The sequence below is a fragment of the Bombyx mori genome, chromosome 11, assembly GCF_030269925.1.
Source record: "Bombyx mori chromosome 11, ASM3026992v2".
Taxonomy (NCBI): domain Eukaryota; kingdom Metazoa; phylum Arthropoda; class Insecta; order Lepidoptera; family Bombycidae; genus Bombyx; species Bombyx mori.
Genome location: NC_085117.1, coordinates 1,922,952 through 2,165,205, shown reverse-complemented (window position 1 = coordinate 2,165,205; position 242,254 = coordinate 1,922,952). Strand labels below are relative to the sequence as shown.

At 40.1% G+C, this 242,254-nt stretch overlaps 16 protein-coding genes and 1 non-coding gene across 38 annotated transcripts; 10 read left to right on the top strand and 7 right to left on the bottom strand.

Annotated features, from left to right (window-relative positions):
• Positions 1–202: 202 nt before the first annotated feature.
• On the bottom strand, positions 203–17,349 carry LOC101738066 (zinc finger protein 91). 2 transcript variants are annotated; one of them, XM_012693095.3, is made up of 13 exons: positions 16,907–17,349; positions 15,231–15,350; positions 14,264–14,638; positions 9,084–9,244; positions 8,929–9,006; positions 6,261–6,371; positions 5,762–5,887; positions 4,812–4,889; positions 3,743–3,907; positions 2,765–2,875; positions 2,036–2,147; positions 1,199–1,297; positions 203–706 (listed from the first exon to the last, which is right to left on the bottom strand). In XM_012693095.3, the coding sequence occupies exons 1-13, from the start codon at positions 17,033–17,035 to the stop codon at positions 554–556; spliced, it is 1,818 nt and encodes a 605-aa protein (XP_012548549.2). In that variant the 5' UTR covers positions 17,036–17,349; the 3' UTR covers positions 203–553. The 2 variants fall into 2 exon arrangements, with proteins under 2 accessions (XP_012548549.2, XP_004922225.2); XM_004922168.4 differs by lacking the exon at positions 6,261–6,371.
• Positions 17,350–17,454: 105 nt separating this feature from the next.
• LOC101741752 (zinc finger protein 62 homolog) lies at positions 17,455–72,368 on the top strand. Of its 5 annotated transcripts, XM_021349495.3 has the most exons (32): positions 17,455–17,700; positions 18,922–19,029; positions 19,943–20,116; positions 20,789–21,019; positions 21,463–21,681; positions 21,855–21,943; positions 22,053–22,184; positions 22,864–22,968; positions 23,800–24,006; positions 24,726–24,837; positions 25,687–25,791; positions 30,123–30,230; positions 30,574–30,795; positions 34,248–34,409; positions 45,124–45,327; positions 45,640–45,728; positions 52,822–52,965; positions 53,430–53,537; positions 55,228–55,428; positions 55,718–55,826; positions 57,279–57,386; positions 60,432–60,539; positions 60,888–61,061; positions 61,879–62,043; positions 62,674–62,898; positions 64,343–64,437; positions 66,089–66,229; positions 67,261–67,365; positions 68,099–68,308; positions 69,006–69,117; positions 70,444–70,548; positions 71,396–72,368. In XM_021349495.3, the coding sequence occupies exons 1-32, from the start codon at positions 17,530–17,532 to the stop codon at positions 71,546–71,548; spliced, it is 4,701 nt and encodes a 1,566-aa protein (XP_021205170.2). In that variant the 5' UTR covers positions 17,455–17,529; the 3' UTR covers positions 71,549–72,368. The 5 variants fall into 5 exon arrangements, with proteins under 5 accessions (XP_021205170.2, XP_021205185.2, XP_021205175.2 ...); XM_021349510.3 differs by lacking the exon at positions 23,800–24,006; XM_021349500.3 differs by lacking the exon at positions 57,279–57,386.
• A 792-nt stretch (positions 72,369–73,160) lies between these two features.
• On the bottom strand, positions 73,161–83,364 carry LOC101737670 (zinc finger protein 454). Its single transcript, XM_004922164.2, has 10 exons — positions 83,097–83,364; positions 81,987–82,124; positions 81,232–81,409; positions 80,572–80,738; positions 79,276–79,388; positions 78,460–78,570; positions 77,759–77,962; positions 76,790–76,901; positions 76,050–76,157; positions 73,161–74,868 (listed from the first exon to the last, which is right to left on the bottom strand). Exons 1-10 carry the CDS (start codon positions 83,238–83,240, stop codon positions 74,710–74,712), a joined length of 1,434 nt encoding a protein of 477 aa, XP_004922221.1. The 5' UTR covers positions 83,241–83,364; the 3' UTR covers positions 73,161–74,709.
• A 1,124-nt stretch (positions 83,365–84,488) lies between these two features.
• On the top strand, positions 84,489–96,102 carry LOC101737424 (zinc finger protein 436). Of its 3 annotated transcripts, none has more exons than XM_004922163.5 (11): positions 84,489–84,846; positions 85,367–85,474; positions 85,991–86,170; positions 87,068–87,340; positions 87,911–87,996; positions 88,689–88,817; positions 89,659–89,763; positions 91,671–91,877; positions 93,183–93,297; positions 94,335–94,439; positions 95,637–96,102. In XM_004922163.5, the coding sequence occupies exons 1-11, from the start codon at positions 84,679–84,681 to the stop codon at positions 95,784–95,786; spliced, it is 1,626 nt and encodes a 541-aa protein (XP_004922220.1). In that variant the 5' UTR covers positions 84,489–84,678; the 3' UTR covers positions 95,787–96,102. The 3 variants fall into 3 exon arrangements, 2 of the variants coding, with proteins under 2 accessions (XP_004922220.1, XP_004922219.1); XM_004922162.5 differs by having other exon boundaries at positions 84,493–84,846; positions 87,062–87,340; XR_001139817.4 differs by lacking the exon at positions 95,637–96,102 and having other exon boundaries at positions 84,498–84,846; positions 87,062–87,340; positions 91,671–91,912.
• An 847-nt stretch (positions 96,103–96,949) lies between these two features.
• Positions 96,950–108,654, top strand: LOC101737282 (zinc finger protein 62). Of its 7 annotated transcripts, XM_012692325.4 has the most exons (12): positions 97,025–97,089; positions 97,164–97,285; positions 97,892–97,999; positions 98,598–98,813; positions 99,086–99,307; positions 99,621–99,706; positions 102,925–103,053; positions 103,888–103,989; positions 105,411–105,617; positions 107,071–107,185; positions 107,812–107,916; positions 108,454–108,654. In XM_012692325.4, exons 3-12 carry the CDS (start codon positions 97,937–97,939, stop codon positions 108,595–108,597), a joined length of 1,389 nt encoding a protein of 462 aa, XP_012547779.1. In that variant the 5' UTR covers positions 97,025–97,089; positions 97,164–97,285; positions 97,892–97,936; the 3' UTR covers positions 108,598–108,654. The 7 variants fall into 7 exon arrangements, with proteins under 7 accessions (XP_037869798.1, XP_037869801.1, XP_037869803.1 ...); XM_038013870.2 differs by having other exon boundaries at positions 96,950–97,285; XM_062670967.1 differs by lacking the exon at positions 102,925–103,053 and adding an exon at positions 99,779–99,892 and having other exon boundaries at positions 97,006–97,285.
• Positions 108,655–109,183: 529 nt separating this feature from the next.
• LOC105842001 (uncharacterized) lies at positions 109,184–112,214 on the top strand. The gene has a single exon (XM_012692370.4). The coding sequence runs from the start codon at positions 110,015–110,017 to the stop codon at positions 110,789–110,791; it is 777 nt and encodes a 258-aa protein (XP_012547824.1). The 5' UTR covers positions 109,184–110,014; the 3' UTR covers positions 110,792–112,214.
• Positions 112,215–114,068: 1,854 nt separating this feature from the next.
• Positions 114,069–125,957, bottom strand: LOC101741474 (zinc finger protein 43). 2 transcript variants are annotated; one of them, XM_012692292.4, is made up of 9 exons: positions 125,672–125,957; positions 124,401–124,511; positions 123,080–123,601; positions 122,263–122,465; positions 121,280–121,387; positions 120,555–120,776; positions 119,305–119,416; positions 118,258–118,362; positions 114,069–117,455 (listed from the first exon to the last, which is right to left on the bottom strand). In XM_012692292.4, the coding sequence occupies exons 1-9, from the start codon at positions 125,801–125,803 to the stop codon at positions 117,288–117,290; spliced, it is 1,683 nt and encodes a 560-aa protein (XP_012547746.1). In that variant the 5' UTR covers positions 125,804–125,957; the 3' UTR covers positions 114,069–117,287. The 2 variants fall into 2 exon arrangements, with proteins under 2 accessions (XP_012547746.1, XP_012547759.1); XM_012692305.4 differs by lacking the exon at positions 114,069–117,455 and having other exon boundaries at positions 118,292–118,679.
• A 9,266-nt stretch (positions 125,958–135,223) lies between these two features.
• Positions 135,224–144,986, bottom strand: LOC119629093 (uncharacterized). Of its 3 annotated transcripts, XM_038013793.2 has the most exons (7): positions 144,436–144,985; positions 144,039–144,146; positions 142,831–143,031; positions 141,046–141,255; positions 139,828–140,049; positions 139,425–139,510; positions 135,224–138,935 (listed from the first exon to the last, which is right to left on the bottom strand). In XM_038013793.2, the coding sequence occupies exons 1-7, from the start codon at positions 144,589–144,591 to the stop codon at positions 135,626–135,628; spliced, it is 4,293 nt and encodes a 1,430-aa protein (XP_037869721.1). In that variant the 5' UTR covers positions 144,592–144,985; the 3' UTR covers positions 135,224–135,625. The 3 variants fall into 3 exon arrangements, with proteins under 3 accessions (XP_037869721.1, XP_037869722.1, XP_062526942.1); XM_038013794.2 differs by lacking the exon at positions 141,046–141,255 and having other exon boundaries at positions 144,436–144,986; XM_062670958.1 differs by lacking the exons at positions 144,039–144,146; positions 144,436–144,985 and having other exon boundaries at positions 141,046–141,200; positions 142,831–142,971.
• A 3,087-nt stretch (positions 144,987–148,073) lies between these two features.
• On the bottom strand, positions 148,074–155,111 carry LOC119629092 (uncharacterized). The gene is made up of 6 exons (XM_062670957.1): positions 154,838–155,111; positions 153,769–153,876; positions 152,729–152,929; positions 151,311–151,520; positions 150,301–150,392; positions 148,074–149,224 (listed from the first exon to the last, which is right to left on the bottom strand). Exons 1-6 carry the CDS (start codon positions 154,991–154,993, stop codon positions 148,852–148,854), a joined length of 1,140 nt encoding a protein of 379 aa, XP_062526941.1. The 5' UTR covers positions 154,994–155,111; the 3' UTR covers positions 148,074–148,851.
• A 4,068-nt stretch (positions 155,112–159,179) lies between these two features.
• LOC101741194 (zinc finger protein 28) lies at positions 159,180–167,733 on the top strand. 3 transcript variants are annotated; one of them, XM_062670954.1, is made up of 10 exons: positions 159,189–159,400; positions 159,479–159,623; positions 160,398–160,514; positions 160,798–161,190; positions 161,737–161,936; positions 162,671–162,778; positions 163,739–163,936; positions 164,954–165,065; positions 165,428–165,532; positions 166,674–167,733. In XM_062670954.1, exons 2-10 carry the CDS (start codon positions 159,492–159,494, stop codon positions 166,806–166,808), a joined length of 1,500 nt encoding a protein of 499 aa, XP_062526938.1. In that variant the 5' UTR covers positions 159,189–159,400; positions 159,479–159,491; the 3' UTR covers positions 166,809–167,733. The 3 variants fall into 3 exon arrangements, with proteins under 3 accessions (XP_062526940.1, XP_062526939.1, XP_062526938.1); XM_062670956.1 differs by having other exon boundaries at positions 159,180–159,623; positions 161,851–161,936; XM_062670955.1 differs by having other exon boundaries at positions 159,184–159,623; positions 162,671–162,754.
• A 1,656-nt stretch (positions 167,734–169,389) lies between these two features.
• Positions 169,390–180,216, bottom strand: LOC101740902 (zinc finger protein 718). Its single transcript, XM_012693538.4, has 9 exons — positions 180,040–180,216; positions 179,772–179,882; positions 178,960–179,694; positions 177,410–177,624; positions 175,706–175,810; positions 173,797–174,003; positions 172,434–172,545; positions 171,539–171,640; positions 169,390–169,643 (listed from the first exon to the last, which is right to left on the bottom strand). Exons 1-9 carry the CDS (start codon positions 180,142–180,144, stop codon positions 169,506–169,508), a joined length of 1,830 nt encoding a protein of 609 aa, XP_012548992.1. The 5' UTR covers positions 180,145–180,216; the 3' UTR covers positions 169,390–169,505.
• A 2,514-nt stretch (positions 180,217–182,730) lies between these two features.
• LOC105842011 (uncharacterized) lies at positions 182,731–188,926 on the top strand. The gene is made up of 6 exons (XM_012692440.4): positions 182,731–182,853; positions 183,013–183,120; positions 183,213–183,302; positions 183,386–183,430; positions 183,508–183,554; positions 183,880–188,926. Exons 3-6 carry the CDS (start codon positions 183,235–183,237, stop codon positions 184,194–184,196), a joined length of 477 nt encoding a protein of 158 aa, XP_012547894.1. The 5' UTR covers positions 182,731–182,853; positions 183,013–183,120; positions 183,213–183,234; the 3' UTR covers positions 184,197–188,926.
• Positions 187,749–187,839, top strand: TRNAY-GUA (transfer RNA tyrosine (anticodon GUA)). Its single transcript is given in 2 exon segments — positions 187,749–187,785; positions 187,804–187,839. It is a non-coding gene; the product is annotated as a tRNA-Tyr (tRNA).
• Positions 188,927–190,989: 2,063 nt separating the features above from the next.
• LOC100526764 (glucose transporter) lies at positions 190,990–208,818 on the top strand. The gene is made up of 12 exons (XM_038013855.2): positions 190,990–192,363; positions 195,760–195,858; positions 196,640–196,800; positions 197,277–197,387; positions 198,294–198,381; positions 199,253–199,466; positions 200,499–200,557; positions 201,141–201,342; positions 201,903–202,039; positions 202,554–202,656; positions 203,746–203,846; positions 204,368–208,818. Exons 1-12 carry the CDS (start codon positions 192,358–192,360, stop codon positions 204,503–204,505), a joined length of 1,419 nt encoding a protein of 472 aa, XP_037869783.1. The 5' UTR covers positions 190,990–192,357; the 3' UTR covers positions 204,506–208,818.
• A 1,375-nt stretch (positions 208,819–210,193) lies between these two features.
• Positions 210,194–215,508, bottom strand: LOC101736746 (exopolyphosphatase PRUNE1). The gene is made up of 10 exons (XM_012693271.3): positions 215,473–215,508; positions 214,773–214,787; positions 214,548–214,673; positions 214,112–214,260; positions 213,497–213,630; positions 212,900–213,061; positions 211,923–212,043; positions 211,706–211,835; positions 211,427–211,582; positions 210,194–210,352 (listed from the first exon to the last, which is right to left on the bottom strand). Exons 1-10 carry the CDS (start codon positions 215,506–215,508, stop codon positions 210,212–210,214), a joined length of 1,170 nt encoding a protein of 389 aa, XP_012548725.2. The 3' UTR covers positions 210,194–210,211.
• On the top strand, positions 214,721–221,753 carry LOC101740762 (uncharacterized). The gene is made up of 6 exons (XM_012693277.4): positions 214,721–215,924; positions 217,895–218,080; positions 218,558–218,644; positions 219,400–219,486; positions 220,467–220,613; positions 221,523–221,753. The coding sequence occupies exons 2-6, from the start codon at positions 218,038–218,040 to the stop codon at positions 221,684–221,686; spliced, it is 528 nt and encodes a 175-aa protein (XP_012548731.1). The 5' UTR covers positions 214,721–215,924; positions 217,895–218,037; the 3' UTR covers positions 221,687–221,753.
• Positions 221,754–222,882: 1,129 nt separating this feature from the next.
• LOC101736607 (bromodomain-containing protein 8) lies at positions 222,883–241,556 on the top strand. 4 transcript variants are annotated; one of them, XM_021349465.3, is made up of 18 exons: positions 222,883–223,419; positions 224,696–224,876; positions 225,683–225,884; positions 226,321–226,428; positions 228,546–228,695; positions 229,699–229,864; positions 230,557–230,653; positions 231,586–231,642; positions 232,004–232,168; positions 232,655–232,794; positions 234,372–234,610; positions 234,964–235,151; positions 235,911–236,015; positions 237,262–237,334; positions 238,324–238,438; positions 239,349–239,483; positions 240,043–240,151; positions 240,507–241,556. In XM_021349465.3, the coding sequence occupies exons 1-18, from the start codon at positions 223,235–223,237 to the stop codon at positions 240,639–240,641; spliced, it is 2,550 nt and encodes an 849-aa protein (XP_021205140.2). In that variant the 5' UTR covers positions 222,883–223,234; the 3' UTR covers positions 240,642–241,556. The 4 variants fall into 4 exon arrangements, with proteins under 4 accessions (XP_021205140.2, XP_021205142.2, XP_012548595.2 ...); XM_021349467.3 differs by having other exon boundaries at positions 223,032–223,419; positions 228,564–228,695; XM_012693141.4 differs by having other exon boundaries at positions 223,032–223,419; positions 232,028–232,168.
• Positions 241,557–242,254: the final 698 nt, after the last annotated feature.

Sequence of the window (242,254 nt, the reverse complement as noted above, 5' to 3'; positions counted from 1 at the left end):
TACTGTATTGATATAATTATGTGTTTCTAATTCATTTCCTTTGTATATTTAATTAATTGAATTAGTATATTGTTCATTTTCTATTTGTATTGTTGAACTGTTTGTGTGCTGACTATTGTATTATTATTATTTTATGGATTTTTTCTGAAATAAATGTTTTATTATTATTATTATTAAGGGATACAAATAAAACAAAGTGAAATATAAGTTTTATTGTTTTATGAGACGACTGATTTATCTTTTATTAGTACAAATTTATCTTTTACGAATTCACATAACATATTTATCCTAATTTTTGTGGCGTATTGCTCGCTACTGACACCGATGGTAGAGAGTAGAGAATCACTTTTTCATATTTTTATACACTTATATTTATTATCTTTTGTTAAACCGCGCTTACATTTTATTAAGTCACATTTATCTTTTATTAAGCCGCGCTTATCTTTTATTAAGTCACATTTATCTTTTATTAAGCCGCACTTATATTTTATTAATTCACATTTATCTTTTGCTAAGTCGCGCTTATCTTTTAATAATTCACATTTATCTTTTGTTAAGTCGCGCTTTTCTTTTCCTTCGAGTGTATGGTCCGAACGTGTCGGGTGAGACACGAGTGCCAGCTGAATCTCGCCGAGCACGTGGTGCATTTGTACGGAGTCTCCTTGTTGTGTAGAGCCGTTATGTGATAATGAAGCCTGGCCTGACTCTGCGGACGGGTAATAGACTTGAGAAGAAAAGCAGACTTAATAATTATTAGACACGGCATTGCAAATATGAATGGAATGTAAAGAGTCGAACTTATTGAGGTTGGGTAGTCAGTAACCGAAACAATGACAGATGATGATAATGACAGATGATGATAATGACAAAAAATAATAATTGGTTGTATGTAAAGCCGATTTACGGACGATAGTTTTACGTGATAACATCATAAAGAAACATTGATGAAAAATTGTGTACTTTTATGAATTTAATTGAATTATTATTATTTTGTGTAATACAAAGAAGGAATTATTTGAAAATTACAAAATTTTCGATAAATTAACGCTCAGGCCGATCGTGTGTCTCTATCGCTCGTGCCGCGCTCTCGCCCGCACGCTCGGGCTTGGGAGGAACGTGACACTTTTTCGTGCGCGCAGCCGGTGTTCATAGATTCACTATAAGAGGTTATCACGTCAAAAAAGAATGATATTTTTACCGGAAACCGTTTCCCGCAGTGATCGCACAGATGATTGTCAGACATCTCCTTGTGGACCATCTGCCGGTGCAAGTACAGGGACGTGCGGGTCTTGAACACCTAAAAGTAAGTACTACTAAAGGGCCTGGATTGCTTAACTTTGAGAGAGAGAGAGAGAGAGACTGGTGGTAGGACCTCTTGTGAGTCCGCGCGGGTAGGTACCACCACCCCGCCTATTTCTGCCGTGAAGAAGTAATGTGTTTCGGTTTGAAGAGCGAGGCAGCCGTTGTAACTATACTTGAGACCTTACAACTTACATCTCAAGGTGGGTGGCGCATTTACGTCGTAGATGTCTATGGGCTCAGTAACTACTTAACACCAGGTGGGCTGTGAGCTCGTCCACCCATCTAAGCAATAAAAAAAAAATATCTCAAGGTGGGTGGCGCATTTACGTTGTAGATGTCTATGGGATCCAGTTACCACTTAACACCAAGTGGGCTGTGAGCTAGTCCACCCATCTAAGCAATAAAAAAGAAAATGCTAGATATTCGGGCGCCCTAGAAATAGAGATCGTCATAATTTAATGCGCCGCGTAGGGCACCGGTGACCTGCTTGGCAGTCAAAGGGTTAACTGCCTCCACCCACTTTGGGACGCGAGGGCGAAATCCCGATTGCATCTCGGGTTATTCCTCAGACGTTTTTCGTTACGTGATGCTATTCCTCCCACCACGGATGCTCGTAAGCGCGCGTCTGACGTCTGACTTGACAGATTGACAAGTTGACTAATTGTCAAATTGACAGATTGATATGTTGACGGATTGACAAATTGACAGACCGTCTGAGTTTGAGCCGGCTTACCTTCTTGCAGTCTGAGCATCTGTGAATATAGTTCTTGAGGTGCTCCCAATTGATGTGGTCCTTGAGGCGGGTTTTGTTCACGAATTTGTTCCCGCAGTCGCTGCACATGTAGCTTGAACGAAATGTTTAATTGGTTTTGCGCGTGAGCCCATGGTCAGCGTCACGTGAACGCGTCTTTTAGGGTGTTTTAAAACAGTTGACGGGCATGGTTATTGGACTTTAGGTGTCTTCGTTAGATTATGACTTGTGAGGTTGTGAGCTTGACCGGGTATGCACTACCTTCCCGCCCATTTCTTGGATTGGAGGGTGGGGCAGCCATTGCATAATGGAACTTCGAACTTCGATCTTATGTCTCGATGTGGGAGATAGGAATTGGGCTGTCATAAATATGGGCTCCGGTACCTACTTACCACCAGATGCGCCTTGAGCTTGCCTACATACTTAAACTATATCGATTTCATATTCACGCGCTAGACAGTCTCCCTGTTACTTAGCTCGTTAACAGACTCTTATGGTTGCAGACTTACAAACAAACAGAAATTTCATTTAACTAAATTGTTTCAGTTGCATTATTTGTCCCTTCGAGCCGAACTAATTTTTTGTCGGGCGTAAATTGTTTAAATTGGTCTTCGTGCCGCAATAATTTTGTTGCTATAGACACGACGTGTCTACATTTCTACAATTACGGATTATTATTATTGTACTTTCGTCAAATGTTCTTATGCTCACTTAAAATCGTTTTCGGAGATGTGTTTCATGCTCATTTTCATGTGCTGTTTGAACGTGGCTATGGATGAGAACTTTCTATTACACGGGACGCACACCAGATTACCGTTCGCTCTGAAATTATTAAAAAAAAAATATGTTGAAAAGAGCGCCATCTTCTGGTGGTAGGACATCTTGAATCCGCACGGGTAGGTACCACCACCCTGCCTCTTTCTATCGTAAAGCAGTAATGCGTTTCGGTTTGAAGGGTAGGGCAGCCGTTGTACTGTTAAAACTGAGACTTAGAACTTATGTCTCGAGGTAGGTGGCGGCATTTACGTCGTAGATGTCTAGGGGCTCCGGTAACCATTTAACGCCATGCGAGCCGTGAGCTCGCCCACCTGTCTAAGAAATAAATAAAAAAACTATCCGATAATTTTCGTCATTGTAAAGTCATCGTGGCCCAAAGGATAAGACGTCCGGTGCATTCATGTGTAGCGATGCACCAGAGTTCGAATCCCGCAGGCGGGTACCAATTTTTCTAATGTAATACGGACTTAGCAAATGTTCATGATTGACTTCCACGGTGAAGGAATAACATCGTATAGTAAAAATCAAACCCGCAAAATTATAATTTGCGTAATTACTGGCGGTAGGACCTCTTCTGAGTCCGCGCGGGTAGGTACCACCGCCCTGCCTATTTCTGCCGTGAAGCAGTAATGCGTTTCGGTTTGAAGGGTGGGGCAGCCGTTGTAACTATACTGAGACCTTAGAACTTATATCTCAAAATGGGTGGCGCATTTACGTCGTAGATGTCTATGGGCTCCGATAACCACATAACACCAGGTGGACTGTGAGCTCGTCTACCCATCTAGGCAATAAAAAAATATTTTTTTTAACTATATCGTTTTAGCGTTTGATTAAAATTGAAGTTAGCGCCATCTCTTGGCCGAGGGTGCGAACTGTAATTACGCTAACACAGATCCGCCGACAGCACCGTACCTTGCCTGGTGACTCTTCAGGTGCCTCAGGAGGTTGCCGCGCCACAGGAACTTCTTGTCGCACTCCGGACAGTAGTGCTGCTGCTTCGACTCTGTCACAGAGCAACGAATCTCCTCGAGCCGGGCTTGGTTCTCGGGAGAGTCCTCTGCGTGCACGTCCAACTTCCTGACCACAGAGCGACAAAGTTTTAGAAGTGCCTTTATTTTCCATCAACTATCCCGTGTTGCACGTCGCGATTACGTTACGATTGGACAGTTCTCTAATACGCTTTTATTAGCTTCAGACGTATGTATGTTAGTATGTAGCGGAATCTTTGAACATGATTTTGACACCCTTCAAAACGTTGGATTAACTCGAAATTTGGTACCTATACTGATTAAGAGGACCGATGACAATTCAATATTAAAATAAAAAATAAATAATAGTTTAAAAAAACTAACAAAATACGCTTTTATAGGAAATCAAACTAAAAAATAGAAAAAAAAAAATTAATTTAAAATAGTGTAAGAAATAATGATTTTATTGTAAAAAAAAAAGCGTGGGGTGCATGGTATCAGTACTTATAAATATTTTATGAACAGATATGAGTAGAAGGGTTATTTTGATAATAATATCCTGAAAAGCACCCCACACTTTTTTACAATAAAATCATTTTTTCTTACACTATTTTAAATTCAAATTTATAATTTTTTTTTATTTTTTTTTATTGCTTTGATGGGTGGACGAGCTCACAGCCCACCTGGTGTTAAGTGGTTACTGGAGCCCATAGACATCTACAACGTAAATGCGTCACCCATCTTGAGATATAAGTTGTAAGGTCTCAGTATAGTTATATATTATTTTCTAATTAAAATATTTTCTATTTTTTAGTTGAATTTTCTAATAAAGCGTATTTTGATCGTTTTTTAAAACTGTTATTTATTTTCGATCACCTATCCCGTATTGCACGTTGCGATTACGTTACGATTGGACACTTTTTTTATAATTTCCATTCATTTAATAACATTGACGGTAGTCACGAGGACCGTTGACAACTGAACATCGACATTGTCAATGCATTTTTACGTACCTTAGTTTCAATATAATCTGATGCCTCGAGCTGGTCTTCACGTGTTTCCTGAGGTTCGCGGACGTCGTGAAGGATAATCTGAGAGGACACAACTAGAAATTTTTGTACAGCATTCAACTAGAACCGTTATTATCGTTATGTTATAGTTTTAATCTATATATTAATACGTGAAGCAAAGTTTGTACCTCTTTTTACGAAAATTGCGCGGAGGAGTATGAAATTTTCCACACTTATAGAGAATATAGAGAAGGAGCGCACATGCAAATATTTTTTTTAAATTATGCAATAATAATACATTAAATCAATAAGAAAAACATTACACACACTACCGTGTATTTGACACACACATATATATAAACTCTTTGTTTATTGTCAATCTATTGTTTTTGCTTAAAATCTGTGGTCAAATTGAGAATAGATTAATATTGTTTACCTTTAATATTATTTGTCTATGGTGTAGTCTTGGCGACATGTGTGATTATAGAAGTAAGTCTTTCAGAATAGAACCACGATAATGTTCAAACTTATGATTTCAAGTCGAATTTCGACTACTGCGGCACCGCTAGTGAAATTAAGTGCCTTTAACAGTTATAATTTAATGAATAATTTTGTTTTATTGCGAAACCTCGACCTCAATGTTTTGGAACCTAAGATGGGACTAGTCCGGGTGTGCCCCAGCAATCTCATGAGCTGTGACACACAGCCCGTCCCTTTTTTTTATTGCCCTTGTAGGTAGACGAGCGCACGGCCCACCTGATGGTGAGTGGCAACCGTTGCCCATGGACTTCAGCAATGCCAGGGGCAGGGCCAAGCCGCTGCCTACCGCTTAATACTCTCCACAAGCCTCGTTCGAAGAAGGGCATGTCATAGCGCTCGGGAAACACCGTGGAGGGGAGCTCATTCCATAGCCCGTTCCTATAACTCATCAGTGCTGACAACAGGATCTCGACCTGCAAGACTCGCAGTACGGCTTCCTCTTCTGCCCCCTCTCGATGCGGTGGGTCTCCATGTGCTTGCGGAGCGACGTGGTCCAGCGGAACTTCTTCTCGCAAATCTCGCACGAGTAAGGGCCCGCGCTGAAACAATCCCTCAAACGTCCTTAAACGTTACGGTAACACTCAGGACAGTATACACGTCGTCCTGTCAACGGGCTAATGCCCCTTAAAGCATATGAAGTCGTCGTGGCCTAAAAGAATAAGACGTCCGGTGCATTCGTCTTGAGCGATGCACCGGTGTTCGAATCCCGCAGGCGGGTACCAATTTTTCTAATGAAATACTTTCTTAACAAATTTTCACGATCGACTTCCACGGTGAAGCAATAACATCGTGTAATAAAAATCAAACCGCAAAATTTTAATTTGCGTAATTAATGGTGGTAGGACGTCTTGTGAATCCGCACGGGTTTATTATTATTATTATTGTACTTTCGTCAAATGTTCTTATGCTCACTTAAAATCGTTTTCGGGGACGTGTTTCATGCTCATTTTCATGTGCTGTTTGAACGTGGCTATGGATGAGAACGTTCTATTACACGGGACGCACACCGGCTTACCGTTCGCTCTGAAATTATTTAAAAAAAAATATGTTGAAAAGAGCGCCATCTTCTGGTGGTAGGACATCTTGAATCCGCACGGGTAGGTACCACTACCCTACCTCTTTCTATCGTAAAGCAGTAATGCGTTTCGGTTTGAAGGGTAGGGCAGCCGTTGTACTGTTAAAACTGAGACTTAGAACTTATGTCTCGAGGTAGGTGGCGGCATTTACGTCGTAGATGTCTAGGGGCTCCGGTAACCATTTAACACCATGCGAGCCGTGAGCTCGCCCATCCGCCTAAGAAATAAATAAAAAAACTATCCGATAATTTTCGTCATTCTGAAGTCATCGTGGCCCAAACGATAAGACGACCGGTGCATTCATGTGTAGCGATGCACCAGTGTTCGAATACCGCAGGCGGGTACCAATTTTTCTAATGATATACGTACTTAACAAATGTTCACGATTGACTTCCACGGTGAAGGAATAACATCGTATAGTAAAAATCAAACCCGCAAAATTATAATTTGCGTAATTACTGGCGGTAGGACCTCTTCTGAGTCCGCACGGGTAGGTACCACCGCCCTGCCTATTTCTGCCGTGAAGCAGTAATGCGTTTCGGTTTGAAGGGCGGGGCAACCGTTGTAACTATACTGAGACCTTAGAACTTATATCTCGAGGTAGGTGGCGCATTTACGTTGTAGATAGACATCTATATATAGACTATAGGCTCCAGTAACCACTTAACATCAGGTGAGCTGTGAGCTCGTTCACCCATCTAAGCAATAAATAGAAAAAAACACGTCGCCCTATCAACGGGCTAATGCCACTAGACGCAAACATCACGCTGCAATGGTATCGACAATCTTCAAAACGGACGGAGGCGAAATCACGATCGAGTATTAACTATCGCACACATAGTGACAACCAGAGCCATCTCTTGGTCGAGAGCGACATTAAAAATGACGTTAGCGAGCAACGCCATCTAGTTGAGAACGTAAGACACAGTACCGGCAAGTAATATGGACGAAGTGTCGGAAAGGTTAGAGTTATGGAGGTTAGAAGTAAGGGGGACCGGCTTAGTGTATTAAAAAAGTGTCAGCTGAATGGGAGTCAATTAGGATGGCGCCACAGTAGCAAGTGGAAAGATTTGAAAAAAAGCAGTGCTATAAGCTATTAGAGTTAGATACTAAATTAAGAATGAAATAAGCACTTCCTACGTAAATAGTAATAAAAATACATAGTTCAGTTTTAAATACTGCATGATATTTTTTAATTACACAAGTCACCATAAATATAATATTTTTCAACCCAACACACTTCCCTCTGCTATATTCACATCATTTCAACTTCCTTTTTTTTGGGAATCCATTTACGGATACCCGGTCGAGTTGTGTCAGACTCCGGCGCGACCTAAGAGGAAGAAGGGGAGAGGAAGAAGGGCAGAAGAAGAGAAGGACCGCAACTCCTCCAATTTCTCACAGGAGACTACGCCTTGAAAAAGGCGCGCGAGGCACTTGCTCCGCAGTACTGACTAACGACTAAAGCCCATCGAGCTCCACCTCACCGACTACACGAAACTTACGGTACCGCAGTGCGTGCCAAAAATCATTTCCACTTCCTACACTAGCGCTATTTCGGTGAGTCTTCCAGTAACAACTCGCTGTTTACAGGTGTACATTTTTTTCAACTTGTTTCCCATACAAGATGGCGCTCTTTACTTTATTTTTTATTTTTTTTTTATTGCTTAGATGTTTGGACGAGCTCACAGCCCACCTGGTGTTAAGTGGTTACTGGAGCCCATAGACATCTACAACGTAAATGCGCCACACACCTTGAGATATAAGTTCTAAGGTCTCAGTATAGTCACAACGGCTGCCCCACCCTTCAAACCGAAACGCATTACTGCTTCACGGCAGAAATAGGCGGGGCGGTGGTACCTACCCGTGCGGACTCACAAAAGGTCCTACCACCAGTTCACTGGTGGTAGGACCTTTTCAGACTTCTACCCTCCTTAATTACAATGAACAACGAATATACAGGGTGTTCAAAAAAGTTGTAGATATTCTATTACAGTTGAAGACATCAGTGGATAAAGGGGTTAAGTACTATATTTAAGATTTTTGAGATTTTACATTGAATGAAGGTGTTGTTTGCCTACAAACCATATTAGACCTTAAAACTCCGGGTTTAAAGGATATTTTTAAAAATTGCATATGATGAAGGAGTTATGTACGAAGAAAAAGGACAAATAACATAAGCTTGTTGCCCGTTTTCTCAAAATTAACAAATTGTATAATATACCCTTCATCCACTCGTGTCTTCAATTATCGATAGGACAAATAAATAAATATTCTCAAGTAAATAAAGTTTTTCAATAAAATGTACTCAGAACATACAAACTATTCTTCAGCCAGCCCTAGAATTGTGTTCTACTGGATACAACGTAATATGATTAGTAGTTAAAAATAAGGTTGTCAGCACACCAAAAGAAGCGAATGTTTTTTTTCAAAGCTTACGTTACCGGAGCCCGTGGACATCAACGAAACGCACTACAGCTAGCTAAAAAAAATCTTACAATCACCTTTTCGCTTCACTCACTAAGCCTGCCACTACGCTCGGGGTAGTTTCGCTATCAGCGCCGTGGTCATCCGGTTTCGAGCTGGAAACAAGGAGGGGGCGATCAGCTGTTTGCCTGGGGCGGGGGGGGAGGGGGGTAGCTGCTGGGAGGTCGCTCACCTGTGTTCCCGGGCGTGGTGTGATAGCACCTTCGATTTGGTCCCGAACCTCGTGCGGCACGACCTGCACTGATAACGGATCCTGTGCTTGTTCGCGTGGTACGAAAGAGCCGCTGCGGTTCCGAAATAGCACTCGCACACCAGACAGCTGAAACGTAACCTCTGAAAATTGAATGTCGTCTGGATTAAGGCTCCGGTGAAGGAGACGCGGCCTGGAGGTTAAGGCGGCCGTTGTGCTCGGGCGAAGCGGGGTGCCTAAGTTCGAATCTCGCTGGCGGATGTTTTTTTTTTTGTTTACTTGACATTGTAATGGGACTTTTTGGCGGGAACGCGAGGAGTGAAGTTGTGTGATTTGTTTTATTTTGTCTATTTAGTGTTTCTTCGGGTTTAAATGTGTAATAATGGTGGTTTATTAACTGTTTAATATCTGTGAAAGTGCACAAATGTGGGAAAATGAAACAAAGCTGCTGGACGTAGCTTCTCGGGTTCCTCCAGAAAGTCCACTGAAAAAATCTCAGTAAATGACCACCATTTTACTGCGATTATATTTCATCCCATATCATCTCATTTCATTAAATTTCATCCCAGTTGATTAATGTCTCAAATTAATCATCTTCATTTCATTTCACTCCATATTATCATTTTTCATAAAATTAAGAATATAAATTAAAATAAGACATGACTCAAAGGTCTTAGTTACCAGGTCATAAAATCTCTAAAAAAAAAAAAGAAAGGAGATATGGTCCTCAAAAGTATCAAAATTCTGATCCGATGATATAGTCTGCGGAGCACTACTCATGCTAGTGTTAGCTAACTCACTCAGATCAAGCCCGGAAGCTCAACTACCCGTCCGCTGAGAAGAAGAAGCTGGAATCGTCCCTTACTACCACTACCACCGAATAGGTAGGCCAAAAAGCAACAAGTTTTGAGACAGGCTGAAAGCTGTACAATTTACATTTAAAAAAAAATTAAATATGTTTAAACATGTTTTTTTACTTGATTTAAGTGAGATAATTCATTGTTATTAACTATTTAGAAGACAAAAAATTAAATTTTGTTGTAGGTTTTTTTAAATTAAATGTTACCTTATTTTTTATTAAAAGCTACTATACTAATCTTCTATATAGCGCATTTCTAGGCTAGCAACACTGAAGTTTTGATAAAGAGTAATCGAGATGCAGAGACATTCGTTGCCCGACTTAGGAAGAGTGAAGACTCAGAACTGTCATACAGTTTCGTGCGCATTGTTAGATTTAGATTTTTATAAATTTTGCTACATAATTTTTTTTTTCCTACCTAAGCCTTGAGAGGCTATATCAGCGTAGCCTTAACTAGTAGGTGAGCTCACGGGGCTCAAACCTGATGACGTTACTAACAGTCTGAAGTCGTCGTGGCCTAAAGGATAAGACGTCCGGTGCATTCGTATCGAGCGATGCACCGGTGTTCGAATCCCGCTGGCGGGTACCAATTTTTCTAATGAAATACGTACTCAACAAATGTTCACGATTGACTTCCACGGTGAAGGAATAACATCGTGCAATAAAAATCAAACCCGCAAAATTATAATTTGCGTAATTACTGGTGGTAGGACCTCTTGTGAGTCCGCACGGGTAGGTACCACCGCCCCGCCTATTTCTGCCGTGAAGCAGTAATGCGTTTCGGTTTGAAGGGTGGGGCAGCCGTTGTGACTATACTGAGAACTTAGAACTGTATCTCAAGGTGTGTGGCGCATTTACGTTGTAGATGTCTATGGGCTCCAGTAACCACTTGACACCAGGTGGACTGTGAGCTCGTCCAAACAACTAAGCAATAAAAAAAAAAATAAAAAAAAAAAACGAACCCTAGCAAGAGCCGTGCTTCGCAGAATCTACCACCGGATCGGAAACGCTACACACTGAGAAGATCCGGCGAGAAACTCAGTGGGCTATATCTGAGGGTTAATTTACTCGTCGAGCCCTTTGTCGCAAGCGACGGGTTCGACGAGGACGATGACCGGTGCTTGAGGTACCTAAAAGCACCGTTAGTGAATCGGGAAGATCCGAAATGACGTGCTTGGGGCGACGTCGACTGCTTTCCATTTTGTCTTCAGGATCGGGAATGGCTACATAATATTGTGTCTTTGTACCTATTAAAATTAACTTTTGCGATCGAGACAATCTCATTATATGACTTCCGAAATGTATTAAATTACCGACTTAGATCTTACGAAATCGATAAAACAATTACTGAAGAGTATGGTCTCTGATGGTGAGCGGTCACCATCGGTATCTGAAGTCAGCAATGCGAGGGACACAAATCGGATATTTGGGAAGGCTTAGACGACAAAGGGAAGATCTTCCACCGAGCGGGTGATATTTTGCTCGGTAGACCGACGATCCTAATGTTGTTGTTCGGAACTTGTATATATGCAAGCTTAACTTGAAAATGTCGTTAGCGAGATTCAGGCATGTCAAATATCTTGCGTTGTATGATGACTACCGCCACATCACTCCCCTCTGAGAATGGAGGTCGTGTCATTTGGTGAGCGTTGTCCGTGCTGAGATTAGCTTGCAAGGGCCAGTGCTGCTCGAAGTCTGCGGAGAATCGAGGCTGAGCTTGAATGCTGCGTGATTGTCGCCAGTGCTGCTCGAAGTCTGCGGTGAGTCGAGACTGAGCTTGAATGCTGCGTGACTGTCGCCAGTGCTGCTCGAAGTCTGCGGTGAGTCGAGGCTGACCTTGAATGCTGCGCGTGTATCCTGCGGAGTCCATGTGATGCAGAGCTGCCATGCCGGAAATGTGTGACCCCAAGCGTTGATGATCCGGTCATGGGCTGCGATAGACTGTAGTGGCGTGATGAGGCAGTGTAGGTGCGTGCCGTAGGACCAGGAAGCGCGGTGAGTCGGCTGCGATGGTCCTGTTGAGGCTGCGATGCTGGCTTGCTGTGAGACGACTGTCGATGACTTGCTTTTATCTGCGAGCATCCGGGAATTGTGGTAGCCGAAGTTCTTGATGCGCTGATGATGAGTCTGAAGGCATTGTTCCGTCGCAGGTCACCAGTGTGGCTTAACCAGGAGGCTTAAACGACGAAAGGAAAGATCTTCCACCGAGCGGGTGATATTTTGCTTGGTAGACCGACGGTCCTAATGTTGTTGTTGGGAACTTGTATATATGAAAAGTTTACTTGAAATTGTCGTAAGCGAGATTCAGGCATGTCAAATATCTTGCGTTGTATGATGACTACCGCCAGATCACTCCCCTCCGAGACTGGAGGTCGTGTCATTTGGTGAGCGTTGTCCGTGCTGAGATTAGCTTGCATGGGCCAGTGCTGCTCGAAGTCTGCGGTGAGTCGAGGCTGAGCTTGAATGCTGCGCGTGTATCGTGCGGAGTCCATGTGATGCAGAGCTGCCACGCCGGAGATGTGTGACCCCAAGCGTTGATGATCCGGTCATGGGCTGCGATGGCCTGTAGTGGCGTGATGAGGCAGTGTAGGTGCGTGCCGTAGGACCAGGAAGCGCGGTGAGTCGGCTGCGATGGTCCTGTTGAGGCTGCGATGCTGGCTTGCTGTGAGACGACTGTCGATGACTTGCTTTTATCTGCGAGCATCCGGGAATTGTGGTAGCCGAAGTTCTTGATGCGCTGATGATGAGTCTGAAGGCATTGTTCCGTCGCAGGTCACCAGTGTGGCTTAACCAGGAGGCTTAAACGACGAAAGGAAAGATCTTCCACCGAGCGGGTGATATTTTGCTTGGTAGACCGACGGTCCTAATGTTGTTGTTGGGAACTTGTATATATGAAAAGTTTACTTGAAATTGTCGTAAGCGAGATTCAGGCATGTCAAATATCTTGCGTTGTATGATGACTACCGCCAGATCACTCCCCTCCGAGACTGGAGGTCGTGTCATTTGGTGAGCGTTGTCCGTGCTGAGATTAGCTTGCATGGGCCAGTGCTGCTCGAAGTCTGCGGTGAGTCGAGGCTGAGCTTGAATGCTGCGCGTGTATCGTGCGGAGTCCATGTGATGCAGAGCTGCCACGCCGGAGATGTGTGACCCCAAGCGTTGATGATCCGGTCATGGGCTGCGATGGCCTGTAGTGGCGTGATGAGGCAGTGTAGGTGCGTGCCGTAGGACCAGGAAGCGCGGTGAGTCGGCTGCGATGGTCCTGTTGAGGCTGCGATGCTGGCTTGCTGTGAGACGACTGTCGATGACTTGCTTTTATCTGCGAGCATCCGGGAATTGTGGTAGCCGAAGTTCTTGATGCGCTGATGATGAGTCTGAAGGCATTGTTCCGTCGCAGGTCACCAGTGTGGCTTAACCAGGAGGCTTAAACGACGAAAGGAAAGATCTTCCACCGAGCGGGTGATATTTTGCTTGGTAGACCGACGGTCCTAATGTTGTTGTTGGGAACTTGTATATATGAAAAGTTTACTTGAAATTGTCGTAAGCGAGATTCAGGCATGTCAAATATCTTGCGTTGTATGATGACTACCGCCAGATCACTCCCCTCCGAGACTGGAGGTCGTGTCATTTGGTGAGCGTTGTCCGTGCTGAGATTAGCTTGCATGGGCCAGTGCTGCTCGAAGTCTGCGGTGAGTCGAGGCTGAGCTTGAATGCTGCGCGTGTATCGTGCGGAGTCCATGTGATGCAGAGCTGCCACGCCGGAGATGTGTGACCCCAAGCGTTGATGATCCGGTCATGGGCTGCGATGGCCTGTAGTGGCGTGATGAGGCAGTGTAGGTGCGTGCCGTAGGACCAGGAAGCGCGGTGAGTCGGCTGCGATGGTCCTGTTGAGGCTGCGATGCTGGCTTGCTGTGAGACAACTGTCGATGACTTGCTTTTATCTGCGAGCATGCGGGAATTGTGGTAGCCGAAGTTCTTGATGCGCTGATGATAAGTCTGAAGGCATTGTTCCGTCGCAGGTCACCAGTGTGGGAGGCTTAAACGACGAAAGGAAAGATCTTCCACCGAGCGGGTGATATTTTGCTTGGTAGACCGACGGTCCTAATGTTGTTGTTCGGAACTTGTATATATGAAAAGTTTACTTGAAATTGTCGTAAGCGAGATTCAGGCATCTGTCAAATATTTTGCGTTGTATGATGGCTACCGCCACAGATATAAAACAGATATAACAAAAGGCAAATCTCATATTTCTCATAATCAACAAGACTTTGGAACAATTCTGTAATGAAACTGCAAAAACACTTACCTTATTATGTTTCTTTAGATTATGGTCATTCAGATCCTCTTGGTTGGGAAACGCTTCGACGCATTTCTCGCATTTAAATAAGGCATTGACAAAACTATCGCTTGAGGCTTCTGTATCCCTCTCGGCCTCTATGTCACTCTCAGTCAACTCTATCTCTTTGTACAGATGCATCAGTCTCTTGCTCTTCGAAGCTTTCTTTATCTTCTTTTTTGGTTGCACTACTGTTTCTGTTTCTGAACATTGCTGATCGGAGGGTGTCTCCTTTTCTTCGCTAGCCGCGATATGCCAATCTAATTCTTCAGAGGTCTCCGGATCATAATTTATTATTAAAGTGTTTTGGGTATTCAATTTCGATTGGGATACCAATTTTAGGTCCTGCAAATGATCATTTGTTTTTACGTCTATGGCTTTTGTGGAGCTATTTTCATGATGCTATCTCGCCCCGGGCTTTAATCTGGTATGTAGACTTTAACCAATGTTAGCTCTAAGATTTATTTTTTATTGCTTAGTTGGGTGGACGAGCTCACAGCCCACCTGGTGTTAAGTGGTTACTGGAGCTCATAGACATTTACAACGTAAATGCCACCACCTAATTAGAGGCATGAGTTCGAGGGTCTCACGTTTAACAGTACAATGGCCGGTGCGTCTTTCAAACCTGAACACGTCACTGCTTCACAACAGAAATAGGCAGGGTAGTGGCACCTACCCGTGCGGACTCACAAGATGTCTTATATACATAAGTTCTAAGGTCTCAGTATAGATACAACGGCTGCCCCATCCTTCAAGCCGAAACGCATTTACTGCTTCACGGCAGAAATAGGCGGGGTGGTGGTACCTACCCGTACGGACTCACAAGATGTCTTACCGCCAATAGTTACAGTCCTATCATTCCACTGTATTGATGCAAAATATTCTTAATACCAACATACCAACTAATTTGCCATGCACAATCAATAAAAATAAACACCTTCTCTATATCCTGTAGACATTTGTGGGCATATCTCACTTGACTTTTGAACTTAATGAAATTGCTTAATCGGCTAGTACATTCCCAGCATAGGTACATAAGTTTGAAATCTGCTACTGTCTGAAATTGTTTTTTTTTTTATATGATTATGTATATTATTATTCTTATTATCTCACAGATCACATTGGCTAAACTTTCCTTTTGGGTCCGTCGATTTGGAAGTACACAATATTTTTGTAGATAGTACTCATAAAGAAAAAGCTTTTTGCAAAATTTCAAGTTGCGGAGACTCACGGTTTACGAGATATAATTTTTTAAAGTTTCCGTAAATATCAGAAAAATTGTCAAGGTAGATGTCACATTTGACGTTTCACGTTCCATTCACGGTAAGCGTGTATTTTGTTAAATTTTATGTCATGTTTTTACTGAAATATATTTTATTATTTTAATATATTCACATAGTTAAGTTGTTGTAATGAATGTGCATAATGAATGTTTCTGTAATAAGCAATTATATTGACTTTTTAACACAAAAAGTAACAAAATGTTGTTTATACTGTGGAAAGGAACGTGAAATGACCTATTTTTTTATAGTCTTTTTATCTGTCTCTGTGATAAACTAACTTTTTAAATAAGATTTAAATATAAAACAGTAAAATTGCTCATGTTTTGGAAATAAAATTGCAAAAATATTCGAAAAATATCAAAAACCGAATCAGAGCTCCCACTTTCCACCTGGTCTTGTCTGCCCTACCTCTAGAGTGTATATAAAAAACCGGAGGCCGGGGGGGGAGAGCAGTCCTCGCCCGCTGTGACGGAGCACGGAAATAGTGTGAGGCGGAGCGGCTGAGGCTGGTCGCCGCAGGCGAACATCAAGCCGAAGCTGCGGAACAGAGCACGAGTGACCGTGCTTCGGCACGCAAGGGCGGAAGGGCTGCTCTTCCCGCAGCGCCGGAGATAAGGCGGATTCAAACTTAAGCTCCCTTGGAGTTTAACTAAATAATGCAGTTTTACTCTAAAAAATTTACCATGGATATCTTCATAGCCATGGGGATCTGCGGCTTGGTGATGGTGCAGTGGTAAGCCCTTACACCCCTCCCTCCACAACTCAAAAATAATGGACCATAATTGAAATTTTAACCCTATGTTGACTAAATGGTGCTATTCTAACCTCAAAACATTAACCGCGGGTATCTTTATAACCATGGGGTTCCGCGGGGTGGGAATGGTGCCGGGGGTAAACTCTTATCCCCCTCCCTCCCCCCACCCACACCCCGACCCAAAAATCGACAGACCAAAAGGAAAGTTTAACCATCATATTAATTAAATTGTAAATAATAAAAATTCTTATGAATACATTTTTTTTTAAGGATTAATTAATACACATTCAGAGAAACACTATTAAAATAATTTACTGCCACTAATTGGCGTATCAAAAGATTATTTTGATTGTGTAATATATATTTTTAAATAGGCGCATTTTTGCCTTTTGTAGTGTCATATGCATTGCTGTACCTAAGTTTTGATAATGATTTTTTTAATCAACTATACTCTATTGGCGTCTTATTGAAAACAATCTGCTAACTGAATATCGAATTTATGAATATGTATGTAAACATTAAAGTTTGTAAGGAGAAATTTTGTATTTTTTTTTACGTTTAAAAACCGTTACTCACTTGTAAATCACCTAAAATTTGATGAAAACACTCTTTTCGCTCCAAGTCTATTTTAATCATTTTTCTTCCAATGCTTAGACAGCCGCAACATACTATGTTTTGTGGATTATCCATAATATTAAACTTCATATGTTTCGTTAAAATATTATAAATATCTCATTCACTATTATTGAAACATCAATTCATTTACGAAAATAAACAAGATGCCATTAAAAACCACCATATTAGCATCACAGATGTCAAAAAGTTTTATTCGTCATATTGCAGCGAAATTAAAAACTTTAAATTGGCTCCAATTCCAATTTTAAAAGAAATTCTATGTATATTTCAAACAGTGATTTCAAATTTTAATTATTTAAATAAATATGAAGTTATTATACTGAAATATTTTCAATGTATTGATTTTTCTTCATGTGAATAAACAAAACGGTTAGAAGCGTTCCGTTATACGCTGTATTATTACACTTCACTGTTAATGTCATGTGACAGAGAAGTGTGCAAGTGCGAGTTTGAGAGTCCGCTTCATATGTTTGGTAAAACGGAATGGAACTAATTTTTCATACATTTGACAGGACAACAGTTGCACTTCTTTGTATTGGCTTCTTAGGTATTACACTAAGCAAATGGCAAAATTTATTGAAATAGATCTTTCTGAATTTGTAATCAACGATAACATAGCAGATGATTTCCCTTTAGAATGTACATGCGTGTGTTGTCTGTCGCAAAATACCCGATTCATAAACTTAAAAACATGCAAACACAAAACCTTTTTGGAGGTTTTCTTCAAGGATATGGTAAGTTTAAAGCGTCAAATTATTTACTACATTCTATTGTTTGTGTTAAAACAATTTAAAAATCAGATTAAGAGAAATTATTACTTAACCAAGTACACTTGGGTCTATGGAGATTGGCATTAAGCAAGATGGCCGACAACATTTGTATTTTCATAGCGAAAACGCGAATCAAAACGGTCGCTGACAGATACCGGTTTGTCTAACGAAATACGTACTTAACAAATGTTCACTAATGACTTCGTCGGTGAAGGAATAACGTCGTTCAATAAGTCAAAGTCGCGAAAAATAATAATTTGCGTAATCACTTGTGGTAGGACATCTTAACAATAGTCCACACGGATAGGTACTATAGAACGGTTAACGTCAATTACGATTATTATTACATATTATTATGTTCTTAATCATATATACATAAATATACAGGTATATGTTGTATGTGCATATATATTTATTTTGTTTAAGCGACATTTCGCTTAACACGCGACATTTATCTTTGTAATTAAAGGTGCGTTTTATTTGGTATCAGCATCAACAGTTCGATGTTTTTGATTTAACATCAATTAAGTTTCCTCCATTCGAATTGTTGAAGTAGTTTTTTTCTGATGAAATTTATTTCAAATTTTAAACTTTAAATGGCTCTCCTGTAAAGTTGCAAAAATGTCGCTTCAACCAAATAGCCTTTAACCTCTCAATAATATATAATATGTTTTGTGTGTGTGTGTGTGTTTGAAATGGGTACAGACCCTCTAATTTGTTCCCTAGTGATTCCTATGCACCTGATGGTTGTCTGGAAGGAATCGCTCTGAGCGATAAAACCGCCAATTGTATTTTTTTGTATTTAATTATTTTTTATTGCCCATGCAACGACAGACGAGCATACGGCCCATCTGATGGTAAGTGGTTACCGTCGCCAATGGGTTTCAGCAATGCCATGGGCAGAACCAAACTGCTGCCTACCGAATACTATCTCTCCCTCTCTCTTTCTCTCTCTCTCTCTCTCTCTCTCTCTCACACATCGTATCTCAAGACCGGGTGCTGGTATTTAGGCATTTTTTTTATTGCCCTTGTAGACAGACGAGCATACGGCCCACCTGATGGTGAGTGGTTACCGTCGCCCATGGACTTTAGCAATGCCAGGGGCAGAGCCAAGCCGCTGCCTACAAATTACAATTGGTCCCATTACCGGGAGCAAGTTCATCCATCGACGGTTTATAATTTCAGTTTCCAGTCACAGATTTGTTAATCTGTACGATATGTCATCGCATGCTGAAATTAATACACGGTTTCATAACAAAAGTTGAAAAAAGCACTTTAGCGCTCAACAATAAGGTGAATATTAAATTGTATTTTTGTTTTCGCGTTGCTGAGTTGTTTATTTTCATTGTAGCTATAGTAGAGTTATTTTGTCGCTGCAGTTTGGGTCTTAAAAAGTCGGGGCGGTGAAGCGAATATTTCGCTCTCTCTTCCACTCACGAGCCTTATGGACGGGCATAGTGATGCGCATTATTGTTGTCGATAAGCGTTATCGATAGTGTATTTAGTTTTGTTCACGAGAACGGCAGAAATTAACACTTTGTAACTTTTCAGGATCTATTTTCATTTTAGTGAAAAAATTTAAAACATTGTTGATAACAACACGTGCTTGTGCTGGTATATTGATGCCAACAGGCAAAATATTATTTGAATAAATTGTGCCGTTTTGGTACAAAACAAAGGAGTAGCCATTATGTCCCTAAAGAAATTCAGAGAACGAATGCACAAAAACAAATTTCTCTTCGACATATATACTATGACTGCCTTCGATGACTCATTTGTTTCTATCGATAATGGCGTTGCGCCCGCGCAACATGCTCACCGCCCTAGCCCGGCTGTGTTTTATGACCCAAACTGCAGCAACAAAATAACTCTACTATAGTGACTCGATTGTGTTCTTGGCGTTTCTGAAGTCTATGAGCGAAGCACAGATAAGTTATGTTAAAGCGTATTTAAAAGTTTTCAGTTGGCAACATTTAGAAAACTGTGCCGAAGTCGTACAGTGCTAACAGATACGCATCAGGGGTAACTGACTCAAGTAACACATCTGGTGTTAATTCGTGAGCCGAAGCAATTGAAATCGAAGCCTTAATACCGTCACCTTAAGATTGAAACCTCATTTGAACCGCACTCACTCTCAAAACTCAAATATTCCTGATTAATTTTTTTACGATGGAAATTTAAATTAATCTATTCTAAATCTTTCTAGGTCTCTAGCGGAAATGAAGGTGTGACGTTTCGGGATTGCGATGTAAACTACAAACCCAAATTGAGCATCACTAAATGTCAAACGCTAGCTGACATTAAAGTGGAAGATGACATTGACAGATCTGTTGTTGACATCAAGAGGCGAGCGAAGGATTGTAACTACGAAGCCTCCACGGTAGACCATTGAGTTACAATGATATGTTTTTGCGGTAAAAGTATTCGGGTGTTAGTGCCTTTACTTCCGACCGCGTATCATCTGTATAGACGCGGTCAGTGGGTCTTACATGACAATCTTCTATCCGGCTAATCAGTGCTAATAATATCTACTAAATATGTGCTTAATACTTTTAGCAAACATTCATAGCACTCTTAGCACTTTTTGCGTTGTTGTTGATGCTTAGAAGAATAGCACTAAAGTTCTCAAAACAACTAAAAGACAACATACTATCTCCCTAATCAACATTAAAAAAAGGAGTATTTAATTTTGTTCTAGTGATTCACATTCATACAGATATAAAGGTTTTAAGACACCCGTTTTAAAATACGGAGTTGAAATTTTAATTTTATTGTATTATTAAACCGATTGCCGTATCCTTCAAAGTGTAGTAAGCTGGCAGCCAATCTACTTCTGCTTACGTTAAATGACTTCAATATATTCAAAACATGTACCCCTCAAAGGAGCCTTCACTTAATACTGTCGAAAAATATGCAATAGCGCCTAAGTATTCTCTTTTTAACATAAAATTATTACCTTTTCTATACCTTTTTGTTTGTGACTGAAATAATGGTCCTTCGAGCCGGAGGGCCATGACATTTTCTGATTAACAAAAACAACTGTTCGTTCCAGGTGTCAATATTCAATGTAGAACCAAACGCAACGTGCACCGAAGCTCGCATACCGGCGACCGCATCGATGACTCAACCCAATATCTTGAACCTGGACACGGCTATTAAATCATCTAGTTTCGACGACTACGATCTGATAACAGAAATTAAAATCGAACCGGACAGCGAGGTGGATCCGGGACCGTCTGATGTGAAGCCCAGAAGGAATACCAGTGGAGTTAAAAAGAAGAAGGTAACAGGTTTTATTACTTTTAATGTCATCTGATGTTCGTTTTGGAACAAAATAGGAATGCTAGCGCCCTTAGGTCAGCTGACTCTCATTGTTCAGAAGTTTCGTCTGGTTGCTTTGCTCTGTCTCCACAGGACCTATAGAAAATGGAGGATAGATATAAGAAAAATAATATACGTAGTTTAAAAAAAAAACTGTTGAAACAGCAAACTTTACTTTTTGCTTTCATTTGGCTATCTTGTCGCTGTCGGCCGTCGAATATTAGAGCCTAGTTATTATACTATTGTCATGTCATCGTCACTTGATGTACGCGCGAATTCTTAAGTCGATCGGACGTCTCAAGTCGGTGTAAACGACGACAAAGATTATGCTAGAAAGATTAAGATTATGCTAGAAAGAGCTAATGGAAACGCGTCAAAAACTGCACCACATTCTGTACGTTGCAGACCAAGAACCACAAAAAGAGCAAGGTCAAAACACCGATAGAGAAGCACGAGGGGAAGATCAGGACGGTGACCTTGAGCGAAGAGGACCTATCGACAGAGAGGGAACTCCTGAGGAGCGAGGAGAAATACCAGAAGTTGCCCTACAAGTGTGATTTGTGCGTTGTCGGTTTTGCCACCGAAACTATCTATCAAGGCCACATTCAGAAACACCATAACAAGGTATTTATTGATTAGGAACTAATTATTACACATTGTATCTGTATAGAACGATACAAGATTTGGAATGGTTTGGTCCATGGAACAAACCATTCTGTGGGGTCTGTTCTTGATGTCATGCATCCACTGTGTTTATTGGAAACGATAAAGTAAACGTAAATCGTTAATTGTTTTAGAACAAAAACGGCTTCTCCTGCGATATATGCGACTCGGTTTTAAATTCTATACCGATACTGAGAGAGCATAGACGGAGGCATCTGCGCAGGTAGGTATCGTCTCGTATTTTCTTCTTTATTTTAATACTAGTTTATTCTAGTGTATTATCAACTATAAAAAACAAAACAAAAAGCAATTTCTCCCGACTTATTCGGCAGGTTCGAATGCCAGATCTGTCTGAAACGCTACCACGACAGTTACAGCGCGGTCCAGCACTACAACGACTGCCATGGCGACGTGGACTCGATCGCGGTCGCTTACAATTGTAGGGAGTGCAACTTCAATACCAAGTACGTTTTTGGAATACCCTAGTATCAACTAGTATCGAAGCGTTAATAAAGGGTTTGTCTATACGAGCTCATTCGCGAAGCAGTTACTCTTGAGTTGTTAGGCGTCTTTTGGAAGCGCTCGGGTAGCTGTTAGCAAATCCCACCCCTCCTGGCTGAGCCCCTGCTCGCCAATCTGTCCTGCTGAAACTGTGAAGACCTCCGGGCCATCAGTGATCCCTCAATAATAAAAATCAACATGAGCGAGTGGAAATTAACGTTTTTGGAATATCCTAGTATCAACTAGTATGAGATGTGAAGTGTTAATAACGTATTACAGGTTTTGTTTCATTGATCCTTACTGAACAAATTTGACAATATACATATCTCGAGATAAATTTTTTGCCTACCTATTCGCTGATAGCCTAAGGGGCTATTGCAGCTACGCGGGGATGGGCAGGTCAGCTCACAGGCTCAACCTGAGAGAACTTGCTAAAACTGGCCCTAGCAAGAGCAGTGCAGAATCGACCATCGGATCGGAATCGCGATCCGCTGAGAAGAACCATTGGGCTGTGTCTGTGAGTCTCAAGATAAGGGGGCGCGACATTTGCCTTCTAATGTCTGCAGCCTCGGCTCCCACGCGAATCGTTCGCTCGTCTGGTTCATTCAAAACACAAGCCCTGATCCAGTTTCTCGTTTTCAGCTCGTATCGAAGTTACAGGTACCACAGGTCGAAGCACAACAAGCCGACCTGTGACCTGTGCGGCAATATCTTCGTCACTAACAGCAGCCTGAAGATCCACATGCTGTAAGTTTGTAGTTTACTAGAAGTGTTATTGAAGCAAAGGTATATAGTCGCGATATAAGCTGTACTGTGGTATGTTGATTATGATGATTGATAAGGTTTTAAGCCGACTTCAATGAATCAGGAGGTTTTGAGGTTACTCGATTTTGTTTAATGCGTGTGGTGGGTTTACTGGTGGTAGGACCTCCTGTGAGTCCGCATGGGTAGGTACCACCACCATTTTGAACGTGAGACAGTAATGCATTTCCGTTTGAAGGGTGAAGCACCTGATGTACTGTAATAAATGAGGTCTTAGAACTCATGTCTAAAGGTGGATGGCGGCATTTACGTTGTAGATGTTGTTGGGCTCCGATAACCACTTAACACCAGGTGGGCTGTGAGCTCGTCCACACATCTACGCAATAAAAATAATAATGTTAGAGTATTTTTATAGGAGGAACCGATTTTCATGTTTTTTTTTGTACATTTTTGATACGAAAGGTGATGCCCCTAGTGTGGTCTCGTTTTATCAAGATCTGACCAGTTCGTTTTTGAGTTACCCTCCAATAATGAATATATAAATGACTTCGACCATATCGACGTATGCCTGAAACATGTCTTGTCGTATTCCCCGGATCCACTCTGGGTGCTTTTAGGGTGTTCAAGTACCGGTCACCGTCCACGTCGAACCCGTCGACAACGACGAAGAGTTCGACGTGCGAACTAGTCGATAGACACAACCCACTGAGTGTCTGGCCGGATCTTCTAAGCGAACGGCGACTTTTAATATACTGAGATGGTAATCCTTACACTGATGGTGCTTCTACCTTCCATATCGCGATCGTATCGTTTCAGAACGAAACACAAGCCGACGCCCGTCACATACAATTGTGAGCTCTGCGCTAAAGTGTATAAGAGCAAATCCGGCTTGCACTCACACAATTCGAGCGCTCACGGCGGCGGAGCTCAATACCACACGTGCAGGACGCATTATCGTTCTCACAGAGCGCTGATGCACCATCTAAAGACGCATTCCGCGCACAGGGACACGTCCGAATATAAGTAAGCGTAGATGAGAACCAGATCAGTAGAATTGATTTTATCGTGACGTCATCGTGCTGATGGCGATGAAGTTTGGGATGATATGAACATGTGATGAGACGAAATGAAAACGAGGTTGGTAAGAGAGTGTTAACTGTGAATGTGGAAGGATATAGAGGAAGAGGTAGACCTAAGAAGAAACGATGGATTGCGTGAAAGACAATTTGTGTAAGAGGAGAAGTGAGCGAAGAAATGTTATATGATAGAGGAGTGTGGAAGGAGAAAACATGTTGCACCGACCTCAGGTAACTGGGAAAAGGGCAGGAGAATAATTATGTCATCGTGCTGACGTCACTACCGTCATCGTCAGGACTGAGGAAGAAAAACGAACTTGTTTGCCCGTATTTCTCTTTAGCAATATTCAAAAGATCTGACTGGGGCGGCCCCAAACTAGCCTACGTCCTATCTGCTAAAGCGGTTATCGGGGCCCATGGGCTTCACAGCCCGAATTCGGCTACCTTGAGACGTGAGGTCGACCAATCGAAGTCTCAATTGTCTTAATTCGTGTCCCACCTTTTGGACCGGAACGCTTCACCGCTGGACGGTTAGGCCTACCCCTAAATCAGGTGGGATAAGATTAAACCGTCACCATTTTCCCGCCATTGGGAGCTTAATCAATCGATGCTTGCTAAGCTCTGTTATCTGAAGTTCCACACACAAGCTAAGTGCTCACGTTTTAGATTTGAATGCGCTGATTGCGAAGGCAAATTCGCGAACAAACAATCGCTTCGCAGTCATATAGAATGGGAGCATTTGCTCATGAGACATCATCGGTGCGTGAAATGCGATAAGGTATGTCTTTCTATCTGTTTTTTTTTTTATTGCCCTTGTAGGCAGACGTTCATAGGGCCCACCTGATGGTGAGTGGTTACCGTCGCCCATGGACTTCAGTAATGCCAGGGGCAGAGCCAAGCCGCTGCCTACCGTTTAATACTCTCCACAAGCCTCGTTTGAAGAAGGACATGTCATAGCGCTCGGGAAACACCGTGGAGGGGAGCTCATTCCATAGCCGGATGGTACGTGTTAAATAATATCCATCAACCCTAAGATTTCTGAACAGATCTGACGTGAAGCAGCCGCGGAAGATAACCTATAGCGTAGGTGGCCAACTTAATTAGAACCAAGATCTACTGTCTACTGACAAAACACTATGCGATCTACCAATGACGTTTCTTGAAATTTAATGAAGCAATGTAGTTCAGTATACAAAAAAGTAGCATATTTTCTGGCGCCTTATTAACAGAATTCGACATATAATTACTTCAGTGCGCCGCGTAGGGCACCTGTGACTTACACGGCAGTCGAAGGATTCATAAGAGTGGATTTTTTACTGGTGGTAGGACCCCTTGAGAGTCCGCGCGGGTAGGTACCACCACCCTGCTTATTTCTGCCGTGAAGCAGTAATGCGTTTCGGTTTGAAGGGTGGGGCAGCTGTTGTAACTATGCTGAGACCTTAGAACTTATATCTCAAGGTGGGTGGCGCATTTGCGTTGTAGATGTCTATGGGCTCCAGTAACCACTTAACACCAGGTGGGCTGTGAGCTCGTCCACCCATCTAAGCAATAAAACAAAAAAAAGAGTTCGATGTGATAGAGAAAACAAAAAGCGTGCTGATAAAACGAAATAAGATTACATTGGCAGGTGTTCCGGTCGTCCGCGTCGCTAAAGAAACATGATTCGTATGTACACGAGAAGAAACGTCCCCCGCGCGATAAGATCTGTGATTATTGCGGAGAAGCCTTCACCGTGAGTAACAATGTTGAGCTAGTAGTTAGCACATTGAAGTCTTCGTGGCCTAAAAGATAAGGCGTCCGGTGCATTCGTATGTAGCGATGCACCGGTGTTCGAAACCCGCAGGCGGGTACCAATTTTTCTAATGAAATACGTACTAAACAAATGTTTACGATTGATTTCAACGGTGAAGGAATAACATCGTGTAGTAAAAATCAATCCCGCAATATTACAAATTGCGTAATTATTGGTGGTAAGACCTCTTGTGAGTCTGCGCGGGTACCACCACCCCGTCTATTTCTGCCTTGAAGCAGTAATGCGTTTCGGTTTGAAGGGTGGGGCAGTCGTTGTAACTATACTGAGACCTTAGAACGTATATCTTAACACCAGGTAGTAACCACTAAACACCAGGTGGGCTGTGAACTCATCCACCCATCCATGTAATAAAAAAAGTGTGTGTGTCCGCTCCGACGCACGACTGGAGTTTACTGGATATAAAAAATTAAACGAAACAATACGAGAAATAGTTCTATATTACGACAACACGATACACTACAGATTATTAACAAATTAACGAGACACAAAACAAACGACTAACAAATATATGAAAATACAATAATGAGAGAAACGCGCGATCAGTACGAGGCTTTGTGGCGGACTGCCGGCGCAGCAGCCCGGCGTCACCTGCGATAACGCGGCCGCGCGTTGGCTCCTGATTGGCGCGCGCACGCATCACGCAATCAGGAGCCAATCAGGCGCATAACGCATTTCGTGTGACATGCTAGTACGATTTTGGTCCCCATAATTTTCATACCCCGGGCCTATATATGTAAATCGATTCTAAAGGAGTAAACTCCAAAAAAAAAAACAAAAAATATAGCCCTGGCTTCGCGAGTCTGGCTGTAGTGTTGACCGCGCGAACCTTCTCACTCTGACCGGGTTCTGACTCTGGGCGGAGATCGGACGTCGGGTGTAAGAGTTCAGGGGAGTCGCTTAGTGCGATAGGACCCTAAAACTGCTTGGGCCCGCGGTCTGCTCCCAACATCTGCTGATCGTCAAATCCCACATACCCCGCGCGCCCTCTATGCGCGGGGACCGCTTAGGAGGTTCGCCCCTGGCCTGAAAAAAAATTAGTAGATATAACTCTAGTACAACACGGAATTTTAAAACACAGTTCCACTGTAATACGAAAAGAAAAAACCCCTTTTTTTTCTACCTATACTGATAGCCTTGAGAGGCTATGTCAGCTTACCCTAGCGTGTGTAGGTGAGCTCACGGGGCTCAAACCGGAGAGTTGCTAACACTGACCCTAGCAAGAGCAGTGCTTCGCAGCGTCTACCACCGGATCGGAAACGCGACTCACTGAGAAGATCCGGCGAGAAACTCAGTGGGCTGTGTCTGTGAGTTAATTCGCTCGTCGAGCCCTTCGTCGCAAGCGACGGGTTTGACGAGGACGGTGACCGGTGAAAAACCCCAAGGACCGTCTTATAACGCGGTACTTCTACAACGCGATAACGTGATTTTTGTTACTCTACTATGGCTATGTTTTAATTTTTGTTCATTTTTTTCAGACCAATTCAATTCTGATGTCACATTTACGCGCGCATACGGGTCAACGACCCCTGAAATGTTCGTTTTGCACAGCGGATTTCGCTCATTCTGCCGCTCTTTATAATCACACTAGACTCTTACACGGCGGTCAGAAGCGTAAATGACCATAATTAACGAGCGAAATGACCATAACAGGGCCCTGAAACTACGATACTTTAAGACAAATATATTTTTCTGTATGGAAGCTAGCGACATCTTGTAGCGGATGCCCCTAAACTTATACGTTGTTAAAGTCATAGATAAGCAACTCGAGCACTCAACAAAACTGTTTACGGGCCACTAGATGGCTTCGCTTCGATTAGTTGCTCATTGCTCCTGTAGATGGCAGTAACATATTACCTATTCTAAATTTTATTTTTAATGAAGGATTTTGAAAATTTTCAGAAACCACAAATTGATAAAATTTTATTCAATTTGTCTATACTATAACAAATAGACTTGTATGATTTATTAGTTTTTTTATTTTGTATTTAGTTATACAGTAATGTATAATGTAAATAGTAAATGCCTTAACTTAAACAACATATAAGTTTAGGGGCATGCGCTACAAGATGTCGCTAGTTTCCATATAAACAAAATATTTGTCTTAAAGCATCGCAGTTTCAGGACCCTGGTTAAAGTTAAGGCATTTAATTATAACCCACTATATTATGAAGGAAAGAAATACACTACATAAATAGTAATAAAAAATTATATTGCATTTTTTTAACTACACTAGTCACGAAAACTATAATATTTTTCAAGCCAGCACACTTCATTCTGCTTAAAACTGATATATTCATATAACTTCCACTTCCTACATTAGCGCTATTTTGGTGAGCCTTCCAACAATAAATCACTGGGTCTGGACAGGTTATATATAATCTTACTCTATGGTCTGGACACTGGTGGACACTTTTTCAACTTGTCCCTTAAACAAGATGGTATTCTTTATTTCTATCTAACATGCTCAAGAGATAATTCCAGTATTATACAGTGATGACCATACTAATTCTAAGCATGTTCTAAGCAGTGAATCATTGTATTATTAATAAATAAATTTAAATTCTTATGGCTTTTTTTATTTCACCCTAAGGGCTCTCTCATAAAAACGATTTCGACTCTTTTTTTTTGTTGCTTAGATGAGTGGGCGAACTCACAGTCCACATGGTGTTAAGTGGTTACTGGAGCCCATAGACATCTGCAACGTAAATGCGCCACCCACTTTGAGATATAAGTTCTAAGGTTTCAGTATGGTTACAACGGCTGCCCCACCCTTCAAACCGAAACGCATTACTGCTTCACGGCAGAAATAGGCAGGATGGTGGTACCTACCCATGCCCTTTTCTACACATATTGACAAATTGTTTATTTGATAGGAATTCTGAAAAATGAATGTTATTTATTTGGTACTAGCTACAACCGCGGCTACACTTGCAACACAGTATAAATTTAAATTAAAACATTAAAGCTTACTACGATTCAGAAAGCAAGTCTTGTACTTGCTTTCTGAATTGCTTTTTGAGTTAAAGAGAGATATATATCATAATGGAAACTAGTTCATTATCTTACATTCGCGAGCTATCCTAGAATGCTAGCCATTAATTTAGTCATTTTATCATTTTGCAACACTATACATTGTCTTTGGTTACTTGTCGCGGCGTCGGCCATTGTTGTTTACTACAATAATGTACTAAGATTGGACTAGGTATACAATTAAATACAAAAAATGGATTTAAAAATCACCCACGTAACATCATATGCTAATATAAGTACAACGGAACGGAGTAATGCATCAGAATTCGTTAAAAAATACGAAACTATATGTATTTGTTGTTTAAGACAAGATGTTCGTTTAGTAAGTCTATCGACATGTAAACACAAGAGTTTCTTTGAATGTTACAAGGTAAATGGGATTTACTTTAAACTTCGTATTAGCTTTAACGGAATTAAAGCTCAGCTCCGACCCTGTGGTCGTCGGAGACCACGAAAAATTCTTTATATCGTTTGCGACATTTCAATTCTTTCACGGTTTTTGTACATTAAAAACGCAAGAATAAGTCTAAGAGCTCTCCTTTAGGATCCTCCTCTCCTCCTTCAGTCGACCGCTCATTGCTGAGCATCGTGATGCGCCCGCCTGTGTTCTTTTTTAGTGGTAAATTGTAGTTTAGCGGTAGGCAGCGGCTTGGCTCTGCCCCTGGCATTGCTGAAGTCCATGGGCGACGGTAACAACTCACCATCAGATGGACCGTATGCTCGTCTGCCTACAAAAGCAATAAAAAAAAAACTTGTCGGTCAGTAGCACAGTGTAGTGCGTGGCTCAGTCTCATGTCCAGACACTGGGAGTGTTGTATTTAATACCATAGCCAGCCACTGTCGCAGCTTGTTCATTGCACGTCATAGTAATATGGCACGCATTCTCGCTACCTCTGAAGTCTACAGTCCCTGAATGGATCATAAGCACTCAATCTACTGCAGACTTCAATCGACACTGGCACTTCCAATTATCACCACTACTATACTTAGGAATTCAACTGTCGTTGTTGTAGCAGTAAAAGCATAGAAGAATTCTGTCTAAGATTTGAATCATGTTGCTTAAGTTTGATTTGAATGATCAGAAACAATGAACAAATGAAAATTTTTGTATGAATTTTAATGACAGTACACTCCATAATTACCTACTTTTATACCAATTGAATAATTGTTTTCAGCTTAAAATTTTTTTTTACTTTATTAAATCCCAAAGTAAATTTCAGATAAAGCTTCCTAATGCATCTGTCTGCTGTCTATGTCACAGTTTATTGAGAAAGTTTCAAAACTTTAAAAATCAAACACTACGAAGCTTTAAGATTCTAACGGAACAGGTTAGTACACAAACTGCTTTATCAAAACTTCAAACCATAACCAAATTGCATAGTAAGAGCTTCGTCTTCAATTGCAGTGTACGAATTGGTGCATGAAGCTAACAACACTACCAGTGTTAAGTCGCTACAAAAACCAGCCAAATATAATGCAAATATTGCCACCTAGATTTAAACATAGCCGAAGTCTCATTTGTATTGTATTGAGCAAATATCGAGTCACATACTCCAGAATGGAACCTATGAGTCTGCGGCAAAATACGGAATAGTACTTACCAGTGTGTTCTTACATAACATTACTACACACACATTACATAATGCTCTTTTACAACAACTTTTCTTGTAGGTACCAGTCAGGAATGGAACTCTTCGTCTTCAGAAAACCTCCATTCAAACGATCAATATAGAGAATACGGAAAGCAAAATATGTAAAGCTGAAAATGAAGATGAAATTATAACTGAGAATAACGTATCACAAGAATTCAGTACGAATCCATTGAAAGATGATCTCTTTGACGAGGACGGTGACTTTGATAGAAACTACATCGACGGTGAGAACTTTAAAGAGGTGCGATAAGCTTATCTTGGTTAGGTTTGGTATTTTTCCAGGTGATCCATACGCTGTTTCCGTTTCGACTAGAACTTATCATTGACTGCCTTCATATAATCTTTTCAACACTTTTGTCGACACGATATGTCCCCTAACATTTCCATTACTAATCGTTTCGATATCCATTTTCGTTATATGACAATAGATGGCGTTACGCTTCTCGAACGTTCTCGATAGTTCTGGTCGTTTCGATATCCGTTTCTGGTGTTTGACGGCAGATGGCGTCACTCGTACGGACATAACATTATTATGACATAATTCGACCCGTGAAAGGCTTAAGCGACATTTCGCTTTACACGTGACATTTATCTTTGTAATTAAAGTTCTGTTTTATTTGGTATCAGCAGCAACAGTTCGATGTTTGTAATTGAACTTCAATTAAGCTTACTCCATACGAATAGCCGAAGAAGTTTTTTTAAGCCATTGCATAGCTTTTATCGCGGGCTTTGAGCGCGGCGTCCGAATCAAGAAATTCCGTAACGAAAATAAAACCTAACACCCCCCACTCTGCCTACCATGTAGCCCGCCCTCAACACATTTACACGTTGCGCTTGTGTAGTGTGTGCCGCGTGGCGTGACGTCACACTGCATGCGCATAATGAAAAGTCTGCCCATCTCTCTCTCGCGAGGTCTAGTTTATGAGTGCGAAGGGGGCAGTTAATGTTTTGCTTTTGTTATTGTTTATAAATATAGCGTGGTCTTATTTTATTATTATTGTTTTAATATTAAATTATTATTGTCTAATTATAATTGCATAAGTTGATAAAAAATGCTATGATTGCATAGAAATAAAACCTAACACCCCCCACTCTGCCTACCATGTAGCCCGCCCTCAACACATTTACACGTTGCGCTTGTGTAGTGTGTGCCGCGTGGCGTGACGTCACACTGCATGCGCATAATGAAAAGTCTGCCCATCTCTCTCTCGCGAGGTCTAGTTTATGAGTGCGAAGGGGGCAGTTAATGTTTTGCTTTTGTTATTGTTTATAAATATAGCGTGGTCTTATTTTATTATTATTGTTTTAATATTAAATTATTATTGTCTAATTATAATTGCATAAGTTGATAAAAAATGCTATGATTGCAAGACCGATACAAGTGGAGCACTAATAATGAATGTTTCAAAATATGGGGGTTTAAATAGCTCCTTAACATTCTATAATTCAAATGTGTTTTCACTTTCTACGTAAATGAAGTGGAGAGGTAAAATTTAGCGTTATGCCAAAGTAATTATTCCACGCGGACGGAGTCGCGGGCAAAAACTAGTATCTAAATAAAACTGATTCCCTGAAATCTATTCACGATCCGGTGTTAGGTAGCGTAGAACATCTTTTTTTTTTCTTAGATGGTTGGACGAGCTCACAACTCACCTGGTGTTAAGTGGTTACCGGAGCCCATAGACATCTACAACGTAAACGGGTTATCCACCTTGAGATATAAGTTCCAAGGTCTCAGTATAGTTACAACGGCTGCCCCACCCTTCTAACCGAAACGCATTACTACTTCAGGGCAGAAATAGGCGGAGCGGTGGTACCTACCCGTGCGGACTCAGGTCCTACCACCAGTAAAATCTGGTCATCTGGTAATAAATTTCCCGAAACGCGATATACAGATATAACTTACAAATTTTAACATATCGAGAGGTGAAAGGCTGTTTGGTTTAAGCGACATTTGTGTACTTTTACAGGAGAGCCATTTAACTAAAAAAAAAATTGGAAAAATATAATAACAAAAAAACACGTGTGGCACTCGAGGACTGCCGCGGTAAAGCTCAATAGCTTCATTTACGTAGAAAGTGAAAACACATTTGAATTATAGAATGTTAAGGAGCTATTTAAACCCCCATATTTTGAAACATTCATTATTAGTGCTCCACTTGTATCGGTCTTACCGTGATGTTATATAGCCTATAGCCTTCCTCAATAAATGAGCTATCTGACACTGAAAGAATTTTTCAAATCGGACCAGCAGTTCCTGAGATTAGCGCGTTCAAACAAACAAACTCTTCAAGCTTTATAATACCTAGTCAGGTCATAAATTCTGTCACATGTTTAATGTAAAATAATTGAAACAAGTTTATTCATTATGTAACCATTCATATACCAAAATAAACTTAACAAAACATAGATTCTTATGACACTAAAGTTTATTCAAAATGACCTCCGTGATTTTGAATACAGGCCTTCAATCTGCGCGGCCAGTCGTCTATCGTAGCACGAACGAGGTCCATGTCAATATCGGCGGCTGCCTTAATCAAGGATGTCTTGAGTGACTCCAAATTGGGATGAGGCTTTGAGCACACCTTTTCCTCCAAGTGTTGCCATATCTTGTAATCTAACGGATTCAAATCTGGACTGGAGGAGGGCCAGTCTTCGTGCCGGATGAAGTCGATTTCACGCGCCGCCAGCCAGTCTTGTGTGCTCTTCGCTCTATGAGCTGGCGCCGAATCTTGTTGGAATACCCAGTGCCTGTTATTGAACATGGTATGAGAAACAGGTTCCACAAGGTTCGTCAGGACTGTATTTTGATACACAACTGCATTCGTTTTTACACCTTTCTCACAAAAATGTACCTCTCTTAAGCCCCAATAAGAAACTCCCAACCATACCATGAGCGAGGATGGAAAATGACCTCGTTGGACACGCGGAATACGGTTGCTCGCTTCTTCACTACTGTGTGCGTACACCTTATCATTTTGTTTGTTGTAGCTCTCTTCTACGGTAAAAATTTGTTCATCCGAAAAAAGAATTTCCCGATATTTTTTTCCCGCGTACCGCTTCAACAAAGCGCGGCATCTCTTCAGTCTCAGGTCCATTAGACGAGCATTCAAACGATGTCCTGTTTTTCTTCGATATGCCCGAAGCCCTAAGTCTTCATTTAACACCCTTTTCACCGTGGTTCTGCTTAACCCCATCTGAAGGGCCAACAGTTTCTGCTTACGTTTGGGATTTCTTTGAATTCGCCCCTTCACAGCTTTTATCACTGCTGGAGTCCTAACAGACCGAGGGCGACCACCTCTTGACCTGTCATCTACACTAGAGTCTTCATTGTATCGTTTGATGGTACGATAAACGAGTCTTTTGGTTATATTCAAATTTTTCAGTATGTTAAAAATTTGAATTGGCGCGTAACCGCAACGATGCAACGCAATAACTGCAACCCGGTCTTCTTTAAGCGTCCACTCCATATTTAAAAATGAGTAAAATTCTAAAAGTATACATTTTTATTTTCATGAACAATTCGAAATTCGAATTCAATAAACTTTTTTGTGGCCAGCATTCTAAAAGAAAAGTTTTTACTGTGTGATAATACTTATGACCTGACTAGGTATTAGTATAGATAAAGACTTTTGTGATTCCTTGGGCTCGCTTGATGCCAATATCAATGCAGTGTCGTCTTTATGTTTTCAGCGAGCTATCAAAATCGTTGAGATGAAAATCGAAGATGGCTGTGATGTGTATAGGGAAAATAATACTGAAAGTAAAAACAAGGCTAACTCGGATAGTGTCGTGTTGGATAACGAAGCCGTCGATGCGGTTGGAGTGAGAACGCCAAACGAGCTAGATAAAATGGTGAGCTATCTCAATCTTAAGATTATTAGTTTGGTCACACGTTGCCGTGAACTCAAAATAACAGTTGACACAATAAATGCAGACGTTTATTTTCACTGTAGCAAGCAAATTTCCAGAGAATCACTAATGATCGAACGGCTAAATTGAGATTGGTCGAGTAACGCGGGAAGTTCGTTACAGCGATGCAAGTGACCAATGATGGCGGTCCATTCTTTACCGTAATATAATAAAAAAAGTAAAAAGTATAAAGTATAAGTATAAAAAATAAAAAAGTATAATACCTTAAACGTCAACTGTCAAACAGACTCAAACATCAAGCCGTCGGAAATTAGTGTTGCCATTGCTGTAACGATCTTACCCAAGGCAACTACTTGACGTTTCCGACTAAGCTCGATCGATAACATTTACTAAGACTGCGACATATACATATCTTTCCTGCACTAAATCGAATTGAAGTTGGTCTCCGCACCAAAGATGCCCATTTCTTCCTTAGCCCAGTCCAAGGCGGATACGGACGTGGCGTACCAATACCTAGTTAACACATTGAGTGCTTACCACTCGTACCCGAGTGGGGAGGGGCCCTATTAGCGGTGCCGCCCACTCGGATACGAGTGAGCAGCAAGTGAATTTTGTAGTTGTCAGTAAGCCGCCGGCGATTGTGGCGAGTGTACGTTGGTTTGCGTGGCCACTCTGCCAATACATTCGACTTACGAAAACGCGTATTGGTTTTATATTTACAGTTTAATAGTGACTGGTACACACGATCATATCAAAGGTATTGTTCGATCAAAATGGATAGTAGGGCTGGGACATCTAGAAGTGAAAATAGATCGAAAACATCAACACCTAGTAGTAGAAAAAAACGTTGGTTGAGTGATGACTCGGAAGGTTCTGAAGGATTTAGTGATGAAGAAGTGTGTTCGCAACGAGCTCAGGAGGAGCAGTTGTCTTCAAGTTCAGAGGAATCTAGTTGCGGCAGTGATGATAGTATCTTTGATACAAGACTGAAACCGAAAACGCTCAGCCGTGGACCACCAGCTCAGTCTTCAAGGTTATCTGCCGCAAAGACGACAAACCGTATTCCACCACCTCCACCTTCAAGGTATGTCCAATGACTATGTATCTGTAGGTATTCTTCAACATCAAAGTATAGGGCCTTCTGTACTTGTACTATCTTACTAATCTTACTATCTTATCTTACTAATATTATAAATGTGAAAGTTTGTGAGGATGTATGGATGTATGTATGTGTGTATGTATGGATGTTTGTTACTCTTTCACGCAAAAACTACTGGATGGAATTGGATGAAATTTGCTATAGGGATAGATTATAGTCTAGAATAACACATAGGCTACTTATTATACGCGGGCAAAGCCGGGGGCGGAAGCTAGTATTATAAATGTGAAACTTGTGAGGATGTACGGATGTAGGTATGTGTGTATGTATGGATGTTTGTTAAGCCGGGGGCGGAAGCTTGTTATTTATATTTTACAGTAAATTGTAATTAATATTTTATTTTATTTTAAGATCACCTGCTTCAAAGTTGACCAGCCGTGTACCACCAGCTCAACCTTCAAGTTCATCTACATCAAAACGAGGGTTATGTGAGTCAGATGGAAGCCCTGTCATTCCATGTAAGAGATTTAGACCTAAGTTTGGCCACGTACCAAGTACGCGTGATAAATCTGCTCAACCTAGACTATCACCAGATCCACATACACATAGATCAATATCGATGCGAGCGCCTCGCCAACTAGAATTTGAGGGAACTAGTAATTTTGAGTTCAATTATGAAATTGACTGCCGTGCAATAATGCCGCCTATCGTTCAAGATTATGGAGATATGCCTGACATACCTGATAGCATTCTATTTAACCCTTCAACTCCTAGCGTGTCTCTTCTGAGATCTGATGTGGTAACTCCAAACTTTTCGTCGGAACGTGATGCCGCTTCTCCTTCTATTTTGTCATTTCGGCGATCTGAATGCAGTTCTCCCGACTTACCTGATGATAACAATGATGTCCCATTGCTTGATATTTCACCTTCTCGTCGAGGAGCCACGAGCACCTGGAGCATTGATCCGGGTTGCATGAAGAAAATTGATTTTACCAAAGAACAGGAACTCTTAGTGCCGCCTCCGACTGATCCTTACGAGGCGTTCCGTCTAATAATCGACAACGAGTTATTAGACCTTATTGTGCGAGAGACAAATTTAAACGCAGCCAGAGTTGCTTCTTCAGAAAATGTCAAGCAGACCTCTAGAATAAAATCTTGGAAAGATGTAACCAGGGACGAACTGCTCACCTTTATAGGACTTCTTCTCCATACAGGAACAATACGACTTAATCGTATAAGTGATTATTGGAAGCGGCACCATTTATTTAATGCTCCATGCTTCGGACAATTCATGTCTCGTAATCGTTTTCTTCTAATATTGCGGTGCCTACATTTTTCGTCTGAATCAAGCGAAGAAGACCGTCTTATTAAAATTCGCCCATTTATGGATCATTTTAATAATAAAATGAATACTATATACAGTCCGGGCAAAGAGTTGTCATTGGATGAGTCTATGGTATTGTGGCGCGGTCGATTGCTGTTCAGACAATACATAAAGAACAAGCGCCATAAATATGGCGTAAAACTTTATGTTTTAGCTGAACCAGATGGTATCGTTTTAAAATTTCAAGTTTACGCCGGTTCAAACGATGAGACATCAGGGCCAGGTCATTGTAGTAAGATCGTCTTCAAACTTCTAGAAGAGAGACTGGACTGCGGCCACCATGTATACATGGATAATTATTATAATTCTTATGGCTTGGCTGTGAAATTGCTAGATCGACAGACGTACTGCACAGGAACTTTACGAAGAAACCGTAGAGATAACCCTGTTGAAATTGGGTCTGTCTCATTGGAAAAAGGAGAAAACAAATCCTTATTCCTGAACGGTGTTCATGTAGGAAGATGGAGGGATAAACGTTACGTACTCTATATTTCTACAGAACACGATAATGAGATGATGGAAACTACTTCCAAAAGGGGATCTGTAGCATTGAAACCAAAGGCTATTGTCCATTATAATAATGTTATGTCAGGCGTCGATCTTCAAGATCAGATGTTGGCTTACTATCCAGTCCAAAGGAAGACGCTGCGTTGGTACAAGAAGCTGTTCGTACATGTGCTGCAAATGAGCCTCACTAATTCATTGCACTTGTACAATAAATTTTCGCCGAACGACAAATTAAATCTATATGATTTTCGTTTGAAGATACTAGAGAAGCTTTTACCTAATCCTAATGATGTCAATCGACGCAATGTTTTAAAAATGAAACATGAACTCACTAAAATAGAAAAGGTCCGGGTGAGAACGAAGAAAGTAGGAAATATAACTAAAGAAACTACAGAAGTGGCCCGAAAAGAATGCAAAGGTTGCAAAGCGCAGAAAAAGAGAGTGCAAACAATTTATGAATGCAAGCAATGCGAAAATTCTCCAGGTTTTTGCACAAAATGTTTCTGCCTTGCGCATTCCTGATATTAATTTTAAAACCATATTTAATTTATTACCATATTTAATTATAATATTACCATATTTAATTATAATTATAACCATATTTAATTATAATTATAACCATATTTAATTTAAAAAACCCCCGACGCAAAAAAGTTTTTAATACGTTTGACGTGTCAGTCTGTCTGTCTATGTGTGTGTGTATGTGGCTGTCATTTAGTTTTTTTTTTTGTAAAAGGTGATTATCAACGAATGTTTATTTTCAAATTTTGTTTTAACTTTTCTGTGAAGAAATCACCTTCAGTGTTTTAATTAAACTTATAATTATGATTTTTATACGTTTGATTGTATTGATAATTATGATTATATCATTGCTTCGCTTAGATTTAAGACATTTATGCCTTCTTAAATAAATAACCATTCAAGTGCGTGTTATATTTTAAACTTAAGCTTATAATTATGATTATATCGTTACCTACTTTGCTCAGATTTAAGATATTTATACCTTCTTAAATAAATAACCATTCAAGTGCGTGTTATATGTTAAACTTAAACTTATAATTATGATTTTTTTGATACTTTTGATTGTACTTGGATCCGAGAAAACACCTTTTTCGGATCCGAGTGTCCGGCATTTGGCGTGCTATGTGCCGACCACTCGGATCCGAACAAGGTGTTTTTTTATTAAAATAATAATATTATCAACATACTTTCATCCATATTTTTAAACACACATATATACTTAATCAATATACGCTATAAAAATAATTGGTTTCTGGCTAATAATTTTATATCATTTCGTCGGCAGCAAATGTGTTTAATATATGTAAAGGAAAACCACCCTAACCAATTAGTATTTTCCTTAAATTTGAATTTACCGCGTTATCACTTCACTTACCATCAATCAGGGTAACTTAAAGCTTTCCGTTTCACATTAGCCCACTTACTCACTTTTTACATATTTTTTTTTTTATATTTCCAAACGGGATACACTTTGAAATTTATAATTAAGATGTTTATAATTGAACGAAGAAAGCGCGCCATATTTTGACATTTGTCAGCAAAACTTTTCTTTCTTGAGGTTAATTGAGTCGACTATTATCAAAGCCGGCAATCTGACTTTTGGACAATGATTGGTAAATCAGAAAAACGAATTATTGACTTTGTATTCCATTGGCAGTCACAAAACTCTTCGGAACGACATCTTAGATAAATAACAGGTTAAGTATTAACCTTTATTTAATGCAGGTTTTGAACCGTATTCTTTGAAGGAGACGATTATATTCAAATCAATCTGTATTGACATATCAATAAATTTTTTTTGTCCAAATGCACAGATTGCCACCTTTGATAATAGACGACTCAATTGTGAAGTGGTAAGAAGGTGATAAATGAAACATCGCTGCCAAGTTGTTTATATTCAAACTCAAAAGTTTCATAGTAAGGTAAGTTTGTACTTTTTATAATAACTAAAGGTTACAGATGTATAGTTTCATAAAAAAAACAATATGATCTATATAGTTGTTTACATGTTTGTCTTGATTTTAATTCGTTTGGTGAAAATTTGTGATAATATGGGTAAGTTTAACCCGGGCCAAAGATACCCAAATTAAACTAATTTTTAATTAGGGTTGTCCTTATTTGTTTCAGTCGGTGATAATGGCCAAAAAAAGATCTTGTCCAGCGCGTGGTACCCGAAAATACGGTAAGAAGACTCGTTATACAGAAGAGACACTGAAAAAGGCCCTAGATGACATAAAGTCCTGTAAAATGTCACAAAGAGTCGCTTCTGAGACTTACAATATTCCGAGAAGCACATTAAAATATAAATTAAAAAATCAACACAGCAAACCTGTTGGCAAGCCCCCTGCACTGTTAGCAGAAGAGGAGGAAATATCCAATCACATAATTGCCTTATCCGACAATGGCGTACCAATAAGTATGCAAGATGTGAGGGTTATTTTTAAAAATTATCTCGATGACAACAACAAACATGTCAAAATTTTTAAAAACAATTTGCCTGGGTGGGATTGGGTAAACTTTTCTTAGAGCGCCATAAGTATATTAAGCAAAAGGCTGCTATTTCTATTGGCCAAAAGCGTGCCAAAGTTAGTAAAGAAATAGTTGAGCAATATTTTGATGATTTAAGTGCTGAGCTTGAAAGTGTTCCAGCCGGGAACATCTATATATTTGATGAAACAGGTATTCACGAATCCAAAGAAGAAGAAGCTTCGTCGTCAAACGAGAGTGCAGGAACCCAGAAATATTAGAATTCGGAATTCTACTAAATCCTGTTTTACTGTAATGTTTTGCGCAAATGCTGAAGGTGAATTTGTACCATTGTATATTATATACAAAGCAAACCAAAAACTGGATTAAAGATGCTCCATCCGGCACTCGAATGTCAGTCACGACGTCTGGCTGTATACGTTGTAGCCTCTAACAACTTTCTCCTGTATTATCCTGCGCCATTCCTGTCTATCCTTGGCTGTGTGGATAGACACGTGGACTGAAGTATTGAGAGTGGAGCGTATCTGGTCCGACCAGCGCATTGAACTTCTACCTCTGGGCCTTTTTTCGCATACCTTGCCTGTTACGACCGACGCCGATGTCACTTGGTCTAGATTCTGTATATTAAATGAGTCTTTTTTGGGGAAGTACCCATGGTGGGGTCCCACGCTCCTTCCACGGCAGTGCTTTTGGAAGAGATTTAATTCTTCGAGGCCGCTGAAGCCTTGTTTGGGTCAGGCTATTTAACCGCCGCCCCACATTCGGCGTTGACGGTTTTACGGTGAAAAAGTCGAACTCCAACCCAACCCTCCTCTTTTCTCATCCAGGCTTGGGACTGGCATCGGCAGTTTTTTTTGCCTACTGCTCGTTCTTTATCACCTATTCCTGGTCCTTCGAATATAAAATCGACATACACAGTCGACCCACCTACCAATCATGTTCCATCACCCACCGCTGAATTCTCATTTAATATTGAAGCTACCGTCTTTCGTACTTCTTAAACTTGCAGAGAGGATATTACAGTAGACTATGAAGAGCACGAAGGGACTTTGACGAAAATAGATGATATAAAAAACAAAAAAAGGAAAGGACAAAACTGTGGCCGGTATTGTGTATTGTTTCAAGTCGTCGTGGCCTAAAGGATAAGACGTCCGGTGCATTCGTGTTGAGCGATGCACCGGTTTTCGAATCCCAGGCGGGTACCAATTTTTCTAATGAAATAGGTACTCAACAAATGTTCTCGATTGACTTCCACGGTAAAGGAATAACATCGTGTTATAAAAATCAAACCCGCAAATTGTAATTTGCGTAATTACTGGTGGTAGGACCTCTTGTGAGTCCGTGCGGGTAGGTACCACCACCCCGCTTATTTCTGCCGCGAAGCAGTAATGCGTTTCGGTTTGAAGGGTGGGGCAGCCGTTGTAACTATACTGAGACCTTAGAACTTATATCTCAAGGTGGGTGGCGCATTTACGTCGTAGATGTCTATGGGCTCCAGTAACCACTTAACACCAGGTGGGCTGTGAGCTCGTCCAACCATCAAAGCAATAAATAGAAAAATAGTACGAAAAATGTCTTCCCAGGCCGAATCATTAAGGTAGATGATCAAATGTTCAAAATATCTGTGATGCAGAAGAACTATACAGGATGGAATTGGTCTGCCAAACCCGAAATCCTGACATCCTATCAAAGACGCATAGTTAGCTACGTAAACAATGATAAAATTACTAAAACAAGTGATTCTTACCAAATCGAAGACCTCTATATGGAATGGGGTGATTAACCACTGTAATTATTTGAATTCTACCGCAGGATTATAACTTTGTTGATTTTTTTATAAGATGTAATAATAAATAGAAGATAAATAAGTTTCTATAAATAAAGGTCCTTTTCAAACACACATATATTGAATTTTACTGACAACCCTGAATTTAAAGTTTATTTTTTTGGTAAACAGCTGTCATAAGATGGCGACCTAACCAATTCCCATATATAATTTGATTAATTACTTAGTCGCCATAAATACTGTTACAATTAAAAATAAACAAAATATTACATTTGAATTTGGAATATGTCATTTTTATATGATTGCTCACTGAGTTTTCTCATTTTGGCGCCGATATATTGTACAATATTTTGCGATATTAAAATGGAGTGGGGTGATAAAGAGAACCGAATCGCTGTGATTGCATTACACAAAGTAGGTATGGAGCCAAATGCAATTTTTAAAACTCTCCATATGCATGGTATTAGTAAAATGTTTGTGTACCGGGCTATTAATAGGTGCAATGAGACCTTCTCTGTTTGTGACAGAAAAAGATCTGGCCGTCCACGTTCGTACGAAAAAGGTGGTCAAAGCAGTTAGGGAAATAATTCGAAGAAATCCTGTCCGAAAGCAAAAGATTTTATCTCGGGAGATGAAGATAGCACCTAGAACCATGTCGCGTATTTTAAAAGATGACTTAGGACTTGCAGTCTATAAGAGACGTACTGGTCATTTCTTAACTGATAATTTAAAAGAGAATAGGGTGGTAAAATCGAAACAACTACTGAAGCGGTACGCAAAGGGAGGTCTTAGAAAAATTTTGTTTACGGATGAGTAAGGAAAGTTTAGGAAAGTTTTTACAATTGAGCAACATTTTAACAAACAAAATGACCGTATTTATGCTCAAAGCTCTAAGGAAGCTTCCCAATTAGTCAACAGAGTGCAACGTGGGCACTATCCGACTTCAGTGATGGTTTGGTGGGGTATTAGCTATGAAGGAGTGACTGAGCCATACTTTTGTGAAAAAGGTATCAAAACATCGGCACAAGTGTATCAAGATACCATTCTTGAGAAGGTAGTGAAGCCCCTTAACAACACCATGTTCAATAATCAAGAATGGTCCTTCCAGCAAGACTCGGCGCCAGGTCATAAAGCTCGGTCTACGCAGTCTTGGTTGGAAACGAACGTTTCGGACTTCATCAGAGCTGAAGACTGGCCGTCGTCTAGTCCCGATCTTAATCCGCTGGATTATGATTTATGGTCAGTTTTATGAGGCTTGCTCTAAACGCCATGATAATTTGGAGTCCCTAAAACAATCCGTACGATTGGCAGTGAAAAATTTTCCCATGGAAAGAGTGCGTGCTTCTATCGATAATTGGCCTCAACGTTTAAAGGACTGTATTGCAGCCAATGGAGACCACTTCGAATAAGCTTTTTATACTTTAAATTGTTTTATATTTATGTATTAAACTAACACACTGTAAAAGTAATAAATGTTATTTGCAATAGATTTTTTTAAATTTTTAATAGTAACAGTATTTATGGCCAGACTAAGTATTTACCTGACTATTTAGTTTTAACTGATTTTCTTTTAATATTAATAATTAATTGATATGAGTCAACTGTAAGAGAGAGATAGAGAGACAGAGAAGTCAATATATACTAATACATGTCTCACTCAGTCTCATGCGCGTGGATAATGCCCTGGGATGATTGGCCCTTTAAAGCGTCTGCAAAGCAATTCGGCCGACGGAAAGTGTCTGGGAGTATTGGCGACTTCTTTTTAAGGATATTGCCTAAAATATACGTAAAAATCAGCTTTCAGAAAATACGTGAAGTAGGTCATGATTTTATATACCTTGAGTACCTGATACCTGAAAATTGGCCGTCTAAGCATGGTAACAGGTAGGCATGCTACCTTAGTACATACTAACACTACGCAATCGGCCACATTTCGTTCGTCAGAAAATACGTGACGTCTGGGGGCCCTGGGATCTTGGACTATATGGAAACATGTATCCCGTTTGGAAATTAAAAATGAATATGTAAAAAGTGAGTAAATGGGCTAATGTTAAACGGAAAGCTTAAGTTACCCTAATGGACAGTATAGTATATATGTTACGGCATGGCATACAAAATGCGAAATAGCAAGTGCTAGTGATGTGGTGCGCATGCGCATACGCACCACTACAACCTAACTTAACCTAACCTACAATTTATTATATATAATATGCAAAGATAAGTATGTTTTGTTTGTCATTTACATTTTTTAATTAAAATAATTTTCGTCATTAAAGCCTATTGTATTATGTTTATTTAAATAAATATATTTTTTACTGCAAAAACATTATTAATTTATTTGTATTCCAACTTTTCTTAAAACATGAAGGTAAGAGTATACATTTACCAAAACGTAAAGGCAAGAGTACACATTTGCCGGGAAATGTACATAATATAAATGATATTCCTTTCACATATACCTAACTTTTTGGCAAATGTGCACATTTATCAGTAAAAGTGTACCTTTCCCAAGTGTGTACATTTACCGTAACATATAATATATGTTGGAGTATTTCCACTCTTTCGGGTAGCGACATGGTAAGCGGGCGGTCTTCGTAAGTCAATAAAACCTGAAATATTAACTCAGAGCGTATATTACGCAGGAGCGTTCTGTCTGATACGGCGACTCGCTCGCTTCTGAGTTCGAGAGTTTTTTTTTTTTTTTCCTACCTATGCTGATAGCCTTGAGAGGCTATTTCAGCTTCACCCTAACGTTTGTAGGTGAGCTCGCGGGGCTCAACCGGAGAATTGCTAACACTGACCCTAGCAAGAGCAGTGCTTCGCAGAATCTACCACCGGATCGGAAACGCGACCCACTGAGAAGATCCGGCGAGAAACTCAGTGGGCTGTGTCTATGGGTTAGTTCACTCTTCGAGCCCTTCGTCGCAAGCGACGGGTTCGACGAGAACGGTGACCGGTGCTTGTGGTGCCTAAAAGCACCGTTAATGGATCAGGAGGATCCGTAATGACGTGAGTTCGAGAGACAACAACGGAGCGTTTTTATAGCAAGGTATCGTGGTAGGACGATGTTGTTTACGACTCTTATCTTGCACGTGTTGTTTTCGTTGAATGCTTGCACGTGTTGTTTGTCGTCCCATCTTTATTAGTCATGAACTAATGGTTTATAAAAACACGCGCCGACTTATATACCTAAGTTATACTCTTTAATTTATTGTTAGTCTGTGGTCAATTTGAGAATAGATTAATATTATTTGTGTATAGGGCAGTCTTGGCGAAAACTGTGATTATAGAAGTTTAAAGAGTCTTTAACAATAGAACCATAATAATTTTCAAACTTATCGTTTCAACTAATTACAGTCGAATTTCGACTACCATGGGACCAAAGTATTTATAAATTGTTCTTCTCCTGCAGTTACCGAACGCAACGCGAGAGGTGGACAATCTGCTAACTGAGAAAATCAAAATCATGGTCCTGACCAAGGAAGCTGTGGATAGGGAGAGAGACGAGAAGAGATCCAGTGAAACGTACATGAATTTGTTATATAAGTGTGACGATTGCGTCATCGGTTGGAATAATGAAAACGTTTACAAGAAACACTTTGAGAGGCACAATAGGGTAAGTAAGTACTTTTCAAGTGAATAAGATTTTTTAAATCATTATAATATCTTTAATGTTCATTAATTTTTCTTCTATGCAATTAGATATAATTTTTTGTTTTTTATCGATCATATCAACAGGCAAAGGGAATTTAATCCATACAGCCGGTTACACCGGGTACATACAAGTTCATGAACTATAAGATTTTGACTGACTGAATGACTGACTGACAATAATAATAATAAATAAATAAATAAATAATAAACAAGAATTCCGCATGACCACGACTGTTCTGCCAAGCGTAACCGGCTATGATGATGATGATTTCAGTCGAACGGGCATTACCTGTGCCAGATCTGCACTCAAGTGTTCAAAGCCCACTCGGAGTACCTGTACCATCAGAAGAACCATCATACCAGGTGAGGACCAAGTAGCGCGTGTTAGAGTATCCTTACAAAAGTACAGTGGCCGGTTTTATAGTTAGAGAGCATTGGCTGGACGAGAACTAGGTCAGCAAATAAATAGACCGCGGCTTACTTGCACTTGAGTATTAAGCAGCAGGCACCGGCTTGGCTCTGCCCATGCCATTGCTGAAGTCCATGGGCGACGGTAACCACTCACCATCAGGTGGGCCGTACGCTCGTCTGCCTACAGAGGCAATAAAAAAAAAATACTTGCATAGGGTGTAGGCTTAGTGGTGGGAGGACCTCTTGTTAAAACATCGATGTTTTTCTTATATCGATTTTAGTCGTCTTGGGTTGTAATATAAAGTCTTTGCAAACACAAAAGTACACAAAGAAAGTTTTTATTTAAGACGAACACAAATATAAAGAAAGAAGGAGAAAGTAGCAAGAAATAGATAGTTCAAGCAACACAAGCAGTACACGAAACAAAAAGCAAAAATTATAAAAGGCGTAGAACAGAAAAGATAATACAGGATGCGCGCTCGCAAGTCAGATTTCGACTGGTGGCGGTGGATCGGTAAAAATGCGACCGATGTACTAGCGAAATATATCGCCGCCGCTATACTGCAGTTATCGCCTGGCTTTGCTTGTGAATTTTATTTTGTTTAGTGTAATTAATGTTTTGTATGATTGTGAGATAAATGAATGTGTTGATATAAAATAAAGTATGTATGTGTTGTTGTGTAGTGTAATTATAATAAAATATTATAAAATAAATAAATACATGTGAGTCACCCACATCGATCATCCCTAGTATACGCGTATAATGCCGGAACCACACTGCGTCATTCGATAATCGTTACGCGGATTATTCACGCCCACACGACGAAGTGTGGAGAGTATATTCGCCAATATTCGCTTTATTCGTAGTGCTATAACCGTGTACTGAACCCTAGGTGGATGACACATTTAGGTACCTATCTACCGCCTTGTCAGCAGTTTCATGAGTTAAGTCATAAATAGTTCGCGTTTCACGCATTCTATTCTCAGCTCTCACGTCGATCGGTTGTTTAAGGGTTGCCCTCCTTCTTTGTAATATAATTATATATCAATAAATTTTATTTTAATCCGATACAATTTCTTTTTTTATATGACTTCGGAGGGGGACCCCATAACAGTACGTATAACACATAAGCACGAAATCACTGGTGGTAGGACCTCTTGTAAGTCCGCGCGGGTAGGTACCACCACCTCGCCTATTTCCGCCGTGAAGCAGTAATACGTTTCGGTTCGAAGAGCGGGGTAGCCGTTGTAACTATACTGAGACCTTAGAACTTATATCTCGAGGTGGGTGGCGCATTTACGTTGTAGATCTCTATGGGCTCCAGTAACCACTTAAGACCAGGTGGGCTGTGAGCTCGTCCATCCACCTAAGCAATAAAAAAAAGAAAGACGAATAGCAAATACGCGTATCCGTCGACTTGTCGGTTTTTTGACGCACTTCAAAGGACACGAATAAGATGAATATGTGCATCGACTGCCCACACTTCGGCGAGTCATTCGCTCGCCTGCGGCGGTCGTGTATCGACGTATCTTATGACTTGTAATCATCCACCGGCGTTTTCTTTTCGGTCTTTTAGTAATATTACGCCGGTAAGTGTAACACCATCTATCGCCGAATAGTCGAACGAATATCGAAGGATCTAGTAGCACCTAGAGCGTTCGAGAAGTTCAACGCCATCTATTATCAGATAGGGGAAACACGATACTAGAAATGTGTGGAATATTCTCGATAATTCTAGGGATGTGATACCGGCAGGTTGCAGAGATGGCACGCAGTCAGTTAGTAATCGGAACTACTCGAAGCGAAACAGCGAACGGATCACCTGAAGCGAAGCGGAAGAAGCGAATTGAGAATTTTAATGTTGTTGTGAAGTGTTTTACGTGTTCTAAGTGCTAATACAGCGTTAACTTGTAATTCGGTAGAATTTTTTATTTATCCCGAACCCCCAGCGCGCAACAGTAACTTTGTACTTGTACAACAAGTACAGGTAAGAAGCATTTAGGAAATAATAAATTGCGGCAACTCTCTCAACACGTCGCATCGCTCCACGCAAACAACACACATATTTGCCTTATTTGGCATAATTCAGCGCACAAGTTCGAAGTGTGGATGGCATGTGGATGGCTAGTTTAACCGGTGGTAGGACCTAGTCCGACTGGCTGGCGACCACCCTCCAACTAGAGTCCGCCGCCAAATAGCCTAGCTGTGTTCCGGCGTGTGGGTTGGAGAGCCAGTTCTATCCCTTCCCTTTCCCCTTCCTTGTTGGGGTTGAGTCTTGGTGACGTCTGGAACTTGCGGAGCAGACGTGCGTGCGAACTCACGGGGCGTGATTGTTTGACGGGGGTATAGGGAGACCCAGTGAAACGGTACCCGCTGCCGCCCGCCGGTCAGTAGGGGACCTGAACCCGGGTGTCTCTACTAAACTCCGCCCCGGGAAGCTGTCCCGCCAACCGGTGTAAAATCCTGCCGTGCGGTCGTCGTGCCGGAGTCGGAGACCGGAGTGGATCCCGGCGATCGCACGCAGAGTGGACTGGGGGCCCTTCCATGCCCTGCATCAGTCTCTCACGCAACCCGTGGTCGAGCACGTACTATGTTCCGCGCTTCATTCAGGTGTTGCCTCGATCTCACCTCCAACATCCTACCTCTCCTAATCCTACTCTCCGAAAACATAAACATCATGAAGACGACAAAAAAAAAGAAGGGGGAAAGAAGGAAAGAAAAGAAAAGGGTTTCACAGGCGGTCCCCCATTCCACATTTAATGTGGATTTCAGCAATGTCAGGGGCCTACATAGCAACCTTGACGCCGTACACCACCACCTTGAGACGGCGCAGCCTGCCCTGCTTTTTTTAACGGAGACGCAGATATCTGCTCCGGATGATACCTCATACCTTGAATACCCCGGCTACGTATTGGAGCACAACTTCCTGCGTAAAGCCGGGGTGTGCGTATTCGTCCGGGCTGATATCTGTTGTCGCCGTCTTCGGGGCCTCGAACAACGGGACCTGTCCCTCTTGTGGCTGCGCGTAGATCACGGGGGCCGTAGCCGAATCTACGCGTGCCTGTACAGGTCCCACAGCAGTGATGCAGGTTCAGCTCTGTTTGAGCATGTGCAAGAGGGGACTAACCGCGTGCTTGAGCAGTACCCATCTGCGGAGGTAGTGGTTCTTGGAGACTTTAATGCTCACCACCAAGAGTGGTTGGGATCCAGAACCACTGACCTCCCGGGTCGGACTGCCTACGATTTCGCCTTGGCCTACGGCTTCTCCCAGCTGGTGACACAGCCCACCCGTGTCCCTGATATCGAGGGGCACGAGCCTTCTTTGTTGGACCTTCTGCTGACCACAGATCCGGCCGGATACAGTGTGGTGGTCGACGCTCCGCTTGGATCGTCTGATCACTGCCTTATTCGTGCTGCCGTACCACTCTCTCGTCCTGATCGTCGAACGACGACCAGGTATCGAAGAGTTTGGCGGTATATGTCAGCAGACTGGGATGGATTGCGTGAATTTTACGCATCCTACCCATGGGGGCGGTTCTGCTTTTCCTCTGCTGATCCTGACGTCTGTGCGGACCGTCTTAAAGACGTGGTGCTCCAGGGGATGGAATTGTTTATTCCCTCCTCTGAAGTGCCCGTTGGGGGTCGCAGCAGACCCTGGTATAACAATGCCAGCAGGGATGCTGCACACCTCAAGCGGTCCGCATACGTGGCATGGGATAATGCCAGGAGACGTCGGGATCCTAACATCTCAGGGGAAAGGCGGAAATATAACGCCGCTTCCAGGTCCTACAAGAAGGTAATTGCCAAGGCGAAGTCGGAGCACGTCGCTAGAGTTGGCGAGCGATTGAAGAGCTATCCCTCCGGGAGCCGTGCTTTTTGGTCGCTCGCCAAAGCTGCAGAAGGAAACTTCTGCAGGTCTAGTCTCCCACCACTGCGCAAGTCCGATGACAATCTGGCCCACAGCGCGAAAGAGAAGGCTGACCTTCTGGTCAAACTCTTCGCCTCGAACTCGACTGTGGACGACGGGGGTGCCACACCACCGAACATCCCCCGGTGTGATAGCTCCCTGCCGGAAATCTGCTTCACACAGTGTGCAGTCAGGCGGGAGCTCAGACTCCTGGACGTCCATAAGTCGAGTGGGCCAGACGGCATCCCCGCAGTGGTTTTGAAAACGTGCGCCCCTGAGCTGACACCTGCGCTAACGCGTTTGTATCGCCTCTCTTATTGCACTAACAGGGTTCCGTCTTCATGGAAGACCGCCCACGTCCACCCTATCCCCAAGAAGGGTGACCGGTCGGACCCATCGAGCTACAGGCCTATCGCGATAACTTCCTTGCTTTCCAAGGTGATGGAGCGAATTATAAATACACAACTCTTGAAGTATCTTGAAGATCGCCAGCTGATCAGTGCCCGACAGTACGGTTTCCGTCACGGTCGCTCAGCTGGCGATCTTCTTGTATACCTTACTCACAGGTGGGCTGAAGCCTTGGAGAGCAAGGGCGAGGCTCTTGCTGTGAGCCTTGATATCGCGAAGGCCTTCGACAGGGTCTGGCATAGGGCACTTCTATCGAAGTTACCATCTTACGGAATCCCCGAGGGTCTCTGCAAGTGGATCGCTAGCTTTTTGGATGGGCGGAGCATCACGGTCGTTGTAGACGGTGACTGTTCTGATACCATGACCATTAACGCTGGCGTTCCACAAGGTTCGGTGCTCTCCCCCACGCTTTTCATCCTGTATATCAATGACATGCTGTCTATTGATGGCATGCATTGCTATGCAGATGATAGCACGGGGGATGCGCGATATATCGGCCATCAGAGTCTCTCTCGGAGCGTGGTGCAAGAGAGACGATCAAAACTTGTGTCTGAAGTGGAGAACTCTCTGGGGCGAGTCTCCAAATGGGGTGAATCGAACTTAGTTCAATTCAACCCGTTGAAGACACAGGTTTGCGCGTTCACTGCGAAGAAGGACCCCTTTGTCATGGCGCCGCAATTCCAAGGAGTATCCCTGCAACCTTCCGAGAGTATCGGGATACTTGGGGTCGACATTTCGAGCGATGTCCAGGAGTCATTTGGAAGGCAAAGCCAAGGTGGCGTCCAAAATGCTGGGAGTCCTCAACAGAGCGAAGCGGTACTTCACGCCTGGACAAAGACTTTTGCTTTATAAAGCACAAGTCCGGCCTCGCGTGGAGTACTGCTCCCATCTCTGGGCCGGGGCTCCCAAATACCAGCTTCTTCCATTTGACTCCATACAGAGGAGGGCCGTTCGGATTGTCGATAATCCCATTCTCTCGGATCGTTTGGAGCCTCTGGGTCTGCGGAGGGACTTCGGTTCCCTCTGTATTTTGTACCGTATGTTCCATGGGGAGTGCTCTGAGGAATTGTTCGAGATGATACCAGCATCTCGTTTTTACCATCGCACCGCCCGCCACCGGAGTAGAGTTCATCCATACTACCTGGAGCCACTGCGGTCATCCACAGTGCGTTTCCAGAGATCTTTTTTGCCACGTACCATCCGGCTATGGAATGAGCTCCCCTCCACGGTGTTTCCCGAGCGCTATGACATGTCCTTCTTCAAACGAGGCTTATGGAGAGTATTAAGCGGTAGGCAGCGGCTTGGCTCTGCCCCTGGCATTGCTGAAGTCCATGAGCGACGGTAACCACTCACCATCAGGTGGGCCGTATGCCCGTCTGCCTACAAAGGCAATAAAAAAAATAAAAAAAAAAAAAAAATGTTTTTTGTATGCGCGCATAACAAAAAAAATTTCGAATACGGCATAGTCACATAAAGAATAGCGCATAACGCAGTGTGGTTCCGGCATAGCATATCGTACGTACCTGACCGTGTGCTGTGCGCATTAGACGCTTTTTCGCGTTGTAGTAGGCCTCGCGTTGTAATAGGTCTCACGTTGTAGGTCTCGCGTTGTAGTAGGTCTCGCGTTGTAGCGGGCCTCGCGTTGTAGTGGGTCTCGCGTTGTAATGGGAACGCGTTGTAGTGGGCCTCGCGTTATAGTAGGTATCGCGTTGTAGTGGGCCTCGCGTTGTAGTGGGCCTTGCGTTGTAGTGGGCCTCGCGTTGTAGTAGATCTCACTTAGGCCGACTTAACCTAATAGGTGTGTGGCTCTAATAAATAATTAAAAAAAACGTCCGTGGTCAAATTGAGAATACCTAGATTAATATTATTTGTCTATAGTATAGACTTGGTGAAACCTGTGATTATAAAAGTGTGGTTGAGAATAGAACAATAATAAAGTTCAAACTTAAAATTTAAATTAATTATGGTTGAATTTCAACTACTGGGGGACCACTAGTTATCTTAATTGTATATTAGAATCACTGCACTAGTACAATAGTGAGTACTAAATATATATTTTTTTTATTATAATTTAATTACAATTTTCGTATTTATATTAGCGTTTGAAAATTGTTATACCGTTTATTTTCTAACTAGCTTTTGTCCGCGACTTTGTCCGCGTGAAATAGTTACTTTGGCATAACGCTAAATTTTACCCGCGACTTCATTTACGTAGAAAGTGAAAATATTTTTGAATAATAGAACCTTTGATGATGGGACGATCCTGACTAAAATAAATATCTTATTTTTAAAACGTTTTATTAGCATTATTTACGCTCCATCATGTTAGTACAGCTAAATGAAACGATGGTTTCATAAAAAATGCATTCGACACTTTACTAAAAAAAAACCAGCAATGAAACACAAAATCAAAAACAGCTGATGCTCGGGTCAACGACCGCCCGGGCGCGGCGCGGTGCGGCGCAGACTCGCGCGATCGCTCAAATACTTATTTACAACATTTGTCTAAATAACTCAATCATCAAAGGCGTCATTAGTATTATCGTCTGTCTTCGTTTTCGGAAGCGGCCTCCTAACACCCAGTGTATACAAAATGTTATAAGTTTCATATACAAAGGTCGCTATGCATGCACAACTTTAGCATATCGGTGACGCGAACCCGTATGATTTCCCCCTACCCCAAATAGCTATCAAATTTGGAAAAGGTGACGCCGTTATCAAACTGGCAGGTACATATGCGTGGTGTGCGGGAAACGTTATCGGGGCTTGGAGTCTTGTGTTGTCCACTACAACACCGAACACGGGTCGGATCGCACCTCGATACCGACTAAGGAGTACTGCTGCGCCAACACCGAGTGCTACTTCACAACGAGGTGAGTCTGGAGGGGGTGTTTGAAGATGTGAATATACTGGACTAAATCGATACTGCTTATAGCGCCCCTGAACGCTGCACCGAAGATTATTGCTTCGAATCCCGAGCAAGTCTGCTCTTTAGATGTTTAACTCTTTAACTACCATGTAGATCACCGGTGCCCTACGCGGCGCACTGAAGTAATTATGTCGAGTTACTGTTATTAAGCGTCTGGATTGCCTAAATTTACCTTCTTTTGTTTGTTAATGTACATGCTTGAGTATTTTAGGTCTCTTAGAAATATATTCATTCTCGGTATCGTTCGGATCCGTTTTCCTATAGTCTACTAGATATTCCGGCGCCTTAGTAACATAAATCGAAATAATTACTTCAGTGCGCCGCGCAGGGCACCGGTGACCTACACGGCAACGTTTTAACCGTTTATCTTTTTCGTTTTCGGGTTTTTAAGCTAAATGTTTGCTTCAGTAAAAAAAGCGCATACACCAAGCACGTGGCGAGTCACAAGCCCAAGCCAGAATGCGGGATCTGCTACAAGCAATTCGCCAACAATCACACTCTGACATTGCACATAAGGTAAGTTTTACAGGAGTAGCGTTATTAATAGTAAGCGATGGAGTGCTTCGGTTGAGGGGATGCGTCATTTTTTTTTGACGTGACAACGTCTTATAATTCGATGGAGCCGGTTGCACGCACGAAAAAACATGACTCATTGAGGCGTTCCATTTAAGGCTTGAAGTGCAAGCGAGAGCGCGCAACGAGCGACAAAGAGGCACAATCGGCCTCCGCGTTCGGCAGCGTTCGACATCTGTCTCTCTCCTACTTGAGTGAGCGATGCATCCGCGTGGACAGCTACTATACAATAATACATTTAAATGTTTTCGTCAAGTATGAAGTTTAGTGAAAAGTGAATGTGGTGTCAATTGTCCATACAAAATATCTATCAAACAAACAAAATTAAAATTTTCTTTTGAAAAATGAAACCATTCCAATTTTTCTTATGACGTTGTCACGTTCAACTATCGTCAGTAAACCGACTTTACAGACAACTGATTTTTTTATGATTGAAAGATTACTGGTGGCCCGGAGGCCTTTCCAGTTTCCCCAGGGCAGGCGGGCTAGCAAGGCTCAGCCAGGAGGGGTGGGATTTGCTAACAACTGCCCAAGCGCCTCCGAAGGAGACCTAACAACTCAAGGGCAATTACTTCGCGAATGAATCTAACGATGCGTCATGAAAATCCTATCGTCGTGGCCGGTGCTAAATTCGATCACGGCTGACAGGTAGGAGTCAGTCATCTTTGACGGTCTAGACACGTCTTTACCACCCAATCCAGTAGTGAAACTGTAAGACTTCTGCTCTAGCCTAGAAACGTCTTTACCACTCGATCCATTAGCGAAACTGTTAGACGTCTGCTCTGGCCTAGACACGTCTGCACCACCCGATCCATTAACGAAACTGTTAGACGTCTGGTCTAGCTCTAGAACTAAGACCAGGCACAGGATCCAGATAACAGTACTCGTCGAACTCGTCCATGAGTTGGACGTGAAATTTAACCCATAACATTAGCCCATTGAGTTTCTCGCTGGATAGTCACAGCGGGTCGCGATTCCGATACGTTAGCAGATGCATTCGTGAAGAAGCTTTTTTTTATTGCTTAGATAGATGGACGAGGTTATTGGAGCCCATAGACATCTACAACGTTAATGCGCTGCCCACCTGGAGATATAAGTTCTAAGGTCTCAAGTATAGTTACAACGGCTGCCCCACCCTTCAAGCCGAAAAGCATTACTGCTTCACAGCAGAAATAGGCAGGGTGGTGGTACCTACCCGTGCGGACTCACAAGTGGTCCTACCACCAGTACTTACCCAAATTATTATTTTGCGGGTTTGTTTTGCGGGTATTTTTATTACACGATGTTATTCCTTCACCGTGGAGTTCAATCGTGAACATTTGTTGAATACGTATATTTAATTCGAAAAATTGGTACCCGCCTGCGGGATTCGAACACCGGTGCATCGCTACATACGAATGCATCGGACGTTTTATCCTTTAGGCCACGACGACTTCAATAGCTGTCCTCGAGTTGTCAGATCTTCTACGGAGGCACTCGGGCAATTGTTAGTTCATTCCCCCCCGCCCCTTCCGGCGAAACTGAAGGGCCTTCCGATTCTCAGTAATCTTTCTATCCAAACAAGGCTGCAGTAATTTACCAAAGTGAATTTCCGTTCGATTTTCACTCGTTAATGCACCCAATGTAACTTTAGGAAGGTTCACGACAAGAAAAATCGCACGTTCAAATGTCAGCTCTGCGGGAATGAGTATAAGAGTCGGGGGGGCTTGAAGCACCACACGTCATCGACTCATGATGTCATCAAGTACTACTGCCCGCAGTGCGGGAAGGAGTTCAACTCTAAATACACCCTCCGCAACCACGCCAAGCACTTGCACCAGGACACCGAGAAGAGGTTCGTCGCAAACTTAGTTGTAGAGCTTAAAAGACTGCGTTGGGTTCGTAATGGCAATGTCAAGAGGATTATCGTGAGGTGCCGCCCTTTCGAATTAGCGTACCGACGCTGTCTTCCGAAAAACAAACCAAAAACTTTTTTAGTACAGAAATACGCTGGAATCCGGAGGATTCGTAAAGGATACTGTTGGATACTACTACTAATATGCCTATCTATGGGCTCCGGTAACCGCTTGACTCCAGGTGGCTCGTGAGCTCGTCCAATCACCACTAAAAAAGCACGCTTCTAGATTCACCTGCCACGACTGCGGCGACAGGTTCATGCTGAAGAGCTACCTCAGGACGCACATCGAGATGCAGCATTTGCATATTGAGCACGGGTGCCGGGAGTGCTTGAAGGTAAGGCCTCGGAAGGCGGTACAGAGCTGATGCTTAACGGCACTATGAGGGTAGAGGTGAGGAGAACCGTCTCTGTGTGCAAAAAAGTGTCCGTTAAAATCTGCTAAATAAGGGTGGCGCTACAGTAGCAACCGGGTAAATTTAAAAAAAGGCGGTGAAAGTTATTAGAATAAGATAGAAAAATAAAAAAGGACGAAAGAACTGTAAGTACTAGAAACTCTTAAAGAGTATTTTATTTAAAGCTTTTTTTACCACTTTTTACCACAACAATAATTTTAGGTTATATTGACGAAATTAGTTTGGACTACGTAAAGATGTGAGGTCTTGTACACTGTTACTAACTACTCTAGTCATTAAATATATTAAGTTTCCTAACTCAGCATACTTCAATCAGCTAACAACTGCTCAATTCATATCATACCTTGTGCCTATGCTAGCGCCATTTTGGAGGAATTTTGAATTGTTATTTAGTGCTGAAAGTAGGACACTTTTTCAAGTTTTCTCTCATAATGTAGGGTAGAGGTACGGATAACCTACATAAACGGCACGATAAAGTAATGTCACTTTTAAACGCGATATGTCTATTGTATTTTGAACGCCTATTGGCTCGACCTACATCTTTTTTTTTTTTTTTATTGCTTAGATGGGTGAACGAGCTCACAGCCCACCTGGTATTAAGTGGTTACTGGAGCCCATAGACAACTACAACGTAAATGCGCCACCCACCTTGAGATATAAGTTCTAAGGTCTCAGTAAAGTTACAACGGCTACCCCACCCTTCAAACCGAAACGCATTACTGCTTCACGGCAGAAATAGGCAGGGCGGTGGTACCTACCCGTGCGGACTCACAATAGGTCCTACCACCAGTGATTACGCAAATTATAATTTTGCGGGTTTGATTTTTATTACACGATGTTATTCCTTCACCGTGGAAGTCAATCGTGAACATTTGTTAAGTACGTATTTCATTCGAAAAATTGGTACCCGCCTGCGGGATTCGAACACCGGTGCATCGCAACAACGAATGCACCGGACGTCTTATCCTTTAGGCCACGACGACTTTTCTCGATAAAGAAATAAAAATAGAATTAATTATTAATTCGGTTTGCTGTTTAAGAGCTTCTTTTTGTTTTTAAAGTATATTAATATATAGTATTATATTATTATTTGTATACGATGAATTATTAGATTAATTAATGATGAAAATAAACGATAGTCAGTTAAAAAAAACCTAGTAGCGGGTCTATAGTATGCCCCAATAGAAATAGTATGCGTGTAAACTTCGTTTTCTCGCAAATCGATATCGACTACCGGAGAGAGGGTCACTAGCAAAACCACGTGAGATCCGAAGTTGCGATCGTTTTTAGAGATGTGACGTTTAATATTTGACAGCTGTCAAGTTTGACGTCTGTCATTGTCATTCAAGCGACATGCGTGACGCTCTTTTTTAGATATTCAGGACGGAAACGCTACTGAAGAAGCACGTGAAGCGATCGCACGGGAACGTTTCGGTCGTCAGAGAGAGGATCCTTTGTCATCAGTGCGGCAAGGAGTACAGGGTAAATTATGAAACGTCAAATTGATCCTTAATAATGGAGGCATAAGATTGTACACCCCAACGAGTAATCGAATGATATTTCTATAAATCGATTTATGTATAGCAGATATCCACTTCGTCTCGCTGTCTATGGAGTGTAGATGTAAGGAGCGATATCTTGTATAGGGGACAATTTGAAAAAGTGTCCACATATAATACAATGAGTTATTGTTGGAAGACTCACCGAAATAGCGCTAGTGTAGAAAGTAGTGGAAATAATATGAATATAGCAGTTTTTGGTCATTTATAGCTATGTTTTTAAAACCTTTCCTCTTGCTACTGTGGCGCCACCTTAATTGGTTCCCTCTCAGCGGACACTTTCATACACTGAGATGGTGCTCCTTACTTCTACTCTCCATATCGCTGTGGCTACATGAGATCAACGCCTGGTCTCAAACAGTCCATAGATATCGCAACTTCAGTGCAATCAACCTTGAAATGTAAATTGGATAAAGCGCGACTGGCTTCGCTTCCTATTATAACAGAATACAAGAAGAAAATATAACTTGGCTTAAAAGTCTAGTTATCGGGACGTAGCATCTTTAAAAAGAAAATAGTTTTCTATTTTACTGAACTTATCTTTCCTCTTAGTGTATGCATTGGTTTCTCGCCGGATCTTCTCAGTGGGTCGCGATTCGGTAGTAGATTCCGGTAAGCACCGCTTTTGCTAGGGTTTGTGTTAGCAAATTCTCTCAGGTTGAGCCCGTGCCCAGAATAAGCCCCCTAGGCTACCAGCGATTAGGTAGAGGAAAAAATTGAATACCTCACTCGATTCTCTTTATATTTTAGCATAAGAAGTCGCTGATTGAACATTTGCGAACTCACACCGGCGAAAGACCATTGAGCTGTAAGGAATGCGGCGTTACCTTTGCACATGCGGCGTCGCTATACACCCACAATCGCATGGTGCACAAGCGCCCTAAATTGAAAAAATAAAAAAATACAATAACAAAATGAAGTTTTTTTAATTATTTTTATAAGTCAACTAAAAGATATCGCTCCACACAGCCATTACAAATTCTTAGAGAATAACAAAAGAAAAAAAGGATAATGCAAATTAGGCTGTAGAAACCGGTCGACGGTGTATCGCGTCCCGACCCGGCAGGCTGGTTCTGGTCCAGCGGGGTATTCCGGGACACCAGCGGCACCGTCTGGGCGGCCCGACGGGCTGCCGTACCGAGACGGCCGACGTTTCAGAGCCTTCGATTCGCCTCGAAGGCTCCGTCGGCTGGGCGTCCTTGGGGTGAGCCGCGCCGTCTGGTTGTAGTGTTGACCGCGGTAGCCCCCCTACCTCATCCGGGTTCTGACCTCGGAGGGGATCGGACGTCGGGTGTAAGAGTGCAGGGGAGTCGTTTAGTGGGTGGGTCCTAAAATCCTTGGGCCCGCGGTCTGCTCACAACACCATGCAGATCGTTGAGTCTCACATACCCCGCGCGCCCCTTTTGCGCGGGGACCTCGTAGGAGGTTCGGCCCTCTACCCGAAAAAAAAAAAAAAAAAAAAAAAAAAAAAAAAAAAAAAAAAAAAAATTAGGCTGTAGAAACTCAAATAATACTTTGAACGAACTTATTCCGATCTGCGGCTTAGAATCCAGGGAATTCCAAAAGAATACGATTTTTGTTGGTGGTAAGGCGTCTTGTGAGCTCGCATGGGTTCTACCACTCTTGCCTATTTCTGTAGCAAACCGGTGGTGATGCCGTTGTATTATAAAGCTAAGACTGTATGAGCTTCATTCGTTCACACGTTTAAAAGTCTTCTCCTCCTGTATCTCCTGTTACTATGACAATTGCCTTCTCTTAATACCAATGTTTTCAACGTTGAGTTAAAAAAATATTTAATAGTTTTCCTACCAGTAAATCAGATGTAAATACTATGTAAAAATTAAAATGAGGTGGACTCATCAAAAATTGTAATCAATTGGAATGAAGGTCAATAAAATAAGTTGAGATAACTAATTAATAGAGCACTGATAATTTATCGCCAAAAAAATTTGCATGTTTCATAGTACAGGCTACGTTCCATTTGTCACACGAAACCACGAATCAAACAAAAAAATAATAATTTGACAATGACACCTGTGCTCCTTTCACTATCAATGACAAGTGAATGACAAAATAGAAAAAAAAGTTTAAAACATCTAAAAATTTATGATTTATTTTAATATTACAAATAAAATGACTCATTTTATAGCTTTAAACCCTCCGCAATACATTAGCGAAGCGGATACATCTAATTTAATGCTTGAAGGAGATTTTTGTGTGTGTTGTCTGTCACAAAACGTAAATTTTGTACATTTGAACAGATGTAAACACGTCCATTTTCTCAATTATTTTTTTAAATATAAGGTGAATAGTAAAGTTGACACATTTCATTGTCTCAATAAACATAATTAAGCGTTTATATCAGTCAATTATAGGAATATTTGAGAATAAAAAAGGCATTTAGCCTCAAAGATCCTCTGTAAACATAGAAAAAAAAAACAGTAGAATTTGTGCGGAATTTATACACTAAAGAAGAGTAATAAAAATATAAAGAACGGTTACTAAGTTAACCGACTAACAAAAGATAAACCAGCAATCTGTAGAATTATTTTTGGTGTCACCGTTTGTTAGTGTACATCTTTTGAAATGTCTAATAGTACTTACACATGTAGACATCATTCTAACTGGTGCCCTAATTTAAATTTTGTTTTATTGAAATCGGATGACGATTACAAAATTTTATTTAAATATTTTTGTAATTTACTTCGGCACTGTAAGACCTAAAAAATTGTAACTTTTTCTAATACATTGGAAAACAAACAAAAATATATGTCGCGTCCAAAGCGATTTAGATGAAATTCATTACGCAGAGAATATAAACCCTGGATATTATTATAGGAATAAACGTCCAACTGTAGAGCACAGGACTTCCTTCATTCGGTATAACTAGTCCAAGCAAAACGTAGTATAGTTGGGAAGATTCTCTTAAAGCAAATCTATACATATGAAGTTACCTTATTATTTTCAGACTGAATTTCAAAATACATTAGTATGCAATTATTGTCACGAGATCCTGAGGAAGATAGAACTCTTCAAGTCACAAGTGGAGGAAAGCATGCAAATATTGAATAAACAGGTTTTATTATCACATATTTTTTGGGGTGGTTGTGTGTATTTTAAGACCATAGTAGCAGTAAATGTGGAACGACTTATATAATATACCATATATACCATTGAACTTATGGTGGTATAATAAAGCACGAGATACATAACAGATGCCCGAATCTTTCTAATACCGTAACATTATAAAGATAAGTTTGCATAAATACAAGTTCTGAAACATAAACATTTGGGACATCCATCTACCATCAGTTTCACCTACTTGGTAGAGGATCTTCCATTTGTACATTGTCCACAGAGAAATTGATAACGTAAAATAGTATTAAAATTACCCATTCCTAATGAAAATACACTGATATTTCAGATATTTCATACAAACGAAAATAAAATAAAGAAATTTAATAATTTAACATCATCAAATGTCACCAGTATTGAAATAAATTTTCTAAGCGAAGACACCAACATAAAACCCGGAAAAAACTTTGTATTGATTGTGGAAGACACCAATAATGAATTTCTTGAAGAAAAACACCATATTGTAAGTTTAAGTATTAAAATGCATTGAATGATAGAGTGTACAAATTTTCTTTTTGTTGCTACGCAGACATCTGTTTCCATAGAGCACTGATGGCGTAGAGCACGACCTCAGAGTTATCGGTGTCAGGAACTGGAAGGAGAAAGCCCTGAACAGAGCAGTCTGGAGAGACATACTGGACCAGGCTAAGGCCCATCCTGGGCTGTAAGGCCTAAGATGATGACCATGAAACACCTGTTTAGTTTGTAGTCACTATTGCTCACGGACATTAGAAATACCAGGAAGGATTACAGCCTTGTGGCTTATTTGACAGCTTTCTCCATATCTATATAAAAATAACAAGTTTATATTTCACGCCCCGGCTTCGCTTGGGAAGTAGCACAGGCGATGTAACGAATATTAGGTTTTTTTTTTACACATTCGGTTACATTATTAGAGTTTCAGTAAGGATCCCTAATTTTTTTTGTTGAAAATATAATAAATATAGCCTATGTCACATGGGGATATCGTAGCTTTCCAACAGTGAAAGATTTTTTTAAAATCGGTTCAGTAGTTTCGGAGCCTATTCAGTACAAACAAACAAACAAATCTTTCCTCTTTATAATATTAAGTATAGATTAAAATGTTAACTAATTAAAAATAGCCTTAATCATGTGTACGACAAGAGAAGAAGCAAGAAAACACTTATAAGTGTATATTATTCTTTACTAACTGTACAATTTTGATGAAACTGGGTACAGATATTTTTGATACTGGACAGGTTTTTTTCCTTTATATATATATATGCCAAGGATTTTAAATCAATTTAATATATTTCTAGTCGGGACGAGAAGCGATGGTGGATTTTGAAAATGGTAAATCATCACCGAACGATACAGACGTGAAAGTCGAAAGCGATAGTTCCGACTTGGAGACTGCGTTGCCTTTGTCACAGATAAAAGAGAAGAAACGTAAAAATGCTGTCAGGGGAATGTGTGCGATAAAGGTGAGATGGTTTTTGTAAACTGATTCCAAAGGCTGTGCCTTAGTTCAGATTCTGCAGGCATGCATGTGTACTACACACTTAAGACTTCCGGTGATTATTCATGTTGAGCTTGGCTTTGGCACCATGGCTTTTATTTTGAGGCCCCAATAGCTTTACTGTGTGAGGTGTTTCAGGATTATCAATTCTTTCTGGGACACCCTGTATATTTTTTTTAATCAAATTGTTTTTAAACGGCCGTCTGGTGTAGTGGTAAGTGACATGGTCACTACACAAAGGGGTCGCGGGTTCGAATCCCGCCAAGGGAAGATATTTGTATGATAAATATAAATGTCTTTTCCAGGGTTATGGATGTATATTAAATATATGTATGTGTATAATAAAAAATCTTACATTTATATCCGGTATCTGGTACCTGTAACACAAGTTCTTTACGAACTTATCACGGGACCAGTTAACGTGGCGTGATTGTTAGTAAATATTTATATATTTATTATTATTTATTTAATCACTATTTTAAATAAAAAATAATCTCCAATCGTATATAAAATGAAGTGTAGTTAGCGCTTCGTTTATTCACCACATATGACGTCACACGTAATGAACTAAGTATTCGCTGAATCTGATCGGCAGAAGACGAAAACTGAGATGACATCTGATGCCTCTCCGTACATGGACGAAAGTTACGTCGGCAAGCTGACGATGCTGACACTGACGCGTGAGGAACTGGAGTTAGAGAGAGACAGAATGAGAACGGAGGAGAACTATTTACGGTTGCCTTACAAGTGCGAGGACTGCATCGTGGGTTATAATAAGGATGTTTTTCTGAAGAGACATCTGCGAGAGAGACATATCAAGGTACATGATTGTCTATACATAATTATTATTACAAGCAATATTAATCTATTCTCAGTTTCACTACAGATTGATGAACAATAAAAAAAAGAGTATAAATGCGTGTGCGTGTGTCAAATACATGGTAGTGTGTGTAATGTTTTATTTATTTATTTATAGTATATATTATACTCTTTGTGCATAATAAAAAAAATATATATATGTTCTGCACTACCTCACTATGTTCTCTATAAGTGTGGGAAATTTCATACTCCTCCGTCCGCGCAATTTCTGTAAAAAGGGTTACAAAGTTTTTGCTTCGCATATTAATATATGGATATGGTATGGAGGGGTAAGAGCGTATTTGATTTAACCGATATTTATCTTCCTAATTAAAGATGCGTTTTATTCGCTATCAGCATCAACAGTTTGATGTTTTTTTACTGTTTATTCAGGGCTGTCTTGTGTTAGAATCTAAAAGTAACAATATCTTTTAATTAGAATTATTTGTGTCCCTCTGCCTTTCTCAAGATGCTGCTACAGGCCAATTACTTCCCTGTCTTCCTTCTGTGTCTCCTTATTTATCTATTTGTCATTCTTTTAGTACTAGTGCCAAAGTACATTAGCGTTGTATTATTTATTACTATTGCTTAGAAATACTGTCCTATGTACATGCCCATAGCAGGCGTCCCCTCTGATATAGTCACTGACTTCGGGAATACGCTCCCGATTACTTGAACACTAATTATATATAACTATAACACTCAGAATAAGTAACCAACTGAAGGTCTTTTTTTTTTTTGTTATAATATTTTTTCCAAATGATTAAACTTTAAATGGTCCTCCTGTAAGGTTGCTTGTATGTTGCTTAAAACAAATACCCTTTTACCCTTTGCTTAGATGGTATTCAAAGGTCCACCTACCTTGAGACATGAGTTCTAAGGTCTCATTACAGTACACCGGCTGATCCAGCCTTCAAACTGAAAGGCATTGCTGCTTCGCGGCAGGAATAGGCAGGGCGTTGGTACCTATCCGTGCGGACTCACAAAACATACCTGTCCAGATTGACAACAGAACCATAATATCGGATGTGATTTTTGGGGGGATTTTTTTAAGTCTCATTCATTGGCCGGTGTTAAGTGGTTAAGCCCGTGGACTCATCGTACCCAGACGCCATTTTACTCACTTTAATATTTCATCTCGTTTCATTTAATGTATTCCAATAGATTGAAGTCTCAAATTAATTAAATTCATCTAATTTTTCATATTTTAACGTAATGTAGGAAGATAATATGTAAAACTTGGCTTAAAGATCTAGTTACCGGGGCGTAAGATCTTTAAAAAAAGAGAGTTGACAATCTGTTATCATTAGTCGTTTGATTTATTGTCGTCAAGGCACAGGGATCGATTTGTGCAGTATCTTCAATATGACTATAATTAGGCTCTGATGCTCCAAGATGTTTTTTAGAGAGAGAACGCTGATGTGATTGTGTGCGAGATATGTAAGTCGACGTTCAACGACAAAAGGTCGTACGTGCCGCACCACAGGAGACATTTCATTAGGTAAGTAATTTAGGAATGCGTCAGTTGCCTAATGAGTGAGACGGCTGGTGTCCAGTGCGGAGCCCGTAGCGAATATTTACCTTGCGCCCTTCATTCATAGAACTAATGAATTAGTCCAGCGGCTCTCAACTATTCGAGGGGCGAAAAGCTATTTGGTTTAGGCGACATTTTTGTAACTTTACAGGAGAGCCTTTTAAATGCAAAAAATTTGGAAAAAATATCGTAACAAAAAAACTTCACAAGGGTGGTCCTCTTGTTGTAATAGAAAATTCGCGAATGTGAGAGCCACTTGAACACTCTCGTTACAACCTGAACAAGAATGTTCTAGAACATTCAAGAGATGGTGGTAGGACCTCTTAGGAGTCCGCACGGGTAGGTACCACCACCCCGCCTATTTCCGCCGTGAAGCAGTAATGCGTTTCGGTTCGAAGGGTGGGGTAGCCGTTGTAACTATACTGAGACCTTACAACTTATATCTCGAGGTGGGTGGCGCATTTACGTTGTAGATGTCTATGGGCTCCAGTAACCACTTAACACCAGGTGGGCTGTGAGCTCGTCCATCCATCAAAGCAATAAAAAAAAAAAAAAAAAAAAAAAAAAAAAAAAAAAAAAAAAAAAAAAAAAAAAAAAAAAAAAAAATTGTCTAGATTTTTCTCGATAGATCCTCTTGAACTATCTAACGACAGATGGCGTTACTGATACCGATATAACGGTACGTTGAACTACGTTGTCTTTGCTTTCGACCTTATGTGTCAATGGTATTGAGGGTAGAAGAAAGTAGCACCATTTTAGTGTATTAAAGTGTAATTAAGATGTCGCCACAGTAGCAAGTGGAAGGATTTTAAAAACAACGCTATAAAATACCACAACACTTCACTTCAACCCGCACCCTTCACTCTGATTAAAACTGCTATATTCATATCGAGGGGTGAAAGGTTTTGTTTAAGCGGAATTTCGCTTAACACGTGACATTTATCTTTGTAATTAAAGGTGCGTTTTATTTGGTATCTATTGAACTACGTCAGTTAAGCTTACTCCATTCAAATAGTTGAAGAAGTTTTTTTGTTATGATTGTTTTTCACTAGTGGTAGGACCTCTTGTGAGTCCGCACGGGTAGGTACCACCTCCCTGCGTATTTCAGCCGCGAAGCAGTAATGCGTTTCGGTTTGAAGGGTGGGGCAGCCGTTGTAACTATACTGAGACCTTAGAACCTATATCTCAAGGTGCGTGGCGCATTAACGTTGTAGATGTCTATGGGCTCCAGTAACCACTTAACACCAGGTGGGCTGTGAGCTCGTCTACTCATCTAACCAATAAATAAAAATTTTTTTTTTTTTATCCCATTGCTTAAACTTTAAATGGCTCTCTTGTAAGTTGCAAAAATGCCGCTTAATCAAAACCGCCTTTTACCTCAAGATATCACTTACACTTGCTACACTAGCGCTATTCCGGTGAATTTTCCAACGATAACTCGCTGTTTACAAGTCGGCACTTTTTCAACTTGTCCCCTATACAAGATGGTGCTTTTTACTTCTACCCTCAATAATGAAAGGATACTGTGTGCTCAGTGCGTGTTTTTTAACGTTCTCGATAGCGTAAAAGTTAACTCGAATTTGTATGGAGTCGGATTAAGCACACTGATGTACCACAGATACGAATGTAACACATGCGGGAAGCGGTATATCGACGAACGCGCTGTGGTCAGTCACTACAATGAGAAGCACGGCGCAGAGGGCGCCACCGTCCGGAACAAGTTCAGATGTAATATACGCGGCTGTGCTTACGAAACTCAGTGAGTACGCGGTGTGTTAGAACTTTGGATGCTGCAGCTTTTGTATTAGCGATCCTCCCGAACCTGGGAACTTGGGTTCGCTGCAACCGCAACAGGTTTTTTTGTTCCTCCGATGGGCAGCGGGTTGACTCTGTCCCTGAAATTGCTGACATCTATGACGTTGTGGCCTAAAGGATAAAACGTCCGGTGCATTCGTATGTAGCGATGCACCGATGTACGAATCCCGCAAGCGGGTACCAATTTTTCTAATGAAATACGTACTTAACAAATGTTCACGATTGACTCCCACGGTGAAGGAATAACATCGTGTAATAAAAATGAAACCCGCCAAATTATAATTTGCGTAATTACTGGCGGTAGGACGTGTTATGAGTCCGCACGGGTAGGTACCACCGCTCTGCCTATTTCCGCCGTGAAGGTTTAAGGGGTGCAATTGCCTTCATATGGAAGAAGTTTTTTTTTTTGTTATGATATTTTTTCCAAGTTTTTATACTTTAAATGGCTCTCATGTAGAGTTGCAAAAATGTCGCTTTTACCCCTCGTTATATACTATCTTAAAGATCACGCCAGCCATCGGTTTTATGTTTTTGACAGCATACGACCTACCTTTTTTTTATTGCTTAGATGGGTGTACGAGCTCACAGCCCACCTGGTGTTAAGTGGTTACTGGAGCCCATAGACATCTACAACGTAAATGCGCCACCCACCTTGCGATATAAGTTCTAAGGTCTCAAGTATAGTTACAACGGCTGCTCCACCCTTCAAACCGAAACGCATTACTGCTTCACGGCAGAAATAGGCAGGGTGGTGGTACCTACCCGCGCGGACTCACAAGAGGTCCTACCACCAGTAAGTAAGATGGTAAGTGGTTACCGTCGCCCAGGGACTCTAGCAATGCCGGGGGCACAGCCAAGCAATGTGTCCATAGATGGTTCACATAAAAAAATAACTCGTATATGTCAACGTGGAGTCTTAGCAACCTGATCGGCCAAGGTTAGTGTCTGGTCAGCCAAGATCTCAACGGTTTCCAGCTCGTATCGCGGCTTCGTCTACCACAGGTCGAAGCATGAGACCTACCCTTGCGAGAAATGCGGCAAGGTCTATGGGAAATGGGTGCAGCTGCGCTCCCATATGTAGTAAGTTTTCTTTTTATTGCCCTTGTGGGTGAAGAATACGGGCCGCCCGATGGTGAGTAGCTATTGTCGCCCATGGACATCAGCAAAGTTAGGGGCAATGGTAAAAAAAAAAAAAGAAGAAAAAAGGGGCCAAGCCACTGCCTACCGTTTTATAATCTCCACAAGCCTCGTTTGTAGAAGAATCCGAGGTACGATATGGCGTTGGGTTAGCGATCGCTCGGGCGGCCGTACTCGCGTTGTTGATGTCCGTGGGCTCCGGACTTAAAGACGGGTCGGCCGTGAGCCCACGGGCCTCAGCGGTCACCGATGCTTAGTGCTAATGCGTCTAGTGTTAAGTGCGAGGAGCCTATAGACATTATGTATGTGTAGTAGAGAATTTAAATACACTATTGATTGCTTGCGAAGCTGTCAACGTGTAAACTCCTTAAAATACATTTTTCCTTTTCTACGTAAATAAGCTAGATGGACATGGTGACGTTAATGCGGTCACTTTCTTTTATTAAAATTCTGTTTTTTTTATTGCTTAGATGGGTGGACGAGCTCACGGCCCACCTGGTGTTAAGTGGTTACCGAAGCCCATAGACATTTACAACGCAAATGCGCCACTCACCTTGAGATATGAAGTTCTAAGATCTCAAGTATAAGTTACAACTAGAGTCGACAAATATTTTCCCATTTTTTTTTCGATTAACTGTAATACGATGATGTCGTCAACATACACTTTCCCTCGAAGCGGCGTCCACAACAAGAAGGTGACGTCGTACGCGTGCCCGCTCTGCCCAAAGCAGTACCGGCAGCGCTGCGGTCTGCGCGCCCACACGCGGGCGACCCACGGCGGCGCCCTCTACCGGTGCACTCTCTGCCTCAAACAGTTCAGCACTGACAATAACCTGCGGCGGCATCTCGCCGGACACTCGCGTCACGCCGCCCTGCAACCCAACAGGCGAGTCGGGGGACTGCTTCAGTACTGGCAACACTCGTCTGTGTGACAATCGGGAATTACGGCAATACGAAGTTCATTTATTATTCATTTCAATATTTCATTTATTTGGGAAATCTTTTAGCATTGGCTGGCAACACTGTGTGACGATTTGGGGTTACAGCAACACTCAGTGTATTTTATTTATTTGGGAATTCTTTCATCATTGGCAACACTATGTGACAATTGGTATTACGGCAACACTAAGTGTATTTTATTTGATTTATTTATTTGGGAAATATTTCAGCATTGGCAACACTCGTCTGTGTGACGATTGGGATTACGGTAACTGTCAGAGCGTGCTATTAATGGGAATTGTTAATATTGCTCGGACCTGTGAACGACCTCACGGCTCAACTGCTGTTAGGCGGTTTCCGGAGTCCATAGGCGTCAATGACGCGAAACCTGCTACTTTGAGAAAGGATCTTGAGGGATTATGGCAGCTTCACCGAATGGACATGAAAGCTCACTTGGCTCAGCCTGAGGGGACTAGCTAAGACTGGCCCTAGCAAGAGCTTCGTTGAATCTACCTCCGAATCGGAATCGCGATACCCTCAAAAGATCCGGCGATAGACTCCGCGGGAAAGTTTTCTGATAATCACCACCCAAAGTCTTCGTTCCCGGGAGCTTTTCGTTAAAGCCTCGTGCCTTATAACGACAGGTACACGTGCGATAATTGCGGTGCGAAGTTCCCTACGAAGTCTCGTCTGAAGGGGCACATCGAGTGGGTACATTTGAAGATATCGAACCACCGATGCAACATTTGTCTGAAGGTAAAACTTTGTATCGAGAGGTGAGAGGTGGCTTAAGCGATATAACGGCAACTTTACAGGAGAGCAATTTAAATTGTTAAAATTTGGAAAAAATATCATAACAAAAAAACTTATTCAGCTATTTTAATGAAGGTTAATTAACGACATCGAACTGTTGATGCTGATACCAAATAAAACGGACCTGGTGGTTTTACTGGTGGTAGGACCTCTTGTGAATCCGCACGGGTAGGTACCAACACCCCGCCTATTTCTGCCGTGAAGCAGTAATGCGCTTCGGTTTGAAGGGTGGGGCAGCCGTTGTAACTATACTGAGACCTAAGAACTTATATCTCAAGGTGGGTGGCGCAATTACGCTGTAGATGTCTATGGGCTCCAGTAACCACTTAACACCAGGTGGGCTGTGAGCTCGTCTACCCATCTAAGCAATAAAAAAAAACCTTTCATTACAAAGATAAATGTCGCGTGTTAAGCGAAATGTCCCTTAAACCAAACAACCTTTCACCCCTTGATATGTACCTATAAATGAAGTTATCAAGTGGTCCCACATTGGGTCCCCTCGGGAAGTTACTACCAACAAATCCGCGCGTAGCTATAATAGCCCCTTAGGGTATCATCGTACGGATTTTATTCTGTCACGTCTCCAGGTATTCAGAAGTAAGAACTCATATCAAAGCTTTTATTACGGAACGAAAGCTAAAAGCTCTAAACTCCGCAAACAAGTTTAACTTTGAATTCGCATTGCATTAATAAGATCCAGGTCATGCAGAAAAGCAAGTTTAAGACCAAGGAAGATCTTAAAGTGCTTTTCGGTAAGCAGCGGCATTGCTGATGTCCATGGGCGACGGTAACCATTCACCATTATGCGCCATATGCTCGCCTGCCGACAAGGGCAATAAAAAAAAAGACCACAATCAATACTGTCCAAGTCACGGTCTTGCTTTGCTCATGACTAATCACTGTATGTATCTAACCGCTTCGAGCTTTCATGTGAGGAACTGCCAACCAAACTATTTTTAATTTTTTTATTTATATACTCACAAAAAAGAAGACAGTACAGAGTAATAGGAAAATTATGTACAAAGGCACTGCTTATTTCTTTAAGAGATCTCTTTCAGCAGACCTGCGAGAGGATTATGAGAATAATAATTAAAAGTGATGAGTGTGTGTAGAACGGCTAAAATAACCAATACAACATGAGAATTATAGTAATGCACATACACATAGCAAACTTAGCGTATTCAGCACGCGTTCTCGAACATTCCCGAAGATTCCTATTCGAATAGGCAGGAATTACGGTACGTATCCGGAAAGTTTACAATATTGCAGATGGTTCGTACAGCAAGGTCGCTGAAAAACCATATAGCCTATGTCCACGAAAAGCAGAAGGTGCCCAGGGACCACATCTGCGATTATTGCGGCAAAGCGTTCACGGTGAGTGTGTAATCTTATTGTCTACACGCCCGGCCAATAGCACTCGAGTTGGTGTGGATTTCAAGGGCAGGCTTATCAAAGATCCTCTCTATTGCTGAGATAAGTGGATGAGTTCACGGTCCACCTGGTGTTAAATGGTCACCGGAGCCCATAGACGGTAGTTACGGTATAACTGGTAGTAAGACGTTTTGTGGTTCCGCTCGGGTAGGTACTACTAGCCCGCCTGTCTGCCGTGAAGCAGTAATGTAATCTAAAATTGTGACTTGGAACTTATGCCTCTGTGTATAACTGTGGGTGAGGGTGATTATGTTGCTGATGTCTATTTTTTTTATTATTTTTTTATTGCTATTTGTATGGACGAGCTCACAGCCCACCTGGTGTTAAGTGGTTACTGGAGCCCATAGACATCTACAACATAAATGCGCCACCCACCTCGAGATATAAGTTCTAAGGTCTCAGTATAGTTACAGCGGCTACCCCACCCTTCGAACCGAAACGCATTACTGCTTCACGGCGGAAATAGGCAGGGTGGTGGCACCTACCCGCGCGGACTCTCAAGAGGTCCTACCACCAGTAATTACGAAAATTATAATTTTGCGGGTTTGATTTTTACTACACGATGTTATTCCTTCACCGTGGAAGTCAAACGTGAACATTTGTTGTGTATTTCGTATTTCATTAGAAAAATTGGTACCCGCCAGCGGGATTCGAACAGCGGTGCATCGCTTCAACACGAATGCACCGGACGCCTTATCCTTTAGGCCACGACGACTTGGCCTGTTTTCTCAAAATTACCAAATTGTATCATATCCCCTTCATCCGCTCGTGTCTTCGATTGTCCTATCAGCGCCGTTCGCTCAAGTCCCACATGGATACGCACACGGGGGCGCGCCCGCACCGCTGTACGCACTGCGGCGCCGCATTCACGCATTCCGCGACGCTTTACAACCACAAAAGACTTCTACACAATGCGGGGTCGCGTCAGAATAGTGCGCCGTGAGGACAAAGAAGAGCTCAGAGTCTGGTGCAATCTTATAGCACGTGACGAGTATTGGTTGTAGAGAATATCCATCTGTGCGTTTAGTGCGAGTTTCTTAACGTTCTCGTCTCGTTTTTGTATGCAATTGGAACAGCGCCCCTAGCGGCAAACTTACGCAAACGATCCCATTCCATACAAATATGAGCTAACTTTTACGCTATCGAGAACGTTAAAAAACTCGCACTAAGCACACAGGTCATTGGCTCACGGGTGTTCGCTTCGTCGGGTCCCCCTCGTCTATTTACGGGGAGTACCAATAGATGGCGTTACGTTTCTCGAACGTTCTCCATACTATATATCGAGGGGTGAAAGACCTCGCTTTACTGATCCGGCGGTAGATTCTGCGAAGCACTGCCCTTGCTAGGGCCAGTGTTAGCAACACTCGGGTTTGAGCCCCGTGAGCTCACCTACACGTCAAGCAGATGCTGAAATAGCCTCTCAAGGCTATCAGCATAGGTAGGGAAAAAAGATATTAATGTCGCGTCTTAAACGAAATGTCCCTTAAGCCAAATAACCTTTCACCCTTCGATATATACAAGTTGCTTGGATAGTCGTTTCCGCTATTTGATGACAGATGGCGTTGCTGTTACCGGCATAACCCTATTAACAATTGTTATATTATGGCATCACATGGAAACGCGAAATAAATGTCTTCCCTTTACAGAGAATTGGGGTTTTAATACATGATGTTGATGTAAGATATTCGAAATATTTATATTTTTATTATTAATTAGTTATAACGAAGTATTTGTAACAATAAAAGGAATAATTTTTGATAAAATATGTTTTTTTTAATTGATAATAGACATTGCTAGTGAACATAGATATAGACGATAGACCCCATAGTAAACGCAGTCTCTCGCCTCAATACATGTGGTCGAAGTCCGGTCCAAACCTACAAATCGCGACACACGACATCTTCCAGCCGCCAGACACAGGCAATGGTTGGTCAAGAAATGAGATACACACAACTTCAGTAGAATCAAACGAATAGTCTGTCAATTAAGTAATTGCAAATATACAACGGTCGCAGATCCCTTTGCCGTTAACATCGCAGACAAATAATTTATGAATTCTACGAAAGAAAGTTACCGGACTTTTGGCGGGAACATGGACTGTCAAATCGTGACTGAACCTGTGAAAAGGCGCAAATGTGGGAAAATGAAACAAAGCCGATGGAACTTAACTTCTCGGGATCCTCCAAAAAGTCCACTGAAAAAATCTCATTAAATGACCACCATTTTACTGAGATTATATTTCATCCCATATAATTTCATTTAATTACATCCCAGTTGGTTAATGTCTCAAATTAATCATCTTTATTTCATTTCTATTTTCACTCCATATTCATTTTTCATAAAAATACGAACATAAATTAAAATAAGACTTGACCTAAAGGTTTTAGTTACCAGGTCATAAAATCCCTTTAAAAAAAGAATAGACACGGAAAAATCTGGAAGCAACCCAAGCTAAAGGCTACACTAAACAAATAAGAACACATAAACTTTATAAATTACCTATCATTCTTAATTCCTTCAGCTCACGCGAATCGTAAAGATAATTAAAACTACAGTTAATTCTTGATTGAATTTTTATTTCCATTTTACTATTACCGACGTTACGGAGACAATTTCCGTGGTAACACTATTGAAGTTATATCCGTAAGGTCATATCTTCGTCAATCCTTTAGGAGTGGGTGATATAAATCGTATATAGATTCAATATCTATATATCGCAGCAATATCGTTGAATCCGATATCGCCCCGCACGAAATCTATATATCGATATCAGCCGATACACGATATTGCTCGATGTGATGCGCATCGCCATATCGTACCGATTCGTGAATCGAAATCTATATTTCGATATCAGCCGATACACGATATTGCTCGATGTGATGCGCATCGGCATATCGTACCGATTCGTTAATATCAGCAATATTCGTTTGGTTCGTATCGAATCGGCCAGAGTGAGTGAGCGCACGATAGAGATATCATGTGATGAATGAAACAGAAACAGGCATTATCCATACAATTGTAAACCTTATATATTTTAAGTCCATATGTCTGTAGATTATTCTTAGCGTATCAGCAGGATACAATTTAGGAAAGAAGTTTCAACTTTCGACCCTAACTTGAATGCAGTATAGCCTATTTGCATCGTTGAATTTAATTTCACGCGCTTTGACCTTGAACTAAAATTTTTGGACAAGTGTTTATAAATACTTAAAAGTTTTTTGTGTTTGATTTTTAAAGTACACATTTTTCTATTTTTAGTTGAATCCAAATAATTGAGTTTATTTCTTGTGTTTGTATTAAACTTTTGAAATCTACACTCTTTTGGTATATTTTGTAATTTTAAATTAAGACACAAAATACTAAAAACTGAAAATAATGTAGCCAGTCCTAAGCCTGGTAAAAGCATGAAGGAAAGTTTTTTTGATTTTTTTATATTCATGTTCTTTTTATTACTTTAAGATCATATTATAAATTGATATCAGAAAACCAACCGTATCGTTTCAAATCTCAAATATCATGAATCGAGAAAATCTACTAGCATCCATCAATATATAGATTCAGAAAATATATAGATTCAATATCCGATATTGATCCTCGATATATAGATACGATTCGATACGCGGCAAAACCGATATTACCCACTCCTACAATCCTTTGACTCTGACAGATCAATCCTGCCACATTCCGCAGCTTCCTCTTAAAGCCCTCACTGTTCACAGCAATGACCGCTTTCGCGTCGTCTTCACGCAACCGAACTTCCCGGTACGAGGACTCTAACTACCAAAGTCCGAAGAAAGCTGCCATCCGAAGCTGCATAGGAATCGTCAGTATTTTAAGCCCAAGATCATTTTACTGGCACACCCACAAACACAGCCCACTGAGTTACCGAATCTTCTAAGTGGGTCACGTTCCCGATCCGGTGGTAGACTCTGCGAGGCACTGCTCTTGCTAGGGTCAGTGTTATCTCCACTCCGGTTTTAGCCCCGTGAGCTCACCTACACGTTAGGGCGAAGCTGATATACCCTCTCAAGGCTATCAGCATAGGTAGGGAACAAAAGTACAGGCAGATTCAAGTGTGGTCCCCTATTAGAGAGGCTAGTTTAATTAGGCCGTCGGTCTGGCTCTGTCGTGTGTGTTCTGATGCACGCGTCTGCAGTGCGTGTATAGGGCTGCCCCCTGCCTGAATCTTCGGCCACACTCGCCGCAGACCAGCGGCTTTTCGCCTGTATGTATCAGCTCGTGCTCCCTCAAAGACTTCTTGTACTAAAAAGGATAGCCATATAAAAACGAGGATGCAGTGGTTAGCGCTTCTGACTGTTTTATTGCACGGACCATCTGGTGTTTAGTGCTTACCGGAGCCCATAGACATCTACAACGTAAATGCCGTTACCCACTTCGATACCTGAGTTCTAAGGTCTCACTTTTAACAGTACAACGGCTGCCCCTCCCTTCAAACCGAAACACATTACTGCTTCACGGCAGAAATAGACAGGGTGGTGGTACCCACTCGTAAGGACTCACAAGACGTCCAACCACCAGTAATTACGCAAATTACAATTTTGCGGGTTCGATTTTTATTACACGATATGTTATTTAACGGCCGTCTGGTGTAGTGGTTAGTGATATGGTCACTACACAAGGGGGTCGTGGGTTCGAATCCCGCCAAGGAAAGATATTTGTATGATAAATATAAATGTCTTTCCAGGGTTATGGGTGTATATTAAATATATGTATGTGTATAATAAAAATATTATATTTATTTTCGTTATCACACATCGTTTCGTTATCATGTAACACAAGTTCTTTACGAACTTAGCACGGGACCAGTTAACGTGGCGTGATTGTTAGTAAATATTTATTTATTTATTTATTCCTTCACCGTGGAAGTCAATCGTGAACGTTCGTTAAGTACGTATTTCATTAGGAAAAATTGATACCCGCCTGCGGGATTCGAACACTGGTGCATCGCCTAGATACGAATGCACCGGACGTTTTATCCTTTAGGCCACGACGACTTTCAGATTAGATTCAGCGAAGCCCTGCTTTTGCCAGGACCTGTGTTACCAAACTCTCTAAGGTTGAGCCCGTGAGCTCACCTACCCGTCCGCGCGTAGCTGAAATAGTTGGTCAGGAGGAAATCGCCAGCTTCCGCCCTCCAGTGGGGATGGATGGCGGGGCATGTCAGAGTCGAACTGACTAAAACCTCCTGTCGTTCAACAACCAACGTCCAAGCCTCGCATGAGACAGAACTCATAAAAAGGCAAAGAGGGGAGAGTGAAGCGATTAGTGCGGAGCACATCTATTCCATCACCCTCCCCCTCGGGACGCCGGACCGGCGGTCGTCGGCGCCACGATTACCAGCCCTCTCGGTGAAATAGCCCCTTAGGCTACCAGAGATTAGGTAGCTGTATAGACCACACTAAGCTGTTTGTTGCGCAACTTACCCGAAAAGCCTTCCCGCATTTCTGACACATTTTATCTCGAAGGTTCTCCTTTATGTTCTGATGGGCGCGACGGATGTGTCTCGTTATGCAACGACGCGTAGCTAATGGCTGCGGAATTATATAAATATCAGTGTCTGGCCGCATTCCAAGTCCATCAGATGGAGGATTGTCCCTGTTAATGTTTTGGAAGAGTATACCGCTCCAAAGGCGGTATTTTTAGAAGTATCGCTGGTGGTAGGACGTCGTGTATGCCCTGGTACCACCACCATATTTCTACAGACGATTTGCAGCAACAACCGTTCTACTATAGAATTGAGATTTAGATGTCGTGTATTAATAAACTTTTCCAATTTTATTGGCGCATATATTGACATTGTTTTTTTTTGTTTGTTTATTATTTACGCTAAATGACCACATATTTGGACGTATATTTTATATTAATGAACTAATATTTTAATAAAAATTTTATATTATTGTAATTTTACTATTACTTATTAAATTGTTTTCAATATAAAATATTCATGGTTTTTGTTATTTAAAAAATTCGTCCCTGATGATGTTAATAGAGGTTATACACGTTTTGATATCTGTCTATGCAATAAATGCGTACCAGTACGGAGGGTAGGATGATATTTTGCAATTGAAACATCGAACTATTTCCAAATGGACCATAACATTCGCTTTGAGGTCGATGGACTTTATCACACATACTAAATAATCCTTATACATAATAAACATACCTTTTGACAAATTGGACAGCTGTGTTGACTCTGACCCAAGTGCTGATAATTTACATGATCGCGGAGCTCCCCCTTGGATCTATAGCCTTTCTCACACACAGAACACTTGTACCTAGGACAATGAAAGAGCTGCAGAGGACTGTGTCTATAGTAGTGTAGTATAGGACTCTCGGCTGGATGTAGGTCGGATCTGTGTCTATTTGTGTACGAAAAGAGCTCGGGATCAGTACAGAGCTGCAGAGGACTGTGTCTATAGTAGTGTAGTATAGGACTCTCGGCTGGATGTAGGTCGGATCTGTGTCTGTTTGTGCACGAGAAGAGCTCGGGATCAGTACAGAGCTGCAGAGGACTGTGTCTATAGTAGTGTAGTATAGGACTCTCGGCTGGATGTAGGTCGGATCTGTGTCTGTTTGTGTACGAGAAGAGCTCGGGATCAGTACAGAACTGCAGAGGACTGTGTCTATAGTAGTGTAGTATAGTACTCTCGGCTGGATGTAGGTCGGATCTGTGTCTGTTTGTGTACGAGAAGAGCTCGGGATCAGTACAGAACTGCAGAGGACTGTGTCTATAGTAGTGTAGTATAGGACTCTCGGCTGGATGTAGGTCGGATCTGTGTCTATTTGTGTACGAGAAGAGCTCGGGATCAGTACAGAACTGCAGAGGACTGTGTCTATAGTAGTGTAGTATAGTACTCTCGGCTGGATGTAGGTCGGATCTGTGTCTGTTTGTGTACGAGAAGAGCTCGGGATCAGTACAGAGCTGCAGAGGACTGTGTCTATAGTAGTGTAGTATAGGACTCTCGGCTGGATGTAGGTCGGATCTGTGTCTGTTTGTGTACGAGAAGAGCTCGGGATCAGTACAGAGCTGCAGAGGACTGTGTCTATAGTAGTGTAGTATAGGACTGTATGTAAATGTACATCGGTTTGTATGTGAAAAGGCCACTCTAACTATGGCAGTGTGTACACTTACTTCAATACATCGACGACCGCGTGCGCTCGGCTGAATTTCAAATGATTTTCATAGGACGCCTTACTGACATACTTCTTATCGCATTTCAAACACTCATAACTCTGTCTGTCCTCGTGAATGCGAGCGTGAGCTTTGACCAGATCCACGCGGATCATTTTGTGACAGACCCCACATTCCTCTCTCGGCAAAGGACCACGATGGAGTCTGTAATATATGCAGACAGTGAATCCTTTGGATTTTTAAGGCGCTTTTCGATAGCTAGTTCCGTGCGCTTCAAGCTAAGTCCTCGAAAGGTAGTACAGTTGATGCTCAACTTGTTTTTCCGCTACCGCTACCGCTTTACGGGTAGGTACCACCACCCCGCTTATTTCTGCCGTGAAGCAGTAATGTGTTTCGGTTTAAAGGGTGGGGCAGCTATTGTAACTATAGTAAGACCTTAGAACTTATATCGCAAGATAGGTGACGGCGTTTTGGTCGTAGAAGTCTATGGGCTCCGATAACCACTTAATACCAGGTGGACCGCGAACTCGTCCACCCATCTAAGCAATAAAAAAAAAAATAAAAAAAAAAATAGTCTTCGACAATAGAACCGTAATAATGTTCAAACTTATAATTTCAATTAATTATAGTCGAATTTCGACTACTGGGGGACCACTAGTTATTAGTATTACACGTTATTTCCGTCAAGGCCGTATGCTCACCTCTCGTGCTGCAGCAGGCTGTACTTGGACGGGTAGCGTTTCCCGCAGACGGAGCAGGCCAGACCCTCGGCGTGGGCTCGCCTCGAGTGCCCGACCCTCAGCCGCTTCGTCCTGGAAACGGATCCAGGATTCCGATAGATGCTCTTTTTTTCCTACCTATGCTGATAGCCTTGAGAGGCTATTTCAGCTTCACCCTAGCGTGTAGGTGAGCTCACGGGGCTCGGTGAAGCCCGGTGACGCTATGGTCTCTCTAGAGTCTAGACCATCAGCTTAGGTAGGAAAAAAAAAACAACATTCGGAGCATCGGTCTGTAGAGCAATATCACCTGCTCGGTGAAAGATCTTCCCTTTGTCGTAAACCTTCACAATAATACCTTCCAATTCGAAAGGCAGTCGCGACATTTGATGCAATTGAGACAAAACTTTCTTTATTGCTAACACGGGTGGACGAATTTACAGTTCATCTTGCTGTTAACTGTTTATTGAAGACTACCCACCATTTTTATTGCATAGATAGATGGACGAATTCACAGCCCACCTGGTGTTAAGTGGTTACCGGAGCCCATAAACATCTACAACGTAAATGCACCACCCACCTTGAGATATAAGTTCTCAAGTGTCAAGGTCTCAGTATAGTTACAACGGCTGCCCCGCCCTTCAAACCGAAACGCATTACTGCTTCACTGCAAAAATAGGTAGAGCGGTGGTACCTACCCGTGCGGACTCACAAGACGCCCTCCCACCAGACCTCGGGTCTCAAGGCGGGTGGCGACAGCAGTAAACACAATGAGACACATTAAATAAACATATTGCTCACTCAAAAGACATCTCGCAGAATTTGCATTGAAAATTACTTTTCTTAATCGCGTCTTTCTTCGTTCGGATTAATTTCCTCTTGGACGTTTTCACTGATCTATTGTTGGATGGTGTCTGTGAAATTTAATCAATTTAGTTAGTAGAACTTATTTTTCGTATATTTTACAGAAATAGGTAAAGGTTTTGAAGTTATACTTCTTTAGGCGCGTTATGAAAAATTGATGAGAGTGAAATTTTACGATGCGCGCGCACCGTGACACAAAATTAAAAGAATGAAGTTGCCCACTAAATCGCTCATTACAGTACGACCGACGTAACTTGGCGAGTCTGAATATGGCCGCGGTGAACTTTCCGAACCGTACCGAGAATTATTGAATTTATACGATGTCAAAAAAAGGGACGTCCAATATGCGTGTTTGAGGATGTTGTTTAATCGATTTTTTTCAAATTGATAAAGAATTTAATTAAAAAAAAGAAATAAATTTAATAAAAATAAAGTATAACTTCTTACGCGCGTACATAAATACACGCACCCTTTTTTTTAAAAAGTACCTTAAAAATACACTTTAAAAAGAATGAATGCTAAATTCACAGCAAAATACCTTTAAATGGTTATTTATAAATACATATCGATGCCTAAACCTATAATCTAACTGCGCAATAGTCGATATTCCGACGTTTCGCACTTTATACGCATTAATAGAGAGTCGCTCTATCGACGGTTCGCGCTGTAAGAGTTAAAGCAATCTTTATCGTTTTTCTCGACGTGGCCTGCGGGATAAGACGGCCGGTGCGTTCGTATCGAGCGACGCGACCGTGCCAAGGTTCGAATCCCGCAGGCGGGTACTAATTTTTGTAATGAAATACGTATTTAAAAAATTTTCACAAATGACTTCCACGATGAAGGAATAACATCGTGTAATCAAAATCAAAAGTGCATAAATCTTAATTTGCCTATTTGTTAAACAGTTGGTAACACAGGCCTCAAGCCTCAACCCTATTCATGTTGTTTCGTCTATGGGCTTGGGTTACCAATTAACACCAAGTTAAAAGCAAATCCCTTATTATCAAACATGCCGATTGCAATAGAAAGATACAAGAGAGAGAGAGAGAGAGAGAGAGAGAGAGAGAGAGAGAGAGAGAGAGAGAGAGAGAGAGAGGAAGATATGGCGTGAACGGGTGGAGGGGGGAGAGAGGAGAGACAGAGAAAGAGAGAGAAAGAGAGAAGAAAGTTGCATAAACGGCGGTATAACGCTTTTTCGTTACATGACATCATCTACTAATTAATTAGCTGTACCTCATTGTACTGTACACCATTGTTACTACTCCCTTCAGAGTTCACTTCTCTCTTCGACTCCATCATACAAGCACTAACATTGCAAGTACTCTTCGAACATTGATTATCGTAGGGTTGATTTTTGCATTTCTCGTCTAAATTCCTGATGCTAGGTTTGTTACTTCCACCTATTAAAGGACGGTTCATTGATCTTTTATTATATAAGATATAAGTTAAACGTGTGAATATATAAATAATGAATGAAATATATAAAAAAAACACGTGTGGCCCTTGGGAACTACCGCGGTAAAGCTATTTAATTGCATTGTTTATCAACTTATGCAATTATGATTAGACAATAATAATTTAATATTAAAACAATAATAAAATAAAACCACGCTATATTTATAATCATTAACTGTCCCCTTCACACTTATAAGCTAGATCGCGCGAGAGAGAGATGGGCAGACTTTTCATGATGCGTATGCAGTGCGATGTCACGCCGCGCGCTTATTCACAAACACTACACAAGCGCAACGTGTGAATGTGTTGAACGCGAGCTACATGGTAGGCGGAGTAGGGGGGGTGTTAGGTTTCATTTTCGTTACGGAATTTCTTGATTCGGTCGCCGCGTTCAAAGCCCGCGATAAAAGCTGTGCAATAGCTTAAAATAAGACTCACCACATTTCTTTCTCCTCAAATATCCTTTCAAATCTTTCAGAGGCATATTATCTAAGTTCAATTCTGAAATACAGTGTTCTTCATTTATAAATTCTTCACATTCCTCCGGATACCTTTCACTTATTATGTTTAGATTTTCATTCACTCTTAAACTTGAAAGCGATTTCTGTTTTTGAAACTAAAAATAATAATTTTCGTGCCACTGATGGTTTGTAAATAATTTCTTTAAGGTTTAGGCTGTTTTATCGATTTTATTTTTGTACCTCGCAGATAACCGAGACATAGATTAGTATATGTCTATGTTTATATGATATAGAGATGAGATGGTTGGACCGATATTCATGGAAATACTTGCATACATGTGATTGTGATCCTTAGTAATGAGGGAATGACAAAGGAGAAGAATGTCTATGTGTCTGTGTGTCATATTTATTTTTGTCTTAGTAGGCAGACAAGCATACGGCCCACCTGATGGTGAGTGGTTACTCTCGGTCATGGACGTTAGCAATACCAAGGGCAGAGCCAAGCTGCCTATGACAACTTTTCCACTGTACTCATGTAGAAATGTGAATGTGTCAGCGATTTAATCTTGATGACAAATGACTTCTACTATGAAAAAATAACCTGGTATTATATATATGTATTATAAGACCATAGGCTTATTCACAAATATGCTACTAATAATTCCTATCATTAAATTCTCTCTTCAAAATATCTGAATTAATGTCTGATGAACATCACTATCCATTATTTACATCAATTTTTCCATCCAATATGTCCGTGAGTAGCCTCTGGGCACTGCAAGCTCTTTGCCTGAATAACTTCAATCTTCGTATAAATGCATTGCATTCCCAACATACGAACAAACTCATTATTTCCCTGTAGAAGCATTCCTGGAAGAATATAACAATGAATGTCAGTACTGAAAAGTACTAATTCACTTAACGTAATGAATACAACGGAATCAATAAAACCAACGTAAGGAATTATGAAGTGCTAAAGCACTTAATGTGCCTTTCCGGTTTGGTGCCACCAGTCTATATTTATACGTGTCTTGAAGCAGTAATACGGGACATGTCTTGTAACCAAGTCATTAAGGAAAATGGAGATAGAGAGTAAGTATGATGAGAAAAACATAGCAGAACTTAAAGGAGGGGGTTTCATATACCCTATAAAACAATGCAGAGGAATTAGTACTGAGTTTACAGTCAGAAAGCCTAGGTTCCCAATTATGTTTAGAGTCAGCATCATCGTCATTCTCCTGCCCCCCCTCCCAGTCACCTGTGGCCAGCGCAAAATGTTTTCTCCTTCCTTCTCTATTATATACCATTTCGTCACTCACCCCCTTCTTACATGTATTTCACTCAATCCATCCACTTTTTCTTAGGTCTACCTTTACCTCTAAAGCCTTCCAAATTCATAGTTACAACTCTCTTAACAACCTCGTTTCGTCTCATCACATGTCCATACCAAACAAGTACTTCTCAACTTCTCTATTTTTATGTGTAAAGTAAGAATTTCACAAACAATGTAATAACTATTTTATAAAAAACGCTAGATTAAACCATAAAAAAGTTTTGATTACCTATGTCTTATTTGTAAGTTAGACATGAATTAAAACTGCATTTTTAAAATAATCTACGTTTTTTTGTTGACATTTATTCCATTTTTAGGCAGCGGCTCGACTCTGCCATTGCCGACGTCCACGAGCGACGGTAACCACTTACCATCAAGTGGGCCTTATGCTCGTCTGCCTACTAGGGCAATCATTTTTTTATTAAAAAAGCTTTTCATTCATATCTCCTAACGTAGTAATTTTTTTATAGTTTTCGTGTTAAAATGTTATGACTTAACACCGCACTCACTTGATAGGCCTCAGAATCAATGGATAATAACGAATATAGATTATTTACACCGTCTTTTATCTTCGTCAATTGAACAAGTTTACGATCTTTGCTCAAACATGTACAGCATAATTTTCTTAACAAGATTTCTGGTGATTCGTCCATTTTAAGCGTTTAGAAAGTTGCGAATAAATCTTCAGTACTGATAAATTAAAGTTTTCTATAAAAATGTTTATTTATGTCTAAGAACGTCCTTATGTAAAATTGTAAATGACAGGTGTCTATCAATGGGATTTTATGACCTGGTAACTAAGACCTTTAAGTCATGTCTTATTTTAATTTATATTCTTATTTTTAGGTATGAAAAATTGGAGTGAAATGAAATGAAGTGAAGATGATTAATTTGAGATATTAGTCAACTAGGGTGAAATGAAATGAAATGATATAAGATGAAATATAATCTCAGTAAAATGGTGGTCATTTACTGAGATTTTTACAGCGGACTTTTTGGAGGATCCCGAGAAGTTACGTCCAACGGCTTTGTTTCATTTGCCCACATTTGTGCACTTTCACAGATATTAAACAGTTAATAAACCACCGTTATTAATACACATTTATACCTGAAGAAACACTAAATAGACAAAGTAAAACAAATCACACAACCTTACTACTCGCGTTCCCGCCAAAAAGTCCAATGACAGGTGTTTTTTGTTTCCATTACAGATTAGTTTCGTATATTTAATAAGCTCAAGAACACTTTTTCTTCAATTTGTCAAATTTCTGTTCAACTTGTCAAATTCGATAGGAAGCCTTTTTATTTATTTTTTAACGATGGGACTTGCACTTTGCATTTTTAGTTTAGTTTATCTAGTTACATCACTATTTTGATATGTCAAAATTTTTAAAACACTCAACATTGACCATAGACTTTTTGGCGGGAACGCGAGGACTGAAGTTGTGTGATTTGTTTTGTCTATTTAGTGTTCCTTCGGGTTTAAATTTGTAATAACGGTGGTTTCTTAACTGTTTAGTATCTATGAAGGTGCACAAATGAGAGAAAATGAAACAAAGACGCTGAACGTAAGTTCTTAGTAAATGACCACCATTACTCAGATTATATTTCATCCCATATCATCTCATCATATTTAATTTAATTTCATCCCAGTTGATTAATGTCTCAAATTAATCATTTTCATTTCATTTCACTCCATATTATTATTTTTCATAAAAATATCCCATATCATATCATTTCATTTCATGCCATGTTTCATTCATTTTAATTAATTTCATTTCATAATATTATAGGTATTTCATGAAAAATATCTATAAGATTAGGCTGTATGGTATGTTATCTTTGCCTTTCCACTTGAAAAAATAAAACTACTGCTACATCTATCTACCATAGACCACTTAATATGACATTATTATGACATTGACAAACACTCAAAATATAAACAAAAGGATGGTGCTGCATGGATTTGGTATTTTCAATAAACAATGTTCTCGAGAACTTGACAAAAAATTATCAATATAATTAGCGCGCAGCAAATTAATCAAAGATTATAAAATAAGCACAGAAAATACTGTAAACACAAATTGAAACATGACACAAAATATCAGTAATAAAAAAACGATGCACCTATTGAAAGAACTAGATTCTTCTAAATCGGCTGAAGCTTTATGTTTCTATTGTTTATCAACAGAACGAACTTTGATTTGTCTCTCCTCTTGTAAACACATAACTTTTCTTGAAAAGCTTTTTAAAAATAAGGTAAGTGCTTTACCACTCTTAATATCAGATGGACTGTCGGTTCATTAACCCGTCTATGCAACAAAAATTTACATAACGACATATAGCTTAAAAGCTTACAACAATTCAGGCAGCTAATATAAAAATTCTAATGGAAGTCAGTCGCACTGCCATGACTATTACTAACATTAAAAAAGTTTTTTTGGACCTACTTCACATCCACCTATCATTGTGAATTGTACTATTTTATAGCCTATGTGCTATTCTCATGTTAATGTAACTATTATACTAAGAAACCTCACCAAAATCTGATCAGAGATTTTTATATGGATATGTAGCAAATATACAACAACTATAATAAAAAAAAAATGCGTTTCTAATATCTCATTCTTAGACACATTTCTATTTACTAGAAAAACAAGTGCCTACTAAGCTTGAACACAGATACATTACATATGCAAACTTCTTTCTTCTTTGAACCATAAATATTTTAAGATAACAGATACTTTATACTACTTTATGTTCCATATGTATATTTCAGCTGAACTTAAGAAGCATGCTACTGTGTACAGAATGTCATCATTTACTGAAGAAGACAGATCTGTTCTTGAAGAGAGTGGAACAGTGTTGCTCCATTCTCCAAGGAAAGGTTTGTTTAAGGAACCAATCTGTAACAATTTATCTTTGGTTTTTTTCCTACCTATTCTAGTAACCTCACAGGGTTATACTAATATATATCATAGAATTAGTAGGTCAGCATATGGGGCTCTAACCTGATGACGTTGCTAATACTAACCCTAGCAAGAATAGTGCTTTTCACAATCTACTACCGAGGTGAGTAGGTCACGGGGCTCAAACCTGACGAGGAGGGAGTTCTAGGGCCTACTCTTTCTCCAGTTGACACATTAAAAAAGAGGTCATTTAATCTGTGGGGATCTTTATGAATCAGAGAAAGTGGAGCAATTTTTCATTGCTTAGATGGATGGACAAGCTCACGACCCACTGCTGTTAAGTGGTTATCATTGAGCCCATAGACATCAACAAAAAATTCTGCCACTCACCTTGAGACATGAGCTCTAAATCTAAGTTTAACAGGCTTAAAAGTGGCTTTTTTTTAATTTAAATTGGCATTATAAGCAATTTTTTTTCATTTGGCTTATTCCAGACATCTCAGTTCAAGAAGGTATTAAATTACACTTACAGCACCCTCCTGCTATTTTCGACCTTAAACAACGAACTATGTGAAGTCAAAATTGAGCCTGAAGATGTTGAAGTTAAAGAAGTTGTTGCAGAAAATACGCCAGAAGTGAACGATTTCTACAATGAAACAGCAGAATTTCCTGAGGTGATATTTTGTTATTTTGTTATTGTGTTTCTCGAGTTGTGGACTGTCAGCCAGCCGATTTCTACGAACCAGTCTTGTGATCAGGTACTAATGGTGGACCTTGGATAAAACTCAGTTTGTTGAGATAATGGATCTGGTTGTCTCTTGACACTGATGATGATGTTTGATCTCTGGGTGTCAATAAAAAAAATACCACTGAGTTCTATTATTCTCTATAGTATGTTTATCAATGTGGTGTTTTTCGATTCAATAGGATGTAAGGAAGTGATTCCAATTCAGTTTACCAGGTGATAACCAAAGTCCATGGACATTCACAGCGTAAATGCCGCCACATCTCTTGTGACAGCGGCTGCTCCGCCCTTCAAACCGAAACGCATTACTGCTTCACGGCAGAAATAGGCAGGGCGGTGGTACCTGTCCGTACAGATTCACAAGACGTCCTACTATGAGTAAAAGTTTTGGTTGCGACGGTGCCGGTAGAACTGAGTGGAAGAGGAGGATCCCATTCCCAATCCTGCAGAACGAATGGTAAACAACTGACGTCGCCCTAAACCCGTCATTTCGGATCCTCCCGATTCATTAACGGTGCTTTTAAGTACCTCAAGCACCGGTCATAGTTCTCGTCGAACCCGTCGCTTGCGACGAAGGGTTTGGCGAGTGAACTAACCTGTAGACACAGCCCACTGAGTTTCTCGCTGGATCTTCTCAGTGGGTCGCCTTTCCGATTCGGTGGTAGATTTTGCGAACCACTGCTCTTGCTAGGATTAGTGTTACCATATGCACAGGGTAGAGCCCCGTGAGCTCACCTACTTGTTCTGCGAATCGAACCCTTCGAAGTTACTAGAATAGGTAGGAAAAAAAGGAGGGTCCGTGAGGGTAGTTATCTTTTAGTTACAGGCACAGGGATGTGAAGAGATGAAAGAGGATGGCTGGAACCTTGAGCTTGTCGGCGGACGTGAAGAGATGAAAAAGGATGGCTGGATCCTTGAGCTTGTCGGCGGGATCAGATTGATGGTGATAGAGTTATCTGACGCCGAGCTAGGGGCTGAGAGGGAGAGGGCCATCCGCGACCCTAGATACACAAAGAAGTCGTACAAATGTCAGAAATGTATAATCTCATACGACCACGCCATTAACTTGGACAGGCATTTGACACTCAGCCATAATGAGGTATGATGTAGTTTATATAGAGGCGTGAAAAGCTATTTACTTTATGTGACATTTTTGCAACCTTACAGGGGGGTCATTTCAAGCATTAAAGTTTTAAAAAATATATCTTGACAAAAAAAATATCATCTTCAGCTATTCGAATGGAGTAAACTTAATTGAACTTCAATTACCAACATTGAATTGTTGATGTTAATACCAAAATAAAATGGCCTTAAATGTCGCTTAGTACGCGATATTCACAGCCCTCGACATATAAGTCGATGTGTGAATATGCTCTCTGGCTCCGAAATGGTTGATGTGATTTCGATGAAGTCTTCAGGTTGCCCTCAGATTGGACCAGGGGGTGTCCTTGTTTAGTTCGGTAGCCATCGCCAACTATAGGCGCCGCCATGTTGGCCTTGGCTGCTCTGACGAGCGCCTTTCACTAACTCCCTTCCTAACCCTACTCCGCGGCCGACCGTCACGCGACATGCAACACACAGACGAAAAAGTTTGAGACGTTGTAATAAAAGTTTCACTTTAAAGGAAAAAAATTAAATGACCACTGTGAATTACTTTTTATTTTCTCAGAATAACGCACACGTGTGCGACGTATGCGAATGTACTTACGACACAGAATCGAAAGTCAGAACTCACACGAAGAGACATTATTTGAGGTAGGTTGACGTTTTCGAATTGAAAGTAATGTTTTTGTTAAATTGTTCAGAGGGCATGCGCATGAGTGTTTCGTGGCATAAATAGTCGGGATAGGGTACTTACCCATGCGGGCTCACAATACCACCTATCCAATAATGTGTTTCAAGAACGTATGGCTTGAGAACATAGGATACTTGTCTTTTTGGGCTGGGAACCGAACCTCCTACGAGGTTCCCTGTTTGCCCCCCCATCATTTGTGTGGCTGCTGAGATAGAGGCCACCCGGTAGATGACCCCCTCTCCCTTTCACCCGAACCTTCGGTCCCCGTCCAGATGTGACACCGGACACCTTTTTACCATCACACCTTCCGCCACCGCAGCAGAATTTATCCATATTATCTAGAACCGCTGCGTTCATGGACATGGCGTTTCCAAAGATCTTTTCTGCCACGTACCATCCGGCTTTGGAATGAACTCTCCTCCACGATGTACATGTCGTTCTTCAAACAAAACTTGCGGAGAGTACTTAATGGCAGGCGGCGGCTTGGTTCTGCCCCTGGCATTGCTGATGTCCATGGGCGACGGTAATCGCTTACCATCAGGTGCGCCATATGCTCGTCTGGTAAAGGTAATAAATTAAAAAAAAAATCCTAATAGCAAAGTTTTAGCTCGCTTAAATCCTAGCCCAGGTAACCGTCTTATCGCTCCTCCAGGTACAAGTGTATGGAATGCGATAAGTTGTACCAGGACAAACAAACAGCCGTTGTGCACTACAAAGAAGCACATACGGTCAATCGGAAGATATACAGATGCGATCTGTCGCACTGTCGCTTCGAGACTGCGTAAGTGTTGCCATTTTAATTGAAATTTCATATTTTAATATTTCATTGGTGTTGCCCGTTTAATTGAAATTTTCGTTTCGAACTAATACGACGATGATAGTCATGGAAATTATTTCATAGGTTATATACATAAATTCGAAATTTTCATGAATCAATAAGACATTTACAACTTCAATTGTTGTAATGTATTGTGAATATATCTACATATATCTATTCATCACCATTTGAGTATTAGACTAGCTACCGTCTAATTTAATAAAAAAGTAAAATAATGACGTTTACAGTTTTTATTTTTCCTGCGTGAAACGAAACGTAAACGTCAAGAGATATCTTTTATCTGTGGTAATACTTTTATTACTGACCGCGGGAACTTTTTGGCGGGAACGCGAGGAGGGAAGTTGTGTGATTTGTTTTATTTTGTCTATTTAGTGTTTCTTCAGGTTTAAATGTATAATAACGGTGGTTTATTAAATGTTTAATATCTGTAAAAGTGCACAAATGTGGGAAAATGAAACAAAGCCGCTGGACGTAACTTCTCGGGATCCTCCGAAAAGTCAAATGAAAAAATCTCAGTAAATGACCACCATTTTACTGAGATTATACTTCATTCTATATCATCTCATCTCATGTCATTTCATTTCGTTTTCATTTCACTTCATGCCATGTTTCACAATAATCAACTTCATTTCATTTCATAATATAATTTTCATATAAAAAAGTTACGTATCATTAAAATTAAAATAAGATTTGACCTTAAAGGTCGTAGTTACCAGGTCATAAAATCCTTTAAAAAAAATATCTGACCGCGGCTCGCGATCACCGCAAATAATATCAATTTCAGCTCTCACAGAAGCTACAAATATCATCAAGCGAAACACAATCAAGTTAAATGCTCTTTATGCGACGGAATGTACTTGCAGGGGACCCAATTGAGGATGCATATCAAGTAAGTGACGTCACAAAATGGCGGTTTTTGAAGTGAAAACTTCTTTAGAGTCGTTGTGATTTCAAACCGGATGCAACGGAAAAAACGACAGGTAAGAGACACAAATACAAAAATGTGTAGGATGAAGCCAGCAAAGAATGAGACAGAAATATACATACTATTTAATACAGCGCCATCTGTGAGACTTTTTAATACTAACGTGCGTATGAAAGCTCTTGTAGTGAATTTTAATTTAGGATTATACGTGAAATTAAAATATCAATTCACAGAGGGCGCTACCTTACAATTATTTACTAATGACAAAATTTTACATATACTTAACGTTTAGGATAATTGTATTTTAATTTTGGAAGGTTTCACTTCTACCACGTGTGAATTGCACACATTTTCTTTTTTTTTTCTTTTTTTGACAGATCGATTAACTTATCAAACGGTTATCGCAGTTAGCGCCCTGAGATATTAGTTCTAAGTATGGAGGATAGAGGTAAAGAGAACCGTCTCTGTGTGAGAAAGTGTCCGTTAAAATCTGCTAAATAAGGGTGGCGCTACTGTAGCAACCAGGTAATTTTTTAAAAAGGCGCTAAAAGTTATTAGAATAAGAGAGAAATAAAAAAAGACGAAAGAACTGTAAGCACTACAAAATCACAAAAAGTATGTTATTTAAAGCTGATAAGAAAATGCAATCGATGTCTCCACGTTTTACCACAGCAATAATTTTAGGTTATATTGACGAAATTAGTTTGGACTCCGTAAACATGTGAGGTCTTGTATATTACACTGTCACTAACTACTCTAGTCATTAAATATATTCAATTTCCTAACTCAGCATACTTCAATAAGTTAAACTGCTCAATTCATATCATACCCTGTGCCTATACTAGCGCCACTCTGGAGGATTTTTGAACTGTTATTTAGTGCTGAAAGTGGAACACCTTTTCAAGCTTCTCCCATATGAGACGGTTCTCCTTACCTCTACCCTCCATACAAAGTTTCAGTTGTATTGCTCTCCTACTCTTCGAATCTTAACGCGTGGCTGCTTTGTAGAGCTTGTTTGGCAGAGCGAGCGTGCCTACCCGTGCGGGCTTATAGCGCGCTAGATTTATATATATTAGATGATGTTATTCTTATCTGCAGTAAAAATTTGATAAAACTTTATAAGAACACAACGGCAGTCATATCCTTTGGTTACTACGACTCGTCATTTGGGATATTGTATTTTTTTTATTATTTAGATGGGTGAACGAGCTCACAGCCCACCTGGTGTTAAGTGGTTACTGGAGCCCATAGACATCTACGATGTAAATGCGCTACCCACCTTGAGATATAAGTTCTAAGGTCTCAAGTATAGTTACAACGGCTGCCCCACCCTTCAAACCGAAACGGATTACTGCTTCACGGCAGAAATAGGCAGGGTGGTGGTACCTACCCGCGCGGACTCACAAGAGGTTCTACCACCAGTAAAATACTTACTAATTAACTTAATAATTAATTTTTGATTAATTGTACTTAATAAATAAATAAATATTTACTAACAATCACGCCACGTTAACTGGTCCCGTGATAAGTTCGTAAAGAACTTGTGTTACAGGTACCAGATAACGGAAATAAATGTAAGATTTTTATTATACACATACATATATTTCATATTTTAATATACATCCATAACCCTGGAAAAGACATTTATATTTATCATACAAATATCTCCCCTTGGCGAGATTCGAATCCGCGACCCCCTTGTGTAGTGACCATGTTACTTACTGCTACACCAGATGGCCGTTGAATTACTAACTAAATAATTAATTAATAATCTTAACAGTAAGGAAACATAATATAGATAGACTTAGACACTATATCGATAGATTAGGTAGCATAGATTAAGCAGCAAATGTATTCAATTTGATTCGCAGCACCGTCCACAAAAACGCATCGCAATTCAAGTGCGAGTCGTGCGATAAGGTCTACAAGCACCGGGCAGGGTTGCGCGCGCACGTGAGGTCGGCACACGAAGCGAACAACGAGACGTCTCATTACTGCGGCCCTTGTTGCAAATTCTTCAGCACCGCCTCCACGCTGGCCCAACATCTGATCGAACATTCGAAGCATGTCGGCAAAAAGTTTGTCTTGACGATAAATCTCCAGTTGCGAACTTGTAGGAATGCACGCCTTGAATTGATTTAGATAATGAATGTGTGATAGTAATAAAATTGTTGAAGTAAAACTTATTTAGGTGCGTCGAGAGTTAAACTCAAATCGCGACAGATTCGTTACGGCTAGAGAGAAAAGATATAATTTAGGAAGAGCGAGAGAGAGAGAATAGGCAGATCGTGTCGCGAACCACTGGACCGTGGAAGAAAGCACAAAGCGAGCTAGGTCGTTTCTCTTATACAAAGCATTCCCCATTCCCAAGAGAAATTTGATTTAAGGATGAAAAATTGAGAAAACCGCAATACTATACATTGCAAAAGAAGTTTCACTTCTTTCACGTGCACCAATTTGCACGCGCACCGTTTTTTCTCAATACAAGTTATATTAGGGTGACTAATACGATTTTCGACGTCGCAGTATACAGTGTGTTGTTTTTTAAATAAAGACGGGCGATACCTGTGACATTTTATTTTTGCTGTCAACAAACAGACAAACACTTTCCCTTGTATTAAGTGGTAAGTGGAGACCTGGCAACGCAACGTGCTTTAACTCTTTTTTTTTATTGCTTATATGGGTGGACGAGTTCACAGCCCACACGGTGTTAAGTGGTTACTGGAGCCCATAGACATCTACAACGTTTATGCCGCCACCCACCTTGAGATATGAGTTCTAAAGTCTCAGTATAGTTAAAACGGTTGCCTTACTATTCAAACCTAAACGCATTACTGCTTCACGGCAGAAATAGACAGGGCGGTGATACCTACCCGCGTGGACTCACAAGAGGTCCTATCACAAGTAAAATTCACAAGAGGTCCTACCATCAGTAAAATACCTCACCTTAAGACCTCCGTACTATACCAGCTTCAACTAATGACGTAGTCCTCATATAGTCTGAATGATAAGTAGCTCTGCAACTTTGTGTAATTTTTATTTTATTGCTGAGATGAGTGGACGATCTCACAGCCACCTGGTGTTAAGTGGTTATTGGAGCGCCATAGACATCCACAACGTAAATGCACCACCCACCTTGAGATATAAGTTCTAAGGTCTCAAATTTAGTTATAACGGCTGCCCCACCCTTCAAACCGAAACGCATTACTGCTTCACAGCAGAAATAGGCAGGGTGGTGGTACCCACCCGCGCGGACTCACAAGAGGTCCCACCACCAGTAGGATTTTAGTTTCCGTCCACTTCGTTTCGTACCTCTGTTTGTCTTTGTTTGTTTGTTCGTCGTGCCGTTCTCCACGGTTAATGAATTGTTACGATTATTTCAGATACGTTTGCGATGATTGCTCAAAGAGATACTCCACGAAGCGCTTCCTGAGACAACACATAGAAACGGCACATTTGAAGCTCAAACCCGATTACAAGTGCACGATTTGCGATAAGGTAGACTTCGAAGTAATCTTCCTAGCGTTTCCAGAGCTAATAGAGTGATTCGTTAAAATTGGATTGAACGATAGTACTGGTTACGTCAGACTTCGAGAGAGAAAGTGGGGGTGGGAGGATGAGGAGAGAAAGAGAAAATCCTTGAATCTAACTTAGGTGTGCAGCGTTCGGGAAACCGCGCAGAATCTTCTCGTCCCAAACACCGCAGTGTTGCATGAAGAATCATTCATCCGTCCATGCATCGGAAGGGTCAAAGTCACACGAAGAGCAATGGAGGGGGCTGTGTCCTGGAGTATCACTGCGAGATTCGATTAGGAATGAAGGCGATTTGCAGGAGAATCATGGTACACGACACAGCCCGAAGAGTTGCAAGGTTGAAATAGCCGAGGACAGGGCACAATGCTCGATGAACATATGTTTATAGCTAAAAAGCTTCTAGCCTCGTAAAAAGCAGTGTAGACTTTCCACCAGGTTGCCCAACGACCTACTGGATGTAGTGGGACATGACTTGGTCATTATGAAGGAAACTTAGGCGAGGCCTATATTCAGCAGAGGGCGTCCGCAGCCTGATGATCATCATAAAACAATAGTATAGGATTCGGTTATTTTGATTGTTGAACAATTTCGTCCATCCGGTGTTAAGTTGTTACCTTAGCATATGAGCTCTGTGCTTAAATTATATTGAATAATAGCTGTCCCCTAACGTCCCAACCCTTTTTTTTCGGGCAGGGGGCCGATCCTCATGTGAGGCTTCCGCGCCTAGGTGGCGCGCGGGGTATGTAAGACTTGACGGTCTACATATGTTCAGAACAGACCGCGGGTCCAAGGATGTTTAAGGGCCCTACCTACCAAACGACTCCCCTTGCACGCTCTCACCCGACGTCCGATCCCCATCTGGGGTCAGTCCCAGACCCAGTCAGAGTAGGGGGGTTCCCGCAGTCAACACTATAACCAGACTCGCGGCGCCACCCCAACCCTCCACACCCCGGTCCCCCAATGCAATTCGAAAATGTATATAATGCACATTCTATTCATAGATCTTCAATACGTCGTTCACGCTCAGAAGACACGTGGAGTTTAAACACGAGAAAAAAAAGTTGCCTCGCGATAAAATCTGCGAACATTGCGGACGCGGGTTCATGGTGAGTTGTCGGAACGGTGCGATCGATTTTTTTTTTTCAATTCGAGCAGCGATAACGCTTTTGTTTGAAAACTAATATTTATTTATATATTGTACTAGCTGACCCGGCAGACTTCGTAGTGCCTCAATCGATATAAATAAAAGACCTAAACTTTTGTATAAAACAAACTTAAAACAAACAAAAGGAATTCGTCCGACGGAGGACACATCAAAGGGAAAACAAAATTTTTATTTTTATTTAATTCTGAGTATTTTTATATTTATCTACCTTTTAAACCTTCTCTGGACTTGGTCCAGTCGTTCTCGAGTTTTAGCGAGACTAACGAACAGCAATTCATTTATATATATATATTGTATAAGTATGTCAGTCTCTGGTACCTATAACACAGTAATCTTAAGTTGGGGGCGGATAACCGTGCTAGGATTGGTTCCCAGTTATAGTTCAAGTTCGGTCCCTGTGACGAGGCTTAGAAGGAGCCTGTGTCCAGCATTTGACGTTCGTGGGTTGATAGATAAATAGATGGACCATTCAAAGACTTCATTTATCTTTTCTCCACTTTACTGTTATGTTTCAATTGTGGAGGGTAGAAGTAAGGACGAGCAGCTTAATGCTTTAAAAAGTGTCAGCTGAAAAGGGACCCAATTAAGATGGCGCCATAGTACCAAGTGAGAAAATTTAAAAAACACCGCCGTGGACTATTAGTTAGTAGGATACTAAATTAAGAAGGAAAGAAACACTTCCTACGTAAATTTTATTAAAAATATATATTGAGATTTTGAATAAATAAATAAATACTGCACGCTTTTGAACTACACAAGTCACGAAAAATTTAATATTTTAAAACTGCTATATTCATATCATTTCCACTTCCTACACTAGCGCTATTTCACAGAGTCTTCCAACAATCCTCCCTACTTCAAACGATCGCTCATTGCTGAGAATCGTGATGTGTCCTTTGTGACCATTTTTTTTGTGATTTGTAGCCACTTATGTAGGTCTGTGGCACAGTGAAGTGCGTGCGAAAGTCACTCGCATCTTTTTTGGCATTTTGGCTTCCAACTCGCTGTTCACAGGTGGACACTTTCAACTTGTCCCGTATACAAGATGGCGCTCCTTACTTCCACCCTCCATAGTTTCAATGAGGAAAGTGTGCTAAAACAAATTCGCGGCCATATTGAAATGTCAACGTCATTACAGACGAACAAAATACTGAGTTCGCATATACGCACGCACACCGGCGAACGGCCGTACGTGTGCCAGCTCTGCGGCGCGACTTTTGGCCACTCGGGCGCGATGTACACCCATAAAAGGTTACTGCACGGCTTAAAAAAACGTAAAGGAAGCTAGTTTTTGACTAGAATGGATAATCTTGTGCTTCGTAAGGATTGAAACCTTGGGTACGAACTGAGCGATGAGAGATAAAAGATTTGTTAAGGACAAGATAAAGTGACTGCGAACTGCCATTATTACTTGAGTGGCAGCAGAAGACAGAGAATGCTGGCTTGGGAGCAGATGAAACATTTAGTACTTTAAATCGCTGGCTTCCCGCGTTAACTTTGAAAATTGTGGTGTTAGTCATATTTTGACAGCTGGCAATCTTAACGCGTGACGTTCGCACTTTCTTGTTGCTAGTTTGAAATTAAAATAAAAAAATAAAAAGAAATTTGTTTTTTTTTTTGCTGCCATATTCACATTGATATTTGAGTGTTTAAAAAGTTATTAGGAGAACTGTCATAAAGGATTTTTTTTAAATCTACGCAAATAATTATATGGGCTAGATCTAAAAAAAACGAGTTTGTAGTATATCCAAATAAGTATGTTATTTTTTGTGCTAATTTTCTTCAAAAGCTACTACATAAAAAAGCTAAGCGGCTCATAGTTCTAATTCTGAATACTGAAAAATAATAATCGATTGATGAACCTATTAGCATCAGATCAGAGTTTTTGTGATGCGAGCTCACGAACCACTTGGTGTCAAGTGGTTACCGGAACCCATATACATCTACAACGTAAATGCCGCCATCTACCTTGAGATATCAGTTTTTACAGTGCAACGGCTACCCGGCCCTTCAAACCGAAACGCATTACTGATTCACGGCAGAAATAGGCAGAATGGTGATACCTACCCGAGCGGACTCACAAGACGTCCTAGCACCAGTAGTACTACCACCATTAGATATTGTCGAGGTCGGCGCTTCGTAACACCGCTGCCGAAACCGCCTCTGCTTTGCTTAACATATTATGGTAGGGGCTCATCAAATAGTCTACCGTTTGCTAACGAAGCTTGGACAGGACTTGTTGGCGAGAAAGCGGGTGTCGAATCCTGTGATTGTACCATTTTACTGCGGCGTTATTTTATCTCATCTCGTTTCAAATAATTTCATACTAATTGATTTAATATTTCAAGTTAATCAACTTTATTTCTTTTCGTTCCAAATCATTTTTTTATAAAACAGTAATAAACAAAAGACCGTATGGTCTTATACCTTTGCCTTTCCAGTTGGAAAAATAGAACTACTAAAATTATTGTTTGTCAAACTCAACAATATATTAAGTGTATAATCTATGACAAGGTCTATGAACTCGACTGATTTGAGAACATAATATAATTTTAATTTATCACTCTATGTTTGAAAAAAGTACTACATAGGTCAAAATACAATTACATGATAAGCTAAGCAAAAGTAAAGATGGATTTTAAAGACCTAACTTATTGTTTAACAGATGACGAAGTTCTTGTGCCGAAAGCAAATGTTTGTTTTTGTTGCTTAACTGACGGTAAAACATTAATTGAATTTCGATTGTGTAAACACCGGATATTCCTTGAAAATCATTTTAAAGAAAAGGTATGTAACTTTTATAATTAACTAGCTGACTCGGCAGACTTCGTAGTGCCTCAATCGATAAATAAAAGATCCAAACTCTTGTTTAAAATAAACTTAAAACAAACAAAAGGAATCCGTCCGACGGGGGACAAATCAAAGGAAAAACAGAATTGTTATTTTTATTTAATTCAGAACTTTTTCATATTTATCTACCTTTTAAACCTTCTCTGGACTTCCACAAATAATTCAAGACCAAATTTAGCGAAATCGGTCCAGCCGTTTTCGAGTTTTAGCGAGACTAACGAACAGAAATTCAATAGATATAGATTAAAAAAAAAATTTAATTTTTCATAATTTCAAAACTACTTTTAAGTTTTAAATTCGCTTAATTTGCGTAATCTTCGAATGTTGTCGTAGGTATAACATAAAACACTTTAGGCGTCTGTGACGGCGGAAAATATTCAAAACGTCGAAAATAATATCAATACAGTATGTAATAAATGCAAGATTAAATCGTAAATATAGTTTTCATTATGCCTACAACTCTCAAAAATCATAGAGAATGCCATAATGTTTTTTACTGTTGTGTAAAGCAAAAGAGTCCATGCTATTGTTTTTTTTTTTCAGTTGAATATACAAAATCTATTTGTGTGTGTCAAATGCCACAGTTTCATGAAAAAGATCAATCTGTTTTTGGAGCAAGTGGAACAGAGCTACTCCATGCTCATGGTAAAGGTATGTGATATCTTTTTTAATCTGGTATTTTGTATCCTTGCATGGGTGGATACCATAATCTTGCTCATTTCTTCTGCTAAAGAACTTGTACATTCCAGTTAGAGGGTTAGCACTGGCTGCGTTCACTTAAGACTTTGTTGGTGCTGGTATGTCTATAAGGTCTGGTAATGGTAGGCAAGGGCTTGGCTCTGCCCCTGGCATTACTGAAGTCCATGGGCGACGGTAACCACACACCATGAGGTGGGCCATATGCCTGACTATATGGCAATAAAAAAATAGCATGACAAACCTCTTAAGATAGATTGCGGTGTTGCTACATTGCGATGTCCCATCAACTAAACTGACTCGTATGTGGGTTTATGGTAGTTAATAATATAATTAAATAAAGTTAGGTAGAAGTTAAATTTGAAGTATGCACGTCTGCAAACAGGGGCAATAAAAAAACCCACTTAATACAGGATGACTGTGAAGCTCAGCCATCCAACTAAGCAATAGATAAAAAGTTTGATAAGTATTTGAATGTTGCTATTTTATGAATCTTTATTTCAAGACAAAATGTATTTACTGCACTAAAATTAGATAATACTACTATTTGCAGACTCCATATAACAATGTTAACATGACTATGAATCTCGTAAGAAGCAAAATTGAAGTGATATCAACCTTAAATGATGTAAATGAAATAAAAATTGAACCTCTCACTGCTCGAATTGAAAATGAAAGTAAAATTGAAATTAAGCTTGAAGATGCACACAATATTAGCAAAGCAGATATTAGTACGGCAACACTACAGAGTCTTAATGAACCTCTACAGGTAAATGACAATGATAGTGATGAATAAAAAGTTAATTACTAATCTAACCAAACCACTGTTTCCAGATTGTTTTTACAAACAGATAGGATGGTCGTTGTAATGAAATAATGAATTGTTCTAATGAAAATAAGTACCTAACTCTTGTTCAGGAAATACTTCTATGACATAGGAATAACATAGAAATTGAAATATAGACCCCAGGACCATTAATGTACTGATGTCTATATAAGCTCCCGTTGCTAACATAGATTAACTACAAGACAAATTTCTAGGCCGATCATCCTGAAGAAATAAAAGTATGTGAAGGTATTGAGGACTGCTTCGGAGCCAAACTAAAGACAACATACCTCTCACGGACAGAACTTGAAGCCGAGAGAGAGCTAGCAAAAACGCAAAGCAAATACACAGCGAAATTGCACAAATGTGAAAAATGTGTGGTTTCATACGATAATGACTTGCATTTGAGAAATCATTTGCTTTTGAGGCATAATGAGGTGAGACGGTAGAGGAAGATGATGTGAGGTCAGAGGAACACTGATCATGTTATGTTTATTGCTTAGAAGAGTAAAAGCACTCACAGGCATGTAGTTACTAGAGCCTATAGACATCAAAACAGAAATGCCACGGCAAAGCTTGAGACATGAGTTCTGAACCCCTGAGCTATAGTATAATGATTGCCCTGACCTTCAAACGACTGCTTCACAACGAGGCTGGTGCTGACCTAGGGTAGACTCACAAGACACCGCTATTGGGCTCTATAATTTACTGTCCGTGAAGATGTATTGACAGAGGAGTTTTTGTTTTTAGAAAAATCGTTACAAGTGCGAAATCTGTGACTGTACTTACGACACAGAACTCAAATTGGAGACGCACACCAGGAGGCATTACCTTAGGTGAGCTTTGTTTCTTAAAAATTCATTTTACATGTAGACTTTCAGATAATGAAACCTTGGTAGCGGTTACAGCCGTACGGCCTGGCCACGGGGATCGGCGGTGCGAACAGCGAAGCGGTGGACGAGGCGACCATTCGCGCAGCACCGTTTGCAGGCCACGGGTACTCACGTTCGCCGCCGCGACTAGTAAGGAAGTCCGACAGCGAAATGTCTATATCGAAATTATCTCGATATTGCTTACAAATTAATAGTTTTTTGGTTCAGGACCTATTATTTGGAAAAGATTGTGAAGGACATGATTTGAATAAGAATCGGAGTATACCTATAGATGGAGAATTCCACAAGAAGTACGAGAAATACTTTGGGTGGCTAGACTTCCAAATAGCAGGTCTAGCTAGTATTTCAGCTATATATTTTTTTTATTGCTTAGATGGGTGGATGAGCTCACAGTCCACCTTGTGTTAAGTGGTTACTGAAGCCCATAGACATCCACAACGTAAATGCGCCACCCACCTTGAGATATAAGTTCTAAGGTCTCAAGTATAGTTACAATGGCTGCCCCACCCTTCAAACCGAAACGCATTACTACTTCACGGCAGAAACAGGCAGGGTGGTGGTACCCATCCTCGCGGACTCACAAGAGGTCCTACCCCCAGTAATTACGCAAATTATAATTTTGAGGGTTTCATTTTTATTACACGATGTTATTCCTTCACCGTGGAAATCAATCGTGAACATTAAAATTTGTTGAGTACGTATTTCATTACAAAAATTGGTACCCGCCTGATATTCGACTACCGGTGCATCGCTCAACACCGGACGTCTTATCCGTTCGGCCACGACGAGCTTAAAAATATAAAAAAAAAAAAAAAAAAAATATCTAATATATAAAATTCTCGTGTCACAGTTTTCGTTGCCATACTCCTCCGAAACGGCTTGACCGATTTTGATGAAATTTTTTGTGCTTATCCAGTATCTATGAGAATCCGCCAACATCTATTTTTCATCCCCCTAAATGTTAGGAGTAGTCCACCCCTAAAATTTTTATTTTATTTTTTAGACAAAATTTTTAATTTCTATTTTTTTATGATACAGCGTACAAAAATACATACAACCCTAAATTTTCACCCCTCTACGATCAACCCTTATTTTTTATTTGCTAATTAAAAACTTTAAAATTTTTTGCGAGAATTTTGTTTTTATTTTGTCATGACGTAGAATAAAAAAAATCATATTACTCTGAAATTTTCACCCCTCTACGATCAACCCCTATTTTTTATTTGTTAATTATAAACTTTAACTTTTTTGGCAAGATTTTCATTTTTATTTTTATTTTGTCATGAATTAAAATAAAAAATCTGATGTTACTCTAAATTTTTCATCCCTCTATGATTAACCCCTATTTTTTATTTGTTAATTATAAACTTTAATTTTTTCGCAAGTTTTTTATTTTATTTTGTCATGACTTAAAATAAAAAAATCATATTACTCTCAATTTTCACTCTTATACGATCAACCCCTATTTTTCCATCCGATCATTTTTTTTTTTCTATGCACAGATCCGCAATAAGGTTGCAAGATGGCAATCAAATATTATAATTGTAGTACGATAAATTCTTATTCAGAATTTATAATTTCAAGTTCCTTTAATTATGATTTTGTTAAAATTGAATTTGATCTCCCGGCCTCGCCGGTCGACTATTGATCAATAGTATGTTCAGTAGGTCTGAGAATCGGCTACTATCTATTTTTCATACCCCTAAGTGAAAAGGGTTGTCCACCCCAAACATTTATTTTTTATTTTAATTTTTTGGATATTTTTTTTATTTATTTATAATGAGGTATTATGTGGTTAAATGAGGTTTTTTTTTCTACAGTGGAATTTCCCTAGATATCTTATTTAAGGCAACACAACGTTTGCCGGGTCAGCTAGTAAAATATAAAAATTTCGGCGTTAATTTTTCGCGGCGAAAACAACTAAACTCATTTAATCACTGCACTATTCGCCGCGACTACCGCTCGACTCCGTGGCTTGCGCCGTCCTTATTCATGCATTTGTTTTGCTCGCCCGCCACATCGTAAGTCGCCCGCGCGATTCGCTCGGTACATTTCGCCGGTCGCCGGTGCGCGTGGCTTGTTAGGTACATTTCTATGCGCTTATTTTAGTCGCTAGACGCTTCGCCGTTCGCACCGCGCGAATATTCGTATCGGCGAATGTCCCGTGGCCAGGCTGTTAGGCCACATTCCGGTATAAAAACCCCGCCTATTTCTGCCGCAAAACAGTATTAGGGTGGTACGATAATGACAATGCCAAAACATGATAATTCTTAAGACATTGGCAGCGGTTCAGCAGGTGTTTGTACTGTGCTGCTGTCCATGGACATCTGTTGCACATTTGCTATCCGATACACAAAAAAACGTAGGCAATTTAAAAAGTTATCGTCTATGGCTTAAAAGGTAAGATGCCAGTGCTCCAATAAGCGATGCTAATATGTCGGCATACAAATCGTCTTCTCAATAAATCTAAGTTATTAACCTAGGATGTGTTCACGAACTATATGCAAGATGTAGAGCATCTCGTTTCGAAGTTCTTTTGATTCGCGTCGCGTAGCGCAGCATATCTTCGTGCAGGTGGGTCGACGAAAAACAATATCCCTTTGCGGGTGTTTTTTTTCTTTAGTATGGCAATCATCTTCTTGTTATACCAATTGTTGCCATCGTCGAGCTTATTAAAACTATCAATTATTATGTATATCGACGCTTGAAAGGCAAACGTGACTAAGCGACAGCCTTGTACATAAATGACAGGCAATAACCATATTTGATGCGCAAAAACATATTTCTAGGTCTATTAAAATCATTTCAATCCTACAGCTACTAGCTAGATTCTCCTACAGCTAGATTCGTTAAAATAATTTTGTTTTCAGATATTTCAACTTTAAATTAGTCTACTGTAAGGTTCACGCATTATCGCTTAGTCACGTTTGCCTTTCAAGCGTCGATATATATTCTGTTTTATTAGAAATGATTAATAGGAGGAATAAAATTGAAATTTTTAGTCTTGAATTAGTGACGAATTTAAAGTTTACAAAATGAGAATTTCACAGACTCTATACGGCCAATGAGCCGCCAATAGGCAGTAGAATAACTCAATTCTCGTGACTGTCACAAATTCAGCCATTACTTATAAATACAGGGTGTTCATTTCGCGATTGCAGATTCGAATGCTTAGAGTGCAATAAGCGGTACGTGGACAGGAAAACGGCAGCCATACACTGCCAGGCGAAGCATTCGGAACGTGTCGAGACGTATAGTTGTGATTATGTCCATTGCAGCTATGAGACCAAGTGAGCTATTACGATAACTAGACGATGCCCGAGCTTTACTCTTTTTTTTTTTTTTTTACAACGCCATCTTGTTGTGTCTTTAAAGCGGTTAGTTGCCCTCAAGAAAGTTAAGAAAAATAGTATTATTATTCGCCAATAGATGTCGGGAAGAGTTGATTATTGAAAACACGAATAAAACAACATTTTCTGGAGCCGTTTCCGAGATTCAGATTATATGTATATTAATATACAAGAATTGCTCGTTTAAAGGTATAAGATGAAGATATTCACTGCTTTCTTTGTTGGCCCAACTGTCGATCCCCCCGGTCCCCGCACCGGCTCCCCTGCTATGCCCGGATTCTGTCGGGTGGGGTCGAGCGTTGGGCGATAATGTAAGCAAGTCTTTTTAGTGACCTTCTACATTTTCGTGGGAACTTTGGCCCTAAGAGAAACTCACCTAAATTCCATTATTCACTAAAACGATATTGTTATGTGAAAGTTTGTACGCTACTCGGCATTTGAAATGTCATGAGCATCGCCAGGCATATCTGCTGTCATATATACGACAATATGTCGGCTGGTAGATGATGGACCAGAGTGTAACTCTAGCACTTTGTTCCCCGACGATACTAGAGATACCCAGATAATTTAATTTTCTTACTGGTGGTAGGGGACCTCTTGTGAGTCCGCGCGGATAGGTACCACCGCCCTGCCTATTTCTGCCGTGAAGCAGTAATGCGTTTCAGTAAAACCGAGACCTTAGAAGTAGAATTTTTGGTCCCTTATGTCTCCAATATAGGTGCTGTCATTTCAATATGTTCGTGCCGCCTATATGCTGGCAATATATCATTTCAGTTCTCTTGCCAGTCTGAGGTATCACGCATCGAAACACAAAGAAGAATTCTGCGAATTGTGTAAGAAAACGTATCCATACGGAAGACTCTGGAATCACATGAAGTAAGGCCGCAGGCGTATTTCGTTGATGAGACGAAGCGATGCGAGGCGATGCGATATTGTGCGCAATTTAAGTGTCACCGTACTTCGTCGCTTCGGCATGACAATCAAGCCAATGGCATCAGCCCGCTGTGTTTCTCGCCGCTTCTTCTCAGCGGGTCGCGTTTTCAATCTGGTGGCATAATCTCTCGCGAATCAACTACCCCTATTAGCAAATCAACTCATCCAGAGTCCTCGAATCAACCCATCCCTTCTGGTTTAACGGCAAGGCGTTTGAACCAACCACGATCTTTTCATCCCAAAACTCAACATCTAAACATCCCGTTAATTATTACGGAACATTTAGATGCATTGGAATCTCTTCTCTTCTTCAATCTGTAAGCACCCAGTACTGAGTATAGGTCTCTTCATATGCTTTTTTTACTTTTTATTGCTTAGATGGGTGGGCGAGCTCACAGCCCACCTGGTGTTAAGTGGTTACTGGAGCCCATAGACATCTATAACGTAAATGCGCCACCCACCTCGAGTACTCGATGCACTCCATTTCCTTCGTTCTCTTGCTTTTTCCATCCATTTCTTATCAGCTATTTTGACCAGGTCGTAGGACCATCTCATTGTTTGTTTGTCCACGTTAGATTTTCAAGAAATTGGAAAAATTAAGTTCAAAGGAGTGATTAGTAACATAAATTGTATGCAAATGTCATTTGGACTGACACTACGCGCGTAGCTTCGTGTCGCATCGCTTCCTATCGCTCGTCTAGGACAGTAGATAATTTTAATTGTAATTAAACAAAATCCTGAGTAGGAATAACAGATTAGCTTAACATAAACAATAATAGTGTTGAAGAGGCAATGTAAAGCGTACAAATTTTGGAGTTCGACGACCGCACTAGTGTGATGCCATGCTTAGCGAAGCCCGTAGACACAGAGCAGACGCTCATATTAAGACCTGAATCGGTGACGAATGTTCCGTACCTATCTTGGTAGTGAACGCCTGCCGATATATCCTTAATACTTAGAACGGTAAAATGAAATAAATAATAGTTTAAAAAAACTAACTAAAATACGCTTTTATATAAAATCCAACTAATGCTGTCTTCTACTCATATCTGTTCATAAAATATTTATAACTACTGATACCATGCATGAAGGAAGGGTCATTTCTATAAAAGCGTAATTTGTTAGTTTTTTTAAACTATTATTTATTTTTCATTTCTTAGTTGAATTTAATTTTTTTTTTTTTTACATGTTGATTTGTTGTCGACCCTTAATAAGTATACCAAAATTTCGAGTTAATCCGACGTTTTTAAGGGGGTCAAAATCATGTTCAAAGATTCCGTTGCGTACATACCAACATACACACGTCTGGAGCTAATAAAAGCGTATTAAAAAGCTCGCACTAAGCACGCAGACGACGGTTTCAGCTTGGTACACGGAAACGTTGCGAAGATCAAATGCGATCTGTGCGATAAATCTTACAAGCAACGTTCGGCGCTCGCGATGCATCGCCTATCCGCCCACAGTGGGGACGGTGGTCAGGAATCGTACTGCGTCGACTGTGGGAAGTTCTTCTGTAACAAATACAGTCTGGCCGTTCACTTGAGGGAGCATTCCGAACATGTGGGCAAAAGGTGAGTTTTCTGACGCACTTTTAAATCTTAGGATTACTGGTGGCCCAGAGGCCTTTCCAGTTTCACCAGGACAGGTGGGCGAGCAAAGGCTCAGCCAGAAGGGGTGGGTTTGCTAACAGCTACTCGAGCGCCTCCGAAGGAGACCTAACAACTCAAGAGCAGCTGCTTCGCGAATGAATCTACTACCGGATCGGAATCGCGACCCGCTGAGAAGATTCGGCGAGAAACTCAGCGAGCTGATTCATGGGTTAGCCTTTTAAATCATTTTGCACTAAACTCAGTGGTGGTTTAGCTTAATATTTCCTATATTCTAATACCGGTTTGCACTAAACTTAGTGATGGCTTAGCTTAACATTTAAACTATTCTAATGGCAGCTTGTACTAAACTTAGTGGTAAATTAGCTTAATGCTGTCATTACTCTAATACCAGTTCGCACTAAACTTAGCAGTAGCTTAGCTTGATGCTTTCACTTCTGTAATACCAGCTTGCACTAAATTTAGTGGTAGCTAAACTTGATGTTTTCACTTCTTTAATACCGGCTTGCACTAAACTTAGTGGTAGCTAAACTTAATGCTTTCACTACTTTAATAACGGCTTGCACTAAGTTTAGTGGTGGCTTACCTTAATACTATCTCTGTTCTAATACTGGCTTGCACTGAATTTTTGTACATGACTAACCCTTTGTCTCTACCTAGTAGTTGAATTAACTTTTTTTTATTTTTTATTCCTACCTAAGTTGATAGCCTTGAGAGGCTATATCAGCGTCGCCTTAACTAGTAGGTGAGCTCACGGGGCTCAAACCTGATGACGTTGCTAACACGAACCTTAGCAAGAGCCGTGCTTCGCAGAATCTACCACCGGATCGGAAACGCGACCCACTGAGAGGATTCGGCGAGAAACTCAGTGGGCTGTGTGTCTGATGGTTAGGATTTAACTATTAATTGATAACAATATATTGTTATGCGCTGGGGTTCGGGATAAATAAAAGTCCCACCAAAGTACAATTTAAAATCCTATTTAACACTTAGAACACTTAAAAAACCCCTTTACAATTCTCACTTCACTTCTTCCGGTTCGCTTCGGGTGATCCGTTCGCTATTTCGCTTCGAGTAGATTCGATTACTAACTGCCTTCGCGTCATCTCTGCAACGCTTTTATAGTCGATACAACATCCCTAGAATTATCGAATACATTCTCGATAAGGCTAGATGTGTGTTTCCGCTATTTGATAATAGATGGCGTTGTACTTCTCGTGTGTTCTCGATTTTACTATTTCTTTTGATATTCGTTTCCGCTATTCGACGATAGATGGCGTTGCTATTATCGGCGTAACAATATTTATTTAAATGGACCCCAAATTAAGTTCACTATTCACTTTCAAGTTCATTTCTTGTTTCTTTTGTTTTGTTATGTAAATAATTTGTAATTACACTTTGATATTTTTTTTTCAAGATACGAATGCGATGATTGTGGATTGAAATATTATACGAGACGAAGCATCGTCAGGCATATAACGAGTGCGCATTTGGGCGGAGCGACCGAGCATAAGTGTCCACGTTGCGACAAGGTATAAAGTTTTAGTCTTAATAGCCTATTCCATAGTAACAGCAGTGCTTGGCAGAAGATATCACCGGATCAGATCGAACAGCGGGAGCTTTCAACGAGCTTTGGATTGGCTCGTCCGGCATATACATATATATATCTATGTGAAGCGGAATCTTCGAAGAGACTTGTGTAAACTTAATTGGAGTTCAATTAAAAACATCGAGCCGTCGATGCTGATAGCAAATAAAACGGCCCCTTTAATTACAAAGATAAATGTCGCTTAAATAAAATTGCCTTTCACCCCTCCATATATGTTTATATAAAAATGTTTTTGCATGTCCTCAAAATTGACGACAAGCTGAATCCATAGAGAGAGAGAAAAGCTTTCAGTTTCCCAGGCGACAGGGACGTGCTTCAAAAGTTTTTGCAAAAACATGGCGGTGTTTTCATTTTATTTAATATTATTATTATTTTTAAACATGATTTCCGTACGAGAAAGACGAGTATACAGCCCACCTGATGGTGAGTGGTTACCGTCGCCCGTGGACTTCAGCAATACCAGGGGCAGAGCCAAGCCGCTGCCTACCGTAAAACTATACTGTGATTTGAGGGTTTCCAAATCGCATGTCTAATTATTTTCGATCGCAGATATTCGCCACAGCGCACCACAAACGGAGACACATGAGGCTCAAACACGAAAGCAAGAAGATGCCCCGGGACAAGATATGCGAGATTTGCGCGAGCAGCTTCACGGTGAGCGGGGGGGCGTGACGTACTCAGGGGGGACAGTGCGTAGACTTGGTCTCTATGGAGCATTTGAGAAGTAAAAGGGCGGTGCGAAGTATCTGAGAACTTAGGGCTGGTGGGGGACCGCGTCGGTCAAGTGAGGGGGAGGGGGGTCGTCGGAAATGACAGCTTTTTCTTCCTATCTATTCTAGTAACCCAGAGGGGTTATTCTAGATTCACCGAACTAGTAGGTGAGCTCGCGGGGCTCAAACCTGATGACATTGCTAACATGAACCCGAGCAAGAGCCGTGCTTCGCAGAATCTACCACCGAATCGGAAAGATCGGAAGATCCGGAGAGAAACTCGTCACGTGTTAAGTGGTTCCGGTAACCATAGACATCTACAACGCCTACAACGTATTATTGCCCGTGTAGGCAGACGAGCACACGGTCCACCTGATGGTGAGTGGTTACCGTCGCCCATGGACTTCAGCAATGCCAAGAACAGAGCCAAGCCGCTGCCTACCAAACAAATTTTAACGAAAAAAATATTTAAATGTTGCAGTCTTCGAAAATGTTAAAGGCGCACATACGCACGCACACCGGTGAGCGCCCGTACGTTTGTCCGGTGTGCGAGGCCACTTTTGCTCATTCGGGCACGCTGTACAACCACAAGCGGCTGATGCACGGCCGCGCTCTGGAGAAATGAACGAAGATGACGAAGAAATAAATCGACGTTTAGTTAATAAAGCTATTATGAGTGTTTTATTTAGCCACTTGTGCGGTCTCGTCAAAGGGGGGTTGGGAGGGGAAGCTGGGCTTAGCTCACCCGACAATCGGCATGAGTAACTTAGCTTCGAAGTGCTTGCGATTTGCACGGAAGCAGGCAGCTTTTCGGTAGGCATCGGCTTGGCTCTGTTCTTGGCATTGCTGAAGTCCATGGGCGACGGTAACAACTCACTATCAGGTGAGCCTAAAAGTAAGTTGCCGGGCTCCAATGAAATCAACAACGTAACTGTCGCCACCTAAGTTGAGACATGAGTTCTAAGTCTCGGCTCTACAGTACATCGGCTGTCCCACCCTTCAAACCGAAACACGGCACGGAAAGACGGCTGTCAAATATTAAGTGGAGTAGTGGAGTAGGTAAACTAGGTAATCTATGGACGGGTGTGCAAGTGATACACTAAAAGGTAAGGTCTTTTAGGCCGATATTTTTCATAAAATACTTTTTGGTCATTTACCTGTTTGTATGAAATACAAATTTCATGCTTAATTGAAGACGACTATTTAGGTATCCTTGGTAACTGCATAGTTGCAATTAAGAAAGTGAGTTTTGAAATAATAATAATAACATTTATTAAACAACCAGTAAAAATCACGTCTTTACGGATCCATCAGGTCCAATAACCTTTGAATTAGACACCTTCAGCTCTAACACTAGGAGCAGGCTCAGAGAACTAGGCAAAGAGTTCGACGTGCAACTTAACCTAAAATCAGCCCGCTGAATTTCCTGGCGGATCTTCTCAGTGAGTCACGATTCCGATCCAGTGGTAGATTCTGCGAAGCATTGTTCTTGTTAGCGCAAGTGTTAGCAAATTCTCTCTAGTTACTTTGCTGTGACTGTGCTTGCGACTGGTGCTTGAGAGACCTAAAACCACCGAGAGTGAATTCGGGGGATCCAACAAGATATGCTTTGGGTGGACGCAGACGGCGGCTTAGCGTTGCCCCGTCGTGGTTAGGCAAAGGCACAGAATACGCTTAATAATATAGACCACTTTTCTTTTAATTCAAACGACTTGGTAGAAACTGCGTAATAAAATACACTAAAACAGATTTGATTACTTATTACTATTAAAAATCGATTTCCAGATTCTTGATAAAAACATCTTCAATTCACAGTTCATGTAGAGCTAATATCGATACATCAAATTCAGTTCAGTAGGTAGTAGTCAGATTTACAAAAAAAAGTAATGCAATCTTGTCTATGATTAGAAATGGCGACCAAATTCTCGTATTGTTTGCGTTTATATATTTTTAACGTAAATAAACAAAAACTTTCACTAGAAACATACTGACAAAGCAACGAATAGTATTAAATAGAGTTAGTTTACATTTTAAGACATTAAATGATGAATATAAACGTGTACGATGTGTCGTCAATTCAGATGTCGATACAACAGCCTCAGCAGGCTCCTGCGCCTCCCCCAGCGCCGCAGCCCGAGCCCCAAGCCCACGGGGACACGTCCACTAACCAGCCAGAGCCTCCGCCGCCTGCACCGGACGAACAAAAGCCAGCAGTCGGCAAGAAAAAAAAAGAGGCGATCGATGGCCAAGCCCGCGAACTCATTTATAAGGTCATAAAATTTTTCGAAAGCGAAAAACAGAACAGAGGCTACGCTTTCCCAGTCGAAAATGTCGTGAAGCGAGCGTGTGCCGCGACCGGACTGTCCGAGAGCACTATTAAAAGGATAAAACGCGACGGTTTGCGCGCGGAAGCGACTCAAACGCGAATGACCGGACCCAAGAAAAGAAGAGTGAGAAAGACCAAGGTACAATTAGATTATTTCCAGCTGTGCGCCTTAAGAAGCATCGTCAATGGTTACTCGATGCGTAAGGAAGTACCTACGCTCGGTAAGATTCTGGCTGCTGCCAAACACGAGTTAAACTATTGCGGCGGCAAAGAATCTTTAAGATTGATATTACTAAATAAGCTAGGTATTAAATTTAAGAAGTGCGAAAAGAAGAATAAAAAGCCCCCGGAACAGCCGCCCGTGCAGCCACAGGTGCAGCCGATACAAAACATGATGCCACAACAACAGATGCAAACTTACAAACCGATAGATACGCAGTGCGTTGTCTACACTCACAATATGATGCCTCAAGTGCCACCCGTCTCATATTAGATCTGGTATAAACCTGGATTAGCGTTTTGGATGATTGTTTTGCTCAAAATGGTACAACTGTCACCTCATCTTAACAGTAAATTCAATCAGGCTTTTGCTTGAACGTTTTGCCATTTGATCCCAGAGGTGTACTGGTACAAATTGCATGCGAACCTTGTTGATGCAAATTCAATTCATAAAAATGGTCATCCCAAAATGTAACAAAAGTTATTTTTCATAAGCTTAACAACAGTAGTCCTACCCTAAATATTATTGATTTGATTCAGAAAATGCACTTTTAAAATTGGCAATATCACAAGTTTTCAGAGGGCATAATCAAATTTGTGTTTAAAGGGAAAGGGTAGTCCAACGGAGTTGAGATTGAAGATTTATCCTCTCAAAATTGACTGTCAGACATTCATGAAATAGTGATAGAACCAGTTTAATATGTAATTATGTTAGCTTCAGTTACCTTAGAAATTTGTCAGAACCGAACTGGAATTTCCAAGTTATAAATAGAAGTTTTTTTTTGACAAATTTTATTTTAACGATAATCAGATTTTTAATTTGAGCATTAGTTTAAATAGGCGTTGAATGCTAATCTAATTTTTATAAAACTAATATTGTGACGAAAGCGTTTTGTATAAAGTATTCTTAATTACATTAAAGGGTTTTTAGCTAGAAACAGGTTTATATTAAAGTCGTGCGGTACCGTTTTTGGACCAGGAATGTTGTTGAAAGAGGGGGTTAGGTTCTACGAATGAATTAACAAAATGTAGTATAGTAAATGCAGCTTAATGTGGCCCGATTCTTATGACTCTCTCATCACGGCAGAATGCTAAAGGTTCGTCGAACAAGGGACATCACGAATTGCCTACTGTAATTGCCTTTATTCCCACTTAACTCCGTCCATTGTACGACGACCAGGAAATCTTGAAATCATGGAGATTCTAGTGCCAGATGATCATGCAATTATCACATACAAATGACTACTTAACTAAAGTAGATTTCACATTCGTGGTTTAATCATCTTGATATTGTTGATTATTCTACCGATATCTATAACATTGAAGAATACGCTTAGATTGACATGACTACCATGGATCAATCCTATGTACCTTGGACTTGCACGTTTGCGACCTAAAATGAATATTGTCAAGGCAGTCTTTACACCGGGATAATGGGGCCTCCATAACTATGAAATGAGGGAAAGCTTTTTATTAACAATATGCAAAAGGATTGATAATGAACTGCACCATTTCCCAATTGATAACAATCGGTTATCATTTGAGTATTTAGCAAAAATCTGGGTGCCCCGTTGATCTCGGGCCTTCATCGGCCAATGGAAGGCAAGGGGCCCCCGAGTATTGTAATATAGTTATATTTATAAGGCTGATCAAATTATTATTAATGTATTTTTAACGGAATAAAAACAATAAGTTTATTTATCATGTTTTATTGTTAGCACTCCCATTGAAGTCTTTGACGAGGTTTGAAAGTCTATTTGGTTTAAGCGACAGTTCGCTTAATACGCCAAAATTTATCTTTGTAATTAAAGATCCGTTTTATTTATACCAAACTAGCGACCCGCCCTCGCTTCGCTTCGGAAACTGTAATTTATTATTGATTTCTCCACTATTTAATGGATGTTATTATACATATAAATTTTCCTCTTCAATCACTATCTATTAAAAAAAACTGCATCAAAATCCGTAGTTTTAAAGATTTAAGCATACATAGGGACAGAGAAAGCGACTTTGTTTTATACTATGTAGTTATATAGCATTAACAGTTTGAGGTTTTTAATTGAACTTCAATCAAGTTTGCTCCGCTCATATACATAGTTGAAGTTTTTTTCCAAATTTTAAACTGTTAATGGCTATCGTGTAAAGTTGAAAAAATGTCGCTTAAACCAAATAGCCTTTAGCCTCTCGATCTACTTATAAGAGAATGTGTGTTTGTATGTATGTTCACCTAAAACTGGAACCGTTAGCCCAATTGATGTGAAACTTTGCCACAATATGTTAAGGTCGACATGATGGCTTCGACAAAACATTAATTATATTAGTGCCGGATAGATGGTGCTGATGGCAGGGATTTGTATCTTTTGGACTATGATCGAATTGATATGAATTCTTGTATATATATTTTAATTGGTTAGATGGGTGGACAAGCTCACAGCCCACCTGGTGTTATGTGGTTACTGGAGCCCATAAACATCTACAACGTAAATGCGCCACCCACCTTGTGATATAAGTTCTAAGGTCTTAGTATAGTTATGTACGCATGCATTAGAACACCAATTAAAATAGTTGGATTTCTTTAATTAAATTAATAAAACTTTGGATCGTAGATCCACAATAAAAGTTCACTTAAATTTGTATGCAGTAAAAACAGCGCCCCTAGCGGCAAAGGTAGGCAAGCGTTCCAACTCCGTACAAATTTAAGTTAACTTTTACGATATCGAGAGCGTTAAAAAACAAGTACTAAGCACCCAGTAAATCAGTTTTCGGTGCTTATGGTTTTTATTTATGTAGGAACAGAATGTATGGATGTATGGAGCACGTTTGAGTGAGAGAGATAGGAGATTTCGTATTAGAAGGTAAGAGAGACGGCGAATGAATGTTTGACGTATAGTTTTGTTTTAAGCGAGCGGAGGAATGAGTATTTATGTAACATTTTAGAATAAATATTTTTGTACTGATGACTTTTTTATTTTCAAGTGACATTTTAATTTATTCCATCATACCCTTTTTCTGATGAAAGAACCTAAATAAATACTGGTGGTAGAAACTCTTGTGAGTCCGCGCGGGTAAGTACCACCGTCCTGGCTATTTCTGCCGTGAAGCAGTAATGCGTTTCGGTTTGAAGGGTGGGGCAGCCGTTGTAACTATAATTGAGACCTTAGAACTTATATCTCAAGGTGGGTGGCGCATTTACGTTGTAGATGTCCATGGGCTCCAGTAACCACTTAACACCAGGTGGGCTGTGAACTCGTCCACTCATCTAAGCAATAAAAAAAAAAAATATTGTGCAATTAAACTTTATGTTTAAGCATTAAGGTTTATAATAAACTGAAGCCGTTAACATTATTAAACTTTTTTCTAAGAAATGATGTCTGCAAACGTGGCCACTTGAGCGTCTTATTTTTTTTCCTGATCCTTAATCTAGTACTATTATTGATCGAAGGAGGAATGAGGGACGCCACGGCGAACTGACGTAGTGTAACTCGGATCATTAAATACACTTTTTTATATTTTATTTACTTTGCTATAATAAAGACTAAATAAAAATCAAGTTCGTGTGAAGCCACCAACTGTTTTATTGGTCCAAATCGAATAGACGATCCCACATTTATTTATATTTTACACTCATGTGATGCATAATTAAATTTCACATTTTGGATACGAATTCAATGTTCGCACAACAATTCAGAGTATTTTTTATTAAAACAACTTTAAATTTTTAATAAAAAGTTTATTATTGTCATTATATTCTTTCTAAAAATGCATTGCATATCGATGCTTGAAAGGCAAACGTGACTAAGCGACAATGCGTGAACCTTACAGTAGACTAATTTAAAGTTGAAATTAATTTAAAATATACATGAGAAATACCTGAAAAAAATTATATTTTAACGAATCTAGCTGTAGGATTGAAATGATTTTAATAGACCTAGAAATATATATTTTTTTGCGCATCGAATATGGTTATTGCCTGTCATTTATGTACAAAGCAGTTATTGTCGCTTAGTCACGTTTGCCTTTCAAGCGTCGATAATCAGAATTATTGACTATCAATACATCAGAAATAATATAAAGACAATCACAAGACAGAGATTAAAACCAAGGAAAATGCCAGAATCATAGTATTCAAACAGTATTTTGCACGGAATAGATAAATAAGGTTGGAATGGTAATGTAGGCGGGGCAAGCGTGCCACAGTTATGATTCTACAAACATAACTCGACCGATTCTTTCATTCACCGGGTTTAGTGCGCTTCGGACTACTTTGGCGAACAGATCTCCGCTTTATAATGCCGTGTTGTGCAATTATAACTTGTAAAACAAAAAGTCAGACCTCAAGTATAGAGCGAGGAGGTATATATTTCGATCGGTAAGTCGAAATTACCATTTAATTACAATATTATTTGTCTAAAACATAAAAATATAGTGAGCATTATGAAATTCCAAACATTAACAATATTATTGCAACAAGTTATAAATAGCATACATTGCGCGATGTGTACTCGCCCAATGCACGCAGTGACCAAGTCAGCTTCCAATGTACTACATGCATTGCGTTCTCTACACTTCAATCTTTGAAATTTCGGCCTTTGTCCTGATTGGACGGCGCTAGTTTGTCGATAGTGAGGTGACCATGTGGTGAAATAAAATCATCGACAGAATTCTCGACTATATTTACATTTGACATGGATAATTTTTGTATTATTTTATATTTAATTAATGATACCTAGTATATTCTTACTGAGACGTATTTTGAGTAAAATAAATATGTATTATTATTATTGAATTATTATCATTGAATTAATGTGAAGGTATAATATAAAGAGACATGTAGACCTCTCATTTACGGCTATTTACTATATTGTCTAAGATTTATTAAAATATAAGTAAAATGCTATTTGACTTATGCATTAAATTAAAAATTTTAGGTTTCCTAAAGAACCTAACGCCAGGGAACAATGGATTGACGTGACAGGTAGAGGAAGCTGGAGACAAAGACGAGTATTTGCTCTAAACATTTTACTGAAAATGATTTTACTATAAAACACTTTGTTTTGAAAAATTCATTCGCAATTAATAGCAAGCGCCAACTGCTTAACAAATACGTTTTATTCCAGGGACAGTGATTATTTGTAATTAATAAAAGTAAAATAGTTTTTTTTCAATATTTATTTCGTGTTTCATTTTTCCCCTTTCATTCATCAGATAATTTATCGTTAAAGAATATCGATTTTATCAAGCACTAGCGTGTATGAACATTTTTATTGCCTTTTTGCGTGTGTGAGTGTGTATGCGTGTGTGAGTGTGTGAGCCTACAGGAGTTTTGTGCTAGTTTGCGAACGAATATCTGTCCTGAGATTTATGTGTGGGTGTTTTTGTTGTGTGCGAAATACTTGTAATGACAGTATGTGTATGTGTAGAAATTAAAATAGTGGGGATGAAGCGGCGACACTGGTTCTAATACAAAATTAGAGCAAAGGCCTTTCCAACCTTATTTATCTATTCCGTGGTATTTTGAATGCAGCTTAATTACATAAAAACCATAATTCGTTTTTATTTTTTTAAATGAACCATTTATGAATCCATCAAACATTCTTGTATCTTCCAATCGCCAAGCCAACTTTAATAACATTAGAAACTATCTGGCGTTCGAATAAATGTCAATAGCTTGTGACGTCATACTTGTGTTGGTAATCTGTGGTTAGAATCAAATGACGTCACCAGGGGGACTTATTGGCGGAAACACGAGGAGTGAAGTTGTGTGATTTATTTTGTCTATTTAGTGTTTCTTCAGGTTTAAATATGTAATAACGGTGGTTTATTAACTATTTAGTATCTGTGAAAGTGCACAAATGTAGTAAATAGTAATTGACCACCATTTTACTGAGATTATGTTATCCCATATCATCTCCTCTCATTTCATTTAATTTCATCCCAGTTGATTAATGTCTCAAATAAATCATCTTCATTTCATTTCATTTCACTCTATATTATCATTTTTCATAATAATAATATAAATTAAAATTAGACATGATTTAAAGGTCTTAGTTACCAGGCCACAAAATCCCTTAAAAAATGACATCACCAGCGTGGGCTTAGTTATGGAGCATTTGCGCGGCAATTTCGAAAATCAAGACCAAACTGCTCCACTCTTTTCTTGACTGGTAATTCATGTCGACGGGTGAAAGGCTATTTGGTTTAAGCGACATTTTTGCAACTTTACAGAATCGCGCGCCATTTAAAGTTTCATATTTGGAAAAATCATCATAACAAAAACACTTCTTCAGCTATTTCAATGAGGTAAACATAATTGAAGTTTAATTCAAAACATCGATACTAATCTATACAAATAAATAGAATTGGAGTGTCTGTTTGTAATAATAAAATAACCATTTTTACTAAATGCGTAAGAAGGGATACACAGTAAATATACCAAAATCACGTTTTTATTTTTATTTTGTCTGTCTGTCTGTTTGTTCCTGCTAATTTCTGGATCGGCTGGACCGATTTTGACGGGACTTTCACTGATAGGTAACTAATGATATAAGGAGTAGCTTGAGCTACTTTTTTAGACTAGCTTCACTCCGCAGTGTCGCCCGCGGTACGACAATAACCGCGGGTAACATCTAGGGTCTCAGCCAGTACCAAATAAACAGCATATTTAATTAATTACAAAGATGAATGTCGCTTGAAGCTTTAGTCTTTCATCCATCGATTTGGGCGTCGAAACTTCGCTCCGGAACAACAGATGGCGCTAGGCGACGACGACATCACGCCATCTGGTGGACGGGGATCTGTAGAGGCATTACGTGTTTGTGTTGCGATTTCATGTGCGTGTGCATGGCGGTGCTTTGGGCGAACGCGGCGGTACAGTGCGGGCATTTGTACGGTCTCTCTCCGGTGTGTGTCCTCCTGTGATTGGTTAGAATTCTGTTCGTCTGAAAACGTGAACATAACTATTAACTTTTTCTTTTTCTCTGCCTATTCGCTTGGTGGTCTAAGAGGCAATTTCAGCTAGACGGGTAGGTGAGCTCACGGACTCAATCTGATAAGCTTCACCCCTCGATATGTTTGTATGAGATTTCTACAATTCAACTCAAGAAAGAGAATTTTAAAGATACTTCATAATTAGACTTCCAATAAATGTGCTCCTCAATTCGACTGTTTTTTTAATGGGTGATTTGGATATAATATATATAACGCGGTACAAAGTGATTTAGCCCAAAATGTGATTTTTTTTATTGCTTAAATGGATGGACGAGCTCACAGCCCACCTGGTGTTAAGTGGTTACTGGAGCCCATAGACATCTACAACGTAAATGCGCCACCCACCTTAAGATACAAGTTTTAAGGTCTCAAGTATAGTTACAACGGCCCTTCAAGCCGAAACGCATTACTGCTTCACGGTAGAAATAGGCAGGGTGGTAGTATCTACCAGTGCGGACTCAGAAGACGTCCTACCACCAGTAATTACGCAAATTAAATTTTTTGGAGGTTTTGATTTTTATTACACGTTATGTTATTCCTTCACCGTGGAAGTCAATCGTGAACATTTGTTAAGTACGTATTTCATTAGAAAAATTGGTACCCGCCTGCGGGATTCGAACACCGTTGCATCGCTACATACGAATGCACCGGACGTCTTATCCTTTAGGCCACGACGATGTCTTACGACATTTCCGCTTTCATTTGTCGACCTAATGAGGAATAAGAGTCGTAAAGTAGGTGATTGGAACTCACGCTAAAGCCGCGGCCGCATATATCGCAGATCTTGTTTTTGGGCAAAGTTTGTTTGTCGTGAACGAACTCTTTGTGTTTCCTGGCCGCGTAGCCGGTGACGAAGAGCTGGAATGGCGAGAAATCTCTTCTTTTTTTTCCACCTTATCTCACTAGGTGGGGTCGGCACAGCTAATTTTTCTTTTCCATTCTCTTCTATCAGCCGTCATTTCAACGCTCTCTCTCTCTTTCTCTCTCTCTCTCATATCGTCATTCACACACTCCATCCATGTCTTCTTCGGTCGACCTCGTCCCCCTCTACCATTTCCATACATTTCCTAGTCGCATGCATCTTCTCCCTACGTATCACACGTCCATACCACGCCAAAGTGACTCGAGTATCGTTCCGATTCGTCTCTGCCAGAGTCTATTAGATATTCCGGTACCTTAGTAATAACAGAAATCGACATAATTACGTCAGTGCGCAGCGTAGGGTACCGGTGACCTGCATGGCAGTCAAAGGGCTAAGTGCTTCGAACCCATCTGGGTGTAACGGGATGTTCAGCGCAAGATGCGAGGTTTAAATCTAAGTTGTCTTGGATCAGCTGCTAAGATTGATGTTGCCCATCCGGGTATTCCAATTATCATTTTTATTGCTTAGTTGTCTAAAAAAGGCCTCGGCTCACTAGTGCTCCCTACTGTTAAACGGTTACTAGAGCCCATATACATAGACAGGATAAATCCCGCCACTGACGAGCTGCGTTACTACCATTAGGGACTAGACTGCTCACTCAACATTAACGATTACCGTTCCTTCATCGATGACTGAACGACCTCACGGTCCACTTGGTGTTAAATTTAGCTTAGGACATGAGGTGGAAATCTCCGTTTTATTGGCTTAGAGTCCGTCTTCGAAGCCTGCTCGCATGACTGCTTCACGGAATGATGGTGATACCAACACGTGTGGTATTACATCCTACCACCAGGGTATAACGGTACACTAATACTTAGGGAGCGTGGAAGCTCCACCCAATTCCTTCGGTAGGCACCAGGACCTTATCTAACAATTACCTTGTTACAAAGCTGACAATAGTGCTTCGTGTCCTTGGAATGGAACAGCCTGTAGTGATTGTTCATGTAGTTCGTACGCGTGAAGACTTTTCCGCATTCGGGGCACGGTATCCTGCGGGTGACCGAAATGGATTTGGCATCAAACTGTGGCGACTAGAATGTCGTCACAATAAACAATTATTTTCTTCTTATGAGTTTAGTCTTTCTGTGAAGATCTGTCCGCTGCGAAGTGGACCGCCTGTTGGATGCTACCTAAAGCTCTCCTAATATCCGACCATCTTGTGTTTGGCGCGTCTTCCCTCCACTTGACCAAGAATCAGAAGCTTTTCACGACTGTGTCTTGGAGATCGCATGATACGCCCGACACAAGCCGAGTGTTCGATCTTGACAAATTGTGGAGAACTACCTTGTGTTGCGACTATAGGCATTGCGCTTGGCGAAATTATTCAGTCTAGCCTTACTACGCAACGCTGAATTTCTTTGACAATTCATAAAATAATCCCTAATAACATATACATTAGACGTATTTTTAATTATCGATCGCAGCATTACTTTTCTTCCAAGCCGAGAGTTGAGTAAGAGAACATAGATGTCAGTTCTCAACTGTAAAGAAGAGTAACGAAGGCAAGATCGATTTTCGTAATAACTGGAAACTAAACACGCACGGTCATCCAGCGCCGAATTAGGATTCCTTGTATTACGGGCACCAGAGACGGACATAAATTTTTTTTTTTTTTTTATTGTCTTTGTAGGCAGACGAACATACGGCTTACCTGATGGTAAGTGGTCACCGTCACTCATGGACGTCAGCGATGCCAGGTGTAAAGCCAAGCCGCTGCCTACCATACCCATATACGTTTAAATGTATACATATCGACGCTTAAAAGGCAAACGTGACTAAGCGACAATAACTGCTTTGTACATAAATGACAGGCATAACCATATTCGATGCGCAAAAAAATATATTTCTAGACCTATTAAAATCATTTCAATCCTACAGCTGGATTCGTTAAAACAAATTTTGTTTTCAGGTATTTCAACTTTAAATTAGTCTACTGTAAAGTTCACACATTGTCGCTTAGTCACGTTTGCCTTTCAAGCGTCGATATATAGATAGTAAACAACCAAACGAAGAGCAAAAAAACCTGTTCATCACACGAATATTAGCCCGATGCGGGAATCGGTGAAATTGTGATGATGCGTTTCATCTAGCCAATTCAATTTAAATCCCATAGACACACCAAACTCACCTTACTTTCTTTTTCGGGGTATGCCTGACCGACTGTTTCAAATGCTTCCTGTATTTGTAGACGCTTGGGTACTGTCTATCGCACTCGACGCAGTACGAGGCGTCCCTATTGTAGGCCCCGTTCATGAGGTGAGGATGGACAGTCCGCAGGTGAACCTCCAGGGTGTGGTACAGAGAGTACTGACGGCCGCAGACCTCGCATTTGGCTGGTAAATGGTTCCTCCTGTTTCGTTAAAGCGATAATAGATGGCACTTTGATAAAAAAAAAGGTTTTGAGGGTAGTTCAGTTTTTTATAGCAAAAATCTCTCTCAAATACATCAGAATCTGCGTCAACACTAGGTAAGTACGTCACCTTGAGACATGAGGTTTGAGTCTCAATTAGAAAGGGCTGGCACGATTGCCGAGATTCCAAGCAATCACCAGCAGGGTGATAGTAAAAAGAAGATGAAGGGATCATCTCAAACAAGTTCTAAGACTAATGCCCATCGAACATGCTAATATACTGCTATAAACACCCGGCAAACCATGGGTACGATGATCAGGCCTATTTTGCCGTAAAGCTGTCATGCCGGACGAGATAGCCGTCGTCGCTTGAGATTTCGAACTTATTTCTCAAGTTAGACGGTGCCATTCACGTTATGATATCCATGGATTCCAGTATCCGCTGAGCTCCAGACGAACTGTGACTTGTCTCCTTAAGGACTGCAAAGCTACAACAAGCTCACCTCATATGACTTTCTAGGACGCGCTTCTTGTAAAAACCTTTGCCGCAATGATCACATACCAGCTTCTCGTGTTTGCTTTTGTAATGCTGACTGAACTCCCTTAGTGTTCTGCGGCAAAACGAGATAGTTGTTTAGCGTACATTGCGCGTTAAGGAAGCGAACGTTTGTCGGCATGTTTTCACGAAATTTCCAATGCTTGGTGCGGGTCCGGGCGATAATAATGGCATATCACAACTTTGGATAGAGACAATTGGCTAATTTCGATTTGTTAGAGCGTTCTCTGTGGCACATTGTATATGAGAGATAATGTTGTGTGACTGTGAAAGTTCACTTAACATCAACGGAGTCGTGAGTAGTCTGAATAAGGTGGGCAGCAGCCTGACTGTGCCTCTAGCTGACTTTTACTAGAAACGGTAACCACTCATCATCATGGGCCGTAAACCGTCATTTGCCTACCAGGGAAATAAAAAATAAATAAAAAAGTTAATATTTGTTGTTGCGTCAACATCGGCTAAGGTCTTTGAACTCCGCATAACTGATTTCGGCTTTTGCTTACAGCGCTATCAATTTTGGGTTTTGTGATTCTATTATTGTAACTGATTAATAAAAAAAAAATATTAAATTTCGAAAAAAAAAAATACATTTCAACGCCATCTATTGATACATTTCGATAACATTTACATAAAAAGTGTCAAGAGCTCGCGCGGGTAGGTACAACCAACTAACTGTTGCTGCCGTAAAGCAGTTGTGCACTATCTAATTTGTCTCAAGGTGTACGGGTTCAGGTAAATTCTCGCATCAGACTGGCCGCTAGATGGTTTTTTTTTTTTTTTTATTGCCCTTGTAGGCAGACGAGCGGCCCACCTGATGGTGAGTGGTAACCGTCGCCCATGGACTTCAGCAATGCCAGGGGCAGAGCCAAGCCGCTGCCTACTGCTTAATACTCTCCACAAGCCTCGTTCTGGCGTCGCTTCACAACCAACCTGCTGTGGTCCCCGCACTCCTTGCACGTGAACACGCCCGTGTGCGCCCTGTTCACGTGCTTCCTTATCTCACCCAGGGACCTGTGCAGGTCGCCGCAGATGACGCACTGCAGCGCCTTCGTGTGAGTTATCCAATGCTGGGCGAGTACATCGATGGTTTGGCATTTCGTTTTGCACTCGCTGCACTTGTAGGGGCCGGTCGACTGTAAGCGACCACTGACACTGAATAACCATTTCAATAATTATTTGTCTTTTTAAGAGAAGAATGTGATTGTAGGAAACGGTTTATCGACAGACTACGTCGAGAGATATGTACTTGAAAGCTATTCTATTATTTCTTTTTATTTTTATTGCCCGTGTAGGCAGCCGAGCATACGGCCCACCTGATGGTGAGTGGCCACCGTCGATCATGGACTTCAGCAATGCCAGGGGCAGAGCCAAGCCGCTGCCTACCGTTAAGTACTCTCCACGAGCCTCTTTTGAAGAAGGATATGTCATAGCGCAAAAAAAATTGCGCAATAAAAGCTTCAAAGTCATGCATTGAATACTCTACAAATATGATAACTCTATGGGAGACTACAATTATCTCAGCGACAATCATCAGTGAGCCTGAACATAAAATACCCCCATGACAACTCCTTAAAATTCATGGTGTTTGAAAGAGTCAAATCCAAGAGTCATATCCAAGGATGAAAGGCTATTTAGTTTAAGCGACATTTCGCTTAATAAGCGACAATTATTTTTGCAAACAACATGGCGCTATCTGAAACATTAGGTTTCTTAGGACAAATAAATTTACATAAAATATGTCACTTACAGTGTTATGATGAAGAGCATTATGCCGATTCCAGTCCCTCTTATCCTTGTATCCGAGTACACAATCCTCGCACTTGTAATTCAAACGATGGAAGCTCTTATCCCTCCTTAATCTAGTGTTCAAATATTCCTCTATCTCACCGTCACTCAAGAAAACGTTCTTATAGTATTTTTTCAGGTCACCAGAATTAACTTTCTCGTTCTGCTTCGAGAAAACTGCATATTTCTCGTATTGCTTTATGGACATGGGTTTGATATCGCTCTTACTTGGCATTTTGCTGGCTCTCTGTTCGTTTTCAATTATGCTTTTCATACACGCATCATCAGCGTAGTCCTCCTCGTACGTTATAGTGTCATATTCGTCTAATTCTTCTTTTGCGGGCAGTGCGACTTCCGTTTCCGCTTCTATTTTTATCGAGTTACCTTCTTCGGTTATTTGTGCCGCTTTCTCTTCGTGTACACACTCCAGATCGTATACACTTTTGATTACGGTATCTAATTTTGATAACGGTGTCCTTGTATTCTGAAATGAATATTATATTATTGAAGTGAAACTTCTTTATCGGCGTTGGAAAAAAATTTACCGTCACATTTTTCGGTTACGCGTCACATTTTTCCGTTACGCGCCATCTTTTTTGTATTCATGTCTATGATAATAAAATCCTTTTGTTTAAACTTTATCTAATTTAACTTTTTTGTATTCATGTCTATGATAATAAAATCCTTTTGTTTAAACTTTATCTAATTTAACTTTATTTAACCAATTTCTAGAAAGTTGCATGTAGATCATTTTTCGAAAAATAAGGCCATAAAGAAGTTTCACTTCTTACGTGTGTACACTAGTACACGCACACATTTTATTACTTAAGACTGACCGATGAGGAGCTGCCCTGACTGAAGGATACGTACAATCCGCCATATCTCCACGGCACGTGTTGGTTATAGCGGATTACATAAAAATTTGAGAAAGAATTTAAAAAATACAGCTAATATTACTAACATGTTATAATTGAATATGCAATTTCGAAAAGGGCACATCTCTGAAAATGTAAAAAGTTCAGGAAGTGAAAGAAACTGATTATTTTCTAAAGCAGTGTAAAATTTAAAATAATAATTTTTGAGATATATTTTAGTGTTAATTAGCAATTGAAAATTACTGGAATTATTATAAAATGGGTGTAGGTAAGCCTCAAAACTACATGTAAGTATATGATAAAACGTATTTGACAAAATATGCGACATGTGCCCTTTTCGAAATTGCATATTCAATTACTTTACTGCTTATTATTTTATGCATTAATCATATATAGAGTTTCACTTACCAATTGGTATAAGAGAAGAGAGATTTGAGCGTTTTTAATTTGCTTCTGAAACCTCTGGATCTTCCTGAAGATTGCTGTACATTCCCAACAGAGAGCCACATCCTTATTTTCCTGAAAGAAATGTGGAACAGCATTTATCAGCTATCTTTATTTTCCACTAGCATCTATATGATATCATTTAGGCGGCAAGATAAGGCAAGCCTCCAAAAAAACCTCATTGATTTCAGAGCTCAGGATTTGCCTTTAACAGAAGACAACTTTACTTGGAGAACTAGGCATTGCTGTCGTCCATGAGCGACGGTAACCACTTACCATCAGGTGGGCTGTATGCTCATTTCCCTACACAGGCAATAAAACAAAAAGAATATAGCTACAAAATAGCTCTGAATGTAATTTTTTCTGTTAATCTTAATTGTTTAATAAAATGTATAATTTCTAATTGTTACTATACAATATCTGTAAAATCAAGAAATCTAAGCTGTATGTTCGATGTTTAATTATTTATTCAAGTTTATGCTCAATTAATATTACAATAGACATTCTTGTAAGGCATCCCCTACCAGTCGACTAAGGATGGTACATAGTCATGTGGTAGGTGCATTGCTTATTGAGAAAAGAAATGTATCCATATTAGAAATGCACGCACAATATATTTTTTTCTACCCATAGCATCACCAAGTGAGCTCTAACCTAAGAATGTTGCTAACATTAGCCCTAGGAAGAGCAGTGCTTCGCAAAATCTACTACCAGATCAAAAACGCAACCCACTGAGAAGATCCGGCGAGAACCTCAGTGGGCTGTGTCTGTGGGTTAGTTTACTCGCCCCCTTCGTCGCAAGCGATGGGAACACACAAAATACAAACATATACAAAGCCATACATGTTATAATATCAAAGCAATATTTGATGTGTGATATTTGCCTGCTCTATCATCATCAAACCTGAACCATGTCATAATGATAGTAAAAATTGCGGTACCGTTGAATCTGATGAACAGCCTGGAAGATTGCATTAAATGGCATTGGTTTGAAACAATTAAGAAGCCAATAAATAGTATACTAACTGGGTTTGATTGAATTTTGTTAGCATAACGTTCTCTTGATTTTTTATATATTATTTTAACCAGTCATTTTCAGAGTGAACCCAAAGCGAATACATTTTTTTTTATTATAATATGATATGAGAACAAAATAAAATACTGTTAGCCAATGATTAAGGGCACTGGCTGCCTGAAGCCTCTCTTATCAGAAAAAGACGAAGAATAAAACTCACAGAGGATAAACCGTCTTCTAATAAACGTAAATATAATTCAGATGTATCTCTCGAAGTGCTTGTTTGCCTATCGGTACTTAAACACCCATGGCACACTGTGTCAACTGAAATTTCTAATTTAACTGTCTTCATTTTGCTGTTAATCTACTTTGTGAAGGTGAAAACATATGGATTATCACAAAAAACATTTACTTCAGTGTAGGGACAATCGTACACAAATAATGATCTAATTTTAATAATGTATTATCTATGGAGTTACTTGACATCGATCATCGATGACACTTTGACATCGATGTTTTGTAAAGAACTTTTAACCATATTGTCTATCGATCAAGCAAAGGGGACAAACCGTATAAGGCTGACTCTTTAATTAAAAGGCTGAATTTATTAATTGTAAAGTGAAGAAATAATAAATAATCGATTCTGGATTTAGAATTAAACGAATTGAGATAAGGCTACACCGTAAGTTCTTGGACGAAATGAAATGAAATAAATAAAGTAATCATTAGTTTACCACCACCACTAAGTTTTGGCTGCCAAAAGAATAATTTAGTAAATTATTTAATTACCTCTCAGGCAAAACAAGGTTCATTTTTGGAACCAAAACTGTAAATAAATACATCCTAATTTTTAGATAATTATATGATTCATCTATGTTCAATATTGCTGAGTCTGTGCCCAAAGTAAAACAGCTGTTAGATATTTTTCAATTCGTTTATAATGGATTTTTACTAGTGGTAGGACCTCTTGAGAATCCGCACGGGTAGGTACCACCACTCTGCCTATTTCTGCCGTGAAGCAGTAATACCTTTCGGTTTGAAGGGTAGAGCCGCCGTTGTAACTATGCTCTTGTGAGACCTTAGAACTAACGTCTCGGGGTGGGTGGCGACATTTACGTTGTAGATTTATGGGCTTATAACCCCTTTCCTTTTTTTATAAGGAAAAATTGTACCAAAAAAAAATGTCTATGGGCTCCTGTAACCGCTAAATGCCAGGTGGGTCTTGAGCTCGTCCACCCATATAAGCAATAACAATAAAAAAACAATTACTCCAAACATTTGAGTCATTATCACTATCACATCAGAGGGATAATATATAATTAGAAATCACGACTCAAAATATTAAAAAAATATAATTAGAACGATACAAAATACAATTTTCAACAATTATTGATTTTAAATACTAATGACCAAATGTGGGTAACTAAGTTGACACGCGAATGTACAAGGTCCGTCTATCCCTGGTGCTGAGATCAGAAAGAGGCCGTGAACGAGGCAATATGTTAGTGGTGTCCTCAACTCCCCTCTTCAACTCCGACCAGTCTGAAGTCGCTGCTGTATTACGTCAGCAAGCCACGCCCACTTCCGTCTTCTTTCCTTAGAATATGTTAAATTTTTTTTATTGCTTAGTTGGGTGGACGAGCTCACAGCCCAACTGGTGTTAGTAGTAAGAGTCTGCATATTGCTAATGGTTTTATGTGACACATTGTCACCGTTTAGCTAGAAAACTTTTTATGCAATAGGGATATTATCCTGAAGAGAACATTTTTTAGATAGCACACTTTTTGTTGTTATTCAATCTTAGACAGAACTATGATACGTTATTTTAAAAAAAAAATATTGGTTGTTTATAATTTATAATTTATAATAATAATAATAATATTATAAAGAGGAAAGATTTGTTTGTTTGTTTGTTTCGAATAGGCTCCGAAACTACTGGACCGATTTGAAAAATTATTTTTCCATTAGAAGCCGACATTGTCCCTGATGAACATAGGCTACTTTTTAAAAAAAAAAAATTATTTTATTTTTTTGGTTTCATGTGTGTTTTAATGTTTCCGAAGCGAAGCGAGGGCGGGTCGCTAGTTGTTTGTAAAGTCGGCTTATGGACGACAGTTTCATGTGATAACGTCTTAAAAGAGACATTGATAAAAAACTGCATGCTTTTATGAGTTTATTTGAATTATTATCACTGAATTATCATCATTATTTTGCATAATACAAAGGAGTTCATTGAAAACTAAAAAATTTTTCAATAAAATATTTATAAAATTTATTTATTTATAATTCAAATATTTTTTTACTTAAATTATACAGATTAAAATTACAAGTAACTATGCGCTATTAACAATTTATTTGCAACTTATATACATGTGTCATATTTAAGTTCCTTCAACTTGCATTATTCTGATCAGGGATAGCACGATGTTAGGAAAATATCTTGTGCTGGATGAACACCCCCTTCTATCCCCCGGCATTGCGCCGAGAGGGTAGAAGAGCTCTCCTTCTCCCGTCCCGCCGCCTCCTGCGAGATGGTGGACTCGCAGAAGTCGAACATCGCCTGCCAGGATTCGTCGCTGCCGAGCATCGTTACGACGACAGTCGGAAGCGACAAGTCCGGTCCTATCTTCGCAACTTTTTGTTTTTTATTTTTTTTTATTGCTTAGATGTGTGGATGAGCTCACAGGCCACCTGGTGTTAAGTGGTTACTGGAGCCCATAGACATCTACAACGTAAATGCGCCACCCACCTTGAGATAAGTTCTAAGGTCTGAGTATAGTTACAACGGCTACCCCAACCTTCAAACCGAAACGCATTACTGCTTCACGGCAGAAATAGGCGGGGCGGTGGTACCTACTCGTGCGGACTCACAAGAGGTCCTACTACCAGTAATAAAACCAGTTCGGTCCTATCTTCACAACTAGGACAGTACGCGAACATGTGCTCCGCCGTGTCCTCGTCACAGCCCCTGCAGTGGTGGCACTTCGGTTTCGGCTTCCTCCGGGCGGGAAACAACAGTGTCCTGTGAGCACTTGCGTCGTCAGGAAGGTGAGACGTCCTCGGTGGCGATTCACCCAGTCCGAGAGGACCGGGCGGATCATTTCGACGGTCCGTTCCCCTTGGACGTGGTCCGCCAGGCGGTGAGACATCGCCACGTACACCAACCGTTGTGGTTGTTTCGGGGAATACTTATTGTTAGGAAACCGACTAAAATTTCCTTTTCCTAATCCACGCCATCTATCGGCATAATGAAGAAATGTAACGCGCCTCCTAGCGGGCGAAGAAAAGAACTACAGTCGACGCTTTCGAACCGCGCGCGCGCCAAATTAAAAAAGTCTTTTAATTCAAAAATACTGTTTTTCGCAAACTTTGCGATTCAACTTGTGCGTGTGTCCGTGTATTAAAAACTCCAGCATCCAGAACAGTGCCCCGGGGACAGAAGACCACAAAATATAGAAAGCAATCATTTGTGAGTACCTTCCCCTTTTTAGTCGGTTTAGTTTCTGGGAATTTAAATTTAACTCAACAAACTTGTTTACACAACATAATTTGGCCCTATCGAGCCGGATATTTACCGAATACAACTTCAAAATAGGTAAATACTCAATATTTCACGTATAAACCTGCAAACCTGTAGGTACCTACACACGTCTTACATATCGGTATTATTTGCAGAATATTCATTCAATAGTTCTATTTATTGCAATAATACGCATATATACGTAATCACATACTCTTAATATCTATTTCTACGTCTATCATCACTTTAGGACTCAGTTTTAGTACATTTGGGTACGCGTCAAGCGGTAGTACATTTTTCTTCGATTCAAAATGGCTCCATTGTCCGACCTTCAAATAAAAATTAATACACTTAGAAGTCGTAAAGAACGATGTTTTAGACGTGTTCAACAATATTACGACCTAGCTAAAGCTGTGCAAAATAATACAGCAGAATTTAGTAGTTTGTCCGTGCGGGTCAGTGACCTCGAGTCCACTAGGGAATCTTTCGAAAAAATTGTTGATGAGATTTCAGTTTTGGAGTTAAAAAATGACCCTAATTATATCATCGGTAACCAAGAGGTACATGCCCTTGATGACCTCTATTTTGAGATTTTACGTATTTTTCAAGAACATGATTCGCGTTCGAAGTCATCGAAACAGGAAAACAAAGGCGCATCGGAGCGCGGCGCTCAGCCTCGTTTGCCTAAAATCGAATTGGTTCATTTCGACGGTAGATTAGAAAATTGGATCACATTTCGTGATACTTTTTCCAGCTTAATTCATACCAATACAAGTTTAGGTGATATTGATAAATTCTATTACCTATTGTCAGTCGTAACTGGCCCTGCGCTTCAAATTGTTAAAAGTCTGCCGATATCAAACGACAATTATAATATAGTATGGACTAGCTTATGTGACAGATACGAAAATAAGCGTGCCATAGCTACGCGCTATATGGATAAGTTGTTTGCGTTCAAGCCGTTGTCTAACGAATCCGTGAACGGATTAAATTCCTTTTTGGAAACGTTTCAAGAGTGTGTTCAAGCCCTTGAGTTATTAGAAATTGGTAACTTAGCGGGATTTATTTTATGTTATATCGGATTGCGTAATATAGACCAGGTTTCAAGGCGTGAATTCGAACAAAAAATAGGTACAAACGAAATACCTGTTATCAAAACATTGATCGATTTTGTCACAAACCAGACCCGAATATTGGAAATGTCAATGAACACAAGTACTTTCTCGAAGCCGAGTACTAGTAAAACTTTTACTCCTTCGATTCAAAATAAATCCATTAGTAAGCCTACCACTAAAAATACAAATTTAAAAACTTGTTTAGCAAGTAGTACGAGCGCTGATAAGGTTGATTACGCAAAAAAGGGATGTTTGTACTGCAATAAACCCTTTCATTCAATTTATAAATGTTTCGAGTATATCGCACTAACACCTGTACAGCGCATTGATAAAATTAAAGAGTTGCATTTGTGCGAGAACTGTCTCCGTCAAGGTCACGCGTCTAATGAGTGCCCGTCGAAGATAACATGTACGGTGTGTAAAAACAGGCATCACCACACGTTGCATGTTGATTCTAAAACAAGTACAATTAATTCGGATTTTAATAATTCTTGCAACGATAATTTTAATAATAATAACGAAGATCGAGTCTCGTTGACGTGTTCGACTGGATCTACAGTCATGTTGGGCACTGCGATTATACACGTATTGGACGTTTTAGGCAAATATCAACCCGTACGAGTAGTAATTGACAGTGGATCCCAATCTAGTTTTTTGACGAATGATTGTGCACAACGACTAGGTCTCCCACGCCAAAAGTGTAACACACAACTGATAGGTTTAGGCGGAGCGGTAGTTCGTGATCACGGCATGGTTTTATGCAAAATCAAACCAACCACGTCCGATAATCCGATATTCAATTTAAAAACGGTTGTGGTTTCAAAAATTTCTGGTGATATGCCTTCGGTTAACTTTACAGAGAATTTAAAACTCGAATATAAAAACTTGTTGTTGGCTGACCCTACTTTCTATCGTTCGAGTCGCATTGATATGTTGCTCGGCAGCGACGTATTTCCGTTTATTTATGACGGTGGAAGGTATAGTCCGTCGCGGCAAGGATTACCGTTGGCGTTAAGTAGTGTATTTGGTTACGTAATTACGGGTCAGCTGTCTTGCAATAATACGAGTAACACTAGAAATGTATCAATGTGCATGTTAAGCAGCGAATCAAAAGTCGATGACTTAATTAAATCGTTTTGGGAAACAGAAAGCTTGGTCGCTGATTTGCCCAAAAACCCGGATGACGTCATCACTGAACAGATGTTTGTAAATGATTATAAGCGTGATAGTGCAGGTCGATACATTGTTAAATACCCGTTTAAGCCTGACTCTGAACTGGGAAACTCAAGGCAAATTGCGATAAAAAGATATCAAAATTTAGAACGTAAACTGTCGCGTTTACCAGACCTACGGAAGGAATATAAAAAATTTATGGATGAGTACGCTTCGCTCGGTCATATGATTTGTGTCGGCGAGGTATCAGAAGTGGAATCAGGGTACGTCATTCCCCACCACTGCGTACATAAGCCTGACAGCAGTAGTACTCGTCTCCGTGTAGTTTTCGACGCGTCTTGTCAAACCTCAAATAATAAATCTTTAAATTCTGTTTTATACACGGGCCCGAAGTTGCAGGCTGATCTCGTGGAACTTTTGATACGTTTTCGGTTACGTAAGATTTCCTTATGCGGTGACATATCTAAAATGTACCGTTGTATTTTAATTGATGAGTCCCAACGTAAATATCAACACATTTTGTGGCGCGACTCGCCCAGTGAGCCCATTAAAGTGTACGAGCTGTGCACCGTGACGTATGGTGTAGCGAGTAGCCCGTTTCTAGCGATACGCACGCTACAGCAGCTAGCCGCGGACGAAGGCGCCCGCTTCCTAGAGGCTTCTCGTGCTCTGCGCGAAGGATTTTTTGTGGACGATTTAATTTGGTCTGTGGATAACTTGGAAGAGGCTCTTAAGATTCAGCAGCAATTGGTCGAATTACTGAGGCTTGGTGGATTCGAATTACGGAAGTGGTCAAGTAATAGCGATCAATTACTTAAAGAACTGCCTAGTGATCAAGTTGAGCCCCCAGTGCAATTCGACGACGGTAAAACTATGTCTATCAAAATTCTCGGTCTACACTGGTTGCCTAAAGAAGACGCATTTTCTTTTCGTACTACACATACGGTAGATAATATTACGAAACGCTCAGTACTTTCACAAATAGCTAAATTGTATGATCCCTTGGGATACGTAGCCCCGTGTATTTTTCTTGCTAAGAATTTTATGCAAAAACTATGGTGCGCTCAATTAGGGTGGGACGACACTCTTCCAAAGTTGTTACTCGATGAATGGTCAATGTTTTCATCTCAAATACCGTTGTTATCGAAACTAAAACACGACCGGCATGTCTTTGTCCAAAACCATACGGTCTCTCAAGTGGTAGGGTTTTGCGACGCGTCAACGGCTGGATTCGCCGCCGTCGTGTATATTCGCAGTCAAGACGTGCAAGGTAACGTTAACGTTAGCTTACTGTTATCGAAATCTAAGGTCGCGCCCTTAAAAACAGTATCAATTCCACGTCTTGAATTAATGGCTGCTCACTTATTGTCAAAAACTTTACGGTACGTAATCGATATTTTGGCCAAGGAAGTAGAAATTGGTGAGGTACTAGCTTTTACTGACAGTTCAGTTGCATTAACATGGATAAATACACCTGCGTTCAAACTAAAAACTTTCGTCGCCAATCGTGTCGCTAAAATTAATGAAAGCTCGACAGAGGTACAATGGTTTCACGTGAATGGCACTGACAACCCCGCCGATGTGTGCTCTCGCGGCGCCACGCCAGCCGATTTGCTGCTGATCGCAGATCAGTGGTTCCGTGGCCCTCGATGGCTATACGAGCCACCGCATACGTGGCCTGTCAGATCGATAACAGAGTTCAAAGGTGAACCATTGGAACTCAAACCTCTTAAAGAAAACACTTTACTTAGTGAAACGTCAAATGTGAATACGGACTTTTATTCAATAATACTTAAATTTTCAAACTTTAACAAGGTACTGCGTGGTGTTACAGATTTATAAATAATTGTAAAGCTTCTGTTGCTAATAGAGTAAAGGGTTCCTTACTTATTTCTGAAATAAATAAATCACACGATAAAATTATTCAAATTGTTCAATTAAAATATTTTGAGGATGACATTAAATCAATAAAAAAGGAAAATCGATGCTCGCAAAGCCTACGGAAACTCGACCCGTTCATTGATAGCCGTGGTCTTCTCATGGTGGGGGGTAGGCTTTCCCACGCAGATTTGCCATTTACTCAACGTCATCCCTTGATTTTGCCCAAAAAATCGCATTTTACAAATATTTTGATAGATTACTATCACAAGGTATATTTACACACCGGGCCTAGATCTCTTCAAAACATATTAGCTCAAAAATATTGGATTATAGCCGCTAGGTGTGTGATACGATCGCGCCTTTCTAAGTGTGTTACGTGCTTTAAGAATAGGCCCACTATTAATCAACCTAAAATGGCCTCATTACCAAAGTGTCGTTTAGAGTCCGATATTTATCCCTTCCAACATACTGTCGGTGTTGATATAGGAGGTCCATTTTATACAAAGGAATCAAATAGGCGTAATGCGAAAATATCAAAAGCCTATTTATGCTTATTTATTTGTTACTCAACTCGTGCAGTACATCTTGAAGTACTCTCGGCGTTGACTACTGAATGCTTCTTGGCTTCGTTCGATCGGTTTACGGCTCGACGCGGACTGCCACATACGGTCTATTCTGACAATGGCAAAAATTTTGTTGCCGCTGGCAGACACCTAAATGAAATATATCAATTTTATACTTCAAAACAAAATCACTTGACTGATCAGTTCACCATCAGAAAAGTAACGTGGAAATATAATCCTCCAACTGGTAGTCATTTTGGTGGGATTTTCGAAGCTGGAATCAAATCGGCTAAATACCACTTAAAACGCGTAGTAGGTACACGCGCTTTATCATTCGAAGAATTATCTACCTTATTTTCTAACATAGAAGCGATTTTAAACTCGCGCCCTCTGTGCAGTTTATCTACCGATCCTAGTGAATTCGATGTCCTGACACCGGGACATTTTTTAGTTGGTCGTCAATTGGTTTCGGCTCCAAGTTATGATATCTCTGATGTATCTACTAATAATTTAACGCGTTGGCAATGTATTAAACAAGCCACATTGCATTTTTGGCGTCGTTGGAAACTAGAATACTTGCATACATTGCAGCAACGTCAAAAGTGGTACGTTGATGCTCCTAATCTATCTATAAATGACCTGGTACTGATTCACAATGATAATGCCCCTTGTCAACAATGGAGCTTAGGACGTGTAGAACAGGTTCATCCCGGACTTGATGGGAGGGTTCGCGTTGTTACGGTTCGGACGCAAAATTCGAAGCTAAAGCGCCCTGTCACAAAACTGAGTCCTCTCCCTAAAGAGTAGGATGAATAACTTATTATAAATCTATTTAATTCATTTCATTAATTTTATATTACAACTACATATCTATTTCATTTAAATTTATATATACAGTCCATTTCGCTCAAAGGCTAATCGTATTAGTTTTTTTTTATTTTATTTTTTATTTTATGATTATATGTTTCAAGCAAAATTACATAATTTGCAAAGCCCATTCATATGGGTTAACATTCTAGATATAATAACGTTATTTTGTGTTTACCTATTTTGAAATCATTGTTGATTTCGGTGGGGGGAAATGTTAGGAAACCGACTAAAATTTCCTTTTCCTAATCCACGCCATCTATCGGCATAATGAAGAAATGTAACGCGCCTCCTAGCGGGCGAAGAAAAGAACTACAGTCGACGCTTTCGAACCGCGCGCGCGCCAAATTAAAAAAGTCTTTTAATTCAAAAATACTGTTTTTCGCAAACTTTGCGATTCAACTTGTGCGTGTGTCCGTGTATTAAAAACTCCAGCATCCAGAACAGTGCCCCGGGGACAGAAGACCACAAAATATAGAAAGCAATCATTTGTGAGTACCTTCCCCTTTTTAGTCGGTTTAGTTTCTGGGAATTTAAATTTAACTCAACAAACTTGTTTACACAACACTTATAAACAATAACATCAAACGTCCATCAAACTTGTGAATGGTGATAGCACAAGCAGGGACCCAGAGAAACTGTTTCCGTTTGCATTTGACAGTTTAATGTTCCCCACTTTCTTAAATACCGGCACCCAGTTGAGAGATAAGAGTATTTAGCTTGCTCTGCGCGTGAGTCCGACATTTTATTTTGGCACTGACACGTGTTGTTTCTTCCGGTTGTATCGGTGGTAGCTGTTTGAAATCGATGCATACAATCACGTCAATGCCTCCGAATGGTTTGTCGTAAATGCTGATAATCTCGTGCAGTCGGTGGTTGATTTTTCGGAGAACAGCTGAAATAGAGCACCACAAAGTGTCATCTCCACTACCATGTAATCGAAGTATGACCTCCAGAATGATCTCCCGTTATTCTGGGTTGTAGGTTCTTAGAAACTCGCAATATTGCTTTGTTTCACAATTGAGAATCCTTGTCGGGGAACGATTTTGTTAACATCATCGCTGTTCTTGGCACCATCTTTTCCCAACAACCGTTGGACAAACGCTGCTCTTGATTCCTCTTCTTGCTTGATTGCCGTTATTATCGTTTTCCAAAATCGTCATCACTTCGAGTTCTTTTACGACGTTTTCAATGTTTATATTCGTCTCGAATAGTCTATGGCGTTCCATAATGGTATCTTCATTTTCGTCGAATAATTGCAAAAACTTATTTTGATCAACAATCTCTGACATTTCGTTGCGAAACCGCACGTAAAGTAGAACCATCTCCCGTTTATAATTGTCAGTGTCATCGATATCATAGCGTCTGTACCGTATGATTCGTCCGAGCGGTCGTCTGCGATATTCTTTAGATGCTCTTGACGTTCTCGTTTCAGGTATAGCTTCAGAATCCTCATCGTCATCCACGTGCACGTCGTCTTCTTCGTCAAGGAAATCGCTAGCGTTAGCATACCACGAAGCGAACTCAGCCAAATACACTTGTTCTAATGATTCAGGTCGTTCTTCGTATCGCTGTATTATGTTTTTGGTCCACACATCGGTGCTGTCTCCGTCGATGCCCTCGCGGTCCATTTGCTGACGACGCTTGCGGCAGCACGGCCTTTCAGCCGGCCACACGGTTGGGATGTACACGATTTGACGACTAGCCTCGCTCATGCGTTGTCGCAGCAGATACCATGCTGCTTCTTGCGCCGACGTCTCGACTGCGTTAAGCATTTTAACACTTAACGCTTTCAATTGACCCGTGTAGTCCTGTTCTGGATGCTCTTGCATCATCGTGGTGAGCTCACGACGCAGATCACCCATTCCACGGGCTGATCTATTTATATACTCCACGACGTAATCTGCGCAGCTGTGCTCGTCCAAGATGAACTGAATGTCGATTTTAGAGTTGACTTCGCCGGCAAGGTACGGATTGAACGTGTCTGTCATTAGTTCGTCGAAGTTTCGCCTGAACACTATAGTCGGTCGGCGCAACGTTGAGCGCACAATGTCGAGATACGTAATGTAAGTCAAGCCGTTAGCATTAAGAAACTCATCCATAGATGCGTATCGACGTTCACCGAGAGAGGCACGCAGCTCCTTGGCCTTCTCTTCTAGGTTTTGGCCACGTCCATCAGCTTGAGGCATCGGAACCAGTACACGGGTCGTGGGCATAGGCCAGTACGGGACCCCGAATCTGCAAGCTGTCTCGCCACGCTTTGTGCAAGTGAAACTATGCTTGTGTATCTGATTGGCGTATATAGAATCGTTTGGCACATCATCCCGAGCAACTGAACTTAGTTTTTCCACGAGATCGACTGTTCTTGGCATACTTTCCGATACGGTCTCGCGCGGGTCGTCGTTCAACCACAACAATATACGTGCGCGTGGACGTCCTCGCTCCTGGAACTCGATACGTAGGAAGTGATCTTTAACGAAATATTTTCCGAACGGATTGTAAGACTGTTTGGATTTCAGCATTTTCATCAACGAACTAACTAGCTTGTAGAAGTATATGCAGCACGTAACAGGATCGTCGCTCACTAAAGCACAACGCTCAGAAGTGTCGAGATCATTTGCCGTTTTCCCAGGATATTTCTTGCTCAGTTTGAGGAGTATAGTGAGCAGTTTCGTCCAGCGTATTTCGTTGGCGCTTATAGTGAGTAAGGCGGTTGGTTTGCCAAGCTGACGGATCATCGCGAGGAGGTCTCGTTTGCGAGAGGCCCAGTACTGGACTGAGTTTGGCACTGTCTTCATGAATGCGAGGTTTTGCATGACATATTCTTTCATGAATTCTGTGTCCTCTAACATGCCTCGCGTAATGTTCTCAGTGACCGAAACGTTGCGGAACGTGCTGTGAATCCCGTCCATCATTCGCTGCCGCAATATTTTCATTGCAACATACAGGATTTTTTGAGGAGTTGCTCCGCGTCGGTCGCGACGACGTATCTCACTGGTCGCCACCATGTAAGGTGTTACTGGAACTCCCACGTGAAAACTACGAGGCTCTCCGAAGTAGATCGATGGAAACGATAACTCTTCAATGTGACGGTCATAAATGACGTTGAGTGGTGTCGCCTGATGTCCCGGTGCGATTTTCGGACAATCTTCCTCATTCCAAATCACGGTATGTTGTCTTGAAGCGAATATCTCAGATTCAGGTGCGTTTTCAACGGAAATGTTTTCTATACGGTTCGAAGGATCATCCTTTATGTCATCGAGAGACGGCACAGTAGGATGCAGCCTAGATAAATCCACGTTGATTTCATATAAACGATATAACGTCGACTCCTGCAGTGCAGTTAGCCATGAGCTGATTGTGCTTTTTGACATATATCCGCTGATGTAGGCCGATTTGTGGGCAAGGTTTCGCTCGATGTTTACATTGATGACATGGTCTTCGTTTAATTGGCGCGGCAAACATTTCACCATCTGCTGTACGTCTGCTGGTAAGTTGATCACTTGCCCTACGATTCCATAAGAGGCATCGTGGCGCAGACGACGAACTTGCATAAATGGCAGGAGCGGCGATATCAGTCGTTCGCTGATGGGATCCAAGGGTGGCAGAGCTGGCGGTTCGTCTGGATATGAGAATCCATTGACTTTTGCTAGGGGCGGCATCGATTTTTTGTTCAGTGAACGTTTACAAGTATTGCAAACCATTTCATATTCTTCTCGGCGCGGTCTTCGATTTTCTTTGACGAACCATTCCGAGATCACCTCCAGCTGTGGCTCGGTGATGGGTTTCAGGTCGTTTTTGAACCAAAGCCTGTCGCAAATCGAACAAGCGTGACCGAAATCGTTGTCCAGGAAAGTTGATTTGAACCTCACGATCGAGAATGCCCATTTAGTCTTCCAAGTAGATTGTGTCTGTTCTATCACAATTTGATCAGAAGTGATTGGACCTGGTTCTGATGCTGAAGTACGACTATGCTTGTGTGTGGGCTCTGGTTTAGTACCAGTTTGAAGGTCATTTGATTTCGCCCCTGAACGAGAAATGGGTGCAGTATTCGATTCTAATGACCCACTGATAAGGGCCAATTTGGCGGCTTTGCGTAATCTCCGGTTACGTTGTCTTTCGGCATCCGACTTCTTAGCGGCTATCGCCTGTGCAGATGTTCTGGATGCTGCTATGCGCTGTCTGTACTCGCGTTGCTTCTGTGCCTTCGATTTTGGAGCAGCTATGGTTGATGGCTCGTCGAATGACGTGAATGCGACAGCGTCTTGCGCTTCCTTGAGTATATTACTCTTTGAAGGTAGCGGCGGATCCGTGTAGTCCATAGGTTCGTCAGATCGGTCTGCTATGGTGTGATTGTAAGCAGTTCTTGAAACAGAAATTGTGAATAATTAATTTTTTTTATTATTTTAACAAAGAGAAAGTACTAATTATTTATAATTAATATTAATTTATTATTATTATTATTATTTTGTTGACATAACGTCTTCTAAAACGATGAACACCGGCTGCACGCACGAAAAAGTGTCACGTTCCGCCCGAGCTTAAGCGTGCGAGCGAGAGCGCGGAACAAGCGATAGAGAGGCACGATCGCCCCAAGCGTTGGCTTGTGACACATTTATCTCTCTTTTCGCGTGACGTCAGAGCTAGCAGTTCGAATAGTTCCGCTACTGAGCAATCTATCCTTTCCGGATTATCATGTTTGTGTATTATCATTATCGTACGACCATAATACTGTTTTGCGGCAGAAATAGGCGGGGTTTTTATACCAGAATGTGGCCTATGGCTGTACCGCCACCAAGGTTTTATTATCTGAATGTCTACATGTAAAATGGATTTTCAAGAAACCAAGCTCACCTAAGGTAATGCCTCCTGGCGTGCGTCTCCAATTTGAGTTCCGTGTCGTATGTACAATAACAGACGTCACACTTGTAAAGATTTTTCTAAAAACAAAAACTCATTTGTCAAGACATCTTCGCGGACAGTCAATTATTGAGTTCAATAGGGGTGTCTTCTGAGTCTACCCTACGTCAGCACTACCCTCTGTCCCGAAGCAGCCCGATTTGAAGGACAGAGCAGTCCTTGTACTATAGCCCGGAGATTCAGAATTCATGTCTCAAGTTTTGCAGTGACATTTATGTTGTTGAGGTCTATGGGCTCTAGTAACTACATGCCTGTGAGCGCTTTTACTCCTCTAAGCACTAAACAAAACATGATCAATGTTCCTCTGACCTCACATCGTCTTCCCCTACCGTCTCACCTCATTATGCCTCAAAAGCAAATGCTTTCTCAAATGCAACTCATTATCGTAGGAAACTAAACATTTTTCACATTTGTACAGCTTCGCTGTGTATTTGCTGTGCGTTTTTGCTAGTTCTCTCTCGGCTTCAAGTTCGGTCCGCGACAGGTCTGTTGTCTTCAGTCTGGCTCCAAAGCAGTCCTCAATGCCGTCACATGTTTTTAATTCTTCAGGATGATCAGCCTGGAAATTTGTGTTAGTCCATGTTATGCGGATAATGGGAGCGTATAGACTTAACTACATTAATCCTGTTCATCCACCTCAAGACCTGGGTGGGGTTTATATCTCATTGGTATAGCTATAACCAGTCATTGCGAATTTGATTACTTGTCACCCAATGTTATATATTCCTTCGTTATGGAGTTATTTGTGACATGAGTTCAGTATGTATTTTTAATAGAACAATTAATGATTTCAATGCAACGGGCATTATTTTATTTTATTTGAAAGACAAACAGTGAACTTAAATACATATTTTTATGTGTTCTGTATTAAACTAAGACTTCGCTTGAGAGAAGTTATTTGGGGATTTTTATTAAAAATTGTCAAGTGTCAATTGTCAATATCTCAGACAGTAAGTAAGGAACTTTATACTAACTTATTCAATATGTAAATATTTTTTCTTGTTTTATGTTATTCATCTATACATGTAAATAAAATCGGAGTGTCTGTTTGTAATATGACCGCTTTTTACTACATTAGAATATATATACGGTACATACACCAAAATAACATTTTTTACAATTTTTGTCTGTCTGTCTGTCTGTTTGTTCCGGCTAATCTCTGGAACGGCTGGACCGATTTTGACGAGACTTTCACTGATAGGTAGCTGATGATATAAGGAGTAACTTAGGCTACTTTTTTTAAACTAGCTTCGCCCCGCGGCGTCACTTGCAGTACGACAATAACTGCGGGTAGCATCGCGAGACTCAGCTTTTAATAATAAAATTTAATGTTTCCGAAGCGAAGCGAGGGCGGGCCGCTAGTTTATACATATAAGTAGTAACAGCAACAGAGGTGCCACCAACTGCCAGGATCCAAGAATGACAGTAACCACTTACCACTAAGTAAATAAGAATGAACAGCAAGCTTAGTTGCAAGAAATAAAAACAATATTTATAAAAAATTATATAGTAATAAATAATATTTTATTCATTACTGTTATTTTAATTTATTTACCTGTAAAGGTTCTTGAAGCCTCCGTACCATTGCCTTACTAATATTGTGTTCTTCTTCAAACTTAACTTCAATTTCATTTTCATCTTCATCATCTTCATATCGAGGAGTGATAGGTTCAATTTTGATTTCTTTTACATCATTTGAGCTCGATATTACTTTAAAATTATAGTTATTCAATATTGTAGATACGTTAACATTGTTATGTGGAGTCTGCAAATAGTAGTACCATTATTATTGCCAAAATTGGATACTTTTCATAATATAAAGTGTGTTTAAATAGCTCGACAAAGTTCCATGTGTAGCCATAACACGACACTGGCAGAAATTGATGAAAGTATCGGAAGATTGCCATTAAAAAAAAAAATAATAATAGTAGAACCATCTATCATTAGGGCAGTAAATACATTTCACATTGAAGTGAACATTCATACAATAGCAACATTTGAATACTTGTCAAACTTTCTATTTATTGCTTAGATGGATGACTGAGTTCATGGTCCACCCTTTTTTTTCGGGCCGGGACCGAGCCTCTTACGAGGTCCCTTCGCCTAGGGGGCACTCGGAGTATGTTGGACTTGACGATCTGCAAATGTTGGGAGCAGACTGCAGACTCAAGGATATTTTTAGGACCCTAACGACCTAAACGACTCCATTGCACTCACATCCCGAGGGGGGGGGGGGGGGGGTTCCCGCAGTCAACACTACAACCAGACTCGGGCCCAACTCCGAGGATACCCGACCGACCGGTCGTCGAGGCAATCGTCAAATACCAATGAAGGCAATTTCCGCGGGGGCGATGCCAGTGGTGTTCCGGGATATCTCGCTGGGTAAGAACCAGCCTGCCGGATCGGAACGCGATACACTGCCGACCGGCTTGCTCTTCTACAGTATGTTCGGCAAAGACAGTGACGACGGCAACACGGACCGAATCGCGGGCCGCCGCCGCCGACGCGTCGTCCCATCTTCCTGGTGCCAGCTCGTTAGAGTGACGCTAGCGTGCGGCGCAGCCTCGACCCCTGTAGGTCGCCACGTGAGGCTGGAGCTGGACCAAAACCCTCCTAAAACTCCCAGCTCCCAGCGGCGGCCGCTGAGAGAGGAGAAGAGCTCTCTCTCTCCCGTTCCGCAGCCTGCTTCCGTGAGATGGTGGACTCCCAGAAGTCGAACATCGCCTGCCAGGACTACTTCCCGACAGAGGGTGGTGTCACAAGACACCTACCCTACTTCTCATTCTCGATTAAAAATTGTCTGGTGAACATCTCAGACGGTAAGAAAGTTGCTTGCAGTAAAATCTCACAGAAGAACTTGAGTAGGCACGTAATTTAATTGTTCCTGCTTACTTAATAGGTAAATATGTTCTGTTTTATCTTATTTATTTATACACTAGCGACCCGCCCTCGCTTCGCTTCGGAAACATTAAAACACACATGAAACCAAAAAAAAAAATAAAAAAAAAATAAAAAAAAGTAGCCTATGTTCATCAGGGTCAATGTCGGCTTCTAATGGAAAAAGAATTTTTCAAATCGGTCCAGTAGTTTCGGAGCCTATTCGAAACAAACAAACAAACAAACAAACAAATCTTTCCTCTTTATAATATTAGTATAGATATAAGAAGTAACAGCAAAAGTTGCCACTGATTGCTAGCATCCAAGACTGACAGTGAACACTAACCATTACATGTGTAAATAAGAATGAACACCAAGCTCAGTTGCAAGAGCTATAACAAAATTTCTAGAAATAAATACAGGAATAAATTGTATTTTATTCATTAATGTTACTGTCATTTACCTGTAGAGGTTCTGGAAGACTCCGTACTGTTGATTTACTAATATTGGGTGCTTCTTCAAGCTTAACTTCAATTTCAATGTCATCTTCAAATTGTGGAGTGAAAGGTTCAATTTTGATTTCTTTGACATCATTTAAGTTTGATATTACTTCAATATTACTTCGTATGAGATTTGTAGTTATGTTTGCATTATTATATGGAATCTGCAAATAGTAGTATTACCTAATATGAGCGCAGTAAATATACTTTTACTGGTGGTACAATATCTTGTGAGTCTGCACGGGTAGGTACTACCACCCAGCCCATTTCTGCTGTAAAGCAGTAATGCGTTTCAGTTTGAAGGGTGGGGCAGCTGTTGTAACTATACTGAGACCTATATTATATCTCAAGGTGGGTGGCGCATTTACGTTGTAGATGTCTATGGGCTCCGGTAACCACTTAACACCAGGTGGGCTGTGAGCTCGTCTACCCATCTAAGCAATAAAAAAAAAACCCAAAGATTCCTTGAATAGAAACATTTGAACACTTGAGTCGACTATTATCAAAGCCGGCAATCTGACTTTTGGACAATGATTGGTAAATCAGAAAAACGAATTATTGACTTTGTATTCCATTGGCAGTCACAAAACTCTTCCGAACGACATCTTAGATAAATAACAGGTTAACTATTAACCTTTATTTAATGCAGGTTTTGAACCGTATTCTTTGAAGGAGACAATTATATTCAAATCAATCTGTATTGACATATCAATAAAAAATTTTTGTCCAAATGCACAGATTGCCACCTTTGATAATAGACAACTCACTTGTCAAACTTTTTATTTATTGGTTAGGTGCATGGCTGAATCACGGTATATATTGTGTTATCACATTGTATGTTGGTGGCATTTAAACACTATTTTGTTACCACATTCAACATATCCAAATACAGATAACGAAAAATAGATACGAAAGAGCCAGCACTCAAGTGAATGTGTGAATGAAATCAAATCCCACATATTCGCAGGTCCGGCTTACAATGTGTTAAGTGTTTATCAGAGCTCATGTACATGCCGCCACCAACACAGAAGTCTTAAATGAACGAAGTAAACTTTCTAACCGGAACGGACGAATTCTTTGCAGTAAAAATTGGCAGAATTACGGTATCTCTCTGTGCAGTCACAAAATAAAATAAATAAAATACCATGTTAGAAACGTACGTATTACGTACCTCTGCCTTGAGCGTGGAGTAGCTCTGTTCCACTTGCCTCAAGAACAGATTGATCTTTTTCATGAAACTGTGGCATTTGACACACACAAATAGGTTTTGTATGTTCAACTGGAATAAAAACAATAGCGTCTTAAGACCTTTTTACTATTCACAACAGTAAAAAATACTACGATATTATTTTTTATCTTCGCGAGTTGTAGGCATAATTAAAACTATTTATACGATTTAATCTAACGTTTATCATTATCAATATATAATATATTCCGACTTTTCGAATATTTCAGTTTCCGCGGTCACAAACCACTAAAGTAAATAGCCCGAGATTAGCCGCAAAAGTAGTTCTAATTGTGATAAATTACTGGTTTTTAGAGGTTTTTTATTGATCTAGAAAAGTTACCTTTTCTTTAAAATGATTTTCAAGGAATATCCGGTGTTTACAAAACCGAAATCGAATCAAGGTTTTACTGTCATTTAAGCAACAAAAACAAACTTTTGCTTTGGGCTTAAGAACTTCATCGGCTGTCATACAATAATTTTGATCTATCAAGTCCATCTTTGCCTTTGCTTAGCTTCTAACTTGTTTTTGTAATAGATATGTACTTCAGTAGTTTTTGTACATTGTTTTTTCAAACCTTTTGAGTAGTTTTGAGTATGACAATTAACTGTATGTAGACATGCGTAGTTCCGGACCTAAATAGTTCCTGGAACTATGTCCTCATATGGAACTATATCATTCAATCCGAGTTGTCAAAATTAACATGTTCAGACAGTTCCATTTCCATTCCAAGTGTACTGTTATGCAGGAACTACGAACGCGTTGAACATGACGGACATGCGGACATGATTAGAGCATAGGTACCGCGCGGCGCGGAGGCGTGGCGCGGCGAGTCCACCCGAATGAGTCTCGAACCGACACGAGTCCACGTAAAGAGATAAGGCGACATATGGCACGAATACGAGAGAGTGAGATGGAGCGAGTGCATGAAACTGCGTGTGGAGCTCTTTCATACGCTCTCTATGCTCTACGACCTACGTGTTACAGTCGATAGTTGAATAAATTAAAATGTTTTGCTATGGATTTTGACCTTGACCATGCATCATTCCTACGAGCACTTAACCTTAAGTGTTTGTAGACCATTTCTTAGAAAATCATAATTCAAAATTCGAGAATTTTAAAACATTCACCACTTTCGCTATTCGGTATCTCGGTTATGGGAAAAAGGTTGTAAGGCTACAACGAGCTCAATTTACGTTGTATATCAGAATAACGTGGTATTTTAATTAACAACTGATAGGTTATAGTTTTCGGTGCATCGTACAATACCTACATTGAAAAATAATGAAAGTAGTAGAGTAGTTGAAATTATGACAAAGTAATTACAGTACATTAATAAATTATGCAACCAGCTGTAACAATAAACCTAAAACTAAAAACCTTACAAAATAATAATTACCATAATAATTGCCATAAGCGGCAATCTATTTTTATATAGTGCTTTTAAAAAATTGTATTTTTAATACCTTTTTTGAAAAATATTGTGTAATTAATAATAACTTAATACGTGATTCGCTACACTACAAACAGCTACTAGACTTAACATGTCCGCGGAACTAAACAGCTTCAAACAGCTACTAGACTTAATATGTCCGCGGAACTAAACAGCTACAAACTACAAACAGCTACTAGACTTAACATGTTCGTGAAACTAAACAGTTCCGCGAACATGTTTACTGGAACTAGTTCCGACACTCAAAAGAACGATGTCATGTTCAATCCAGTTCCGAACATGATTAGCGCACGTCTACTGTATAGTGTATTATTTAATAGTTCCATTTTTCCAACTGGAAAGACGAAAGTGTCATACCATAGAGCTTAATTTTGAATATATTTTTTATGAAAAATTGTATAGAGCGTAATTAAATGAAGTTGATTAATTTGAGACATTAATTAATTAATATGAAATTAAATAAGGGGAGACGAGATGGGATGAAAGTCTTAGCAATAATGGTTGTTACTTACCGAGACTTTTTCGGTGGACTTTTTGGAAGAAGCCGATGAGCCGCACCCAGAGGAAATATTTTATTTTCTCACAAAGACTAAACGGTCAATAAGCCACCATCATTACACGTTAAAATCTGTAGCTGAACACTAAATTAATAACAAACAAATCACAGATTTTCACGCTTCGCTTTCTTGCCAATAAGTCTCGTACAAACTTCGTTACCAGTCGACTTCTTCATGAGTGTCTACCATTTGTTTTGACTGAGAGCAGAGTTTGTTTCATCTATCCTGCACGGTGTTAGGGAGCGCTGGCCTCGGCACGTTCAATTATTAGGTTACATTTGTACCGGTTCCATTTTGAACATGGCTTTACTGTCTAGGTGACTTTTTGGCGGGAACGCGAGGAGTGAAGAGTTGTGTGATTTGTTTTATTTTGTCTATTTAGTGTTTCTTCAGGTTTAAATATGTAATAACGGTGGTTTATTAACTATTTAATATCTGTGAAAGTGCACAAAAATGAAACAAAGCCGCTGGACGTAACTTTACTAGGCACTAGGGTAGTGATCGCACACGAGCGCTACTAGAGCCAGAGACGCTTTTGATGATTTTTTTTATTAGTATAATGATATGTGAAACTAGTTTTGCTAAAATGTGCATGCATGTTAATGTTATTGCTATCTTATTCTATTCCAATAAGTGAAAGGGAAAAGAGCTTGTTCCAAACTGTTTCGTTTCTGGCTGTTTGCTGTGGAATGGAACAACGCAACATAATATGGAATATAGCTAAGCGTCCACAGGTCGGTATCGTACGCATCGGACGCATCGCATTTAACGGATGGTAGTATTCTTTGTATAGAAAGTCATACAAGTGCGTCCACTAATCGGCATTGTACGGATCGCACATCGGCAATGCCGACACCGATGCTCCGAGAGGCAACTTTTGAGATGCGTGCCGATGACGTCATACGGAATGCCGACCAGTGGACGCACTGCTCGCGCTCGCGCCACGTCATCCGCCATTTGTGGATGGATGTCAATAAGAAAATTGAATTTAGCTTGAGACATCCGAAAATATTGGAAAAACTTGATGTCATCATTTAACAGATCAGGAAATAGTGCGTGGTATTCTCCATGTTCCGATCTCTTCTTAAGTATATCGTGTATCCAGATATTATGTTTTCTTTTTTTAGATGTTCCTGCATTTTCTTCTTCTTCAGCTAACAAACAAGCAATAATGACAAATAATTGTTCGCTTTCCTCCATTCTCACAAACACAGCTCAATCACTAAGAAAATCCGAATGAAACTGGCATCGGCAATCCGATTGCTGGTACTTGCGTCAGCAATCCGATAGCTGCCGATACAGTGGACGCAGTATGAAAAAATAATGCGGTTGATGCGATGCGTCCGATGCGTACGATACCGACCTGTGGACGCTTAGCTTATGGCACAGTTGTTTCGGTCCATAGACAACAGTTCCAGGTTTTTTCATAGACGAAACTGTTCCGTTTGACTGCTTCGATAAATACGCCTCACCCCTGCTTTGGAGGGTAGAAGTGGTACTTGATAAGAAAAGGGCAATTTGAAAAAATGTCCACCTGTAAAACTAAACAGCGAGTTGTTGTTGGAAGACTCACCGAAACAGCTCTAGTGTTGGATGTGAAAATGATGTGAATACAGCAGTTTTAAACAGAGTAAAGACTGAAGGGTTTAAAAATTTAATATTTGTCCTGACTCGTGTAGTTTAAAAATATACAATATTTAAATTCTCAACTGTTTATTTAGATTACTATTTATGTAGGAAGTGTTTCTTTCCTTTTCAATTTAGTATCCAATTCTAGCAGTCTATGACACGCTGTTTTTCAAATTTTTCCACTTGCTACTGTGGCGCCACCTTAATTGGCTTCCCTTTCAGCAGACAATTTTTAATACACAGAGACGGCCGTCTTTAATTCTACCCTTCATAATTGAAACATAACAGTATGGGACGATGTAAAGTTTAGAAAAGGTAAAGTAACATATAATAATAAACCATTTATCAATTTTACTTTTATTTAATGACTTCGGTAATAGTTATATTAATTCTATGTTTCCTCTGACGGTATTACATTCATTACATCTATAAATTCTGTGTATTCGGAGAAGTAGGCGTGGCGGTAGGCGTGGCGGTAGCCATCACAGAACACAAGATATTAGACAGATGCCTGAATCTCGTCTATGATTCCTACGAAATTTTAAAGATAAGCTTGCATATTTATACAAGTTATGAACAATAACATTTGGACAGTCGGTCTACCGAGCAATTACACACGCTTGGTGGAAGATCTTCTCATTGTCCGGTATGGCATGCTGCCCTATTTGAAACAGAATCGCAGAATCCCGGGATGGCAGCGTCTCCTTAGTGCAGCCCCGTACATCTACTGGTGGTAGGACCTCTTGTGAGTCCGCGCGGGTAGGTACCACCGCCCTGCCTACTTCTACCGTGAAGCAGTAACGCGTTTCGGTTTGAAGGGTGGGGCAGCCGTTGTAACTATACTGAGATCTTAGAACTTATATCTCAAGGTGGGTGGCGCATTTACGTTGTAGATGTCCGTGGTCTCCAGTAACCACTTAACACCAGGTGGGCTGTGAGCTCGTCCACCCAACGCCACTCAAACGAATGTACAGTAAATGCTGTGGTGACCGAAACCGGTCGCCACTCGCCAGTCGAGGCAACAACACCGAGACGAACGCACGTCGCTCTGCGCTCCGCCGCTCCCATATATACAACACGATTCAACACGACATAACCGACCAGCAGCTATACGGGTATCTACATAGATAATTCTGTAATCATTTCTGCATTTTGTAGACTTCTCCTTCTTCTTTCCGCTTCGCGCTGCTTCAGTCTATCTCTGTTCTGCTGTCTGTACCTTCGTTGACGTTCCCTTTTTTTCTGGAGAGCATTCATTTCTTTGTCTCTCTCGTTTATTTGAATTGATGACGGTCGAGTTTCTTCCCAACCCGATAAACTTTGAGCAGTTACAATTTCTTCATTATTTATTGTGTTTGATGACGCAGATAGTCCGGCAATACTTTGTGTATGTTGTATACGTTTTCTTCTTTCCGCTTCACGATTTTTCAATTTGTCTCTGTTCTGCTCTCTGTATCGTTTCTGACGTTCTCTTTTATTATCATGATCGGCTCTAAAAAAAAATATATAAAGTTTTTTTCCTACCAAAGCTGGTAACCTTGAGAGGGGTAACCGAGCGAGTTGGTGAGCTCGCGGAGCTCTAACCTGGGTAAAGGTATAATAGAAACTAAATAAATGAAACTTATTTCATTAGATTAAATATATACAGCCCACCTGGTGTTAAGTGGTTACTGGAGCCCATAGACATTTATAACGTAAATGCGCCACCCACCTTGAGATATAAGTTGTCAAGTATAGTTGTTGTAGACATTGTACGGTTGCACCACCCTTCAAACCAAAATGCATTACTGCTTCACGGCAGAAATAGGCAGGGTGGTGGTACCTACCCACGCGGACTCACAAGAGGTCCTACCACCACAAAAAATGAGGACACCTCCAAAAAGTCTTACTGAATTACAATACCTTCAAAGCCGTGGTTTTTCAAAATTCATTTCGCTAAGCATGTAACAACATGTCTCATTCGCATGCGATTGGGACATGTTTCCACTTCAGCCCATCTTTTTAAATTCAAAATTGTTTATAGTCCAGCCTGTGATTGCGGTGCTGAAGTCTGTGACGTTAATCACATTTTCTTTTCTTGCTCTCTAAATGATACTCTTCTTTCTATCTAAAGTTGATTTCATTACATTACGTATTCCTTTTCCTACTTCCATTATGTGTCTTTTATCTATGAATTCTCCTAATGTATACAGTTTATTGTCTTTATTTATATTATCGAATGATGTACATATTTAATTTAATCTTATTTATATATGTATTTTCATTTATTCTCTAACTTTCCTAATCTTTCCCTTGCGAATCCGATCAAGTTTATTTTTTTATTACGTAGTTTCCCAACCTTTTATTTTGCTCTGTGGCAAATGCGCAAGCCGCGCGAGCCAAAATCAAACAGAAGAAGAAGAATTCAAGAGCTTACTGCAAGAATAGTCACTACTGTGAGCTGTGATGTTATACAAAGAGATTTTCATGAAAGGAGTACAAAATAAAAGTCTTAGCATATGAACAAAGGTGCTGGCTGCTTGCACCTTTATCAGAAAAAGAGGTAATAATTAAAAAAAAAAAACTCACAGAAGATGAACCGTCGAACCGTGAGCGAGAAGAGTAGGTGGTCCCGTGGGTGGGATGGGTTCGACGAGGACGGTGACCGGTGCTTGAGGTACCTAAAAGCACCGTTAATCGGGAGGATCCGTAATGACGTGATTTTTTTGACATACAATGTTATTGCTTCATTATGCAGTTATTTGTGACATGAGTTCAGTATGTATTTTTATTAGAACAATTAATTTTTTAAACGCAACGGGATTAAAATAGGAAGTAGTGGTTAAGTATTGGTTACTGGTTCTAGGTAGCCTCAGGGATGCTGGGAGTGACTGTTGTTATATAACAGTTTGAGATGACGTTTGCATAGCAAACAAATTTTGTCATATCTTCTCAAATCTCTTCTGAAGAGAATCATTCCAAAATGCCACCCATTAATAAGCAATCCCTAGTATGGGAGAGACTTGTAGGAATTTACTATTTGCAAGAGATGTTTTTTTTTTATTGCTTAGATGTATGGACGAGCTCAAGGCCCATCTGGTGTTAAGTGGTTACTGGAGCCCATAGACATCTACAACAGAAATACGCAACCCACCTTGAGATATAAGTTCTAAGGTCTCAGTATAGTTACAACGGCTGCCCCGCCGTTCAAACCGAAATGCATTACTGCTTCACGGTATAAATAGGCAGGGTGGTGGTACCTACCCGCACGGGCTCACAAGAGATCCTACCACCGGTAAGAATCTTATCTTTTCGTATCTTTCTCTATTAAAAACTGTCAACTGAACACCTCAGATGGTAAGAAAGTTACCTGATACTAACTTATTTAATATGTAAATATTTTTTCACTGTTTCATGTTATTCATTTACACATATAGGTAGTAACAGCAACAGAGGTGCCACTGACTGCCAGTATCCAAGAATGACAGTAAGCACTTACCGCTAAGTAAAGAATGAACAGCAAGCTTAGTTGCAAGAAATATAACAAAATTTATATAGTAATCAATAATATTTTATTCATTACTGTTATTAACATTTACCTGTAAAGGTTCCTGAAGACTCTGTACTGTTGCCTTACTAATATTGTGTTTTTCTTCCAACTTAACTTCAATATCATTTTCATCTTCATCATCTTCATATCGAGCAGTGATAGGTTCAATTTTGATTTCTTTTACATCATTTGAGGTCGATATTACTTTAAAATTATAGTTATTCAATATTGTAGACATGTTAACATTGTTATGTGGAATCTGCAAATAGTAGTATCATCTATCATTAGGTCAGTAAATACATTTCACATTGAAGTAAACGTTCATACAATAGCAACATTTGAATACTTGTCAAACTTTCTATTTATTGCTTAGATGCTTGGCTTGGCTTTTTCCCCGCGCCTTGAGGCCACTCGGAGTATGTTGGACTTGATGATCTGCAGATGTTGGGAGCAGACTGCGGACTCAAGGGTATTTTGGGACCCTAAGGCACTAAACGACTCCCCTGCACTCACACACCCGACATCCGATCTCCGCCCGTGTTCAGAAGCCGGTCATAGAAGGGGGGGTGCCCGCGGTCAGCACTACAATCAGACGGCGCCACGCCGAGGGCACCCGCCCGGCCGGTCGTCGAGGCAATCGTCAAATACCAATGATGGCAATTTCCGTGGAGGTGATGCCAGTGGTGTTCCGGGATATCTCGCTGGGTAAGAACCAGCCTACCGGATCGGAACGCGATACACTGCCGACCGGCTTGCTCTTCTACAGTATGTTCGGCAAAGACAGTGACGACGGCAACACAGACTGAATCGCGGGCCGCCGCCGCCGACGCGTCGTCCCATCTTCCTGGTGCCAGCTCGTTAGAGTGACGCTAGCGTGCGGCGCAGCCTCGACCCCCTTAGGTCGCCACGTGACCATAACCGGGAGGACACTGCCTCCTCTCAGGGGCTGGAGCTGGACCAACACCCTCCTAGAGACCCCAGCTCGGCGGCGGCCGCCGAGAGGGGAGAAGAGCTCTCTCTCTCCCGTACCGCAGCCTGCTTCTGTGAGATGGTGGACTCGCAGAAGTCGAGCATCGCCTGCCAGCACTACTTCGCGACAGAGGGTGGTGTTGACCTAATGCAGGCGCACAAGACACACACACCACTTCTCATTCTCGATTAAAAATTGTTTGGTGAACATCTCAGACGGTAAGAAAGTTGCTTGCAGTGAAATCTCACAGAAGAACTTGAGTAGACATATAATCTAATTGTTCCTGCTTACTTAAAATGTAAATATTTTCTGTTTTATCTTATTTATATAAAAGTAGTAACAGCAACAGAGTTGCCACTGATTGCCAGCGTCCAAGAATGACAGTGAACACTAACCATAAATTATGTCCAAGCTTAGTTGCAAGAGCTATAACAAAATTTCTAGAAATCAATACAGGAATAAATTGTATTTTATTCATTAATATTACTGTCATTTACCTGTAGAGGTTCTGGAAGACTCCGTACTGTTGACTTACTAATATTGGGTGCTTCTTCAAGCTTAACTTCAATTTCAATGTCATCTTGAAATTGTGGAGTTAAAGGTTCAATTTTGATTTCTTTGACATCATTTAAGTTTGATATTACTTCAATATTACTTCGTATGAGATTTGTGGTTATGTTTGCATTATTATATGGAATCTGCAAATAGTAGTATTACCGAATATGAGCGCAGTAAATACACTTTTACTGGTGGTACGATATCTTGTCAGTCTGCACGGGTAGGTACCACCACCCAGCCCATTTCTGCTGTAAAGCAGTAATGCGTTTCAGTTTGAAGGGTGGGGCAGCTGTTGTAACTATACTGAGACCTATATTATATCTCAAGGTGGGTGGCACATTTACGTTGTAGATGTCTATGGGCTCCGGTAACCACTTAACACCAGGTGAGCTGTGAGCTCGTCCACCCATCTAAGCAATAAACAAAAAACGAAACCTGAACTTTACTTTTAATAGAAACATTTGAACACTTGTCAAACTTTTTATTCATTGGTTAGATGCATGGCTGAATCATGGTATATATGTATTATCACATTGTGTGCTGGTGCCCTAGAAACATTAAGCGCCGACACGTTATCAACCACTTAAAACCTGAGCTCTGACATGGTTCGCTTGTTCACAATCAATGGGTATGTGAAGAAAAACTAAAAAATGTTGTACATTTTCGTAAAACACTATTTAGTTACCATATTCAATATATCCAAATAAAGATAACGAAAAATAGAAGCAAAAGAGCCAGTACTTAAGTGACAGACTTCGAATCCCACATATTCACAAGGCCGGCTTACAATGTGTTAAGTGTTTATCAGAGCTCATGTACATGCTGGCACCAACACAGAAGTCTTAAATGAACGAAGTAAACTTTCTAACCGGAACGGACGAACTCTTCGCAGTAGGAGTAGGCAGGATTATGGAATCTATCTGTGCAACGTCGCAAAATAAAATAAATAAAATACTATGTTAGAAACTCTATTACGTACCTGTGCCTTGAGCGTGGAATAGCTCTGTTCCACTTGCCTGAAGAACAGATTGATCTTTTTCATGAAACTGTGGCATTTGACACACACAAATAGGTTTTGTATGTTCAACTGGAATAAAAACAATAGCGTCTTAAGACCTTTTTACTATTCACAACAGTAAAAAATACTACGATATTATTTTTGATCTTCGCGAGTAGTAGGCATAATTAAAACTATTTATACATTTTAATCTAACGAGGTTCCTGCTCATGTCGGCATTAAAGGAAATGAGTATGCAGATGATTTGGAAAAAAAGGCTACATTGCATGGTGATAGAATTTTTTTTTATAATACAATGACCAATATATTAAGTATTGCTAAGAAAACTTTATTCCGTGACTGGAGCATAGAATGGGAATCTTTTAAGTATAAGTATTCTATAATCCAACCAACAAAACCCCATTCCCCGTGGTTTTTAAGTACAGAAATCTTAACAAAAGTACCACTAGCATTCTTATCAGAATGCGGCTGGGACACGTTTGTTCACCTGTCCAACTGTTAAAATTCAAAATAAGAAATACAGCAATATCCGACTGTGGATTCGAGGAAGGTACTGTGGATCATATATTCTTCAACTGCATTCTTAACAACAATTGTGATTCCCTATATACTTTATTAAAAAACATAATCCCCTTCCCCATCAACATGAACTTCCTATTAACTTTCTCCAGTAAAAAGGTAGTCTACTCGCTTGCATCTTTCAACTGTTAAATACAAAAATTGTAAAACTAAATAGGTAACTATATTTTCAGTTCATGCCTGTAAATGTTATGTTAATGTCCTAGCATAATTATGTTGATACCTCCACTACCCGACGTTGGCAAAATTGTACTTTAATCTAAGTAACGAAAGCCAGAAAGAAAGGGGGAAAAAAACGTTTATTATTGATAATATATTCCGAATTTTCGATTATTTCAGTTTCCGTGGTCACAAACCACTAAAGTAAATAGCCCGAGATTACGCCGCAAAATTAGTTCTAATTGTGATAAATTACTGGTTTTTAGTTTTTTTATTGAACTAGAAAAGTTACCTTTTCTTTAAAATGATTTTGAAGGAATATCCGGTGTTTACAAAACTGAAATCGAATCAAGGTTTTACTGTCATTTAAACAACAAAAACAAACATTTGCTTTGGGCTTATGAACTTCGTCGTTTGTCATACAATAATTTAGATCAATCAAGTCCATTTTTGCGTTTGTTTAGCATTTAACTTGTTTTTTTATTAGATACATACTTCAGTGGTTTTTGTACATAGTTTTTCAAACCTTTTGATTATGACAATTAACTGTAATAACTAGTAGTTCTATTTTTCCAACTGGAAAGACGAAGGTGTCATACCATAGAGCTTAATTGTGAATAATTTTTTTATGAAAAATGTATAGAGCGTAATTAAATGAAGTTGATTAATTTGAGACATTAATTAATTAATATGAAATTAAATAAGAGATGAGATGGGATGAAAGTCTTAGCAATAATGGTTGTTACTTACCGAGACTTTTTCGGTGGACTTTTTGGAAGAAGGCGATGAGCCGCAACCAGAAGCAATATTTTATTTTCTCACAAACGCTAATCGGTCAATAAGCCACCATCATTACACGTTTAAGTCTGTAGCTGAACACTAAATTAACAACAAACAAATCACAGATTTTCACGCCTCGCTTACTCGCCAACAAGTCTCGTACAAGCTTCGTTACCAGTCGACTTCTTGATGAGTGCTCTACCATTTGTTTTAATTGAGAGCAGAGTTTGTTTCATCTATTGTGCACGGCGCACAGTGGGTCGATACTATGATTTTAGTGACTTAGGCACCAACTTTGTTTTTTTTCATTTTTCTTTATGTAGATAGATAGAGCTCGTTAATCTAAATAATAATTGTTTTAGGCAAAAATTACAAAAACTTTATAGTTTGGTCAGAAAAATGTGTTTTGTGATTTTTTTGTATGGAGCGGGTCACATTAAATTAAATTCCTGCTAAGTACCGCGAGGTCCCGCTTTGAAACTTTATTTTCCTTACACCTTGTGTATTCTACTATCATTTGATGCTACGAACATGTGCATAAAGTTGCAACTCTGCCAAATAAATGGATCGAAAAAAATGAATAAATACATAGAATAAAAACCTTTATATTTTTTTTCGTAAGTGCTTTTAAGTTAAATTTGATATGGATTAGTAAGTAAAAGCACGTAATGATACCCATAATTACATAATACCTAACAACAATACATTTAGTAGGTCTCTAATTAAGCAATCTCTCTAAGTTTTATATATTTTGTTTCACCATTCGATCTTTGGGCCAGAAGACAAAAGAAGATTGTGTAAAATATCCTCATTAGTCGACGTTCTACTTATTTTTTTAGAATAACAACTCTCTGTATATTTCCGAAAATCTTTATTGAGAGCTTCCGCTGCCTCTTCCGAGAGCTTACCTATTTGAATGGCACGAAAGTTCTTCATTATTGTATATCATCGCCATGAGCCAACAATTTATGGATACTGGAAGGCATATAATAACAGAGATATAAATTAACATACAATTCTGCAGTACCTATATCTACAAAATTCGGAAAAATTGGAAAGGTCCACGCGCTCTCCAGATGTAACAGTCTGAAGAATCACGTGAAACCTCTCTATTCAATCTTTACGTATTCCTGTTATGTGGGCTGTTCCTTCTGCATCCCTGAAAAATCTTCTAGCAGTATTGCCATCATTGGTTGTTCCTACTTCTTGCTTGACAACATCTATAAGTAAACCGCATTCCTTTTTAAACGCTTGCTGTATAGCGCTTTTTCTGATTGATATTTTTTCTTTGTCATCCCCCCTTGCAACCCCATTTCTTGAAGTCCAAATGATAAGATGCAAACAAAAAAGTGTCATATAAAAAATAATCTCACAGGAAACTACATACGATGAAAAAATTGTGAAGTAATAAAATGATATTTACCGATATGAAGTAAGCACTCCATGCATCTTATCCAGACATGTTAATATGTAAACCCATACTGGAAGATTTCTTCATTATTTTCTCTTTGACAAGCAAGTGACTCCAAAAAACTCTGACGGTTTTGCTTTGCAAATATCACAGACAGCAGAAAATGTTTCTGACAAATATGAGGTTATTTTGCCGTCTATCATCGTCATGTGCAATTGATGCTTCACTTCAACTTGTTTGATTTTTGATGGCTGAAGTCTTTCTATTTCTTCTGTTATGCTAGCTTTTATAATTGCCACTGTTGACTGCGTTTCTTAAACATTATTGGACGGCAATAAAAAGTTGATTAGGGTAGATCGTTTTCCCAAACAACTGTTCCATCAAATTTCTGAAGCCTTATAGGAACTAGACTGACCATAAAAATAGATGAATCATCAAACTCTGTTTCAGTTTTCTGTTTAGAATTACTTTGACCTGGGGCTTTATCAAAGCCTATTTGATTATAAGCAGTTGCTCTCTTGCTGAATCCGAAAGCCAAGCTTGCCAAATCCGAAGTAATCACATCTAAAAGCCTATATAGCGCCAAGTTTAGTAATGCTTGCATTTTAATAACAGCTCCTTCTTCAGTATTAATTACCTCGTCTTTCCCTGGATAACATTTGGTCTTTTCTTGCTTAATTTTATATTAAGAAGGGTATAAATCAGACCCATTTTCACTTGCTGCTTCTCTTAGGTTTATATACTGCCACTTACTTAATTTAAGTGAAACTAATAGTGCCTTATCGGGAGAATATGTACTACTTTTCACTTTACTTGTACTTAAACACTCCTTAACTTTTTTTAGATCTTCGGGGTGATTTGACTAGTGTTTCATTATTTCTCCTACATCGTCATTTCCAGTGTTTCTCAAACTATCAGTTGTAGTAGCTTTCATTTCATCCGGGGATAACGAAAGCGATTGGTAAATTTGTTCAATACGTCTTCGTTTTTGCCTGGATCCCAATTCTTCAAAAGGTTTTCGAGGCGTAAAAGTAGATGTCGAGGGTCGAGGCTTCTGTAGTACATTTGAGGGTGGTACATTTTCAACATCTTCAGTATTAGAAATCTCGAGCCTTTCCTGTGCAGTGTTGATAGCTTTAGATATCATTCCTACGGGCCAGTTTATTGCACCTTCTAACCAATCACATTTTTTTCTTATAAACTGCTAACATGCGACTACTTCGTTTTCATATTGCACTTATATTTGAACAAAAGTGCATACAGAATTTTTGGAGCTCAATACTTTTCTCTTCGGTCACGTTTATTTGATTTTGTAGGAATTGAAAGAGTTTTTTATTATCAGACAGCGACTGTAGTTGCTCTCTTAAAATCATAAATAATTCTAAATTGTTAACAAAATTATTCATTATAACGGAAAAAGGAAGATCACAACGACAATCACGAGATGCTAGTAGTAGTACGAATAAACGAACACTAGTTAGTATATAATAAACATGGTCACTTTATACTTCCAGAGACAAACAAATGTTTACTATATTTTCTACTACCCAGTAATGGCTGCTTAACTAGTTATCCTCATTAAATAATGTTAACTATCCTAATAATTAGAGAGATTGCTTAATTAGAGACCTACTAAATGTATTGTTGTTAGGTATTATGTAATTATGGGTATCATTACGTGCTTTTACTTACTAATCCAAATCAAATTTAACTTAAAAGTACTTACGAAAAAAAAAAAAAAGGTTTTTATTCTATGTATTTATTCATTTTTTTCGATCCATTTATTTGGCAGAGTTGCAACTTTATGCACATGTTCGTAGCATCAAATGATAGTAGAATACACAAGGTGTAAGGAAAATAAAGTTTCAAAGCGGGACCTCGCGGTACTTAGCAGGAATTTAATTTAATGTGACCCGCTCCATACAAAAAAATCACAAAACACATTTTTCTGACCAAACTATTAAGTTTTTGTAATTTTTGCTTAAAACAATTATTATTTAGATTAACGAGCTCTATCTATCTACATAAAGAAAAATGAAAAAAAACAAAGTTGGTGCCTAAGTCACTAAAATCATAGTATCGACCCACTGTGCGGCGCGGCGTTAAGGAGCCGGTACACTGCACTGGCCTCGGCACTTTCAATTATTAGGTTACATTTGTACCGGTTCCATTTTGAACATGGCTTTACTGTTTATGTGACTTTTTGGCGGGAACGAGAGGAGTGAAGAGTTGTGTGATTTGTTTTATTTTGTCTATTTCTTCAGGTTTAAATGTGTAATAACGGTGGTTTATTAACTATTTAATATCTGTGAAAGTGCACAAATGTGGGAAAATTAAACATGTGTCATGTTTCACATTAATTAACCAACTTCATTTCATAATATCATTTTTCATATATAAAAAATATACAAAAGGTTAGGCTGTATGGTATGATACCTTTGCCTTTCCAGTTGGAAAAAGAAAACTACTACTACTAGTAAAACATCTGTTTATTATTTTGTTGTGATTTTGTTATGTTGTTATGTTGTTATTTTTTGACATGTTTCAATTCGTTTACTCGTTTAGAAACTTGTATTTATATACTATTGTTTTGATCTCCTCTTTTGAGAAAATAGGCTGGATATAAGATTAAAACAGTACCGTACATAAAAATCAATTTAAAATGTAATTTTTACGATTTACGGAAATATTTAAATCTATAAACAGCACAAAACACAACTTTTAACCAAAAATAATTTATAGTTTCGGTTACAATATGGAATTTGAAGTAAAAAGTGAAATAAACAATGAGGTTCTTCTATGCCGCACTTGTTTGAATGGGGAACAGAAGTTGAAACCATTAGGGCAATTATCTGCTATTTTTCGAAAATTATTTTCGGATTGCAAAGTAAGTATTATTATTTACTCTGCATTTTACTTTACTTTTTTGATTGCTATGGGCTCAGATAACCACTTAATGTTAGAGAAGCACGTCCACCCATCTAAGAACAAAACAATATTTATAAAAACACAAATTTACATCTTTTGAAATGCTGCCAACTTATGTTTGACTACGAATAATAGGTATGGTTCCTTGGATAAAACAGAATTTTGAGGGTTGGCAGAAGAATAGTTAGTTAATTATGTTCGGCTCGGCTCTGCCCCTGGCATTTCTGAAGTCCTTGGGTGACGGTAACCACTCACCATCAGGTGAGCCGTGTGCCTACAAGGGCAATAAAAAAAGCTGTTTAGTTTGAAACTATTTTTTTGAATATTTTTTTCCTCAAATTCGTTGTTCTACAGTATTCTACACTATCTACAGTTTTCTACTGTCGATATAAAAAAATAATAAAAAGACAAAGCCACTGTCTTTATTATTATGTTATAGTAAAGTTTGACTTTTTGTAACATAGATTTTTTATTCGTACCTGTTTGCCGGTAGTCTAAGGCGCTATTCTAGCTACTCTTGGACGGATAGGTGAGCTCATGGGCAGTGCTTCCTAGAATCTACCATTGAATCTGAACAAAACACATAAAAACATAATATCTCATTTGAATAGAATAAATTACTTATAAAATATTTACTTATTACTTGCTGATACAACTGTCAGTTTTGAACACAATGGATAGAAAGATTGCCTATTTCTTAAAATCTTTTTTGTGTGAACGAAATTGTTTTCAGGGCTTATTCGACTTGGAAATGATTGAAATATGTTTGGAATGCGAAGCCATGCTGAAAAGGATTGACGATTTTTACAATCGTGTGCAAAGAGCTATCGGACTATTGTTGAGTGGAACGGTATGTAATTGGTAAAATTATTAAATCAATGCCAGTCTCTAAGCATTTACAGCAATCACTCGAACGTAAATTAAGTCATGGAGCTTTCAGTGTAAAGGAGTCACGGGGCTCGTAGATAGCACAACATGAGTGTTGCTACCTATGGGGATATTCAGTTTTACATGCCAATAACACTGAGTTCCACAATCCATATATTTTGTGTTCGATCAACAGGTCGATCGCGATCTACCAGTTGGCCACCCCTGCTATAAGGTATTAATGTAGGTGCATATTTTGATTTCAGAAATTCAAGAGTAGCTCTCTCTCGTTCCCGGAAACAACGAAGCAATGCGTGCAAACAGAATGTGTAGAGTTAAAAAGAGAATTTAACAAAGAAGCTTCTGTAGTTTTAGATGCGGAAGAAATTGAAAATAAAAAGCAGAGAATGAAAAAGCAAAGTAACTGGGCGAGAAGACGAGCCTTATTAAACAAAAAGCCCAAATATGTAATAATAAAATTACAAGAGAACACAATGTTTAAGAAGAAGAGATTCAACAACGTTGACGAATTGAATTCATTTCTGAATACCCACAGATGCAGTGATCTTTTTAAAGGGAAAGAGTTCAAATGTGAATCTTGCGTGTACTTTTTCAAAAATAATAGGTTACTGGAGAGTCATAACAAGAGATATCACAATGTGAGTTCCTTCTGCACTAACTCTGTAATTCAGTAAACTATGGCTATGATTTTTTTTCTCGTATGTTACCACAAAAGTAACATACTTTATAACCTGGATTAATACAGAATTTTTATCACAGTTTTATCTGTGAGATGTAGGAAAAAAAGTATTGCGATATCCACGGTAATCTGTTAATACTAGGGCTTTAATTGTCCCTGTAGTCTGACGAGCGATACGGGCCACCTGTGTGCTTAGTGCGAGTTTTTTAACGTTCTCGAGTTAAAACGTTTACCTACGTTTGCCGCTAGGGACGCTGTTCCAACTGCATACAAATTTAAGTTAACTTTTACGCTATCGAGAACGTTAAAAAACTCGCACTAAGCACACTGATAATGAGTGGATACCGTTGCTCAAGGCATGGCTAAGCCACTTGCCTATTACCGTTCAATAATCGTTGCCAATAAATAAAAAAAGGTCCACTAAAAAACTTTGTAGTCTTTAAACATTTTATATCCTCGATTTATCAACACGCAACTGAAAGAACTATCTATTGGTCATTGACAGAAGAGATTGTCATACATCTGTGATATCTGCGAGTCGAATTTTCCCGACAAGCTTCGCCTGAAGATGCACATCGCCAGCCATTTTGACGTTTACGAATGTCAGTATTGCCGACAGATATGTCAGGGTGACAGCTCGAAAGGTAGACACGTCAGAGAGCACGGCGCAGTGTTGCAGTGTTTGAAATGCGACGCTAAATTTAGGTAAGTGTTTTTTTTTTCGAACTAAACCAGTGGCTCTCAAACGCCGTGACCCTAGTCCCCTGTCAAGTTTGTATCGTTATTTACCAATACGATATTTTTGACGTGATAAAGTTGTATGAATCGTGTGCATGTTGAGCACTCTGGATCCAAACCAGCCTATAGGTTAAGGTAGTTTTGACATTTATTTTAATTTTTTGTTTTATTATTATTATTATTATATTTCGAAATTGTACTTATTGTTTTTATTTAATTTTGATATACTAAATGAAATGTTATTGTTAATGAATGTAATATGGATGCAAAATCTGAAGTAAGTGAAATAATTAAATAAACGAAATAAATCGATGAACACCGGCTGCACGCACGAAAAAGTGTCACGTTCCGCCCGAGCCTGAGCGTGCGAGCGAGAGCACAGAACAAGCGATAGAGAGGCACGATCGGCCCAAGCGTTGGCTTGTGACACATTGTATCTCTGTTCTCGCGTGACGTCAGAGCTAGCAGTTCGAATAGTTCCGCTGCTGACGTCATCACGTCAAACTATCGTCCGTAAAGTGACTTTACAGACAAGCAATTAATTTTTTTGCCTGAATCTCGCTTTCGACATTTTTAAGATAAGCTTGCATATGTACAAGCTCTGAACAACAACATTAGGACCGCCCGTCTACCGAGTAATATCACCCGCTCGGTAGAAGATTTTTCTTTTAGTCGTTTAAGCATCCGACACTATGGTTTAGCGAGCGTCGTGACTTCTACGCGCACCACAGACGGCTCCACGAGATTTTCGTCTGTCATCACTGCGGAGTGTCCTTCAAAATGAGGTACTGCATCAAAGATCATTTGAGGTGAGTCAGAGCTGGTTAGTCTGCCTTAGCCTTCAGCAGCGGGGCTCGGCTGTGTCCTGGCGTCGCTTGTGCCCATGAGCCTCTACCGACGACGGCAATGACAAAAGCTTTCGAAGCGATGATTATATTGGCAGTGCGTCGGTCTGGCGGTAAGTGGCCACCGGAGATCATCGTAAACACTGTCGTCTGAGTTTAATAGCAACGCGGATTGGTTTTTTTTATTGCATCTAAATGGGCGGACGAGCTCACAGTCCAGGTGTTAAGTGGTTACTGGAGCATTTAAACCTTTTTTTTTAAATCTGAAAGTTTTTTAATTTTTTAAGAAAGCACGTTATACATCTTTTTGAATGTACAAAGCCAGAGAGCAATTCCAATTATAGAATAAACATAGCTTCCACCATAGATAATACTATTATGATAGTCGAAGCTAATGCGCGGGAAATTGAAGCTTCATTTGCATATATAGTAATAGTAAGGTTCGTAAGTGCATGCGGCAGAGATGCGAATGTTGAGATGGATCTGTGGAGTGACAAGAATGGACAAGATAAAGAATGAGTATATCAGAGGAAGTGTGAAAGTAGTTCAGGTGATTGACAAATTAAAGAGCGGACGGTTAGCGGTTGGTGTGACATGTGATGCGTAGAGAAGAGATGCATGTGACTAGGGGATCTATGGAAATGGTAGTACAATGTAGAGGGGGAAGAGGTCGACCGAAGAAGACATGGATTTGGTGTGTGAATGACGATATGAGAGAGAGAGAGAGGAGTGAGTGTTAAGATGACGGCTGATAGAAGAGAGTGGAAGAGAAAAATTAGCTGTGCCGACCCCATCTAGTGAGATAAGGTAGAGAACAAGAAGAAGAAGAGTAAGGTTCGTATTTCGTAAGCGCATTCGAATTCAAACGAGGCCGTTGACCTCTCATCTATTCGTGATACATTGCGTGTCCGTCTTCAATATCAGAAGGAGACACGCCCCGAAGAAGTGCACGTGCTGCAATAAGACGTTCGCCCGTTACAAGTCGCTGTGGATGCACACGAGGTTGTCGCACGCATCCGCCGTGCCCGCTTACTGCGTGGAGTGCGACAAGCACTTCACCGACGTGTACAAATACAGAAGACACTTGAACGGCCCGAAACATAAGCCGGGGAAGAAGCGGAGGTTGGTGAAGTATTGGTCGCTCCGGGGATAACAGTTGTAAGGCCTCTTGTGAGTACGCACGGGTAGGTACCACCGCCCTGCCTTTTTCTGTCGCAAAGCAGTAACGCGTTTCGATTTGAAGAGTAAGACAGCCGTCTCGAGGCTTGGGGCGGCTATCTCGTTGATGATGTCCATGGTCTCCGGAGACCAATTAATACCAGGAATCTCGTCCACCCGACTAAAAAATAAAGCAATTATATACATGTGTGTGCTTATACAGAGTGTAAATATTCATGAATGTTTTTCATTTATTTAAAATGCTTTGAAACTTGATGTCGGTCGTGATTAGGTCGTGGTCTATTGGAATATACTGTTTCACCGAAATGGGCAGATCGGTGGTGCCACTCGCGGAGACCATACCACCAGTGAACCGCGGTAATAACTATTCTGGTGAGTCTCTCAGTCGCTTTACCAAGCTCAGGGTTAGCGTATTCTGGGTAGATTCGTAAGCTATACATCCAAAAAAGGAACTCATCGATATGGTTGTTTTAGAAGTGAAACTTCTTTAGGCGCGTTGAGGGTGAAATTTAACTCGCGGCTTCGTTACGGCTAGAGGAAATATACAATTTAGGGAGAGCGATAGGGAGAACATATACAGAGCGTCGCGCTAACCACTCAACCGCGGAGAGGGAGAAAGCGAGCTAGGTCGTCTCTCTTATACAAGTCCTGCTTACCAGCGTGGGCCACTAGATGGCTTGTTATTATTTTCTAATTGCTCCTGTAGATGGCAGTAACATATTAACTATCTTATATTTTGCTTTTATTTTGCAGGATAAAAAAAAATATATATATTTCTATAATTTAAAATATATATAAACGGTAAAAAGGGGTCGTTTTTCTCATACATAGCATTCCCTATTACAAAACTTAAGAAAACCACAATACTACACACCGCAAAAGAAGTTTCACTTCCTTCACGTGCACCAAGTTGCACGCGCACTATTTTATTGGTTTTTTTTTTTTTTGCCTGTTCAACAGGATCCCATGTCCGAATTGCGGCAAGGTCTTCAGTAAAAACATATACATGAAGAACCATTACGATTTGGTTCATTTGAAGAAGATTCACAACAGATGTGAAGAGTGCGACAAGGTAACATCTGTCAAAATACGTTTTTAGCCTAACTGAAATTTTGTTTGTTTGTATTTGGTTGGTTTGTGTGATGCGTCCGCCTGTGACCTTTGTAATCTGTAGTCACTTATGGCGGTCAGTGGTATTATTTGGTGATATCAGCACACAACTATTCCCATAGACCTCAAGTCTCGTATTGGGTGGCGACATTCACTTTGCAGTGTCTATGAGCACCGCTGACCACTTAAAACCGAGTGAGCTCGTTCACTTGTGTCCCCCCTTAAAACTGGGAAGTTCTCGGTTGACGAAAAAGTAACGTCGCGTCCGCATTAGCTTCAGTTTGTATCAAGAGACGCGTCAACAACCACACTGATCTCCAACAGAACTACTTAAGGAAGGCGGATCTGTTGAAGCACAAGCTGAGGATCCACGAAGGGGTCTCGCCGCCTCGGAATAAGATCTGCGGCGTCTGCAGTAGGGGATTCACGGTAAGCTCTTTCAGGCACGTTCTAGATTGTTCGACGGGAACGCGAAGTCGGATGAATTGATTTATTTTGTCAATTTTGTCTGCGGGTCATCATAATTTCCTACAGGGGCAAGGGACGGTCCTTGAGGCTAATACCTCCGTCCTTCAAGATACGGATTAAAATGATTCAGTCCGCATTTGTGAATTGGCTAAAGCACATTGATATATATCTCGGAGACGATCATTAGTTTGGTAGCTAAACGAAACGCAGCACAGTTGCCTAGAGATGGCAGCGAGATTGCGGTATCGTCGGAACTCTGCTAACTTCGTGCTGCGACAGAGCCTAGCCGATGGAGGCGCGTAGATGCCATCACACTTACCAGCCTTCTTGAAGAGCGGTGCCTCCGTCCTAAGAACTGTCATTCGTTTTCATTTGCTGACGTCAAGAGAAGATTTATAAATTGTTCTAAGACAACAAACGTGATTGGTGTACTCAATATTTCTCTTAGTTCGATCGCCCTTTTCGCTTCTACGATGTCTGACGATGGTGTTAATAAATGTGGTTTCTCCGACATATATGTACTTACGTACTATCAGCCCACAGACGTCCAATGCTAGACATAGGCCCCCAAGTCTCGCCACAAATATCGGTCCTGCGCTGCTTGCATCCAGTGGATGCAAGATATATGATATACTTTTTTTAGATACTTCATTAAAATATTGGACGCCACACATTGCTAACGCTCGCGCTGGCCTGTAACAGGTATACTACGCGCATGCGTGCAAGTGCCACGCATTTACACTCGCTCTATGTCTTTCTATTCCCCTTCTTACAGGTGGTAGGACCTCTTGTGAGTCCGCGCGGGTAGGTACCACCAGCCTGCCTATTTCTGCCGTGAAACAGTAATGCGTTTCGGTTTGAAAGGCAGCGCAGCCGTTGTAACTACACTTGAGACCTTAGAGCTTATATCTCAAGGTATGTGGCGCATTTACGTTGTAGATGTCGATGGGCTCCAGTAACCACTTAACACCAGGTGGGCTGTGAGCTCGTCCACCAATCTAAGCAATAAAAAATAAAAATAAATCCCCAGGAGCGTTGAACGTTTAACGCAACCTTGTTGGAAGTCGCAAGTTTTTGCTTCACGTATTTAGGTATATTACAGACGAACAGAATACTCGCGAATCATGTCCGCACGCACACAGGCGAACGTCCGTATTCGTGTGCGATCTGCGCCGCCACGTTCACGCAGAACTCTGCGCTGTCAACTCACGTTCGATCGAAGCATAGAGACGTGTGAGATTCTTCTTAAGGGACTTTATGACATGGTAACTAAGACTTTTAGGTCAAGCATTATTTTAATTTTAATGGAAACTGCACTATATGAAAATTGATATTGTGAAATGAAATGAAGTTGATTAATATAAAACATGGCATGAAATGAAATATGAAATGTTATTGGATGAAATATTATATAATCTCAGTAAAATGGTGGTCGTTTACGGAGACTTTTTCAGTGGACTTTTTGGAGGATCCCGAGAAGTTAGGAAGTTACGTTCAACGGTTTTATTTAGTTTTTCCACATTTGTGCACTTTCACAGATTAATAAACCACCGTTATTACACATTTAAACCTGAAGAAATACTAAATAGACAACAAATCATACAACTTCACTCCTCGCGTTCCCGCCAAAAAGTCTCGTGTGAAATTCATTCGCGAAGCAGCTGCTCTTGAGTTGTTAGGTCTCCTTCGGAGGCGCTCGGGCAGCTGTAAGCTAATCCCACCCCTCCTGGCTGAGCATTTGCTCGTCCACCGGTCCTGCTGCAACTGGAAAGGCCTCCGAGCCACTAGTAATGCTTCGATCATAAAAAAGAGAGGTATGAGCACAGAGCTTCTCAAAGTTTTATTCTAAACGGAAATCTTTGTTTCGGCCTGTTGTGGACATAAATGTCGCTCTAAAGGAGATATCTCACGGAGTCCGGTCGGGGACGTGTTGCCAGTTGAATTTTACATTGTGCTTGCTAGCTGACTACAAGAATTTTTATAGAAAATTACAAATAATAAAATAAAGGTAATAGAATTGAAATTGAATCTTATAAAGCAGTTTAATAATAAGTATTTGTAAAAAAAAAGAAGCGTTATCTGGTTTTTGTTACGTTCGCACTTAATAGTAATTAATTTTGAAATAAAAATGACAAAATAAATTAATAAATCATTTGTAACAATTGTTGTTTTTTTTTTCATTTTCGTCGAGTGATGTCATTTAGCTAAGACCCGTTTGCCTAGATAGACAAAAATAATAATTTGATCTCATGTCTCATAACGGTGACAACGTACCAACGCTGGGGGCGGGTGGTGATCTGCCAACAAAAGCAACGAAAACGTCGCGCTGATTAGAATTATTGAGAAATTGAGTTTCAAAACGAAATTTGGCAGAACGCCCGTTTGACGCTAAGTGGTCACCATCCACCACCAGTGAGCGCCATCGACTTAGTCTGGTCTTTCGACGTCATGGAATATATTTGTTCATCTTTACCCTGGGTCGCACGCGGAAACCAATATTCGCCACTATATCAAGCATATAATTTAAGATCATAGTTTATTACGTTAGGTAAGTGAACGAGTTAACCATCCACTTTTTTTTTTGCTTTGCTGGGTGGACTAGCTCACAGCCCACCTGGTGTTAAGTGGTTACCGGAGCCCATAGACATCTAAAACGTAAATGCGCCACCCACCTTGAGATATAAGTTCTTAGATCTCAAGTATAGTTACAACGGCTGCCCTACCCTTCAGACTGCTTCACGGCAGAAATAGACAGGGTGGTGGTACCTACCCGCGCGGACTCACAAGAGGTCCTACCACCAGTAATACCACTAATAATACCACTTTGCATTAAGTGGTTATCGGAGCCCATAGATTCCGTAACGTAATAAAAATATCGCTTTTTTGTAAATACGGGGGCTTGCGAAATGAGGGTTGAGAGCCGCTGACCTTTTTTTGTAATTGCTTCGATGGATGGACGAGCTGATGGTCCACCTGGTGTTAAGTGGTTACCGGAGTTCATAAAGCCCTGTTTTCGGCAGCCCAGAGTTTCATGCCGATTTATCTCCTTGTTGGAACCGCATTTCGAATCGATGGTAAAGTTAGGATCATTTAAGAGCACCTATAATCAAGATTATCCATGGATTTATGTCTAGATCTATTTATATAAGTATGACTAGCTGACTCGGCAGACTTCGTAGTGCCTCAATCGATAAATAAAAGACCTTAACTTTTGTATAAAATAAACTTAAAATAAACAAAAGGAATCCGTCCGACGGGGGACACATCAAGGGAAAAACAAAATTGCTATTTTTATTTAATTCCGAGCTTTTTCATACTTATCTATTATATAATTCAAGACGAGTTTTAGCGAGACTAACGAACAGCAATTCATTTATATATATATATAAGATTAATAGTACACCGCAACATACCTTTTTTTTCGGGTCGGGGGCCGAACCTTCTACTAGGTCCCCGCGCCTAGGGGGCTCGCGGGGTATGTGGGACTGATCCACGACTGAGAGACTGCGGACCCAAGGATGTTTTCAGGGGCCTACTCACCGAACGACTCCCCTGCACTCTTCGCCCAAGCGTCCGATTCCTTCCGGGGTCAGTTTTTACTGGTGGTAGGACGTCTGGTGAGTCCGCGCGAGTAGGTACCACCACCCTGTCTATTTCTGCCGTGAAGCAGTCTGAAGGGTAGGGCAGCCGCTGTAACTATACTGGCGCATTTATGTCGTAGATGTCTATGGGCTCCAGTAACCACTAAACACCAGGTGGACTGTGAGCTCGTCCACACATCTAGCAATAAAAAAAATAATAATAAATAAAACTAAGTATTTAACTATATATTTTATTAATACAAACACAATTAATGTTTATTATGGAAAGAGGTCAACGTCGAATGCGGCGCGTAGGGCACCGGTGACCTACACCGCAGTCAAAGGGTCATATTTCACTTCGCATTCCTGTGCACCAATCTAGAATGCGTATAGAGAGCGGCCGGCTGTTTGAACGTGTCCCCGCACTCCTCGCACATGTAGCCCCTCTGCGGGTCGTGGATCAACTGATGACCGTGCAGGCTGGATAGAGTCTACACGTAAATGAAGGGAGATAATTTTTTAAGAGATTTTATGACCTGGTAACTGAGATCTTTAAGTCATGTCTTATTTTAATTTATATTATTCATATTTTTATGAAAAATGATATTATGGAGTGAAATGAAATGAAGATGATTAATTTGAGACATTAATCAACTGGGGTGAAATTAAATGAAATTAATTGAGATGATATGGGATGAAATATAATCTCAGTAAAATGGTGGTCATTTACTAAGATTTTTTCAGTGGACTTTTCGTTCCCGCCAAAAAGCCCAGGGAGATAATAAAAAAAAACTAACAGACATGCATAAAAAGCATTACACAGCACGCATAAAAAGCAAAGGGATATTTAAGAAAAAAAAATGGTGACACGGACACTCCTAAATTGCAAAGGGATATTTTTTTTGTCACCTGAGACCCCCTGTATAATGAAAAAATTGAATAGAAAACAAAAATAAATTCATAATTTGTTAGTAAAAATTTGTTTTAGTATTAATTAATTGTAGTAATTAAAATTTTAATAAGTTAATAGATCTTTGGTCTTTTTTTTAAACGCTACGGCTGTAGTCTACATAATTTACGCATAAACAGCAAAGGGACATTTAAAAAAAAAAAAATACACAGACACGCCTAAATGGCAAAGGAATTTTTTTTAGTCACCTTCTGCGACCCCCTTTATAACGAAGGAATAGATTTTTTTTAACACACACGCATAAATAGCAAAGGGATATTTTTTGTCAACTTCAGCGACGGCCTGTACATATATATATAGAAAGAGCCTAACAGATCCTCATCCATTCCATTTTAATAAAGCTAAACTTCGAACAAAAAGCTCTCTGCATCAGCCATTTGTTAGAAAAGCTCATAGTTTTGGGTCGCATAGAAGGCAAGCGCGTCGTGGGCGGAACACCAGACATATGGTCAGATCTGGTTAAGGAAGCTGGTTGGCCCATGCCACCCATGACCGAGCACTATGGAGGAAAGTCACGTGTGGTCACGATTCCCAGTAGTGAGGGAACGATGAAGAAGAAGATCCTCATCTAATAACTAATAATTAAAAAAATCCATTTATCTTCAATGTCGTCTCTAAGAAAATCATTTATGTGATAATAATTTTCTATACTAATATTATAAAGAGGAAAGATTTGTTTTTTTGTTTGTACTGAATACGCTCCGAAACTACTGAACCGATTTGAAAAATTATTGCACTGTTTGGAAGCTACACTACTCCCGAGTGACATAGGCTACAATCTTTTTTGAAAAAAATTAGGGATCCTTACTAAAACTCTAATAATGTAACCCAAGGTGTAAAAAAAATAGCTAAAATAGTCTTTACATCGCGTGCCCTGCGAAAACTATTCATGATAGAATAAAATAATGTACTACGACTTTGTAGAACACAGTATTATTTACAAAAAGTGTCGCGACAGCATATGTCTAACTATTATAGTTATGCCGCAATAAGTGTTCTTTTATTTAAAAAAATAAAACAACGTCAAATATCGTTGAAATTTTTATTAAAGACCCGAGCGGAGCCGGAGCGAGCCGTTAGTCACTAATAAGTTTATCTTTTAGTTTTTTTTTTTTCTTAAAATGAAAATCGTCAAGGGCTCTTAATTTCTTTGGTAGTTTATTAAATATCCTAACGCTCATACCTAGTATACTATTAGTCTTTAATGTAGTTTTGGATTTTGGAAAATATAGTTTATGGTCGCGCCGATTTCTATTTGCCACATTGATAATCATCATCATCATCATCATCATCACTAACATCATTATCACTAACATCATTATCATAACCATCTTCAGCATCATCATCATCAGTATCATCATAATCGTCATCATCATCATCACCACCACCACATCATCATCATCAACTGATACTCACGTAGAATCTCTTCCCGCAGGTCTTGCAGCAGTGGTCCCTGGGTCGGCTCGACCCGTGGTGCTTCCTCTCGTGGTCCTTGAGACGCCACTTCGATATGAGGAGCTGGGATAGGGGTATGCGGATGTACTGGTACCCTCATTAATATATTGGAGGGGTGAAAGAAAGACTACTGGTGGTAGGGCCTATTTCCGCCGTGAAGCAGTAATGCGTTTCGGTTTGAAAGGCGAGACAGCCGTTGTAACTATACTTGAGACCTTAGAACTCATGTCTCAAAATAGGTAGCGGTATTTACGTTGTTGATGTCCATGGGCTCCGGTGACCACTCAACACCAGGAGGGCCGTGATCTCGTGCACTCATCTATGCAATAGAAAAAAAAATTCATTACGACGATGCGTGTTACGTCATAAGTGGCTAATCGTGGATTTACGGTTAATTTATTTATTTATCAGCGAACGAGTTCAACGTTATCTGGGCCCATGGACATAACTATGTGAAGTCCGCCACTCACTTCGAATTGTAAGATCCAAAACGGATTTTATTTTTAAAGCTTTCTTCGTTTTTTTTTTTATTGCCTATAAGTGTGGACGAGCTCACAGCCCACCTGGTGTTAAGTGGTTACTGGAACCCATAGACATCTACAACGTAAATGCGCCACCCACCTGAGATATAAGTTCTAAGGTCTCAGTATAGTTACAACGGCTGCCCCGCCCTTCAAACGGAAACGCATTACTGCTTCACGGCGGAAATAGGCGGGGCGGTGGTACCTACCCGTGCGGACTCACAAGAGGTCCTGCCACCAGTGTCTCGTGCTAGTCTATCGTGCTATCTCTGTCACGCGCGCGTCACGTCCAACGGGGAGCGAAAGAGACGGAAAGTCATATTGAATTTGCTCACCTTGTTACACGCTTCGCATTTATATGGCGATTTACGTAAATGATAGAAGTTGTAATGCTGACGTCTGTAAACGTTTGAGGCGAACTTCTTGTCGCACTCCGGGCAGGGATACCTGGATTAGAACGAAGCCGCTCTCAGTAATCTATACTAATATATAAATCTACAGTGGTTTTTACGGATGTTCCGTTATAACTACCGAACCGTGCATCCGATTGACTTGAAACTTGGTATCCGTGTAGAAAATACATGTACTTAATGGATAGGCTAATATTTATATGAGCGTTGGACTCCCTAATAATAATGATAAATGATAATGTTAATTTTAAATGCCCAGCGAAGCGGGCGAGTACGGCTAGTACATTTATAAATAGATTTAAATCAGTAACGTGTAATGGTGAAACGACAGCGGCCTCGCCACACGACCCTTTTAGTCGATTTTGAATTCGTAGGGAAATAATGCGTTAGCGGATTGCCATATTAAAAAAAGATTTAACTGATTTTGAAATCGTATGGCGAAACTACATTAAGGAATTGCCATAATAAAAAAAATTGCATATTTCTTTGGGGCTTACGACAAAGGGAAATCTTCCACCGAGCGGGTGATATTGCTCGGTAGACCGACGGTCCGAATGTTGTTGTTCGGAACTTGTATATATGCAAGCTTATCTTGAAAATATCGTAAGCGAGATTCAAGCATCTGTTAATTATCTTGCGTTGTATGATGGCTACCCGCCACATTTCGAATTAGCATGGCAATAATACGTTAGCGGATTGCCATCATAAAAAGATTTTCCGATTTCAAATTCGTATCGCTATAATTCGTTGTCCCCAATTGCCATATTAAAAAAAGATTTAACCGATTTCGAATTCATATGACAACATTGCGTTAGCCAATTCCCGATCCTGCGGACAGAATGGAAAGCAGTCGACGTCGCCCCAAAACACGTCATTTCGGATCTTCCCGATCCACTAACGTTGATTTTAGGTACCTCAAGCACCGGTCATTGTTCTCGTCGAACCCGTCGTTTGCGACGAAGGGCTTGACGAGTAAATTAATCCACAGACACAGCCCACTGAGTTTCTCGGATCTTCTCAGTGGGTCGCGTTTCTGATCCGGTGGTAGATTCCGCGAAGCACGGCTCTTGCTAGGGTTCGTGTTAGCAACGTCGTCAGGTTTGAGCCCCGTGAGCTAACCTACTAGTTAAGGCTACGCTGATATAGCCTCTCAAGGCTATCAGCTTAGGTAGGAAAAACAAAAAAAAGTTAGCCAATTGCCATAATAATAAAGAAATCAGCGGATTTCGAATTAGTATGGAAACAATGCGTTAGTCGATTGCCATAATAAAAAAAAGTCAACACTCACAGTCTCTCCGTGTGATTGGCGCTGTTCTTCAAATGGTTTCTATACACAAATATGTTCTTGTACTGCACGTTGCAGACGGTACAGAAGGCCAACTTCTTCGCTAAGGTTTCGTCGTGACCCACTAAGTGAGATTCGAGGCGCGACTTACTGACAAAAGTCCTGCTGCACACGCCGCACACGTGCTGCCGCTTAGCCGAATGAACTCGTCTGAAAAACGATAGGATCTTGAACCAGCATCAGGTACCATACCACCGCCCCGCCTATTTCTGCCGTGAAGCAGTAATGCGTTTCGGTTTGAAGGGCGGGCCAGCCGTTGTAACTGTACTTGAGACCTTACACCCGTATCTTTAGTCGTTCACACGAGCTTAACTCGACTCGACTCAACCTCCAACGCGCGTTTTGGTATGATTAGTCGTAAAAATAAACTCCACTCAAACGTCCTTGGAAAATTTTCCTAACCGGAGTGAAGTAAGCGAACTGTCAAGTCAAGGTACGTCGCGACGTACCTTGAACGTTCCTCAAGGCTGGTTTTCTATCAATGTCCAAATAGTATGTGGACCGCAAATGGAAATATATGATATTATTGTGCAATGGCCTGGATCTGTGCATGATTCCCGCATATTTTGATAATTTAAGTATGATAATATTTATTAATAAAGTAAATAGTTCGAGGTTAGATATTTGAAACTATTTATTTCATTTACCTACATAAGAGTCATATTTTGCTTAGTACCTGATAAATAAAGTCAATGCGATTATTTATATAATAATAAACTGGTGGTTGTGGAAAAGCACTTCAACAACACGATGCAACCAAAATCACACAAAAGCGGCGAATAAAAATACAAAGCCGGATCCGAAATCTAAAATAATAATAGGTTAGAAAATAAATAATACACTTTCAGATTTACCGCACCCACACATATTTACGATTAACTCAGCAACCAAAACATCAAACAAGTTCATCTAGTGTCAAACAGACAGCGGCAGCTTGACTTTGACATTAAACAATGACCATAGACTACAGAACTCTATGGGTTTGATGCTAGCTTGATCAAATTTTCATCATTATTACCTCACTCGAGGACAGTTGAGGAATAATGTAATGGTCGACTAAAAATACCAAACTCGAGTAAGTTTGGAGGGAATTCTTGAGCATCATCGGATGAGTTAAGAGTGGAGGACTATTTTACGAAACGTCTAAAGATACGGGCATTAGAGTTTATATCTCAAGGTAAAAGTAAAAGTCGGCGTGGCCTAAAGGATAAGACGTGTTCGAATCCCGCAGACGGGTACCAATTCTTCTAATGAAATACGTACTTAACAAATGTTCACGATTGACTTCCACGGTGAAGGAATAACATAAGGTGTAGTAAAAATTAAACGCGCAAAATTATAATTTGCGTAATTACTGGTTGTAGGTCCTCTTGTGAGTCCGCGCGGGTAGGTACCACCGCCCCGCTTATTTTTGAAGTGAAGCAGTAATGCGTTTCGGTTTGAAGGGCGGGGCAGCCGTTGTAACTGTACTTGAGACCTTAGAACTTATATCTCAAGGTGGGTGGCGACTTTTACGTTGTAGATGTCTATGGGCTCCGGTAACCACTAAACACCAGGTGGGCCGTGAGTTCGACCACCCACCTAAGCAATAAATAATAAAAAAAAGTACAACCAATCCGCGTTGCTATCAAACTAAGACGGCGGTGTTCACGATTATCTCCGGTGGCCACTTACCGCCAGACCGGCGCACTGCCAACATAAACATCGCTTCGAAAGCTTTTGTCATTGCCGTCGTCGGTAGAGGCTCATGGACCTAAGCGACGCCAGGACACAGCCGAGCCCCCGCTGCTGAGGGCTAAGGCAGACTAAGCAAAAGACTTTAGAGATAACCACCTTCTCCTCTAAAACTCACCTCATGTGCGTTCTCAGCGTGTGTTTCCCTTTGAACTTCTCACCGCACTCATTACAGAACAATACATGTTTGAGTCTCATGTGCTCAGACAATTCGTCTCCGGTTCTGTAATGTGACCATTCGAATTACTTTCCCGGTGGTGCAGAGGTTAGCGACCCTGACTGTAGCGTCGAGGGTCGCGGGTTCGATTTCCGCGTCCGGCAAACGTTCGTGCGGTGAGCATGCTTGTTTGCTCTTTATCTGGGTGTTTGTTATCTATATATGTATATAAAAGAGAGGCTGGTTCCGTGGTGTTTTTAAAATGATGACGTCAACGTCGCTGACGCCATTCTCTTCATCACTATCATTGCCTTCCATAGTGATACAGTAACTAAGACTCACTTTTCCAATGAATTCCATTTATTACATTTCAAGTGCAGAAAGATAATCACAGAGAGCTCCGCCTCGTTCGGCTGCTCGAGTCGGAATGCTTTGTGCGACAATAGTCACTCGTATTTTTAGTGGTAGGTAGGGGTAGCTTAGTCATGAATTATCTTGAATACAGTCTTAAAAATTTGTTTACATTGTTCACGCATTTAAGAATGTATGTCAGTCGCTGGTGCCCATAACACAGGAACTCCTAAATTAAGGCCGGATTACCGGGCGTGATTTATTTTATTTTATTTTTATAGCTTTGATGGGTGGACGAGCTGACAGCCCACCTGGTGTTAAGTGGTTACTGGAGCCCATAGACATCTACGACGCAAATGCGCCACCCACCTTGATATAAATTCTAATGTCTCAGTATAGTTACAACGGCTGCCCCACCCTTCAAACCGAAACGCATCACGGCAGAAATAGGCGGGGCGGTGGTATCTACCCATGCGGACTCACAAGTCCTACCACCAGTAAAAAAGTCCAGTCCAGTTATAAAAAAAAACCAAACAACTGAACAATGGCGATTTCTTTTTTTAAGTCGATTCATTTTCTACAATGCGACTAAGACGATAATAGGACGGGCTCTCGGCCAATTTCGCTCATATAAGTACGGTCAGCAGCGAAATTTTAATACCTAAAGAAAAAAATCAACGCCATCTATCTAAAAATAAGTAATCTAGAACATACAAAAAAAACATTTAAACTAGGATAATTTTTTTTAATTGTCATTAAATATGTAGTTATAAAGATCGATTTTGAGCATGGAAGTACTGATTGCAATCGTTTTTTTTTTTTTTTTTTTATTATTTCGTATTTTTAACGCCTTTTTTATAATATAGAAATATTATTATATGCTAATATATTATAGAGATAACACAAAGATGATATATAAAAAAAATGTTTTTTAAATATCAGCCTTAACTTGCTTATAATTAAGGATCACATTTATGCATAGTTAAGTCGAGCGCCAAAAACAAAGAGCGTAACGCTTTTTCGTTACGTGACGCCTTCTATTTACTGTTGGTAGGACCTCTTGTGAGTCCGCGTCACCACCACCCTGCCTGTTTTTGCCGTGAAGCAGTAATGCGTTTCGGTTTGAAGGGCAGGGCAGCCGTTTGTAACTATACTGAGACGTTAGAACTTATATTTCAAGGCGGGTGGCGCATTTACGTTATAGATGTCTATAGGCTCCAGTAACCGCTTAACACCAGGTGGGCTGTGAGCTCGTCCACCCATCTAAGCAATAAATTAATAATAAAAGATTATACATTCGTTCCGACAACTTACTTGACAACGACCTCACATTCTGCACAATGAATCTTGTCATTACTATCGAATTTGTGCTTTCTCTTGTCGTGTTTTACGGCCGACCAAAGCTCTGACGTTTCGAAGCTGCACAAGCGACATCTGTACGATACGAAATGTTTGCTCTTGTGTTTGTTCATTGAGGCCTCGCAAGCGAATCTTACTTGGCATACCGGACAAACATATTCACCTACGGTCTGTGAAAGAGAACACATATCGACGCTTGAAAGGCAAACGTGACTAAGCGACTATGCCTGAACTTTACAGACTAATTTAAAGTACCTGGAGCCACTGCGGTCATCCACAATGCGTTTCCAGAGATCTTTTTTGCCACGTACCATCCGGCTATGGAATGAGCTCCCCTCCACGGTGTTTCCCGAGCGCTATGACATGTCCTTCTTCAAACGAGGCTTGTGGAGATTATTAAGCGGTAGTCAGCGGCTTGGCTCTGCCCCTGCCATTGCTGAAGTCCATGGGCGACGGTAACCACTCACCATCAGGTGGACCGTATGCTAGTCTGCCTACAAGAGCAATAAAAAAAAAAAGTTGAAATACCTGAAAAAAAATCTATTTTAACGAATCTAGCTGTAGGATTGAAATGATTTTAATAGACCTAGAAATATATTTTTTTTGCGCATCAAATATGGTTATTGCCTATCATTTATGTACAAAGAAATTATTGTCGCTTAGTCACGTTTGTCTTTCAAGCGTCGATATGTTTTAAGGATGTTTAGTCTTTATTGCATATAGGAAAGTTATGTGTATCGAGTTATTTTTAATTATACATATGCCTAAATCACGAACGAAGTAGGATAGGGTAATTTAAGTCGTCGTGGCCTAAAGGATAAGACGTCCGGTGCATTCGTATGTAGCGATGCAACGGTGTTCGAATCCCGCAGGCGGGTACCAATTTTTCTATTGAAATACGTACTTAACAAATGTTCACGATTGACTTCCACGGTGAAGAAATAACGTAACGTGTAATAAAAATCAAACTCACAAAAATTATAATTTGGGTTATTACTGGCGGTAGCACCTCTTGTGAGTCCGCACGGGTAGGTATCACCACCCAGACAATTTCTGCTGTTAAGCAGTAATGCGTTTCGGTTTGAAGGGTGGGGCAGCTGTTGTAACTATACTGTACGTACATAATGCTAGGGTTTATTGAGAGGCTTAAGCTCTAAAGATTTTTTTTTATTGCTTAGATGGGTGGAGGAGCTTACGGCTCACCTGATGTTAAGTGGTTACCGAAGCCCATAGATATCTACAACGTAAATGCCGCCACCTATCTTGAGATAAGAGTTCTACGGTCTCGGAATGTGTAGTCTTTATTGCATAAAGGATAAGACGAATACACACATGATTAAAACACAATCACAAACAACTTCTACAATGAAAGAATAGCATTTTATGATAAAAATAAAACCTACAGAAAACTACATCTTGTTTAATTTCATTTAAGAGCAGCTGAAGGATAATGAGCTAGTTAACCCATGTTTTGTGCCATAAAAATATATTTCCCACATTTTTACCTGGTCGTGTTTTTTGACGATATGCAAGTCGTAATTTTCTTTTCTCATAAAACCCAATACACAACTGTCACATTTGTAAGGTATCTTTTTGAAATTATAATGTTTCCTTTTATCTTCTCTTATCTTTTCCAATTCGTTCTCACTATATTTTACTTCTTCGAATTTATCTTTAAAATCTTGTACACAACCATTGGTTACTTGATTATCTTCTTTTTCAGTATCATCTGAATAACTATCATTATCTTTCCTTAATATTCCTTTGACAATATCACTTTTTGTTATCTTTTTACTTATACTACAGTTAATAGATATATCCTCTTTATCTTTTCTCTTTAATTTCCTCTTTTTTATAGATTTTATGTTTTCTTTATAGACATGTGAATCTATTTTTTGTTTATTTCTAGAATTTAACTCTTTAATTGTTTTAATCTTTCCTAATTTGTTAAATAATGTACTGGTTGTTTTGAATTTATTATTTGAAGTCTCTTTGTTAACGGTTTTTGGTTTCTTGCCTTTTATCTTTGCTGTGCATTCAACTTTTTCTGCATAAGCATTCACTGTGTTGGCTACATTATATGGTGTTTCAATAGAATCTGTGATCTCGTAAACACTTTCAGTTTTTACGTGTGATTTTTTATCTGTATCTGCATTTGTTAATGGATCGTAATCAAATTCAAGCTCGTAATTAAAGTTAGTAGTTGTAGTTACGTCTAGTTTCGATAAAGAATTTCGCATCTGAAATAATATATTTTTTAGTAATCACGAAAACTCTGGTTCATGTTGTGGCTGCATGATATAATTTTTACACTTACATTCTTACGCGTGAGCAATAAATGTTGGGCTTCTACGGTTTGTAGTTTGAATTTATAAAATTTATTTACGATGCCACTACATTCCCAGCAGATGTAACCCATAGGAGGAACCTGCAGAGTTCATTATAAACCTTTATAATTATGACATGGCACATTGACAATAAATTCCACCACCCTTGAATATTACCACGATTTGGACATTCATAATTTATCATATTTTCAATCTACGTGCAAAAAATATTTTAATGTGTTTTATCACAAAACCAACCTCATACAAGTTAACGAACTTAATTTTTCCGCTTATTTTGCTCAGAGGTATCAAACTTCGATCAAAGGACAAACATGTTACACATATAACGTTATTTTCATTCATAATTGTTGTGAAAATAAGTTCTGTTTTGAATTTTGTTTTGGAAATGTTTTTCTTCGATTCGCTTTTGACATTGACACTAATGGCTTTTGACCGATGATAGGTTGACAAAAGATATGTTTTCTGAAACGCCTTACTTTTAACAGTAAATACACTGTTACGAAAAAGAAATTAAACCAGGTTTTTTTTCATCTTTTGATGATTGTAAATCATAAATTAAAAAAATAGATGAAGTAAAAGAAACACTAAAAGCAGTAACAGAAACAGTTCCTCCTAATAGAACGTTGTGATGGACGTACTATTGGAGATTTAACCCAAGAATGAATGATGTAAAGCAGGCGGCCGATCGTACAACTCGTGCTAAATCTATAAGCAGTATGATAAGAGGATATGCTGGGCCGAACCTACATCTCCACTAGACATGTGTAAGTAATGCGAGTGATATTACTCCGGTAATATTACTCTACGGTGTAATGCAACATCACACATTACGCGAAGGAAACAAACATCACACTATCACCCACAGAACACTATTACTTCTAGCGAAGCTATCTATCACCCAACATGTTGCTTTCTTTGTCGTGTAATGTTGCTTGATACACGAACGGAACCGAGCGAGCGAGACAGACCGATCTACGCAAAATAAATGAGCAAGCGACACGGAATTATTCCTAGTGATTTTGAACCGTATGCCCTGGCCACTAGGTACATTTTTACACCTATACGTACGTGTAAAAATGTACCTCTGAATTTTAATATAGGTATTTGTGTTTATATTTTTCATGGGCCAGCCGGTAGCTCCCCGCAAGTAGTTACCTACTTAGTTTTTTATTCGCAACTTTTGTAAAATCGCTATTCGCTCGTAATTGTTTAGTGATATTTCATATTAATTTTTGTGTTTGAATTACTTAAGCACTTGTTTGAATATAGTTTTATTATTTGTTTTAATGCGTGTTTAATAAGTGAAAGAAAGAATGGCGTCTAAATGAAAGTACAGTCCTCTTTGGATGCATTTTGAGGAGACCGCGCCGAAACAATGCGTCTACTGCTCTCGTATATTAACATTATCTTCGAGCTCAATTTACAGTCTAAGTCGCCATATGAAACCCGTTCATCCCACAATAAATTATATTAAGTAAAAAATAAAATTATTATATTATTAAATAAGTCAATCTCTGTCAAGTAATATAACAGTGTATTACAATACAAAGTATGAACACATCACTTAAGTAATGATTCGGGTGTATAGATACAATGTATTCGTCACAGTATCTATTGAACGCACCGAGTAATGTTAAGAGTGATGTGTAATGTTTTCGAGTAATATCACCTGTCTGCAAAAGTGATGTCATATCACATTACATTGAGAAGTGATGTTTTGCGCAAGTCTAATCTCCACAGTGTGGTGTCCGTCTGGCGGACTCCACAGATACGTGAAATGTCAAATCACATTTATCTATCAACGGTGACCCGTCCGCTCAGCGGACTTTCTATAATATGGGCTGTTACATTTTTTACTAGAGTTTTCGTTCTGAAGTACTTTAAAAATCGACTAAGCATGAATAGGTTCGCCTTATTACATAAAATTTGTTTGATCGGTGGAACAAAATCAAGTTCGTTGATTTAGCCGTTGGCAGTCTCAAATATATAAATATATATAAATATATAAATCTATAGTTGGATGCTGTATGGGCTTAGATCCCCTTGCCTTTCGTAACAAGGAAAAATTGTACCCAAAAAAAAAACTATGGTTGGCAGTTTCAAAACTTTCAAACAGTGCTTCCCGCGAAATAGTCGGTCGTACAGCAATTAATTTATCAATAAATTTGGTTCGTCTGCTGAGAAATATGCAACAGTAAGTATTAATTAATTTTATTTACTAATAGGGGTATATCCTTTACATTTTAAGGTAAAAACCACCATCGAAGCTACGACCAAGTCATTTTTCGAAGTCTTAAGTGGATTTTGTTTTGTGATATCTGTTTGAAAAATTATGAAATTTATTAAAATTATTGTGTAATCAGAACATTATTTAGTGAACTTCAATCTAATAAGTACAAAATACGTGTATTTTAGTAGCAAATGTAAAAAATTCAACCGTTAAGATACCGTAAAAAAACCGTTAGGTCCGCTAAGCGGACTTGCCACAGGCGGGTCAAATGACAAAATGGCTGGCGGTAAAAATATTAACGACAGGACCTTTGAATTTCATATGAAATTTTTTAATGATTTTTTTTATTATTTTAGATATTTGATTATTTTTTTACATATTTTATATTAGGATACCAGATTCTTCACATAAGCTAATCATCTTGTTTTTTTAATTTTTTTCTTAGAGATTAGATTTTTTAAATGTTTCTTTGTAACTTAAAGTAATTTTGATTAGATTGATTGATTTTGGTTGATTTTAGCACTTCTAATGTTCAACATTTTTTAAACATGCGTGTGTTTATTTTGCGTGCTCAGTTGGTTTATGTTGGCTTTATTTTTCACAAAATAGTACTAGTAAGAACTGTGAAGCAAGTGGGCGTGGGCTTGTAAGAGGTGGTGGTAGAGCCCGTTCACGTGGCGGTGTGGCAGCCCGTAGCGGTGTGGCAGCCCGTGGCGGTGTGGCAGCCCATGGCGGTGTGACAACCCCTGGCGGTGTGGCGGTGCAAGGACACGTGGTGGCCAAATTCGTCGTGTCCCGGACAGGCCTTCGGTTTCTGAGCCGTAATAACTTTTTTAAATTAAAACTCAATTTTTATTTTATTATAATATATTGTAATTATTTATATATTGGTTTATCGTTTTTCTTTTATCTTTTTTTCTTGTAACTTGTTTATTGATTTATTCCTTAAATATTTATTTTAATGTCAATGCGTATTTCAGAATATTCTCTAATACACTAACAAATGTACGCAGTGGAGAACCGTTAGAGACACCACTCCACCCTAAAAGGGTAAGGGTTCTCCCGCCTGTGGTGGAAACAAATCCAAGGTGACTATTCTGATTGATATTTATGTTGATATTTATGTTCTTGAAAGTAAAACAAATATCCTTATTAAACAAATGTTTGTTATGGTTTTCAGAGCAGAGTCTATATGGTCATCCATGGGGGTGATCGACCAAACAATGCCATCCACTTCTCGTGGACACGAAAGCATTTTATCCATGCCTGTGTAAGTATTTATCAAACAATTTTTTATACGTTTATATATTTTGTTAAATTTATATGTAATTAAATATTTATTTAATTTTTCAGAAGTCCGGAAGTTAAACATTCTTCAAAAAAAAGTGGTCGACCACTGTAAGTTCATCTCGGTTTACCACCTACAAGATAAAATAATTACTACCATTGATTAAAACATATTTTTCATATTTTAGAAACCGTCCTCTGCGAGATGAACAGATAATCTCACTGCTTAATTATGGTAAGACACAAACCCTATTTTTAACAATCGCCGATGTAAAACACCTATTGTAATTAAAACCAGAACTTTTTTTATTGCTTATGTGGGTAGATTAGCTTACGGCTCACCTGGTGTTAAGTGGTTACTGGAGCCCATAGACATCTACAACGTTAATGCGCCACCCATCTTGAGATATAAGTGCTAAGGTCTCAATATAGTAACAACGGCTACCCCACCCTTCAAACCGAAACGCATTACTGCTTCACGGCAGAAATAGGCAGGTTGGTGGTACCTACCCGTGCGGACTCACAAGAGGTCCTACCACTTGTAAGTTATTTCCTTTCAGGCAACGAGGAAGACTCGGATAGTGAGAGCGAGGGGATGGCGCGGCCGATGATTTCACGAGTCGAAAGAATGCGCATGCAGGAACCTCACGACGAACTGGAAACTCCCGCTAACAGTGCCCCGACACCCGACTTACCGCCGACTGTTCCCATGGAGCCGAACAATAAATTTAAGTTCGACCGAAGAGCGTTTCCGGAGCCTGAAATTGAACCTCGTTTGAGGCGGGAAACATTCTCGCAGATTAATAGTGGTCCTAAGATCTCTTTCACGAGTCCGAAGCATTCGTTGCCATATGGGATCGGGATATTATTGATTTAATTGTCAGGGAGACAAACATTTATGCCCAACAGCTGGCAGCGATCATGCTGAAGAGCGGAGTAATCCGGACTACTAATAGCCGGATTACTCGGTGGCAAGAGACGACGGTTAATGAAATTTATATTTATCTTGTCATCATCTTATCAATGGGAATGGTCGTCAAAAGACGGCTTGAATCAAATCAAATCAAATCAAAAAAAAATTATTCAACATAAATGAAAGTACATACTTGTTGAACGTCAAAAGAACTACCGCCAATTCACAAAAACTAGCCTCCGTCCTGAGAAGAATTGGCAAGAAACTCAGCTCAGCGGGCATGATTTTTTTTTTAATTTTAGATTATTTTTTTAATATTAGATTTTTTTAAATATGTATTCATTTTTACATGAGTATAATAACATAACAATTATTACAATATTGAACTGCCCGGAGCGAGCAACTCATTCCCGCTTTGTGCAATCTTCTAGATAATCATTGACTTTATAGTAAGCTTTATTGCACAGATGTTCTTTAATAGTTTTCGTAAACCTATGTATATGTAGGTTCTGAACATCTTGTGGGATTTTGTTGTACAGGCGCACAGTCAAAACCCGGCTTTTTAGTTCCCGCGCTAGTGCTGGTGAATTGTAAAAATTATCCATCCAGATAGTATGGCCTTTGTGCTCCAGACCATCGAGTAATCTGAGCACAAGAGACGGCACTATTCCCGCAGACTTCATACGTCTTTATTCAAACTGTCGCTGCTTTATTCCGTATGAATTGGTTGATGTCCAGCCAACCTTTCCACATCGTGAGGCTCTCATCAACGGCCAGGTTTTGTGCCAATGTATACAGTTGGGAAAATTTTGAATTTAAGCGTTCAATGACCGGCTTTATTTTAAATATTTTTGCTTCCGGTCTAGGTAATGTTTCTAACATACGATTTACAAATCGATCGTATGATATGTAATCCGAGAAACCCGGAGTTCTGAAAATGTCAGTACTGGTATTCCAGTACTCTTCACTGCAGTGGGGACCTCATATTCATAAATTGGCGAGTAATAAATAATAATTATAAATAATTCATAAATTGGGGACGCTCCGTACAAACCGAAACGCGTTACTGCTTCGCGGCAGAAAAAGGCATGGAGCTGCTACCTACCCGTTCGACTCACATGACGTCCTACCACCGAGAATAGGATTTCTTCAATTAGTAAAATCGCTTTCAATTGTATTATAAAAATCGAAGAAAAAAGACTATTGGATTTTGAACGGTCGAATGACTACTTGAACGGTCGAAGGTCACTTGAATATCTTATATAAGAACGGTAATTTATTATTCGTTCTGTTTCTTTGTATGTCTTTTTGTATGTCTGTCTTTTCAGAAGTCTAAAAATGTACTGCCTCGCTGCTGGTCACGTACGCCCTCGTTCCATTTATTTTTGAATTACAGTCAAACCTGGATAAGCGAGAGTTCAAGGGAGCACAATCTCATTCTCGCTTATAGAGGTTTCTCACTAACCCGAGTTTCTCGCTAATGCCCCTCTAAATTTCATTTCGCGATTTTCCGGATTCAAACGCATACACTATTTTAAGTTTATCACTTAATGACAGTACTTTAATTAACAAACAGGACGGTACACAGGCACACGTGTACATTCGAAAAGAATGCGATAAAATAACAACGTTATTTAGTTTCACGAAATAGAACAGGTTCAATATTGACGAGAAAACAATACAAAAACAATGGAAGGAAGTTCCACAAAAGTTAAGAATGAGTCATAAAATAGCAGATGCTAAATTTGTAGTTTGATTTTTCATTTGAGCTTCCTAAATAATATAAATAAATAAAGCTCGACTGTCGCTTAGAGGTATAGATAAGTAGCAGTCTCACTTACGAAGGTCCATGAGGGAAAAACGACTCTCTCTTACAGAGGTTTCTGTTTCTCGCTAATAGAGGTTTTGGGAGCTTAAAATGACGGGTCCTGGCTATTACTCTCACTTATAGAGTTTTCTCACTTACCCAGGTTTGACTGTATATTCAAATGTCTGTCTTAGTCTGTCTATGTCTAGTCATATATAGGTTTTATGTCTTGTCAATGAGGTTGCACGCCACGACATCCCCACCTCCAGTACCAGAAGGCTGGTACTCAAGATGAGGAGTGTACGTCCAACCTGCACAGTTTCGTCGCCGGTCTTGTGTAGAGTCCATGTCTGGTCCGAACTTTAGCAACGCGAACCATGTCGTCCTTACCAGGGAAGACCTGCTCGATCTTGCCAAGCGGCCACTGGTTGCGGGGTAGCTGGGAGTCAACAACAACTACGACGTCACCAATCGCCAGTGGTCTGTCAGAATCTCTGTACCATTTGTCTCGTCGTGTCAAAGTGGGCAAGTACTCCTTGACCCAGCGTTTCCAAATCAAGTCTGCAAGTCGTTGATATTCTCTCCAAGTCCGTTTCAGTAAATCATGGTCCGTAAACATTCCGAAAGGATGGTCAATAAATTCTGTCTTTGGTAGTAAAAAATCATTCGGAGTCAAGGGCAAGTCGTCGTCAAAATCAAGAGGTACGTATGTCAGTGGTCTTGAATTCACCATGAATTCAGCCTCAGCCAGGAGTGTCATTAATTGTCTGATCGTTAGGTGTTCTGGTCTTGAGCGTTACTCGCAAGCTTGTTTTGACGGATCTCACGAGCCGCTCCCAGCATCCACCCATATGAGGTGCGTCAGGGGCTATGAATCGCCACTCCAAGTGTCGGATGCTACCGAAGGTGATGAGTTCGTCTTTGTCGATAGCTTGTACAGCTCGCTTCAGTTCACGGTCAGCCCCACGAAAGGTAGTCGCGTTGTCGCTGAAAATAATACTTGGACAGCCTCGTCTCGCTATCAGCTGTCTGAGGCTCATCAACACGGAGCTGGTTGTCAAATCGTGAACCAACTCCAGATGGATAGAGCGAACTGTCAGACATGTAAATAGTGCTACCCATCTTTTCTCGTGTCTACGTCCAACCTTCACTATGATTGGACCGAAATAATCTAACCTGGTGTAAGTGAAAGGTCGACTGACCTCCTTCAATCTAACATCTGGTAAATCAGCCATGAGTGGTGGCGAGGGCTTCGCACGACTGTTCTTGCAGAACTGACAGTCATTCCATGTCGTCTTTACTGCATTACGTCCATTTATTATCCAGAATCGTCGTCTCACTTCATGCAGCACACGTTCGCGTCCATTATGCGCTGAGTCCACGTGATACTGCATAAGTTGTAATTTGACATATCTGTCTTTTGGATTCAAAATTATAGGGTGCCTGAAATCGTTATCACCATCTGCTCTGCAGATCCTCCCACGAACACGGAGGATGCCGTCCTTGTCTAAAAATGGTGTAAGCTGACGGAGCGGAGAATCTCGCTTCACTTGTCCGGTTTTCTTGACACTTTCTATATCGTCTGAGAACATTCGTCTTTGGCTTTCTCTAATCCAGATTAGCTCCGCTGCTTTAACTTCGTCGACTGTCAACTCACCGTGTCGCTTGCTACTCTTGTGCATCCAGTTGTGTACTGCAGAACACGGAGGCCTTCGATAGCTCAGTTGGTAGAGCGGTGGACTGTAGTGAGTCAAAGTTGTGGTTATCCATAGGTCGCTGGTTCAAATCCGGCTCGAAGGACCACTTGAACGGTCGAATGACTACTTGAACGGTCGAAGGTCACTTGAATATCTTATATAAGAACGGTAATTTATTATTCGTTCTGTTTCTTTGTATGTCTTTTTGTATGTCTGTCTTTTCAGAAGTCTAAAAATGTACTGCCTCGCTGCTGGTCACGTACGCCCTCGTTCCATTTATTTTTGAATTATATTCAAATGCCTGTCTTAGTCTGTCTATGTCTAGTCATTATAGGTTTTATGTCTTGTCAATGAGGTTGCACGCCACGACAGATTTTTTTATTAAATAACAATAACCTTGTTAATAGAACCAAGTTAGACTGTGACCTTTACGGTTTTAAAATGGCATCAATCTAGTTTTTTTTTTTTACGACATATTATTGTAAATGTCACGATGTCAAAAATAGAAAACTTCCGTCTCTTGAGCTAGGTATTTATTCATTAAAATGTAGTCAATATATTTAATAGAAGTAAATACTTGTAATTTTTTTTTCTATCCTTTATTCTCTTTCATTCCAATTCTTTATTTCACCACAAAATCTAATGAAAATCTGGAATTCGAACGTAAAATTTTAATATAAAAACGCACTTAATTAAAAATCTATAAATTATATCTAATATATAAAATTCTCGTGTCACGGGGTGCGTGATTGAACTCCTCCGAACGGCTCGACCGATTTTCGTGAATCTTAGCGTGCATATTGGCCGGGGTTGAGAATCAAACTTCTATTTTTCATCCCCCTAAATGTTACGGGTCCACCCCTAAATTTATTTTTTTATTTTTTGGACAAATTTTTTTGTTTTTTTTTATGATACAGCATACAAAAATACATACAAACCTAAATTTTCACCCCTCTACGATCAACCCTTATTTTTTATTTGCTAAATAAAATTTTTAAATTTTTTTGCAAGAATTATGTTTTTATTTTGTCATAACTTAGAATAAAAAAAATCATATTACTCTGAAATTTTCACCCATCTACGATCAACCCCTATTTTTTATTTGTTAATTATAAACTTTATTTTTTTTGGCAAGATTTTTATTTTTATTTTGTCATGAATTAAAATAAAAAAAATCATATTACTGTCAATTTTCACTCTTATACGATCAACCCTTATTTTTCCATCCCGATTTTTTTTTTTATTCTGTGCACAGATCCGCAATAAGGTTCCAAGATGGCAATTAAATATTATAATTGTAGTACGATAAATTCTTATTCAGAGTTTATAATTTCAAGTTCCTTTAATTATGTTTTTTTTTTAAATTCAATTTGATCTCCCGCCCTCGCCGGTCGACTACTGATCAACTATCAATCGATCAGTTATCCCCGCCAGGTGTCACCGCTCATCCAGCAAACATCACGTAGTAGGGATGAGGACGAAGCCGGTCTCCCGTCTTACTATACATTTTTCAGCCATGTTTTTTTGGTTTTATTTGTGTATCAATCGTAGCTTGTATGGAATATATGTATGGAAATGGTAGTGCATGGTAGAGGGGGAAGAGGTCGACCGAAGAAGACATGGATGGAGTGTGTGAATGACGATATGAGAGAGAGAGAAGTGAGTGTTGAGATGACGGCTGATAGACGAGAATGGAAGAGAAAAATTAGCTCTGCCGACCCCACCTAGTGGGATAAGGTGGAGAAAAAGAAGAATCGTAGCTTGCCAGCCATGTTTTTTTGGTTTTATTTGTGTATCAATAGTACGTTCAGTAGGTCTGAGAATCGGCTACTATCTATTTTTCATACCCCTAAGTGGTAAGGGTTGTCCACCCCAACATTTATTGTTATTTTTGGGATAATTTTTTTTTGGTTATAATATGGTATTATGTGGTTGAATGAGGTGTTTTTTCCTAAACTAGAATTTCCCTAGAAATCATAATTAGGGCAACACAACTTTTGCCGGGTCAGCTAGTAAGTCTATAAAAAGCAAACTCTAAGTCAAACTCTTTAACAATAAAAAGCATTGTAAACTATAGTTTAATAATAATAATAAATTGATTTTCTATGCTGGATGCAATAATTTATGTCAAAAGCCAAGCAAAGCGTTTCAAAGGTTTCAAAAGAAATAACAATGATGCAGTCACGCCACATAAACCAACATGTGTTGGTCTTCGGGAGGCATTGTGGCGTGTTTTTTTAAGGGAGTTCCGTTCGAATGCGGGGGAGGGAGGGGTCTCGCATTCTTGGCGTCTAGTTTTTACGCACACGTGCGCGTGACGTCACGCCAAGCCCCTGCACACACCTCCAACCGGTTTAGTATAAAGCGGAAAGCGCTGAATCAAGGTTTTTAAAGCGATTCTTAAACACTAGTTGTTTTTTTATCGCGTTCGATTTTATCTTTGAAACAACATCCCGCCTACCATCCGAAGGTCGTTCAATGATGTTATCATATCTGTATCATAATTCAAACACAGTCTGACGTCACAAGGGTTATATCTGCCTATACTGGCGCCATGGCGTAGACCTGTGTAGGTGTGTGTAAACATCCTTTTCTATATTTATTGTATTAATTTTATCATGACATCATTGATCTCTATGTGGTCATTATAAAAAAAAAACTCCAATTGGTGCAACGAAAAAAGTCACTTCCAAAATTTAACATAACCATAGAAGTTAAATTTTAATGTAGTAATATACAAAAGACAAGACCAAATAAAAAAACCGCCTTAGCACTTTTTTGTCGTGTTAAGATATTAGGCAAAATAAGGAATTTTTGATATTGTAATCGATTTAAATTTTTAAGTTATGCGAACATCTTGAAGACATGAAGTTGAAGTCCGTGACTATTGATATTAAAAGATTTCTGTTACATACGACATATAGATACAAATACATATAGTCATGGCGAGTAAATTAACCCACAGACACAGCCCACTGAGTTTCTTGCCGAGTCTTCTCAGTGGGTCGCGTTTCTGATCCGGTGGTAGATTCTGCAAAGCACAGCTCTTGCTAGGGTTCATGTTAGCAATGTCGTCAGCTTTGAGCCCCGTGAGCTCACCTACTAGTTCGTTGAATCTAGAATAACCCCTTGAGGTTACTAGAATAGGTAGGAAAAAAAATACATACAGAGACAAAACGAGCTAATTAAAATGTGTGTTTGTCATTTTTATAATTGAAGGATTACTGGTGGCCCGGAGGTCTTTCCAATTTCACCAGTACAGGTGAGTGAGCTAGGGCTCAGCCAGGATTGGGGGATTTGCTAACAGCTACCCGAGTGCCTCCAAAGGAGACCTAACACTTCAAGAGTAGCTGCTTCGCGAATGAATCTACAACCGGATCGGAATCGCGAACCGCTTAGAAGATCTGTCGAGAAACATGCCAGAAACTCAGCGGGCTGATGTTTAGGTTAGATTGCACGTCGAATTCTTTGCCGTGTTCGACGAGTACATTTACCGGTGTCCCTAAACCTGTTCTTAGTGTTAGAGCTAAAGGCGTCTAATACAAGGGTCATTGAACCTGATAGACCCGTAAGGCCGTGTCTAAGACGAAAGTGTGTTGAATCCTTTTTTTTGTGATCATGAACTTGGTAGGTACAGTTTTTTTGGCACCTGTCGGATTTTTTTTCCTACCTATGCTAATAGCCTTGAGAGGCTATATCAGCTTCTCTTTGAGGTGTAGGTGAACTCACGGGGCTCAAACCGGGTGTTTTGCTAACACGCCCTAGTAAGAGTAGTGCTTCGCATAATCTACCACCGGATCGGAAACGCGACCCACTGAGAAGATCTGGTGAGAAACTAAGTGGGCTGTGTCTGTGGGTTAATTGACTCGTCGAGCCCTACATCGCAAGCGACGGATTCGACGAGCGCGGTGATCTGCCCTCTTCCGAAGTTTTCTATCATAGTACTGTCAACGTATGGGGAGACACGCGAGTACAATACCGTCTTTACCATAAGGGCACACGGGGCCAAAGGCCCCCATTCTCAGGGGGCCCCTAAGGACCGACAATTTCTCTCACACATTTATTCGGTTTCCGTTATCGTGATCGTAACCAACAAACCAGCAGCATTCTAATAATAATGACATATTATATTATACTGTATTTGATTACCTATAATAAATGGTCATACTCAGTAAAAAAATGTTATTATAATTCGCTTTTTTTACTTTCCACAAGGGCCTCAAATTCTTGTGTGCTCAAGGGCCCCAGCCTAATTTAAGACGTCCCTGCGCGAGTATCTAGTAATCAATGATTTTACGTACAATAACCTATATCAAACCACAGTTTCACTTGTACATTACATATATTTTATAAAGCGCTTTAAAGCTGTAAATAATTCGTTACCGCTACACGTAAAATTATGTCACTAACCAAACACATTTCCCGCCACTGCCGGCGCGGCGCGTACGCTTCGACATTCGAATTTCGAACGGTCTACGTTCGCAATGGTGGAGCGCTTCCAATAGAAATTGAAAAAAATACCTTGAGTTTTCTATTAATTGTTTTTGTGTGTTTAAGTGTGCTTTAATATTATTTTAAGTACGGATTTTGTTGTGTTCTGATTATTTTTTTTAAATTAGTAATGGCGGTGAGTAAAGTTTGTTTGAATGTCTAACTTACAACGGAGTTTTATTAAAATATGTAAATACGAGAGAATCTGTTTCTTTATTTACTTTTTTTTTAACTTTTTGGCGGGAATGCGAGGAGTGAAGTTGTCTGATTTATTTTGTCTATTTAGTGTTTCTTCAGGTTTAAATGTATTGAGAAGTCGTCGTGGCCTAACGGATAAGACGTCCGATGCATTCGTGTTGAGCGATGCACCGGTGTTCGAATTTCAGGCGGGTACCAATTTTTCTAATGAAATACATACTCAACAAATGTTCACGATTTACTTCCACGGTGAAGGAATAACATCGTGTAATAAAAATCAAACCCGCAAAATTATAATTTGCGTAATTACTGGTGGTAGGACCTCTTGTGAGTCCGCACGCGTAGGTACCACGACCCCGCCTATTTCTGCCGTGAAGCAGTAATGCGTTTCGGTTTGAAGGGTGGGGCAGCCGCTGTAACTATACTGAGACTTTAGAACTTATATCTCAAGGTGGGTGGCGCATTTACGTTGTAGATGTCTATGGGCTCCAGTAACCACTTAACACCAGGTGAGCTGTGAGCTCGTCCACCCATCTAAGCAATAAAAAAAACGGTAGTTTATTAACTTCTTAATATCTGTGAAAGTGCACAAATGTGGGAAAATGAAACAAACCCGCTGGAGAAAAAACCTCAGTAAATGACCACCATTTTACTGAGATTATATTTCATCCTAGTTAAACGGATTACCTATTACGGATACTATTTCTTAAATTATATATTTAAAAATAAATAATGAATAGTAATAATTTATCTGATCCTTAAACAGAACGACAAATGTTTATCTGAAACAACTGTAATAACATTGTCAATAGAATAAACAGCGTGTGTCGATCAGAAGCGTGAACGAAAATCGAAATAATGCAATGGAAGTGGTTGATTCAGAACTCTTTTCATTCGTTACCTACTAAGATTGTGTTAATAAATCTTACTGAATATACAATTAAAAAAATTAGGATTATCCCTACTAATATATAAATGTGAATGTAAGTTTGTTTGTTACCCTCTCACGCGAAAACTACTCAACCGATCATCATGAAACTTTGTACACATATTCTTGGAGGTATTAGAAGTAACATAGGATACTTTTTATTAAGAAAAAAAAATTAAAATTTTTTTTGTCAAAAAATCTCAAAATCTAGCTTCTTCAACGCCATCTACCGGTTCAGTAATGAAGTTCCAATCCTGAGTGCTGTAAATGAAGTCGCGGGTAAAATTTAGCGTTATGCCAAAGTAACTATTCCGCGCGGACGAAGTCGCGGCCAAAAGCTAGTATGTATCTAATACATTTTTATGAGATAAAACACTAACTATTGCCGCTGGTGGTGGTATCTACAACCCAAGTCACCAGTGGTTGTTAGCCTTCCGGAGTTTTTCTTTTTAGCCTTGACAGGCTGTCAGCGTAACCGGTCGAGTAAGTGAGCTCACGGGGCTCAAACCGGCCCTAGTAAGAGCAGTGCTTCGCTGAATCTACCACCGGATCGAAATCGCGACCCCCTGAGAAATTTACGACGAGAAACTCAGTGGGCTGCGTCTATAGGTTAGTTCGCTCTCGAACGCTTCATCGTAATCGACTAGTTCGACGAGGACGGTATCCAGTGCTTGGGAGGCGTAAAAGCTCCGAAACTGATTCCGGGGAATCCGATAAGACATGTTAAAGGCGATGGCGGCTTTGCGGTCGGGATAAGTAATTAGTAAGAGGGTTATCATGCCGCGCTGCTTTTTCCCGGTCAACGTTCTCGTCGAACCCGACGCTTGCTAAGGCTCGGCGAGTAAATTAACCCACAAACACGGCCCACTGAGTTACTCACCGGATCTTCTCAGTGGGTCGCGTTTCCGATCCGGTGGTAAATTTTGCGAAGCACGGCTCTTGCTAGGGTTCGTGTTAGCAACATCGTCAGGTTTGAGCCTCGTGAATTCACTTACTCGTCCGGTGACGCTGATATGGTCTCTCAAGACCATCAGCTTAGGTAGGAAAAAAAGCTGCTTTTTCAATGTAGCGTTCTGACGCTTCCTTAAGATACATATCGGTACTAAATGTAGGTCGTTGTGTAGATCTACATTCCTCAAATACCACGGTGCTCTGACGGCTATCCCGCAGAATCGTATTGGATGACCTGGAAACAGTGAATGCGTGTACGGGCCCCGTGAGCGAACACTACCCTTGCATAGGTCATGACGGAATGTATGCAAGTTTTGTAGTTGAGTTGCACCTTGTTATGAAGGGACAATTTACTTGGCTCGCAGATCATGGGGTAGAGTCGACTGAGTAGGAATACGGCTCCATCGCGTACTGAGTTAATATGGGACCCGAATGTCATACCTCTGTCGAGGGTGACGCCTAGGTCCTAACTCTGTGAGGAACGTCCTTCGGCTGCATAACTCTGTGACACGCGTATCCACGAAAAGATTATTTTAAATTGGCATTTCTAGATTACGTGTAGTTCTATGTTTAGTAGTGAGGTAATTTTTTTTTTATAAGAAACTGTTTTGTGTGCACAATAAGTTATCGTTAAAATTGCATTGTCACTATTATTACAAAGTTAGCTTGAGATGGAAAATACTTGAGCGAAACTATTTATTTTGACGGTTTGATGTTGGATTTCTTGGGAAATAATTGACTAGAGCGAGGGTAACTAATTTATTTTTATTAGAAGTCCGTTTTAAGAAACTCAATGATCTGTGGTTTGTTATTTATTAGTACCACATTAGCGGGAAGTTTTGCACTCAAAACTAAATAAGGCAATCACACTATTTTTTAAAGACAGTAAAAGCTCCTTATTAGCGCTTGCTTCATTCACGTTTTCACTATTCGCGGATTAAAATATTGCGGTCGAATTCCTATATTCGCGGCTAAAAATTTCTTTATTCGCCATTCTATTAATTAAAATTCGCCGCGATCGGTATTTTTGAGAATCGGTATTTTAATGGTGGTAGGACCTCTTGTGAGTCCGCACGGGTAAGTACCACCACTCCTGCCTATTTCTGGCATGAAGCAGTAATGCGTTTCGGTTTGAAGGGTGGGCCAGCCGTTGTTGTAACTATACTGAGACCTTAGAACTTACATCTCAAGGTGAGTGGTGCATCTACGTTGTAGATGTCTATGGGCTCCAGTAACCGCTTAACACCAGGTGGGCTGTGAGATCGTCCACCCAACTAAGCCATAAGAAAATAAAAAAGTTCAATTGAAGGAGCTTTTAAAAACTGCCAAGCAAGAGAAAATTACAAAATTCTTCAAACCACTGCCGGCGGCTATTCAGCAACAGATGGCGTTAATCTTACCGGCGTATCTTGAACAGTTTTTTTCAACATCTAACTTTAGGGTTTTCTTTAACAGAAAATGAACCCGCGTCTCGCTTTCGCCATTATATCGTCGACCTGCTGGTCTGCCTTCCAGCATGGATACAATACAGGCGTGATAAACGCTCCGCAGGCGGTGAGTCACTACCCTTGAGAGAGAAACAAGAGAGAGAGTGCGAGAGGGAGATAGAGAAGGGGATAGAGTGAGAGAGAGAGAGGGAGAATGTTTTATTGTACACAAAATAAATGAAAACACAAACTATTAAATACAAAATAAAATGGTGCATGCAACTTTGTGCATCTAAAAGAAGTGAAACTTCTTTTGGGGTGTGTAGTTAGTATTGTTAGTTTTCTTTATTTTTCATCCTTAATTGAAATTTATTTTGTAATGGGGAATGCTGTGTATAATAGAAACGACCTCTTCACCATTTATATATGTAATACATATTTTGGATTATTTGGAAAAAATAATATATTTTTTTTATAATACTTCATAAGAAATTAAATTTAACCGTTAATATGTTACTGCCATCTGCAGGAGCAATGAGAAACCAATGACAAGCTATTTAGTGGTCAACACAGGTAAACAGAATGTGTATAAGAGAAACGACCTATCTCGCCTTCTCCCTCTCTCCACGGTCAAGTGGTTCGCGAGACGCTCTGTCCATTTTCTCACTCTCGCTCTTCCAAAATCATATCTTTTCTCTCTAGCCGTAACGAATCTGTCGCGAGTTAAATTATACTCACTACACGCTCAAAGAAGTTGCGCTTCGTAAATTGAATAGGCAGTCTTATTGCTAACAGCGATCTAACGATCCACAGTAGCTGTTGGAGGTCATTTAAAGACTACTTATTGAAGGAAACCAATTGCATAGGTTAATTGTACTTTGGACGTGAAGATGCTTCTATTTTCGAAGGTCATGAGCGAATGGCTTCAGAAAGAGGCGCTTAGTGGGACGAACACCTCGGTCTCCGCCATGGTCGATCCAAAGGTGACTTCGGTCTGGTCGGTGGCTGTCTCCATATACTGCGCCGGCGGCATGATTGGTGGTGTGATCACCGGAATCATTGCCGACAGGTAAACTTTGGCGTCGATATTGAAATTTATGTTCTGTCTCGCTCTCTCACGGCACTGATGACAGTGACGTCACGAACTGTTAGGTGCTTCAATCATTGTTATTTTTAGCTCGCTTATTGCGAAATGTGCATCGCGCGCGGTATTGAGAAAATGTTAACAGCAATGCTTTGCTGAATCTTTTTTTATTTATTGACCTTTTAGGCAGCCAAGCATACGGCCCACCTGATGGTGAGTGGTTACCGTCACCCATCGATGTTAGCGATGCCGAGTCGTTTCTATATGTTTCCGCTATTTGATGACAGATGGCGTTATTCTAACCGGCGTAACAATACCAATAGGAAAATCACGTTGATTTAGTTAATTACTACTTAATAACAAAATAATGAATGAGTCAGAAGTCCTGATTCTGCTGAGCGAAATTAATTTGCAAGTTCTCTGACCTCCGCGGATAGATGGCACTGTAATCAAAATTTCAGATTCGGCAGAAAAGGCGGTCTGCTGCTCAACAACGTGCTGGTATTCCTGGCGGCCGCTCTGCAGGGAGCTTCGAAGGTCGTCAAATCGGCGGAGATGCTCATCCTTGGAAGGTAATCTTTAATATTTTCTTTCGATGACTCATATGTAACTATTGATGATGAACGTGACTAGGAGATGTATGGAAATGGTAGTAGTGCAAGGTAGAGCGGGAAGAAGTCGACCGAAGAAGACTCGATGGAGTGAATGACGATATGAGAGAGAGGAGTGTACCAGTAATTTTCGTGTGGCGTTTAACGGCCGTCTGGTGTAGTGGTAAGTTTTTTCTTTTTATTGCCTTTGTAGGCAGACGAGCATACGGCCCACCTGATGGTGAGTGGTTACCGTCGCCCATGGACTTCAGCAATGCCAAGAGCAGAGCCAAGCCGCTGCCCACCGAAAATGTGATAATAATAAGTGAATAAGTGACATGGTCACTACATAAGGGGGTCGCGGGTTCGAATCCCGCCAAGGGAAGATATTTGTATGATAAATATAAATGTCTTTTCCAGGGTTATGGATGTATATTAAATATATGTATGTGTATAATAAAAATCTTACATTTATTTCCGTTATCTGGTACCTGTAACACAAGTTCTTTACGAACTTAGCACGGGACCAGTTAACGTGGCGTGATTGTTAGTAAATATTTATTTATTTATTTATAATGTGTCAATATCAGACACCGATTGAGATTACGATGTTACTAGTGATTTAGTTTTAATGTTAAAATCCACTTTGATTTCGCCCTACAGTCCCACATCTATACTAATATATACATCTACAGTGGTTTTTACGGATGTTCCGTTATAACTACTGAACCGTGCATCCGATTGACTTGAAACTTGGTATCCATGTAGAAAATACATGTACTTAATGGATAGGCTAATATTTATATGAGGGTTGGACTCCCTAATAATAATGACAATAAATAATAATGTCAATTAAAATAGTATGTGTCTGTGGGCTTCGCATTGCAGATTACTCATTGGCGTTAACAGTGGCCTGAACGCGGGCTTAGTGCCTCTCTACCTGTCAGAGATATCGCCAGTGTCAATCAGAGGCTCGGTGAGCTTAACTTTTTTTTTTTCTTAATTACTTGTGGTAAAACCTCTTGTGAGTCCGCACGGGTGGGTACCACCACCCCGCCTGTTTCTGCCGTGAAGCAGTAATGCGTTTCGGTTTGAAGGGTGGGGCAACCGTTGTAACTATACTGAGAACTTAGAACTTATATCTCAAGGTGGGTGGCGCATGTACTTTGTAGATGTCTATGGCCTCCAGTAACCACTTTACACCAGTTGGGCTGTAATCGTTTACTTATCAAAGCAATAAAAAAAAAAAAAAATTCCTCCTCCTAATTGCTTTTGCTCATTACTGTACTGTGAGGGTCGCGATTCCCCCGCTGCATCGTTCTGTGTGCTTAGTGCGAGTTTTTTAATGTTCTCGATAGCGTAAAAGTTAACTCAGATTTGTATAGATTTGGAACGTTCGCCTACGTTTGCCGCTAGGGGCGCTGTTCCAACTGCATACAAATTTAAGATAACTTTAACGCGATCGCGAACTTTAGAAAAAACACGTGTGGCACTCGGGTACTGCCGCGGTAAAGCTATTGCATAGCATTTTTTTATTAACATATGCAATTATAAATAGACAATAATAATTTAATATTAATACAATAATAAAATAAGACCACCCTATATTTATAAACATTAAAAACCAAAACATTAACTGTCCTCTTCACACTCATAAGCTAGACCGCGCGAGAGAGAGATGGGCAGACTATTCATGATGCGCATGCAGTGCGACGTCACGCCGCGCGCTTATTCACAAACACTACACGTTACTTTTACGCCATCGAGAAAGTTAAAAAACTCACACTAAGCACACTGCACAATTTCCCGACACTTTCGGCCAAAAATTGAGCGAATGTCATTTTCAGATCGGCACAGTTTACCAGCTCGTCATAACAGTCACGATACTGCTGTCCCAGCTGCTAGGGCTGAGCAGTGTGCTCGGCACGGAGGACGGCTGGCCATGGTTATTGGCACTGACAGCGGCGCCGGCCGTCCTGCAGTGTCTCACGCTGCCCCTATGCCCAGAATCGCCAAAGTACTTACTCCTGAACCAGGGTCGAGAGCTGCACGCCCAACGAGGTCAGTTAATTATTTTAACTAGTGATCCCCCGGTATGCGAAATTCGACTATAATTCATTGAAATTATAAGGTTGAAAATTATCATGGTTCTATTGTCTAAGACTCCCTATAATCACAGATTTCGCCAAGACTACACTTAAGACAAATATTATTATAGACAAACAATATTTACTCTATTCTCAATTATTTGACCACCAATTTTAAGCAATAAACAAAAGAGTATATGTTTGAGTGTGTCAAATATATGTTAGTGTGTGCAATGTTTTTTTATTGAATAAGTGTATTTTTTATGCATAATTAAAAAAAAAATTGAAAAAGAAATTGAAAAGGTTGAAATTCAACTAAAAAATGAAAAAGAAATAATAGTTTAAAAAAACTAAAAAACACGCTTTATATAAAATTCAACTAAAAAATTGAAAATAAATTTTAATATATTTAAATTGAAAATAGTGTAAAAAATATATATTTTATTGTAAAAAAAAGCGTGGGGTGCTTTTTAAGATATTATTGAAATAATAATTCCTCTACTCATATCTGTCAGAAAAATATTTATAACTTATAACACCATGCACCCCACGCTTTTTTTACTGGCCCTAACAAGAGTCTTGTCTTGTCCGGGTAGGAAAAAAAAAGGCACACCTTAAAGCTTAAAGTATGCGCTTGATTTAAAAGAGACGGAAAAAATACTTTGTCCTTTTCATTTTATTATTCACTAGCGACCCGCCCTCGCTTCGCTTCGGAAGCATTAAAACACACATGAAACCAAAAAATAAAAATAAAAAAAAATAAAAAAAAGTAGCCTATGTTCATCAGGGACAATGTCGGCTTCTAATGGAAAAAGAATTTTTCAAATCGGTCCAGTAGTTTCGGAGCCTATTCGAAACAAACAAACAAACAAATCTTTCCTCTTTATAATATTAGTATAGATTTTTTAAAAGCCGTTCGAAAATAAAACTCATTTTTTTTTAAAAATTAGTAAAGATAACTCAATTCTAAAGGCGCTTTATATTGAGCCTCTGTTACTAATTATAGCATTGAACTGGCTGCGAGGCGACGTCGCGGTGCACGGCGAGATGGAAGAAATGCATCAGGTGAGAACAATACGTGTGACGTCATTTGGGGTTAAAATTTACGAGCCATTTGATGTAAGGCTCCCCGAACGATCTTGACAGATTTAGCTAATACATGTTAGAATGACGATTTGAATGACGGTATTTTGAAATTAGTTTTTCTCATCTATTCTTTCTAATTGTTGTGTTATCATCGATATGAATGTTCAGTGTTTTTCGTGTTTTTTTGCGAATTCAGGTAGAGACTTCTGATGGTAAGTGGTTACCGTCGCTCATGGACGTCAGCAATGCCAGGGGTAGAACCAAGCCGCTACCTACCACGTAATCCTTTTTTTACTACTTAATACATTGTATTTAAAATCCTTCCACTTGCTACCGTGGCGCCACCTTCATTAGTTTCCTTTCAGCGGACACTTATTTATACTCTGAGATGGTACTTCTTACTTCAACCCTCCGTAGTTGGCGTTCGAAACCAGCAGACTATTTCTGCCTATTTCTCGATGAAATTTGCTCTAGCCGTAATTACATCTGAAGTCGGGTGGCGTTCGTATGATAACCTACCAGATTCATTATTAAACTACCCTCAAATCTACCCCGATTCAAGGAAGCGGAGAAGAATAAGATCAGCAAGAAGGTCACCCTGCGAGAGTTGTTCCGAAACAGGAACCTCCGTCTGCCCCTCTTCATATCCACAGTCGTGATGATAGCTCAACAGCTCTCCGGGATAAACGCTATAATATACTTTTCGACTGACATCTTTGAGAAGACTCATCTCGGATCTGATGCTGCGCAGTACGCTACTTTGGGTAAGGCATTGTAAGGATTAGTGAAAACGACCACACTTAGCTACCATCTCATACCATCAGCAAGCATCTTTGTGCTTAGTGTGAGATTTTTAACGTTCTCGATAGCGTAAAAGTTAACTCGAATGTGTATGCAGTTGAAACAGCGCCCCTAGCGGCAAACGTAGGTAAACTTTCCAACTCTATACAAATTTAATTTAACTTTTACCTACCACCGGATCGGAAACGCGACCCACTGAGTAGATGTGGCGAGAAACTCAGTGGGCTGTGTCAGTGGGTACGGATGGTAAAATGTGATGTGTACTATATGTTATGATCACGTATAATTACCGTGGCCCATGGACATCACTACATGAGCGCCGCTACCGACCTTGAAACACGAGGTCCGAGTCTGGATCATGTTTTAGTAGGACTATGCTATCCTTCACATTGGAAATCATGACTGCTTCGCGCTTATATGCAGAACCACATTCCTTCATCGTGCAAGTCATCCGTGAACTGGAGTTGAGGGTATCATTTGAGCTATGTGCACCTCCAGATCCAATGCAGATCTTCGGTTTCAGGCATAGGCGCCATGAATGTCGTAATGACGATAGCCAGCCTCGTGCTCGTCGAGGTGGCTGGCAGAAAGACCCTCCTGCTGGCAGGGTTCTCGGGAATGTTCATATGTACCGTCGGCATAACAGTCGCTACTTCATACGTAAGTTTGTGTTGAGCTCGTGGCTGTAGTAAGTCAGTGATCCTTCAATCAGTAAAACGTCACGTCGTCGCCACTTAATCATCTCCTCAATCTTTCACATGACAATCATACCAGCAGACTCTTTAACAGCGTGTGGTGTATCTAAGCCGTTATAATTGAAAATAGTATTTTGAAACGCAAATTAAGCTTATTTAGATCCTATTTATTGTACATACGGACTTTAGCTTCGAATGAGTTGAAGGCTTTTTAGTGTTTTCCTTTCTTTTTTTGACGTGATAACGTCTTATAAATCGATGAACGCCGGCTGCACGCACGAAAAAGTGTCACGTTCCGCCTGAGCCTGAGCGTGCGAGCGAGAGGCACGATCAGCCTAAGCGTTGGCTTGTAACACATTTATCTCTGTTCCCCCGTGACGTCAGAGCTAGCAGTTCAAATAGTTCCGCTGCTGACGTCATCACGTCAAATTATCGTCCGTAAACCGACTTTACAGACAACGATTTATTATTATTTTCAGACTCAGCACGTCTGGGTGTCGTATCTGTGCATAGCGCTCGTGGTTCTCTTCGTGACGATGTTCGCGATCGGTCCGGGTTCGATACCCTGGTTCTTGGTGACAGGTAATTATAAAAAAAATCTAACTATTATACATAAGAGAGAAAGAGAGGGAGAGAGAGTATGCTTTGTTGTACAAAAAATATATACAAAAAAGTACGATTAGCGGTCTATACGCTATGAGCGATCTCTTTATTTTTGTAATTAAAGGTGAGTTTTATTTGGTATCAGCATCAACAGTTCGATGTTTTTGATTGAACTTCAATTAAGTTTACTCCATTCGAATAGCTGAAGTTTTTTTTGTCATGATATTTTCTCCAAACTTTAAATGGCACTTGTGGTTGAGTTGTGAAATTTATAAAAAAAACGTATGTGGTGGCGCCATCTGTTGAACTGGGGCGCACACTGGCGGAAATCCAACGCGACGCAAATTTCACGTTAAGATACTAATAGTTGTTATTTCATTAAAAACTACTATAATTTCGAAATACATGTGACTCCTTCTTGTACTATTGTCAAGACAATATCTCGGCATTATGATGACGATAGCAGATTTAAAAGTCCAGTCGAATACACGAATATTTCTCAGTGTGCTTAGTGCGAGTATTTTAACGTTCTCGATAGCGTAAAAGTTGACTCAAATTTGTAAGTATGGAGTCGGAACATTTGCCGTTAAGGGCGCTGTTAGCGCGCTCAAATTAAAAAGCAATTGAAGACATGAGTGGATGAAGGGGCTAAGTACCATTTTTAAGATTTTTTAGTTTTTACATTGAATGAAGGTGTTTTGTGAACAAATACAAATACTGAAAAAATACGGAGAAAAACTAACGAAAAGTTTGTTGCCAGTTTTCTCAAAATTAACAAATTGTATCATATCCCCTTCATCCACTCATGTCTTCAATTACATGGACCAACAGTAAGGCCGAAGTGTGTATACGTATATTATTATAGCATAGCATAGTATATAACATAGTTAATAGATGAATCTCGTATGTCTCTCTAATAAGGTGGCCCACCCAGAAACATAGGCTTCTTCATAATTGTAAGCTAGGATTAAGATGATTATTAAACATGGAATACACGCAAGAAGACGTTTCCTTTAACACCTCCCAAAGTACAACATTACAAGGCAATCTCTTTTTTCTTGTCTACAGAGTTATTCAACCAATCATCTCGGCCGGCCGCGTCATCTGTCGCTGTCACTGTCAATTGGACGGCCAATTTCATTGTCGGATTAAGCTTCTTACCGCTCTCGGTGAGTATAATTAACTCACGACGTGAGGTCACCGGCTTTGAGACGTGAGGTCGAAATCTCGTTGTATCGTGACGCCTTTCAAGTCGGAACTGATTATTGACAGATATAGGTAGAATAATAATTCAGAATATATAGGTACATTTATTAGTATTTAATACTCAATTATAGACTTCGATAAAACAATAAGAATATTGTTAGTTAATTGAGCCATCCCAGAAAGGCTGGTAGATGTGAATTTTTATTTTTATTGGTAGTAGGACCTCTTGTGAGTCCGCACGGGTAGGTATCACCGCCCTGCCTATTTCTGCCGTGAAGCAGTAATGCATTTCGGTTTAAAGAGTGGGGCAGCCGTTGTAACTATACTGAGACCTTAGAACTTATATCTCAAGGTGGATGGCGGCGTTTATGTAGATGTCTATGAGCTCCAGTAACCACTTACAACCAGGTGGGCGGTGAGCTCGTCCAACCATCTAATAAATAAAGCCGATCGTAAGTATAATTCAGTATAATTTCTCTTTCAGCTCGCCCTGGGGAACAATGTTTTCGTGATATTCGCGGTCCTACAATTCCTGTTCATAATTTTTATTTACACTAAAGTACCTGAGACGAAAAATAAGACTGTTGACGAGATAACCGCCATGTTTAGGCAGCGGATGTAGGAGGGGGCAGGGGCAGCGGAGTGGGTTCCCCATCAAGGGATCCCATCAAACATCGGGCCGATATCTTCGACGGCTTGTTAGCGAAATTAAAACATCATTGGCGCCATCTACTGTTGAGGGTGGTAATAACAAGCGGCCACAAGGCACAACCGTTCAAATGACCTTGAAATACCTATATGTCGGAGAAACCACAATATTAACACCATCATCAGACATCGTAGAGGCGAATAGGGTCATCGAGCTAAGAGTAATATTGAGTACACCAATCATGTTTGTTGTCTTAGAACGATTTAGAAATCTTCTCTTGACGTTAGCAAACGAAAACGAATGACAGTTCTTAGGACGGAGGCACCGCTCTTCAAGAAGGCTGCTTGGTAAGTGTGATGGCGTCTACGCGCCTCCATCGGCTAGGCTCTGTCGCAGCACGAAGTTAGCCGAGTTCCGACGATACCGCGATCGTGCTGCCATCTCTCGAGAATCGTGCTGCGTTTCGTTTAGATACTAAGCTAATGACCGTCGCCGACATTTATATGATGCGATATGGGAATCGAATCCACGACCCTCCACGCGGCAGTCAGAACGCCAACTCATGTGCCTACTGAGTCAGTAGATGATGCATACTTTGAGATATCAACTCGAATAACCTAAACGCGACAGTCAATTTTATTGTCTTAAAAACTATTTATGACGTGAATTTTAATACTCTAAGGTGTAGTGAATAAGAAATTTGATACTTAATCTAAGTTATATATATCTACAGTGGTTTTTACGGATGTTCCGTTATAACTACTGAACCATGCATCCGATTGACTTGAAACTTGGTATCCATGTAGAAAATGCATGTACTTAATGGATAGGCTAATATTTATATGAGTGTTGGACTCCCTACACCAGTTGCGGGGGCGTTAATGATGAGAATATTTGTGGGGGTGAGAAATAATAATGTTAATTTTAAATGCCCAATGAAGCGGACTGGTACAGCTAGTTATTTATAATAATATGCATTCATTATGTTACGTGCGAGTTTTTTAACGTTCTCGATAGTGTAAAAGTTAACTCAAAGTTATATGGATTTGGAACGTTCGCCTACTTTGCCGCTAGGGGCGCTGCTCAAACTGCATACAAATTACAGTTAACGTTTAAGTTATCGTGAACGTTAAAACACTCGCACTAAGCACACTGATTTATACAGTTGAGGTTTCGACCTCATGACTCGATGGGTGGCGAAAAAAAAACCAAGCCTTCATTAATCCATTGCAAGATGCGACAATAATTTTAAATGTGGTCTGTATTTTTCGACGGAATATTTTAGTGGCTTGGCTCTTGACTCGGCAGCTATATATTATGGAGGGTGGAAGTAAGAAGCACAATCTTGTATAGGACAAGTTGAACAAGTGTCGATTTGTAATTATTTGTAACAACTTGTAATTGTTTTTTGGGTTAATTTTCAAAATGGAGGGTAGAAGTAAAGGGCGCCATTTTGTATAGCGGAAAAGTATCCACCTGTAAACAGCAAGTTAATGTTGGAAGGCTCACCGAAATAGCGCTAGTGTAGCAAGTGGAAACGATATGATTAATATAAGGGATTTTTTGACCTGGTAACTAAGACCTTTAAGTTTTTTTTTTTTATTGCCTTTGTAGGCAGACGAGCATACGGCCCACCTGATGGTGAGTGGTTACCGTCGCCCATCGACTTCAGCAATGCCAAGGGCAGAGCCAAGCCGCTGCCTACCGCTGCCTACCGCTTAATACTCTCCACAAGCCTCGTTTGAAGAAGGACATGTCATAGCGCTCGGGAAACACCGTGGAGGGGAGCTCATTCTATAGGCGGATGGTACGTGGCAAAAAAGATCTCTGGAAACGCACTGTGGATGACCGCAGTGGCTCCAGGTAGTATGGATGAACTCTACTCCGGTGACGGGCGGTGCGATGGTAAAAACGAGACGTTGGTATCATCTCGAACAATTCCTCAGAGCACTCCTCATGGAACATGCGGTACAAAATACAGAGGGAACCGAAGTCCCTCCGCAGACCCAGAGGCTCCAAACGATCCGTGAGAATGGGATTATCGACAATCCGAACGGCTCTCTTCTGTATGGAGTCAAATGGAAGAAGCTGATATTTGGGAGCCCCGGCCCAGAGATGGGAGCAGTACTCCACGCGAGGCCAGACTTGTGCTTTATAGAGCAAAAGTCTTTGTCCAGGTGTGAAGTACCGCTTGGCTCTGTTGAGGACTCCCAGCATTTTGGACGCCAACTTGGCTTTGCCTTCCAAATGACTCCGAAACTGGACATCGCTCGAAATGTCGACCCCAAGTATCCCGATACTTTTGGAAGGTTGTAGGGATACTCCTTGGAATTGCGGCGCCATGACAAAGGGGTCCTTCTTCGCAGTGAACGCGCAAACTTGTGTCTTTATCGGGTTGAATTGAACCAAGTTCAATTCACCCCATTCGGAGACTCGCCCCAGAGAGTTCTCCACTTCAGACACAAGTTTTGATCGTCTCTCTTGCACCATGCTCCGAGAGAGACTCTGATGGCCGATATATCGCGCATCCCCCGTGCTGTCATCCGCATAGCAATGCATGCCATCAATAGACAGCATGTCATTGATATGCAGGATGAAAAGCGTGGGGGAGAGCACCGAACCTTGTGGAACGCCAGCGTTAATGGTCATGGTATCAGAGCAGTCACCGTCTACAACGACCGTGATGCTCCGCCCATCCAAGAAGCTAGCGATCCACTTGCAGAGACCCTCGGGGATTCCGTAAGATGGTAACTTCGATAGAAGTGCCCTATGCCAGACCCTGTCGAAGGCCTTCGCGATATCAAGGCTCACAGCAAAAGCCTCGCCCTTGCTCTCCAAGGCTTCAGCCCACCTGTGAATAAGGTATACAAGAAGATCGCCAGCTGAGCGACCGTGACGGAAACCGTACTGTCGGTCACTGATCAACTGGCGATCCTCCAGATACTTCAGGAGTTCTATATTTATTATTCGCTCCATCACCTTGGAAAGCAAGGAAGTTATCGCGATAGGCCTATAACTCGATGGGTCCGACCGGTCACCCTTCATGGGGATAGGGTGGACGTGGGCAGTCTTCCATGAAGACAGAACCCTGTTAGTGCAATAAGAGAGGCGATACAAACGCGTTAGCGCAGGTGTCAGCTCAGGGGCGGCTATATATTATGGAGGGTGGAAGTAAGAAGCACAATCTTGTATAGGACAAGTTGAACAAGTGTCGATTTGTAATTATTTGTAACAACTTGTAATTGTTTTTTGGGTTAATTTTCAAAATGGAGGGTAGAAGTAAAGGGCGCCATTTTGTATAGCTGAAAAGTATCCATCTGTAAACAGCAAGTCCGACCGGTCACCCTTCTTGGGGATAGGGTGGACGTGGGAAGTCTTCCATGAAGACAGAACCCTGTTAGTGCAATAAGAGAGGCGATACAAATGCGTTAGCGCAGGTGTCAGCTCAGGGGCGCACGTTTTCAGAACCACTGCGGGGATGCCGTCTGGTCCACTCGACTTATGGACGTCCAGGAGTCGGAGCTCCCGCCTGACTGCACATGTCATGTCATGTCATGTCTTATTTTAATTTATATTCTTATTTTTATGAAAAATGATAATCTGGATTGAAATGAAATGAAGATAATTAATTTGAGACATTAATCAACGGGGATAAAATTAAATGAAATAAGATGAGATGATACGGGATGAAATAATATAATCTCAGTAAAATGGTGGTGGTCATTTACTGAGATTTTTTCAGTGGACTTTTTGGAGGATCCCGAGGGAAGTTACGTCCAGCGGCTTTGTTTCATTTTCCCACATTTGTGCGCTTTCACAGATACCCACTAAGCAGTTAATAAACCACCGTTATTACACATTTAAACCTGAAGAAACACTAAATAGACAAAATAAAACAAATCACACAACTTCACTACTCGCGTCCCGCCAAAAAGTCCGAAACGTTATGAATATATTAGTTTTAAACAGAGTAGCAAAAAAAATTATACAATATTTAAAATCTCAACTATTTATTTTTATTACTATTTTTACGTAGAATGTGTTTATTTCCTTATTAATTTAATATCCTACTCAAATAGTTTAGGGCGCGCTGTTATTAAAATCCTTCCACTTGCTACAGTGGCGCCACCTTAATTGACTCTTTCAGCGGAAACTCTTTTAATACACTGAGATGGTACAACTCACTTCTACCCTCCATACTTGAATATAACATTTTGACAAAGCAAGGTTTGTTTCAGAAGAACTATCCTTTTTTTTTAACTATTAAACATAATGTGTAATTTTTTTTTAATTTTTTTATTCGACCAAATAGAATGACCATCGCCAATATGCGGTTACTAAAAACTCCTCACCGCTTGCAATTTTGACACAACAAACAATATAAAATACCAGAGAACAGTTCTTCCATACTACCTGGAACCACTGCGTTCATCCACAGTGCGTTTCCAGAGATCTTTTTTGCCACGCACCATCCGGCTATGGAATGAGCTTCCCTCCACGGTGTCTCCCGAGCGCTATGACATGTCCTTCTTCAAACGATCCTTGTAAAGCACAAAGTGGGAATGAGTTGCTCGCTCCGGGCATTTCAATATTGCAATAATTGTGACGTTATAATACTCGTAAAAATGAATATTTAAAAAAAATCTAATATTTAAAAAAGTTATGCCCGCTGAATTTCTTGCCAGTTCTTCTCAGGACGGAGGCTAGTTTTTTGTGAATTGGCGGTAGTTCTTTTGACGTTCAACAAATTTAATATGTACTTTCATTTAAGTTGAATAAAAAAAAATTGGTTTGAATTTTTTTTTATTTGATTTGATTTGAAGAGTATTCAACTGTAGGCAGCGGCTTGGCTCTGGCCCTGGCATTGCTGAAGTCCATGGGCGACGGTAACCACTCACCATCAGGTGAGCCGTACGCTCGTCTGCGATAAAAATAAATAAGAAAATACAACCCTTTGAGCGCGTACTGTTGATAGATTGACTCGACTCTTTTTATTGCGTAGATGTGTGGATGAGCTCGCGGCTCACTTGGTGTTAAGTGGTTACTGGAGCCCATAGAAATCTACCACGTAAATGCGCCACCCACCTTGAGATATAAGGTCTCAGTACAGTTACAACGGCTGCCCCACCCTATAAGTTTATAGAAGGTACTTTTCAAAAATCTTTTAGCAGCTTCTGCAGGACTTTTTGGCGGGAACGCGAGGAGTGATGTTGTGTGATTTGTTTTATTTTGTCTATTCAGTGTTTCTTCAGGTTTAAATGTGTAATAATAACGGTGATTTATTAACTGTTTAATATCTGTGAAAGTACACAAATCTGTTAAAATGAAACAAAGCCGCTGGACGTAACTTCTCGGGATCCTCCAAAAAGTCCACTGAAAAAATCTCAGTAAATGACCACCATTTTACTGACATTATATTTCATCCCATATCATCTCATTTCATCCCAGTTGATTGCCCTAAACTAATCATCTTCATTACATTTCATTTCACTCCATATTATCATTTTTCATAAAAATAAGACATGACTTAATGGTCTCAGTTACCAGGTCATAAAATACCTTAAAAAAGCAGCTTCTGCAAAATATCCGAATATAAGCTCTGAACTAAAAGGGTCAAGAGAAAAATTAAGCATGTAATATGGACGAAATAAAACCACTATATTAGTTGGGATTCATTTATTATAGCGACCGAAAGAACTCCTGCACGACCGGCACGTACTGTTTGCGGGTCGCCGACAAGCGCAGCTGTCCACGGACCGCACCGTCACGCGGGCGCAGCTCGAACGACGGCGACGACCATTCAACGAGAAACGAATCGAGCTGAAATTGAACCATGTCAACAATCTACCCTCCGATTTTTGAAGTTATACATACTTCTTTAGGAGCGTTATGAAAAATTGATGAGAGTGAAATTTTACGATGCGCGCGCACCGTGACACAAAATTAACAGAAATGAAGTTGCCCACTAAATCGCTCATTACAATACGACCGACGTAACTTGGCGAGTCTGAATATAGCCGCAGGTGAACTTTCTGAACCGTACCGAGAATTACCGAATTTTTACGATGTCAAGAAAAGGGATGTCCAATATGCGTGTTTGAGGATGTTGTTTAATCGATTTTTTTTCAAATTAATAAAATTCAAATAAAAAAAAAAGACAAATTTAATAAAAATAAAGTATAACTTCTTACGCGCGTACATAAGTACACGCACCCCTTTTTTTTGTTATAAAATCGAAATTTACAACAATCGGCTAAAACAGAACCCGAGATATTTCACGTACCGCAACTTTAGAATTGAAGTGGCTTAATCAAAAATTCTTATTTTTTGGTAAGGGGGCGTTCATTAATAACGTGAGGCCGGATCTTCTCAGCGGGTCGCGTTTCCGATCCGGTGCTAGATTCTGTCAGTTGACAGTCATTCTGTCATACTGACAGTCAAAAATAAATGACACAACTGCCCCAAGTTTTCTATCTAGAATTAAGACTATTTGTTAAGCTATGAATCTAAAATTTTCAAAATTTGCCGACTTTGATAGGCCCTCCTTTAAAAAAAATGTACCAAAGTGCCTTGGCAAGCGCCATTAAAAGTTCGCGCATTTAATCAGGATTCTAAAATGGTGGCTTGTGTGAGTAAAAAACATTTGAACTGAGTAAAATGGATTAGCAAAAATACTTGGTTCTCGAGGTTTTTATTTTTTTTGCTAGTTTTTTTTAATATGAAACTAACAAGTATCGTACCATTTTTCCGCTTTTTCTCATGATGGTTACAATCAATCCTGTCACCCCGTTTCGACTTGACGTTGAGTTCTGGGACACCCTGTATAAAACCTCACTGTCCTCCATGACCACAAAACTATCGAAAGTGGAAGAGTTATTAGTTTAATTATATTACCTTTTCGGCCAGATTCTCATTGTTCGGGGACATCACCGCCATGTCTCTCTTCATTCCACTTGTCAGATCCATTCCTAGCAGCAAAGCTACTAAACACTCGCGCTGGCTCAAGACTTCCTTTACAGCGTCAACAGCATCATCCAGCCGTAGGAACTCCTGGAAACGTGCAGTCTTCTGCAGTTCAACCGTGCCCCCCCTTCATCATTATGGACGTGAGACGGTCCGCTTAATACATGAGGAGCCGTGAGCGCGTCCACTTATCTGAATTCCAGCACTCACCTCCACTAACATCGGGAAGCTGGGTATTAATACGTCTTCGACGATTTTCACGTCTTTCCTGAGCAATTGTGACGCCGTTAATTTCGATACGTCACTTTTGGCCTTTGTCAGCTCATCCAATACCCGTTGCCTTAAAATAAATAAATAAAAACCTAAACCTTTTGACACAGATAAAGCAACAGTAACGTCAATGTCAAAGTTTTTTTTTTTTATTAACCTTTCGTCAATGGGATTTTCAATCATCAAAACTCGCTCCAGCAAGTCAATCATTTCCTCGTCCTCTGGTGTTCCCTTATTGAATTCTTTCGAGAAATTCACCGTGTCTAGGATGATTGTTGCTGATGGAGAAATAAAAAAATATTTCTTATTTTTCATAATTGAAGACATGAGTGGATGAAGGGATTAAGTACCATTTTTATGATTTATTATGATTTCTTACATTAAATGAAGGTGTTATATGCCTATAAACCATATTAGACCTTAAAACTCCGGGTTTAAAGGCAATTTTTGGAAATTGCATGTGACGAAGGAGTTTTGTACCAAGAAATTGTCCGTTTTCTCAAAATTAAAAAATTGTGTCATGTCCCCTTCGTCCACTCATGTGTTCAATTATATAAGAGGAAAGTGTATCAGCAATTCCGTAAGGAGGTCAGTGTGCTTAGTGCAAGTTTTCTAACGTTCTCGATAGCGTGAAAGTTAGCCCAATTTTGTGTGCAGTTGGAACAGCGCCCCTAGCGGCAAACGTAGGCAAACGATCCCATTCCATACAAATATGAGCTAACTTTTACTCTATCGAGAACGTTAAAAAACTCGCACTAAGCACACAGAGCCGCTTTGTGTATTCTCAGAGAGTGAGCCAAAGTTTTCGTTTTGGCCACCTATTCTGGTAGCTTCAAGAGGTTATTTCAGCTTCTCCTTGACGTGTAGGTGAGCTCACGAGGCTCAAGCCGGAGTGTTGCTAACACTGGCCCTAGCAAGAACAGTGCTTTGCAGAATCTACTACCGGATGGGAAACGCGACTCACTGAGAAGATCCGGCGAGAAACTCAGTGGGCTGTGTCTATAGATTAATTCGGTCGTCGAGCTCTTCGTCGAAATCGACGGGTTTGACAAGGATGATGACCGGTGCTTGTCGTACCTAAAAGCACCTTTAATGGATCAGGACCCGTAATGAGAATCAGTCATATATACTCACAATACAGCATTTGACTACAGGGCATGTGGTCTTTGAAGAACTGGAATTCCTTTCCTAATAGTAAGCACATCTCTTTGATTCGACGTGTTACAAGGGTAGCGCATGAACCGACTATCTCAATGATTAATCTTGTATCGCCTTTGTAGGTCCACCTTGATTTATCTGAAAGAATTATAAGCTTTGATCATCACAGTAAAGATATCCGTGAGATTTCACACTCTATGTTACCCTGTGACTGCCCATCAGCTGAAATATGATGTTACCAACAGGCTTCAGCTCTGTATGATAAATAATTAACTAAATTTCTTAATAATTTGTTACTGGTGGTAGGACCTCTTGTGAGTCCGCGCGGGTGGGTACCGCCACCCTGCCTATTTCTGCCATGAAGCAGTAATGCGTTTCGGTTTGAAGGGTGGGGCAGCCGTTGTAACTATACTTGAGACTTTAGAACTTATATCTCAAGGTGGGTGACGCGTTTACGTTGTAGATGTCTATAGGCTCCAGAACCCACTTAACACCAGGTGGGCTGTGAGCTCGTCCACCCATCTAAGCAACAAAAAAAATTAAAAATCTACTGACAATACGGAATGAGCTTACCTAGTGGTCTGTGATCAATGATCTCGGTGACAAAGGCTGACAGAAAAACGTCATTAGCAGCCAGTACATGATGATCTACCAAAACCACGTTGCACTTAGAATCTCGTAGCAAACTGCACAAATCATAATCGTTTCTGCAATGGAAAGCAGAATGATGTAGCCTCGATCAAGAGTTTGATCTTCCCCATCCTTCCAACACTCGGTTTGCTTAAAAGCAACAGCGCCATGTGGGTGAAATTTACTTCAATAAGCACATATTCTTTAAAACATACTACATTTAAAACTTTTAAATGGTTTAATTATTTTTACAAAAACTAGGTGTTTGATACATAAAAAAAAAAACAAGATCAAATCGTAAAAGTAGTTTACTTTTGAGGGTAAGCACAAAGGGAAGGATTTTCACCTAAAGACAAAGTGAGAGGTTGAGATTGCTCATTTATGTTTTGACATTTTGTACATTTAATTATGCAAACTTATCTCGAAAGTGACATTAACAACTTATTAAATAAAAATTTGGTATTAAAAGTTTCATTACATAGGAGCCTAGTCACATTCAAGCCAAGTTATGTCCTTGTTACAATATATTCCTTGGCTAATCAAAATTAAAAAACTTACCTAAAAATTAAATCACCTTCTGTGATTCCCAGTTTATTGAAAAGATACATGACCTCTGTTTTGAGAGCAAAATCCTGTCTGACCATGTTTAATATCGGGATGAATATATCGTCTTTGGATGAAGCACCACGTTTGTCTTTCGTGCATACCTTAGATAATATTCAGATATAGTTAAGCAAATAAAGAGTGTTGGCTGCATTTTTACATTTTACCAATTTCCAGGGGAGAGCTCATTTTAGGTCACAATTTTTTGTCCTGAGTTTAAAAAGGTTTCAATTTATTGTATACTAGAATCAATAGACATCATAAAATGAATGTCATAAGTTTGCAATCTCATATTGCATTGAATCATAATTTACCCACAAAACCAGAATGCATGATTTCGTCAGCCCAAAAACAGAAGAACATTAAGATTGTTCAAAAACAAAAGAAGTACCTTGCATTTTATCTGATTGTGTTGCCAATTTAAATATAGAGCGTAGACAATGGAGCAAACCGCTGAATCTAGATCGCAGCTTTCGTTGCCAATAACGATATTAATGTTGTCATAATCATTGGATTTCTGGAAAAACAGATAAAAATATTTTTGTTTATACCATGCCAATTACTATCTCCTCTACTGAAATATTTATTATGTGTAGAACTGAAATCCAAACTGTACCCTCAAAACATAATCCTTAATTCAAAACCGTACTGAATGTTAACTATGAGTGTACACATCCAGGATAAACATCAGGTTCCTTCTAAGATCGGTGGACGAGCGCACGGTGCACCTGGTAATAAGTGGCCCCTGGAGCTTATAGACATCATAAACATAAATGCCGCCACAAGTCACAGTCGCAGTGTCCAGAAGTTAGAGAACTTCATTCTTCACATGTGATTTGTTTTGTATGTGTTAAACCAGACTTTGTGTGTGTACAGTGTGTAGGTAACATATTGGGTAGAGACATATAAATATGATTTTTTTAAGTATCGGACGAAACTATTTATAGTGTTAATAAAGATATTTTTACCAACTTATTTACAATGTTGTTTAAAAATTCTTTCATAGTTTGTATTTTCCTTTAAAACGCTTTTGTATTTTTCTTCAAATAAATGAAATTTGAAAATTTATGACTACTGCTGTCAATTGTAGTAAATTTCGTTGGACCGGCAAAGGAAACATAGTACATACTATGAACTATCTTAAAAAGTCGTAATAATGTGCTGTATAAAAGTGAAATGGAGAAAAATGAAATAAAATAAATAATGTAATGACACGAAATGAGGTAGCGTTAGTAAAAAATTGAGGTGTTCAAGGAATTGTAGCGGACCAATAATCATTTACAAGAACGTTCCAAACTACAATTTAAGTTTCATACAAGCATTCTCGTCAAAGTTACAATATTATTGGTCATTTCTTACTCGTGGTATTCGTTACAGTTTTGCATTTAAAAATATACGATTATATCTGTGTAGAATATCATTTAACGGTCTATAGGGATGCGTGCGTCGTATCGCTACGAATGAAAACTCCTAAAGTTACAGACTTTACAGTATACTTCCACTTTGTCTTTAATGTTCTAGAGCATTCCTGATAGAACCAGAGCAGGGGTGGCCAACTTGAGTAGCAACAATATTTACTGCATACTGACGAAATCCTCCGCGATCTACCAATGACACTTCTTGAAATTTATTGCAACAAGTGCAGTATACAAACATAGTATATTTGTTTCATTAAAAAGATTAAAATAGAACTGAAATTTAATCTTAGTAACTACTTTTTAGTGCGAGTTTTGCGTCTGAGCATCTTCCCCTAGGTTTTCAAAATCAGGTTGGTAAACTAAAAGAGAACTGTTGCGTACACTAAAAGAGAGGTTAAGTGATGTGACGGAATGCGTTTAACAAATGATACAAAGTGAAGATGATGCGTGCAGTAGTTGGTGTCTATGTTACGCAATCCGTGTGCTTAGTACAAGTTTTTTAACGTTCTCGATAGCGTAAAAGTTAACTCAATTTATACGCCGTTGTAACAGCGCCCCTAGCGGCAAACGTAGGCAAACGTTCCAACTTCATACAAATTTGAGTTAACTTTTACGCTATCGAGAACGTTATACTAGCACTAAGGACACTGTTCTATGTATTTATATTGTTCCACGTTCGACTGGATTAAAGCCGCGATCAACCGATTGGCCATCACTGAACTAGAACATGCAATAAATGTACTAGTTTCGCTTTGCCTATTCCGACAACACCATTATCATTATAACACTAGACGTCACTGCAACACTAAAGAAATGTTCCTTAAAATGTAAGAAATGTTCCGCATTTTTTTTTCGAAATCTGTTTTTGCATTTTGACGACAGATGGCGTTTCTCGTACCGATATAACAAAAACTACAAATTAAATTATAAAGAAAGTGCGCGTTCATTATGATTATTAATTAGCTGAGTGAAATCTTAATTAATCCTGATCATCCGTGTAATTAATGTTACGAAAACGATACATTAAGACGTATTGAGACGCAAGATGAAGACATGCACGATTATTTTATTGGTTTTCGGTAAGAGTGGTGTTTTAAAAAAAAATATAACAATTTGGCCCATTTCGGACTACCTACTTCATCATCAAGCCTACGATTTTATTTGAATTAATGTAATATATTTATTTTCTACAATATTAAAGGGCTGCCAATATATGGCTATCGATACAGCTGTAGGTATAATATGTAGGTACACTAAAATCGTTGGATTGAAAGTCCAAGTGATTTCACACTGGGACATTAGCGCCACTAATTTGTGATGGTGCGGATTATAAGGACCTTAAAAAAAAACTTTTTGAGGCCTCGGGAGACCAGAAGGCCGGTACGTATTTTGCACAAAGAATTAGCATTGCTATCCAGCGTGGAAATGCTGCCAGCCTTCTAGGAACTTTGCCAACCGGCGGTGAGCTAACGCAGATTTTCTATTTATAAGTAGCTTTACCTAAATAATTATTATTTTTATTCATTTATTAGGTTGTTTGTTTATACAAAATTATTTAAGTTAATATCGTATTTTCTTATGATCTGTCTGTTGATAAATGTGAAGCATCTTATTTTCTCATGTAATATATCATATTGAATATTATAAAAAAGGATGTAATTTTATCACAGAAGTAAGCATTGCTTTGAACAAAACAACATTTCTAATCGGTTTTTAATTAGTTCCAGCAACTAACTATGATTCCTTCAAACTTAACTGTTAAGTACTTTAAACTAACTAAAGCACATTTTTTTCCCTACGCGATGGGCTCACCGGCTCAGCCTGGGAGGATTCCTAACACTAGCACCAGCAAAAGCAGGGCTTCGCTGAATCTACCACCGGATCAAATACTCGGATCGAATCGGATCGTAAACTCAGTGTCTACAGTATTTGCATGTACTTACTTCTTTACTTACATGTGGTTACTTCGCTCATCCATTACGGTAACCGGGCTTGAAGAGCCGAAAAGCACCGACACTGGATCCAGGGAATCTGTGTTCTTAGTGCGAATTATTTAAAGTTTTCGATAGCGTAAAAGTTAACTCGAATTTGTATGCCGTTGGAACAGCGCCCCTAGCGGCAAACGTAGCTAACATTGCAACTCCATACGTATTTGAGTTCACTTTTACGCTATCGAGAACGTTAAAAAACTCGCACTATGTAATTAGCCCCGTCGCTTCAACCTTAAAATTAACTTTTAAGCCACAGCTGCTTCTATTTAAAATGAATTGGATCAATTCGTTTAGTCACAATCTGATACAGCTATCGCTTACTGTTATAGTTTCCCAAGGGTTGACTTCGAAAAGGCACACGAAACGGAACGATGCCAATGTGAAAAATTGCGAAATAATAAAATGTCCTCCAAGCGACGAGCCTGTATGCGCTAAAGTCACTCAGCGAAACAAGAAAGAAATCTTCATAGTCATGGTGAATGAATGTGAAATGAAATATATGAGATGTCATCAAGGTACACGATTATTCGTTTGGCTAAAAAAAAAATTAATACCTGGTAATTATTTGATGATAGCACAGCCCATATCATGAAACCATTGTTTCCTAAATCGAGATAAGAAGAGGCAATAATACTACAATATACGTTAAAGCAGCGGTCGGGGAACTGGGGTAAATTACCCCAAATGGGGTAAAATGAAATTTTGGAGGCTAAAAATGAAAATTTTATGTGTGAAAAAAATATATATAAGTTAAACTTCTTTAGAATCGTTAATTTTGGTTATTGTTTTCTTTTCAAAATTATCATGGGGGCTATATTAAGAAAGATACTAAAAGGAAGCGATTTCGTTTTTTTCTGTTCTTCGCCTTGGGATAATATCAACTTACACAAAAATATTTTGGGGTAATAATTAAAAAAATTCCCCGACCGCTGCGTTAAAGAGTGCGTATTTAAACGAGGTATTTTAATCCCAAACATTCGATTGCATTCCAGGCATAAAAGCGTCTATTGTACCAATGTCGAACTGTAATCACCAAGAACTTCAGAAAGTGGGTAGTTTCATTCGACACTCCAACAAAGGTTAGATGGTTTCAATTTAACAAAAAACTTGTATAGCTCCTGACAGCGCGTAGCTATAATAATCTCTGGAAATACCTACACAGTTGATGAGCACAGCGGTTCAAGCTTAGGCTGCTTCTGACAACAGTGTGGTGGTAAACTATTGACGGCAACATCATTGTAAGCACGCATGAGTAGATGATCGTCGAGTCCCGAAACAGTCTTGGCTGTGTTGTTGTGCCCTGGAACGACACCAGCCCTTCTCTTCTCGTACCGTAAAAAACGACTAAGATATTCAGTGGAAAATAGGCAGCAGCACTATTTGTGGTGTAGTAGATCGGACCGGAGTAGAGTTCACCCTTACTACCTAGAGCCACTGCGTTCATCCACAGTGCGTTTCCAGACATCTTTTTTGCTAAGTACCATCCGATTTTGGAATGAACTCCCCTCCACGGTGCTTCCCGAGCCCTATGACATGTCCTTCTTCAAACGAGGCTTGTGGAGTACTTAACGGTAGGCAGCCTCTTGGCTCTGCGCCTGCCATTGCTGAAGTCCGGCTGAAGTCTATTATTAAGCCCTCACGATTACCCCGCAGTCCTGGGTGATTCTACCATGAAGCAGGCACGCAGTTCAGCTTAAGGGGACAGACGTTTTAATAGACTTCGACTTTGTTTCTCATGATAGATGGTGGTACTGATGGATCTTGATGTCTATAGCGGCCGGTACTAACTTACTAATAAGCTAGAGCGGACTTATCCTTCCTTTGTTGTTTTCAGATACAAAAAATAGGAGAAGAGACAAAGAAGGAGCTGACGAAGAAGAAGCTGACGAAGCTGACGGTGAAGAAGCTGAAGTAGCTGACGGTAAATATGCTACATTTAAAATTAACTTCATTTTAATAGACGCACAGCAAAACTTAATTTCGAAAACGAAACAATGATGAAATTAGTGCTTTATATTTGTACCTATTCCATTTTGACCGCGCTTTTACTAGAGGGCGCTTGGTTTGCATGCGGGTGTTCAACTAGTCTCCTTTGATGACAAAAATGGCGCCTAAAGCAGCTATTACATTAAAATATCCGATTCGGTTACATTTACGTCAAACAATTGCTTAGATGTGTGGACGAGCTCACAGCCCACCTGGTGTTAAGTGGTTACTGGAGTCCATAGACATCTACAACGTAAATGCGCCACCCACCTTGAGATATAAGTTGTAAGGTCTCAGTATAGTTACAACGGCTGTCCCACCCTTCAAACCGAAACGCATTACTGCTTCACGGCAGAAATAGGCAGGACGGTGGTACCTACCCGCGCGGACTCACAACAGGTCCTACCACCAGTAAACTTGCACTCTTTAGTGGTATTTTAAGTTGTGATTTTCTGATTATAGCTATAGAAAGCTTTCTTTCAACTCGTCCCCCATTTATGATAGTAATCCTTAACTTTACTCTCCATCAGAGGATGTAAAGTGTCATATTAAAAATTCAACGACATTGGCGCAGAACGCCTGCAATACTCAATTAGATACCCATAAAGATAGCGTGGGATGCGATGGGTGGTGCGTTGACTGAAAAACTGAAAAACTTTGATATTCTTTGAAAGATTGATATCGAGAAGTGAAAGGCTGTTTGGCTTATGCGACATTTTTGCAACTTTACAGCAGTTCTGAGTTATTTGAATGGAGTATACTTAATAGAAATTCAAAATTAAAAACATCGAACTGTTGATGCTGATACCAAATAAATAGCACTGTTAATTACAAAAATAAATGTCGCGTGTTAAGCGAAATGTCATTTAAACCAAATATCGTGTTTCACCCCTCGATTTTATATTTTATTTACAGTCGATTACAAGGAATACGACGCATTGTGCCCCTCGTCTTGTCCCGCTCTGAACGTGATGGTGTGTGCTGAATGCGGACATGGGATATACAGGACATTTCTATCCGTATGTCATATGAGGATGTTCCGATGCAGACATCACGAGGAGAGTGAGTCAGAGTTGCGCCTAATTTACTGTTGACGGAGCGTCTTGTAAGCCCCCACGAGAAGCTACTACCACTAATACTGCGGTGAAGCAGTGCTTAAGCCCCAGCTTCTCAAACTGAAACGAGTCGATCCACACTATAAGCCAGTGGTCGCCAATCTTGTCACCCAAAAGTCAAATTTAGATGATACACAATTGAAACTTATTTTAGAGTAAAATTTAACTTGCGACAGATTAAATATCTCTTGAATTATAATTGGGTATACACGTACGTTTTCACTATGTAACATCAATATAATCGCATACTAGCTTCCATAATGCATAAAAACTATGGAGGGTAGAAGTAATGACATCATCTCAGTGTATTAAAGTGTCCGCTGAAAGGGAGCCAATTAAGGTGGCGCCACAGTAGCAAGTGGAAAGATTTTATACAAACTACACTTTAATCCAACACACTTTACTCTGTTTATAACTGCTATATTCATATCATTTCCACTTCCTACACTAGCACTATTTCGGTGAGCCTTCCAACATTAACTTGCTGTTTACAGGTGGATACTTTTCCGCTATACAAAATGGCGCCCCTTACTTCTACCCTCCATGTTGAAAATTTACCCAAAAAATAATTATTATAGTTTGTCAAACAGTTTGATACGCAGAAGTTCTGTCAGCTGTGATACTTGATGGTGAATCGAATGATGTTGATAACTTTTGTTGCGTTATGAAATACTCGCAGTTTTCGACGAGGACGGTGACCGGTGCTTGGAGTGCCATAAGCACTGATAATAGATCGAGAGGATCCGATAGGACGTGCTTAGGGCGATGGCAGCCCGGCGTTGCCCCGTCGCCTAGGAAATACAGTTTGAGACAGTCACGATTAGACAATTGTGTTAGATAGATATTTGAATTTCAGATATACAGTTAGCCAGTCGCGAACCGTGCATGATGTCGGCGCCATATTTGTCCGAAGACGTCATGAGGCCTAAAGGACGAATGTCAAAATCTGATGACATTGACACCGTGTTGAAGTTTATTTACGAGAGGCAGAGGGGAAACTCGGCGGGACATAGCTCATAAAATTAACTAAAGAAAAACTAAGTTTCAAGTTACACACAAAATATATGTATCTAAAATTTGAGAGAAATTAATGTGAGATATTATTTTATTTTCCGGAATTCCTTAAAAATAATTAAAAAGTCGTTTGAATGCTGATAATTAATTTCGTGTGACTCGTTTCAGGCCTAAATGACAAACATGACCCTAAACGCATACTGGGAATAATAACCTATAAGGACTTTAAAAGATTAGATTTTTAATTGTGTCGAATCGGTAGGCGATTCTAAGGCTCACTTGGCACGCGATTATCATCCCTAACGCCCCACGACATAGACAACTCAGTGGATTGTGGAAAATAGTGGAAATATTTTTTTATTTTTTTATATCTTAGATGGGTGGACGAGCTCACAGCCCACCTGGTATCAAGTGGTTACTGGAGCCCATAGACATCCACAACGTAAATGCGCCACCCACCTTGAGATATAAGTTCTAAGGTCTCAAGTATAGTTACAACGGCTACCCCACCCTTCAAACCGAAACGCATTACTACTTCACGGCAGAAATAGGCAGGGTGGTGGTGCCTACCCGCGCGGACTCACAAGAGGTCCTACCACCAGTAATTACACAGATTATAATTTTGCGGGTTTCATTTTTATTACACGATGTTATTCCTTCACCGTGGAAATCAATCGTGAACATTTGTTGAGTACGTATTTCATTAGAAAAATTGGTACCCGCCTGCGGGATTCGAACACCGGTGCATTGCTCAACACGAATGCACCGGACGTCATATCCGTTAGGCCACGACGACTTCAAAAAATATGTCATAGATCTATCTTATTTAAAAAGTGTATTAGAGTCTAACTATCATAGATTTATACACTTAATATATTCGAGATAACTATACTGAGACCTTAGAACCTATATCTCAAGGTGGGTGGCGCATTTACCTTGTATGGGCTCCAGTAACCACTTAACGCCAGGTGAGCTGTGAGCTCATTCCCCCATCTAAGCAATAAATAAAAGAAATAATAATAATTGAACACGCCAACTAACAAGCCGCTGAACGTAACTTCTCGGGATCCTCCAAAAATTTCACTGAAAAAGTCTACAATGAAATGACAACCATTTTAATGAGATTATATATTTTCTTCCTATATCATCTCATCTTAATTGATTTCTTTTTCATTCCATTTCGTTTTCATTTCATTTGATTTCATTTCATGCCATGTTTTATATTAATCAACTTCATTTATATGTAAAATTATAATATGAAATAAAATATTATAATTTTACATATAAAAAAGTTTTCATTACAATTAAAATAAGACTTGACCCGAAGGTCTTGATAACCAGGTCATTAAATACTTTAAAAAAAATATATTTGTTTTGTATCATGTTTGACGTTTGTATCATAGAATAAACACTTATTAATTGTGTTCTAAACAGTTAAATAATAAAATAAAAATAATATACTTTCAAAACAGTAAATACACATTACATGGACAATTAAACAACTATAAATAGTTATGTAATCTCGAAACTCCATTTCCAAAACATAACCTCAAAATGAGCTCGATACAAGAGCGTCTTCAGCTCAAAAGAGTTCCTCTGGACACTTGGAATATACGTGAACAGCTATGCCTGGCCTCCGCCGTGGTCAGAAGCGGGGATCAGAACTGGATGTCGGTTTCCCGCGCTCTAAAGACCCTTGGCGAGCCAAACAGGCCTCCGGACTGGTATTCCCAAAAAAGGTTTTGTTTTTCTTTTATATCTACTATATAATTATTGATACAGGTTTGAAATAGCTTGCGATAGTGAAGTGGTGGCTGAGTTGATGAGAAACACATTCGTTTTTACACATTTATTTTTTATTTTCAAACCATTTTTGCATTATTCACCAATGAAAATTCCACCACGCTTTCCACGTTATTTGAACTCGATAAAACTTAAAATTATATTCAGTAGAGCTATTATAGTATTTAGTAGGCTATAATAGGTCAACACACACTCCTCTCTCTCTCATATCGTCATTCACACACTCCATCCATGTCTTCTTTGGTCAAGTTTTCCCCCTCTACCTTGCACTACAATTTCCATAAATCTCCTAGTCTCATGCATCTCCTCTCTACGCATAACATGTCGATACCACGTGAACTGTCCGCTCTTTAAGTCTTTCCACTCGCTAAAAGACACCCTCTATAACTTTGACAACATTAGGATTGGTTAAACACAGCTCTTATATTATATGGCGGGTGGCCCCAATAATTAAATGTTCAAAAGAAATGTTAATACAACATTTTGACAAAACAATAACACCGAGTTAAACAAAATAAAATGAGATCATTGTCAAAAGCCAATTGAATATTCAATATTATAAATAATTTATAAAAATATATTATCAAATAAACTAAAATAAGTAGCATATATAGCAATAAGTTTGTTCTACACACACTTATCACATTTTATTATTATTCTCATTATCCTCTCGCAGGTCTGCTGGAAGAGATTTCTCAAAGAAATAAGTAGTGCCTTTGTACATAATTTTCCTATTACTCTGTACTGTGTCTTGTTTTCTGTGTGTACATAAATAAATAAATAAAATAAATAATAAAATAGCACTAGCTTTAAAATAAAATCATTTAATGTAATTACACTTTGGAAAGAGTTCTGATATAATGGCATATAAAAAGAGTCTAACTAAGTATGTACCTTCTTTATTTAAAATCTATGAAAAAATTTAAATTTTGCAGATTGCTCCTTAAATCCCCAGTAAATTAATCCTATTCATAAAAAAATTAACAAAATTACAAATAACTTATTTGAAAGACACTAAAGCTCTAATTAATTATATTCATTCTATTATTTTAAATAGTTATATTGTTTATGAGCTTATTCAATCCATATCAAACTGCGTAGATGTCATGTCTTCCTCTGAAGCATTGGATAGCTGAATGATAATGAGATTTAGATCTACAAGAACTGTGGGCTCCGTTATCCGTATGTCATTAACACATTTCCATCCATCAGCTGTGCTGCACAATATGGAACGCTATTAGAACATGTGGAAACGCCGAAACGAAAAAAGAGAAACTCTGACGGTGGCGTGGAAACTCCACAGGAGAGTATATTGAAACGTTTAACCCAAGATCGGATAGCCGAGATCCAGAAGAATATTGCTGAAATGAGTCAACAACATGAAGTAATGAAGGTATTTAATTTTCAAGTGAAACTTCTTTCTTTCTTCTTTATGAGGGTAAAATTTTTACAGAACGTCACGCAGGTATGCAACGGAAGGACATCAAACTACTATTAAAATTAAGTACTTGTCAAATGTCAGTAGTAGTAGTTGTTGTATTTTTCCAACTGGAAAGGCAAATGTATCATATCATACAGCCTAATATTTTATTTTTTTGTGAAAAATGTTAATAGGAATTGAAATGAAATGAAAAGAATTTGGAACATAGCATGAAATTAAATTAGTCAATTCAATTGGCAAAATATTAGTCATCTACAATTTAGAAATCTAAGCATAATGTGAATGTCAACACTGAGGTTTGAGATTGACATTTGACAGACTTTTGGCGGGAACATATCTTCCTTTTTCCCTTCTTCTAAGTCTTGGAAATCTAAAGTTTTAGATTTGCATAAATATAAGTAAGACTTATAAATTAGTTCGCCAAAAAAGTTTCACTTCTGACATGTGTACTTTGTACGCACGCACTTTTTTTTTTTTATAAATCTCAAGCTTTTTATAAAACTTTAAGTGCTGTCAGAGTTGTTAAGTATTGGCTAATATCTGACCATTTAGTGACAGTTCGGTGTCAACATCAACATCAACTTTTAAAAGGTTTTATAGCCTAGTAATGAGAGTTTTAAGTCAAAGTCTTATTTTTACACACCAGTGCATCGCTACATACGAATGCACCGGACCTCTTATCCTTTAGGCCACGACGACTTCACTTTGACTCATAAATATAAGCTAGTAATATATCTTTCTTTACCTTTGTACCACAGGATGAATTATCGGAGATCCGTAATCCTTCAACGTCTGATGAGCGTCTGCTTGAGCTCTGGGCCAACATGGAGTCCGCGAAACGGGCTAAAGAAAGAGAAGCAGCGAAGAAGGTAGCTTGGCTCAAAGAAAGAGAGGAAAGGCGGGTCAGAGCCGAGAGGAACTGGCGTCCACAATCGACTCCGTCTTCACCAGCACACGACAGTACGTAGATTTGGACTAAGTTAATCTTTCCAGAATTTCTTATAAACGGTTGGCTGGATAAAAACGCTTTTAGCGATAAGGCTGCCTATTGTACTCGTACAAATATATCTGCTTGTTGACCGTTTTTCTAATGTTAATTGTGTTTTGGGGTGCATTCTCTATCTCTCTCTCTTCTCTCTCTATATATCCGCACTCCTCTCTCACTCTCTCTCCCCCCCCTCTCTTTCTCTCTCACCCCTCCCCCTTTCTCTCTCTCCCCTCTCTCTTTCTTTCTCTCCCCTCTCTCTTTCTTTCTCTCCCCTCTCTCTTTCTTTCTCTCCCCTCTCTCTTTCTTTCTCTCCCCTCTCTCTTTCTTTCTCACCCCTCCCCCTCTCTCTGTCCCCTCTCTCTTTTCTCGTAGGTAGACGACCTCAAATGACCTCTATTCGTTTGACAGACACACCGACTCCAGTGCCCCCAGCCTCCCCGCTCCTGACGTCACTGCTGAAGTCGTCTCCGGTTGTAACAACACCACAGCACATCTCGCATCCAGCCAATCTTGTCGGTATGTCACTTATATAATTACACGGAGTGACTTCATTGAAACTAACCTAACCAGTCTGGATGCAGCGTAAGAATGTGTGACGTCATTTGGGGCCAAAGTGAGTTAACCAAATAATAATGACCTGTGGTCCCCCAGTAGCCGAAATTCGACTATAGTTAATTGAAATCATAAGTTTGTAGGCGATTCTAAGACTCACTTGGCACGCGATTATCATCCCTAACGCCCCACGACATAGACAACTCAGTGGATTGTGGAAAATAGCGGAAATATTTTTTTATTTTTTTATTTCTTAGATGGGTGGACGAGCTCACAGCCCACCTTGTATCAAGTGGTTACTGGAGCCCATAGACATCCACAACGTAAATGCGCCACCCACCTTGAGATATAAGTTCTAAGATCTCAGTATAGTTACACCAGCCGTTTCACCCTTCAACCTGGAAAGCATTACTGCTTCACGGCAGAAATAGACAGGGCGGTGGTACCTACCAGTGCGGACTCACAAGAGGTCCTATCACTAGTGGCTTTGATCTGAAGGGGGGTGGCAGTAACATGGTTTGCTGTTAGCTCATTAATCTTATATCTTTAACCGAGCAATTCTTGTATATAAATATGTACCGTAAAATGGGACGATTCGGGACAAATTCCAACTTTATGAGCAATTTTAAGGTAGTTGTTGATGTATAAAATGCTATATAAGGATCAAAATGATTGAGTCTTGGGGGCATCTTTGTTGTCTAATTTAAAATTATGCAACTAGCATTCCAGTTTAAGCAAAAAATGCAAAAATAGGTGTAATCCCTATTTACCCGAAAATTGCGGTTAATTGGGACGAAATGAGAAATTTGCTAGGGTTGGTACTACTTTTATTTTTATATATAGTTTTAATTAATTTATTTATTTAGTTGCACCAACAAAGTGATCATCAATAAAAAAAATTTAAAAACTGACAAAAGTACATGGCAGACATCACCTCAATTATAGGTGCAATCGACAGTGCTGATATTTCTATCTGGGTTAAGAGATTAGGGGTGTCGGTTATTCCATGGATTAATCAGATGAATACCCCTACTCTGAACAAATATTAAATATTTTATTATGTATTACTTAGACATTTTTGTCCACCTTGAGATTTCATTGATCTTGTTACATGTCTCTGCAAAATCGACTTACTTATATTAAATTGCTTACCTATTTCAACTAAAGACTTATTCCCAATTTCGCTTCGAATAAACCAGATTTTTACCAACAAATTTAAAAAATATTGTTATAACTACATAGACAACCCTACAAACCTGTACCTATTTATACTTAGGTCGTTTCCATTTCACGTATTCTCATCCCAATTGACCTCTTTTTCGTTGTTATTTGTACCTAGGACGTCCCCAATATCCCCAAAAACAACAGATTTTTACATGTATTTTTATTTAATCAAATACATTAAAACCAATAACAACTGAGACTTACCTTTAATATATATGCTGGTTCAAACACTAAATAACGTTTATAAATCATAGTCGTCTTCTATTATTATCAAATAAATCAAAGAGAGCAAAGTTTCTAGCACTAAAATAATTACCACCACAGGAAGTTAATTTGAAACGCGATTTTTTATAAGTTAGCAGCTATTATCATGCATGTTCAGAGTTGTTTTGTGAACTTTCAACATTCTACTATTAAACTACAAAAAATGGAAGATTTTGCAACGAATATAAAACTTATATTGAGCATCGAAAGATTTTCCCGGTTTTTTCCCGATTCGCCTCTCAATCCCTAACCGCCCCATTTTACCGGTATATAATCTGAAACTCGGAAAGGGGTCCAACGATTTTCATAAAATTTAGTATACAGGGGATTTAGGGGGCGATAAATCGATCTAGCTACAATTTATTTTCAGAAAATGTTGTTTTATTCATGTTTTCAATAATCAACTTTATCGATAATAATCAACTTGAACATAAACTTTTTTTTTTGTAATTGAAAGAAAATAACAAATAGTATAATATCAATATGTAATTCGTATTTAAATAAAATTTCTAAAAAACACAATTATTCAAAAGAAAAAAGAAACCGGTCATCCTCTAGTGAAATTTAAAGATGATGTCCGCTGTGTCATTCAGAAACGGTCTCGCCATCAGTCACGGCTCCTACTCTGTCGATGCTGCTGGAGAAGTCCTTGTCCTCGTCCTCCTGCAACCAGCACGAGAGCAAGCACGCGGCCATCGAGCACATCAAGAGTCAGCTGCAACAGATCGAGCACCAGCTGAAGGGTAGGTGGAGGATTAGTTGGCCCCCGAAGCTAGCACTATACTAATGACATCGGGGGGTCATGCTAGATTCACCGAGCGAGTAGGTGAGCTAACCTGGTGACATTGCTAACGAGCAAGAGCAGTGCTTCGCAGAATCTACCACCGGATCGAAATCGCGACTCATTGAGATGATCCGGCGAGAAGCTCAGTGGGCTGTGTCTATGGGTTAATTTACTCGTCGAGCCCTTCGATGCATTGAAATTTAGTCTTCGCGTCTCAGAACTGAGTTAAAAATACAATACTTTTTGGTAGAAAATGAAAAGTCATATAGTGCCTTTTGCATGAATATCGCCCACAGTTGGGCAAATTCTTAAACTAGGGTCCGGCTAAAAATGACAATTAGACCGTAATAACTAATGTCTCAAGGTTTAGATTAAATTTATGTAATACATGTCTTTTGTCTTTTTTTTTTAAAGTAAAACATTTTCAATATCTTACCATATATTATTAGCTTTTTTTTTATTGGCAACATTAGATAATTTTTTTTTATTGTCCTTGTAAGTAGACGAGTATCGGACACGCCTTTGGTTACCGTCGCCCATGGACAAGAGCAATGCCAGGGGCAGAGCCAAGCAACTGTTTAATACTCTCCACAAGCCTCGTTTGAAGGGCTCTCGGGAAACGCGTAGCCGAGCTCATTCTAAAACTCATCAATACATACGAACCAAAAAAGGAAATCGCTCAACAAACAGACCATTTTGCTGCCCATTTATGTACTACTTTTTTTATTTATTGCTTAGATGGTTCGACGAGTTCACGGCCCACCTGATGTTAAGTGGTTACTGGAGCCCATAGACATCTACAACGTGAATGCCGCCACCCACTTTGAGACATGAGTTGTAAGGTCTCAGTTTTAAGAATACTACTAAAATTCTAACATACTCCTAAAATAAATACACTGTAACATCGCTCCGCGAGTGCTCTGTGGTGCGCACGGTGTTGCAAGCGTTGTTTTAATCCGTAGCGAACACGAGCGCGCCGGTGTTGCCAGCCCCCGCCCCCGCCCCCACCCTCGCCCCCGCAGTGGACATCGACGACATCGAGATCAAGGCTGAAGACGTTTACGCCTTCAGGGACGTGGACATACACATACCGCCCGTCGCCTTGCAAAAAGGCGGCGCGGGGGGCAGGTGAGTGACCCCCACCCGGGGGCCCCAGCGGGGGGTTCGGGGTCGATCTTGTGGTCCACGATTAGAGAGTAAAAAAAGTCGGCTTACGGACGATAGTTTGACGTGATGACGTCAGCAGCGGAACTATTCGAACTGCTAGCTGTGACGTCACGCGAGAACAGAGATAAATGTGTCACGAGTCGACTCGGGCCGATCGATCCTCCCGCTCGCACGGTCAAGCTCGGGCGGAACGTGACACTTTTTCGTGCGTGCAGCCCGTGTTCATGGATTTATAAGACGTTATCACGTCAAAAAATCCATTAAAATTTCTATTGAACCCGGGACTTTTTTATAGGATCTTCATCACTTTGATTAAGAAAAAAAAAACTGGTTTATTTGAATTCTCTTGAGCGGAGTCGAAGAAGTTTTGAGGTGACTCCTGAGACGTGTGAATAGAAAATGAATAGAGTCGAGAATAAATATTTAATTCCTTTCTTCTTTTTTTTGGAAGAAAAAAAGATAGACTAAAGAAGTTTCACTTCAAAAAATATTTTATACTCAAAATGTAGTAGTGTTTATTTTTCATTGCCCGTGTAGGCAGATGGGCATACGGCCCATCTGATGATGAGTGGTCACACGTGGACGTCGCAACGATAGGGACACAGCCAAGCCATTGCCTACCAGAAATTCATTTTTTTTTCTTTTATTTACAGCAAACAAGAAAAACCAGCTCCCAAAAAGGATGAAGAGGCTGTCGAAGCTGACGGGGCCGCGGAGGATTCCTCTGAACCAATGGAGGAGAGTATCAAGGTGCGTACTGATTGATCTCGACACAGCCTTGCTTGGCAAGATTTGGTGGGTGATGTCCTAACGGGAGGTATCATCACCGCTGAGTGTCGTCAGAGCGCTGACAGCAGCCGAGATGAGATGAGTGAGAAGCGTCATTGGAGTAAACTTTTATTTATTTATTGCTTAGATGGCTGGACGAGCTCACAGCCCACCTGGTGTTAAGTGGTTACTGGAGCCCATAGACATGTACAACGTAAATGCGTATAGTTACAACGGCTACCCCACCCTTCAAACCGAAACGCATTACTGCTTCACGGCTGAAATAGGCAGGGCGGTGGTACCTACCCGTGCGGACTCACAAGAGGTCCTACCACTACCAGTAAAAAAATCATTAAATTAACTTTAGATTAAAAACTTTAAGCAAACCACACAAGTCTGTTGACTTGGTGACTCTGGTCAGGGTGGTCAGGCCAAATTAGAAAGTACATGAGGTCGAAGTGGCATGTCTCAAGCGCTGTTTACGTCGTGATATAAGTGGTCACTCGTCATGAGTTTAAAAGTACGTGTATCCAGGGGAGAAGACAATCTACAGAGGGTTGTACTTTTTGAAGTGAAACTTCTTTAGGCGCGTTGAGAGTAAAATTTAACTCGCGATAGATTCGTTACGGCTAGAGAGAAAAAATACGATTTGGGAAGAGCGAGAGCGAGAAAATAGACAGAGCGTCTCGCGAACCACTCGACCGTGGAGAGAGGGAGAGGACAAAGCGAGCTTGGTCGTCTCACTTATACACAGCATTCTCTATTACAAGAGAAACTTGATTTAAGGATGAGAAACGAAGGAGACCACAATACTACACACCGTAAAAGAAGTTTAACTTCTTTCACGTGCACGCGCATCATTTTATTTTATTTTAGTAGCTCTTAATGTAATTGGTTATTTTTATTTTTCTCAGGAGGAACCGACGTCCGTGGAGGCTAGCGAAGAGGCTGTGATAGAAGATACGGAGGTGGTAAGTTGGCACGCTCGCTCTGGGCGATCCCCCAGACACAGCCCACTGAGTTTCTCGCCGGATCTTATCAGTAGGTCGTGTTTCCGATCAGGTGGTAGATTCTGCGAAGCACGGCTCTTGCTAGGGCCAGTGTTAGCAATGTCATCAGGTTTGAGACTAGTTAAGGCTACGCTGATATAGCCTCTCAAGGCTATCAGCTTCGGTAGGAAAAAAAAAGGGCGATGAGATATCTTTTCGATAAGCACATCACACTTGTGCTTATCGAAAAGATATCTCATCACACTTGAAGCTGGGTCACGCCGGCAGTCCAATATTAGACATAGAATGACCCAAAAACCTTAAGTGGCTACATACCGTACAGGCTGACGCGACGTTGCCGCCGCAGGAACCGCCGGAAGAGGCTCCGGAAGCGGAGGGGGCCGCCCCCCCGCCCGACCCCCCAGCAGAGACGGAGGTCAAGGTCAGCTTCCCGGAAGTGAAATTCCCGACGACCGAAATAAAAGTCATTCAACCCGAAGTTGAAAAGGTAAGCGTATGCCTTATGTAATTTAATTCGATTAATGGGAGTAATCTATATATTGTTACGCGCTGGGCCTCGAGATAAATAAATCTTTCACCAAAGTACAACTTAAAACTGTATTCATCACTTGGAACACACACAGAACACTTTAAAATTCTCAATTCGCAACGCTTTTATAATCGATACGACATCCCTAGAATTATCGAAAATATTCCACACAAGTCGAGTATTGTGTGTTTCCGCTATCTGACAATAGACGACGTTGTACTTCTCGAGCGCTCTAGATGCTACTAAATCCTTCGATATTCGATAGACGAGCATAAGGCCAACCTAGTGGTGAGTGGCTACCGTCGCCCATGGACTTCGACAATGCCAGAGGCAAAGCCAAGCCGCTGCCTACTAAAGGCAAACTTTGATATCAAGTCTCATACGATGAATCAAGAAATTATATTTATACATACATATATATATAAGTCTACCCTTGAATTTCAGATAAAAGAGGAGATCAAGGAAATAGAATCGACACCCCCTCAACCGGACGTGGAGGAAGAGGAGGTGGTCACGCCGAAAGATGAACCAGCCCCTCCGGTCGAGGAGGAGCCTCTACCCGCGGAAGAGAGTGACGCACTTGAGTGAGTGTTGATGATCCACCCTAGAGACAGTGAGAGCGGTAATTCAACAACAGACTTGAGACATGAAGTCTAATCCTCAATGGTGATATCTTTAATTTGGCTCGAAGGCCCATATGTTGCGTTGTGGTGAATGAGAGTGGACTGTATTATTAGTTTGATATTTTTATTATTTGATAAGTGACAAATTAAAGATATATGAATATAAGAAATATGAAATAGATGGGTCGCCCTTGGCGGCTGGAAATGAAAAGGGGTAAAGTGTCATAGCGCACGTCGCTCGTTGACACTTTTGACGTTCCGAATTCAAACAATGGTATAGCTCAGAGGTCGGCAAAATGCGGCTCTTTGAACTCTTGAGTGTGGCTCTGGTACAAATATCCCACGGGCTTGCCTGGCCTTTAATATTATCCGGCTGTGGACGAAAAAGCCGGTTAATAATATGTACGGTCATTTAATATCAGCACCCCTGACTGATTACTATTATACCTAGTCAGGTCATAAATTCTGTCACATGTTTAATGTAAAATAATTGAAACAAGTTTATTCATTATGTAACCATTCATATACCAAAATGAACATAGCAAAACCTAGATTCTTATGACACTAAAGTTTATTCAAAATGACCTCCGTGATTTTGAATACAGGCCTTCAATCTGCGCGGCCAGTCGTCTATCGCAGCACGAACGAGGTCCATGTCAATATCGGCGGCTGCCTTAATCAAGGATGTCTTGAGTGACTCCAAATTGGGATGAGGCTTTGAGCACGCCTTTTCCTCCAAGTGTTGCCATATCTTGTAATCTAACGGATTCAAATTTGGACTGGAGGAGGGCCAGTCTTCGTGCCTAAACTTTTTTGTGGCCAGCATTCTAAAAGAAAAGTTTTTACTGTGTGACAATACTTATGACCTGACTAGGTATATATTAATCGAAGCAGTATACAATATAGCATTTATTTTATGAGTTGTAATAATGAATGGTTACTACATTTACAAACAGATATGGTTCTCAATTTTTTTGTAAGTGGTTTTAATTTGCATATTTGGCTCTTCTATACTATAATAATAATATTATAAAGAGGAAAGATTTGTTTGTTTGTTTGTATTGAATAGGCTCCGAAACTACTGAACCGATTTGAAAATTCTTTCACTGTTTGGAAGCTACACTATTCCCGAGTGACATAGGCTATAATCTTTTTTGAAACAAATTAGGGATCCTTACTAAAACTCCAATAATGTAACCCAAGGTGTCAAAAACAATTACCTAAAATATTCTTTACATCGCGTGCCCTGCGAAAACTATTCATGATAGAATAAAATAATGTACTACGACTTTGTAGAACACAGTATTATTTACAAAAAGTGTCGCGACAGCATATGTCTAACTATTGCAGTTGTGCCGCAATAAGTGTTCTTTTATTTAAAAAAATAAAACAACGTCAAATATCGTTGAAATTTTTGTTAAAGACCCGAGCGGAGTCGGAACGGGCCGCTAGTCACTAATAAGTTTGCCGACCACTAATCTAACGTAACGACTATCCAGTCTTTCGTACCTTCAGATGAAGAGTTACACAAATTTCAGCCCCGAACCACCTCCGGTCCCTGTAGAAGAGAAACCAGAGCCGTCCGCGAGCGAAACGGAAGTTGTAACCCCTGAAGCACTTCCTCAAGATGAGTCGGTTGAAGAACCGCCTCCCGCGCAACAGCCGGAGGACGTCGAGGAGGAGTGTCTGAGGGTGCTGCCCGAAGATATACCCTTGCCACCGGAGCCGGAACCGGATGCGAAGGAGCCCGACGCACCAGAAGCGGCTGAGAACCCAGGTTTGAGTCTTTGACGCAGTCATCACTACATAGTATAAAACAAAGTCACTTTCTCTGTCCCTATTTTTTTTTATTGGTTAGATTTTTTTTATTGGTTAGATTGGTTGATTGGTACAACGCAAATGCGCCACCCACCTTGAGATATAAGTTCTAAGGTCTCAGTATAGTTACAACGGCTGCCCGCCTTCAAACCGAAACGCATTACTGCTTCACGGCAGAAATAGGCAGGGCGGTGGTACCTACCCGTGCGAACTCACAAGAGGTCCTACCACCAGTAGAGTACCTTCAGTATACTTCCGGGGACTTGTGTCAGCGTTATCTAGTCTAATCTTAAAATATAATCTACGGGTCAGTTTCAGCGCCACCAGAGGAGACTCCGGTCGAGGAGCCACCGCCCGAAGCGAAGCCGGAAGCCGAAGAGGAAACACCACTGGTGGAAGTCAAGACGGAGCCGGAAGTGGCGAACGAATCGGCCGCACCGGAACCGGAAGCGGCCATCGAGAAGACAGAGGACGGACTGAAGAGAGACGAAGATGCCGAGGTGCGTGGTTCATGATTTGTGAGGTCGAAGCCGGTTTTCAGACCTCAAGGGAATTTGAAAGGCGTCCCTCAATATCACTAACATTGGGGGCGAATTTAAATCGATATCCCGACAATATGACTTACAAGTACCTAGGTTTGTCGGATCTTCTCAGCGGGTCGCGTTTCCGATCCGGTGGTAGATTCTGCGAAGCACGGCTCTTGCTGTTGTTTAACAAATGTTCACGATTGACTTCCACAGTGAAGGAATAACATCGTGTAATAAAAATCAAACCCGCTAAATTATGATTTGCGTAATTACTGGTGGTAGGACCTCTTGTGAGTCCGCACGGGTAGGTACCACCGCCCTGCTTATTTCTGCCGTGAAGTAGTAATGCGCTTTGAAGGGCGGGGCAGCCGTTGTAACTATACTGAGACCTTACAACTCATGTCTCAATGTGGATGGCGCATTTACATGCATGCGCGATGGTGCATCGAAGCTCCGCGAACTGACGCTTCTGTGATGCTGGTTCGGAACTGACCCCACTGCTGATAAATATAATTTCAACCACATATGACGTCATTAGACCTGACTTTAGACCCGTTGAGTTTTTTAAGGTGGGTGGCGGCGTTTGTAGATGTCTATGGGCTCCGGTAGCCACTTAACATCAGGTTGGCCGTGAGCTCGTCCACCCATCTAAGCAATAAAAAATAAAAATTAACAACTTCACTCCGTCTTCTGTCAAAAAGTCCTTCCTCATTCAAGTTTCCTGTGCTGCAGGATTCAATACCGCTGAACCAGATGCTCATCCAGGCGGTCGCGAAGCGGGAGCCGCCGCCCCCCGAGGAGACGCACGCCGAGACAGACGACGACACCCCCATGGAGGTGACGGGACATCAGCATTATTTTTATTGCCCTTGTAGGCAGAAAAGCACACGGCTCACCACGGATGGTGAGTGGTTACCGTCGTCCATGGACTTTAGCAATGCCAATAACAGAGCCAAGCCGATGCCTACCGCTAAATAGCCTCCGCAAGCCTCGTTTGAAGAAGGACATGTCATAGCGCTCGGGAGACACCGTGGAGGGGAGCTCATTCCATAGCCGGATGGTACGTGGCAAAAAATATCTCTGGAAACGCACTGTAGATGACCGCAGTGGCTCCATTATCCTGCCCTCCTCCTAGTCACCAGGGGTCGCTGCAAAATGTTTTCTCCCTCCATACTCCTCTATCATATACCATTTCATCTCTCACTCCCCTCCCACACATATCGTCTTTGACGCAATCCATCCGTTTCTTCTTAAGTTTACCTCTTACTCTAAAGCCTAAAGATTTAGGTAATGGGACATCTGGTCTTTAATACAAGGCGCGTCTATGAAGGCGATGCTGCTGTCCGAGGGCTGATAGGTTGCCGGCGTCCCTAGTAGCCTTTTTTATTTTATTGTTTTCATTTATTGATCCACAAAACAAATCACAACCATAGGAATTATAAGTTTAATTATTGAATATAACAATTTGCAATTGCAATTGTTATATTTATTTATTATTTTATATTTATTATTTATATTCAAATTGAATTGCAATTCAAAACAGGTGCATACACAAAATTTATAAAAACACACACAGACACAACCGTATAAATAAATTTTGACATAATATTAACAACAACAAAAAAGAGGGTAGTTAGTATCCGACTCTACCCATAGATTGATTTGTCATAATCAATGGCATGTTGTAAGCGGCGGCTCGGCGTGCCCTTGACATTGCTGATGTCCATGGCGCTACTGTAACCACTTACCATCAGGTGGGCCGTATGCTGGTCCGCCTACAAAGGCATTTAAAAAAAAACGTTAAGTCGGATTAAGAGTTAATCTGCGTTTACAGCTAATATGTTCTTTATTTCAATAGTAATAAGCACTAATTTTGCACGCTCGCTTGTTTGTTTGGAATACTTGAAACACGAATATACTACGTGCATAGAAAATTGATCCGTATTTGATATAAAATAGAGTTTAAATTAAATTAAAGTAGGCGATTGTGTACCTTATTTATATACGACACATGGATCATTTTCCTGTACTAATACTTTCAAAAGCTTCTCGCCTCGTTTTGATAATGCTTTCCGTTTCGCAGTTGAGCAGAGAAGAGGAGAAGGACGGAAAGAAAAAGAGAGACTATTCTAGAAAGAAGAAATCCGATTCTCGAAGTGAGTCGCTTCTGTCTTTTTTACCTCCAAACTTCCTCGAAAGCTCCTCAGACATTCTTGACTTCAAACACATAATTATGTCTTGCTTATTACCACCATGAAGCAGTAAACTTCGAATTCGACCTCATGTCTCAAGATGAGTCATGCGGTGATGTCCATGGGCACTGATAACCACTAAACATTGATTATGCGGTCAGCTTATTCATGTATATAGAGTAATAATAGAAAAAAAAACACGTGTGGTACTTGGGGACTGCCGCGGTAAAGCTATTGCATAGCATTTTTATCAACTTATGCCATTATAATTAGACAATAATAATTTAATATTAAAACAATAATAATAAGATAAGACCACGCTATAACAATAACTGTCCCCTTCACACTCATAAGCTAGACCGCGCGAGAGAGAGATGGATAGACTTTTCATGATGCGCATGCAGTGTTTGTCTCTTTTTATACGCTTTATATTAGCTTCACTTGTATGTATGTATGTAACTGACTCCTTTAGACGCGATTTTGACCCACTTAATAAACGGCCAGATTTCATTCAAACTTTGTAGATCTATCGAGAACCGATGACAATTCAATATTAAAAAAAAAATTATAAATAATAAAAAAAAACTAAAAAACACGCTTTATATAAAATTCAACTAAAAGATAGAAAATAAATTTTAATAAATTTATTTTGAAAGTAGTGTAAAAAAATATATTTTTTATTTTTTAAAAAGCGTGGTTTGCATGGTGTTATTGGTTATAAATATTTTTCTGACAGATATGAATAGAAGAATTATTATTTCAATAATATCTTAAAAAGCACCCCACGCTTTTTTTACAATAAAAAATATATTTTTTTACACTATTTTCAATTTAAATTTATTAGTGTCGCTTTTTTCATTTCATATCACTTAATAATATAGGGCTGTTATAGAGAATGTCCCAAGTTTGATGATGATGATGATGCGATTTGATAACTCGGCCAACTCTTCCAGCCTGCTCAGGGTCGGAGAGCGCTGCGGAGACCAGCGCCCCGGACTCGCCCAGCGGCAACGACGCCGAGAGACAGCACCGCCTGTGGAGGAAGTCCGTCATGCTGGTCTACAGCAGGTAGAACCACTCCACATGTTTTTTTAATAATTTTTTTATTGTCTAGATTGCTGGACGAGCTCACAGCCCACCTGTCGTTAAATGTTTACTGGAGCCCATAGACATGTACAATGTAAATGCCGCCATTTACCTTGAGATATGAGGTCTAAGGTCTCAGTATAGTTACAACGGCTGCCCCGCCCTTCAAACCGAAACGCATTACTGCTTCACGGCAGAAATAGGCAGGGCGGTGGTGCCTACCCGCGCGGACTCACAAGAGGTTCACACAAAACGCTACAAAACCAAAGAATTTTAAAATATTACATACATTTTAAATTACTTATCATTTGAAGTCGTCGTGGCCTAAGAGATAAGACGTCCGGTGCATTCGTGTTGAGCGATGCACCGGTGTTCGAATCCCGCAGGCGGGTACTAGTTTTTCTAATGAAATACGTACTCAACCAATGTTCACGATTGACTTCCACGGTGAAGGAATAACATCGTGTAATAAAAATGAAACCCGCAAAACTATAATGCGTTTCAGTATGAAGAGGGGGACAGCCGTTGTAACTATATACTACTACCTTAGAATCTATATGTCAAGGTGAATGACGGCATATACGTTGTAAATGTCTATGGGTTCCAGTAACCACTTAACACCAGGCGGGCTGTGAGCTCGTCCATCCATTTAAGCAAAAAAAAAACCAATATAAAAAGTATTTAGTTAATATTTGTTCCAGTTTTTAGTATATAATATACAAAGTTAATTAATTAATCCTGTGTTTACAAAAATGTAATAATAATAATAATTTTTAAAATAACAAAATTTAATTTAATTTCTTGTAAATAAAAGTTCTAGAACATAATACATATATCTTATTTATTTATTTATTTTAGATTTTTTTATCATCATTCATCCCCCTGATTCCAGATTGTGCGCCCATAAATACGCTTCGTTGTTCCTCCGTCCGATCAGCGACGAGGAGGCGCCCGGGTACAGCGTCGTCGTGAAGCGGCCCATGGACCTCACCACGATCCGCAGGAACATCGACAACGGAAACATCAGGTTGAGTTTCAAAAATGGCCACGCTATACAAAAAATAGACTTAATTCGAGGCCAATAAGTAAACTGATAACCGTTCGTTGTTAACCCACGTATGACGTCATACAACAGAATCGCCAATGTTTCACCAGAACGTTTATTGCAGTATTATTTGATGTCCGAAATGAAACTTTAAAAGCTTAAAAGAATTTTTTTTAATACAAAAATTATCGAAGATGCAATAACCAACTAGAAGTACAAAATCAAGTCAATATTGTCTATGTCATTAACTCTGACAGCGCGAACCGTCGATAAGACGACCTTCTACCAATGTGTATAAAATACCGAGCGTCGGAATATCGACTGTTTTAATTATTATTTTATAAGGTTACCTTTTTTTGTTGAAAATCATTTAGCGATTTCTGCAAAATAAAATTAGTGTCCAAGACGATTCGCCGGACCCTCGACGAGCGCGCCTCTAGCGGTTGACGATCGGAGTTCTGTCGGCGCGGCTTCGCACCCTGGTCCGATAGATGGCGCTGCTATTCCTACTGATTTTATGGTCTTTTCCGATCGCTCCCAGGACGACGGCCGAGTTCCAGCGCGACGTGCTCCTGATGCTGTCCAATGCCCTCATCTACAACAGCACGGAGCACAGTGTCCACTCGATGGCGAAGGAGATGCACGAGGAGGTATGTAGGCGGGAGGGTCGATAGCTCGATTGTTGGTTAAGTGACGTCATCATTGCTGACGTCATTGTTCCATCGGGGTTTTTTACGTGGGTGGGCAAACTCACGACCCACCTGGTGTTAAGTGGTTAGCAGAGCCCATAGACATCTATAACGTAAAAGCCGCCACCTACCTTGAGATAAGAGTTTTAAGGTCTCAGTATAGTTACAATGGCTGCTACACCCTTCAAACCGAAACGCATTACTGTTTCACGGCAGGGTAGTGGTGCCTATCCGTGCGGACTCACAAAAGGCCTTATGACCAGTAAAATGATGGATGGTGGCAGCTCTTGTTGACCGTGATTGTGTTGACTTGTAGGCTCAGTGTCAGCTGGGCATGCTGGTGGCTGCGCAGGCGCACGCCGGACTGTGCGCCGCCCCCCCGCTGCGGAGGAAGAGGAGGCGCCACCACTCCCCCCTGCACCACCCCGCGCACTACACGCGCCCGCACTGAGAGGGGACCACGTCAACACGAGCGCGCAATGTAACGCAAAATCGGTCACTAAAGCGACTAGTGTCAGAGCTTAATAAATACATATTTAATTATTACTAGCGGTCCCGCAGTAGTAGAAATTCGACTATAATGAATTGAAATTTTATGTTGAAACATTATTATGGTTCTATTGTCAAACACTGTTATACTTTTAATCACAGATGTCGCCAAAACTACACTATAGATAAATAATATTAGTCTATTCTCAATTTGACCACAGACTTTAAACAATAAACAAAAGTTTGACAATTGACAATAAAGAGTATATTTATATGTATGTGTTGTGTCAAATACATGGTAGTGTGTGTAATGTTTTGTTTTTATCGATTTAATGTATTTTTTATGCATAATTAACAAAAATATTAAACATTCTGTACTCATTCCATATATTCTCTATAAGTGTGGGAAATTTCACACTCCTCCGTCGGGCAATTTTCTTAAAAAGGGATACAAAGTTTTTGCTTCACATATTAATTTAAAAATTAATCTTAGTTCAGTCTCCGCGTACTATATTGTTGAAACTATGTAATTAAATTCACAATAATAATAATAATATGTATGAAGAATAGTGATTGTAAAATGGAATATAGGGAACCCGAGCAAATACCAGGCCCCGCCTATTTCTGCCGCAAAACAGTAATGCGTTACGGTCTGAAGGGCGGGACAGGCGTTATAGAATTAAGACAACATCCTTTGGGCCTTAGCTCAATTTATCTGTTTATTTAATAAAATCGAAAAGGATAAGTATAAAATTATTCACAGGAGGATAAGCCTTCGTAAATTTTTTTTTTTTAAATAAATGAATGTTTATCTAATTGAGACTTTATCCATTTTTGTTTTCTTTTTAAAAATAAATGAAACCTTTACTTGTAATAACTGACTGTTGTTATTTTTAATTTTATTTTATCCGACTTTTAAATGAATCTATGGTCTGGAAACTAGACCTTTAAGCCAAAACTTTAATTTTCTTGTTATATTCTGTTAGAATACGGTATGGCTATAACGGTAGACAGCGGTTTATCTGTATCTTTGGCTTTCCTGACGTCCATAGGAGACGGTAACCGCTCACCATCAGGTAGGCCGCATGCTCGTCTGCCTACAAGGGCAATACATACATTTACTACATTTATTTTTATTAATAGATAGACGAACTCACAGCCCTGTTAAGTGGTTACTGGAGCTCATAGACATCTACAACGTAAATGCGCCACCCACCTTGAGATATAAGCTCTAAGGACTCAGTATAGTTACGACTGCTCCACCCTTCAAACCGCATTACTGCTTCACGGCAGAAATAGGCGGGGTGGAGTGTACCCGTGCGGACTCACAAGACCTCCTACCATCAATAAAAATTGAAATTAGTTCCTGTGACTTTAATTGTCGAATTTAATGATGCAACTGAAAAGACAAATAAATAAATTGTCTTTTAAATGTATAATTTTAGAGATAATTAAGAAATTCAACACATTGGTCGATTATGACAAAGATTAACCCACAGACAGCCCAATGAGTTTCTCGCCCGATCTTCTCAGTGGGTCGCGTTTCCGATCCGGTGGTAGATTCTGCGAAGCACT

Bases quoted from the DNA above. Each gene is read 5' to 3' on its own strand.
- LOC101738066 (XM_012693095.3), bottom strand. From the start codon at position 17,035: ATGAAGTTTAATATTATGGATAATCCACAAAACATAGTATGTTGCGGC. The intron at 9,245-14,263 runs GTAAGTGTTTTT...TTCAATTTTCAG, and splicing joins ATCTAAAGAAACATAATAAG to AGGTTACGTTTCAGCTGTCT. The intron at 3,908-4,811 runs GTACGTAAAAAT...CTCTGTGGTCAG, and splicing joins CAGATTATATTGAAACTAAG to GAAGTTGGACGTGCACGCAG.
- LOC101741752 (XM_021349495.3), top strand. From the start codon at position 17,530: ATGGCAAAATTTATTGAAATAGATCTTTCTGAATTTGTAATCAACGAT. The intron at 24,838-25,686 runs GTATGTCTTTCT...TTACATTGGCAG, and splicing joins GGTGCGTGAAATGCGATAAG to GTGTTCCGGTCGTCCGCGTC. The intron at 64,438-66,088 runs GTAAGTAATTTA...GATGTACCACAG, and splicing joins CACAGGAGACATTTCATTAG to ATACGAATGTAACACATGCG.
- LOC101737670 (XM_004922164.2), bottom strand. From the start codon at position 83,240: ATGGACGAATCACCAGAAATCTTGTTAAGAAAATTATGCTGTACATGT. The intron at 81,410-81,986 runs GTAAATAATGGA...TATTATTTTTAG, and splicing joins TATTGGATGGAAAAATTGAT to TTTCAAAAACAGAAATCGCT. The intron at 74,869-76,049 runs GTAAGTTGCGCA...TATCCTTTTTAG, and splicing joins AATGCGGGAAGGCTTTTCGG to TACAAGAAGTCTTTGAGGGA.
- LOC101737424 (XM_004922162.5), top strand. From the start codon at position 84,679: ATGACACAAAATATCAGTAATAAAAAAACGATGCACCTATTGAAAGAA. The intron at 84,847-85,366 runs GTAAGTGCTTTA...TGTATATTTCAG, and splicing joins AAAAGCTTTTTAAAAATAAG to CTGAACTTAAGAAGCATGCT. The intron at 91,878-93,182 runs GTTTGTCTTGAC...CGATTATTTCAG, and splicing joins TCGAAGCATGTCGGCAAAAA to ATACGTTTGCGATGATTGCT.
- LOC101737282 (XM_038013870.2), top strand. From the start codon at position 97,130: ATGGATTTTAAAGACCTAACTTATTGTTTAACAGATGACGAAGTTCTT. The intron at 98,000-98,597 runs GTATGTGATATC...TACTATTTGCAG, and splicing joins ACTCCATGCTCATGGTAAAG to ACTCCATATAACAATGTTAA. The intron at 99,308-99,620 runs GTGAGACGGTAG...TTTTGTTTTTAG, and splicing joins TGCTTTTGAGGCATAATGAG to AAAAATCGTTACAAGTGCGA.
- LOC105842001 (XM_012692370.4), top strand. From the start codon at position 110,015: ATGATGAATATAAACGTGTACGATGTGTCGTCAATTCAGATGTCGATA.
- LOC101741474 (XM_012692292.4), bottom strand. From the start codon at position 125,803: ATGAAGACAGTTAAATTAGAAATTTCAGTTGACACAGTGTGCCATGGG. The intron at 124,512-125,671 runs GTGAGTTTTATT...CATTTCTTTCAG, and splicing joins TAGAAGACGGTTTATCCTCT to GAAAATAAGGATGTGGCTCT. The intron at 123,602-124,400 runs GTAAGTGAAACT...TATTCATTTCAG, and splicing joins CTCTTCTCTTATACCAATTG to AATACAAGGACACCGTTATC.
- LOC119629093 (XM_038013793.2), bottom strand. From the start codon at position 144,591: ATGGACTTGATAGATCAAAATTATTGTATGACAGCCGATGAAGTTCTT. The intron at 144,147-144,435 runs GTAACTTTTCTA...TTTTTATTCCAG, and splicing joins AAAATCATTTTAAAGAAAAG to TTGAACATACAAAACCTATT. The intron at 143,032-144,038 runs GTACGTAATACG...TACTATTTGCAG, and splicing joins ACTCCACGCTCAAGGCAGAG to ATTCCATATAATAATGCAAA.
- LOC119629092 (XM_062670957.1), bottom strand. From the start codon at position 154,993: ATGGACTTGATTGATCTAAATTATTGTATGACAAACGACGAAGTTCAT. The intron at 150,393-151,310 runs GTAAATGTTAAT...CGGTGCTTTTAG, and splicing joins GTCTTCAGGAACCTTTACAG to GTACCTCAAGCACCGGTCAC. The intron at 149,225-150,300 runs GTGAGTTTTTTT...ATTTTTTTTTAG, and splicing joins GGTTCGACGGTTCATCTTCT to AGCCGATCATGATAATAAAA.
- LOC101741194 (XM_062670954.1), top strand. From the start codon at position 159,492: ATGGAATTTGAAGTAAAAAGTGAAATAAACAATGAGGTTCTTCTATGC. The intron at 159,624-160,397 runs GTAAGTATTATT...AATTGTTTTCAG, and splicing joins AATTATTTTCGGATTGCAAA to GGCTTATTCGACTTGGAAAT. The intron at 165,066-165,427 runs GTAACATCTGTC...GATCTCCAACAG, and splicing joins GATGTGAAGAGTGCGACAAG to AACTACTTAAGGAAGGCGGA.
- LOC101740902 (XM_012693538.4), bottom strand. From the start codon at position 180,144: ATGAATGAAAATAACGTTATATGTGTAACATGTTTGTCCTTTGATCGA. The intron at 177,625-178,959 runs GTAAAAATGTGG...TCTCTTTCACAG, and splicing joins TCGTCAAAAAACACGACCAG to ACCGTAGGTGAATATGTTTG. The intron at 175,811-177,409 runs GTAAGTTGTCGG...GTCACATTACAG, and splicing joins GAATGTGAGGTCGTTGTCAA to AACCGGAGACGAATTGTCTG.
- LOC105842011 (XM_012692440.4), top strand. From the start codon at position 183,235: ATGGGGGTGATCGACCAAACAATGCCATCCACTTCTCGTGGACACGAA. The intron at 183,303-183,385 runs GTAAGTATTTAT...TTAATTTTTCAG, and splicing joins AGCATTTTATCCATGCCTGT to AAGTCCGGAAGTTAAACATT. The intron at 183,555-183,879 runs GTAAGACACAAA...ATTTCCTTTCAG, and splicing joins AATCTCACTGCTTAATTATG to GCAACGAGGAAGACTCGGAT.
- LOC100526764 (XM_038013855.2), top strand. The intron at 201,343-201,902 runs GTAAGGCATTGT...CTTCGGTTTCAG, and splicing joins TGCGCAGTACGCTACTTTGG to GCATAGGCGCCATGAATGTC. The intron at 202,657-203,745 runs GTAATTATAAAA...TCTTGTCTACAG, and splicing joins ACCCTGGTTCTTGGTGACAG to AGTTATTCAACCAATCATCT.
- LOC101736746 (XM_012693271.3), bottom strand. From the start codon at position 215,508: ATGACCAATAATATTGTAACTTTGACGAGAATGCTT. The intron at 213,631-214,111 runs GTAAGTTTTTTA...TTTCCATTGCAG, and splicing joins GAAGGTGATTTAATTTTTAG to AAACGATTATGATTTGTGCA. The intron at 213,062-213,496 runs GTAAGCTCATTC...TAATTCTTTCAG, and splicing joins CATTGATCACAGACCACTAG to ATAAATCAAGGTGGACCTAC.
- LOC101740762 (XM_012693277.4), top strand. From the start codon at position 218,038: ATGGTGAATGAATGTGAAATGAAATATATGAGATGTCATCAAG. The intron at 218,081-218,557 runs GTACACGATTAT...ATTGCATTCCAG, and splicing joins ATATATGAGATGTCATCAAG to GCATAAAAGCGTCTATTGTA. The intron at 219,487-220,466 runs GTAAATATGCTA...TTTTATTTACAG, and splicing joins AGAAGCTGAAGTAGCTGACG to TCGATTACAAGGAATACGAC.
- LOC101736607 (XM_021349465.3), top strand. From the start codon at position 223,235: ATGAGCTCGATACAAGAGCGTCTTCAGCTCAAAAGAGTTCCTCTGGAC. The intron at 225,885-226,320 runs GTACGTAGATTT...TTCGTTTGACAG, and splicing joins GTCTTCACCAGCACACGACA to ACACACCGACTCCAGTGCCC. The intron at 235,152-235,910 runs GTGCGTGGTTCA...CCTGTGCTGCAG, and splicing joins AGAGAGACGAAGATGCCGAG to GATTCAATACCGCTGAACCA.